General features: G+C 40.7%; 5 protein-coding genes, 3 long non-coding RNA genes and 1 other non-coding gene across 17 annotated transcripts; 6 read left to right on the plus strand and 3 right to left on the minus strand.

Moving 5' to 3' along the window:
• The first annotated feature begins 15,713 nt into the window (after positions 1 to 15,713).
• HEY2 (hes related family bHLH transcription factor with YRPW motif 2) lies at positions 15,714 to 25,720 on the plus strand. The gene is made up of 5 exons (XM_068184392.1): positions 15,714 to 15,956; positions 17,130 to 17,208; positions 17,315 to 17,398; positions 20,012 to 20,093; positions 24,961 to 25,720. Exons 1-5 carry the CDS (start codon positions 15,874 to 15,876, stop codon positions 25,644 to 25,646), a joined length of 1,014 nt encoding a protein of 337 aa, XP_068040493.1. The 5' UTR covers positions 15,714 to 15,873; the 3' UTR covers positions 25,647 to 25,720.
• Positions 25,721 to 38,186: 12,466 nt separating this feature from the next.
• On the minus strand, positions 38,187 to 38,258 carry TRNAE-CUC (transfer RNA glutamic acid (anticodon CUC)). Its single transcript has one exon. It is a non-coding gene; the product is annotated as a tRNA-Glu (tRNA).
• Positions 38,259 to 39,417: 1,159 nt separating this feature from the next.
• NCOA7 (nuclear receptor coactivator 7) lies at positions 39,418 to 122,949 on the plus strand. 7 transcript variants are annotated; one of them, XM_068184385.1, is made up of 17 exons: positions 44,164 to 44,180; positions 61,297 to 61,342; positions 62,752 to 62,883; positions 81,563 to 81,816; positions 98,642 to 98,721; positions 99,532 to 99,639; positions 100,424 to 100,522; positions 101,613 to 101,738; positions 103,900 to 104,084; positions 105,488 to 106,554; positions 107,964 to 108,132; positions 114,610 to 114,757; positions 117,966 to 118,097; positions 118,230 to 118,382; positions 118,903 to 118,998; positions 119,664 to 119,737; positions 120,619 to 122,949. In XM_068184385.1, the coding sequence occupies exons 3-17, from the start codon at positions 62,834 to 62,836 to the stop codon at positions 120,752 to 120,754; spliced, it is 2,877 nt and encodes a 958-aa protein (XP_068040486.1). In that variant the 5' UTR covers positions 44,164 to 44,180; positions 61,297 to 61,342; positions 62,752 to 62,833; the 3' UTR covers positions 120,755 to 122,949. The 7 variants fall into 7 exon arrangements, with proteins under 7 accessions (XP_068040487.1, XP_068040485.1, XP_068040489.1 ...); XM_068184386.1 differs by lacking the exons at positions 44,164 to 44,180; positions 61,297 to 61,342 and adding an exon at positions 39,418 to 39,908; XM_068184384.1 differs by lacking the exon at positions 61,297 to 61,342 and having other exon boundaries at positions 44,042 to 44,180.
• Positions 122,950 to 125,096: 2,147 nt separating this feature from the next.
• HINT3 (histidine triad nucleotide binding protein 3) lies at positions 125,097 to 131,740 on the plus strand. Its single transcript, XM_068184393.1, has 5 exons — positions 125,097 to 125,299; positions 125,707 to 125,824; positions 127,092 to 127,161; positions 127,962 to 128,088; positions 130,026 to 131,740. The coding sequence occupies exons 1-5, from the start codon at positions 125,150 to 125,152 to the stop codon at positions 130,071 to 130,073; spliced, it is 513 nt and encodes a 170-aa protein (XP_068040494.1). The 5' UTR covers positions 125,097 to 125,149; the 3' UTR covers positions 130,074 to 131,740.
• A 2,177-nt stretch (positions 131,741 to 133,917) lies between these two features.
• On the minus strand, positions 133,918 to 139,814 carry LOC137470767 (uncharacterized). Of its 3 annotated transcripts, none has more exons than XR_010997246.1 (4): positions 139,493 to 139,814; positions 138,950 to 139,163; positions 136,950 to 137,344; positions 133,918 to 136,751 (listed from the first exon to the last, which is right to left on the minus strand). It is a non-coding gene; the product is annotated as an uncharacterized lncRNA (long non-coding RNA). The 3 variants fall into 3 exon arrangements; XR_010997245.1 differs by having other exon boundaries at positions 137,031 to 137,344; positions 139,493 to 139,813; XR_010997244.1 differs by having other exon boundaries at positions 133,918 to 137,344; positions 139,493 to 139,813.
• A 49-nt stretch (positions 139,815 to 139,863) lies between these two features.
• On the plus strand, positions 139,864 to 163,766 carry TRMT11 (tRNA methyltransferase 11 homolog). Its single transcript, XM_068184391.1, has 13 exons — positions 139,864 to 140,011; positions 141,466 to 141,531; positions 142,272 to 142,345; positions 143,568 to 143,649; positions 143,753 to 143,845; positions 144,887 to 145,021; positions 146,654 to 146,810; positions 151,404 to 151,484; positions 152,124 to 152,288; positions 153,645 to 153,717; positions 154,438 to 154,569; positions 157,739 to 157,859; positions 163,173 to 163,766. The coding sequence occupies exons 1-13, from the start codon at positions 139,937 to 139,939 to the stop codon at positions 163,302 to 163,304; spliced, it is 1,386 nt and encodes a 461-aa protein (XP_068040492.1). The 5' UTR covers positions 139,864 to 139,936; the 3' UTR covers positions 163,305 to 163,766.
• A 12,056-nt stretch (positions 163,767 to 175,822) lies between these two features.
• LOC137470768 (uncharacterized) lies at positions 175,823 to 240,237 on the plus strand. Its single transcript, XR_010997247.1, has 3 exons — positions 175,823 to 176,793; positions 218,511 to 218,598; positions 239,757 to 240,237. It is a non-coding gene; the product is annotated as an uncharacterized lncRNA (long non-coding RNA).
• On the minus strand, positions 187,977 to 189,967 carry LOC137470761 (uncharacterized). Its single transcript, XR_010997242.1, has 2 exons — positions 189,850 to 189,967; positions 187,977 to 188,365 (listed from the first exon to the last, which is right to left on the minus strand). It is a non-coding gene; the product is annotated as an uncharacterized lncRNA (long non-coding RNA).
• A 39,497-nt stretch (positions 240,238 to 279,734) lies between the features above and the next one.
• Positions 279,735 to 287,406, plus strand: CENPW (centromere protein W). The gene is made up of 3 exons (XM_068184395.1): positions 279,735 to 279,922; positions 284,687 to 284,800; positions 286,442 to 287,406. Exons 1-3 carry the CDS (start codon positions 279,833 to 279,835, stop codon positions 286,466 to 286,468), a joined length of 231 nt encoding a protein of 76 aa, XP_068040496.1. The 5' UTR covers positions 279,735 to 279,832; the 3' UTR covers positions 286,469 to 287,406.
• The last annotated feature ends 952 nt before the right edge of the window (positions 287,407 to 288,358 follow it).

A 288,358-nucleotide genomic window follows, 5' to 3' on the forward strand; every position in this document is an offset into this window, starting at 1 on the left:
AGGTCAAGATTCCCTAAAATTTAAACACTTGAGAAGTATTAAGTACTCTTATTAGAAGTTATTGCTATTACTTTCTAAATCCCTGGAGAGGAAGGATTGTGCTGGTTGGGCTCAAGGTGACATGTCACTATGTCATGAAACTTTCCTCCTCCATGCCAGGCTGCTCTCATTCATGCTGTCCATGCAAGATGAGGTCTGCTTTTTTTTTTTTTTTTTTTTTTTTTTTTTTTTTTTTTTTTTTTTTTTTTTTATGGTCATCTCAAAAGGCCATTGCTTCAGTGGAAGTGAAAGTGAACATCCTCTCCCTCATCCATCAGTTCTGAAACATGGAAGGAAAAAGCATTTCATCTCTAAGTAGATTTGTAGAGAAAGAGATAACCCTGGCTGTTTTCCAGGGCTGGCTGTAGCACAGGGCTGGGACTGGCCATAAGCAGCTATTAAGGGCCATGGCCTGCAGAGGATGGCAGCACCTTGCTCTGCTCTGCTGGTGGCATGGGCCTGAGAAACTGGGTTTGCTCCTTTGCCTTGCATGACCAGCACCTGCTGCTGGGGTCCTTGCTCCTTACACCAGGCATCCACCCCTGAGCAAGAAGAGCAGGCTGGGCTCTCCCACAGTTCTCTGCCTCCTATTTGCACTGTCCTCCTCCCTCACCTTTTTCCAGGGCAAGCCCAGTCTCTCCATCACTCGCCTCAGACCAGGCTGGCTGTGTTGTTGAAAACTTTGAACATGGGGTGTTTTGGGGTCTGCCTTGAGGGGACAGCTTCAGTGTGCATCCCACAGCAGCCCAGCTTCAGTACGTGTCCCAGAGGAGCCCATCACCAGAGATCCAGAAAGGCCTGGAGCTTGGATATCTCCATGGTGTGTCCTATTAATCTGCTAAGCAACACGTACACATCAGTTACATCCACTGCACATGACACTGCGCATGCCAGAGTGGGATTGCTGTTAGGGCGCTGTGCTCTCCCCATAACATGCTTGCATATCCTTGGGAGCTCAACGCAAAGATATGGGCTTTGCCAGACAATGCTGAGAGTCAAAACTTCAGTGTCCCATTGTGAATCTATTCCTTAGGCCAGCCCATGCCCAGCTGTGTAATACAAATAACATTTTTCACCACAGAAAACATTTCTGCATCTTGGAGGCATACAGCAAATAAAAAGCACATTAAAATACTTAATGTGCTTAACTCTTTGTGTCTTTGGGGTCATTTTGCTATGATGTAGTTATAGGTGCTATAAAGAAATGAGACTCCCTGCTGATCACCTTCACAATGTACTCTCAGGTGGCTTTCAAAAATGAAATTAAAAATAAGCTTCTCCAACAAATACGGTCTGAGAATTGAAACTTCACAAACCCTCAATCACTAAAATCACAAATAATCTCTCACAATAAAGACAGTGTTGGTGCTAAAAACTGTGTTTTAAATTAATTTTAGCCATGTGAACATAGTGCTGGCCCCAAAGGAGTAAAGCCATAGAAAGAAATCTCCTGGAGATCAAATAACTAAATGTGCATGATGGGTGCAGCTGGGCACCACAGAGCTTTCATGGTGACCTCAGCAGGATGAGTAAATTCACCCAGCATATGAAGCAGAGAACAATATTTTTCACTTGGTAGCTTTATTCTGAGGCTCCCAAGAGAGCAATTATTTTTTCCAGACTGCTCGCAACTGCCATAGATCTTCCCCCCAAAATCCTGTAACTCCTGCTTTATCAATACAAAAAAAGGAAGGAAACATGAAATGTACAGAGTGACACGTTCAACCCTTTTTCTTCTTAACTAAAAATGTGGGAAATCTGTGGTGGTGGTAGTAGAAGGAAGTGAAAACACATCAATGTGGCAAGGTGACGTGTCTTTGCAAGCCTCCTGCCTCTCACTCCTCACCCTCTTCCATGGGCACAACCAGCCATCAACATGGATGCAATAGCAGCAGCTGTGGCAGATTCCCAGCTTGCCCCATTATATCTCCTGGTGGTTCCTCTTGATGCAGCCCCCTTTGATCAGTGATACAGGGAAGATTAGATCTGAGCCGATAAAGAGCTCATTGTGGGACAAGGCACACGTGGCTCCTGCTGGTCAGCGTTGTGACGATCCATGTCCACGGGGATGCTGCATGTACGTAAGAGCGGCCATGCTGAGCTCCCGCCATGCACAATACTCATGTACTGAATTTTCCCTCTTTGCCTCCAGCCATCCCTCTTCTGCCTCTTGCTAAGTCAATTGATATCTACCACACCAGCAGTAAAGGGCCCTTGGGAAAAAGGAAACCAGGGAGTAGGCTGGTTGTTCCTGATCTAGGCGTGCTCTCTGCCAATACAGCATATTTTCTAGTGTGTTTTACAATTCAGTTTAAATGACTCAGCTAAGGGGTTTTGTATAACTTCTGACCACAGCCTAACAGTTCTCACAGGAGGTAATATTTCCTAGTGTTTGGCACAAGCTTTTCTCCTTTTCATCTAAGCACTTGGGCTCCTTCAGCAATCCTTACCCACTTCTATCCTGTCTTCATGCTTACAGGCTACAACTTTGTAAGGGATTACTGGATCCCTCAACATCCACTGAGCCCTTCAACATGCAACATTGTATGCCACATTCATTATTGTTATGAAAGTATTTAGACAGACAGGCTTTATCTAGCTGTCCTAATCTTTCCCATAAACCAGTCTTTTAAGTCCAACAGTGGGTTGAGTTATGTTATGCGAATTCCCTCCCGTTTGTCAACATCAATCTGCAGCATTCTGATCTTTGAATCACTGGATTGTCGCAGTGCTGACAAGATTCTTTTTTATAAGTAATCAACTGCTCATTTGTTGCGTGTTACTAATTGCACTAAATTCTACCTCTGTTTTTTTTCCCAGTTTCATTATACTCTCCATATTACAATGTTGTGGTAAGCACCACCAGACACAATTGGATTCCTTAGCCTGTCAGCAGCAAAGGTAATTGATATAAATATTTAAAACACAGCAAACTGTGATATATGAAACAATTAAAACCCTTTCAGAAGCATCCTCTCTGTAACCTAGTATCCTGGTAAACTGAATTTAAGAGGCTGGAAAGCAAACAAACCAAAATACTGCCTTTCATTTATACCAATGGGAAATATTCCCCCTCTCTGCTCTACATTCTTGTTCTTCACAGAGTGAGTAGATATTTGATTAGGTACAGATTTAAACACAAAAAGGTTTTCCAAGCCTTGGATCCAGTTTCAAGCAATTACACATTGGCTGGGTGTAACTCAATGCAGGATCACCCAACTGGAGAGCAGAACACAGAAGGCTTTTTACAAAGGAAAAAAAAATATTCCAAGTGTTCCACCTCACACAGAATTCTTGAAAAAATGTGTTTCTCCGCAGAGATCGGGGTTGTTTGTCTCATTCAAGGGCTGAGCATTTTCCTGTTGCTAGCAGACTGGCAAAGAAGTAGAGGGCTCAAGATGCAGGGTGAACGAAGAGCTGTCCTGAGCTGACACAAGTACTTCATGAGAACTCCTGAAGGCTGCACCTGTGCCACCTAATAGTGCAGTCTGCTGGACACTGGACCCTTGTGTATCATCTCAGCTATAGTAAGCAGGATGTACTCACCTGTCTGCTCTCCAGCAGCACTGGCAGCAAAACATCTTTGCAATCAGGACAAAAGTCTCAGTCATGTGCCTCAGTCTGCCCCCAAAGCAGCCTTTCTATGAGGGAATACGGTTCTTAAGTCTGGTAGTCTTCTGGTGATACTGCAATGCTCTGAGGAGCTCAACTGGAAAAATAAGAGCTGGTATCAGTCCTCTGGGTCTCAGATAAACAAGATTAAATGTGATTGTTCTTTAACACTAAAACCGAGTCTAGAACAAGAAACTAACTAGCTCTGACTAGATGACACCAAGTGGTCACAGCAAAATTTACATTTATTATTATTGGAACATTTTGCAAAATTTTCACACTTTGAACTGGAGTTTAGCAGGATTGCCATTTGAACAATTTTATTTATTACATGGGAGCCCTTAAGTCTGGATATTTTGAGTCTAGGAAGAGCACTAAATCTGTTAAAAAGTACAAGGGAAAGTTCAACATTAATTGCTACCATACTTAAAAATTTACTTACTGTATATCGACAAGATGCAGATTTTAAAGCACTAGTTATTCAGTTAATTTGTGATTGATTAAATCATTAATAGCTAGACTATGTGATGATGCTAATATAGAAATCAATTAAAATGTTCCTATTACCAAAATACCAGAGGTCTTTGTATAAGGCATTATGTAGCCTTCTCAAACCTGTTGAAGTATAAAACAGCAGCAGATTGGTTACACCATTACTTCAGCACAAGTGTTTATCATACCCTATGCTCTAAGGCTCATAATAGCTCTCACAAGAGGTATTTGAACATGTCTTTACTGAACAACATGCTTATTGATGTAGGAAAGACATGTTGGTACATTTTCTCATCCATTACAATTTTGTATGTGATGTTGGGTTATATGATCAAGTACCAAAACATATTTTTAAAAGTTCGTCATCTGCTGGAATGTGTTCTGTTAGGATGTTTTCTTTTCTTCCTTAGATAACTCTGTGAAATACTTGCCTAGTCATTTTGTCAGCAACCATGAAACATCAGCAAAACATCACAAGTCCAGCCAAACCAAGACTGAAAAACTGGCTACACGGAAAATTAACTAAACAGGTTCTCTGATTGTTTTTGAAGGGCTTGAATTTTTCCCAAATAAAGAGTCTTAACCTCTGCAGGCACACATGAAAAAGGAGATGGGTGTGATAGGAAAGCAAATGCTCTCCATGCCCACAGGGAAGGAGAAGGTGAGAAACAGCTGTGTGGACTAAGGTGTGTTGTGGACATGTGTACTTTGTACTACCCCTGACCCTAGCAATGAAATTCTGTTGTCTTTCTACACAGAGTTATCATCCCTCTAAATATTTCCTGTATTGACTCTGATATCTGCACAAAGCATGTTTTGAATTGAAAAACTGTAACTTGAACAAGAAGGCAAGGACAGCATGAAACACACAAAGGAGGGCAGCCAGTTCCAATCCCCTTCTTCCTGAGCCTTCTGACTGGGCTAAATGATCTGTCTTTTACACGACAGCCTCTGGCTGCACCAGGAGGATTTATTCCCCTATGCAGGCCTGCTCCACAAGTGCACAGCCATTTCACCAGCTGAGCTACAGTGGCCACTTTATAGACTTGCTATGCTAAAAACACTCTGTGCCCTCCTGTTCACTGGAATGCACCACTCTTTCTCATGATTCACCTTGCTTGGGCTGTGTTTCCTGAGCTCCTCAGGTTGCTTTCTTTCATTCTCATGCCCTATCTGTTGTTGAAAGATCTTCTACATTTTAAATAAATTTATATGCTCTATTTAGCATCAGTCCTGTAGTCTCCTTACTTCCCATTTAAGATCAATACAGAAGAAATCAATGGACTACAAAACAATTCCCTCAGACACTCCTCTCTAGGCCATAATGCACTGCTGGCACCTCCTCTTTATAGCTAGTCTGTTAGCTGTCTTTCTCTCTATACTGCAGTGCTTTTATCTGAGATTATTTTAATTAGAAGAAAGTTAAATTTCCTGGAGAAACTCTGCATGAAAGAGTGCTCCTGGAAACCTAAATATGTGCTACTTGCACTATGTTATGTCTTACTGTTTGAAACAAATGAGAGGCTGTTTTGTTAATAACACACCTGATGGACTTTAGATGATGCCATGGGCTTCTAGAACACAAGGACACTGGCCTTTCTGTAATCACAGCAAAAATCTCACTCAATATGAGTGCCCCGAGCCCCTGAGCTCTGCGGGGTACCTGGTTTCAGAAGCAGAGCATACAAGAGACACAAGTGACACAGACCCATTGTGTGGGTACTTATCAAATTCAAATAGGCAGGTGCTTGGTAGTTGCCTCCAGCAGGGCAATTGCTCTGCATGACAATTCCCTCTCCTTACTCAATACCAGCAAGAATATTTTTCCTTGTTCTCCTTACTGTCAGACTCCCTCTCACTGGCAGGAAGGTTTGTCCCCTCTGGCAGGAAGGGAGCAGCAGGGAGGTTTCTGTAGCTCATCCCTCTCACCTCTCTCTTCCCTGACAAAGCCAGTGGGCTGCTGTGCCAGCATGGAATTCCCCTATCAGGGAAGAAAAATCCCCTCTGATTGCAGGAACCCAAACCTCCCACAGAGATGGATGGGTGATGGAGTTTAAGTGCCACTGCTCTGACATGTCACCTCACAAAAAAACTTCATGCATGCTGAAGTACATCAGTGTGCAGTTTCCAGACAGAAGGAGAACCAAGGCTGAGGGGAACATTTTGACATTTTAGGGACATGGACATACCTAGTAATCCTGGGTGCACTTGGGGTTTACAGCACCTATGCTTAGGCCTAGGGACGATTTAAAGGTAATACAGGAGATAAACTAGCACTGCTATTTGTAATGTAACTTGGGAAAAAAATGAGCTAGTCTGTACAGGGGAGCACCTGCTGAGCCTGGAAAATCAGTATGGTGAATGTGAGCAGATGTCACAGACATTCACCTCAGCCCTCATGTTGGGAGCCCTGTACAGCCACTGCTAATCCTGAGAGTGTCTGGAAAATCCACCAAAAAGCTTCAGAGTCTCTGCATACACAAAATGGGGAAGGCAGGTAAATCTGGGTTGAGCAGATGACCACAAGAAGGGAGGAGAGAATATGGTAAGAGAAAAGGCAGGGGCAAGGGAGGGCTGGAGAAGGGCCAAGATGTTAAAGGCAGGGTGTCTCAGGCAGAGTAGGAATGAGTGGTCCTGAGGCAGTGACAGGAGCAATCTGGCCAGAGCTATTAACCCGGAGGATGAACTGAACCACTTTTCTGAAAGCCCAGAAACACAGAGAGGAGATGTGCTTGGGAAGCTGGGCAGGAGCCTGAACATAGTTTGGCCTACCTAGCAGAAATGTCAGATTATCCTCTGATTTGTAGGCAGATGTGATTGCTGCACTTGGAGACAACTTTCACATCTAAGCAAAAAAAAGGACAGAGAAGACACCAGCATTAAAAGCCTTTCTCTCCAAGACAGAGAGCTGATGTCCTCAGCCTTGTTCAAAGAAGCAGAGAAGTTGAGCTTTAAGAAAGAAGAAGTTCAATATTGACTGTGCAAAGGACAAAGATGGGAGAAGAACATATGAAGAGGGAGAGTCTATCAAAAGGGATATCACATAAAAGTCATTCTGTGACTGGGAAGTCATTGCTAGAAAGTTCTGTGAGCTGCAATCCAGAAGACATCATCAGGTTGTTCCCAGAGAAGGAGCTGGCAAAAAGGAAGGGAGCATGTCTCATGAAGAGCAGTAGAAAATAAAGCAACAGTCAGGAAGAAAGCTAAGGAGAAAGGCTTGCAGAAGGCCAGGGCAGCTTTCCAAGTACGAGCAATGTCCCCAAAGGAGAGAAAGTTTCAGAGACCTGAGATTTGGCTCAGAAAATGAAGCTGAAGTCTCCAGTTAAAGAAGTGTTCCATGGTCAAAAACAATACAACAGTGGCTAAACTGGGGGCTGAAGGGAGGATACATGAAATAGCAGCATCTGGTTTTATCCTTTACACCAGGATAAAAACACCCAGGCACCTCATGGTGTTTTGGCAGGGGGGGTGTCCATTTTCTGTCATTCCGGAAGGGTTACAAAACCACAGAAAGGATAAGGTCAGGCAGGACCACTGCATGTCATCTATTCCAACTCCCTGGCACAGGCAGGGTCCCCTGGGGCACATTACTTAGGATTGTGTCTGCTTTTGAATATATCCAGGGAAGGAGACTCCCAGGCTGAAGGCCCGAAGAAGTGCTGCCAGCCACCTCAGGCCCTGTGACGGAGCTCGAAAAAGGAACAGCATAGGTCTAAAAATTGCACCCCTGCTCCTTGCAAAGGTGAGCACCAGAACTCACATAGAACCAGCAAGCACCAAAAGCAAAATGCTCTCACAGTAATTTTAAGTGTGCTTTGGTTAACATCTGCCATAAAAAAAGGAAGCACAAGAAAAAAACCTACCAAGCAAAGGAAAACATTTAGCATTTTGGAAAGCCTTCAGTCTGCACAGAATTTTTTATCTCTTTTACCAGAAAGAACAGTGAACACTTTTTAAGTCAATGGCAATAAGCACTTTTTTAAGTCTGACATGTCCTCAGAGCTGCAGAGCTTTCCTCTTAAAGTCTGATCTACCTTTGCTGTAATAAGACATGTTTATTTTCAATGATGTGTTACAAAAAATATACACTGAATAAAATTAATTAGAAAGATGTTAAAATAAAATACTACCAAAGTAATATAATATTTTGAAGGAGAGAAAAATGTTTATCACTATAAATCAAAAATACCTTCACAAAATCGTTTTCTTTTAGAAATAAGAAGAAAACTGGAATTAGGCCCAGTTCCTGCAGAGAGAGTTTTTCAATTTCCTTCTTGAAGCAAAAGTCATATCCAGTCAACACAGGTTCAAACATGATATTAACTAAAGAATCATGAAAATACTTGTTTAAGCACAGGCAGTTGTAAGACACAAGACTTATAAGAATGGAACAGAAACAACTTCTCTCCCTTGGACTGCAGTTGACAAAAGGGAACTTCCCGTAGTTGAGATGAACTGTTCTCTACATGGACATACATTCATGGCAGTATGTAAAACTTACAGTTTGGGGAAAAACTGTTTCTCTTTGGCTGAAAATTCTGATCCAAACTTGTGCAGTGTAAGACCCTGCCTCTTGACTAAATTTATGCCTGTTTAATTTGTGTACAAATTTTACCAGTTGAGTATTCATGTTGACCCTACATGTTTTATTTCAGAGACTTGGAAGATGGTTCCATTAATAACTTCTTATTTCCAGAGATATAACTTCTTCTACTGACAAGTGTGTCCTTTTACTTACCTAGTTTTGCGGTATCTCTAGTTTCAAAGTCCCTTCCAAGTGTCAATAAGGACTACTGTTACTGAGGAAGTTTGCAAAAATACCATGGATCTATCCAGAATACCTGGGGTTGTTTATTTCTATCACATGCACAGTTTATATAAAGGAGTATTTTTAGACCATTAGGTGAAATGCTTTATTATAACAGCTAGGTTTGAAGCCTGGAGATGATACACTATTTTCTTTCATAAATAAATCTTGGATAAAGCCTTAGCACTCCCTGAAAATTGGTTCCTTCTTAACTCTCTGTAAAGCATAGGGGTTTTGTATCTTAAAGGAGCAACCAACAATAAAACTCAAATAATGACAATTGTCCAGTTTTTGGCATCCAAAAAGCACAAAAAATGGTCCATTCAGCATGAAAAATATAAAAGAAATAAAGGAACATGCTGTAAAAAGCTAACAAGGAAGAAGGAACTGAAAAAAAGAAAGAAAAAAAAAGAAGATAGAATTGCTTTAGTTCAAAACCCATCATGTTTTTATTACAAAAATTCAAGAAGGTCCCCATTTCTGACACAGGATGTGTTTATCTAGACTTGTCACAGTTACTAGTGAACTAAACCATGCTTCACCATGGTGAAAATTTATTTCAACAGAAATTAGTTTCAATGAGAAAAGTGTGATTATGTGCTCATTTTTACAAGTACTCTATTTCCATATAATGGGATAGTTTTATTCTTGATATAGATCTATGGATTTTAATAACACTACTGCTAAAATAGATTAAAATTTGTAATTCATGTTGTGCAAAAAACGGTGAGATTGGGCTCTGTATATTATTGTGAGGTAATCAAGTGGCCTGATTTCCACTAGAAGAGGAAGTGCCCTAGTTCTCTTTAACACCACTGAAGCCGTTCATTAGGATGACTGAAGTTAGAGAGTTCTTAAATCTTGGCCCATCGTCTTGAAAGAAAACAGAGAGCCAAATCCCAGGAGATGTTCAGTGAAAGTCTAAAATCCACAATGACGCCCTAATTCTCCACTGCTTCATGTCTCCCCTGGTCATGTACAGCTGGGTACAGTCGTTGTAAAATATTACCTGGCAAGAACTTTGCACATGTATAGAAAATCAAGACCTGGCTTTTGCAGAACATGTACTGAGTATCAGGCAAAATGCTATCATTACTGTGATCCTTCACACAATGACTTCAAACTTTTGCAGGCTATTATTATTTCAATTTTAGTGATAGGAGCCTAAAATAGATGCACAAAGCAAACTAGCCTAGATGGAAATGCCCAGGAAAATCAACAGACTTAATATTTAGAGTGGATTAGTTAAACCACAAACAATTTTATGTAGACATCCATTCAAAATTAAAACTGCTTTTATTCTATTCAATGTTATTTTTTTCTGAAAGTGAGTTAATTTAAATCAAATTGCAGCCAGTTCTGTTGTGAATAGGAGCATGCAAACCGAGTTTCAATACCGTTCACAGACACTTTTAATTTACACCTTTTGTTAATTTAATTAATTGTCCTGAATGCCTGAGCTCACATAGGAAGTGTGCCAAGGTGCAAAGAGTTAAGGGTGAGGCTCTCAACTGCAGCATTTGTCCTCTCCAGCTGCCCTTCCTTGGGGTGCTGTTCAATCACCCTCGTTATCACCAGACAGTGGGAGCCAGAGGAGGTGTTCCTGTCTTTCTGTGTCACCTACAATGTAGTGACAGCTCTCAGGGAGAGCATTTCATGCTCTGGACAAACATGCAGCACCTATTGACTAGGGGCCAGGAGGAAGCACTCGACCCAGGAGGGTGCATTCATTGACCCCTGTAGGCACCGAAAACAGAGAAGTAGTGTGACACAGTACAGGAGATGCAGAGTTACATTTCTGTCATCAGCCTAAAATCCCAATAGTCAACTTCACTACTTGACCAAGATCAGATTTGTGGAGGTGTAGCTCAGTGATAAACATTAAAAGTTGTTACTTAGAAAGGTCTATAAATACTCACTGCATCTTCCTTCCTACTTTTTTTCCTTCGTCATCTTCAGCTTGAAATTCATTGTAGCAAGCCTTTCTGCACTTTTTATCCTTCCCAAAACTGAAGTGATCTACTGGAGTGATTGCATCCATCTCAGGGAATTGCAATTTTATCAGTATCTGTGGGGTTGTTGTACTACTGCAGGAATCACCTGTGGATCAGGCCCTACTGTGATCCATTGGCAAAAATCCTACACCCTAGCTAATAGTCAAATACTCCTCCACAATACAGACCTGCATGGAATGTCATGCATCCACTTCCACCCGTGTGTAGCTACTGTCTAGGCAAAGCCACGTTTTAAAGACTCTCCTTGTTTGTTTGGGAGTTTTTTGGGGTTTGTTTTTGTTTTTGTTTTTGTTTTGTTTTTTATTTTTTGGGTTTTTTTGAGCATTATTTCCTTCAGCTGTCACACATGGTTTCCTCAGCTCTCTGCTCCTTCTTCAGTCTGTCCATCCCACCTTGGTATGAATGTGGCCAGAAATAATTTTAACCATCTATTTACAATCACATCAGAGGAAAAAAAAATCAAGAAGGCTTTTTCTCTTGTTTTCCTGGCAGTTAGTGATGAGTCCATCAAGAAAAAAAGAAAAACAAAACAAAACAAAAAAAACCGAAAAAAAACCCAAACCAAAACAAAAACAGTGTCATGGTCCACAGTCCATGAGTGGGAATTGCATTTCTCTCCTGTTCTTAAGAGTTTCCTAATAGAGAAAATAACTTAAAAGTAGTAGAACAGCTATCCCAAGAGGCTGGTTACTGAGTGAAGGATATGGGGTGCAGATGGCTTTTAAAGAAGGAGAGAATAAAATTAAAAAAAAAAAATTGTTCAAAGACTTAGAGTCCGAGTACCTACAGTGTTCAGTAAAGAAACTCGGGACAATCTTGAGTCCCCTTGAAGAGAGCTACTGAGCAAAACTTCAGCTCCTTCAGAAGGCCATGCACATTTTTAAAACAGTCTTTAAACTCCCTACCTATTTAATCCTAAACGGCTCACAGCGACGTGTAAAACCCTGAAATCTCGGGGGATAGGAAATTTCATTTTAGGGAAAGGAGCAGAAGAGAGTCACTTCACGGGAGCCGGCTCTCTAGACGTAGCAAGAAATGTACTGCTTTGCTTATTTGGGAAGCCGGTTCTGGAAGCGCCCCCACGGCTCAGCCACTGTCGAGGGGCGCAGGCGGCACCACGTCCCGGAGCGCCGGGCTGGCCTCGTGTGACCCACCAGGCCCCGCGGCCACCGGGAGCACCACGTTTGCCGAGAGTAAAAACAAACAAACAAAACCCCCCAAACAAAAAACCCACAAGAAAGCAGAAAGGAGGGAGGGAGAGGGAGCTGCCTGGCCTTCCCCCGACGCCCCCCGGCCGGGACAGGAAGCCTGCGGGCCGGGGAGCCTCCACCACGGAGCCGCCGCCCGCCCGCCGGCCGGGGCTGCCTTTCCCGGGGAAAAGCTGCTCGGGGGACTCCGGGGAGCGAGGGTCGCCGGCAGGGAGAGCTGCGCGGCGAATGGCGTGGGTGGTGGGTGAGGGCGGGGGCTGTCCCGGGACCTCCAGGCTGGCGGGAAGCGGCGAGTCCGACAGGCTTTTTCCCTTTGGAGGGAAAAGCAACGGGGGACGGCGAAAGATGCATTTCTCTGGGCTTCGACTGTGTGGCTGTCAGCGCTGCGTGCTGCCAGCTGAGCGGGCAATCCCGCCGCAGCAAGTATTCCCGGGATCCACGCTTTATGGGACCACTGGAGAAAGACACACGTGTGCCGTGCAGCCGGAACCAAAGCACAACTAGAGGCTTGGGCCGTGGGTCGCGGTGCTGGTGCCGCGCCACGGAGCCCCTGCCTGTCGCAGCGCACCTGTCGCAGGGAAGAGCCTGAGACCTGGCAGAGGTGCAAGGGCTTGCGTTCCTTGGTGCGACCCGGAAAAGGCCGTAATTTCTCACCCAAGGAGCAGGTAGATCTCTCAAAAAGAATTAAAACAAAGAAAAGAAAAAAGAAAAAAGAAAAAAAAAACCAACCTAATCTAGGCTAGATGAAAACAGAAGTTTCCCGGAGGAGGGCCTTTAGCGAGGCTGCCAGGAGGATTTAGCAGCCGGATCGATGACAAACGACGCTGACATAAGCTCTGCTCGGGGAGGTAACCATAAGATAGCTCAGATTTCTGTAGGAAAACAGCATGCGGGAGTTTTGCCCCAGGGGAAAAAAATACCATAAAGCAGCAGGAGCTATTTCCAGAGTGAGCAGAAATTACAAATCCAGCGGCACCGACGCGTGACATGAAAGATTTCTGTGCAAAACCCCGAGACAGCTCGGAAACCCACCAACATCCCCGGGTGATTCGCGTGCTTTAGCGGGAATTCGGACACCCACGCTCGAGCCTGTGCACCCCCACACACCCTCTTCTCCCCGTGTTTGCAGGCGTCTCTCGAGCAGCTGCCGTCCAGGCCGGGTAACACGGATTTAAACTCAGACCTACCAAAACTCGCCTCACTATGAAAGGCGATGTCTGAGGCAGGGCAGCATTTCCCGGCCGCTCCCAGGGCACCCAGCACGAGGGTCCCGGACGGGAGCAGGCCCGGCTATCTCAGATCTCTCCGTGTCGTTACAGCACAGACAACGAAAAATAATTTGGGGTGGTTTTTGGTTTTTTTTTTTTTTTTGTTTTTTTTTTTTTTTTTTTTTTTTTGTTTATTGGGATTTTTAAAATATTCTGTAAACCTCCACGTCGAGCACTGAAACTGCTGAGCCTAATCCCAGATTCCTAGAGCGTTTGTGCTTCAAATTGCAGTCGGGCGTCACAGGCTGCTCCTGCTAGTCCACTTCTCCCGAGAGATCCCGATACTTTTTTGGGTTGTTTGTTCGTGGGGACTTTTTTCGTGGGGACTTTTGTCGTGGGTTTTGGGGTTTTTTTTAATCTTTTTTTTTTTTTTTTTTTTTGGGGTGGGGAGGTGGGGGGGAGTTTGTATATTGGTTTGTTTTTTTGTTCAGATCAAAGGGGCCATTGTGGGGAATGCGTCCTAAGTTCCCTGGAGCTGCCTTCGCTATGCCCGGAGACGCTCGCTTCTGTTGTGAGTGAGCAGCCGCGGAGCTTTTAGTAACTCTGCAAATACGGGCATGAAAAGGATGTCCCGGTAGGGCAATGAGGCATGAAATCCCGCTGTTCCTTTACATAGCAGCAACATCCACATGAAAGGGCGAACACCCGACGTGCCACCAAATATAATTGCAGAGATGGCGGATGTCGGTTTACAAAAGAGCTGGCGCCGGTTTCTCATTCGCAACGGCCCTTGCCGCACGCACACCCGCGAACGAACCAAACCACCTGTACCTTCCACGAGATTTAACCGAGTGGAAAACTGAGTCATTGGTACCGTCGGCTGCTAAATATAAAGCAGCCAGGGCAAACTCCGCCCGCAGGCAGAAGCGGCACCGGCGCTGCCGAGCGGGGCCGCGCCGGGAAAGGTGCCCGCTCCCTTCGGCTCAGCGAGCTCGCAGCCTGCACCGAAAGGAAAGCCGGACTCATCGGCCCCTCCGGCCCTTCTTTCGTCCCGACCCGCCGTGCCTCCCGCCCTCTGTCCGGAGCAGCATCGTGCTGTCGCCGCCTGGAAACCCGGAGAGGCGAGAGCAGTGCGGCCACGGTGAGGGTCGCGGGGCCACGCCGCGCTGAACGGGAGACTCTTGGCCGATCTGTCGTTTTGCGGCGACGCCGGCAGCTGCTTCCCGCTTCTCTCTCCGGCAGGTGCTGCTTGCCGGAGCCCGGCTCGGGCAGCCGCAGCCCCGAGCGGCCAGGCGGGGCGGCGAGGAGACTGCCCCTGTCCCGACAAGGCACCGAGTCGTAGCAAGAGCAGCCCCCTCGCCGCTAGCCTTCAAGTCCTCCGGGCTGCTGAGCGACCGCGGCTCCGTGTGCTGCCGAGAGCCAGGATTAAGGCGGAGGTGTCCAAGCTGGTGCCGAACCCTCCCCGCCCCGTCCCGGCCCCTCTCGGCCAGCGTCCGACAGCAGGGGCGGGAGAAAAACTTTCCTAGGACAGTGGCAAAGGGGATGGAGGGGGGAACAGGCAGACAGGGGCAGTCACCACAGTTGAAAGATTAAATTTCTGCGGAGAACATACCACCCCGAATGTATTTTGTCAGGAATCCGGAATTTGAAAACACATACAAACGAGGTGGGGAAATCCCAAATAAAAGTAAAATAAAACCCGCCTGGTACAGATCCTCCGGTAAGCAAAACGCTAAACTTCAAGTCGTTCCCAGCAGGGATTATCGCTGTGCTTGGCTCCCGGCCCTGCAAGCGCCCGCTAGCCATCGGCGCGCCCGCGGAGCCCAGCGGGACGGGGCGGCCGGGGACGCACCCGGCCGGGAGGGATTTATACATTTCCAGGGACTTACACCACTCTCCAACGCGCGCTCATGTGCCCGATAACACAACTCGCGGCACCGAAAGAAAGGAGACCGGGGCTGCTGCCACCGCCCAGGGCTCTGGAGCGCTGGGCAGGGCGCTGATCTGGCTCGTGTGTTACGGGCGGAGGGGAGCAAGATCTTCCCAAATGCCCGGTGAGAGATGGACGGCGGGGCGACCCCGGCCACCCCTTTTCGTCCGACAGCATCGGAGGGCTGGGAATCCAGAACTGCTCCGTCTCCCCGCTGGGAGAGCTCTGAGGATGCTCGGAAGCCCGTACCCTTCCCTCTCCGGCCCCGTGCCGGCTCCGCTCCCTGCCTGCCGTGAGCCGAGGGCGGCGGGGCCCCCGCCGGGCGGCCGCCCGCTCCTCCTCACGCCTCCGCGCCACGGCGGTGGGCGGCCCCCGCCCGTCACCCTCGGCAGGGCGGGCCTTGCCGGGGGCGGGCCGTCGGGCTTGAGGCTGTGCCGCGGCGTGGGAAAGAGCCTCAGAGAGGGTTTGCTCTGCTGGCGGCGCGGAGTCGTGCTGTGCCGAGCTGTGCCGTGCCCGGACCCCCCCCGGATTTATTTATCATTGCCCCCGCGCCGTGCACACGATGAAGAGACCTTGCGAGGAAACTACCTCAGACAGCGATATGGACGAGACGATAGACGTGGGTAGCGAGAACAACTACTCGGGGTAAGTGGGGCAACCCCGGGGCCGCCGTCTCCGTCGGTGGCGCGGGCCGGGGTGCGCCCCGGGCTGGAGCAGGGCGAGGGGAGACCCGGACACTCCCTTGGGATGGGGGTGGGGTGGGCGGCGGCCCTCCGGGGTCAGAGGTGTTATGTCCCCCTCTAGGTCAGCTGGCAGCTCGCTCATCGCCCCCGAAAAATTAGCCCCGCGCTGGGACTGCCTGAGCCTCGAAATTACGCGCAGCACTCCTGTAGCTTTGTGAGCCACCGGGCTGCGGTTCATTAGCTCCGCTTGATTTGCCATTTGCAATCAGACCTTTTCCAAAATCGCTCCTGATCAGGCCGAACAACCTAAGGGAACCGGCGCCAGTGGGAAATGAGCCGTGGAAAGCTGCTGGATCCTCAGCAGCTGAACTTCAGCAAACCCGCCGTGCGAGCCGAGGGCGAGCAATGGTGTTGACCCAGGGAGGGTCGGGCTGGGCACGCTGAGGGGCTTCAGGGCTCCTGCTGCCAATTTGGAGGTTCATGCACCAGAGCCCTATCTCGTTCTCATCGGTAGATAAATAAGTATTAAAAGATACTGATTTTTTTTTTTTTGCGCGCTCATGATGAAATAAGAGCGGCTTCGTATTTGTGGGTAGTATCGTTTTAAAAGCAGATTTTGAATTCTGCTCCTGCTACTGGACAATGCAACAGAGCCAGGCTGAGCACCTGGCATCGTACTTGACCATCTACTGACTGTGTGGCAATGGGCAGCAACGTCAAACCCCAGCAGGCCTGGCAGAGGTTGTGTCATCGGGTATGTCCACTTACCACTGCTGTTGCCATGTCGAGATGGTTCATGTGGATTTGGGCCTGGTTCTTCAGCCTGTACTTGGTAGGCAGGACTTTATATGCAAAGAAAATTAAATCTGTGCTGGGTAGTGAACTGTCTACAGAAAAGGACTTTATTTCCCACAGAGTGTTGGAAAATTCAAAATGTCAATTCAAAATGTATGCTGGGGCAGTCAAAACTGAAATGCATTGCTATCTTCAAAAACACTGTGCAATGCAAGGCACATCTTAAAAGCATAGAAAATGGCCTTAGAGGGACTATGCATCTGTAATATGGTGACCTAAGGTGTCGTCAAAAAGTGGTGTCAAGTTGTGCAACACCTGACGTACTTTTATTGTTTCGCAGGCAAAGTAATTGTTCTGTCATTCGATCAAATTCCCCAACAACAACATCTCAGATCATGGCCAGAAAGAAAAGAAGAGGGGTATGTTTAATTTAATTATTTTTGCATCTGAAAGTTTGCAAGTGTGCTGTGATTTTGCCCTTCATGTATATAAACTTAATGTGTTTTGGTTTTTTTTTGGGAATAGATTATAGAGAAAAGGCGCCGTGATCGTATAAATAACAGTTTATCAGAGCTGAGGCGGCTTGTGCCAACTGCTTTTGAAAAACAAGTAAGCTTTTTTTTTTAATATAAATTCTGTATCTCATCTGGCGATGTTAGTTCTCTTGTAAATCTCATTAAAATAATACTGTATGTGTCCTGATTTGGCACAAAGCAGGCATTTCAATAAAATGCTTTGTTGTGGCAAAACTATTAGAAACATAATTCATTATAAGGCTGAAAAACATTTCCATTCTTTGGCTTGTTTTTCCCTTAAGGGTAACTGTGTTCATGTTGCCTCTGTTCTTTCGATGAATTCCAATAGTGGTTTTGTTAAAAATGTGCTTTACTCCATATTAAATAAAAAATAATAATACACAAACAAAACTCCCCAAACCTGAATGTAAAAATAGCCTTCTGTCTAAATCTTTAAATATAATTTGCTTTGCTGCTACTTTAACAGACCTTTTCTTTTTTCCAATCTATACTTTCTGTTGCAAGCGAATCGGTCCAGTTTCCTGAAAAGGGAGCAGACAGTCTAGATTATTCATGTTTTAAGATTACTCTTTAGAACCAGTGCATTAGGAGGTAGAATAGGCCCATGTTTGTCAGCTAGTGAAGTCAGTGATATATGCAGACTTTCAGTGAGAAGGTATTTAGTAGGAAGTCTGGAAGGATCCAGTTAATTTTGGCTCAGCTCCTTGGTCATGAAATTACTGACCAAGAGCTTAGAATAGAATGTTTTGTAAAAAAAAAAATTAAAAAAAAGGCATTTTGTTTTTTTTTCCATTCAAATTATTTTTTTCCATATCTTGAATTTTATTTTTTGGGCTTTGATTCAATATTCAGCCTTGTTCCTGTTTTGCTAGAAGTGTCTGAAGATCTATGGATATATGCAACTGACACTATGTTTCAATAAAAATGAAACATCTGAAAATAAATAACCTGACTGCCTTGTAATAGTAAAATAAAAAACCCCAGAAAGTAAAACCTGAGAGCAGGATTGGGAGGTGCTGAATATAAGTGGTAACTAACGTGGCAAACACCACACTGTGTTAGGCCTGTTTCATCCCTGGCCTGAGCAAAAGCCGGCTGAAAAAAATAAATTCGAAGTATTGGTTGAGAGCATCACTTGTGTCACCTGCAGTATGGTTTTTAGTAACTAGTATTTGTCACAGTGCCCTTCCGTTCGTTCTGGCAAAACAGTGACAGGGATATTTTCAGCTAGATACACAGGGGCAAGAGACAACAGTTGTTTGTACCATTTTATTGTTTATTTCTTGAAAACGACAAACATTATAAAACAAGTCCTACAGAGCCTTTGGAAATTACCCAGCACCATGCAGTTTTTAGCTATTAGTCACTCTCACAGAGACGGCTTGTACTGTGTCTATGGAAAAGATGAAGTCTGAGAAAACTACAGGATGTAGCTTCATGTAAAATGGGGAATTCTGACCAAAAATTCACACGCACATCAACGTTGGTGCATTGAAAGCAGTAAGCAGATTGAAAAAAATGCATTGCCATAAAAATGAGCATGTTCTGTATTTGAATCAGAAAGTCCTACCGTTTTCCCACAATATGCCAAGGACAAAGTCATCAGTCCTTGCCCAGCTCCTTGACATTCAACTCACTGGAGTTTCCAAGTTGGAGGTTTAGTTTCGCTTCCACCTCCCTCCCTCCCCAAGCCACCGTGCTGCTCCCAAGTGTGGCAGAGATGAGCGCTCTGAAGCACAGCTGCACAGCGCCGGGTAAGCTTTGCCCAGCTCAAAAATGTGCAACCTGGGTGAAGCCGGCTGAGACAGTGAGGTGGCCCAAATGATAACTAAGAGAAAAAAAAGTGGCTCACAGGATGTGATTCACTGGTGGCTGCAGCTTGCATGGCCCTGATTTTAACTGATGCCAAGGGATGGCCTCTTGCACTGGAATAACATTTGTGTTGCCTGGGTGTGTTCCAGATATCCAAGGGAATGGTACCAAGCAAAATAGTTATATTTATACATTGATATATTAATACTATCTTTTGAGTTCTATTTTGTACTTTTTCAACTACTCTTGTAGCTCTGTGAGCCACTTTTAGTGTCAGAAAAGATTTTTACTGACAGAGGAGCTACACTCTTTCACAGTATTTAGTCCTTGCAAAGTAGGCCTCTCACTAGCTTAAAATACTGCGGACTGTGTGGCATTTTTTTCAGTCAAAAAATGAGAATGGAATATTCAGCAACCAAATGATACATTGCAAATTAACAGGCCATGAAGAGAGGGACAGTGCTGGATGTGTGTCCGCAGGGACACCTACTGGTAATAGCACAAAAAGTAACGTTGCAGTAGGGTCCTAATCTGTGGCCACAAAGATCCGTCCTGCCAGCTCTCCACTTGAGTTTGTTGTTAAAAAGGAAGTCCAGAAAGTTACGTATTTCTCTTGTTTCTTGAAGATGTCATCTCTACACTACCTTCAAGGCCAGAGCTGTGCTGAGGTATAGCCCTAATAAAGGGAAATTAAGGAGACAGTATTAGTCCTTAGACCAAGTCTGGGAAGCAGATGCTCACGAAAGAATTAAGCAGAGAATGTCCTAATGATAGGGGAAATTGAAACCATAAGGCTGAGCTCAGTGGAAAGTATATCAAATTAAATTTTCTACTACTTGTAAGCCTTTATTTATATGTGTCTCTTATCTGAAAGGGATCTGCCAAATTAGAAAAAGCGGAAATACTGCAAATGACAGTGGATCATCTGAAGATGCTGCAGGCAACAGGAGGGAAAGGTAAGGAGCCAACAATTTTTTCTTCTAATATTTGGGGAAATCTCATCAAAAAAGTGCTTTGAGGAGCTGTGATAGGCGTTTCCAGATTAAAGCAGTGGAAATCAATGCTAATGGCAGGATTGAACTCGTGGGAAAGAGCTACTGGGACAAAAGAAGCACTTGACCCTGGGCTTGTGTTTGCTTTCATAACACTGTGGGAGTAAAGGCTTCATTCACAGGCAGCCCAGTGAGAGATTTGTTTGGGGTTTCCAAAGAGCACTGAAATCTGCACAGGGAGACAAAACAAATACACAAACACCAAACATAAACAGGAGGTTTGTGGCAACAATTGTGTAGCAAAAAACCTGATGCTAAACCTCATTATTGAGCTGCTATACTGAAGGAAGTGAACAGAGAAGAACTTTAATTTATGTTTAAATATTTTCTTTGTTCTGGAAAGACTTTTCAGTTCCAGGTTAGACCATCTCATTCACCAGAACAAAACTCAGTCTTGCTCTGTGCAGCTCCAGGTACGTGAAAAAGCAGGTGGGCAGGAATGCTCTCTGCACTCACAATTCTATGCTATATTTGTGTGTCAGAGGCCGACATAGCTCCCTGTTAATGGGTGCTGGCGTGATGCAGTGGCTGCACTTGCTGACCCATTAGATCAGCCGAACGCCGGGAGTTGAGCGTACCTCTCTTGTGCAAGCTGACAGTCCCAAGGCTGGAGGCCAAATGGTTACAGCCACCCACGAGGTGTTCTGTGTAGTCATGATTTTGGAACTTATTTGGAGCTAAAAATTTTCTGGCATTCCATAAGCATGGTCCCACGTCTCGTGCCATCGACCATGATCATGCCTTGAATTGTTGTAATGGAAACCACCTGATTCTTCACTCACCCACTATGCCATATAGGTAATGGCTGGAAAATAAACTGCTGGTTTCTCTCTCTTACTTTTTTTTTGACCAAAGTTTTTAGTGCATGACTGAATTATGCTCCTCTTAGTACCTTGCAGCAATTAAAAAACTCAGCTTAGAATCAGTGCATGCCCAACAGCAGATGGCTATAGGAAAGCATGTTAAGGGCTGGTGTTCTGTTAAATGTGAAAATTAACACCAAGCTTACATACTTTTTTTCTAAGTGTTCAGGAGTTTTTTCTAGGAGTCCATTTAAACTTAAAAATTTATGGGTAACTTTTTTGATAAGAGATGAGAGGAATTTTATTGCCCATCAGGTAACAGACATGTCTCTTGATTAGTCAGAAAATGTGCAAAATATTAAAAGAAGGTTAACATATATGTAAAAAGTCCTTGAGAAAGCACTGTAGTTGCTAAAGATACACTCTTGAAAGTGAAACGCCAGAATTGATCATGGTTATGCAGTCTGTATTCAGGTGATTCAAATCCTCTGTGTGTCCCAGTGATGGTGCCTTCTTTGAGAGTGTGGTTGTGTGCTGGTGTTCCACAAGTTCTGTCTCCCTCGGTGCATGGAGCACACAGTGACTGGCTACTGAGGGAAGTGGTGGCTGTTTTCGCTTCATCCTCCCCACGCGATGTGTGGCTCAGCTATCCCAGCCTGACCCCCACATCACGCTGCACATTGTTCCATTGTTCCTCTGAGGAGCTGCAGCAGCTCCCACCCCTACAATGTTTGCACCGACAGCAGGACAGCCAGGAGGTGAACCCAAATGGAGACGCAATTTATCAGGAAGCTTCCTTCCCTGGCTTCCCCGCCCAAAAAAAGTATGCAGGGGAATTTCTTATAAATGGGTCAGGTCAGGTGGCTAAGTGGGGCAAGGGATGAAATGCCTGGGAAGGGAGCTGCGGGACAGAGCGATATGTTGGTGGAGCCCAGTCTCTGGCCCCAGTTGGACAAACTGGATGTTGTTAGCAGTCCTATGTCGTGCAGTCTGTTCTCTTCCTTGGTTGGTCTCTGCTGCCATGTCTCTCCTGCCCCAGCTGACACCGGCATAGGTGTGCCAGTATGGGAAAGGATGAAGTGTTGTGGTGGGGGGAGAGGCAATGCAGGCTTATTTCTGCAACTGTCTTTTACACCATGATCCACAGTGGGTGGCCCATCACAATAATACCGTATCACTTCACAAATACTACAACTTTATCTGCTCCTTCTGTCCTAGAGATAAGAATAATCTCACTGCACAGATTAAGAAACTGTAAGAAAAAGAGGTTTGAGAATTAGTACTGGGCAAAGTTTAAATCTGCATTTCCTGCTTGCTTAATGTTTTATTTTGCAATCTAGCTAACAGTTTTAAATATAATTTCTTAGAGTATTTTTAAAGTAAATATTTGTTTTATTTGTATTTATTTCCAACTTTGTAATTCATCTTGTGCGACAGAGGGTTTTTTTTTGTATCAGAAAAGGAGTTTCATCATTTTCACCAGGAGCAAACACTTATTACTGCAGAAAGGAGAAATGGGTTCTGATACCCATATGCTGCCCTGCATTGAGGACTGTCCTCTTCCTCACATAGAAAGGAGGACATCCATGATGGGGAATGGGTGGGACTTGGCAAGTCGAGGTGGGGTTGGCCACCACTCAGCACACTGATCTCGAGGTGGGCACTGCGGGAAAAAAAGCCCAAAATGGCTTCTGCCCCTTCTCTGCTTTTCAGAGCTGCCTGAGGCAGGCAGATGCCTCTCAGGTCCTGAGCAGACTCTGCGTTACTGCCACCCTAACGCAGGGGTGGATAGTGGTCGCCTATTGAGTTATTATTTTGAGTTATTGAGTTATTATTAACTCACACTGAGTTATTATTTTGGCCTCAGGCCAGGGCTTTTTGCTGATGGTGCAAGCAAGCACAGGGGAGGAGTGATTTGTCAACAGTGAGTTGCTTGCAGAGAACTCAGTGTGGTTTTATTGCAGCTACAAATTTATCTTGAGTGAGTGACACCTGGGTCAGTGCATGGGTTCATGTAGCTTAAGTGACCTGTATGCAGCACAGGTGGGTTATCAGGACAAATGAGGTAAAACCAAGAGTTCCTGTTCACTACAAAACACTGGCATGTGCTCATGGTGGAGGATGTTCTTGGGTTGGGAAAGAAATGAGAATCAACATTTTTAAATCTCTCTCAGAAGGGGGAAGCTGTGAAGGGGAAACCGGGAAAAGATAACCATCAAAATATAATGGAGCCTGGGAGTCCCAGATCTCATCTAGCCTCTGTTTTCATGTCTCGGCCACCATAGGAGACTGAAAGGGAGCCAGGATCACCAGGGCTTTGGGATTGCTTGTCACAGAGCCAGCAACTCAGACTCAGGGGAAGCTGGTGACAACCACATCCCCCACATCTCTTCCAGTCCGGAGGGAGGGAGGCCGGGAAGCCCTGGCTTGAGCCGAGTGCTCTGAGGACTCTCTGGCTGGCTGACTCGTGGCCAGAGCTGGGAAGTGGTTCTGGCTGTGCGTCAGCCCCTCTGAAGCTGCTGGAGGTCCTGGAGCCTCCGGCACAGAAGCAGTCCCCATGCCAGGCTGACTGGCACCCGAGAAGGTGTCCTGCTATCCCACTGCAGCTGGCGCGCCTGGCCTTTGTCTCTCAGGAGTTCACTCAAACCTTTGGTCGCAGTGGACCTGGCAGGAAGAAAGCTGTGAGGAGTTAGCACTTGTGGACAGGAGCCCTCAACTCCTCACAATCTGCTGGCTGAGCCAGAGTTTCACTCAGGTTCAGATGAGCAAGTAGGCATGCAGGAAAAGCACCATTGTGATTTGGCAAGATGGAGTGTATATCGGGCAGGGGATTTGGAGCAACACAGATAAATGTGCCTGAGTTAATTCTCTAATGTGGGCATGCAGTGGCAGAAACACTTTTGTCTAGCCTGAAAATTGATTAAAATTAAGAAAGCCATCTAAAGTGCGAGCATTTTTCAGAAAGGCCAAGATTATTTCATGACAGAGTACAAGGCATTCCTGCCACGTTCCACCATAAGAGGGGCACTTGATCTTTATATACTGACACACATCACAGTCATGCATACCTAAAAATTTTCATTGAAAGTGAGAGGAAAAACCATGCCAACTTGGGAGTGGATAGGATATTACTCCCCCAAGGAGACAACATTTAAACTAAAATAGGAAAATTCCAAAAAGTGGAATAGGTTTTTGTGGTTGAAGAGCTGCCACTTAAACACAAGATTTTATGCTCAGCCCTTTTAGAAAGGGAGTATCTTTTCATATGCATTTAATAAAACTTTTTTTTCAAATGCTTTTTTGTCCCAAGCCTATGGAGCTCCAGTTGCTGTTTGTTGAAATACCTCATGGGCCATATGACTGTCAGTCTTCCATGTCCAAATTAGTGATGGCATTACATAAAACGTTTTCTCAGTAAAGCTTTTTATTGTGTGTGTGCAGAGTCATCACAAGATGTTTTTTGTTTGTAGTTAAGCAACATCGTATGTCATATTGTCTTAATGACTCTGTGAAGTAGATGGGACCCCAGCAGCAGCTACAACAACTATCTCACAATGTCAAGAAATAGTTTGAAAGCATTAGGATGGATGCCAGTGTAGGGAAGAAAAGGCAGGGTAGTACATGCAAGCTCTCTGATCTCCAGCCTGTTTCTTTGTGTGGATAAGCATCTCATTCACACATACAGGATCAACACTGCACTGTAGCAGCTTGCTGAGGAATTTCAGGAGAGGCATCATGTATCTTTTAAAGTGTCTTATGGATTTATTTCTTTTCATTTGTATGTTGTGTGCATGAACAACTGCAGCCTATTACATTACAGCGATGGTCAAAGAGATCATTTACGGACCAGAGAACAAACTTCTGTTGCACATCTTAACTCATAATTGGCAAACAGGAAACGCGGTGGCTGAGCCAGGACTGGGTTGGCCAGCTCCACATTCAACACGTATTTTGCCCTCCCCTTGCAGGTTATTTTGACGCTCATTCCCTGGCCATGGATTTCATGAGCATCGGCTTCCGGGAGTGCTTGACAGAAGTCGCGAGGTATCTGACTTCGGTGGAAGGTCTCGACACATCCGACCCCCTGCGCGTTAGACTCGTGTCTCACCTGAGCACCTGTGCCTCTCAGAGGGAAGCTGCTGCCATGACCTCCTCCATGGTCCACCACCACCACCACCACCCCTTGCACCCTCACCACTGGGCAGCCGCCTTCCACCACCTCCCGGCCGCTCTGCTGCAGCCGAACGGACTCCACGCCTCCGATGCTGCCCCATGCAGACTCTCCTCGGACGTGCCCCCGCACGGCTCCGCCCTGCTCACGGCCACCTTCGCCCACGCCGATGCCGCTCTCAGAGTCCCCTCCGCTGGCAGCATCGCTCCCTGTGTCCCTCCTCTCTCTACCTCCCTCTTGTCCCTTTCGGCCACTGTTCACGCCGCGGCAGCAGCAGCCACGGCTGCAGCCCAGAGCTTCCCCCTCTCCTTCACCGGCACCTTCCCCATGCTCCCCCCCAGCGCGGCCGCCGCCGCCGTCGCTGCGGCCACCGCCATCACCCCTCCGCTGGCCGTGTCAGCCACTGCCAGCCCTCAGCAGGCTGCCACCGGGGGCGGCACGAAACCCTACCGACCCTGGGGGACTGAAGTTGGAGCCTTTTAAGTCTCCCCGCCACACACACCTCTTCCCACTCCAGCTCCCTCCTCTGCCTCTCAGCACACGCGCATGTGCTCACACTCCCCGAGCGCAGACATCCCCGCACTCACACCCAGCCCCCGGGACTGGGATGTCCTCCCTGCTCAGCCTTCACCCGAAGGGCCTGAGGAGTGCCGGCGAGCCCACCGAGGAGCAGCGCGATTATCCTCACTGCAGGTGTTGGAGAGGACATGGGGAGACACCTTCTTCATCTTCTTCATCATCTTCTTCTTCTTCTTCTTCTTCTTCTTCTTCTTCTTCTTCTTCTTCTTCTTCTTCTTCTTCTTCTTCTTCTTCTTCTTCTTCTTCTCCGTTTGTCTTGCTGGAGGCACCTTGAGGGAGCAGCAATGGCTTTCCTAACAGTGTGACCATATCGGCATGTAGAGGTTTCCTGCAACATACGTAGAAATGCGTAGACATTAGAACTAATAGTTCTCCAGCCATGCATCCTTGTTTGGCAGAGAGGTGAGGGATTGCATCCACGAGGTCTCCCCAGGCTAGAAAAGGAGTTCCAGTTTCATAAGTGCCTGACATTGAAAAAATTAATAAATAAATATATATATGTGTGTGTGTGTTCTGCTAAAACAAATAACATTGCACAGGTATGGAAATGGTATGGGAGAGAGGTGAAATTCTGCATTCAGCTTCAGAACTAGGATGCTTTTCCAGGGCAGATCATGCTCTTGAAGGGGAGAGGTTTTTTTAGCCAAAAGATTGCTGAGGAAGAATGTTTAGTTTGACAGGCCTAGTTCTCGCTTAGTTCACTTTCTTTGTACAGACTTGCCAAATTGTGACGTCTAGCATAGCATTGGCAAAAGCAATTATCTTATCAGTGCTGGGATTAATGAACGTTTCACCATTGCCTGTGAGCCCTGAGGCACTCATTTTTATGGCTTAAACATGGTGCTAGCTCCTATCTGCACAAACGCTGAATTTGTCATGCACCCAGAAGTAGCCACCTATTGAAAGTGTGCGCACTTGGATACAGTTGATTCATGCCAATACAAGAGATTCAGTGTTGTAAGAGTTCAACTTAACTTATTTAGCTGTACTGGGACACTTACTTTTAGCTGATTCAGTGCAAGATCCCTCTTCTTTTCACTATAAACTTCTGGGAGAATGATCACTCTGGGTATGAATGAAGTTATGGTAGGGACGATTTTTAAATTGGCTATTAACATGCCAACATTGTAATGTGGGTTTGATTCCAAACCAAAATGAATGTATTAATGGGATGTGAGTAAATTATTTTGTCAATACCCAGATAACTAGTGCTGCATAAAATGGTTTGCTTTCATTTTTTATTACAGTGACTTAAAATAACCTAAGTATTTTAATACAACCAGTCAAGAACTAGAGATTTTATGTAAAAAAAAAAAAGAAAATAAAAATAAAACACAGCATGTATTATTATGCACTTGATTTCTCTGCTGTGTGGAGAAAGCAATAAGCATTAAAAATGTTAAACATTATGCAAAGTATACTTTAAAATATTTGTTTTAAAAATACTGTACCTAGTCAGTCTTTTATGCATTACTTTGTTAACCTTTTTTCTATGCAAAAGTCTTTACATATCACTAATTAAATGAAGTCCTTTTTGACTGCGTTTTATGGATGATTTGTTGCCGTATTTGTTCGCTTTTGAAGAATACTTGTGGACTTAGAGTTGTTTTCTGCCCCTGATAACAAGCCTGTTGGCTGCTCTGTACTCTTCTTCTCCCCTTGCTCAGCCAGGAAACCCATCTTCTCCAGCATGCTCTGGAATAGGCAGGGGAAAATAGCAAAGCAGCATTGGTTTTCAGGCTTGCAAACTGTCTTTGCATTGATGGTATGCTTAAGCATATCTCTTCATCCTGAAGAGCCCCAAAAATCATTGAGGTTTCTAGGTTCAGCTTTCCATAGGGTTTAGAAAGTGAAAATGTTAACCCAATGACATCATTAATCCATAAATATATGGAAGGAGAGAAGGTAGTTTTTACAAGTTTTGGTCTTCTAATTTGACAGTTTTCACTGAGGCAAGGGTTTGTTATTGTTTCATCAGACCTGCTAAGCCCCTCTGTGGAAAGTGTGGAAAGCTCTGTTTATAAGGATGAGGACAAAATCTTACATATCTGAATGCCGAAGTAATTGCTGTCAAGACTGAGGCACAGAAAAAGGGGATCACACCACAGCCAGACAGACACTTCACCCGTCATGAAAAGCCTCAGCAGCCTCAACTTGGTCACTCACTCTCCTATCATCTTTTCTCCCAAATATTAAACCTGGAACTCATCCCTGCCTCAATTAGTTGCTCTCTGGCACTTAAGTGAGGAGGTGTTGTCATTCACTTGAAAAAATGGACAAAAGAGGGGGAAGAAGTCTTGTAACCCCTACACTGTTAATCCACCTTGATATTCTTTGAAATAGTGTTGTTTGGGGGGAATATGACGTTTTTTTGTTAAGGGTAGAAATGCTGTGCTGCTGTTCGGCATATTTAGCAGCATACAGACGAGGTATCATTCACTTTCTAAATGTGTATTTTCAAGAAGAAAGAGGTTATTAATGGCTGGCAGATAAAAAGTGGGGTTTATTTGCATGAAAGGGCAGGTTGCAGCCCTACTTCACTGTAAGCTATTAACTATTAACCTGCTCTCAAAGAGCCTGGTACGAAGTCTCTCAGGCATGTATCACCTTAAAAATAGGCACACACTGACTTGGTTCCGCCTAAGGTCCTCAATCTAATTGATGTACCTCAAAATATCATTTGTTTCCCAAAATGCAATATTCTGCCTTGTCCTAAAAAAAATGGCAGTTTTGAAAAGACACTGATTAGGTACACACCACTGATAGATTTGTGCAGCCTGTTTGTGTTTATCCCATTTTCACTTTCAAAAACAGGCCAGATCCATGAGTTGCTGATATGTCCTCTATTGCTTGTTGTGTTGGCTTTTGGTCTCCACTATTCCTTCTTGTGTTGTCTTCTGTATTGGTTTGGTTTGAATCAAATCACCCAGAGGACATGAGGAGCTCATCCTTCATGCCTGCTTATTTGTAGGCTGTTGGGAATGTTAACTCTCCGAGAGTGGATGAAGATTTTCCAAGTGAGAAATTAACAACGAAGACATGTATTTCACATATGCTGTTGGAAAGACACGAGAGGGTAATAGCTTCTGGTGGCATTTACTGTAGCTGTGCTAACAGGTCAGAGCTGAAGGCATCTATGCAGTCTTTAAAAGAGGGCAAGGAAAAGCTGTTACCTTGGAATAACCAAGATGCAAAAGTTAGGACCCATGGCTGTGCATATGCAGCCTTACTTCAGCCCTTTTCTCTCTTTATTGTGCATTCTATGAGGAATGGACCTGGATGAAGAATAAAGTTAGTAATTTATCTAATTTAAGAGTAGATCATGGCATGTACTACAAGAATACAAGTCAGGCTGCTTGTTCAACAGTTAGCAGTTGGCTTTGACTAACTTTTCAATGGGTGGGTTTACAACTAAATTCCAGTTATCAAGAGGATCAAAGCAGGTTATGCAATTTCTTAGAATGTTTTTCTTACAAGGAAAAAACTAAAAGCCAATTCTGTCAATCAGCATTAGCAGGCTCGAAACCTTAGCCTTCAGCAATGCAAATAAAAAGCACTTAGGCTGCTGAGAGAAGATTATTACCCTAGAGAGGAGACAGGCAACTGAGAGGCAGTGCTGCCTGTCCTCCTTCTGCTGTGATTGCAAGTGGAGGAAATCCGGCATTAGGTATTGCCTAGAAGAAAAACCAGCTACTGTGGCCGAGGGCTGAATGCATATATTCAAAGTAGAATAATCGGCTGTGACTACCTCTGCCTGAACAACTGCCAGGAGGTGCCAGCTTATGCTACTGCCTCCTTAGTGTGAACCTTCAAAATGTTTGCAGCTGTTTTGAAAGATGGTACTTCAATCAGGATGCCATGAGATAACCTGGAACATGGATTTTGGCAAATTCTTAGGGCTATTGTAAACAAGGAATCTCTTCTTTATAATAGGAAAAGGTGACAAGCATCTTTTAGTCAAAAGATACAACATAAGAAAATATTTATATGTGAAGTGGACTTTTACCAGCTCTGTAGTCACCAGCCTCATTACTCATCTGCTTCTGTAGGCACAGATAGCCTGAGGTCACAAACTGAGGACCTGAGGGATTGAATTGGTAGTTTTGCTCAACTTTGAGAAAAGATGAAGGAATTGGTATAGCTTTGTTTGCAAGCTTCATGTTTCCAAGCTTCGTTTGTGTGAGGCCACTGCATGAACCTGAGTTAATTTTACTCAATGCTGAACTTTCTACTTGTGCTCTGTTTCTCTGCTTCATCATTTTACACAGCAAATACTTGGACACTAGTGTGTAAAAATCTCAAAGGAATGAGTGCAGCAACACATCTGATCATAACCAGAAATTATAAGCAGAGGAACACCAGGCAGGTGCTAGAAATACTGAGATCTCCACTCAAGGGTAAACCAAGCCTCTCCTGATTTATAAATGAAATATTATTTTGACAGATAATTGACAGATAATTTCCATAAAATATGCAGGATTTTCTTTTTTGGGAGAAGGTGTGGTTGGTTTTGATTTGTTTTTTTCATCCTAATTGCTTTTACTGGAAGTTGTAAAATGCTATGAATGTGCAAAAAGAATCACTTAGTCATCATTCAGTTGTCTAAATGTTTGCCATGTCCTAAGCTGGGCTCCACCTATCACTTTGGAGGAGATAGGTCTCCCTTGTGTCCTGTGTCACCTCTGCCAGTCCTGTGCAGATGCCTGGGAAATCCAAGTTGCTTAAGAGGCACAATATATGTTAGGCCAGGCAACTGAATTTCTCCCTATCTTGCATCATCTTTGGAGATACAGGATTTGAAGCTTAATAATATTTTCATGTATTATCTAATTTTTTCAAAGAATCAGACTCCTCACCTGAAGAAACAATAGAACAGTATCAAAATCATTTGGTGATAATGCATTATTATCTATCACTCCCAGAGAACTAGACCAGTCAACACCTCAATCAATACTAATTTTAGAAGTTCTCTTAATGCTCTGACTTCAGCAGTGATGGTGATTGTAAAATGATATCAATATAATTTGTTTTTAAAGGGATATTTTTTGCATTCATGGTGTCAATGTAAATCTGGGACATATGAATTAGTGTTGTACCCTAGATACTCAAATATCAGAAGCAAAAGAAAGTGATTATGGGAAATAAGATGAAATATGTCTGGTTGAATTACTTTCAAGGTCTGAAGAGGCAGATTCCTTTTCTACAGATATACACCTGCCAATATTGAATTCAAGCAAAGCTAAATGTTTTAGACAATGTTTTAAGAGTGCTATTACTTATTCTACAGGAAGGTCCTTCTGAGTTAGTGACTGAATTTTGCTTTCCACTCAGTTCATTTTCAGGATTTTTCTCTTCTACAGAGAAAGTTTTCAGGATGAAAAAATACCTTGATGCAACACTGAAATTGTGGTTGCTAGGAAAGTTTGAACACTGCCTATGTGAACTGCAAGACCTCTGCACCCACTCCAGGAAACAGTGTCTCAATGGAAGATGTAAAGAAAACTGTTTTACCTATAAAGAATACCCATAGATATTACTGTGTGGTAAGTGCAAATCTAACAAATGAATACAAGGCAATATATAAACCCAAGGAGACAAAAGTGTAGTTATGCAAAGGCCTACACTTTTCCCCCCTTACTTTTGATTTAACTCAGAATGCTGTATTTTTTTCATATCTCAGAGAGATAAGTAACTTTAATTTTATTGAGAAAAAGGACTTTCTCCCTCGATGAGTTTAAAACAAAAGTTAAACATTTAAGGTACACTTTCACAACTTGATTAACAAGACGAGGTCCGTTGTGTGTGGATTGTTCCCATAGCTCTTAATGTCACTTGCCAGCACAGCCCTTGGTTTTATTATACAAGTCCTAAAATAAAGTAACATTGTTTTTCTCCCCACCCCCTCTCCCTCTGTTGCTTTCTAAATGTATTTTGGTGGAGGAGAAGGAAGTTTATTTTTCTTGGCTTTTCTGGGGTTGTTTTTCTGAAGAGGCACCGAGGTGGCAAGGGGGAGCCATGGTGATGGTGCTGGCTCCTTGGGCACCAACAGCATCTCCTTCCCTCTGGGTAGGCAAAACTGCTTCGTCTCATTTTCCCTCCCCTGCCCTCTTTTTGGGCAGCTGTCCCACTGGTTGTCCCCCTCCCTCCTTTCCCAGCAGAAAGGGGATGCAACCTTAGTGAACCAGGCAGCCACCCCAGCAGGGGCTGGTGGCGAGGACTAGCTGCCAGCCTGCAGTTTCATGAGGCTGTATCAGTCCCTCTTACCACACACACCTTTTCATTTTGTCGATCATAAAAGCTGAAGTGAACATGTTCTGATAATTATCTCAGACCTTCAGCCGCAATCTGCTGTGACCAATGTCTGTCTACTTCCCTCCTCATGTTATCAAGAATCCGATACCTGCCCAGCTACAATGACTTTGACCCTTCAATTTATTATTGCAGTTACTGAATTAAAATGCTCCAAACAGGAATCTCAAAACAAAACAAATAAAACCATTCCCTGATACTGCTGAAAACTGACCTTCATGTGCCACCCTGTCCTCCTTCAAGGCCTGCTAAACTGACAAGAAAGATTCCCATTAGTAAATCACAATTGGATCATTAAACCTTTTTAAGGCAGTATGTGCCTTACCAAGAGAATGAGGATTACGACACAACAGTGGCTGCTGCCCACCGACAATCATGGGAACCGACCTCAGTAATAAATCCATTAATTATCTCGCTCATTTTGACCGGTTCTCACGCCAGAGCCGCTCCTTTGATGTGACCGTCAAAATCCAAGGATGCCCAATAGCAGTAGCCACCAACAGAACAAAAGAGAAGTAATAATTCAATATAAATATGTAAGACCTGCTTGCCCATATGCCCAGCTTTTGCAGTGGAGTGTTTCTGTGCCTGTGGTTCAAACTGGAGGCAAAAAAAAAGGGGAAATAAAGCTCTTTTTCTCCTGTATATAACCTTTAAAGTGAAGAAGAACTAGGCATGTTAGAGATATTTTTTAGCTGTTGTTGACATGTGTGACTTTTTCAGTCCCTGTTGCTTTTCAAAATCAGTGTTACAGCTCTTCACCAATATGACTTAGAACTTGTTCTGCGAAGGAACTAAGGATGTGCTTCTGAGGGAAACAGAGGAACTATTCCTCTTCAGTGTGATTATTTGTATAAACAAAATTCTTTATGCTTTTAAGCTCCCTGCAGGACCAAAACTTTAGAGAATGCATTTTTGTCTGGTTTTTAAAAGTTTTGGGTGTCAAGCTACTTTTTGAGTGTTTAAATACATCAGAAATACAACTTGTTTGTTAATTCACTTCTTGGCTACTCACCTGTAAAGTGGGAATAGTATTAATTAATACTTGTCCTTGATCTTGTCTAATTAGACCAGAGACCACAGGGGAAAGACTAGTTCCTAACTCATCATCATCTTGGGAGCACTTTTTATTCAAGTTTCTATCCCTTACCATAAGTTAATAGAAGATAGTAGCTCTCCTGGAGCCCAGATACTACTGAGGGAGGCAAATTTCTGATGGCATAATGGATGACATGGAAGGAAAGCCCTTTTGAATGTATGACCAGAAGAGAAGTAGAATTAATTAAATTACATTTAATCATTTTGCTTTTTTATTTTAAGGGAAAATCAGCAAACTCTAATCAACAGTAGGTACAAGAGATTGTAAGATATCTGGTTTATCTTTAAGATACCTGGATTTTGCCTTCATCCACAGCAGAGCCACCAGCCACTCCTTTCTCACCAAAGACACACTTAGGGGGATCATGATGGTAAACCCAAGAGAGACCACTTCAGAACTGGGTTTGACATGTGCACAGAGGCTTCCTGTGAGCCTTGTAGCAGGCAGGGGTGTCATGGTGATAGAAGCTGAGGAGCTCATATTTGTCTTCTCATGTGCTTCACACTCTGCTTCAGCCTGGTTACTTAAGGGAAGATGAGCGCATTGCGGTAGGAGGGATGAAAGCCTTGCAGGCTATGGCAAAGAGCTCCATTTTGATTGAACCAAGGCCACAGTCCCAACAAATCTGAAACTGAGACTTACTACCAGGCTTGGGGTAGAGAATGAACAAACTGCAAAACTTTGTCCTGATAGAATTAGGCAGGTGGTTTCTCATCTGAGCAGACAGAAAGACCGTTCCTGTTTTTTCATTTTGCTGGATCTCTTGTGCAGAACTACAGCTTACACAATACAAATTATGCCAGCTATGGAATACAGAGTTGTAATTTCTGTAAAAAAATCCCTTGCAAAGGGTGCAGGAGCAGTTTCGGTGCACAGCCACAAAGGCATCCTGCTGTGGCCACCCTCCATCAGCCCAGCTGCCTTGTCCTTGTCTGGGTTGCTGCTATTCCCAGCTACGTGCAGCAGACAGCACCACCCACCAGAGCATGTGTTGTAATACCAATTTATAGTCTGTTATTATTTTCCTGCTTTGGGGTGAAAACTGGAATCTCCCAGCTCTGTTTTCCTGCTACCAAGACAAAAATTAGGCATAGCATAATAACGTTGTTAATATAGTTTCCTAAAGTGTGATTACTCAAAAGAGCACATGGGAAACAAAGCATGGAAAGGCAGAAGGTAATGATTGACTGTAGCCACAAGGCAGTATAAAAAGGATCCAGAAAGCAGATTTGCAGCATGCAAGATAAAAAATCAGACTTATAAAAGGATCAGAGCTTTCATAATTTCATGATCAGAGTACTTCTTAATAGGACACGGCAACTTCTCCTGTAAAAGGACTTGCTGGAAAATGGTCCTTGGAAAGTATCATCTAGATTTGTGAGTGGTAATTAGATCTGTATTGGACTTTCAATAACATTACCTTAAATAAACTGCCTTGGTTTGCATAAAATAATTTCTCTTAAAACACAATTCAGAGTAAAATTTCCAACTGTAGTTCTCAAGGAACAGTCCTGGCAGGATGTGCAGTGAGGTTGTAATATTTTTTTATCTTATTGTTCAGAAAGTGTTTCATAGTGAATCTGTAGCTCAGGAAGAAATTTACAGTTATGTTTTATGACATCAATATTATATAGAAATAATATTGGGATATATAATAGGACAGAAAAAAAAAGCCTGGAAAAAGGATTGTGTGCCTGAAAGCATCTTTTAGGTTTGTTTTTCCTTCCACCCCACCAGTTTAATAAACACTTTGCCTTGTTTGTGTCCTTTGACTGCCATGGTGACAGCTCTAATATCATAGCACAAGAGTGCTCCCATGGCTCACCAGCCTCGTGAATCCATGCAGAAGGGAAGGGAATGAAACCAGACCTTATCTTGTGTCCTTGGACAGCTGATGCCCCAGTTTCGTGACCTGGGATGCAGAAATTGTGGTCCCCTTCTTCACCTTGGCACAAACTTTCTGCACGACCTTCAGTTCAAAACCTTCAGGTGAAAAGCAGATGTACTGCTGACCCCAACAGAGTGGCTGTGGGGGTGAACATGTTCAGGGACACATGGTTCTCCGTCACTCTGGTAACAGTATGTGTCCTCATTGTATTAATGCCACAGACAGGATGAGGTGATAGAGTCTGAGTCACACTCCTGATTATACTTTGTGACTTTTTTTTTTTTTTAATGTTATATTAAGACTGTTTAAAGACAGCTTGGAAAGTTTCCATATACAGCATTCAATTCAGAAACTATGCAGTGATTTACCTTAATAAAAGCTTCATTTGTACATGAAATTTGCTTTATTAGCAAATACAAATCCTTCATTCCTCTATAGCTCATTGGAATGAAACGGGCACAACGTTAACTTAGGGAATTGAGTCTGAAACCTCCAGAGGAGGGGCTGCTCTGGGAACCGCGAGAGGGTGGTGGCAGACACAGGGCCGGGATGCCACCTCGTGGCGTGTTCCCACAATAGTTATATCAATAGGCAAAGGCTCGTTGCCTTGGGGAGGATACCACGCAGTTGCACTCGTTTATATCCACAATAAAACAGACAAAAAAGCGATAAGTGGCCAAGAGAATGTCCTGGGAACAGAATAAATCTAACGACTGCATGGCTCTAAGCCCTTCAAACAGAAGTGAAATACAATGGCAAGTAGAAAATACGCCTATTAAAAAAATTGGGAACTTTCATTTTCTAAAGAATTGCTGGTTGTAAAACTCATGCAAAATTTTATGTTCACTCACAACCAAGATACTTCTTATAAGAATGGAAAAACTTACAAAGTGGAAATAATGTAGGGCTATAACTTAAAGGAGGTAGCAAGAAAGAAAAATTGACTCAGCTGCTGGTTTAAGTTGATCTACAGTTAAGGTATTGTCTTCCTTATCATTCTTATTTCTTCTGCAGTTCATTTCCATACACCTTTGCTGTGACGTGGAAAGCACTTGGTCACCCTTACGATGAACAGAAATGAAAGTGAAAATACTTGTGAGCCAGTATCTCAAAATCTACCACAGTGAGAAGAGAATTCAGCTACACTTTGAAAATGTGTAATTAATAATTTATATTTGTTTGAAATACCTCTGCTCTAGCCAGGTCACTTTTGTCATTTGCTTTTGATTGCACTGCCAGTCCAGGGTAAAACAGCCCACCTTTTCTGGGGCTTCAGCATGCCAGCATCATGAGTTACTTTTCATGTAAACCAAAAATATCAACAAAAGCTCCAGGAAGGATGGTTCTTCTACCAGTTAAAAACAAGTACCCAGTTCCTTCCCTCCATCACTAAGATCCAGGAACAAGGAACAGAAACTGCTGTAACACTGTTCAACACATGCTGAAGGTGAACATTGATCTGGGCTCTTTACATCCCGGACCAGGATATCTTTAGTCACGGTGGGACCTGAAGTGTAAGGACACCAAGCCAAGAGGACTGGTGCCTACTCCTTGCTGAGTGAATATTTGCTGTCTATGCAAGGGCAAGTTTCAAGTCTGGCACTGGACTTAAAAGGGATTTGGAAGGCCATCTGATAGCTTCTTCAGAGATTATGCAGCATTCCTAGCAAAATATTGGAAACTACTCTTTTTTTGTGTGTGTAAGAACTATTCTGGCATTTTTTACATGTTTCTAAGATGTTACATGTGATTATTTTTTCTCAGGTGACTCTACAGCTGGACTTACACTGCTAAGAGCATGAAAATGTCCTACTACAAAATGAGTTATAGCAAAAGGAAATGCTTATTTTGTTCCTATTCTGTAAAACCATATATATGCCTTTTCTGGGAGGTAGTCAACACCTGAAATTCACTTTAGCTGCTTCTAAAATTGCCCATCATTTTCTGACACAGAAAGCAGCAACTTCTTTCACCAACTTGGTAAGGCATTTCACTGAGATCAAAGAGGGAGAGAAGAATCTCAAAGCCCTACACAGTTCTAATTAACAGGTAAACTGTTAATTATAGGGGAAAGTGCAGGACGAAATCATATAATTGTGACTTTCAGGAACTTAGGAGATCCACTGAGCCATTCCCCAGTCCACAGCCCAGTCTGAGAGACTTGATAACTTGTCCAGCCCACTCTTAAGAACCTCCAGCCATAGGAATGCAATAATTCCTTGGGTGGCAACCTGTGGACCTGGTGTTTAACTACAATTTGGTGGCACCTTTACTTTATATCTAAAGGGTGACAATAGCCCTTTTGACTGATTGCTTTCTGCCTTAGAGCAAAGGTGATCCCTTCCCTTTGAACCTCCTTGAAGCTTCTTTTTCATAAAAAATATAGCGGAGGACCTTTCCCAGGAGACACTCCTATCTGTAGTGGAGGGCAGCCTAGGCTCTGGCACGCCCTGGGAAAGGCAGCCAAAGCCATTATTTCCAGTGGTGCTTTCACCTCAGGCACCACCATGGAGAGCCTGGCTCTAGCCTCTAGGCACCTCACTTCAGGTACTTGTAGACATTGATGAGGTCCCCTCTCAGCTGAATCGTTCAAGCCTGAGCAGGCCCAGTTCCCTCATCCTTTCCTCATAAGAGAGATGCTCCAGCCCCTACTGGGTCCCTGCTGCCACGGTTCAAAGATTCATGATAGCACTAAGTGACCATTCACCTGTTGGGGGGGAAGGTGTGGGAGCACCCCAAGATGTTAGAGAAGCCAAAAAAAAAAAAAAAAAAAAAAAAAAAAAAAAAAAAAAAAAAAAAAAAAGAAGTTATTTCTAACTGCATGTGGCCCTCTAGGCAAGCCTCTGCTGACTTCTAGAATCCCTGTGGGTGGGCATGGGATGTCTGTAGGCAGTGCTGTGACTGAAAGATTTCCAGGCAGATGCTACACCTGGCGAAGCTTCCCCTGCCCACCAGCACAGGGCGCTGAGACTTTTTGCACTACCTTTGTGCACGATTCCTCCACGCTGTCAGGTGCCTCTTACAGCTGCCGCGCCTCGGGCTCGCACAGCAGCCGGCCGATGGTCCAGAATTGTAAGAGCAGAAGTAGAGGGCCGGAGAGAATGCCAAAACAAAATTGAGATGAAGGGGATAAAGGTAAAAGTGGATCTTCCCTGACCGGGAATCGAACCCGGGCCGCGGCGGTGAGAGCGCCGAATCCTAACCACTAGACCACCAGGGATCCTTGGTAGAGTGCCCCCACTTTTTTCTAAAGAAGCAATAATAGAGCAATCTCTCGACTGTGCCATGCTGCTGTTTTTTCCTTGTGCTCCCGCTTTGCAGGCAGTACCAAGTCCTGGAAGCAGTTATGCGTGGAGAAGGACGTTGTATTCCATCCCACGGAAGAGAATAGTGGCGGCAGGCTGGGGAGGAGAGGGGACCGCCCAGGCTGGCGAAGGGGCCTCGCCGTGAGCGGGAGGCGGGATGGTGCTGGGGGAGCTGACAGGACGGAGCCTCGGGCGCGAAGGAGCGGCCAGCGCGGCGGTGCCGCAGCGGGAGCGGGGGTGGCTCCGACAGCGCCACAGGCAAGAGCTGCGCGGCCGCGGCAGGGGCGGGGGGGCTCGCAGGAGGGCGCCGGCGGCCGTCGCTCCCTCTCTTCTTCCGCCGGCGCTCTTCCCGCCGCCCCCAGAAGGCGCGGGCCTCGCGCGGTTGTTTTCCTTCATTTCGTGTTGCCTTTACAAGCCGGTCGTGACACCATCGTCTCTGCACAGGGTGTCGCTGTCACGGCTGCAGGCGGGGCCTCCTCAGCTGAGCGCTCTGCCCCGCACATCCCGGCCGGCGGCTGCTGGGAGGGGAGGAACGCGGCGCTTCCCTCCGCGCCGGCTCGGTCGCTGCACGAGCAGGCTGTGGAAACAGCTCAGCTGGTCCGGGTTCCGGTGCTAGCCTGCGGGCGAGAGCGGCTCCAAAGGCCTCTCTAAGGTGGGAGCCAGCGGCTCCACAGAGGGGATGGAGATCGGTGTTTTGCTGGCCTTGTGCTGCCGCGGCCTCCTCACACGATAGATACTCACTCATTTGTGACCTTGTTTCTTTTTGTAAGGTTTGTGTGAGCAGAACGAAAACGGACAGTGTTATGGATGACCTCTGTGTAAAAGCTCCTTACTCTGCCATGTTATTTTCATGAGCATAGAAGATCTGGGAGCTGTACTAGCAAAAATAATATTCCCTATTTAGGCAGTGTCCAACGATACAGGAGGGTTGGATCTAAAATGCAAAAACCTTTCTGTGTTAAGATAGATAAGCTTCAGATGAAGCTGCTGATGGCAGGGGGGGCAAATGTGTTTTGTCCATACCCTAGGTAGCTGTTAGATGTAGAAGCAAAGCAATCCTGCTCTGTTGTGCTTGACACTTAGCAAATCACTTTCCAAATGAGTAATATATCTTACTAAATTTCTCTTGAGCAGTGAAAGGGTTGTTGATTACAGCTACAGGAGCAGTGAAAACTAAGGTATGTATAAGAGAAATTTACTGAAACAGCAAATTTTTTCCTTGATGTTAGCCTCAGAGTTGAAGGCTGACCACTAGACCATCAAGGAAAATAGCATTGAGACTCATATGCTGCCTAGTTATTTTTAGAAATGGCTTTCTTTACTGTACAAGTCATGTGCACTGACAAAAGATTGTGCCTCTCCTCTGGCTTCCTGTATCCGATGGAGAAGTGCATCAGTGAAACTGTCATCATTTCAGCCTCCTACCAGCACAGAAGCAGCCAGTGCCTGTGCCTGCATCCCTGAGATGGTAGCTGGAGAAGAATGATCTTCCCAAAAGCACCAGGAAAGGAATGCCAGAGGCCGATGTTTCTTTTCACTTAGCGCTGGTGTGCCTGTGAAACCGAGTGAGGATCATTCAGCATTAGAGGTACTGGATCACGGCTGTCACAGTTTGGTAGGTAACGCTGAGTTTTGGAACCTGAAGTCAGAGCGATTCCTTTAAATGCAAGCTGTACAGCAGCATGCAATTAACTTGTCTGTTCCGTATGAATACATTACATATTATTATTACTTTGACATGCTGATTGATGTGTGACAGTAGGCTTATGATGTAAAAATGAACAAGAATAACAACAAAGTAATATGCTAAGTTATGGAAAATATATAATTTGAGTATGTATGTAATATATAATGGTAAGTACAAATTTTCTTTAGTACCTGGGGTACATGCTTTGGCTCTAGTGAAAACCCTTGATCTGCACAGAAACTGCATTTATCAGTCCTCTCTTTCCTCAACTATATGTTTCATGTGGAAAGTCTTGGTATCAGATTTTCTTCTGTAAATTCACCTGACTTGTACATCATCCCAGTTTCAAGGAAGTGGAAAGGAGAGGGAAGGAAGAGATGATGCACAGTCTTTTGCTATTTTATATTTAATTTCCACATATGGTCAGATTGGTGACCTAACTGTTGGATTATAAAAATTTTCTGGGGAAACGTGCTATTGTACTTTGTACTTATTATAGCTGTTTTAACCGCAGTAGTGCTTTGATGGAAATAATGTGAGGAAAACCTGAAGAGGTGTTGTCCAAACGTCGCAGCTGTTGCGATACTCCCAGCTCCGAGAGCACATTCCAGGCTGTGCGGTGACTTGGCTCCCTGTGCCTGCAGTGTGGCACTCGCGGCGCCAAGGGACACGACGCAGGACGGGCAGCACCATGGCTCGGGGCTGGCAGTCCCTGTCCTGGGGGATATTTTAATGATCCTGAAGAAAGAGAAGGGGAGCAACCAGCAATAGTTTACAGTACTTACTTTACAGAAGTACTTTCACACGTTCTTTTATTCTTTTTCTTCAGCTTCCGTTCTTCCCCTGGCACTGCATTTGATATAGTAAAGCCTGGGCCAGCTTCTTTTCCCTTTTAGCCTATGTTAAAATGCTCGTGATACTGGGGTTTGGGTTAAAGTGTGTCGGGGAGGTGCTTCATCCAGTGTCCACTGAGCTACCTTAGTTGAAACAAATAGGGCTTTTCTGTCATCGCCTCTTGTATCGCAGCAAATTTCTTCTGTTGAGCATTTTGAAAGCTACTTCTAGTTTGCTCTTCTAGACAGACAAATAGGCGCACAGAATCAGTTATTAAGGGAGAACTTCTTATGAAAGTTTCCAGCTATGGTCGCTTTCTCATTTTTGTAAAACTTGAGGAAAATTTCAACATCTCAATCACATTGAGTTATATCTAGACAATAAATTCAAACTTTAAGGGTGAGTCGGGGACACTGAAAATTCATCATTACATAAACTGAAGAAACCAGGCTAAGAATAACCCTCAGTGCAGTAGGATCAAGCAGAGCCTCAATTATGTATGCATAAAAGTCTGTCTGTATGAAACCTATTTTGTGACTACTTCATGGTGAATAATGGTAGGAGTAATAGGCAAAACCAGAAGGGCTGATAATGGAAAAAAAAAAAAAAAAGAAAGATTGCTGTCACCTTTATTTTTATATCTTTTCAAAACTGGACTTTTATAGCAGTCAAAGTTGTCAGTGTAATTCTTTATGGCAAGTTGTCTCTCTTAAATAAATGAGCTGTAAGCTAACAATTACAGATGTAAAAAAAAAAGAAAAACTACACGATCAATACAGTATTTTTTTCTGCTATTAGTGTAAGCTGATCTGAATGCAGGCCATAAACATCCTGTACCTCTAGCAATTTTTTCTCTTGAATGTATATAACCCTGTTAATGTACACTGAAGCAGAGGATCAAAACCCATTCAAATGTAGTGTTTCTGTATCCCAAATCTGTTCTGTCTTTCATGTGTGGTTATACATGTGAGTTTGTGTGAGAAATACTTTTCTAGGATAAAAATTCATAATTTGGAAGTGATGAAAATAGCAAATTTACATTTTGTCTCCATCAAAATAATGCAAACAGTGATAAAACAAATTTGCCTAATCCTGAAATCAACAAGCACCATGAATTTAAGATTTTCTCTGGTAAAGATATTCTAAGCATTGATACCTCAAAGACAATGAATCAAATTATATTAGAGCATTTGTATTCAAATGAATTGGCAAGGAACATATTGCCATGGGAAAGAGCAAACTATTCAGACTGTCTGCTATCCTCTATACTGTAGTGAGACTAAAACTAAATTTTATTTCAAAGGTGATGTCTGTGTGTCTAATCTGCCTATCATCTGCCTATCTCATGTTCATCGTTGCAACAGAAAGGCAGGCATTACGTAGTACTTCAGACTCAGTAAAATAAAAGGGTGTATGACGTCCCACTCACACAACGACTTCTTCCAATGACAAGAAGTCTGTGGGTTAAGCCACAGGCAGTAACCCACAGTGCCATAACCAGAACTTGTACAATGCTTCTGTCCCAAACCTAGCCTGCTTATCCTTCTGCTCTGATAGGAATTTGATTCCTCCCCCATGCCAGCAGTCTAAAATATGTATTTGATGTGCTTAGGGCAACATAAGTACTATAGAAATGCATAGTTTCTTTGCTATATGGAGCTCATGCATTGTCTTCATAGAGCTTTCTACACTGTACAATAGAGGTGACTGTGCTTGGAATGATGATGGACAGCAGACTGGTACATTAGGACAGGGATAGCTTTTCTGGAGCTAAAATAAGGTGTTAGTCACTGTCATTGTTCTGCAAGTGCAGCTAAGAGATAAATAGGGTTTCCACTACTTTGATGGAGAGGAGCGTCATAGCTCCTGCAATTTTGGCAAAGGTGTTGGGTAAACAGTACTACTATTCTTCCTCTTTTTTTTTTTCCAGTTTTGTTATCTAAGCACTGCTAGAAGAGTAACTGAGAGCAGGGCCCCTTTCTTCTGTGTGGTGGTAGAGAACCCTTGTGCCAGTGGAGTCTTTGAGATTTTAGCCAAGGTAACTTTGGGATTGTCCTTCTTTTGCTGGGTAATAATAAGATGTACTAACTTCAGTGTGTTATCAGAACATATCCTTTAAGCAGCAGACTATGTTTTAAAGAAAATCTGTCCCTTGTAGAAGAAACTGTTTTGGTAAAAAAAATCAGATGGAAACTTCAATTTTAGCTGAAAGTGAAGCAGCAAATTTAGTGGAGGAGTTGAGACAGTTGCTGTTCCAGTAGTGACACTGAGCGGTAGCAAGCATATGCTACAAGTAGGATAATGGCAGTGGTGAGAGATGGCTGTGTCTGTACTGTAGATGCATTTGGTCCTGAAAATGACACGTTTTTGAAATGAATCTTCTAAGCAGCTGTTACATTTAAAAAATAAGCCTCTGTCAAATCTCTTACTTAAAATTAAAGCTAGTTGGATTCATAACAGTGTAACTAGTAAAAATATTCTTCTTAAGACACCTGTGCTCCATTTGTTATTTTGACACACTCTTTTAGCATCTCTCTATATACGTGTACACTTTGTGTCTCCTTTTCATTTATGCAAGTAGCTGCCTATCTACAGGCTTGAGATTTTGTCTTGCAGAATTTGGAACTTAATGGTGTTACAAGACTTTTGTTACAATGCCCGACAGACTGAAATCAGTCTTTCAGAGCTGATTACTAACCTAAGGAAGAAAAAAGAAGCCAGATCGTGTTTAGGCTAGCCACAAACGTCTGGAAGGGGTTACCTGCAGTTATCTCGGGTAAGGGAGTGGAGTTCCTGGTAAATATACGAGTGTTGTTTTCTGGGGATTGGGGGAAGAAGCCTACTGGCAGACAGTGTAGAAACAACAGATGAGGTTTCTAGGCTTTTCAGTTTCCCACGGATCTAAAGGCTTTGGTTAACCTCAATTTCCAAAACGGGCTGTTTTGTTTTTGGCACCGCCCTTGAGAAAACTCTGCTCCGGAGGAAGACCCTGGCGCTTGGGCTTTATGACTCGTAGGACTTCTGGCTCCGCAGACAGACCCTTTTGCTCAGGACGGGGCTTGAAGCCCGTGAAGCGCCCTAGCAGCGCGGCCACCAGCCCCGGCCCCGGGGCCACGGCGATCCGGCGGCGCCAGGGCAGCCGGGCGGGGCCGAAGGGAGGCGGGGCCGCCGGGCGGGGCGGAGCCGCGGGGCGCGGCGGGGCCGGCGCCGCTGTGGCCGAGCGGAGAAGCGGCGGAGAGCGGCGGAGGCAGCGGCGCTCCCGCAGAGCGCTCGGGGCGCGGCGCCGGGCCGGGCCCGCCATGCCGCCCGCCCGCAGGTCTGTGTGTGCGCGCCGGGCCGCGGGGCGGGCGGGGCTGCTCGGGCGCGGCCTTGTGCTCTGGCCGGGGGACGCGGAGCCCGGCGGGGCGGGGACGGGGACGGGGACGGGGACGGGGACGGGGACGGGGCCGCCGCTGTGGGGGCAGAGGAGCTCTTCGCCCGCTCGCTGGGGCGCGGAGCCAGCCCGGCAGCGCAGCCCCGGAGGCGCGGCGCGGCCCCGCGGGCGCGGTGTGTCCGTGTGGGCGCGGTCGGGGGCGCGGGGCGGCTCCAGGGACCTGCCCGCCTGCCCCGGGTGCTCCTCCTGGGCGCCCGGCGTGTGCTCTGCTGCTGCCGCTACCCAGCCGGTGTAGCCGAGATGGCATTCGGGGCTTCGAACCTTATTTATTTCCTCCCTCTCAGGGTCTTGGATGAATTACTGGAATGTTCCAGGCTCTCTCTATATATATTAATTTGCGTAGCCTTTGGTTGTCGTGATTGCGAAGTGCTGCCAGAGGTGTGCCAGTAATTGATTTTTGTGTCTTTAATCAGTGCAATGGACTTTCCTCTCTGTCCTTCATCATACCCTGCTTCGGAGTTGGTTTACGGGTGGAGTGGCATACTTGTGTCTTGGGTGATGTGTGTGCAATATCGTGGTGCTAAAGGATGTAGTAACTGTTTATCCCTGAGATGATGAACACTTGCACTCAGTAACAGGCTTTTAGCATGTGTTTACTTTACATGCTACAATTACTGTTCTCCCATTAGGTAGTCATACATTTCTCGTATTAATGCGCAGTGGTGGACTTTTAAGATGGGTAGGTGCCCATTAATCGATTATGGTTTGCTTAAAATGCTATGACCCAGCCTAAGGGCCTGTGCTTGTGTGATACTTAAAATGTGTGTTGATGAACTCTGCCAGCATATTGTATCAGACAGTGTTTACACAGTATGGAAATAATAATTTCCTGATATTGTTCCATCTGACACACAGACTTTCAGAAAATTAATAGAGAAAGCAGTAGAAAATGCCAAGAATATATGTATAAGTATGCGTGAATATATACTTTCTGAATGAAAATTACTTTATCAAGAATATATTTTTAAATGTAAGCCATGATAAAAAATATGTAAGTTGCAGTGCATTTTAGACTGCCTTCTCTGTCATCTTTTTACTTGGAAAATGTCCATAAATATACACAAATTATTTTAAGGACCTGAATAGTCAAGTAATGTTGATCCTTTGAAGAGTTGTATTGAAGTAGATGCTTGTAGCCAAAATGCTGTCTGATGGCTTTCTGGTTTTGGTGTTTTTTTTTTTTTTTTTTTTTTTCTTTAAGTAATGGATCAAAATCTTGGGCTTGGAGGGAAATTCTTGTTGGTTTGTTTTTTTTTTTTTCCTTGTTGCATATTATGTTATGGAAAAGAAACACTTCTGGAATACCTGATTTCTCCAAGTAGTTTATGAGGCAGTCTCTGGGCTTCATTCCTTGGCTTTGCCCAATGCCCTGTTCTCACTGCAGAAGTAGCTACACTCACATTTGGATGTGTCACATCTGCTGCTGAAATGATAAGTGATTCCCTTTGGAGATAAAATGAGTTTAGAAGTGATTGGAACAGTCCTTGTCGTATTAGGAATATGGCTTTGTTGCTTTGTGTATCCATGATTTTGAAAGAGAAGGTTGAAATTGGTTGGAGGCTGGCTCTAGTAGATATTTGGCTACCTTATGGTCCTGACTTCAGGGGACAGCTTGCAAATCTCTTTAAGTGTTAGAGAATAAGCCTCTCTATTCAAACAGACGTGAATTCACTTGAGAGTGATTTGGATTGGAGGATAGCATGTCTTTGGAAAGGTAATTAAAAAAATTATGGTGATGCTGTGGCTAGTTACTGCAGCCAGAGGGAGTCTTTGCAGTCACCCATTTGGGTGGGTATTTCAAAGGTCAGAATGTAGTGTGAGCCTCTGCAGCGAGATCTGACACAAAAAAATGCTGTTTTAGGCAGCTGGAGCTGCTCACAAACAATAATTATGGAAGTGAAGGACAAAGGGACTTAATTTCCCTTTGCTATCCAGTAGGGGTGAAAGGAAAGCTGGAACATGACCAATGCTGAGAAAAATGGTAAAGCTCTCTGTCCAGCACCTGACTAGTGCCCTCTGTCTCAGCAGGTGCCCAGTTCAGCAGCAGGCAGTCATAGTCCTTGGCTCATCTGGCAGAAGAAATTCAGTGTCACCACCCAAAAAGCAGCTGATTGATAAACCTCTTCCTCATCATGATCAATAAGCCAAAATAGTTAAAGGCTTTATAGGTGTAGCTTTTGTTTTAGTGAGGTATCCACCCACTGGTGGAGTTATTGATGGTGGGGGTTGTTGTGGCTGCCTGCCACAAAGTTGATGGCTTCTCACTCCCTCTTGTGAGTGATCTGCACCCTCATGGAAGAAAATGTCCAAGTCATGTTGCTGCCACTTTTGCTGTGAGTTTGTCCTGGAGGTTAAGATTGCTTTCCCAAAAAGAGGAAATGTAATGCTACATTTGATGGGTGAAGTCAGCAGTAAGAGCGCTCACTCAAGTGACCTCCTTTGACTAGGAAAGAAATCAGAGTAGGAGAAACAAGTCTGCAGTTCTTTTTTCCTTCTCCTCCTATTTTCCTTTTAAAAATCTTATTTCATTGTCATTTTTCCCTAGCCAGATATATGAAACAATGAGTTAGTGACAAAATTCACAGCAGGCTAGAGGAATTATATTTCCCTCCCCAAACAAAATGTTTCAGATAGATATATTAAACACATACAGAGGAGTGTTTTCTTTTTCTTCCTGCTTTTCTTTGTAAACCCTTCTACTGTAGGTGGAAAGCTGTATGTCTTTGTTCCTGGTCAAAATGTCATTTGGGTGTGAGTGATTGAGCTGGTGCTGGAAGTTGTATGTTGGGAACTGTTTGTTCAGTTTTGGAGTGGGCAGCACTCTGCAGCCTTGCATGAGACCATGGCTGTGTATCTGAAGTGTCTCCCCACTTGCCTGCAAGGGCAGAGTACAGGCAGGCTTCAGGGAGTCCGCTGGTGCTTCCCACTGGGTTGCAGTGCAGAAGGTTGTACTAGATGCCCACAACCAGGTGCGATGCTTTGCTGTTGCAATGCTTTGCTCTTGCACCTGTGCTGCTCCCAGTGTCTGACCAAGCTGGGGAGAAAGGGTACCAATATTTCAGCTCAGTACCATATAGCATCCTCCTGATCTCCCTATACTTACCTAAGAATTAATGACTTGTCATGGAACCACAGTTCATCCTTTCAGAAGACTTCTGGATTAGGCTTGAATTTGTCAATGTGTAGAGTACTCATGATAATGATAATCTCAGTAAGCCTTTCTGATTGCTATTTATTATAAGAGGTGAACTGTGCTTTCAGTTGCATGCCTCAAATTCCTGGTGCTGTGTGGTCCAATGCCCCTGTCAGAGCTCAGTGAAACTGTGCCCTGCTCATTCTGTGCCCTGCAGTACTCTTGAGCAGTAATTAAGCATCTGGCCTTCTCTTTGGTGTGCTATGTGTAGAGCCCACCAAGGTGCTGTTTCTTCCATGTTGCTGCTTTTCTTATGGCTACTCTGTATGTTTTTCAGGGCTTTTTTTCAACATCCTTCTTCAAATGTGGGTTGTATGAGTACCCATGTTTAAGTAATGGTAATATGAAACTGGTTTACAGGGACAGAAAACATGCAAGCTTAGCAGGGAAATTATACTTGTTTATACAGGCAAGATAAGTGTTTATCTTTTGGTTACAATGTCGAAATAGTACTGTTTATGTTTAATTTTGTGTTAGATTTAGGATTTAAAAGCTTTTTGTTAGCATTATTTCTAGAAAGGAAATTTTCTTAGTGTACTCTCACCCATTAGTGACTGATTTTGGGATCTTAGAGTGTTTCTGAAGATAACTGAGGGCCGTTTCCTCAGAATCTAAGACACTGCAAGCAAGGATTGGTTCCAGTGCACCAGATAGAGGAAATCACAGCTTTGTTTTAGAGAAGTTCACAGCGAGAGCTGTTGCTTCCTTGAACTCGGCCTTATCTTAAGAAAAGGTAATGTATTCCCTGACTCATTTTTTTCAAATAAATGTAACCTTTTCTAGCAGCATTCTCTCTGTCTGCTGTAACTCCAGTCCATTTTTTTCTGCTTTCTGCCCCACATGCCATCTGTGTTATTTTGCAGTTTGTTTTCTTTTTAAGTATTCTAAGGTAATGCAGTGGTTAAAAAAGAAGTATGAATATTCACAAAGGATCACTGCCATCTTGATTCAGAGGGGAAGAGGTGTGGATGGCTGTCTGCCAGATCAGGTGATGCTGTGATTGCAGAAAATCCTTGGGTCTGCCTAGGTTGTTACTTTGGAGGAGATGCTTTGTGGAACAACTTGATGTTGTCAGTGGCTTGGCACTGCTTCTGTGCTCTGTCAGTAGGCTTCTGCTGTAGTTAACTGTCCCATGGTTAAGTAGTGCCCCAGTCTGGTGGCAAGGGCTTTATTTTACTCTCAACTTAAGAAGTATTGTTTTAAGAATGCTTTTTAAGCAGCTGTACTGATGCCAAAGACCTGGGTACTTGTGATAAAGCTGGGTTTAATCTGTATTGCAGATTTTTGGTAGCTGCAACAAACTCAGCAAAACTTCATAGGCCAGAGAGTGTCTTTAGTTCTTCCTTCATACTTTCTCACTAAGGTTCAGATAATTCAGGGAAGCATTGAAGTGTATAATAATTTTACACATGATTTTTTGTATGATATTTAGAATTTATATTAAAAAGAAATTATTATATAATCAGTATTTGACATTTTGTACTCCCTTCTCCATCTTGGTTGCTGATCAAGCCTTTTGTAGTGAAGCTGCTGAAGACTCCTAAAGGTAGGAGCTGTGGTAATCCATGACATAAAATCTGGTCTGTACCTTCTGTCCCAGCTCCAAAAACTTCTGAAATGCAGGTGTTGTGTGGTAGCTGTGTGGTGTAAGCGGTGATATCTTGGTGACAATAGGTGAAGAACCAAGGAGATGAAAGAAACTTTTACTCTGTTACGGAACAGTGTGCTGAAATGTGGCCAGGTATGTGGTGACAGATTGACTTTGCCTGCTGTGAGCCAGTCACTTATGCAGATCTGGCCCAAATGATTAACAGCTGATGAACATGAAAGTCCTTTTGCCACCCAAATATGTGGGGTCAAGTCACAAGCAGCCTGGGTCATCGTCAGGCCAGTTAGGAAACAAATTGAGAGCCACAAAGGAGTGACAAGGGTGGCTTTCTGCCTGTGCCATGAGTTGTTCTCCAGTCCTTGTGGTTAGGTTTAATTTGATTTAGAGGTAATGTGGTTTTTGGTTTTGTTCTGTGGTATTGGATTTTTTTTAGTGTATGGTGCTGAGCGGTGTTGGTTAGGTGTGCCTTTTAGTTAGGGTGAATAGAGGGTAGTATCACATCAGTGTGCAGAGGCTAGGCAAGAACTTCATGTGACATCTGCATTTGTGTCCTGCTACAGTCATGCTTACAGGATGGAAAGGAAAATCTCCTTTGTTGGGCTTGTGCTGATGTGGTTGCTCGCATCACACCACATAAAATGTCCATTTGTTTTCTTCTATCAGGGATTCTAAATTCCTTAAAAAGTGTCTCTGCTGCTAACTGATCCCTCATTGGACAAATTTTTAAGTGGGTTGTTTGTTTTGAAAGTTGGATTCTGTTTGTAGTGCATCATTTCTGTTAGTACAAGTAACACACTTGTTGTTATGAAAAGAGATTAAGAAGATGAAGGTTACTTTTCTTTTCTCCTGCACTGTTGACATTGTGCACCTGATCCTATTGTGTGAGAAGGAAGTTTCAGTGTTTTGTCAACTAGTTGTGTCCTTCTAAAGCCCTGCTCTGGTGGTTCCCAGTCCTAGGCTGAGCCTAGCATATAATAGGCAGATTTTAGGGGTAGGGGACTAGAGACTGATCTTGAAACCAAAATGGTACAGCAAAACCAAGAAATAATGATTCTTCTCCAGGGAGATTGGGAAGAGCAAGGAACATGAACTCTAGGAATGAACCAGACCTTACACACTGGCATGTGTTGGAGGATTCTCCTGGCCTCCGTGGGTACTGAGCTGTGGGATAACACTGCATCCAGGAGAGCAGTTCCTACCCATTCTGCTCAACTATGAACACAATTCAGGTTAAGTGTATGAGAAGAGCAAGACAGGTGCATTCATTTCTTTGTTTTCCTCCAGGGAAGGAGATGTAGACTCAGACCTGGCAGAGCAGAGCGATGCTGCTCCTTGCAGAATGGCACCTTGCTCCATTAGGAATGAGCCATGATTGAAGGTTGCTGTGGGTAGTGTGTGCAAATGCAAGCAGAAAGCCAAGGTGGTTTGCAAAAGGAAAGGTGGTGCAGCTAAAGGAGCCACTTGTAGCACAAGGTGCTTCTGAGGAGACATGCATTTCTTTTTACCTGATAACTGTTCCATTTTCATTCTGTAGTGGACCTGTGTAGAGTTTGGGATGTAAAGGCTTCAAGTTACAAAATGCATTTCTTGGGAAAAAACTGTCATCCTTTAGTAAATGGTAACAGTCCTTCAAAAGCCTCTTCTCTGATTGTGTTTGGGTTTTTTTTGTTTTGGTTTTTTGTTTGGTTTCTTTGTTGGGTTTTTTGTTTGTCGGTTTTGGTGGGATTTTTTTTTTTGTTTGCTTTGGTTTGGGTTTTTTTTTTCTGGATCTAGAAGCTTTGTAAAAAATCAGACTTCCATGGATGTCACTGGAATCAGGACTTCACTGAGTACAGTTTTCAAATCTTAACTGCTTTGCTGTCCGCATTATATTGTAATTAAAATAAAAATTTCTACATTACTGTGTTTTACATCTCTTGTTCAAGTTTTGATTTCTTCTTCGTGCCATGTACTGTTTTTTGAGAGCTCTGTCATGAAAGACCTGTGAATGATTTTCTCGCTGAAAGGCTCTAGGATGACAGAATCCCATGATATCAATTGGAATGCACTTCCACTGGCCTTGAAACATATCTCTCTTCCTGCTTCTTTTCACTTATTTTTTGCCCCTTCTTTTTACTTCCCTGAGTCTAACATGCAGATATCTCAGAAAAGTAATTTTGACTTGTGAAAGTTAGACCTGTTAATGTGGTCAGCCCGCCCATGATTTGGGATTGGATATATGAGTTTTAGTCCTAGGTCCTGTCATAATTATTGGCAAGAACATGAGTAGGTTTATGGTTGAACTTGATGACCTTAAAGGTCTTTTTCATCCTAAATGGTCCTTGATTCTATGAATCTAGCTCTGAGGTAATACCCTTTTCACAGGTAATGTGTCAGTCCTTTGTAACTACAAATCACCAATGCACCCTGGTGGGGTAGGTGCAAACTGCTTTTTGTATTATTTTTAAAGTGTAAGTCTCTACCCAGTTTTAATAGATTTTCAAAGACAGATTTTAACACCAAAAATGGAAGGACTATGGCCCCTCAAAAAATAGGTGCTTTAACATGGAAAAAAGCAAGGCCAAATCCAAAATTTGTTAATGGATTAACTAATTTGACTGGCTTCAACTTGAGAAGGGGTGAGCAATTACATTGATGTAGCTGTATACAAAAGAATACAAAGTTTTGTTTGAAACTTTAGCAGCTATGCCAGGTATAACCTGCAGAGAACAGAAATTTGGCAGCTTTCATCTTTGGGCCCCATGTTTGCTTAGGTGTCACAAACATAATCTGTGTGCGTAGTCCCTCTGAATGCACTTGGTATGAGAGTAGAGAGCTCAGAGTCTCTGTTATGGCACCTGGTTGATGTGGCTGAGATGGATGGTGTTCCTTAAAATGCAGCACTGGAGGAATTGAAGCTATTTGTCATTCTTCTGAATTTATGGTGCTTGGTTCCCCCCCAGCCCTAAGGAAAAGGAAATATCTAGCTTCATAATGCTGAGTTACTTTGTTGATACTAAGAAGTTTGAATTTTAGTTTCAAAATTAGTCTGCTTTGTTCAACAAGAGAACCTCCCAGTTCTATAATAATGTTTAAAACGCTTGAGTAGTCTGAAAGTAAAATATATATTGCTACTGCTTTGCCAGAAAACTTCTACATGTCTGTTTTTTATGCAGCATTACTCAAGCTTAATTCAGGTGTATTTTTTAATTTTTTTGTTCTTCAGTTAAGCCCTGACCCATCTCACTGATTGAATGCATGCAGAGATGAGCAAGTAAAAGTCCAGTTAGATAGGCTGAAGGAAGGATGGCATATGACAGTTTTGAATTAATCATAACATTGTTCTATCTTTTCTGTGTACGTAGACATAGGTAACTTCACTTTCCTGAATAATTTTAAAGAGTTAGCTGTGCACACATTGTTATAACACAGAAAAATATAAAGAACTTTTCTGTTTCTGCTTCTGAAGAAGCAAGCAGCTCTTCAAAGAGTTGCTCCCTAATTAGTAGGTAAATGTGATGTGCTCTGGTGTATAGCGAGGGGAATTCCATTTGAGAGGGGAGTTTTTGCACTGCATATAGTGCAGGGTGACTTGGTACAAGGTCAGTAACTGTGTGTAGTGTTTACAAGAATCTGGAGGTGGAGGAAGGAATGTTTTCAGGAATAGAAGTTTTCAGGATGTTTCAGAAGGACAAGACAACTAAATAATCTTGTGTTACACAATGCCTAAGGGGATTTTGCAAGGAAGAAGGAAATAATTAGAAATATTGCTGCGTTTAAAAACAGGATTCAGTCTATGCAGTGTAAAGAGAGTTTAATTTGTTGTTGATTATTGTAATTTTGATGCACCTTACACTGCCAGCGTTGGAGCACCTATGAAGCTGCATAGGTGTAATACAAGGTCACAGTCAACAGACTGCAATAAATTTTGCAGGATAAGCAATTGAGGAGTAAATATTGAAGGTTTCCAGTGTTAATTTTGTACATTACAAATGTACAGGATTATGTGTTACAATTAAACTGTTCAGTGTTACTTAATATACAGTGTAAACATGTGGCACAGTTCAGGTTGCTATGGAAACATGGCATTTTGGTTCTGCTATAGCAGTGTTTCAGATAGGAAAAGATTTGCATGGCATTACTGCTAGACTCCTTTCTGCCCCCACTCCTCAGCTTCTTTGCTTCTCAGCTGGAAGGTAGATGATAGAGAAGAAGCGATGACCTGGAATTTGCATGAATCAGGGTCAATTATAAAAAGAGGTGTTGAGCTGAAACTTAAAAATAATAATTTTACCTTCAAGTAGCTCTTGTGTCTAGTTGCTTTTTTGAAGTAATAAAGTGTTTTAATACTTACCTTTCACAATATAGTGTCTCTGGGTTGATTTGAGGTTCTTTTTCTAAACACCTGAAAATGATGGGGTACTTTTTAAAGAGACATTTCCAATAATTTTCATAGCATGATTATGTATATTGCTGGAAATGTGCTTGACATAAAAACCGACCATTTCTAGTGCTTTTTGTTAGACCGATGGATTTGTTCATCATGGGTTTCTTGTTGCCTGGTCTTGTCCTGTAAAACATTAAGAACATGGTAATTAAGTCTCATTGAGTGCAATAGGAATATTTAATATAAACCTTTGGGACCTAAACTAATTAATAATTGTAAACAGAGGATGATTAATGGTACCTGTGATTGACAATATAGATATTTGTGCCAAGCATCAAGCCACATCTTTGTGACTAAAGAATCTCCAAACACCAGTCTCTTTCTGCTCTACCTCAGCTTTATTTACATTTCATATAAATGCCTTTCTTGTGTTGGTGAGAAAAGAGCTGAGAAGAGAGCAAGTTTGCTGTGAAGCTGAGGTCAAGTGTGTTTGTCTTTTGTAGTCTGTTTGTCATCCCATGAATGCTGGCACTCATCTTTCCACATGTGTGCTTGCTAATAATGTCCACAGAACAGAGTCGCTGCTCATCACATTGATGGTTTTCTGCCCAAGCTTTCTGCTGCAGGTCTGTCTGATGTGAAGGGTGTGCTTGTAGTTCAGCTGTGTGCAACAAAGCCTGCTGGAAGGGGGTGTGAGCTGACGTGGTGGGATATAAACTGAAATGGAGATACAGAGCCACTTCTGCTGAGTCTGCTGTGAGTCATTGGTGTGGTAATTTTGGGTGGAAGAGTGTTACCAAACAGCTGAACTGGGCAAAAGGGAGAAGGGCAAAGGGTAGTAAACTTGAAACTGGCAGCTGCTTGCTCCATGGACAGATTTTAACATCCTGAGACAAGGGAAAGCCCAAATTCTTTGGCTTGGCATTTTGACTAGTCAGGGTTGCCATAATCACCAAAGGATATTTGCTGTTCATCTGTCTGCTTTTTTGCCAGTGCAAATCCCACTCTGTGGCCTGTGTAAGCTAATTTCATAGAAGCAGCTCTGGAGTGTGGCCAGGCCTGCAATGTGTGATACTGTGGATCTAGTGGCCTTTAGCAGCATTTTGAGTATGGGAAGAGGGGAATCTAAGGAGGACTTGATCATGGCCCTTATAAACCTGGTAGAGAACCTGTAATTAATTTGGTCTGGGTGTGATGTGGTTGCTGGTGATGTATCTTTCTTGACCTTATCAAAACAGATGTGCAAGGCTTTCTTTGAAATACTAAACAGTTCATGAAATTAGTTGTTATGAGCAAGGAACACGATAGTGTTGATTAACAAAACACAAGGTGCCGCTAAGGGGAGTGTCTGAATGCTAGCTGATGTGTTGAATGTTCACCAGTTTTTTGTATTTTAGAAAACTGCAAATACTTGGTGTTTTAGTTGAATGCTGGGGAGCACATACATTAAAAGTGTTTTGTGTATATGCCTTCTGTGTACATACTCCAGGCAGAGACGAGGGAATGGTGATATCCATCTTACCCTCTCTGGGTATGGTAAACTTCATCCTTCTATGGTTCATATAAACACAGAATTGTTAAGGTTGGAAAAGACCTCTATGATCATCAAATCCAATCTTTGACCAAATCCATATTGTAAAGTGCTAGACCAAATCCATATTGTAAAGTGCTATGTGTGCTCATTTTTTGAACACTTCCAGGAATGGTGACTCCACCACTTCCTTGGGGAGTACAGTCCAATCCTTAACCACTATTCTAGTGAAGAAATATTTCCTAATATCTACCATGAACCTCCCTGGCACAGTTTAAGTCCTTTCCTTGTGTCCTGTTACTGGTTGCCTGGGAGGAGAGGCTGACACCTCCCTACCTCTTTCTTTCCAGTAGTTGTAGAGGGCAGCACTGTGTATACCTGTACAATGTGAGTGTGAAAAGCTGTGGGGTCAGAGGTCTTGGACTTGATGTTTAATTGAATTGGGGTAGGTTGAAAGAGGAGACACAGTAAGATGAAGGTGCTAATTATTTTAAAATATCTACAGCAATGTTCTTGTTGACCTAAAAATGAAAATCTTCCCAGGTTGTCTGATTTCCAACAGCACTACACTTTAACATTTGGAATAGCATAGCACTCTGCCTGTTAATAGTTTATACTGTGTTTTGTAACGAGTTTGTCTAGCACCTGAGGCTGAGTTAAACAGTAAAATGCATTGTTCTGTATGGAAAATGCATGTGGTCATGTTCAGCTGCCAATGAGGGAAGGTTAAATCTCGATGTTTTTGTCTCCTGACAACCTGACTGGTGATGTGGAATTCCTGGTAGCACGTTTTCTTCCTCTTACTCTGTGTGAAACATGGCAGCCTGAGTTAGTGGGTTAAAGCCTCTTCCCGAGTAAAACAGGAATAATTTGTCTGGAGAATTCTTTGGAGCTGAATCAAGTTTTGTTATTGTTCTGTTTCTAAATTAGAAATGTTTGTCATTTATTTTATTTGGACTTTGTTCATGTGGACAGACTGTTGGAAATCCAATAGGGGTATTGAAGGTGATCTAAGCTTAGCATCTTCTTACTTCATTAGTAGGGAATGAAAATGATTGAACTCCTAGTTTACTACACCACTGTAGGGGGGATAATAACCTCCTAAACATTGTACCCTATTCCTCAAGAGCGAGGGTGTTTGTTTTCTTTGCCTGTCTTATCTCCAGATCTTATCTTTACTGTCCTTGAGAGCCCACAGCATGCAAATAGCCACATTGAATCTCTCTGTTTTTCTGTATTTGGGGACACAGAAATTGTGACTGTTCTGTGTTTAATATGAACAAGAAGTATAGAAATTGCTTCTGCTTATGCACTTACTTTTCCACCTCTTATTCTTTGTATTTTTATTTTTTGTGTATTTTAATACACACCCTTGTCACAAGTAATGTGGCAGACATAATGTTACAAAGATTAAAGGCATAAAGAAGGGCTATTCACCTGAGCAAGGGTTGAGTGAACTTCAGGTGGAGTAGCTTTCCTGGGTTAGTTTAGTGCCCTCCAGTTATGTGTAATGGACTGCAACTTTTTTATTAGTGTTTTAGAATTAACAGTACACTATACACCATAGCTATAATGTAACTATATAATTGTATCAAAATAATTCCATACTTCAGATAGCTTTAGAATGAACATTCTTTTGTCCATTGTATTGAATGTATTAAGTCGGTGCTGTGTTTTACTTCCTTGTGCTAGGTACTTTTCTGAAATCTTCCAATCTCACTTTTTCCTAGGTCATTCTGCCTAAACACAAGACTAAAAAAAATTGTAGCTTACTCTCCTCTTTGCTGACTCTGCATTTCTGTTACATTTCATCTTGAGATGCTGTAGTGTTTATACAGAAACTTTTATCTTTTCTACTACACCAAGTAAATATACTAGCAGAACCTAAAAGCAGTAGTGTCGCCGGCACATTCTTCTTTCTTTCAGGATTTTTCATAGAGGAGCACAGAAGAAAGAAAGAGAAATGTGCCTGCGACACAGTAGAACTCAGCCTGCTTAGTCCAGTCAGTGATGCTTTGATGAAATGCTGCAACGTTTAGCATTTCTCATAAAGTGCAAGTGTGCATTCACTTTCCTGGTTTTAAAAATGGGAGGTCTATGGAAATGAATGCAGGAGTTGTTATTAGTGTTTTGGCTTGTGAAGCTCAATAATAGGCATTTATATGACCAGTAGCAAATTAAAACGTCTCCTCTTCCATGTTAAACTGTTTCTGTTGCCTTAGGTTTGAAGATGGTGTGTGGTTTTATTTATTTGCATCTGCACAGTGCTCTGGTAACTGCTTTGGGCTCATCAGAGGCTCAACTAGCAACCCCCAAGGGTTCAACTTCAGATCTAATACACTGAAACTCCTTCCCTTCTATCTGCGATTTGTTCTAGAATTTTTTACTCTTCCAACTTGAGAGATACATTTTGTATTGCTCTTGAAGTATTACAAACATACCTTTGCTATTTTTTTGTCTTAGTACTGGCTTATTGGTGTAACCCTTGTCATCTCTCATGCTGCATCTTTTAGGGGTCAGAATTGGCACATGTACCCAGAAGACTTATTATTCATAAGAAGACACTCTGTTGTGGGGTTGCAGACCTAAGCCAGATCATTAGTAATGCTTTGTGTCTGAATATGGCCAGTTTTGAATGTTGGTATTCCAGCAGGTGATCGGAAGTGTGCAGTGCTGTGAACAGATGTGTGTGGTGTTTGTAATCTCAGGGGCAGAGGTATAATAGAGAAGCAAAAATAAAAAAATTACTGTTGTGTGGGACACTGTACCAGAGAGCAGATGAGAGCTACGTGGTGTGTCTGGGCAGCATCCTGTTCCCTCAGCACAGTAGGGTCTCCTGTTGCATCCTTGCTGTGGCCACGTTTGCTTGGCTGTCTCACTGGGAGTCTTGTACCTTCATCTGCTCTGCCTTCCAAACTGGAAAATTTGTGTGTAGAGCTTCCCTGCTTGTTGTTCACAGTGTGATTGTCACCATTGACTTGATTTTCCTGAAGTCAATTAATTGCTTTTCTTACATATTTGCTCCTTGCTGAAGGGGCTGAGTGAGCCTGGATCCTCAGAGGAGTTAGAGTTAGGTGCATTTTTTTCTTTTGTGGATCTGAGCTGTGATTCTTACGTATATGTCCACAGAGCCAGATAAAATTGAGACTGTGCTATTGGTTTCCAAAGTTAGTCAGTCTAAATTTCGCAGAAAATAACAACTATCTCCTTGTCAAAGTAATCTCCTCCCATGTTCTCATTGTTAAGGCTGGATTAAAGATGCTGGGAGGATACTTGCACATGTTGCACTTCCGCTGTCATTTGAGCATTTGGAGGTCATTCTTACAGTTCAGTTCTCCATTTGCAAAGCAGGGAATTACACAATTTTCCTACTTCATGAGAGGTTGAGAGATACTGACTCTACAGGATCATGAGAAATATGTCTAGAGAATTGCATGATCTTGAATGTTTCTTTTTCTCTGTATGTTTTTCCAGGACTTGCAGTGGGCACAGATGGCCAGAGAAAAGCTATCATCAAGTCCACTGAATGTTCTAAAAATAATCAGATGCTTCATTGGCTTCTGCATTGCTGTGTACATTGTTGGATGTACTGTTGTTCACATACACAGTTTTGGAAAGTAATGCTCACAACTAAAGGATTGCTTGTTGATGCTTTAGGGCCAGCAGACAGGATTTCTGGGTGCTTACTCCTGAGTACAGCAAGAAGGACTGTGAAACTACTGAAGTAGTTCATGAAAATGTGAACTACTTAAACCGCAAGCAGCAAGGTACATTATTCTTCATGCATGAGAAGGGAAGGAAAAGGGAGAAAAAATAATTTTGAAAAATTGGTAAATTTATCAGTCTTTAAAGGGTGCTCTATTCACACACTAAGTTATTTTTAATCTTCTGTTCCCTTTTTTTATTCCTGCACTTAGAGCATCTTCTGCTCCTACTTTGATGTACCAGTGCAGGAGGCTGCTGTCCTGTGGTGCCAGGTTGCAGGGAGGACAGCAGGATCTGGAAGCAGGTTCTGGAGGTCTTGAGAGTGTGGTGACAAGTAGAAGTGGTGTGTATATCCATGATCAGGAGTTCAGTCTGTTCCTGTGAATATAATTTTTTTTTTTTTTTAATGGGAGTTTTTTTGGCCTTGTTGGAGCATTCCCATCCTCATTACAAATTTTCAGTAACATCCTCAGAACTCCCTAGCAGCAACACTAGATAGACAAAGCAAGTATCCAGAAATGAGTAAATACAATTTAAAATATCCAGAGCAGTAGGGCTAAATTAAGGAAGAATAGTGTATGTTTATGTATTTTTTTCTTTTCTTTATATAATTATCAGGTGCTGACACTGGCTAAATTTGGAGAGTGGAAAATTTTTAACAGGCTTCTTACTGAAATGCATTGTTTGGTTTGCCTTGAAAATGCCTAATTAAAGAATTAGCACTGCTGTAGACATGTAATAGAAGCTTTTCACATTCTACTTCTGTTTCAGAGTGTAGAAAAGTTTAAACTGAGCCTGAAATTTATATAAAATCAGCTTTGTCATCCTTTGAGTTTGGACTGAACTCATGATATATGAGTAAGTTGTCTGTTTCTCAGCATATAAATATCCCCCGAATATGTACATTTTTAATAGTCTGCTGATTCAGTATTCATCTGTACCAGAAAGGAGCTGCCAGGCAACCAAGATTAATTTTAATCATATAGCCTTAATAACATTTTAAGCAGGTGATAAAGAATACCTTGAATTTTTTTTCTTGTAAAATATGAAAGGTCAAATAGGGGAGAAGTGTGGAGTAGGTTTGCCTTTTTTGATGTAACTTTAAATTGCCAGTGATGTCCTGTAAAGTAAATGTGACTTTTGTGCTGTTACTGCTTAAAAATCTAAAATTGAAAAGGACCTCTCAGAAATACTAAATACTTGTTTTCTGTAGCAATTACTACAGACTGTGCTATGTTCCTCCTAGCTGTTGGGTTTTCTCTTTTTTTTCCCTTTAGGTGACTAGTGCAAAATTCCCAACAACACAAGTAAACTCGGAAGGTAGGAAGTCAGCATTCCTAATAATTTTGCTATTTCTAGTACTATGTTTTCAAAGTATAATTTTCAGACTTCAATGTGCCTTTCTATAACAACACTTTTGTTTCTTCTAAGAAGGTAAACTAAGTAAGTTTTTGGTCAATAGAGTGGGATCTGACATTAAATCATGCCATTATGAACATGTACTTTAATTGGTGACTGGATATTTTATTGCTTTGTATTTTTATTAGTGAAAGAAAAAAAAAAATGCCGGAATGCCTTTGTGTCTGGTCTGTGGATAACATTCCAATTTTCTGAGTGCCCATCTGTTATGAATACAATTATTTAATTTTTTTGAATTTTTGATTTATTCCTCCTCATCATGTGAAAGGACTTGGAGTTGGATTTATTTGATGTGAGAAGAACAGGCTCCATACCCATGTTGGCATTGTTGGCTTTGTTTAGCACTGATGAAAGAAAACAGCAAATCTCACACGTGGGGAGCTGAGCAGTGCCTTGCTGGCTTGGTGCTGGCACCTCCTGCAGCATTTGTGATTAGATCAGGCTTAACCTCCTCTCTCCTTTTTTGTGCCCCTTTTTGCTGAAGCAGGGGGTGGCTGCTCTGGCACTGGACCTGACAGGGCTGTGGGCAGGCAGGGGTTTCTCCTCCTGGCTCCCTGGGTAGTAGTGCTCTCTTCATCTGCTAGCCTGGAGCTGGGCAGTTAACTTCCCTGGCTGGGGATGTCGGATCATGGGAGAGGAAGAGAATGAATGGAAAGAGCATACCACTGACTCTTGCACGGGATTAGGCAGTGAGGACAGGTCTCTTTTGCCTCTGTTCACCCCAACTGATCTTGTTTCAGTGAGGTGAAGGACTCTTCCCTCTTCTCATTCTCATGGGTCCTGCTGTCCTTGTGGTCATGGGTTTAACACTATATTAATGCTTTGGGGTTATTAGATGGTTCTTGGTGTCAGTGTGAGACTCAGCTCTGGCCTGTCAGTGCCCTCATGCCACATCATGGTGTAGTGAAGGCAAAGCAGGTGAAGGGGGAAAAGTGGTTCCCCTTTCTTTGAACTCTGTAGAGATTGTAGTTGTACGCTTTGAAAGACTTACTGTAACTCTAAAGGCTGTGCTAACGAAGCCACCAGTTGTGATCCTCTGAAGATGTAAGAACCTTCCCCAACAGGGAAGATAGAGATGCATCAGAATTCTCAGGAAGTATGTGGTGTCTTCATACAGACTGAACATCTGAGCAAGCCAGTTTGTTCTAATGCTGCTGTTATGCTTCAGTCATGTAGGTTTCAGTATCCAGCTGTGTCCTGCATCATGTGTTACCTTGCAGAGGTAAAATAGTATTCTCTTCATAAAGCTAAAGATTTCAGATATTTGCCATTTAGAGTACCCATTACTGTAAGATTACCTGATGTGTAAAAATTAGAGCAATTTGAATCTTTCTGATGCACCGGATGAATTCAAAACTAATGAGTTAGAAAAAGTGCATTTTGAAGCAACGAACTTCATATGCTGTGGACTAATCATCCATCAATAATCAGAGAAAATTGTGGCAACTATTTCTAGTAGACTCTAGCATGATTTGTTCTTGGGCTTTTCAAGTAGATTAGTCTCTCTTTGCTGCATCATCTCTTTAGTTGACATCTGGCAGTTTGTAGCTTGTGATCTTTTAATGCAGGGGAAAATAATGGAAACTGATTAAGTCTCAGAGGATTTTTTCTTCTTTTGCTATGAATCATAATTTATGTGGCTTCCATTTCTTTGTTATACAGCCCATTAGACTAAAATGTTCAGTAGTAACTTCTGGTTTGAGTTTATTCTGAAATACTGATAAAAAACTCTAAAGTTAACTTACTTTGTGCATGTACACAAGCCATCAGGGTAGGTTAAACGTATGTTGAGGAGAGGAAAATGATAAAACATCTTGGCAGGGATCTTGGACAGCAGTTTATGTGGCATGTTGTTAACTACAGTAATTGTAAAGCGGTTCGGAAATTCTCAGCTTCTGTTTTCCAAGTGCCTTGGTACAGCATTCCGCCAAGAGGTAGTGATTTTCATGTCAAAACCCAGTGTTACTGGTCTCCCTTTTTTTTTTTTTTTTTAAACTTTTCAGATGACCTAGATAACCTTCCCTAGTCCTACCTCTTTCAAGGTGATTACACTTCATTGGGATTGCCAGAGGTCCATCTTGTTTCTCTCTGTATGGTTGTTTGAGCTTGTATATTGGTCACAAGTGCAAAGTCAAACCATGTATAGAATGTAGATCACTCTTTTTTCTATTACATTGTTTTTAAAAGTTTCAGATTTCTCACAATCTTACTGTATTTTTAGTAATTTAAAATTTAAATTCAAAGTAAGCATTGTGTGTCTTACTGGTTATTCTGTTCATACTATATATTTCCAAAGCTTCTGTTGATCTGCCTGTTTAGGAAACACATGAGACCTGAAAGATGTTTTGGTATAAACTTGAAAGTAGTTGAATCTTTCCAGAGTTTTAAAACTTGATGCTGCCCTTTGGGTTACCTGCTTTGCAAAATGTCTCTTCCACTGCTGAGAAACTGGCCTGAGTGCATTTATTGGTTTCTCTCATTGTATACTAAATGGACACTTCATGGCAAACACTGGTTAAAGTTTTACTTTGCTTTGTCGCTGAGTCAGTTGTATTTCCACAACCTGTTGGGTTTTGTAGGTGTTGGTGACATGTTGATTTATGAACTTCCTGTTTTTAACTGTTTATACAGGAGACTCTGCCTGGTTATGAGGTGCTGACAGGAGAAAGAGCATCACTCTTGGCTGCTCACTTTGCCCATTTGACTGTAAATAATGGAGACCAAGGAGGAGAAGAAGGAACGGCGACAAGGCTATTTTGCTCGGTAAGCTTACAGGGCTTATTTCAATGTTGATTAAAATACAGATCTCCTTATTCTGCCTTTTTGACAAGGCTTTGTGATTTTTCAAGTATGTATAATAATGAAACCTGTGCTGCGGTATGTATCCAGAAAGTGCTTTCCTTGCGGTGTCCTTGATGTTTAAGTGGTGATTTTTCTCTTTTGAGTAGTAGAGGATACTTGAGTTATAATTCTAATTTGTAGTATTAAGCTATTCTTAGGTATTCAGTGGCAAATTGCATTGCATTTGAGCTTCCAGCATCAAGTTCCTGGACAGTGTTGATAAAAACAAGCACATCTGAAACATATGTGTGTCTAAACATGAATTTTATTTGTTTTCAAATAAAATAAGATTTTTTCAAATAAAACCATTTTTTTAAAATAAAATATTAAATAAAAATATTTTTTTCAAATAAACACAGATTTAGTAGTATTTCTCATAGGGTAAGGCTAGCTAAGAAAGAATAAGCTGGCTAAACTATATCATCTTTGTAAATAAAAGCAATGTTTTTTCAATCATTTTTATAATTTGGAATTCATGATTGGTGATTTTTAGGAAATAAGTGATGTTGCTTTCCTAATAACTTGTCTTTGTTAATTTAGCAAGTCTCTAATCATCTCTGAGCTCTGATGTACAAGAAGAACCAAAGCTAACTTACTCTTGGGAGGGGATAGGAAATAGGTTTAAAAACATCTTTGCCTCAAGGATGTTTTCTCTTCTGTTGAAGAGGAAAATTGTATCCCATCTCCACTCAGTACTAAATAACTGTAGCCTTAGTGCATTACAGACTAGAGCTAGGGACATGCCTGTCACAACATTTAGAAGTAGTGTGGGGAAAAGTTGCTGCTGCTTTGTTGCTATTCAGGTTCTGTGTAATGGTGGCTAAAGACTGGAGGAAGTTTTGGTCATGTGTTAATGTCTGGTGACTTGCTTTCTATTTGGAGAAATGCAGTTATGTTGATGTTGGCAGAATGTTGCAGTTTGGGATTCTGAGAAGGGGAAATAGATAGTGGCACCTAAAACAGAGGAGGCATTATGAAGGATAAAGCAGAAGTAGCTAATGGGATTGTACTAAGGAACAAGAAATTTTGTGTTAAAGGAGACTCAGGCTTTAAGGCGGATGTCTGAGTAAGATGCTTTAGTGTTGAGAATGTTTTGTGTTCTTTCTACATGCTGTGTGCTAAACAAGTGGAAATCCTCAAGAGGCTTTCAGGAAAGTCCTTGACAATTGTATTTTAATCGGCTTTCCTCTGTCATCTTGTGAGTGTTCTCTTTTAAAAATTCCTAGGGGCAGTATGTCTTGTATGGGTATAGGACATGAGCAAGGTTCAAAAAGATGGGAAATCAATTTGTAGTATTAGCACTTAGCTGCTGTGTAACTTTGGGGAGGTTACCTGTCTCTTTCCCTCCCAGCTTGCATCTTTTTTCTTTGTATAGGTTGCAGGCCTTGGCTCTTCTTGTACATCAGAGCTCAGAGATGATTAGAGACTTGCTAAATTAACAAAGACAAGTTATTAGGAAAGCAACATCACTTATTTCCTAAAAATCACCAATCATGAATTCTAAATGATAAAAATGATTGAAAAAAACATTGCTTTTATTTACAAAGATGATATGGTTTAGCCAGCTTACTCTTTCTTAGCTAGCTAGGGGTGGTGCTCAGTGTCGGAGTGGTTGTGCTTGCAATTCTTGGAAGGAAAGCTTGAGAATCCCAAAGTACATGCTGACAAACCTGCTCCTGAATTTCAAGATCAAGATGAACATGAAATTGTCTGCATCTCTGTCCTCCAAATTTAGCATTGTTTACACATTTGTCCTTTAAAATATTTGAAATTGCTCTGTCGAAGACACCCACTCAGCCATCATATTTTTCCACTACAGATACAGTGCCTCAGTTTCCCCAGGTCTTCCCTCCTCCCTATGGCAAGTGAAGCTGAAATAAAACTTTCACCATCCAATTTTGCTTCTTACCAAGTGCAATTTTACACACTGTGTTTTATTGCAAAGGGCTTATTTTTGCCTTGGTTGTCAGGAAACAAAAATTTTTTTTTTTTTCAAACAAAATAGAAATGTCTTCAAAACTTTATAAAGAGTGACTTAGATTCCTTGTGATTTAGATTCCTGTAGATGTTATGGCTCGTAGGAGTTTAACAGGCAAGAAGTGAAAGTATAAGAGTAATGTGAGCATAAATTTCTCTTATGCAATAGGTCCTTATTTAACTGGTACTCCTACTTAAAGACTATTCTGTGTAGTTATGTTTTCTTGCCTTATTTTCCCAACCATGTTTTTAAGCTTTTCTGTTGCCTTCTGTGTCACTGGCTCCCAAATGGACCAGTATCTGTGCTGGTATTCAGCAAGTCCAAAAATAGATGGCACAGTGTAATGGGTGTACAGTGGCACATCTGTGTATATTGACTCTACAGTGACATTTGGTGCTTTTTTATTGTGATTATGTGCCCATGAACCCAGATAAAACCTATTTCCCTCTGCCTGTGCATCTTCCCTCTCACAGAATGTAGAGCCTTGTTTTCCCTTGGCCATTGTGTAGGCTTGAGTTCAGGGGTATTTCACCTCATAAAATGAGTGGCCATTAAATTTTTAACTTAATTTAGAAAGAAACTACCAGAATGAGTGTTGTGTATCACATGGAAAGAATTGCCTTGGATATAAATTGGCAGTCTGGAAGGCTGAATGTACAGCTTGAAAGTGGAATTGGTTTGCATGTGCTGTTGTGTGCTGCTGGATATATTTTGCATGTGCTGTTATGTGATGCTGAATATCTTTGGAAAAGCAGTTAAAGAATATGATAAATCATAAGGGAAGAGTTTGAATAGTTTTTTGAAAGAATGAGAAAAGGAGCTCTTTCAGGTTGAAATTTTCTGGGTCTCAACATTCATCACAGCAAGTTATTGAGCATTTTCCATGCTTTGTACAATACTATGTTAAGTAGCTGTCTGCTGCTGTCTTAGGGAAAAGAAATAAGTCTGCTTTATATGAAAAAATGCTGCTTTTCAACAAGTTGTCCAAAATACTTACATTAATTTTATTAATTGTTATGTCTTCAGCTTTTGGTGACTTAATCTGAACAATCTGTGTGGCGATGAGCTGTAAAAAAGGTACTTATGTTGAATGATTTCTTAATAGTTTCCAGGGGAATTATGAATTTTAGTTTTCAGTTTCTTTTTGGTCACCACTGAGAGCCAGATTTCTGAAGCCAAAAATGAGGCATTTGTATTAGGGAAAATATTCTCACTGGGATTTGGGTGCCTTTGTGTTTATTGAGTTTACATTGGTCTTGCTACCGTCATCCTATTGAGAAAACCATATAAATGTCTAGGACATGCTCCAAAGGCCATCCCAGTAGGCAGAGACTCCCTTTAGCTCCAGGTTTTTAATACTTTTTCAGAACCTGAAGCTAGTTGTATAACTTAATGCTAACCTCCTGTTTCCTTATGATGCCAATATCTAAGGAAATAAAGGAATTCACAGCATGTTTTAAGGTGATTTAGGTTCTTGGCTTAGGTACCTAAATTTACATTCATGCAGATGGAGGTTTATACATTAAACCCAAGATTTAAAGAAGATAAATAAAAGTGTTTACTGCAGTTTTGTTTACTTGCTACCAGCTCCAATTTACACCTTTTTTTCCCTTCTAATTATTTTTAATACTTAAAAATAAATAAAACCATACAACAAATGGTGTACAGCTTTTCAGTCCCATAGCTGGTTATGACCTAACCATAGCTTTCCTTTTAAGTATTCACAACAATTCCAACAGTAGGAATCATTGATACATAACGACTGAGCTGTAAACAGCTAGATTCTGGAAAGCTTAGCTGGGGAGGGCATTGTATCTAATTGTCATGTTGTTGTGGTTTTTCCCTGGTCCTTGCTCTTGGTAGCTGTTGGAGGCAGGATGTTGGCTTGCACAGACCCTTGGTCTAATATGCTGATGTCATTCCCTTAGTCAGTCTTTTGCCTATTGCAAGCTGTCAGATTTGTAAGCATCTCATTTGGATTTTTCTTGTCTTCTGTTTTATTCCCATATTCAATAATTGTGCACTTCATATTTTTTATTCCTGTGACTATTAAGACTCAGATGATGAAACAAAAACACAGTAAGCACAGAGGGACTGTGTGGAAAAAGGGTGGCTAGGACAGAGAAAAACCTATATAAGATATATATGCACAAAATTACTTCCTTGAGGTCTTCTCATGTATGTGAGATCTTTTCATAAGTTTTTCTGTTAGGTGCAATTCTTCTTGGCCAGATTCATTATATCTGTGTAGCAGACTTCAAGTGTTGGGCACTCCTCAGCTCACTATTCCTCCAGCAGTTGCTTCCTTGCAATTGCTCTAATTCTGCTGAGCCAATGTGTTGATGTTTATTCAGGTTTCCTGTAGCACCCATATTTTATTTTTCGCTTGTTGGACGAAAAGTTTTCCACACATTGTTTTTAAAACAAACCATCATGGAGGTTTATCTTGGGTGTGAAGAATAGTCAAGCCAAGATCCTGGAGATGCTTAATATTTTTTTAATGGCTCTAGGAAACAATACATCATTTCAGTTCATCTGTACAATGAAAATATCTTGACTCTGCTTCCAGATATATAAACATTACCTCATTATTGAGTTACTTAAACTGAATAACAGTATTGCATTTTATTCATATTGTTTCAGGCAATATCACGTATGCCTGAGGCATTCTATTTTGTAAGAAAAGGGTGAATATATCACTACTTCAGATTTATGGGGTGAAATGGTTATTATTTGCTCTGCTATTTAGGGTGTGTGTGGGTGTGTGTCTTGTAATTCTGTTATGCAGGATAGAATTCAGCAGAAGGGCATGAATCAACATTTTCTGTTTAGTCTTTAAATCACAGAATTATTCCCAATGTGAGTGCTTCCTCTGGGAAACATAAACAAGATAGTGGTTTCTGCAGTCTTGGTTCTTTCCACTGCTTTCATCCTCAAGAGCAGTGGAGTCATTTAGGATTGAAGAAGAATTTTGTTACTGGTAACAGAATTAGTAAAAGTATTTAATGGGGCCCTGAGGCTTTCCTCACGCTTCTTTAAAACTTTCCAGTACCGGAAATGCTGTTTATGGAGATACAAAGCTTCTGTAAGACAAGAAGCATGGTTAACCTCCTCACCCGTTCACTTCCCCCTGTGTGTGAAGTGAGAGTTGGGTAACAGTGTGGCCTCTGTATGAAGGGGCGTTTTTTAGGACAGAGAAGAAAGGTGGAGTTCTGTGATGTTCTTGAATTCTTTGAGAGGAGACTAGGCAGAGAAGAGAGTTTAGTTAATCTTCAAATGTATTGTGTCACACCAGTTATTTCACAATTTTTCACCTTACAAGATTCTTGTAAGGTTGGATTGTTAGACAGAAGCATGCAATGACCTTAAATTTGCTTTTCCCAAAGGGACCTTTGGGTGTCTCTTATCAGCCTTCTTTATAGAACATAAATAGTTTATTTAGCCTTCTTTATTTAGCCTTCTTTATAGAACATAAATAGTTACACGATGGACCTTTGTGTAGTTTGGATAAGAGTGGCTATTAACATTGTTGCAATGTACTTTGCCTTCCTCTACTTCCCTTTCCTGCAGCCTACAGCTGGGAATGCCAGGCACTGAGGGCTGTGCTGGACATTCCTTATGGGCCATGCCATTTACCTTTTTGCTCTTGGAGGGAGTTAAAGACATCTTAAATTATGAAAGTTGTAGGCTTCAGAAGGTGACTTTCTGGATAGGTGAGATACAGACTTTTTACTGTATCTGATATACTTACATTTTTAAATTGCACTGTTTCTGTGGTGTCTGCAGATACGGTCTTGTCCTTTCAGCCTCCCAGGTGTTCTCTTCTATTCTTAGGCACGTTATGTATCTATGCATAAAATTCTGCTTAACCTCAGTGAACTGTTTTAAAATTTAGTCTAGCTTAAACACTGGTGAAAGTGTAGCATAATAGTTGGCAGAAGTGTGGTTGCATGATCTATTTTAAAGTGATGCTGTGTAAGATGCTACTGAAAGGAGGTGGTCACACTCAGCCTTCTGGTTTTGCCATGTCTCTAATGGAGGACAGAGCTGCCATCACTGAGCTGCTCCAGCATGAAGGCACCTTCCAGAAGCAGCCACCTAAAGAGATGCCTAATAGTACTGACTTTCAGGTGGTGCTGTTAATCACCTTCTGCTCATGCTCTGAGAAATAGCAACTGTCTTACCTCCTTTTGGCAGCAGTCCTGGTCAGCTCTCCTGTGCTTTATACCACGGGTAGTAGGGAGTGGGCTGTACAGTGTTTTGAGAAGGAAAACAGTCAGCATTGTGAGCTATGTTAGAGTTTGCTAGATAGAAGAAAACACAGGTTGATAAGAAGTTAGGCATGCACCCTCAGGGGAGGTGTTTCTGGCTCACAAATAAAATTGCCTGCCTTTGTATCTGTCATCATTTGAGCCTTTTGCCTGTATGGTTTTGCCATGTGCCATGCTACATTGTATAGTCTATTTCTGCTAAGGGTGCTGCATGTTTAAGGGGAAATGTATGAATGATACCTGCAGGAACATGCTTTTGGAAAGGGGCAGTTTTCCCCCTCTGTCTGAGAGACTGGAAAGCACTATATAGCTAACTAAGGGAATTCTGTTGGTAAGAGAGGAAATACTGTGAGTCCTCTGTGGATACACTGGATGCTTGCACTGTATCTGAACTACTAGATGCACATTCTGTAGTTTTTGCTGCATATCTCTAGGCATTGGACTCCCCACTCTTGCCTCCCCAAGGAAATGAAGCTCTGCGGCTTTGAACAGGGTAAGAGGCTGCGTGCATATTTCTGGTGGCCTTAGGCTCCCCGTAGTAAACTCTCATGCCCTCAGTGTTAATCCAGCTTCCAGACTGTGTTTGGAAGGGATTTCTTCCACCCCACCCTGTGCCTGCCAATCTGATTATGTGGAGGTGAGTTGTAAGTGTAGGTTTTTGGTGGTTTTTTTCTGTCCTATTCTGTAGTCTGAGCAAGGAGTGTTTCCTAGGATCATCTGAAATCTGAAGATGTGTCTTACCTATGCTTTAAGTCTCTCATGTTATTCCACTGAGATCTGTGGGATTCCTCCTGTTGATTTATGTGAGAGAAAATCCCAAGGAGAGCAGCAGGAGTGGTTAGGAATTTGAGGAGGAGGGAGACAATTGTCCTTATGCTGGAAAACCTTTGTAATGTAAATGAGCCATAAATCAGTTCCCTGGGTGTCTTAATACACTGAGTATTTTCCTGTGAGACAGCAGTTTTTGGCACAGAGAACTTGTCATGTATAACACCTAATATACTGTTAATAACTTCAGGCTTTTGCTACTATTTTTCTGGACTGGCTATTTTTATTTCAGTGGGTGTAAGCTTAACAGCTAGCCAATCACTGGTAAGCTTAGTTTAAATTATATTACGGTTTTGGCATAACAGTGCATTTCTGTGATGGATTTTTACTTTCAGTAATGCTTCTATAAATAAATGGTTTGAAGGTGTCAATCACATGGTTCAATCAGATAATCTTTAAAAGTCAAATCTCCTCAAGCAGAAGATTTATGTATGTTCACTGTATGTTCACTATCTGTTTGTGAACTAAATGTTAAAAAGATGATGCTGATCTTTCCACCTGGACCACAGCAGGTGCTGGATCTTGCAGTTCTGCTTGTGTGAGGCTAAGAAGGATTTTTTGTTACAAATACTGCCAAAACTATTTTTTTCTTTTTTTTTCCCTATTTTTTCTTTTCTTTTCTTGTTTTTTTTTTTTTTTTTTCTTTTTTGGCAGTCCAAAACTACAGCATATGACTCTGGTCCCATGGACAGATGCATTTCAGCAATTTTATGCATGTGAAGAACCATACTGTTAGGTGTTACAGAACAGTGAAAGCTGCTTGTAAGAGTTGAGCTGTCCAGGCACGAGTGGTGGGAGCAGGTCCAAAGCACTGTGGCTGCAGGGAGACGTGCCAGAGCAGTGGAGGGGAGGGGAGGCCAGCAGCTCCCTACCCACCTGCCATAGCAGGCGTAAGACCCAGCATGCCAGGAAGCTTTCCTTCCCAGCCCAGAAGGGAATGGACTGGTGGGCATAATGGCAGGCAGCAGGACAGGATGTCACAGAGCACCTTCCTTATCTGGCTTGGGCTGGCTGGATTTGATAGGAGGTCTCTTCAGGAGGCTGAAGATAGCTCCTGGCCTGCTTGTCCCCACCTCCCTCCTGCTCTGCATGTGCAGAGAGGAGGCAGCAGCACTCAGCCTTCTGGGTGTGCTGCAGCCTGGGTGCTGCTGCAAGGAGCAGAAGGGCTGCCTCACAGGATTACATTCAGGAGCACTGTAGCTCCCTGGTTTCTTCAGCTATTCTAGTTCAGCTACTGCCTCAAGTGCATTGAGACCTCATGAACTTTCAGAGTCCAGAGTTCATGGACACAGAGCAGAGCCTCTTGTGTCTTCCCATCTTCAATCGCACTGACAGAGGGCAAGGTTTACTTTTTGCTTTTTCATTTTCCCTGAAGTAATTGCTTCTTCCCCTTCCAGACATATATATATATATATTTTGACTTCAGGTTAAAAGTTTCAGCAGAAGTGAAAATGAAAAATTACTAACTATTCTTCAGGCAAAAATAAATCCATAAATAATATAATATTTGATATAAAACCCACAGAGGAGTTTTAAGAAGTAGTAATTAATACACATTTTATCTCTTAGGAGCGTAATTGAGGACCGACTACATTAATGTAATGGTATGGCTGCTGAAAAATATCAGACCACGTCAAATTCTCATTTTAAGGTGTATGCTTGTTAGAAGTTGCTTTTGTACATGCCTGCCATGTGATTATCCCACGCAGACAAGCTCTTCCTGTCTTGTCATCTTTATACCTGTGGTTAATGGTCTTTTCGCTACAATATTAAAAAGGTGGTGCCCTGTTATTTTGTATAGAAGATGATGCAGACACCTGTTCTGGGTGTAGATTGATCATGATGCTCACTTACAAAATATCTGTTGTTTGAGACAATATCAGCCATTATTCTAAATACTGAAACTACACATTCCTTTTTCTTCCTCTGTGACAGCATGGCTGTGTGTCTTTTCAGAACTTTAATCCACTTAACAGTATCTTAAGTGAACTTGGACATTTCTTCTGTGCTGCATCCCAGTTCACGGGAAGTCTGTTCAGGAAGGCCATTAAACTGCTCAACATGCAAAATAGGTTGCAAGTTGTTTGAGGACAATGAAGCAAACACAGAAATGAGGTATGCAGTTGGTTGGTTGAGATTTGTTTTTAGCAATTATGCTGAAATACCTTAAATAAAACCTTTTTCCACTCATGTTGCTGTGCTTTTTGCTCTAAATTTGTTCCTGAATGGATGTTTCCAACCTGTTTGTAGGCCTGTGCACAACATCTCTTATACTGTGATCTCCAGCTGTTACTAACAGAATCCTTGAGAAATATGTGGTGACATTTGGATAATTTTGGTGTTATGAAAGTTAGCATTTAAAGCCATTGGTTTGGCTTCCATGTAGTGCCTTTTTTAAAAGAAAAAAAACTTTGGCCTTGTCTATTAATAATATAAAGGAGAAAGTGTGGGGTTTTTAATTTGTGTTTTTCTTTTTTAAACTACTTTTGTTAACAGCTGTATTAAATTCATAGTTTGATGCCATAGAGGTTGGTGCAGTGATGCAGAGCACCTCGACATTTAATTGGTAATTTGCAAAGTAACTTTCTTAAGAAAAGCAAAAGCTAATGCAAAGACAGGTACTTTAAATTCAAGTTCCCTCCCTCTCTAAGATATCTCTATTATTGGTCATTTAAATAAGAAAACTGTTGAATTTTTGACTTTACTTTGGTCACTGACTTCTCAACCATAGCAACTTTTGGATCACTCCAACCCTTTTGGTCAGCAAACACTGATGGGTGACTTCACTTACTGATTTACGTCAACTTACTCAACATTAAGATCCTTTTTTATGGAGAAAACAGCACTTTATTTTCTCTCTGCTGCTGTTGGAGAAGTAGAATCACTGCTTCCTTTTTGCAGCAGGGGAAGCTGCAAAATCTTCCAGCCCTCAGAGTACCAATGTTTATGAAAATTTCCCATCATCAAAGCACCTTTTCTGGATAAGTTTGAAGACTCTGCCATGACCACTTCGGTGCTCCTGTGCAGAGGTGTGTTGGGCATGGCGTGGTGTGTGCCTGGCTTGGCTTTCTGGCATCCTCTTTTTACTGATCTGAAGGAGCATAAGAGAGGCTGTTGCTTGACAAACCCTTGCATCTCAGCAAAGGGCTTGCTTGGAGGAGCAGTCTTGACTCTGCTTATGGCTGCCTCCTTTTGTGTTGACACCAATGCTAGCACAGCCAAGTGGGATCTAATGGGGGAGTGATCCAATTTTTAAAAATTAATTCACATATTGGTATTTTTGCTGGGTTATCTTTAACCTACATGGTTTCCCAGATCTGGTCCCTGTGCAGCTGCAACAAATGGGTTTGTGCAAGAATGGGGACCACTCCTGGGCCCAGAATCAGTGGTGAGAAGAGAAAGAGGGGCACCTTCATTTGTTGACAGAAGAGGCTTAAAGGTGCTTCTTTGAGCTACAGGCTTTGAAACAAGTCTCCTTTTCCTCAAATCCTGTTTATCTCTAGAGGTTTGCTGTGCTTTTTGCCTCATTACTGTTGCATTCACCATTCTTGATTTCTGCTGGGGGCCAGGCACGGATGCTCAAGAATGAGGGGCAGGGAAAAAGAGGGAGTGCCTGCAGGTATCCTTCAAGAGTCTGCCCACATGTGTACAGCCTTCTAACAGTTTGCCATGTAGATTTCTTCTGAGAAAAAAACCAAACAAGCCCCTAAAACCAAAACAAACCAATCAAATCACCAAAACTGAAAGACTGTATTCCTGTCACTGTGTTCTCTGTGGGCCTGCCATGATGAATTTTCATATTGGCTGTTTGTACCTTTTTGCATCTTTGGCAAACAACATGCCTAAGCTATTTATTTTTGTCTGCATTTCACTTTTATCTGAATGTAATTCTTGAAAGAATTTAATTTGGTATCTTTGGTACTTCTCATATGAGAAATACTAAGATAGCACTCCTTGAGTTTTTTTTTTTTCCTGGAGGTGGATTCCGGCTACATTACTGCTGCATGTTGTGGGGCACATTTCCTGTGGGTTTTGCTGTAAATGACCATTGATTTTCACCTACTGTTTTATTGCTTCCTTGCAGATGTTTATTGCCATTTGAGTCACTGAGCACTAAATTTCTTTCTGGTTTCAGTCAGCTTAATCAATACTAAAACTGCTTTCTATTATCAGGAAGCTTTGTTACATAGATGATCTGAGAAAGTGGGTGTGGAGCAACCACTGTATGGAGCAGCACACATCCCCCAGAGCTTTCCATATACTATGCTGATGCCTTTGGGATTGTTCTTAATTCTTGCATTTTGTTTCCCTATGTTAACTATTAATTTTAAAGGCCCCTCCTTCTTTTTTCAGGGAATTTGAGTTTTATGAAGAGTATTCACTTGAGGAAGGATTCAGTGAGTTTATCAAAGTTTTGGAGAAACTTGAGTTGTGTGTCAGCCAGCCTGATGAGCTTATTGTCCTCATCAAAATAAAAAAAGTTTACTGTGGTGTGGCTCGTTCTGTGCAGCCTGTCTGTAACATCCTCCCTTGCAGTGTAACTGCAGTTCCCTTTTTCTTGCCGTTTCACTCAGCAGATCTGGAGGGGAGGGGTGGCTCGAGGGGCTGGCATTAGGTGGGGGAGAAGGCTGGGAGCCAGCACTGTCTGGAGGTGACAGGGCAGGGCCATCCCTCCCTTGCCAGGGCTTCAGTGCAGGGAGAATGCCTTGTTGAGCTACTTTCAGAAGAATTCCTGGCATGTGGAGGAGCCCTTTGGGGTGATTAATGAACACTACAGTAGGAGAGAGTATCTGGCACTGTCAGAAGAAGAAAGCAAGAGAGTGTGTTAAAGATCAGTTTGGTATTTGTGACAAAATAGTTCTGTGGTGCTGCTCTGACTGAATAAGCCTATTAAGTGAACGTCTGGCAAAGTTAAAGGAATCATCTGAGGGGAAAGACTTCTTCATTTTGCCTTCTGCCTAAGGCTGTTCTTTGAGAGCTTGCAGTAACTAAGGTTATAAGGGAGAGAATCAAATAGATGTCTAAAGCAAGCAAAATAGCTTTCCAGAAACCTTTTCCTATGGAAAAGATTTTATTAAATTGTTGTCTTAGCAACCGAGTGCTGAATACATCATGACCTCTTTTGCTAAGTAGACACAAAAGATGGGGATACTTTTGCTTTTGAAAATGGAAAGTTTAAGGTGTATGAGAACAGTGTAGTCTTAAATTTAGGAAAACAAAAACTTTCTGACAACTCAAGACCCTCTTTGAGTTTTACCCAGGGAAACAAGGATTATTCCCACCCCTTAAATAAGCATAAAAGATGTTAGATGAGATATTTAAAATTACCTGATCTAAGTCAGAAAACTGGGGAGGAGAGATTAACATATTTTACTTAATGTAAGAACTCATCAGAAAGTCTTTAAAATTGCAGAACAACTCTATTGCAAATCCTCCCCTCCACATTACAGATGATGAAACAGATGTAGTGACTTGGTTTTTAAGCTAATGGCAGTATTGGGAAGAAAACAGATATACCCTGTATTGTCAATACAGCACTTCTGGAGCGTGCCAGCTTTCTTGAGCATTGCTGCTGGCTGACCATCTGTGAAGCCTGGTGTTGGTACTTGCTGTCAATCAGTAACAGGAGCTCCAATAAAAGTGGAAATTTCCAGCTTTGACCTGTGCTACTAACATCAGAGCTTTCAGGAGTTGTGTTTGTCCTTTGGAATGACCAGGTTATGGACACTTTTGAGTGTCTGCAACCACCATACTGGAACTACACGGTTGTCCTTGATGACTTTTTCAGAATTGATTTTTTTGTAGATTTTTCCTCTCTGTGGAATATATAAAGATATAAATATATATGATATAAATATATAAAGATATAAAGAACATTCTTTAAATATCTGACAAAAAATGTGTTCTCTCCCTTACATTTGCTTTACTAGTCTGTTTTAATAGTAAACATACAGCCTTGTGGCTTGCTTGTTTCCAAAACAGGACATGTGCCACCTGAAATGTCTGCTGTTCCATGGAGTGTGCTTCCTTGTGGGGTGGATGCTGTTCAGTGTGAGGAAGATTTCTGAGGGTCAATGGCTTTGTATTTGTTTCTGTGCTGAAGTGAAAGTAGTTGCACTGGGAAGGTCTGGGTTAAGTGTTATGGTCTGCCAAGCAGTCTGACTTCCTTTGGCTTTGCAAGCAGCAATAATTTATTTTGTCTGAGATTTGTTTATTCTTCAGGTTCCATGGGATGGGATGAGAGCAGGGCCGTGCCTGGAGCTGGCTGAGTTGTGCTGGCACTGAGCTGAGTGAAGGGGAGAGGGGTGATCTGAGCAGGCTGGGAGAGGAGGACTGATTAATACCAGACCAGTGGGTGACTAATGGAGATTTTTACTGTCAGATTTCTATAGGTAGGTATGGGTGTTTTTTTGATGTGACATTTGATTTATTGAGCTCTTCTGGATGGGTGGAGAAAGGCATGGAGGGTAGAAAGAAACTAGTATGTACTATAATCAGTGCAGAGATTTAAATTAAGATTAAAATTATTAATTCTGAAATAATTGGTATGCATATCATTTTTATATAAAGGAATCCTAATGAGAACAAAAGAGATTAAGGTGTTTGAAGTGTTTCAAAGGTTTTTTTTTGTAATCTTATTGTATGTATGCATAAATAGATTTAAAAATGGTATTTGAGGAACATGATCTGTTTGTGCTCTGAAGGATGTTAAGATGATTGTATGCCAGATATCAAGGCACATTTTAGAGGATGCACATTGTGGAAAATATTTAAAAAGGAAAACTTCAGCTTGTCAGCTGGAAGATAAAAAGATTTCTTCTCCATTCCCCCTTCTTTTGTTTATATTTTTGGAGGGCCACTTTATTAAATGCTTTTGTTTCTAAAGCTAGAGTTTTTCATAGTGTATGCTCTTTATTAATCTAATGCATCATAAGAAATATTCCTTACTATCACAGGAGTTTTTTAGAACATCCAATGATAAAGACCTAGTGCTCTTTGACTGTGATATTACGTATTGAATGAGGTCCTATTGAATTTTCTGTTAGACATTGCTATTGAATAAATGTTAAGCAAAACAAAATGAAATTTCTAGGAAAAAAGATATTGCCAGATTTCTATGTCTTTATTGTTTCAGTGTCAGAGTTGCTTTACTGGTTGCTTGTAGTTTCTAGTGGAAGTTGGCAGATAAAATCATCCATCTTTTCTCTGAGCAGTTTTCTTTTTACCCTAACCACCTACCTTGTAAGTGTAATGGGAAATTCAGGCTGTTTTATTCTAAATATCAGTTATTTGCCTTTCATAGGCAGTCAAATAGAATTGGGTCTGGAAGATGAAGTAGGCCATTTCTTGGAATTTTCCTAGCTCTTTTCCTGTAAGTCAGTGCCCAAGGTATTAAACAGTCAGTTGCAAATTAATTTAAGTAAGCACTGCTAACCTTGCATTTTTACCTGCCTATTCTGAGACTGTGTCCATTTCAGATCATTAGTCGTTATTAAATTAAATGATCTTTGTATTGCAGTAAGTTTTGCTTTTGCTGGCAAACTTTGTATTTGGACAAACTTAGGAAATGTCTTACTGGTTGTTGCTCAGAAAGCACTTGAGGGGCTGGAAACTGATTCCTCTGTATAAACATTTCTCAGAAAAAATGTTTTGCCTGTCAGAATCAACTAGCTTGAAAAATGTTATCTGGTGTCTAAATGAAATTACAGATGTGTAAGACTTTTTTCATAAACAGAAGTGTTTTTGCAGATAAAATGTTTGTTTATCCTGCCCTCCCTGTTTCTTTCTTTTTCTTTCTACCCTCAGTTGCTTTCTTCATGGAACACAACATATCCATGTACTGATACTGAAAACCAAGCATTTTCTGCAGCAACACTTTATTAATTCACGGTATGCATCTTGTTTTGCCTGAAAGGCTGATTTAATTGCAGAACAAGATCAAACTGAGAGGTTTAATTTTTTTTTTTTTTTTTGCTGTTCAGCTCCCTTTTACTTTCATAACTATTAGGACAAAACTGAATGTTAGGTTTGTTCACAGACATCCCCTTAGAAACTGAACAAACCCACTCAAAATCTTCCAAAGTAGTTGAAAAAATAAATAATTCAACAAATTATGTTCTTAAAACCATTGTTCATAGCAGCTCTTGTCATGAAGTTTGGGAAATACCTGAGAGCAGAGAGAAGAGTAGATTAGACTTTCAGCCCCTACCTTCTTTAGGAGGCGACAGATTTGAAATCTGAGTGGGAGAAGGACTGGCAGCTTGTGTGGGACATACAGGTCAGTGTGAGAGAAGGGTGAGTGGAGGCTGAAGGAGATACTTCAAGAGAATGGAGTTTAAGATGAAGTAAACCCTTCATCTGTGCTCTACACAGCCCAGTCTCTGCTGCACTATACCAGTGTGCATTAATAATTAATTGCCTCGTGTGTATACAGGGCTATGCTTTACTAAGAGGCTGCATAATGTCAAAAAAGCATAGTAGGTTTGAGGCTGCCGTTACGGCTTTAAATGCTGTTGAAGGCTTGTTTTAGTTCCTTGATATATTACAGGCGAGGCTTTTCAGGAGTGTGAATTGGAGGGGTTTTGGTAATTTTTACCAGGCTTTAGAAACCTCAGGAAGAAGCATCTTACAAGCAGAGATCATAACCCTAGACAGAGCTGCAGTTACTCCGAGTCCTGTCTGGAATGTCATGGATACTTGGTCTTAATTTTGTTGTTTTTCCTAATGCCAAGGCTAGCACTTTTGGAGTTGGATGGTCATGGCCTTGAAACAGAGCAGTGGGCAGGAGGAGTAACCTTGGCACCATCTGAAAATCTGGTACCTATGATGACGATGGAATAGAAATTATGGAGTCCCCAGATTCTTGATCACTTATGCCTGAAGTACCGGTGGCACTGTCCATTCACAGCAGCAGCAGCTGTGGCTGGGGATGCTGTACATTGTGTAATGAGCCCCCAGTGTGCTGTAGGAGTAGGACTGCAGCCAGATTAAACACTGAGGACAAGAACCAGTCAGTTGCATTGCAGTGAGTCAGTTCAGACTCTCCTTTCTGCTTTCCTTTTTTTCTGTCGCTAATGGACCAGTTCTGTTTTAGCTCTTCATTCTAAAAGTTGCCAGGGGCATCTTTGAAAACTCCAGTTCAAATGAGAAAGTTTTAAGGAAATTACTGACAGAAGCTGTTAGTATTGTCACAAGGACTGTTGACCTCTAAAGAGGTTTTACACTTTAATCTTTTCTTCCCCTTCCAGAAAGGGTTCTATGTTTCCACTAGTGGCTCTCTGTTGTTTTGAGATACTACATTCATACTACAGAAAGCTTACTAAACAGAGTTTGTGATCACAAAAATAGACTGTGAATCTGAAGACAGAAGTCTCTGCTGCATTGTGAGTAGACATGGGGTGCCAGTGGATGCTTGCTAGTTCTCATCTACTGAAGCAGATGATTTGATGCACACACACAGGAAGGTCATTGAGTCACTGGACTCAGAAGTCAGGAATATGGCTCCTTTAGAAGTCTGTAATTGGTTATAGCCATGGTAGGAATATGGCATTTCAGCATAGAGGGCTACGTTGCCAAGATTTACACCAGAGCTAAATATACACATTGTGCATGCAAAGCGTTTGTAATGTTTTTTGATTGCTACAGCAGCCTTTTATAAGGGCTGTGGCTTATTTTTATAGTTAAAAATATAGTTAAAAACTATAAAAACATTTTTATAGTTAACATTTTTATAGTTAAAAATAAGCCTCTTTTTCATATGCAAATTTTAATTAGTCTAGTGTAACAGTCAGTTTAAGCAGTTCATTTGTTATATAGATGTAGTCACTTTTATCTTTTTAAATCCCTGTGTGGTGTTTTCATATGTAGTCAGGACTGAATCCATGAATTTCATACACAGTAACTGTCTCTTGCTGGGTAGAGCATGAGCTACTACTGCTAGTTGTCTTACAGATCTGGGGGTTTGAATGAATGGGGAACACAGTATCCTCGCTGTGTTGGCTGCAGGATGTGAATCTTCCTATTTTGGGAACCGTGAAAGAAATATGTATACCTACATGTGTGATAGACACTGTTTGTAACACAAACAATACAACAATATTGTTGTATTTTGAAGTGTTTCACTGGAAAGTGTTGTTCACATGTTGTCTGAGAAACTGACCCTTCTCAGTCTAAGCGTTCTAAACTTGGAAATGGTTTTAGTATTTTAATTTTGAAAAAAAATGCATGTAGCCTGAAATGTCTAAAATTTGCAATTGCTCTGTGTATGTATTTTATGTTGTAGTCTAAAAGAATACATGAAAAGCATATGAACATAAAAGGTGGAAGAAAGAATCTCTGAAATTCTTGCATTGTATTAATAACTTAATGTATTAAGTTTTCACTTACGTAAGCTACTGCTGTGAGCTCATGTGACCTTTTTCCATTTGTGGTGACTCACTGATTGTCTGCATTTTCTATGCATAATTCTTCCTGTGCACAAAACAAAGTTTTTGGCATCAATAAGATAAATATACTACTCACTCCCTTAGGTACCTTGTAACCAAGAAGTTAATGTACTGAAGAGAAGGAGCATTAGGTAGATTAGTTTTTCATTTTGGATGGTATGAGTCAGTGATTAACTGGGAGCTATTTTAGTGACCGTGACCCTCAACCCATAAAGTCAGTCTTGGCTCTCACTAAGCAAACTCAGTGCTATAGATGGTGATTTAGCAGAAAATTCTGTGTTAGGATTCCTGAAGCCTCTTTCTCATTTGATCTGTGCTTTAAGGAGTCTCCTAAAAAGAAAATACTCTTGTTGCTATAGTAATAAGTTGGAAGATCTATAGGCAGCTCATTAAGATTTCTCTCAGAAGAAATCTAGGCAGCTGGAAAATGTTCTGGCACAAGCAGTTTCTGGCCGTGTTGATAATGTTGAAAAAGGAGCTCCTGGGTGACACTTGGAATACCAGCTAGTGTGGGTTGTGCCAGAACAGCTGTGGAGTAGCATGAGGGGCCTCTAGGAGATAACCTTGGACAAAATGGAAAAAAATAACAAGTTTATATGAGAACAGATGGTTTTATGAAGCAGGAGCAGTGGACTGTGGAATTGTTGTTGGCTGTTGTGTCATAGTACATTGTGATCTGAGGTTTTATTTTATACCAAGCTTCATCTTGAAAACTTGAATTCAGTATCTTATCTTATTTTTACATTGAGATGTATGGTCCTTTTAAAAATCCCCAGCTTTTCTATGGTTTGTTTGTTTGTTTTTCCCTGTTCCTTCTCCTCAGTAAATAAGAGTAAAAACATTGCTACCTTTTTGTTATTCTTGAGAAGGTATCCTTGAGATCATGATATAATAGAAGAAAGAGTATAAGGTAGGATCATCTTAGTTACCAAGTTAGTGATGCCAAGTGTGTGATTTTTAAAGGGTTGTAAGGAATTCTGATATTAAATTAATTTTATAAAAATCAATTCAGAAAGTGAGTTAACTTCTCACTAGAGGTTGACTAAATCTTAATGTGGGTTTCTTTTCTTTATGCACAGTTTGAAAAAGAAAAGGCAAGTCAAACAAACCACCGAGACTGTCTCTGCCAATTCCCCTGGATCTCCTGATTCCAAAACACCTTCTGAGAAAGATGATGAAAGTAAAGTTATTTTGGAGCAAATCAGTTCCTCTGAAGACAACTGTAAATTTCCTGGGGAAAAGCAAACTGCTGCAGACAAGGAAAAGAAAAAGAAAAAGTACAATCAACTGAAAGACATCAGACGCACAGAACTTAAAAGATACTATAGTACCGGTGAGTTATATTCATGCTGTAGTATTTTAAAATAAGTTTGTTTTGATAGCTTGCTAATGTATTTTTCTCATATTGTGTAGATCTTCTTAAAAGGATAATTAACTTTGGATATCCTTCCTATAAAAGCAAATAGTATTATATAGTTCAAAATATCTGATACTAACTTAAACCTTGCATTCTAACAAAAATACCTATATCTTGTTTTTCAGTTCTAAAACTCAGTGTTGTTATAGGCAGTAGTTATTTTGTTATTGCATTTTTTAGTTATTTTTAAGATCAGTCTTCAATGTTTTATGGGGTTCATTTTTTTTGGAAGGGCTATTTCTTTCATAAATTGATATATACTGTTTAAGGCTTCAGTCTTAATTCATATTCATGTTTGTTAAAGTGTGAGGAAGTAAGTAAATTAAAGTAAAGTAGTAGAATTAAGTAAATTTTTAAACAAGATGTCAAAGGGCTTGTGTGATGGCTTGTTTCCCCCTCACCCCCAGCTAAGTAAATTAATTATAAATTCCTTTTTAAAAGATTTTTTTGCAAGTACTTCAGAAAAAAATAATTGCACATTAATATATGAGACGAGTCATATACACATCTGTTTGTAGTTCTTGATTGTAATTTGTTAGATACTCTTAATTGATTATATATATGATTTATGAAATACTTCGCATTCCAGATTTTGTCTTGGTATTTTGCTGGAAGGAATTCTTAGATTTGGAGAACTCTGGTTCCATCTTGTAAGGGATCCTTTCCCAAAGAGAAGGAATGGAACAGAAAACTGTAGCTATCCACAAAGCAGACTTCTTTACTGCTCACACAGTGTGTGCATGGATGGCTGACTCCTAAAGAGGAGTCCTCTTTAAGATAAATAAAAGAAATCTGCAGAGAAAATGTTACATGTTGAGTGGTCATGCAGACTAGCCCACAACTGAAGAGCACCTTTTGTGAGGCAGTATAGGCTTTGCCATAAGGAAGATAAACCGTGGACTAATTCTTCTGGCAAGCTCAAGGGTTTACAGTGATTTCTTGATAAGGCTGTGACTTTTGGCAGATTTGAATATGATGAGATCAATAATTTGAGAACTAAAAGAACTTTTTCTATCTGAAGTTCTGACCACGCTGTTCTGGAAATAAAATCTGTAAAAGGAAAACTGGAGAGCTGTTAATAAACAAACCTGAAAATTCTTTCTGCTTTGGTAGTATGCTGATATAAAAAACTGCAGACACACACAAGTATAAACTTCTGCTGCATTCCTAGTAAAGTGCTTCTGCTAGAAGCACTTGTTTGTTGGTTTGTACCTAGAGGAATTTAGGGGTTTGTGAAGTAGCTCAATTTTATTTCTCAAGTTTTTCAGAAGTTAAACTAAAAAATTCTGCAACAGTTGGCTCTTGGGGTGGTGAGATGAGGGGCAATGGGATCACACCCTGTCAATTAAGAATGTGGCAGTACTAGCTAAGGAGAATGCAAAGATGTCTTTGATGTCTTTGAGTTGTCTTTGACTTGTGATCCAGCAGTCAGTACAAGCTCAGGTTTTACTTACATCTGTTTCTTAAGTGTTCCCCAGTTTCATGTGGACTGGCATCATTACAAGGTGACTTGAAATGATACTGAGTTTCTGAGTTCTTCAGAAATACAGAATTTCTGTTGAGAAATAATTTCATGCTGCTGTTGAGCTGAGCACAGACCCAACTGGCAAAATCCAGAGAGTTTTTGCCTTGTTTAAATGCCTTCTTTTCGGTTGTTCCTAAAGGCTTTTACCAACCGAACCACCAAATTGCAGAAGTGAAAGTTTAAATAGAGGCGGAAAAGAGTTGATTGTGAAACAAGTGCAGTAGCTCCATGTGCAACTTTCAAAATGAAGTCTTTTCAGTAGAATTGTTAGTTGCCATGGCACTGGGCTACATGGCTTATACTGCCTTCACCCACTGCAGCTATAGCTCGCAGGGTTACCTGCTCAGCTGTTTGTTACTACTGCTCTCCTGAAAGCTGCCATCTTTGCCAACATCCTGAGTAGTTTCCGAGAGCTGTCTGCACACCCAGAGCAGTCTGAAAGAACTGGACTTGTTTAAGTAGTTTGCCTTTTACCTGCATATGCCATGGCAGAGGACAAACCCATCTATCTCGCTGAGCTGAGTTCTGCCAGGTGTGCATTCAGCAGTTCTCTGCTGGAAGATGTGTCAGCTGCAGTGGTGGGAAAGTACTGCCAAATCTGTAACGACTTTATCTTTTTATTGTTGATATACTTTCATATGAAAGTGTCTGAGAGGGATTACCCATGCATATATGTGTGTCTTAATTATTTAATGTCAGGGGTACATATACTTCCCCTTCTCTGTCTTTTTTCCCCCCCTGACTTGTCCGATTTTAGATGTTTTGGAAGTGCTCTGACTAAAAAGCATGCACTTTCTCTGCTAACCATTTTTCTATTTATGTTTTCTGAAGGTTTTGGGAGTTTTGGTGTCTCTTTCTGCCCAACTGTCCAACTTTGACTAATATCTAGAACATGATAGGGGGGTTGGAGCTAGATGATCTTTAAGGTCCCTTTCAACTTAAACAGTTCTGTAATTCTAACTTCATGAAAATCTGACACAGGAATTACTTCTATTTTCCCTAAATGCTTTCTGCACTTTATCAAAATGTTTAACTTTCCTCAGAAGGAAAATTTATTAAATGTAGCATCAGCCTTGCACATTCCCATGATAGAACCAAGCTTTGTGGATTAATGGGGGATCTGTCATTAGATTATTTGAATCTAGAGGAGTTGTGTCTGTCAGTCTAACAGAATGAAGACCACTGTGTTCTGAATAATTTCCCTTTCATATTTTACAGGACAAGAAATCCTTCTTTATTTATTGTTCTAAAAGATTGGGGAAGGAACATAACATCTCATTATAACTTGTTCCATGCACACCATGTCCTTTCGTTAGGGGCTTGTGAATGTGTTTGCCTTTTTGAATTTGCAAATGCAGTGACATCCTGACTCCCACTTTCAATGCTGTGCTTCTTAATAGATTTTAATCGCTTTTTAATAGATTCCTGCAGGCACCAATGCTGTCAGGAGGATTTTGTTGACTCAGTAAATTCCTCTTCTCCGGTGGAAGGACTAACACAGCTTCTGAAGGCTGTGCAGAACTGGAGGTGGTTATCCCTGCCAAGCTCTGTATAAAAGATAGCAGTTAAAAGATTTGGATTATCTGGGGAAGGTGGAAGCGCAGCAGTGCAGCGAGGAGCTCCTCTCCTGCGTCCAGGTGCGGCGTTGTGTTAATGCCGGCAGCCGGCGGGTGGCAGCGCCGAGCCGAGGAGGGACGAGGTGGTGTGACTGGGGCATCCTCTAGGAAGGGATCCTCCAGCATCCCTCTCCCATCCAAGACTGTTCGGTACAGCATATCGGCTTACACTGTGGTGGCACCCTTACAGATAACCTGATGGTATACAGGAATGATCATTTTTCTTGAGCCACTGCTAAGTGGCTGAATAGATCCTACTGCTAGAAATTTTCTCCAGTGTAGCCTCATAGCTTCCTTTCCTCTTAGCACTTGCGCTGTTCTTCAGTGGGTCTGTAGTTCCATAATAATTTGCAACGTTCAGTCTCCAAATCTCATCCTATAAGACATTGCCTTGCAGACACAGCCGTTGTTGTCTTGCCTTGAATCAACAGAGATGCTAATACTGCTTGTTGTTTTTCCTGAAGATCAATGGAAATAACACTCCTTTCTCTATATTTTTGCCACATCTTTTGGCTTATGTGGTAATCTGCTTTTGAACTTTGTCTCACTCTTTCTGCTGTTGTTGCTGTAGTAAACAGCATTCAGACTTCCGAGGATATGTCTGTCTGGCACAGTACAATGGTTGTGTAGGTACTCTGGCTGCTGTACTTGGTGCCCAGGATGCTCTCCCCTTCTCCTTGGGATAACCCAGCTGACCTAAATTTTGCAGCTTGGCTTCTTGGTTTTGACATGTTGTCTCTGGGAAGCCTGTTTTTATTGAAATATTAGGAAATCACAATTCCTGTCAAGAGTTGCTGAACTGAATGAAAACATATGTGTCGTGCCACTGAAGACACTGAGGCAGGTAAAAGTGTGAGTTTCTGAAAGCAAGCAGTGTAACAGTGGTCAAAAACCACGCTGAATTTCATCCATATATTTATTCCAGCATGATATAATGTGTCTTTCTATCAGATGTACATAATATTCCTAGATTCCACTGATTTTGCTTGAAAACGTAAGCAGGCAACATATGTGAGGAATTAGTCTCCATTAAAGAATATGTCATAGAGAAAAGTTTGGTTTAGCTGGCTTGTCCCATATCACAGAGTTACTTTTGTAAGTAACTCAACAACATAAAATCCAGTTGACTAGCTTATCATTCTGCTCTGTAATCATAAAGCCATTCAGTGCGTGGTGTTCAATTTCTGCAGGAGTGGGAGGGGAGAGTAACAAAACCCCCTCTTAGTATAGCTCTGATTTACATCAAAACAAGCAGGACTCCTAAACACCACGAGAAGGAAAGTGGTATATGTCCATTTAATGAGAGAGTATATCACATGCTGAGCAGGAGGTGCCGGAGTATCACCCTAGGGGCAGCCTAGGGCAAGCCTTTTTTTTGACTTGTCCTTCCTGCCATCCCTTAAACAGGGAGTGATGCAGGAGCATGTGTGCAGTTACCAAGCTTCTGAATGTTCTGGGTAAATGACCAAGAACAAATATTAGTAAGTAAAGCAGAGAGTGCATAACAATTTTCATTACTCATTATGTGGTGAGATTGGCCCTGACTGGCACAAAAACAGTAGAGGCAGTTCCCATGATACCAGAAGTACTTTGTTTCAAAGATGAAAGTTGCTTGCAATGCAGTGAAAATTTATAGAGAATTTAAATGTAATGAAATGGTGGGACACTTCCTGAACACACATCGCATAATAGTTAGGTCATCTGCTAAGAAGGCTTAATCTGAAGTGGACTTTTCAATATATATATTGAGTTAAACCTGGAAATTTCCTTCTGCTTATGAGTCCTGATTTTGTCTTTTGTATTACCTGGTACAGAATAGTAAGATGCAGTTGAGGACCTAATTAAGGTGCTACTCGTAAAAAAAGAAGAAAGAATAAAAAAGAGAAAATCCATATAAATTTTTTGCTTGTAGCTAGCTAACTGTAATCAGCCCTAATCTCTGGAGGCTTGATTTGGTCAGCCCTATTCATGTAGCAAATTACTTTCTATTCTAAGTAATCCAAGTGATATACTAAGTGGGCTACTTTGTGTTGTGTTAAGTTGTTTAATACAGCAGTAAGAACAGGATCTAAATTTTCTCAGGTTCTGCGACCTTGACTTAGTGCTTTGGCTTCAGCCCAGAAATGACTGTGGATGTAAGGAGGGGTGAAAATGCAAATAATAAGTTTCTTTCAGAATGAAGATCTGAAATAAAATTGAAGCAGCATAGGAAGATGTCAATTTGGTTATAATTGCCTGTGTAGAATACTAAGGGGATTGGAATAACTTGCATATGAGGGTAAAATGAAGGTACTGACTGGGCAGTGGCTGGTTGGGAAGCTTCAGGAAGCTGGTTTATTAGCACTGGTTATAGAAACCATGTGGAAAGAATAAAGTGGACAAATGACTGAAAGGTAGCTGTTTTCAGGTGACTTGTTCTGGAATGAGAACAAATGGTCTTGAATCCCAGAGGATCAATGTTAAGGCCACCAGGTTATATTGAAGCTGTGCTGTTAACATGTTTGCTAGAAACAGTTGCTCAGAGAAGGGATTCCTTGTCCAAAGGCAGGAGAATTCAATCTGAGCAGTAAGTATCAGTAATGATGTTGTTAGCATTTAAGTTCTGGAAAATTGTGTGGAAATCTTAATAATGGGCAAGCTCCCCATGTGTAGCGTCTGCTTCAAATTCTCATCTTGGTGGATAATCTTTTGTTTGTTGCTAAACTAAGTAAAAGATGCAAATAGCTGAAACTTGATATTTTGTATGTAATGGGTAGGTATTGCCCATCAACACAACCTTGGCATTATTAGCAGCATGCTCAAAGCAAATGAGCTAATCCCAGTGGCACACATGGCACCTAATCTTGAGACGGAAGACTGAGCTGTTTTTAAGTCTTCTGTTAGAAGGAAATGAAGCCAGTCAGAAATCTAATGTATATTTCAAGTAGGAGGCAAAGGAATTGAATGGGAAAGTGAAGGACAGAACATGAAAACTGTCCAGGAACATAAAAAATAAGAGATTTCTTAACTGTGTTAAGAATAAAAGACAAACTAAAATAATTTTAGCTCAGTATGTGATACTACCAGTTGAAATTTCAGTAATTTTTCTGGTGCTTCTGGCAGCAAGGAAAATGAAAGGACATAGAAGGAGAATTCATCTATTTATATACTGTGTTGTGATTTTCTCCACTCAGTTGGAAATGGAGGTAAACAGTAGCTTAATAGACATAATTCTTTTTAATTGACAGAGCTATTTTTCACATAGGAGTCCTGAGAGTTTAATTATTAATTTGTGGTAACTGATGGGGTTTTTTTTCAGTAAGCCTTTAAAAAAGTTTGATACAAAATTTTTATGTTCCTTCTTTAATTTTTGAATAGTCAATCAGGGCAAACTGCATTTGTAAGCATTACATTGCTGATGTCATGTACTAGTATTTTGTGAGGCCCTTGAGTTTATATTCTAGAATATCTCAAGTTTAAGATTTGGATGGTAGGTCCCTCTGGTAGGATGACCAAGTGTGTTTAGCTCTGAAGGGGTCAGTAGCTTTCTGTGTGATTCAACACATTATAGGTGAGGGGGGAAAGTGCCCATCGCAAGTTACCAATGTTGAGTTACATGAATTGAGTGGTAATTTGAGTACAGGCAGATTACATGTTTTAAAGGTAGGTTGTATGTCGGGATCTGTGATATTTAGATGCTCCCGAGATTGTAGAAAGTCTCTGTCTTTCAGCCCTGTTGCCAAAGGAGTCGTAATTTGTCTGTGCTGGTTTTCAAGATTGTTTATTCTTTCTCATCTAAAATGTTTTCTCTCTGACCTCCAGCAGGTCTGTGTTGCAGGACAGCGTGCGGGGCTCTGCCCCTCAGTGGGATGTTACAAACATTATATACCAAAAACTACATGTGGTATATTTACAATAATGTGCCAATAGCTATCACCCATGTTGAACAGTGTGTCCCCAGCCTAAACCAATAGAAAAATGCCAACACCACAGTGAATCATGGAGGGCATGAAGAAGAAGGACAAGGCACACCCAGTTTCCTCCATCTTGCCCCCTTTGAACCCCTTATCTAGAATCCTAAAATTCTACTTTTGCACCCATGCCACACTAATTACTACTTGTATCAAACAGTCAGAGCTTGTAATTCATCCTGAAAGATTGAAAAATCTTTTGCATGGACAGAAATCAGAGACAGTGTCTCTTGGGGCTCTGTACAGGGGGGGTTCCTGACCCCCTGCCAGGGTCCCAGACCTTCCAGGGCAGCCAGAGGGATGCCCTGGAAATCCCACAGTTGTAGAACAAAGCTTTCCAGGATGAATGGCTTGTTAACCACGAAAAATTACTTGGGGTACTTGATGTGCCTATTTACCTGACCATAAACTTGGAAAACATAATTTTACAGGCAAAAAAATCCTACAGGTACTTGAAAGTTTTATGCAAGTCAGTAAAAGGAATTACAGTATGACTGTGTGGCTGCTGCTGAACTGCTGCCTCCAAGCCTGGTGGTGTGTGTGATTCCAGGAGGAAGAAATGCTAGAGGGGCAGTAGGAAAGACCATTTCAGACCAGAGCCCATTTAGTGTAGTATATGTTCTCCCACAAGAGCCACACCTGGATGTCTGGAGAAGATTATGACACTACTGTCCTCTTCTGAGCTGCTCGTAGTTCATGCATTTAGAGTGCTCTACCATATACTCATCTTGCCTTTCCTTGGGCCTGTGCATGTTTCTGCAGTATCTTTTAGTGAAGAGGGCACAGGTTTGCTACCATTTTCTTCAGGAGCAATCTTGCTTCTGCTGGCTTTGTTGGGTGGCCATGGGTTCTTGTATAAGAAACTGAATTGTCAATCCCTACTCACAGTCTCCAAGACTCCTATGATTTTTCTTCTGCGTTTCTTTGGTGTTTTCTGGCTGGTTGGTTGAGTTTTTGTTTGTTCTTTTCTCTCTATAAAATATACCTCTTTCATAGTTTCCTTTTCAGAGTGAAGATCTTCAGCATTCTTTACATATCAGCTGTTTAATGGCTTTGCTTGTCCTTATTAGCCTTCTCTGTACCTCCAGGACCCAGGATGCTGGAACAGGGGATGTTGTTACTCTTAATTTGGGTTCTCTAACTTGGTTTACTGTTAGCTGTGTTTAGCACAGCTCAGGGAAGAAGGAAAATGTTGGACACTAGAGAGAGTTGTGAGACACTACTTTGGTTATAACTCTTCTTTAACGAGAAAAAACTGAAGAACCTTATCCTAAATTAATTGTGTAATTGCGATATCATGGCAAAGAGCTTTGACAGGCTCAGCAGACCAGGACATGGAGAGAAACAAGTGGAGATTAGAAATCAGGAATTCCTTTTTAACAGTGGCATAAATTATTGAATCAGAAAATTAAAAAGTGGTGTTTCTGTCATGGGGGAAAAAATATCAGGATTTGCTATTTTACAAAGTTACATTCCACTATAGCAATAACTCAAAGTAAGATTTAAGGCAGTGACATCTTGTGATTTATTCTGGAAAGGTCAGAGTAGGTTGTGTTTTGTTAGCTAAAACTGATCTCACTGCTGAAAGACCCAGGTGTGTTTCCAAGGGCTGAATTTTCAGAAGGAGTGAGGACTTATGTTCTTAATTATATTTAAACTCAGATGCACTTAACATGTCTTAAAGGTGGTCCCAGGGGAAGAGAGGAAGGCTATGGAGTGATTGGTCCCATAGCCCATGGTGAGACTGTGACAGGTGTGCCTGTGCAGGAGATGAAAAGGAAGCGTGTCAGGAGAATTAATAAAAAGAGTTGTCATATTTCTGCCAGGGATAATGAAGGGAAATATATCTCTATGGTTAGTGAATTCATCACTTCCAGGATCCACTAGCTCATCATGCCTGGGGTAGGCTGGCTTTCCTAGGTTGTGCCAGCTGTCTGCTGAGTCTTGTGCTTGCTGAGCACGGGTGCCCTTTGAAGTTAGTCTTGAGTACCTGCAGGGCATGTACAGCTCTTCAGAGGCAGTCTTGGTGGTGTATCCTGTGCTGGGATAAAGAGTTGGACTCTCATTGGTCTTTCTCTTCTGTATTTCCTGGGAGGGCTGTCAACCAGGCAGATTGGATCCTTTGCCTCTTCCCCTACCTAGGCTTCCAGAATCTGTACCCTGAGTGCCTGTGGAGCAGTCCTCTGTAGCACCCACATGTATCATCTCTCTCCTGTTCCCAGTGACTCACCGTAGCTCTCTTGGGATTTCTGCCCTCAGAGAACAGGCAGAATATTCTCATTTTAGGTTCAGACATTATTCTCTAAGACAGGAATATTCATAAGCCAAGTATGTAAGAAACACAGTATAATGCATTTGAAATCATATTGCAGATCTTTTGGTCTCCAAGCAGAGGCATGAGGTAATCATTTTTAGGGTGTCTGCATAACTCAGACCTGGTATCCTCAAGGCAGGCTTTTAATTTCTTCACCAAGTTCCCATATTATGCTTGAAAAACACTGTTGAAAGTTAGTATAAGTGCTCTGAAAAGCAGCACTCCCTTCACGTGCATTTAAATAATAATGCAAAGTTAAGCCACATTTTTTGATTGTGCAACGCCTTCACTCCCAGCTTTCTCTACTGACATTTCCTAATATCTTCTCAGTTGCGACATCATTGTTGCAACTTGTTGGGTCATGTTTGGGATCCAACAGTAGTAGCTTGTATAAAGTGAGTTGCTCTTTTCTATAGCTTCTGTGGATCTGTGTGATGAAGTGATGACAGTCAGCACACATCAGATGCTGATGTCATCTCCAGACATGAAAACAGGGCATGTGTCCTGTATCTTTAGAATCTTTGTGATTTTTGTCTCTCTTTTCAGCCTATGACCTTGTAAACACCAATCAGTAGACAGAACAGTGCAGTGCTTGATTTTAGGAGACATTGTCCTGGTTGGCTTACATGGCATAGCCTTCCCAGGCAAGCTGTGGTGTGCTCAAGCAGCAAAATAAATGAAGAAAACCAGCATGTTAAGAGTTTTCTAAAATGTCCATATTTTCTCTTGTGATGCCTAAGTATTCCTTCCCTCAGCTCTGCTTTGTTGACAGGCTGATTTTCCTCACTCTGTAGTGTCCTTGAATACCTAATGTAGTGGATAGTCAGAAATTTTATGGTGATAGTTTAGTGAAAGATGTGTTTAGATGCTGACATGTTCCTGAATAGGATTCACAAGTAATGCTGTCAGACCACAAAGGAGCTAAAGCCACTTCTTGGGGATGAAGTAAGTAAAGAGGAAATTTAAGTTCCTTAAATATTTGCAGTTTTTAGTGTAGAAGCTGTAGTATGTGAATATTGCATGAATATCAGTAGTCAAATTTTTATTGAAGTGTGCCTAAAAATACCTAATGGCAGAAGGAGTTACTACCTTTTTTATCAATTCTTTGAACTGACAGTCATTTTTTATTGAGCCTCTGTATTTTCTGGTGATCTCTTTATTCATCTGAGAGAATTGCTTGGAAAATAATTAGTGGACAATCAGTTTTTATTGATAATAGAGAAAAGTTGTTCAAGGCATAGATATTTCAGAGTCATGTGTCTGGATTTGTAATGATCAGGGAATTGCTATGTTCCTATGTCAGAAGTCTCACTAATGAAGGAGCACAAGTGTGGTTGTGATAGATGACAGCTGCCTTTTGTTTCAAGTTTCTTCAGCTGTAGCAAAGGAGGAAGCCAATTGATAGGATTCAGTAGAGTAAAAATACGCAGAAGTAAAGGTGAGGGCTTGTCAGGAGACTCTGGGGAAAGTGGGAAGCAGAAAAGAAAAACAGATACCTGAGTTGGTGAGAAAGTGTAGGTAGGGATTTTTTTTATTTCTCTTTTAACATGGTAGCAATACACTATCCAAATCTCAGTAGGGAATGTTTCTGTGTAACTTGCTGGTTTACTTCAGGGAAATAGGTCTGATCAGATGGCAAAAAAACATTTTTATATGCCCCCTAACTGCTGCAGCTGCAGCTGGCTAAAGGATGGAATGGGGCTGGGGTGTCTTTCTCAGAGGCTGCTGCAGCTGAAACATCAGTGTGTGGAAGGTGTCCCAAACCAGGAATCTGGCCCCTCTGGTGGTGGGGTTCACCCATGCTTGACAGAAGCTGAAAGAAAGACTTTTTATTTAAAACAAGTGATTTTAATGTGAATGCTGTTCATCTCATCACTTTGAGAGTCATGAGAAAAGCTAGAAAGATGCTTTAAATCACAATTACATCATCCTGTGCACAACTTTGCACATAGCAGAATTGCAGAAAGTTACTGAAATGTTAGGGTAGAAAGTAGGAATGGAAAAAATTGTTCAGATAAACTGATTTGTCTTCCCCCTTTATTGTCCCAAGTAAGTCTTTCATATTCTTGAGATCTCTGTGTGTAGGATCACTTAAGTGATACTTATTGTACTCCATCTCTGTCACCATAATTAGTATCAGGACTCATTAATTGATAAGGAAGCTACCCCAGGAAGCCTACTTTGCTTAATTTCTTACCAGTACCCTGATTAGGTTACTCTGAGGGATAACTGTTCTTCCCTGAATGTATTGTGTTTCAGATTCTTTCAAGCTACCTGAAGGTTTTCACTCCTTTGTCCTGGTGCTTGGCTAGACTATAGTAATATAATTTTATTGCTTCTAACAAATCTGTTATAGAGATGTGGGATTGGAATGTCCTGAAACAGCAGTGACATACTGAGCAGTGTGGAAAAATGATTAGTATATGATGTGGAAAAATTACTAGTTTCATACATGTTTAAGGAAACCGTCTTTTCTGTCACCAGCACGTGTTACTGTTTTTATCATAGCTTAAAATCTGTGTTTGGTTTTACTTCCTCCAACTCAAAAAGGATGTAGTAGGAGAAGAAAAGCTAGCAAGAAGGGCAGCCTGTGTGATCAGAGAAATAGGAGAGTCCAAAGTATCACAGTATTAGTCAGTTGGAAAAAGTGAAGTAACTAAGAAAAGATGCTGGAAATCTGTGACATCATGAATGGTATGCAGAAGGTGAATAATGACTATTTATTTGATCACCCTTAAAAAAGCATTAATTAGGATGTTCGGTGAAGTATGAAGTATAAGAAGGGAAGCACTGCTTTATGAGCACATGTTAGTGTGGGGTTCATTGGCATAGAAGTGGTGTGGAGCTCTTGAAAGAACAGAACAGTTCAGTGAGTGTTACTCTGGGAAATCTGTGGTTTTGGGGCTAATTAGGGGAAAGAGATCCCTACTGACATGTGGCCTAAATCTTTGGTAAGACAGAAATTAATGAGTAAAATGGACTTTTGCACCAAGTGTGCCATTGCCTCTGTCCTCTCAGGCTCCTGAGTTTGTTTGCCAGGTGTGGAAAGCGGTCAGTCCTTTGTCCCCTTATTTGCTTCTGCATTCCTGCTAGCACTGCCAGACATGAGGCTGATGGGTGGCTCGGGACCTGCCCAGTGGGTTCAGCTGTCACTGCCAGCGCTGCCACACCTCACACTCATTTGGGCTGGGCAGCAGTGGTGCTGATGGCATCATCCTGCAGTGGTGATGGCCCGTACTCCATGTGGGCAGCCCAGGAGACTCCTGATGCTCCTTGACCTATTCTATCTACTTAAAGAGCTATTTACACAGTTGCAGAGCTGTAATTCTCCTATCATGCGTCAAGGTCTTCTGGGTGATAAACTGATTGACCTCTTTATCGTACTCCTTCAATAGTTGGTTTCCAAATTACTCTTAGGTAACTCTTTTTTGTAAGGTTTCCTGTAACACTGCTAAATGAAATGTCAAGAGTCTGCTAGGAAACTGAGATACAAATATATCATTACAGGCAGAAAAATTCCCATTCTAGACCTGTCTGTTTTCAGTAAGCCTGTATTTTCTTGCCTGTTCTCACTTGGCATTCTTCTTCTCACTTCTTATTATTTTATTATTTTTACATAATTCCCAATTTACAAGTTTCCCAAAACCACAGAGAGGTTCAGTCCACCCACTCTGCCTTTTGCCTAAAAATGCGGTGTGATCAAATTTGCATTAACACCTAGTCACTTCTCATGGAATTGCAATCCCATCTCCAGTGTACATGCAGTGCAGGAAAATTTGTGAGGCAGAACCGTGAGTCATTTCACCACTAAGCAAATGTTCAAGTTCAAAAAGTAGCCAAAGGCAGTTGTTTAAAGCCTGTGGAGCTCTTCATCTAGTTTTGACTGAAAGAAACGTGTTTCCTGAGGCTTCCATCATGCCTGTGTGTGCTCTGGGTGCCTTTGTGGCTATACAAGAGCTTCCTGCCTTCAGATCATGTCAGAAAACGTTTGGCTTCCTGGAGGAGAAATGGGAACAGATAAGGGGAACTGGAGAGACAGTATATTGTGGTGTGTTACTTTGCCAGGCTTGCCAGTCCCTCTGCTGTAAACCATTCATGTAGAGCATGGTTTGTGACCTTGGCCTCACCACACGAGTGGTGTGTGGGCTTAGCAGTTCCTGTCAGGTTTAATGGATTCATTGCAATTTTTTCTTCTGGAGGTCTGAATTTTTAATTCATGATTTTAAGTCTTTCTATGCATGATTAAAAACATAGACTAGTTAAGAATTCACACTATTCAAATAATTAGGATGTTGTTTTGAATTGCCCAAACCTGTCTAGTAGTTAGACATAATGTATGGACAGTGTTCTCAACCCTTTTTTGCTGGGATAGAAAAAAAAAAAAGGGGCATAGGAAGTAGAAGAAAAAAGTATCCAAACACAAATTGTCAGATTTTGTTTTCAGGAGACAAAGTCACAGACTGTGACTGCTTCTTTTAGCCTGCAGCTAAACAGACTAGGCAACACGTATTCTTGCACATGGGTGTGAAAGAAAATTGTCTAATCATTCTACTTATTTAGGATTTATTAACATTTATTGACAAAAAACATGGTATTTTGTTTAATCTAAACTGAGCTTGTCTGTGAAACTTCTCTTTTTCTTGTCTTGCATTTAGAGGTTTTCAACTATGTGTGCATACTTAGTTCACTCTTCTCTGTTGTACCACACTTATGTTCAGGACCCTACTAAACAAACAGGTTCACAGTCCTGTCAACCAAGAACTAGAGCATATTATATGTCTCCTGGGAATACAGTATATATAGGTTATGAAAATGTTTTACATGTTATAGCATTTTCCTGGATAGTATTTCTTAATCTCCAAAGTTAGCAGGCAATGCAATTAGGAGGACCTCTTGGAAAGTACTGATATTTCACAGGGGGAGACAGAGGTGTCCTACCTCCCAGGTAGGAAGCTGCAGGGGAGAAAGTTGTCTGTATTGCTGTTTTGTGGTCTTTTTGTGCCACAGTGGCATAGTGGTTGCTATTGTGGTCAACTCTCTACTTTTAAACACAAAGCTTTGGAACAAAAAATGTTCAGCTAATAGCAAATATTACAAGCTCTTCAGAGAAACTGCTTTTATTGCATAGCGTTATTTCTCCCATCTACTTGCAGACTTAAACTTTTTCCCATTTTGCAGGAGGAAAATCTCTTTTCTCTCTCTACATCTCTCTGGCCTACTTTATTTTTATTCCCACCACTCTAAGGTCTTACCTGGTGCATGTCTAGTTAGTGTGAGATTATTGCTCTTAACTGTTTCCTACCTTGCGCACTGTTTCAGAGATAAGTAAGGGTAAAATATCTGAAAACTTGTCTACTTTTTTCAGCTAGACCAAGTCTAGCTGAAAGGTCTACCTTTCTGGTCTTTCTCCAGGGAAAGGTCAAAAAAAGTTCAGGTAGTTTGCCTACATGTGTGATATGTAGTTGTAATTATAGTTATCCTGGACTAGTTGAAGTGGTATCTCCTGGTAGCACAAAACCGTGTGAACTCAGTAGTGGGTAGGGTTTCTTCAGGCAGGATTGTGCCATATTGGCAGTTTTATGTAGGCAATGGATAAAGAAAGCATCCAGTATTTGTCAGATTTTTTGTTTGTCATGTTGTCATTGTGTTTCTGATGGTTTGATACTATGCCCTGCTGATGCTGCCATTACCTGTTTTATCACACACTGCTTTCACTTTGATCAGCAGAAGGTGGCGTGACAATGGTGAATATACAAATGGTCAGAAAAACACAGTAGGAAGCTAGTTAAAAATGTTTCAATGTGGGTGTCCAGTCTTACAGATGAAGTGTCTGAAATCCTTGAGTGATGCTGTGTTTCAAAATGCTGTCAGGGAAACGCCAGCATCATCCTATCTTCCTGTTCCTCCCGCTGTCCTTCATGCCACGTACACTATGTGCATGTAGTTAAACTGTGTTTGGTTTCTACAGGCTTTCTGCCTCTGTTGCCTTATCTGTAGTGTCCCTAACCAGTGCACTTCTCATGACTGCATCCCTGGCAGGTGGTGGGTGGGCTTTGCCAGCAGTAACATCTGGATGCATGTCCAGGAGTCTCTTCTGACTGACGCAGCCCCACAGCATTCATCTTGCTGTGGACATGGGCCATCAGAAGGCTCAGGTGCAGCACACTGGGCCAGCCCCTCCTTGTTCCTTGTGTACATTACAGTGTGGCAGGCAAGTCCTCGCCCTTCTTTTACTATCTGCCTCTTGCTCTCTGGAAATAGCAAAGGTTGCAGCAAAGCCTGAATGCAAGTCAGAAGCCCTGCGCTGCCATTTCCACTCCTTTCCTCCCTGATCTTCCAGAGCTGCTGGCTTGGACCAGGAGGAGTCCTCCCTGGACAACGTGTCCCTGCTCCTGGCTGCTGGTTTTGCTGGGCTCAGCCTTGCCTTGTCTTCTTGCCTCTCCCCACTTCATCCAGGCTGCAGCATCCTGCTGGAAGCAGTGGGACCTTTCTAGGGGCTTGGAGGCAGTCAGGCAGGGAGAGCCATGAATTGCCTCCTGGCACCCCATCCCCACTCCTGGAGCTGGGGCTGCATGCTGCCCTCTCCCCGCCCAGGTATGTGGGTCTGGGCTCTGGGTTTGGAGGGGAGCCTGGTGGGGCTGGGGCTGGCTGGGCAGCTCCATCCTCCCTGAGCCTTGGCTTTGCTCACCCACTGCTGTCGTAAGAATTGGAATTCTCTACCCTGCTCTGGTAGAGAGCTCTGGTGCTGACAGGTCACGAGTGCTTTTTGGGTCCTGCAAGGGTTTCTGCAGCTGCAGTGAGTTCTGTGTATTGTAGCTGATAGAAAATGTCTTCTGCACAAACTTTCTGCTTTCTCTGCTTGACTATACATGCATGATTTGCAGGACCCTTGGCACACTTTTACCTTCAGAAATTGAAGTAGTGTTTAAATATAAGGTACTTGTGGTGGAGTGGTGACTAACCAGTATTTGTTGTGGTTGTACCAAGGCAGTAGATACGTGCATATTCACCTGACAGTCCAAAGTACTTGTATCTAGCAGCTGAACTGTGTAGGAATCACTGAAAAAAACTATGGGAACAGTTGTGTATTGCTATGTGTATTATTATATATGATAATATATACATTACTCCTGCAGACTTCCTGAACCATTACTAAACCTGCTGTACTTGATGAAGTTTTCTTCCCTTACAATTTAATCTTAAGGCTTAATAGGCATTTTAATGTGTCCTCTTTCTTCTTCACAGCTGCAATTTGCACATGCTGTAGATCTCCTTCAAAACATGCTGAAAGGTAAACATCTTGGCAGTCAATTACTTGAATTTTTTTTCTCTTTAGATGACAATCAAAACAAAAGCAATGAAAAGAAAGAGAAGAAGATGGTTTCTCAGAAGCCTCATGGTACCATAGAATATACAGTAAGTGCTGGTGTGTGGTGTGTTCATGCTTGCCTCTTGAAAGTGGAGTTGTTGAGAGGGGGGCAGCGGCACAAAACTGTAAGCACTAATTCTTTATAAGTTTGCATTTATCTCATAGGGATTGCCCCCATTGATACCATTCTAATACCACTGTATGGGGGGAGCTAAGGTCACATCCTGAATCTCTGTTCAACTCAGGATTTCTGCCTCTTGCAGCTGCCAGTTCCATTTTTACTTCTGCATTATGGCTCTCTAATAGAGCAGTAGTTTTGTTATTTTGAAAAATATTCCTATTCTGCAGTGTTGCTTAAGTCTTCAAGCACAATGAGTTGACTGTGCTTGATGAGATCTGTTTTTCTAAGCTGAAGCAGAGCAGCAGTGTGCTAGCTCTGCTCTGTCCGTGTCAGCCCTCAGGTCCCTAAGTGCATTCCACTCTACCATACAGAGCTTCTGTGGAAGGTGGTGTCCCAGCTGGGAACTGCACAAATGCCTGACATGCTGTGGCTGCTGGAGGTGTAGTGAACTTTGCAGTGTATGACCTTCCCCCCCTTGCCAAACCAGTTGTAAATACAGATGTGCTGCTTTAAAGTTTTAAGAGAAAAGGAGAGGGACATCTGTAACACCTCTACATTTTTTCGACTGTATATTGTGAAAGAATATTTCTGTCCTTTTTTTTGATACTGGTTTATCACCTAAGCTATTAAATAGATGTCTATCAAGTCTATCCCTGCAAACATTCTGTTAAATGGGTTTAGTTCATGTGTGGTGCTCTGTTCAGTATGCTTCCTTAGTCATCAACTCTTTCTTCAGGCTGGAAATCAGGACACCATAAACAGCATAGCATTAAAGTTCAACGTCACCCCAAACAAGCTTGTGGAGCTCAATAAGCTTTTCACACAGACAATTGTGCCAGGGCAGGTAAGTCTTTTATTTATCTGGGCTTTTTTAAAATACCTGAAACATAATTATTTGGTAGGTATTTAGAAGTTTTTTTACTACTTACATGTATCTTTTAGGTACTTGGATACAAGGATAGTGGACAGTAATTTAAAGCCCTCCCTCAAAGTGAAACTCAGTAGATTATTACTTGGAATTGGTGTGATGGAAAGCTTTGTAATTGCCGTATCTGACTTGTTATTTATGTACTGTCACTAAAGCTTAAAGATGACTCTGAAGCTCAAGAAGATAATACAGGTGTTCCAAGGGAGTTGGATTATTGGGAAGTCTGGATAAATGGAATCTGTAATGGATTAAAGAATTAGAGAGAGACAGAAATTGAAATGCCTTTGTGCCATTATGTTGGGTATGAGTCAGTCTCCTGCAAGATGAGAAATAAATGGAGAGACTTTTTAGGAGAGTCCTAATTCCTAAAATTTCCAAGACTTAAAATGCAAGTGTGGAGATTAACGCTTGCTTCATAAAGAGCAGATCTCTACTTCTGCTTCATGGCCATGAGGAGGTCAAAGTGTCTTGATTTGCAGATAGGGAAACTGAGGCACAGAGAGATGGTGTGACTTGCCTAAGAATACCCAGCAGACAAAAGCTGGAATAAGGAAATAAGTTTCATTTTTCTGAATGTTTTTAAGGTGTACGTTGTAACTATGAATGATCAGTATTGTGTTGTGTTTCTAATGCAGCATAGTTGTATTAGAACCTTTTAAAGCTCCTGCCTCAATGTTTTGAAATACCTGTTTGTATTTAGATTCTTTTTGTGCCAGATACAAGTGCTGGGAGGCTGTCTTCTAGTCCTGGTGCTCCTGTTTCTCCCTCATCATCAGATGCTGAATATGATAAACTCCCTGTAAGTCAAACATGGTTCACTGGTCTTAAACTCTCAAAATATTTTCTGATTCTGAAGCTGAGAATCAAGGCTGTGTAAATAGGGGTTTTTTGAGTTTACAGGCCTTGTGTGTAGTGTCTTGCATTAAATTAGCTTGCTGTACTACAAAATTTACCATAGTCTTAAAAATACTCCAAATTAAGGGAATTCTGAGTGTGGAAACCCATTACAAGTTCAGTTGGGCCCTAAGTCCATCAAAAGTACTAAAAATAATGTAGTGCATAATCATTAAAGAATAGAAAGCTAAATATGAAAAATTTAGTGTTTCTTACTGGAGATTTTTGTGCTGCTCTGTAGTCTAGAGCCTTGATCCTGCACTGGCATCCTTGAACAGGGAGGCTGTTAGTTTAGTCCGAGCAGTCAGTTTCTTTCTAGTTAAATTGTGGTGGTACCCATATATAGACTTGTCTTGAGACAAGACTGCTGGATTTAATCTTTGTAAAAGGCCTTGGCATAGTTGATCTTTGATTTTCTTTAGAAGGGTGATTGGCGATAATGATTTTTAGGTAGTACCTTTAGGCAGTTTAGCTGCCTTTAACATCTTTAACATCTGGTGAGATTAAAGTATTTAGTCATTTCAGATACATCACTAATCAAAAGTGGAGAGGAGCTTGGAGTGAATAATTTTGTTTAATCTTAGCCCTATGCCATCTGCATGGGGAGTCACACCAGTGCTCTGTGAGCAGAGGTCTTCAGTGTAGATGATGTGTCAAGGCAGGCCCTCTCCCTAATGAGAGTGTGTAATTGGATTTTAGTGAGTTGACCTGCCTTGATGCTTTTTTAATTTCTTGCCTTTTATTTGTATGGAGTTTCTTGTAAGGTTACAAGGATGGTTTTTTTTTTTTTTTTTTTTTTTTTTTTTTTTTTTTTTTTTCTTTCAATAGAGGATACTGTGAGGAGTGTAAATATATACCTACATACATGACCATTGCTTTTCTTCCTTATGCAAATGGAAAATAATTGTTTGAACCCCTGGCCTTGTAGTTTTCAAAAATCTGGAAGTATATGATTCTGGTCCTGTTGCTCTGCACTGAACTTTTTCTTTTCTAAGGATGCTGATTTGGCAAGAAAGGCTTTCAAACCAGTGGAGAGAGTCCTGTCCTCTACTTCAGAAGAGGATGAGCCTGTGGTTGTCAAATTTTTAAAAATGAACTGTCGTTACTTCACAGATGGTAAGGTAGGTGGAACCTGATTTTTGGGCATTTTTGGGCATTGTTTGAGATTCTGTTTGGATAAGTGAGAAATGAATGCTGGGGGAGTCAAATTTCATATTTTTAAAGAATGTAAAAGTTATGTTGGCTTTATCTATTACTGTTGTGTTTGTTACTACTGATAATATGCTGTATAATTTGTTCTTTTGCTTGTGTGTTGCTAGAGAGACAGAGAGAACTGCATTTCAGAATTATGACATGTCAGGATTAGTTGTCCAGTTCCATCAAATTGAGCAACAGCTTTATAAAATGAGTACATGACAATCTATTTCATTTATGACATGAAGATAAATTTTAACTGTTTCCAGAGCAGTGTTTCCAAATATGTTTATGTTGCTTCTGCACTTGCTAATGAATGTTGTGCAAGCCTAATAAAAGGATAAATATTGCATTATACCATTTTTCTTTCTGTCTCTTGTAACATAGGCCAGGACTGCAATCCTAAATTACAGCAACTGTTTTAGAAGTACAGAGCTTGGGTAGTATCTTAGCCCTTTTCTCAAGGTTGCAAGACACTGTCTTCCTGGACTGCCTACTTTGACATATCTGTCCTTGTTGACTCTGGTTTCAGCTGTCTGCATGTTCGGGTTTTCAAGTTCTCTGGAATTTATAATACTGGAGATGCTAATCATTGTAGTTGCAACATTTTTTCTCCCCTTAGTCCTGACTTTTGTAAGATGGATGCATTTACACCTACAGTTTCTGGCTTCTTTTTGCATTGAGTGGATGTAGACAGTATTTAACAACTCTGCAGTTTTACAGTCTGTATTTTGTAGAACGTAAGAGAGGTCTACTTGATGTCTGGCATGTCAATTAGGGCAGTACTGTCATTTGCTATGCGATGCTTGTTAGGTGCAGAAGATAGAGATTGCCAATTTTATGGCTGAAGGATAGAAAAAAGTAATTTTCAATCAGAGCAATCAAAAATGAAAAGGCTTCTTTGCCAGTGTAGCTGAAATCCCTTGTTGCCTGGCTTCCTGCAGTGGCTGGGTGGGAAATACGTCCTACTGATGTATTGTATTCTGGCTTCTGAGAGAAGCCTCTGCACTTGTTTTCATTCTGTCATCCAAACACAAACCAAGCTTGAGGACCGAGTCATACAGGAGAAGGAAATGGGAAATACAAACAGACTTTGCTTTATAAAGGAGCGGGCATTCCTGTGCTCATTTGCCAGTGCCAAGCCATCAGCTTGCTAGCTTAACTGCTTTTAAAAAAAGCCTTACAGACCAAGCTTGTGGTCTTTTACCTGCATATTTATGAGCCTTCCTTGGCTTTTGTTGCAGATGACTTCGTATAATTAATAGTACCTGCAGTGTGGGCCATTCCAGTTGATCTCTGTCTCTTATTTGTCAGATGTCATGATTTACACACAGATTCTGAGTTAGTCTGGTGAATTTTGTAGTTCATCTGGAGGAGAGGGTGCAGAAGCGAGACACTGGAAATCTTTTTAAACCTTGGAAAAATGGTCATTTGCCATGGATTGGTGCTCAATAGTGGCTGATGCAGCAGCCTTTTATCAAATCCACTGCTAGAGCACATTTTGAAGAATTAAATGAGTCCTCTGCAGCTGTGCAGAATACGCTTGGACCAATCATAGGAAGCTGTTTCTAGGTTGGGAAGAAGCTGTCTCAGATCCCTGTATGGAGAAGCTTTTTGCATGTACCTCTGGGAAAGTAGATCAAGGGACCTCTGATGTTAGCTTGGCATAGTAACCTCGATGTTTCCATGAGTAAAACTGCATGCAAGTGTGTTGGTTGTATGTAAATTCATGGATCAAATGAAAGTAGCTGCATCAATAATTAAATGCTATGTAGTTTTTTAAGAAAATAAATCCACTAATCTGTTTTGTCTGAGATTAGCAATCACATTTTTAGCTTGTAGCAGCACTGAAAGTCGAATAGTTCACATGTTCTTCCTTATCAGCCAGGAACATGGATGCTACTAAGAATTTTTTTTTCTCTCTTTATAATGTCTTGATGCAATTGAAAAGTAAAGTATTTTGCTAGCAAACACTGTATGACACAGGCAGGAAAGTGGTTTTTCTTTTGAGGATAGTAGCCTAAAGTCCAACACCCAATGATAACTGCATTACATGTGATGTGCTGACTCTTTCTTCTCTTGTTTTAGGGCGTTGTTGGAGGAGTCATGATAGTAACTCCAAACAATATCATGTTTGACCCACATAAGTCTGATCCTCTGGTAATTGAGAATGGCTGCGAAGAATATGGGCTCATCTGCCCCATGGAGGAGGTTGTCTCTATAGCTCTCTACAATGACATCTCTCACATGAAGATTAAAGATGCATTGCCATCGTAAGGAGTGTTCTTCCCTGAACTTACGTTTGCAGATTTTCAGTAAGGGTCATGGAAAAGGGGTGGGGAATGGGGCAATGGAGGGGAAGAGTTTTAATGCAACAGAGTAAAGTGCCAGCAAATTAATGATTCACATGTGTTGTTCTTCAGAGCAACAACTTCCTCTTTAGAACACTGAAATGGCATTAAACGCAAATGGGTCACAAATGTGAGAACCCAAGTGCAAAGGAGTAGAAACAGTAATTAATAAAAGTGTTTGTAATATGCCATGGTAGTAGGGCTCTTGCACTGACCTGTCTCTAGGGCTCTTTGAGTGAATGTGAAGAGGTTTCGATTTTGACCATTATTGTGTTACCAGGACTGTTCTCAGAGGAGTATTTGAAACTTTTGAAGGTAACACCAACATAGCTGCCATCTTCAGGACTTACAGAAACACCAGACTGTGGAATACTTCTATCTCAGAACCAGAAATGCATTGATAGTTATAATCTATAATACATTATAGACTTTCTGGGGTGGGCTGCTTTCGTTTATGCACAGACCAGGCACTCCTTATCTATTTGTTCTAAGAGGATTTTGTTCTTACAGGCAATACCTGTTTGAACAGTGAAATTCATTGAATCTCTCATTTCAAGAAAAACTTTCCAGATACTTGCAACACTAGTTTCTGGAGTATTTAATAACTTCTTAGAAATTTTTAGGTGATGAAGATCTTGTTTTCTAATTCTCCTCAGAGTTCTAGCAGTAACAAAGAGCTCAAATTTTATGCTGATATGTTTATTCAGAATTTTTCATTTTGAAATGTTTTATGATTGTTCTGCTTTAAAAGACATATCTGGGGAAGCCTGCATTCAAACAGTATGTTTGAATAATGGAGACAAATAGAAGAAGAAGGCTACTTACTGTGTTGCCTGTTACTGTTCCGCAGTAAACGTGTTGAAACAGGATACAGTTTATCTCTGATTTTTTTTTTTCTCAAAAATACATTTGAACTGACTAGGGAAGCATGGATGGTTGTAGATGTTGACTCATTGTCAGATATGGGAAATTACAATATTAATATGATTTGAATTAAATTCCAGAAGCTAAATACATGTCCTGTGTTTTTTTGTTATGGAACTTCTGATGACTTGCACATTCTTGCTACATGTTACATTTCTTCACCCATGTGGCATATTCTGCCAAGTGGTTTACTCATTTTATTTTGATATTATACTTTCAGCATTTTCCTCCATTGTCTTTAAAGTCACTTATTGCCAGTACTGTATGTTTACTTTGGAGAAAATTATTTTTCTATGAGTTTCATGGTTTAAGTTAAGTTGATGCTTAGTTTTTATTTTCATTTTTTTCTGTTTCCATTTTGCTTTTAACATCGTACGTACATCCATCATTTCCCCTGACAGTGACATACCAAAGGATCTTTGTCCTCTGTACAGGCCAGGAGAATGGGAAGACCTGTCCTCTGAGAAAGATATCAATCCTTTCAGCAAATTCAAATCCCTTAGCAAGGAAAAGAGGCAGCAGAATGGGGATGCATCTGTTGCTCTGGGTGCCAAACAGATAAAGCCTTCAGATAAGGAAAAGTCTGCTGATTTTGAAGTTCTTCAGTCATCAGAGAGTATGGGCTCAATCAAATCAAAGTCTCTGGAGTTTCCCAACAACATCACTGCCACTGAACATTTGGAAAAGTTTGATGCAGATGCATGTACCAAGGACCCTTCCAGGGGAAAAAATGCTTCAGATACCAAAACCAAAGAAATATCCTTTCTAGGAGAAGGAGAGGATGAATTCTCTGAGCTTGAAAAGGCATCATCTCGTATGGATAGAGGGTTGGACAGGAAAATCTCGGTAATGGAAGGCTTGCTGGCTGACCCCAGGGACTTGGGGAGAACTAAGCAGCAGGTAACCAAACCTTCTACAGAAGTCCAGGAGCACTTGACAGTTGATTCCTTGGAAAAAAAGGACAGTGTTGAACCTAAAGCTGACTTAGACTTAGAGCTGTGTGAAAAGCAAGATGTTATTCCAGAAGTAAACAAATGTGTCAGTACTCCGACAGGTAAGGTGGAGACTGAATTGGACACTAAGAAAGAGCTAGAGAAAGATAAACTTATTGAATTTTACCTCAATAAAGATGGAAATGGGTCTCAGTCATCTGAAGATTTACACAAGGCTGAAATCCAGAAAGGTGAAAACAATAAAGCAATTGGCATAGACCTTACACTTAGCTGTTCAAAGTCCCAAGCTAATGAAGTCCATACAGTTAAAAGTATGGAGCTTGATTCCTGCTGTGTTGAAAGGAAAGCACCTTCATTAGAAATCAGCTCAGCAGCAGCAGAGGAAAAGGATCTGAAAGAGTCTGTGGACTCTTCATTAGTACCAACTGTAGACAAGACCTGTCAAGAAACAAAGTTAGACAATCAATCAGAAATCAGACTGTGGCTGCTGCAGAAAATTCAAGTGCCAATTGAAGGTAGGTCTCTGGTTATCCTTGTTTCCTCTGAGACTTGGACAGCGTTATGACGGTAACCTTTGAACTGACAGCCTTCTCTAAATTTCTTCTTTCTGTAATCCATGGTCTCTTTTTTAGTCCTTGTGTATTTCAATTTTATATTACCTGCTATCTTCAATTCTCTAAGCTTATAGTTTGATAAATAGCTTGTGTGCTCTTTCCACATTCAGTGATTGCTGCTTATATAATCTTTACTTCTGTTTGCTGACTCTAAGAAGGATAGTGAAATGTCATCAAATTTCAGTACTGGCAGGGACACTTCATGGCCAAGAAATTGTCACTCTCTATTGGTAACCACTGTTGCCTCATTGAAGTCTGTCAATTTTGTTTCTGATAGTATCCAAGGAAGTAGAGCATTGCTGTGAAGGGGGGCACCAAAATATTCTTGACAATATTTGCATGTGTCTGGTGTCTCTCATACTATGGAAACCATTAAAGAAGTGATAAATAGGAATACATGTATAGTCCTACTGAGTGATCAGTTTTCTCCTGATTGCATAATGATAGAAATAATTAAGGCTGTTCCAGCAAAGCACATACCAGAATGAAATCTCTGTTCAGAGCGTGTGCACACATATTGCCATTTTTACAGCAGCCCAGTGCCTCTAAGCAGTAGTCTGTCCTGGAGCATTGATGCTCCTCTCTCTGGGTAATTTAATGAACCAGTGGACATACCCTTGAGTCAAATCAGGTGGTGGGGATGATTAAAGTGGAAGTCTCTATTTTAAGAGCAGTTGTTCTTAAAATGATTTTTCCTTTTTTTTTTTATAAGGGTTTCTGCTGGTGGTATTTGGCTGTACGTGTGCTGCTAAAACAAAGAAGGCAACTTCAGTGTGACTGAAGCTATAGTTTAATAAGCAAGTTTTTTTGTCACACTACCAGTTTAAGGAGTCTAAACTGCTTTTAGGCTTGGCCTTGTCTTGAGCAGATAAAAGGTGCTTGTATGGCTGTGTGACTGACAGAGTTGGGAAACTGAGCTTTTTGTGTGCGTGCGTGTATGTGTGCATGCAGGATTACCCTTCAGCCTGAATGGATTTTCTGAACCCTAACATGTTCCCTTTATTTGCCTGCTTTGTGTTGCAGGCAGCACCCAGCCTCGTCATCTTACCTATTTCTTTACAGGGCTGTTCTGTACACAGATGTATGGCTGAGGGGAATACAGGCTGTGACAAAATGGGAATAAATGGCCACAGTTTAGGATGAATGTGGTTTTACTAAACCAGTTGTGCTGTTGAAGTCAGGTGTAATTCTGTGTATGGTGCCTCTGAGTATTCCTTTGCACAAGATTGTTAATCTTTGTCACAGTGTTTTATCAGCTGTAGTATTTGTACTTTCCTGTAAGCAGACTGTTTCTCTTGTGTCTTGTTCAGATATGCTTCCTTCAAAAGAGGAGAAGAGCAAGACTCCTCCAATGTTTCTGTGCATTAAAGTAGGCAAGCCCATGAGAAAGTCCTTTGTGTCTCAGAGCATGACCATGTCTCAACAGTACAGTAAAAAGATAAAGCAACCGGAGTACTGGTTTGCTGTTCCTCGGGAAAGGTAAGCTGCACTCCTGTTAGCACAAAAATATCAATCTGGTACTTTTTGAAGTAATGTGAAGTGCTTTCTAGAGCTGAATCTTACATTGCCTACATGGTCCAAGTTGTGAAGTGAAGCAGCGATGCTGAGGGGTGCCCTCATTTCATTCCATGCCAGCAACATAAAGCAGTGTTTATTGCTGGTCTGATATGGCTCTCAGTGGGAAGGAAAAAGGGCTCAGGTACCATTTGAAGATGGAAAGAGGGATATATGTGCAGCTAACATATGATAAAAGAACTGGGAGATGATCAGGGTTTCAGCTGTAGTCTAGGAAGTGAGGGAAAGGGGAGCTGGAGGGGCATGGAATCTACTGAGGTGTCAGTGCTAAAAAAAATAGGCATTTCACATGAGCAAAGGGCATCATGTGGGAAAAGGGACACACTCCTAACTAAACAGGTGTGAGGATTTCTGTCTTTTGTCCTATTAATAATAGTCCCTTTGCAGTAAAATTGAGGAACACAAATGTTTTCCTGTAGATGTGTATTATAGTACTCTAGAAAAAAGCAAACCAACAAACTAGAGAAGTGGAGGTCTGTGATTTTCCTCATAAATCACCCAAGAATTTTCACTGGCTGTGAAGAATCAAATATGTGATCCTTTTTTTGACAGAAGGCAACTAGAGCAATTCTCTGGTCTGTTGATGAACAAAATCAGTGATTCTGGTAAATTAGATGCCAGGAAAGAGTAATCTGAACTTGTGATCCATCTCAGAGATGTCTCTTTCAAATGCATTTCAAATGCATTTCAAATGCCAGGAAAGAGTAATCTGAACTTGTGATCCATCTCAGAGATGTCTCTTTCAAATGCATTCAATTTTTTCAAAATAATTTTAGTTAATAATTTTAATTTAACATGTGTATCATGTGTGTTGATTTTTTTTATATTTTTTTGTGGTTTGAAAAGGAGTGTTTTGATTGTCTGTAGTAGTGTGGAAGCTGCTGTCTTGGAACTCTTCCTGGAGGAGAGGGAGAGGTTTAATCCAGCTGGAATGTGGTCCTTGGGAGAGTAGCTGGATAGCTTTTGGTTTGCTTGCTATCTGTGGATCCCAGTCCTTGGCTCCTCAGGGATTGCAAAAGGGTGGGTTCAGAAAATTCTGGGTTGAAGTTTGAGTAAATACTTCAAAGAGTTGGAGTGATGAGTTGGAGTGATGCTGTAATACAACACAAGGTCAGTTAGTGCTTTGGGGATAGTGCAGCCAGCAGTGAATAAAGCTGCTGAGCTGCCTGAGATCATCTCTAATCACTGCTGTGTGTAACAGGTAAATCTATCAAGCTTCTAACCACAGACTTAGAAAACAGCTTTCCTGCTTGTCCTTTTATGAGCAGAAACTTTCTGAAAGGTGAGCAGACCTGATCCATATATAAACTGAAGTGTTGACAACTGGTTTGTACTTCAGTTTTTATAATGGGAAAAAAGTAACTTCTACAATGAGCTGCTGTAGCAGCACCTGGCCATGCTGGCTCACATACCTGATCTTTGATGTCAGGGCTGCTGTTTGGATCTTGATCAAAAGTAGTGGTGAATGATTGGTTGTAAGTTAGTCTTTTTAGTGTTTTAACACCCCAGAATTGCATGACAGATCAAGTAGAACTTGGAGCAGAAATTAAATGAGAGACACCTTTCTTAGTATTAATGCCAGGCATGTCTTTGCCTCTTGAACAAGATGGTGTTTTCTCCAAGCTCTTGGATGCTTTCCCAAAGCAAAACACAATACTTCCTACCTTCTGGGGTTATTCTTGAATCAGTATTGTGTGGAATATAAACATAAGTGTTGCATCTTGAGAGTGCCATGAAAGGTAGGTTGTTTGGGATAGCTTTGCCGTGTATTTTAGACAAAATATGAGATAATTCACTAAGTTGAAAACTATTTGGAATGCAATTTATATTCATGTGTGAAAATATCAAGAATAACACACTCATCTTGTTGGCCACAAAGCAGTATAAATAAAACACTTTCTCAAGTCCAGTCACAGTAGCTTGTGCAGCATCTTCTTGTTTTGTTGTAATTAAAAAAAAAAACAACAAAACAAAATCAAAAAAACTGTCCAGATTTGGAGTGAGATTGTGAAAAAATTGGTCTGCATGTCTATATTTAGTGTAAGTTAAATCTTCCTCTGATTTGCTTTTAGTTACATTTTTTCCATGATCATAGTGTTTGCTGTTAAAATAACTTCTGTCATCAGTTATGAAAATGGCTCCAATTTCAGCCTGGTCCCATAACTCACAGCTCCTAGCAGAGCTGCTCTTCCATGTGCAGGCTCCAGCTACTTTCTGGGCACAGTATTTTTACTTTTTTTTTTGTTTGTTTGTTTGTTGTTGTTGTTGTAAGCCTCTGGAAACTTTATTAATACAGAAAGAAGACTTTTCGGCTGATATTTTTTATAAAGGCACTAAATCTTCTGTCTCATTTGCCTTTTGTGCCTGCTGTAGATGTTCTCTCTCCCTGCGTGGCTGCCCAGGTGCCGCATGTGTCCCGGCACACGTCGCCCCATGACCAGCACGGCGTGGCTGAGTTAATCAGTGACTGCAGCACTGCTTTGTGCTGCCTGCTTGGTCACTGCAGTGCTCACCTCAGCACACAGAAGGGGTGCTGGGCATTTTGAGTTGCCTTATATACAGTTTACTCAGTCTAGGGCAGCTTCTTGCCAGGTTCAGCTGAGCAGAGGGGCACTCATGCTTTTGGACACAAACAGAGATTGACTGTTTTGCTGGGAAGTTTTGCAATGGGTATAGCTTACAGTATTAGAGGGTAAGTCTGTGTGTGCTCTTACTATGTGGATTTATGTTTAAGGGGTATGTAGGTTTCCCACCCTAGTGAATTTGGAGTAGCAGTAGCTCAGTAATTAGGTCACACATTTCCTGTAGACCTTTTACAAGAAAATGCCTTGCACCGAGACACAGATAGTAATGCAGAATTTCTTTGCTTGTTAGTAATAGCATTGACTTGTTCCTCAGTCAAGAAGTAAATCTCTTTAATTTTCCACGGTGTAAATTCTGCAAACATGTTTGGTTTATGAATGTATAATTTGCACTGAAGTTGATGTAAAAGACACTGCACTGAGATCGTGCTGCTGAGAAGGCATCCGGTTTTTTTTTGCTAGATTTAGAATCCTTTTGAATGAGCCTTTTATAAGGAGAATACTCCTGGACTCCTGATAATAAGATATCAAACTGTACAGAGGAAATTTATGAAAACCTGTTTGTATCTATAGCTTAATGTCTTATATTTAGGGCTCATAGAAGTCTCTATAAGCTCATAAAAGCATCTGAGGGCTTACAATACCTCAGCTGTCAAGATTTGTGAAGAATCATCATTTAGTGAAGCACATTTATAACAAAGTCATAGGATCCTTCTGGATTAATGTCTTTCTCTGGGCCAGGAGCAGTCGTTGGACTTAGAACCTTTTGAATATTTTATTTCTGGAGTTACTAACTTCATGTTTCTATAGCTGTCTCTTTCCAAGTACTTTGCTTTTTGATGTCTCTCTTTTAGTGCATGATACACTCAAAAGCATGTGATCACCAAAACATCTATTGAGTTCTAGGATAAATTTTTTCGCAGCTGTCTAGTTGTCTGTAACAAAGTTCCTCAATGGTTTTTCAATTTAAAAATTGGATTGCATGTTTTCAATTTGGTAGCTTGGAAATACTACTGTAGCATAATGTAGCTTGGAAATACTACTGTAGCATAATGAAATTTATTAGTAGAGCATCCCTTTTCAGAATGACATCACCTCTGTAATCACCTATTTCTATTTTATGCTGCTGCTTCTTAAATCTGGACTGTCTGGATTTATTTATGAACTGTCCATTGCAGAGGAAAATTTAGTTATGTACTGCTTAAATAGACTGAGCATATACAAGTCCATGGGGCCTGACAGGAAATGTTCTGAGTATATTGAGGAAGTTGGTTGATGTTACTACAAAGCTGCTTTCTGTCATCTTTTGAAAGGTTGTGTTCAGGGGGAGTGTTCCTTAATAATTGGAAAGACAAATGCTGCAACCGTTGTCAGAAAAATAAAGGAAGTATCTGTGGGAGCACAGGGCAGTCAGCTTCACCTCAGTCCCTAGGAAGCAAGTCCTTATAGACACCATTTCCAAGCACACAGAGGGAAAGATGTGATGAGGATCAGCTGTCATGTATTTGCCAAGGGCAAATTGCTTTTCTGCTGAACAGATAACTTTTCTGTTTGAGATTGCTAGCTCCTTGAGCAAGGAGAGAGCAAGGGATTGATACCATCACATTACTAAGGCTTTCAGCACAATCTTCCATAATATCCCTGTAGCCAAATTGGAAAGATATGACCTGGACAGGCAGGTTGCAGGTGTTTGTAAAATTGACTGGACCTCAATTGATTGGGCTCAAAGGGTTGGTAGTCGGCCTGAGTGGCAGTGAGGTACAAATGGTATTCTTGGGAACTGATACTGCTTAATGCCTTCACTGGTGACATTGAGACAGAGCACACCTTTGTCATTTGGGGAATGACACAAAATTTGGAGTGTTCATAATTGGAGGGCAGGGCTAGCTACTTCAGAGGGGCCTCAACACAACAGGCTGACAGAAATGTCAGGAAGTTTGGAAAAGGCAAATGCAAATGTTGTGCAACTGGGATGGAGCAGTTCCTGCAGCAGTAGAGGAGGACAGGCGGCCTGGGGAGTAGCTCTGCCAAAAAGAAGTTGGGGAAGTTGAGAGCAAACTCAACATGTCAGCGATGTGTCCTTGCAGTAATGAAGGACACACCGCTTCTTGCTGACTCAAGTAAGGAAGTACAGCCAAACAACTTGGGTGGTCATTAATCCCCTCTTCCTTTTAGACACTTGGTTTAAAAATGGAGGGGAGAGGACAAGAAACAGAAAACGTAGGTTGGCACCAGGCCCTTCTCAGATCACGTGCTGCATGCTTCGGAGGAAATGGTGATGAGATAAAAGAGAAAAAACCCCAGGAGACAGGCTATGCATGGAGAACTTGCAGAATCACTGTTGTAGATTTTCCAACTCAAATGGACAAGAATGTGCAACCTCCTCTAACTTGGAAGTTAGCTCTGCTATAAGCAGGAGCTGGCCTAGATGATTTCCAGAGGTAGCTTAAAACATAAATACATTCTGTGATTCTGATATACAAGTGTGCTGCTCTCCTTCATCCTCTGCATAAACGTGCTTTCAAACTGATCTTACCCAGACAGCAGAAACCACTACTTTTATTGTCTTTTCTTAGGGATTTGTAAGAATGAAGTAGTTGGCTTTCCAGAGTAGGACTACTGTATGTAAAATACACAGTGCTCAAGTCAGTTGTCTCTTTCTGTTAAAGCTCAAATTAATTAGCAAAGAGCTAATAAGACTGCTTTTTCTGAAACCTCTGTGAGTAATGCTACTTTATTCCTTTTTCATTATTTCCATGATGAAGCAAAGTAAATTCTTTAGTCTTTTTGTAGACTCATTTGAAAAAATCTGGAATTATACTAGTGACCCTAACAAACTGTAACAGTGTGGAAAGGGTATTTTAGATTATTTGTGCGTACATATAAATCCAAGTAACTTGAAATATGGGGGGAAGGGGGGAAATGTCTATATTTCTAAAAGGTTTTTTCTGTTTTCTTTTGATGTAAGAGTTGCTGGACATAACTGTCTGGTGAAAAGCTGGAGGAAGATCCAATGTCATAAGCACTTACTATCTTTCTATCTGCCCTCTTTACCGTGGGTCTGATTTTTTTGTTGGCAATTCAGCTTCTTGTATAGTGGATCCACTGCTGTATTGCTGTTTGAAATTGCATGTGTTCATTTTAACTTAATACATAAATTCCTTCTTCAGAAATTTTGGGGTTATGGATGTTGTCAAGGAATATCTTTTAAAGACAGTGGCGGAGAGCTGACTACATTTATAGAAGAGCATGTGCTGCTGGTACTATATCATTAGCAAAGCTGTCAGTAACAGCTTGTTTTCATAATGCTAAGAGAATGAAGATTGTTTTGTGGCTAGCCTCTTTAACTTTTAAAGGGCATCTGAAACTGTAGTGTAGACTTCACTGGCGATCTCCTTGCTTGTTTCATGCTGGAGGTCAAACTAAATGGGTGAAGTGAATGTTTTACAGAATTAACTTTTGTGTTTATGACCTAATATCAATCAATTTGACTGCTTAATATGAATTGTGTTGGAATGGACAAGCCATATTGCTTTACCATGATGCTTTGGCTTTGCATATAGCAAAGGGAGGAGAAAAATACACTGTGGAGAATGAAAGCAGAGAAGCCTTGAAGTGGCTCAGGCTGCCAGGTGGAGGGAGTTGTTGCATTGTGTGGTATGGGAGGGTGGAGGTACATGGGTATCCCTGTTTGTGTAGTTGTCCTTGCTTTGGCATTGGGCAAAACGTCTGTGCTACATGACAGTGTTGGGTTCATGGACCACTGAACAATGGTTGTCTCCTCCTCTTCTCTTCACAGGGTGGATCACTTGTACACATTTTTTGTTCAGTGGTCACCAGAAATATATGGGAAAGATGCCAAAGAGCAAGGTTTTGTTGTGGTAGAAAAGGAGGAGCTTGACATGATTGACAACTTCTTTAGTGAGCCCACTACTAAAAGCTGGGAGGTGAGTGCTTTCTGCCTTTACATGAAGCATGTGGGTATCAAGTGTGCATCCTCTGCTAAGAATCTCAGCAGTTGTTATTTTGAGGATTTTATGGTGTATCTTTATAACAGTTGCTGCTTCATATAGAGGATTGCTTAAGGCTTGTATCTTTTTCACAAATGTATTCATATTCCTTCAGTCTTCATTTCTTCTCTCCCTAGAAAGAGCATGTAAACAACTGGGAGCTCTGGTGTGCAACCAGCAGAAGTTGTGTAAATATTTTGACCATGTGATATTAGTCTTTTGCAAAGCTACACAGGCATATGTGGTCAGCATTGCTAAATTCCTCATGTATTTCCTATTGTATTTATGTGCTACTAACAAATTCTTCACAATGTATATATGTATGTAAAGATCATCCCAGACTCCTGTGTGCTGGTTGAAATGGATTGGTGTGTGATGATAGGCCAGACCCTTGCTTCTCAGGTGCATGCAGCAGTACTGTTTGAATATTGGGTGTAAGTGGGATAAGTTTGTCATTGGACTTTGGCTCTTCCATGTGTGGTCTTCTGCAATCTGTTTTAACCACTTGGCATGCCTATGCTTGTTATCTCCTTCTTCTGCGTACAAAGCCTAGTTTCTAAGGGAAATAAGCTTAAACACATTTTTCAAAACCATATTTCTCAATGCTTAAACACTTTCTGTGCTAAGGATATGGGATAAATGGAACAGACACATAAATTCCAAAGTGGGAAATATCTTGATGGTGATTTAAAAAGTAATCTGATTATTCATCTTAAACATAAACTTGTTTTCTTTAAATTCTACTACCCTTTTTTTTTTTGTTTGTTTGTTTGTTTGAGCATTTTGATCTTCACAGTATGTTCTGTTGAAAAATGGAGCTTGGAAGTGGGACCTGTCATTTTACATGTAGCAACCTCTATTCCCAAGGAGCTAATATTTTTACAGCTTTGTAGCTTCTCAGTGTTAGTGCTTTGTGAGCTGAAAGATAAAAAAAAAACCCCACCTTCCTTGTTTTGCTTAGAGCTGAGTGCAGTCATACATTGGTCTAGATTTTACTGTTCAGTTATTTGCATGCCATTTTCATAAAACCACAGTGAAGGAGAGTCAGTGATCTAAAGACAGATGTAGGAGAGATCTGGCCACACTGGGAGCTTGTCTCTCATTGTTTTATTTAGATATTTATTGAAAGGAAGAAAAGCTGGAAACTGCTTTTAAAGGCGTGTCTCTTTTATTTGTAATATATTCTAGCTTCACCAATTTAAAGTAGGTTTGCCAGGAAATCTCTATTGAATAAAGTCCAAATTTGGGCATGATGACTGTGAAAGTTTCACTCTCCCTTGCGGGGAAACAGAAACTCTAATTGTAGAGCAGTATATAAGCAATTTTATCACAGCATGCCATGGCCAGTAGCTGTCTGTCACTCTTGGGGCTGAGAACTCTTGCCTCTAGAGCAGGGGTAGAGTGGTAGGTACTGAAAATAAACTGCTAGATGATGAAAAAGAGACAAATGCCTTTGAATATTCGAATAATTTACTGTGCCAGACCGAACCAGGAGGAACCTTTTGTGGAGGTATGTTGAATTGTTTCCCGTTTTAACAGTGTGGATGTGGTGATGGAACTTCTGTCCTAGTTACAAACGTGCTCTGTACTCAGGTGGGGGGCATTTCCACTTCAGGTGTCTTCCTTTCTCAGCCCTATAAAATCTTTGAAAGACTTTGTAGATCTGGTTTCTGGAGTGGTCAATTCTTTTCATTCATTTCTGATTTTGTGTGGTCTGTAAATACCTGATCTTGCCTCTTTCTGCAGTTGTTGACTGAACTTCATTCACATATCCAGTTCAGAGACTGAATAAATGTGTATGCAGAGAAGACGGGGGCCTTGTCTGTCTCTGGAGCCAATTTGCAATTTACAACTGTGTTAATAGGTTTTCTCTGGTTGCCTAAGTGAGTTTGGTTGTATTTTGCTACAGATACCTCTTGGCTGATTTGCTATTATCTGGTACTTTTCCCCCACTCCTGGAGGGGAGACTATTCCTGAAAGAAAGTCCTCAAAAGGGGAGTTGCATACTTTTGATTTAATGTCTAAAAGGTGTTAATTAAAAAATACACAATAATGTTCTGAGAGATGAGGAGGGAAGGCAAACCAGTCAGAAGGTGAAAAAAGAACAATGATACAAGTAGAAAGACTGGGTTTTTTGAGCAGTTTGTTGTGGGCAGTTTTTTGATTTTTAATTACCCTAATTTTGCAGTGCAAACCTTTCCTGAAATCGACCATATGAAAAATTTTACAGCACAGGATTATCTGCAGTCTCAGAAGGAGAGGCTGGAGGGTCAGGATGAAGCTGTAGAGCTCTTGCAGTATCATGGGCAGGAATACATAGTAGCGTTTGTTCTGCCGCTGCATTTTGCCTTGTGATCCTGCCTTCCTCTTTTCCAGACCCTGCACTGGAGTGCCAGTGCCCACATGCCCTGCTCAGTTCCAGGCATCTGCAGGAGAGCGTGGACTGGACTTGAGTGCATGCAGCAGATGTGTAGCTCTCATCCCACTGGGGATGCCCGGTGTGACAGAGGGTATTAAGGCTGTGAGAGCTCCTCATGCAAAACTTCTGTGCTTTGTTGTGTGGTTAAATCTACACCTGGAGTCAGTCTAGCACATTTGCCTTCTCGCCTGAGGGGCAGGTGTGTGCAGGACCTCCAGGCTGTTGACAGCTTCTGCAAGTTCCAGCAGTGATCGTGAAGGCGTGGAGGAATTATGCAAAACTCGATCCCTGTGTAACATGAAAGCCATTTGGAAGCCTTACTGGCATCGAGGTGCATAGCAGAGCACAGTGGGCTCTGCAGCTGCATCCTGAAATTCCTGCTCCTAGATAAGACCACTGTGGTGATACACTCATGGAAGGAAAAGACGGTTTAAGGTTTCCTGTTTGTTTTGTAGCTAGGCCTCATTGCTTCCCCTTCTCTTTCTCATAAGCTCTATTTCAGAGCTTTTGCTGTTGCTTGCTATGTGCCATGGTGGCACTGAGCCCTAGCTAAAGATTTTCCCCATTTGCTTAAGGGTACCTATGCTTGATAAAATTATCCCATATGGTGTTTTTTCTCCAAACAGTGTGATAGCTGAGGAGTAAGTTTTAAATGAATTGGCTTCAACAGAGGATTGATGGTGTAAGAGCTGTGCTTTAGGTTGGACACTTGTTCTCTTGCCACAGATCATTACTGTAGAAGAAGCTAAACGACGAAAGAGCGTTTGCAGTTACTATGAAGAAGAAGAAGAAGAAGATGATACTTTGCCTATCCTAAAGCATCACAGCGCTCTTCTGGAGAACATGCACATAGAGCAGGTATGGCTGAAAGCCCACAGTTTTCCTTCTTAGATGTGGTACTGTCTCTCTTGTGTGTGAGAAAGAGAATAGGCTGGGCACTGCCTGTGTTGCTTGTGTAACCATTTCCCTCATTCCCTGCTCCCTGCCCAGCTTGCCCGGCGCTTGCCCGCACGGGTGCAGGGCTACCCGTGGCGCCTGGCATACAGCACGCTGGAGCACGGGACCAGCCTGAAGACTCTGTACCGCAAATCGGCTTCTCTTGACAGTCCAGTTCTCCTTGTCATCAAGGATATGGACAACCAGGTAAGGAGCGCTGGTTCCACGGGGGTGGAGCAGAAAGGGCAGCAATTTATTAAATGATCATTATGAAATGCTAGTCATACTGTGAAGTCATGTCATACTAAAATAAAACATTGGTGTATTCTTTTATATTTTCTATTGCTTAAACTAGAGTTATCAGAGGAAAGTACTACAGCACTAATAAAAGCTTTAGAATTGCAGTGAGTGCAGTAGTGCCTTTGGAAATACCTTTCTTAGGTATCTCAGTTAAGGAGCTGTCACAAGCAATGCCTCTCTGGAAGTCTCATTTTTCAGTAGCTGCTAGAGTCAGCAATGCTGCTGCCATTGTTGCCATCTGGCTTTTAACTTGCAGGATGCAGAAGATGTGGAGGAATACTTGCACATGTAACACACTTCACTAGTTGGTTCTTCTAACATGAAAATCAGCTTAGTTGTTCTTAGAAAGTATTTTGACATGTCTGGGGAGTTTTCTCTTGAATTCTGCACTTTCCACAAAAGTAGTGTAATCATTTTATTCTAACAGATATTTGGAGCGTATGCTACTCATCCCTTCAGGTTTAGTGACCATTACTATGGCACTGGTGAAACATTCCTCTACACTTTCAGTCCACATTTCAAGGTAAGTGGGTGGGTGTCCACTTTCTGAAATAAGATTTTTGGGTTCCACTTCCGAAGCATTTATGAGATTTTTATGAAAATAGCATGTTTGAGTGTAGAAGAAGTGCCAGATGTTGATAAATGCAGTTAATCATTCATTGCTTCAATTCAATACTTCAAGCAAAAGTGTCTGAAATTATCTGAAGAGAGGACAGTCTGTAAAGGTGAGGAGAGGGTTTTAAGTGACTTGAAGGGGAGGACTTAGGAGTGGAAGGACTTCAGGTATGGACTTTCAAAGACTCACCTGGAAAGGCAATGATATCAAGAACAGGATATAATCTCATGCATTCTTAGGATCACAGTGACCACAAAACAGAGATAAGAGTGCTGCTGAAATAGCCCTTGATGCTCATAGCTTATGCACTCTTTCCATACTGAACACATTGTTCCTTTTTAAGAAGGTACCACTTGATTTAGAGAGGGAAGCAGCATTTAAAATAAGGATTAGGGTGCTTTGTTCATAGTTTTAAATATGTATTGTTCCCTTACTTTCTACCTTACCTTTTCCTCTTTCAAGAAAAAGGTAAAAGATGACCACACCTCTTAGCTGCTAAGTGTGGGTACCCAGTAGTTTGAGATTACAAAAATCCTCAGTCCAAATATGTTCATGCTTTTTTCCCTCATCAGATATTTAAATGGAGTGGAGAAAACACCTACTTCATCAACGGAGACACTACCTCTCTGGAGCTTGGAGGTGGAGGGTGAGTGAGTGTTTGGTTTTCAAATCATATAGCCAGCTTTTTTTTTTTTTTTTTACTTTTAAATGGAAATAGGGACAATGGTAGGTGCAAGAAAAACTTAGCAGTAATGTGGCTGAACTTACTTTTAGTAAGCTGTTTAGCAGAGATACCTCAGCAATCTAATTTCTGTTACAGACTGAGAGCGATTTTGTTTGCTTAGAGTGACTGATGTGAGGCAAGTAGGGTTTGTTGCACAGTTGGGGTTGTTTTCAGCCAGGAAAAGAAACCAGATGTTTTGGGCAGATAGATCACTCATTGCTGAAGCAGTTTGTCACTGGAAGATAATCCCTAATGGCAATTTTGTCATCAGTTTCTAGGGTTTATCAAGTGGTCCTTACTATGTTGTTGTTTTTCTGTTGATGCACAAACCAAGGATACAGACAGGGCATAATCACGTCATGAGTTTCAAAGGTCAGTAGGTACAAAATCAAGGGCCAAGGCTGTACAACCAACTAAAGCTTACTTGGAGGTTGCACCATGGGACAGCTGGGCATGGTTTGCATCGGGAGTGGATAACCAGAAGGTGCTCTGTCCACATCCAAACAGGGAAGGGACCCCAAGGTCTGTGCCCTGGTATAGCCACAGCTGGCAGTGAGAGCAGCTGGGTGACCCAGGGCTGTGGGCACTCACAGGGTCCTATGTGCTGCCCCACTCACTGGTGCAAACAAAAACAAGGGAACGGCTCCATGAGCTTCTTGGGGAGTGCTTTGTCAGTACTGAGCTCTTCACATTTGGCCTCACAGTCACCTAGATTCCTCTGTATTGCTTCTTTGATTGTTTATACAGCTTCCAGTGCTTTTACTGTTCCATGTAACACCAATCTTTTGTGTATTTCCTTTTAGTGGCCGGTTTGGTTTATGGTTAGATGCAGATTTGTATCACGGGAGAAGCAACTCCTGCAGCACCTTCAATAATGACATCTTAACTAAGAAAGAAGATTTCATAATACAAGATGTAGAAGTATGGACATTTGAGTGAAACACTGACTGCCTTAAGGACTGGATCCATTAGGCACTTAAAAGCTGTCCAGAAGGTGCAGGCTGCCTCACAATGTTACACGCTTTTTCCTCAAGTTTGTACCAGAGCATGGCTACGCAAAAACTCCAACCAACCTAACAGCCCAAGAATAAAAGAATTGATTTTGAGAGGCAGTAAGAGACAGAACAGTAAGAGTTCACTCTGAAGTGCTTTTTACTTCCTCTTCAGTACTCTTCCATTGAAGATACAATGCTTATGAAAATGTTCATGATGTATAAGTTGAAAACTTTTTATGTAACTGTGAAAAAGAGCCTGTGGAAGAACTATAACTGTCTAGTACATTCCATGTGTATTCATGTTCAACATGCAAATGCTGACCAAAAATAAAAGGTTACTTTACCAAAATCTACAGTATACTGTTTGCCATGGAAAAGAATCAGAAATAGGCGTACACAGCACTTAAGGGAACATGTTTTTTTAAAATTATTTTATTTATTGTTACTGTATAGTAGATTTTTTTTGTACATGTATTAGCTGTGAGTTTTTTTGTTTAATGTTTCAAATCTCATTTTGATAATTACTGTTGAGGTGGGTTTCTTATGCATTGGCATTTATTCTGAATCAATTTATTTGATTTCTGAAGTTAATTTTTATATTTTTATTTTGTAAATGAGATTTGGTTTTCATTATACCCTAATTAGAGGGTTTGTTGTCCTGGCAGAAACACTTGAGTGCATAATTCTGTTTCATTTTCTTTTCCTGAAATAAGGGAGAAGGTGGATAGTGCTTCTTCTTAACTCGGCTGTCACATTCCTGTTAATAGATAACTATTTTGGCAGTGTATGGAGACACTTGGCAACTGCCCCCTGGTGTAGACTTTATCAGTTCTGTTGCAGTCCACAGAATTGGGATAGCATGCTCTGACCACCTGCCTGAGTATTATTTGACTGATTATTAGGGAGATTTCTAAGAGGACTGTTGTTCTTTATCACTATCAAATGGTTCAAAATAAGCCACCCACTGTGCTTTTATGAGCATTTCTCTACAAATTGAAGAATTTGTTAAGGAGAAAATACAATTGAGATTTAGAGAAGAAAGTTCTTTCCCTAACAGGCCATGTCATGTTAGTGTAAAACTTGTTTTCCTAATAATTACACATATAATTTCCTTTAAAAGAATACTTCAAGCAGCAGTCTGGTTTAGGATTTGACAGTCAACTGAATAGTCTTGTTTGTTTTTATGAAATTATCAGATACTTCCCCCTCCCCCCCACCAAAGTTGAAAAGACTCTATATTATAAAATTTGTAAAATATATTTTACGAATAAAATATGTTACAAAATTATAAAACATTTGATAAATGGGGAGAGTGTGAGAGAGGACTGGCAGTCTTCACTGTTTGCTAAGGAATTCTGCATTGCCGTTAAGCTGTGGTTTTGTTTACACAATCCAGGCCTAACTAATATTAGGATGCTGTCCTGCCTTTAGACTTGAATTTTCATTGTCCTGAGAAAGGCAGGTATTAGAGGCAATAGTGTGCATCAAAACAGTACAGTCTAATGTTGGAATATTATTAACTGAGTAATACAACTCAGTTTAGGTTACTGCTCTTTCCTTTTTGAATAGATACAATAATAATAAAAAAAGCCAATTGCTTTTCCTTCAAAAGCATTTCTAAATCTAAATCTTGCACAGAAGTTTCACAGTCTTAAAAAACAATGCTACACACAGTAAGCCTGTAACACACTGCACATGAGCTTTTCACGCTTCCTTTCTTTGTGGTCTACTACAGCCATAAATAAGGTTCTTATTGGTAATGCTTTAAAATATTTTGGAAGTTGTTAACAGCATAATGCTTTGAAGATACCCAGAATATCTAACACTCTTTGCTCTTTTAAATGGTGGCAGAAGACCACTTAATAGTTTAAAAAACCCAACCAAACAAAACACCCAACAAAAAAATCCCACAACAAACAAAATGAAACAAAGTTCAACATTTTGCATACATTTCACTCTTGCTACCTACAACTTACTCCATTATATTATTCTTGTCAAAGCATATCTAAACGCTGTGGTCTATATTCAAAACAGTGTTGTTCAATCAAAATTCTGTGACCCTTGAAACTATGAATATTGAATATATGTAATGCAGTGCTATCACAATATTTTCAATAAAGGAATTTATGCATTCAGAAACTTGTTACAGATGCTTTCTCTTTTATTCACAAACTTTAGAACATTTTAAAGATGAAAGGATGCAGCAGAAGTTACAGGTTATGCTGACAAATACCTGTGCCACCTCATAAAAAGAGAATTTCAGCAATACTGTATTTTACAGACACAGATAAGGAGGTTGGAGATTTTGGTGGGGTTGGATTTTGGGTTTGGCTTTTTTGTATGTGTAGTATGTTGTGTCCTTAAAGAGATCTGTGTTTAGAATTCACTCTGAGACAGACTGTGACAAAGGGCTAAGAAATGTTAGTAAACAGTTAGCAGTTTACCCGGTAGTTCTTGTTGCTACTCTCAGCTTCAGTGAATGACATGTATCCCCTTATCTTTTTTGACCAACCTCTTCCCAGAAATCAAAAGTCCATGCACCCTTTTTGTATTTCCAGAGTGTTCACAGATATTTTTATGTCCAGCCAAGCAAAGCAAAGATGTCTTAAAGGTACCCGGTTCTTGGGTTTTCATTGTGAACAGCAGTGGCATTAAAAGAAAACAAACTACAATTACGTGTGAGGCTGAACAAGTGTGCTATCCGTGAGCCTTGCTCTGAGTGAAATGGCAGTAACAACTTTCCTAAAATAACTGGAAAATTATGGTCACTAGTAATTTTTCTCTCAGAGAGAACAAGATCTTGTTCTTGCAACATGAAATATGTGTTCCTTCAGTGTTACTTGGATACAGATTTTTGATACAGAACTGTGTTCAAACACAGACTCACAAATTAGGCTTGTCAGTAGCCAGGTAATTGCAGATGTTTTATTTGGTGCTGGTTTAAGTGCAGGTTTTGTTTTGGATGTTTTGCACAAAGGCTTGCTTTAGAGCAAAGGAAAATCTAGTTACATTTAGAACAATCCTCATTTGTAAACTCTAAAAGATTGGATTTGCCTGTTTGTAACAGAGAAAAGGAGCAGGTTAGGTCATTGCAAAGAACTGCCTAGCACTCTGCAGGTTGGCACATCTGGCAAGTTGAGCTGCCTCAAGTAGAATAGCCAACCGTGTCCGGTTTGTACAGGCACAGCTTGCTGTAAAAAAAAAAAAAAAGCATTTTTGAAAATCTTAGTCTTTTATCTCATTACCTTTTAAAACACTGTAGCCTGTCACCTGTGGGACAAGCACTTTGTGCCTTTTGAGCTGCATGAAAAATACATTTAAGTTGCAGGGTCAGTGATTCTGCAGCTCTAGTCTAATGAACAGTGCAAATGATTTAAAATACAAACTGTTATTTAGAACTTGAAGGCTAACTACCACTTACCCTTTATTAGCTTCGGAAGTAGTTGATGGGAGGAGGGTGGTGAGGCACTGGAACAGGTTGCCCAGAGAAGTTGTGGATGCTCTATTCCAGGAAGTGTTCAAGGCCAGGCTGGATGGAGCCTTGAGCAACCTGATCTAGTGGAAGGTGTCCCTGCCCATGGCAGGGGGAATTGTTGGAACGAGATGATCTTCAAGGTCCCTTCCAACCCAAACCATTCTGTGATTTTATGAAATATCTTACTTTGGCGTACAATTAGCGTAGCTGTCATGAGCAGGCAAGAATTTCAGGGCTGTCAGCTTATGCAGTCATAACAAACAGCAGATTTTAGCCCTCACTACTGGGAGTGTCGAAGAAAAAATGTAGACTCAGTTGGAAAAATTTCTATTTTTGGAATTCTATTAGTGACCCTGAACAAACTGCAACAGTGCTGAAATGGTGCTTTAAGATTATTTGTGCATATATAAAAATCCAAGTAACTTGAACTATAGGGGCAAAATGTCTAAATTTTTTGAAGGTTTTTCTTGGTTTGTATTGACCAGTAAATTTCTGGACATAACTTTCTGGTGAAGAACGAGAAAGATCCAGCGTCATAAGCACTTACTATCCTTCTATCCGTCCTCTTCACGGCGTGTTTGATGGTTTTTTCCCCCTGCGGCAATTCGAATTTTCATGAACTCAGATTGCATTCACAGGGCTTTAGCCCCGCCATTTTTCTTAAATGATTTTTTTGTTTTGTTTGTTTTGGGTTTTTTGGGGGGGAAAACTTCACGGCGAGCAGCAGACGCGCACCCCGTGTGCCAGGCGGGAGGAGCCGGGCGGCCCCCGGGGCCGGGCGCTCCTCCTTCGGCGGGCGGGGCGCCGCCAACGGGAGGGGCCGGCAGCGGGAACGGGAACGGGACCGGGACCGGGAGCGGGGCCATGGCCGGGCCTGAGGCCGCGGGTGCTGCCGCCGCCGCCGCTGAGGGGAGCGAAGCCGGGAATGGCGGCCGCGATGGCTACGACGGGAAGTGCGTGTTCTGCAGGATCGCCCGCCGGGAGGAGCCGGGCACGGCGCTGCTCCCCTGCGAGGTGGGTGAGGCGCCTCCTTCCCCGCCCTCCTTCCCCGCTCCCTCTCGGGCTGGCCCTGGGGTCGCGGCCGAGGCTGCGCGGGGGCGCGGCGGCTCTGAGGGCCCTCAGCTCCGGCCTGGGCACGGCGGGGAGACGTCGCTCGCACGGAAAGCACCGTGCTTTCCGTAAATGCTGGCCCAGCAGCCGGAAGCCTCTAAGCTGGCGCCGAGGAATTTGACTGCGGAAGGTCAGGAAAGTCAGGAATCCTGACTGCTGACGCGCACCGTGCCTGGACGCAGACTCCAAAAAACCCTCAGCTTTTGTTGCTGGTCGCGTCAGCTGTGACATGGGGGATATGGACATTGTTACCTCCTCTGTGCCAGTATCCTCGTCCTAATACATTTTAAAATGTTTGCTTCCTTTTTTAGGATGAAGACCTTGTTTGCTTTAGAGATATAAAACCTGGTGCTCCCCACCACTACTTGGTGGTGCCCGTGAAGCATATGGGAAACTGCAAAACACTGAAGACAGAGCACATACCTCTAGGTAAGGCTGCAAGTGTGTGCTTAACCTCAAGGAAAATAATTTTTCACAGCCTGAAATAGGGGGCTGTCAAGTACATTACAGTTTTGGACACGATTTGTAAACATGGAAATAGCTGATGCGAGTGTAGGTAGGGACTTACCCTTTCTGGGAACTTCTGTGTGCTGGTCTAGAATGGCACTGTTTTTGTGCAGTTCTAGAAAAACATTGCAGTTTGCATGGAGTATAGATGCTTTTGCATTTTGTTGGAAGTACAGCTTTATTTTTAAAGCATTTATGTGCTCCTTCACTGCATTGTCTTAGATATGCATATGCAATTCTAAAAGCTTACAGAAGAATTTTATAACATGAATACTTTCAGATAAGTGCTGCATTATTTGTCAGGAAAAAAGGGAGTGACAGATGAAAAAGGGAAATGATGTTTCAATTAACTTTAAAATTTTTTGAAAAAATAAAATTCTGAAATGTTGAAGCCATTGTTTATTGTTGCTAGGCTTATTTTGGTTTTTTTTTTTTTTTTCCATTAAGAGGACATTGCCCTGGAATTTGTCTCACAAGATATGGCTAGCTAAGTGTGCTGAGTAACAGAGGAAACTGCAGCCATGAAGAAATCCCACCTTAGGGAAATGTACAGGTGATGCAAGAAAAGAGTTATAATTGCATTTTGCAAATCTTGCATCACTGTATTTCTCTTGTAAACATAGGGTGGTTTTCTCAAGAGAAAAAAGCTCCTGTGTGTGTTTGGTTCAAAGCAATTCCTCTGACTTCTGCCTTGAATTTTTGTATTGGGGTTACTGCAATATTCAGTGATAATGAAACTGTGTGCTAGTAATAAGAAATACTGACAATTTAATTTTAATTTGAATTTATGTACCATCCCAGAAATGTACTCCAGGCTTCACAGGTTCTGGAGATCAAAGTCCTGTAGGTGTGTAGAGATAGAACACTGGAATTAGTGTAAAGTCATTATTCTGACCAATCAGCACTTGTTGGGTTTTTTAATAAGGGTGTGGTGATAGCATGGCTTTGGCCAAAGTTCTTATCATAGTATCACACTGGAAAGCATTGCAAGTGTGGAAGTTTGTATCAGTAGAAGTTTTCAAGTAAATCATTGCACACACTCTCTTGATTGTCTTTTCTTTGACTAGGAGTAGTTAAAATGTTTAGATTTTGAAAAACCCTTGTCTGTGATCTCAGCGTAGATTAGTCTGTTGAAGTTAATATTCTAAAGAATACCTTTTTAAAATGAAATGTATTTGTGTTTTAATAGTGAAGAGAATGATGGAAGTGGGAAAAGCTGTTCTCCAGAAGAATAATTTTAGTGACTTGAATGATGTAAGGTATGTAACAGAAACCTTCCATCTTCCATTGAGTGTGCTTTATACTTTTTAGAATGTTACTTTAGAGATGGTGGCAGAACCTGCACTGTGATTTATGCAAGAAATCAGGTCTACCTTTCACTTATTGCATGAATTCTCAATTAAAATCTGCTGGCATTGAATATAAACTTTTTTTTTTTTTCGGATGAAGTTCTGGCACAAATTGGGTTCCAGCTCTGAGATTCTTTGTTGAACACATCTTGGAGTAGGGAGGGCACTTCAAACAACTTACCAAAGAGGCTGCTCTTTCATTATGTGCTGCAAATATGCTCTAAAATGTAGATGCTAGAAGAGAGGTAAACTTTGACCTTTTGAAGCAGGACACCACATTGTGTTTCAGTCATACCAGAATTCACTGAATTATTGTGCTGGACCCTTCAGTTTAAGGCCCTTGATAGCTGAAATAAACTGTAACATAATTTGAGCACTGTAGAGGAGTAGGGAGTCAGTTCTTCATGATGAAAATTGATAAGTTGGCTTTCCAGCTGAAAACCAGATAGGATACATATAAGATACTTTTTCTTTTAACTCCTTCTTTTAAAAATGTGTCTTAAATACAGAGATGTGAAGCAGGAGGTTAATAACCTTTTGAAGAGCTTTTTGTGGTATAATGAAAGGGCATGTTTGTTTTTGTTCTTGCTTCTGTGTACATCAAAAATGCAATGAGTTGTTAGTTCTGTGGATTGTGTTAAATAACCTGTGATGTTCCACTTCTTGAATTAACATCACCACTATCTTGTACTACTTTTCATTTTCTGAAGGATGGGTTTTCACTGGCCACCGTTCTGCTCGATCGCCCACTTGCATCTCCATGTCCTGGCCCCAGCCAGCCAGATGGGGTTCTTATCCAGGATCTACTACAGAATCAATTCCTACTGGTTTATCACGGTAAGTGTAAGGCAGGTGAGCTTTGCCATAGGTTTTCAGTTGTGAGCTGAAAATGCCATGTCTTTCTAACCTTTTAACTGTGTCCAAAAATTCTCTGACTAATTATTTTTGTTGTTACTTTAATTCTCAGTAACTGAGAAAAAGTAAAGGTAAAAGCCTTAATGTTTATGCTTATAAACATTAAGGAACGGAGTGCTAATAACTAAGAGCAAACAGTACAGTAGTTCTGGATCTTGCCCAAGGCTCAGGCTATGTGATGTGCTTCTGTGACACTTTGTAAATATTTGGGTTTTAATATAAAAGGCTATATTCAGACGTGATGGACTGTTTTGCACATAACCTGGTTAATCCTGTGTAGGTGAAAGCATATCCACCTAAGGACTGCATTTATCACTTCATGTGGTTTTCCTCATCTTGTCATCTTTAGACTAAACCCGGTGCGTGCTTTACATAAACGTTGGTATTGATTTATGTCAGTAAAGATTAGCAATGAGACTGAACTGACACTGAGTTAAGCACTTTGAAAATCTCTCTCTCTAGAGATCTAAACCTCACTCTCACTGCTTTGATACAGCAAAGCACCTGTCCTTGCAAGGTAGCTGCAGCATCCTGGTACCATTGCACATCCCCAAATTAAAGTTGCTGAAAAAGGTCTGTCTCATCTAAAGAATATAGACAGCTTCTTAAAGAGAAGGAACACGGCTTCTTTACAGTGGGACCTTGCTGAATTTCACTCCTAGCTCAAAAAAAGCAGATGTGTCTGCTGTGTTATTGAGCATCTTACAAATATTTGTCCCTCAAATACATATAGCTGTGTAGTTTTACTGCTTGTTATCTTGGATTAGTTCAGGCAGATCCGTACTAAGTCTTACCCAGTATGGATGCACTTTGGTATTCTGCCTTGTTGTCAGGTTGGAAAATGTTCTTGGGTTGGTGGTGGTTCTGGGTTTTTTTAGTTTTTTTAAATTGCAGTGTCCTGAATGTGGTACTTGTTTAAGAATGCAAAACAGGATTCAGATAATATAATTTTCATTTGCTGCATGCTTCATGTAGCTTTATTTGTAAATAAACTGTAGTAATTACTGAAGTCCTGTGGATTTGCTCCTACCTAAAGTATCTGATTGCACTTTTACTGTCTGCATTTATAAAACTTGAGCTTTTCACCTTAATGTAGTTCCTTTGGAGATCTTAATAAAGGCTCAAGCACTAGATCAAATTAAAAGATTAATTCAGTAGGACTGGCAAAAAAAGCAAAGGCTGACAGTAAACTGATCTGTTTCAGAAGTGCCCCTGTTAGCCTCCATGTGCCCAGTCTGGCCTGCTTGTTGGCAGACTTCCTCCTGCCCTGAGCCTTCCCGAGGGCTCTGTGAGCTGGTGCTGTTATGTGTACAAAGTACAGCTGTCTCAGTTCTGCCCATGATGCATAAATAGCCATGTATGATGACAAAAGTATGTGTTGATGCAGTGATGTGACCAAAGGACAGAGTAGTAGCTCATGACAGGAGCCACACAGTTGAGGGCCCTCTGTCCCTCAGTAGCATTCGTGGCTGGTGGTGCAGCTGGGTGGGTGATGAGAGGTCACAACACGCAGTTCTGGAGTGGCTCACAGAGTCCCAGGTCTCACTATTAGGTTGCTCTGAGCACTGCTGTCTTCTGTCTTCTGAGGACTATGAAGTCATTGCTTTAACAGATCTGCTGTTCATTTGCTCAAACCTCCTCTGACATAGGTTATGTTTCCTCTTCTGATTGCCTCATGAGTGTTTGGTGGAAACTGTGAGTCTGCTGTTGAAAGGAATTGTTGTATTCTGCTTCTCCTGTACACTTAATCTGTAAAAGTGAAAAGCAAATTCTCTGTTAGTTTCACTATTTTAACATGGAATTTTCAGTAAAATGAAGGCTCATGGTGTAGTTAATATATTGCTTTCTCTCCTTCATAGGCTGAACAACTGATTGAGAGACTGCAAACTGAAAATGCTGCCAGCTGAAAGCTTGTGTTGTCAGCCACTTTGGTCTTTGAGCTCTGATTTAAGGTTGCACAGTTTGATGTTGCCAATAGTATCCCAGGATAAAAAAAGCTTTAGTTCCTTATGAGGAAATACAGAATTTGTAGCTGCTAACCTGATTCTTCCATTTGGATATGTCAGTCTGTATACTTCCCTGGCAATAGTGTGATGTATTTTAGTTAAAATTTTAATTTAATTTGTGTAGATACATACATAATACACACACACATACACACAGGCAGAGAGCTCTTCTACTAAAAGGCAAAGTGTAGCAGCAGAATGTATTGCAACCAAGGCAACAAGTTAAAAGTAACAGCATGTGAATGGTACCAAAGGGAGTATTTACTGCAGAATCAAGCTTTCATTTTCAAGATGCATTGTTCTGGGATTGCAGGTAACATTTCAAACATTTGTTCTCACCTGCATTTGTATGATGTGTTACTTATGCCTAGTGATGAGTAGGTACATTGCTGAAAGTACAGTACTGACTTTCTGGTGCAAAACCAGTGTTACCTGACTTACTTGCATCACAGTGACACATTAAACATGAATACAATATGTGCCCAAAATGTGATAATGCTGCATAACATAGAATATAGTTTATGTGTAAATAGACCTAATGATTTTCTTTCCCTCTTATGTGCACAATGTTTGAAATTAGTTACTGTATGTTTACAAAGAATGTGAAGAGTTCAAAAGAATGGATTCAATATACTGCATGGCACTAGATAGAAAAGTCTAGATTTTCTGGTCTCATTCTCACTGCAAGTCCCTTGCAGATTACTAATGCCTTGGCTAAATTTGGATTCTAAATGAAGTCATAAGAGAAGCCAGTCTGAACTGCAGTTTATGTGTGGCAGACTTACATAAGAGCAGTGTGATTTGACTTTGGGATAGCAGGGACTCAGCCCAGCATTGGAACATGCCAAGTTGCTTAAGGAACCTGCTGAACGTTTGCCTTTGGTGCGTGACTCTGATCAGGAATGCTAGCACTTGTTTTTCAGTACCATAATAAGGCAGACTGTTTGGCAAGTTAAAATGCCAGAACACATGGAGTGGATTTTTTGTTCACAGAGCTTGTCTTGGTGCCGAACTAACCAAGTGCCCTTGCCTAGTGCATTCAGATGCAGCTGAGGTGAGAACATCTGTTGCACCTGCAAGCTTCCCTGAACATAAGAGTCTGTGTTTTCAATGGATCCAGCACCTGTTGCCTTAGTGATATGATACAATGTATTGTAATATTCTTACAGTACTTGAGAGAGTCTGCACCCTTCTGAAGAACTGCATTTTCTACCTGCCTGAGTTTACACCTCTCTGTCTGTAAGATGATCTTCCTAATGTCTTGTTATATGTATTAGTGGGCACTTGCATGTTATTTGCAGCCGTTCAGGGTTTTAATTTGCTACATTTGGTAGGAAAAGTGTGACTTAAAGCCACCGAACTTTGACTGTGCAATAGATTAAGAGGTTTGAGCTGGCTCCTAACTTAGTGAAATACCTGTACATTAAGGACTTTCAAGAGTTAATACTGTGTATATGTTCTGATCTGTAATTAATTTATGTAAGTGTACTGAACTGTGACATGTAATATGTAAAATATCAACATGAACTGTTGTCAGAAAGGATTAATAAATGCTAATCTTGGGATGATTTTCCAGTGCAATGGAATAGTTGACTGTGAAGGTTGACCCTAGATATAGCCCTTTGCTCACTCTTCATCCCTTAATCCAGTGGGGTGGGAGAACAGAAAGAACAAAATGAAAAAACTCATGGGTTGAGATAAAGACAGTTTAATATGTGAAGGAAAGAGGAAGAATAAAGCAAAGGTAATCACTCATGACCTCCCACAGGCCGGCCAGTATCAACAGCCCCCACACCCCCAAAAAAAGCCCTCTTTTCAGCTTTTATTCCAGACACTATATGTCATTATATGTCATATATGACTGCCGGCCAGTCTGTGTCAGGTATACAGGTTGTGCTCTCTCCAAGCTTTCTGCCCACTTAGGGCAGGCAGAGCAGGAGAAAGGAGGCCCTGACATAGCCCATGCACTGCTCAGCAATCACCAGAACTGCTGTTACCTGCACTTCCAGTCACTCCCAAAACCTGGGATGCTCTGAAGGAAGTTACCTCCATCCCAGCCAGACTCTATATATTGCCAAATGTATATGAAAGCACAAAGGCTGACTTTTATGTCTTAACTTTGGAGAAGGGCCCCACTAATGACAAGACTGGAAAGGTAAAAATTTGGGTATAATGTTACTTCCAGAGTTTTGCTGATGAGAAAGATGGGGATATCCCGTGTTCCCTGACAGCAACAGACAGGGCTCAGAACAGCTGAAGCAGCAAAGCATTAAACAGAGGCACACTAATTACTGAGAGGAATGTTCAGCCTCTTGTTAGTGTTTTTCAGCACAGAACTGTGGTCTGCTTTCCTTCTGCATTGACAAGCATTCTTAGACTCTGAAGATAATTGTTTTAATTAGGTGAAGAAATACTTTCTGAAAAACCTAACCTAATACTTCCAACATGTTACTGAATTACTGGCTAGCCCCTGGAAGAGACAGTGAGCAGATGCTATTAACTTTGTCACTGTCTTCTATAGAAGCTTTTAGTAATTTTTAAATTTCAGAAATCATCTGTAGAGCTTTCTAAGGAGCAAAGATCAATAAGGAGCATGAACTCAGCAGTTCTTATTCTCCAAGAGCTTGGAGAAGCAAAGCAAAGTTGTTTAGCCACTGCTGCTGGCTCTGTTGTTTGATCCAGTATTAGCAGTCTTGAGAAAAGCTGCTTTTTTGACCTCATGTTTAGGAATGACAAAGCTTTATTTGTACTCTTTTGCTCAATTGTTTTACATAAACTCCCAACCTAACACGAACCCGGAGAATAAAGCTTTTATGGTGAAAGGATGAAACAAATACACATAAAATGCTGTTAAAAATAAAAAGAAATTGTGCTTAAATTGGTAATAACCCCTCAGACTACTCCCAAGGTCTTCTTAAGTGTGAGTTGTAAATAAAAGTAGGAGAATGAGAGCAAACCAGTGAAAATTGTCTTTAAAATCTGAGAAACTTGTACACAATAAAATGCTGCATAAAAACTCTTGTCATTTCAAACTAATGTGCACTATTTATTGAAATGGTGACAGTGCCTTCAGTGTTTGACAAAACAAACCACAGATAATCCCTATATGATATACAGTCCAAAACAGATGCAGAGTTTACAGACTTCAGGTGGAAGGAGGGCAAAAACCACTGAGGTAATCTGTCACAAAGTGACGTTTAGGAGAGATTTAAACAGCTGAAAGATGCTTAATAGGGCAAGAACACCTTTTAAACATGTTGAGGTTTACTTACTACTCCAAATAATCTGTAATACTAAAACCCCTCACATGCTACAATTTTTGCAAAAACAATTTAATACATTCTGTTCAATTTACTCTAATGGGAACCTGCTGAAAAAAACCAAGTTGCATGTTGAAAAGTTTAAATTCCTATTTCATCTGCAGATGTTAATCTAATCACAGATGAAGCATAATTTTGTAAAACTTGTAGCTAAACTGAGTCATGTGCATTAGATATAATGTATTCATGACTATACAGGCTTCAGGAGTAATTTTTTATTCTAGAGTGTACCAGTGGGCAAGCTGACCAGTCTTTTTTTTTGAAATACTGGCTATTGCTGGAAGCACAAGCCTGGATTTGTCAATCTGTGTGCTGAGCCAGTTTGGCTGTTTATAATCATTGCATAGGCACACAGATTTCAGTCCCGTTTTCCAGAATGCTCATCTAAAGCTGGCAGGTTGGAAACATGGCTCTGTAACTCTTAAAAAAAATCCCTCTATAAATAATAGTTCTGTTATATAGAAATCCTTGGTTCAATTAAAAATATAATAATAGAGCAAGCTTTTTTTAGTTGCTTACAAAGTAGGTAAGACCATGTAATTAAGGGTTTGCTCTGCTTCTGTTTTGATCAGAGGTGTACTTAAAAGTGCTTGTAGATGTGCTCAAACATCTACCACTTACATGGCAGTGGCAGCCTAGATTGCTGATATTTAACTATTTGAGCCAGCCTTAATTAAAATGTAGTAAACTTATGTGAGCTGGACTTGCATCTTATGGTGCTCAGGCTATGTATTACCTCACATGTGTGTCTTGCAATTAATTATTTGTACAATGTCCAACAATGTATTATTTTTCCTGATAGTGCCATTCCATTAGTCAATTGGTGACACCTGAAGTGCCTGATGATGCTTCCTGCAAGTTATGAGCTAACACTACAGCAGAACTGAGTGGATTTCAGAATTGTTAGAATTAAACAAAACTTATTCCATATCTGCACTATAAAAATCTCAATTTGTGTTGAAATCTGAATGCATGTAAAGACTTCCTCTAACAGGAGCTGAAATACCCTGAGAGGTGTACTCATGTCATTTGGCAAGAAATACTTTTCCAAAAAGAACAAAGCATTTTAAATATGTTAAGATCACAAACTACATGTCATCTTTTTCAGCTGCAAGATGTAGATCTGTTTAGAAAGAAGCAGTAGGTTTGAAACCTAAGGGAGCACACCAACAGTGCCTGGTGCAGCACATATTCCCCCTTTTCCTATGTGGTAAAATTATGTGGTGATTAAAATCCATTTTCTACCTGCATCTGACTGCCCTGTTCCCCAGATATACTTATTTCAGCACATTAATTTATTCCTTTCTTTCCTCTTTTCATTGTCCTTTCACCAGAAAAAGAAAAAAGGAGGCAAGAAAATAATGAAATCCTCAGCCAAAGACTTAGTTTGATACAAATCCCCATTGGATAAAAATATCAAAACAAAACCCCATTCTATTAGGCTTTTTGCAACAGAAGATCTTTTGTATAAATAGCATAAAATTAGACATCACTTTTATCAGGTTCCTAATTTATATTAAATTTTAATATCCTTTTGATGCAAGAACATCAAGTAGTGTAGTTAACACCACACAGAATTTGCACTGCTAAAAATTAGAACTTTAGATTTCTAATTATGCAGCTTTATTGGTGGGAACTATTGTAAATACAGCTCCTGATTATTTTTCATAGCACTATTACAACTATGTTATATAACCAATCCTTTATTTTTCTTTCTGAAGAGCTCACAACTGTGCTCTGAAAGCAGGTAAATGAGGTATGGGACTGTGCTGCTATACTTCCATTTATGCATTTGGAACTACAGTATCTCTGCTCTCCTCTTGAAAAAACATTGCTACATTTTGGTGAAAGAAGAGCCTTTTTTTTTTCCTTATGAATGCACAGGTGCCCCAATACAGAGTATCTGCTGACTTTTGCATCTTTACATTGTGGCACCCTACCTTCTCTGAAAGGGTATAGCTGAATTCCCCAAAAAGGCTGCAGAGCTTTGTGGACTTCTTCTGAAGCATTAGAAGAACAGAAAAGGTAAAAATGGTGGGAGATAGAAAGCAAAAAGAACAAGAGACATAGAAGGTTTGGAGAAGATAAGATTGTTAGATTAGACTATTAAATACCAGAACCAGTGCAGCTGTCCAAAATCCAAGCAAGATGCAACTAATTTAGGAACCATCAAGTATCCTTGCTGTGATATTTTTCAAAGTTTGGAATTTCTATCTACTTCATGAAAATAACTTCAATTTATTCAGTTTAACCATGTGAGATTGAACCTAAAATTTTGCTATATACCAGGCTCTTTGAAGAAGTATAGGAATTCCCACAAGAATTTTCAATTCCACGTTCTACAAATCCCATTCTCCCATGCAGTAAGTATTTCACAACCTGCAGGAATCAGTGGTGTAGGATAGCAAGTTAGTAATTTATACTTTCAGTAATCTAAAAGCAGCAGGCCAGCACAGTTATTTGAAGAACTCTCATATACTTGCTAGTAGATGATAATAAGGACAATCCAAATTCAGCATGATGGAATAGCTCATAATCTGTGATTTCTGTTCAAATCTCTACCATTTTTACAAAAATATCCTTCTCGCCAATTTCCTCTCCTGCTTGTGTCCCAGTAGCTAGCTGAGTTGAAATTCTGTAACCAAAACCTGTGAAGATGGTATCTAGATGTTTTTCTAAATGGAACCATGCAGCAAAGTTCATTCCAGGACAAAGCCTTATTGTAGTAAAGTGATGACCACATCATCATCTTTTCCTTGCCAAAGCATTTCACCTTCAAAATGAACCAGACCATGTTTTCTGGCTCTTAACAAGATTCCCACTACTTTATTGGAAATAGTCACGTATGTTTCAAACAGCTGCCCGAATGTCACTCTCACGTGTCCATCTTCTCCCACCTCTCCAGTTCTTCTGATGATCAAGCACAGCTCTTCTACTTCCTTACCCACGTGTGAGTGAGCATCTTTCCCTCTCTGCTCTGTCCGAGACCCTTCAGGGGGTCTCCCATAGGTAGGATCTCCTCTGTGAGTATGCGCAGGTTTAGACGCAAGCCTGTCATCACTGCTGAACGGATTCTTCCTCTGATACTCAATGTGATCCTCTGCCCAGGTCTGCCAACTTTTCCTCAGGTCACCTACTGCACTGGTAGCTTTAGCACTTTGCCCTTTTTCTCCTTCCATTTCTGAAAACGTTTTATGGCACTCAAGCAGCAAACGAATCAGTGACTGGCTGTAACTGTGGTTCCTGTGTGCACTGTCAGCTGTGAAGGAAGAACAACAAATCAGTCTGATATTTTTTGGAAGAGTTTTGCCCGACTGAGAGGCCAGGCTGCTGATAAAAAGTTAAATATCTGAAAATTTTAAGTCCATTAATAATTCAACAGCAATGAAGAAAGTAAAAGTGATTCAGATGAAATTCAGAAGTAATTTAGGAACACCGGGTAGTAAATTAGGCTTACGAGATTACACGGTGCTCCACCGATCCCGCAGTCACCGAACAAACCCCGCAGCTTCCGTGCAACACATAGTGCAGTACTCACTCCTCTTGCAATGACGCCTTTCCAAGAACTTTATCCTGGTACCCGGCAGCCCCGCTGACTTCCCAAACAATCTGATGCAGTGCTGGCTGAGCTGTGGAGAGAGCAAACCATTCCCGAGCGGCAGCAGCGGCACACCAACCCATGCGTAGGGGCGGGAAGTCGCTCTCCGGCCCGAACGCTGATTAAAGGTGGACAAATTCACGCCGTGCCGACAAGGTTCCCTCAGACTGTGCAAGTTATTTTGCACAGAAAATATTATCTGGAGCCGAAACGCCAATACATGGTGGGAGCAGGGGGATTTTCCTCATCAGGCACTGCAAGGAGAAGTAAAAATCCAGTTAGCGAGCGCGTCTCTTTCTGCAGCACCCTATTTAGTGAAGGAGACAAAGGCAGCATAGATTGTTCTCCCTTAAAAGGCTGTGCTGCACGGCCATGGCTGCCGGCTACAGCCCGCGGGCACGCCGAGGAGCGAGCGCCTCGCCTGCCCCTTGATGGGCAGGTACGCGGGCTGCCCACCACCTGTGGCAGTCCATGCGCTTGGAGTGCGGACTGTCTGTGCAGGACGTGGTTATTCAGGTGAATTGGAGACAGACTTGTATATCCCTACAGAGATCTGAATGTGCTATAGCCATGTCTTTGCTGGGTCCTATCGTTCGCCTGTCGAAATACGCAAGCCGGGGTTTCCAGGTAGCGCTGATACTTCTACGGACATTTGAAGTTAAAACACAGGATTAGTGCTGGAAATGGACGGAAATGCAAATTTCTACGGGGAAATGGACGGAAATGCAAATTCTGAACGGTTTAACAGCTGAATTACAGATTGGGTATTTCTGTATTTTGGGACTATTGTTGTTTTAAAAGTAAGTCTTGCCCACGTACATATGTTGGTGCTGTTGCACGTGAACCCATGAGCAGGGACAGGATTCCTTAAATTCCCCAGCAGAACCTCCAGATCAGTCAAAAACCACTTGTGTTGCCTCTGGGTCTAGAAGAGCGCACAAGATGAGCATAGAGTGGCAACACAATCGCCAGAGAAGGGAATTGGGAATAATAAGCAACAGCACACATGGGATAATGGCTTTTCATTCATGGTCTCTCACTTTTAAATTGAAACTCATGATTGTTGTATATTACCATTGTTATGTTTTTTGTGAGAGGAAGGTGGTTAATTCTAGCTTCCTGGATAAATTTCAAGTTGAGTAATTACACTTTGTATATACAAAATTCCCCTGAAGGCTAAGAAGTGTAAATGTTCTTCCTTTCCCTCCCTAGAAGAGTTAAGAGTTCTGTAATGTGTTTAAGATGACTCCCCACATCCACACTAACAAACTGCTTGATTCTCCTCAGTGGCACTACAGGAACGTATGTTCTGTTTCCAAACACAGCATCTGAGAAGCATTTTGGTTTTATGCGAGAATCAAATACTCCGTAAATCTTAGTAGTGTACATCCACTTTCAAACTAAGTAGAGCAACATGTATACACTGCCAGAGATTATGCATGGATCCTCAAATCAAAAGCAAGAAAAAAATCAGGGCTTTTGTTAAAGTCTTCTGTAGGAAACAGTATCAGGTTTCACAGGTAACAGGTGTTCACCTCGAGAGAACAGGCAACAATGCCCCGAAGGTAAAGCAGTGCAGATAAAGTAAGCAAAAGCCAGTTTCAAAGAGACTGAGCTTAAAAATAATACCAACAACCCCTTCTAAGGAGTTTCTAAAATGGAAGCAATACAGCTAAGAAATTTAAAGTGAGACAAATTGGAAAAATAAAAGCAGACTTCTTCCACTAAAGCTCTCTCAGCGATTCCAAGGTTTTGTAAGCAACCTCAGGCTTGCAGGGTTTGTCAGCAGTTCAGCAATGTGTTTATTGCTGGGTCTCATCATTCAACTACTGAGGTGAACAAGCTGGACCCACATCTACCTCTTTTCTTTCTCTTCTAGGAAAGCTCACATTTAGGTGCCAGGTCGCTTTAGATTACTTTCTTGTCAATCATCAGGGCTAAAGCTTCACAGTAAACTCAGTTTCGATTACTGCAGGAAGGGATAACTGGAGAAGCTGCAGGATGAGATTATGGAGATGGATAAAGAAGGTGTCCCATGCAGTGCTCACGGGTCATGAGCAAAATCTTAGCCATCTAGAAAAAAAACCAAAAAACTGAAAACAAACAAACAAACAAACAAAACCCCTCCCCCCCCCCAAAAAAAAAAAAAAAAAAAAACCAAAAAAAACCAAACCCAACAACATTAGCACACAAAATACAGAACATGGGTTCAGTGCTGAGCTGGCCTGGTCCTAAAAAACAGTTGACCGAATTCAGCATAAGATGAACCTTTCACATCAACACGACAGGGACACCAGTGAGTACTAGATATTAAAATAAAACATAATCCGCAAGACAAACCCCTTTTTGCCCCTCTGCCGGACCGTCACACCTCTGCCCCTTTCCTGGGAATGTTTCTCTACCTGCTGCGACACCCACGCCGCCGGCACTGACCTCCTTCCCACGGAAAAAGGAATGCGACTCCTTTGGCATCTCTTAATTCTTAATGTTATTTAATGCTCCAGATCCTTAAATGTGGCCGGGAGAGGCCGCAGCGCGGCCCTGACAGTGAAACACCCAGAGGGAGCGTGTCCCCAGTGTACACGGAGCTATTTATAAACCACACGCAGGCACTGCTGCACTGACACGTGGCGTGCGTGATAAAGCACACTCAAAATATAACCGCAAGGAGGATGAGAAGGAGATGAAATGAGCAGTAATTCACGAAGAGTTCGCTCAGCCCGCATCCCGCTCCGGACGCCGCAGGAGCCGCGGGGCTCTCAGTCACACGCCCCTTCCCGGGCTCCTCCCGCCGCTCCCGCCCTGCCCTGCCGGCGGCGCATGCGGGAGGCGGGGGATGGCCGGACATGGCGCTGCCAGCGCCCGCGCTGCGGCGCTATGTGCTGCTGCTGGCACAGGAGCACCTCGAGTTCCGCCTGCCGGTGAGCGCTGCGTGGGGCCCGGGCCGGGGGCTGGGACCGGGACCGCGACCGGGGCCGGGGCCGGGGCCGCGACTGGGGCTGCGGCTGGGTGGGGCGCTGCCCTCCCCTCTCCTCCCCTCTCCTCTCCTGCGGGGTGCTCCCGGACAGCGCGGCCCCGAATGTGCCGGGGGAGCCGGACCCCGGCCGGGGTCCCCTCTCTCCGGGAGAGCGGCCGGTGCCTCTTCTTTCGCCGCTCCCCGCGTCCTGTGGGGAGGGACCCCCAGGCTCCCTACTCCCACTCCTGCCCCAGGCTCATGGAGAGCCTCCGCGTGGTGGCTTTAAGGCAGCACTTGCTTTGCCGCTCGCTTTTCCAGAGCCTCTGGCGCTAGGAGAGGTTGCCAGCAGAGTACCCGGGGCTCCGTGTGAGAAGCGGAAGCTGGGGTTACAAAAATGCTTTCGAGTTTTTGGCTTTGGTGACTAGTTTTAAAGTTTGTTTAAGTTATTCGTCAGCTCTCGCCAGCGTTCCCTGGGTGCAGGAATGGCTGGTGCTGCCCTGGGCACACGCCAGGGCCCCTCGCCGTGGACTGCCCAGGGAGCTGGTGGAGTCACCGTCCCTGCAGGTGGTAGGAGAAGACTGGGGGTGGCACTCAGTGCCATGGTCTGTGTCACAGGGTGATGTTCCCTTGTCGATTGGAATGTTACATATTACAAAATGTTTAATGTGTCTTGAAGTTTTTATTTTCATTGTTTTCATTAAGGTTTGTGGGACTGGAACCCGAGTTCCATCTATGATCGACCTGATTTTTCTTTAGGCAAGGTCATCGGATGAAGTAAAAAGGAGATGATACATATGTAACACAAAAAGTTTTTTCTTTTTATCACCAAGGTTTTGGTGACACTTGGTTGATATAGCTGCTGAAAGAAGCAGAGCCATTTCTCTTTTATTTCGGTGACTGCTCATCTTGTTTGGTTTTGTGATGAGCTATGCTAGGAGCATGATTTGTCAAAAACTTAATGGAGCAAGCAAGGACAGATTTTTTTTTTAGCCAGATGATTTGCTGGTCCTGGCCCTGGGTCAGTGGTACTAGTGAAACATCACTTTTATGTGAAATAGTTAGATAAATATTTTAAGAAGAGAGTGGATAATATTGTAAGAGGAATATTGTTGTGAGAGTGGAGGATTGAACAGTAAAGATTCTGATGAAGGAGAATATGCAAAACGTTAATTTCAGTTAATTACTGAAATTTTCCTGACATTCGCCAATTAATTTTGAGAAAGCTGTTTTAATAGCAGGGAAGTCTTAATTTTCAGTTCATGAATAGTACATACAATCTGAATTTACTTGTGAACTTCTACCCTATATACAATCTGCATTAGTATTTGTGTCATGCTGCTTCTTCTCTTTTCTCTTTTTTCCCTTTTCCTTTTCTTCTTTATAAGATTCTAAAGCCTGACCTTTATGTTATCACTTCAGGAAATAACATCATTGCTCTCCCTTTGTGGTGGACAATTCAGTGGCGAGCAGGAAATTTGTGTAAATGTAAGTAAGGACCAAATATTTTACTTGTGTGTGTGTATGGTATGCAAGTATGTTCTTTATAGTATTTTTGTTAACTGTAGGCAGCTGAATAAATCTTGAAGTTTCTTAAGAAAATCGGAAATCTTACCCAAACCGAGGACTTCTCAGTTTCAGTAAAGACTCAGAACTGGAAAAAAAAAAGATGCACAAAATGCACCTCAGGTTGTTGTCATTTACCAGCATGAAAAGAAGCAGTGCCATCTGCTGGGAGGCTCTCCTTGCTTTTTAGGATAACTAAACCCTGAAAACACTCAGCAGCAGTTTGGAATTGGCGTTTGCCTCTAAATCAGTGGGACAGAGGAGGAGTGCAGTTAGGATGCCTTATGATTCTGGTCTCAGTGCTTGGACAGAGAATGTTTTTGGGATTTAGTTACTGCTTGTGTGTAACGAGGTGTTTCCAGTCTTTAGCAGATGAATAATCAAGAGAAGTGCAAACAATATTTTTACCAAGTCAATTATGTTGGAAAAATTAAATACATAACAGAATTTCTCAGACATTCCGGCTGAGTAAACAGTTTTGTCTCAGATTATTTTATCCCCACATTCTCTGTATGATTAAAGGTAGCAGATGTATTTTTTATTAAATTTTTTAATCTTCTGTATGCATGTTCTGTTTTTGTAGAACAGAACTATGTAGTTGTGTAATTCATGTGACATCCTGCAGCTGGGTATTTACATCACTTACCTTCTCTTGATTGCAGTCTCCCTTTTGGATTCTCAATATTCCTTCAGAAGAGATGGCAAGGGGACTAATGAAGCGGACAGTATGTGCAAAGTAAGAGATGAAAAATCTTGTAAATAATAACCTAAGCAGTGGAATTTTGTTCTGTTATTGCAAATATAAATTTTGTATGGAGTCATAAAATAAAGAGTCTCTGATTCCCTCTAGAATTGGTAAGGTGTTGCTGGAGCCTGTAGGACTCTTGTAGGGCTGATTATGTAGCATGCCTGTCTGTCCTCTTTACTCAGCGTATGATCAATTCAGGGTCTCAAAATGGTGTTCTTCACTCCAGAGACAGCACTTGTAGTGTCACTCGTGTTTTATGTGCCTTGTATAATGTTGAGTTAGTGGCTTTTTCTAAAATATATATGGAATTGAAAGATACAACCAGTGAAATGTGAAAACTGACAATTATGGAAGGGAAAGGTTGAGTCACCCTCCCTCAGTCCTGGCATCCGAGCCTTCAGCCCTGACTGTTGCAGCAGAGGTCCCCTCTAGGAAATTCAAGAGCACAACAATATGCTGGAGAGTGATTGTTCCAGCTGGTCCTTTTTAGTGGTGTCTGAATAACATGCTTCGTAGTGAGGTGCATGAGAGAGGCCTTGAAATGTGGTTCAGGATGAGAAGCAGCATAGGTGTGCTATGTCCCTCTGACCATATTAAACTTGTGGTTTCTGTGCTGTGTTCTTCAGAGCTTGGTCTCCTCTGCAAAATGTTGCACCATCCCTGTTGAGTACTTGTTGTCTCAGGTATTCAGTTTTACCTACAATGACTTGGGCTCTCCACTCTTGCCTAAAGAATGGAGCGCTGCACTTCAAAAAGCAGCTGCAGGCAGCTAGGGGAGTAAAATGTGACAAAACAGCTTGCAGATGTTCTGTACATCATGCATTCTCAGCTAATGTATGCTAATTCTATGTGCAAAGCCTAACTAGCCCGTGGCTTATTTTTCTGTTCTACTGCTGGTTGTGGGGAGATGTGTTAATTTTAGAGTAAGATCACTGGAGTACCTCCATTGCATTGCTAATCAATATGAAAAGCTCTAAAGCTTTTGGTATGTGTTACCAAACAAAGAAAAGCATCAGTGAAATATCAGCCTGCTATTAAAAATACTTGTTACAAACAAAAACTAAAACTTTTTTCTAGAATTAAATGCCAACTTTAATACTTCATGAAATAAAGCCTAAGTACATTAACCAAGTAGGTTAAAAGGAATAAGTATCTGTAAGGCATTTTCCCTCCTCTATGTGACTGACTCTAAAAAACTTGGTAATTTCAGGTCTATATTTGAACTGTGGGGCCATGGAAAGTCTGCAGGGGAGCTCTATGCATCTTTGAAGAACTATCCAACTGACAAGATGGTATACATATAAAGAATCTGGATACTATGGTTCCTTAAGCCATTGAACAGCACTTCATCTGTACTAATTAAAGTATCTTTGCCTTTTCGTCTTTTTTTTCCAGCTTCCATATCTACAGTCAGACTCTACTTACAAAGTACATATTCATACATTTAATAAAACACTGACCCAAGCGCAGAAAATAAAAAAGATTGATGTAAGTAGATGGTTAAGAAGTCTTTAGTTTAATCTATTCATGTTCCTATTCCATGCCATAAGTGTATTTAAGTTTCTTCAAGATCTTAAGGAAGTTTATAGCTTATGTCTTATCAGGTCTAAATGAGATTTTTGTGTCTGAATTAACATTCACTCAAAATTCACATCTTTTTTTCTCCCCTATAAACCAACTGTTTAAGGCATATACAATGCCAAACAAATATCTCTGCTGATTTCAGCCCAGTGTGCTGGGGAAATTGAAGCTAACTGCTGAGAACTACAAGATTCAAATGGCAAGAGTTAGGTGGTAGATTTTTGGAAAATCTGTTACTCGATCTCCTTATTAGGCTTTTATTGTTGCAGAATGTGGAACAAGTGACTTCAGCTGCAAGCTCTGGATTGTGTGCTGATCTCCTGTTCTGTCATCATGTTCTTACCTGTACTTGTGCTTTCCTCCTAACTATATCAGTATTTCATTTAGGAAATTTTTCCAAATTACTGTTTATTTCTGCTCTTCCACATTCTAATTTGGCACCTATTTGTTCAATTTACTTCATTTACAGACATGAAATTATCTGTGTAAGTCGTAGATTTCTTTTCCCGTTTGTTCAGTTTTTGTGTACATGAATTAATGCTGAGTATGTAAACTGCTGTAGGTGCACATCACTGAAATTTCACATCCTCTTATTCATCATCAGTGTTGTTTCTATAACTTGAAAATTGTATAATTAATATGCACAGTTAATTTCCTCTGAAGCTGAGCTCTGTTCAGTTAATAAAAAGTGTTATGGTTCCCAATTTCCAAACCGTAATCATTTGAGCTATTTTTGTTAAGAAGAAAGGCATTTCAAAAAAACATTGAAAATTGAACCTGTTAATACTAGTATACCATTTCTCACAAGTGAAATTGTGGGGGTTTTGCTGATTTATTTGGTTTTTTTGTGTTTGTTTTTTTTTTTTTTTTTTTTTTCCCTTGGGGAGGAAGGTACCTCTTAAAAAAAAAAATGACCCTGTTTATTTTTGTATTTTTTTTATTGTATAGGCCCTTGAATTTCTGCCATTCAAGGGAAAAGTAAATTTAAATAATCCAGAACACATATTTTGGATTTTGGAAGATTATGGAATGAACCCAAACGATGTTCCAGAAGAGCCCATTCATCTATATTTTGGTAGATGGGTACGTGAGCATGTTTGCTTCAGTTCTTGCAAGCTTGTATTTTCAGGAGAATGTACTTAAGTTTAAATGTAAAAAGTGTTTTGACTCTTAATAGAAGCAGAAAATACCATTGTCTGAATTTGTCATTGCATAATATTATGAAGCAAGGCTTGGGAATCCTTACTATGACTAGGTAAAAGTGGCTTTAATGAACAATTTATGGGTGGAAAAAAATGAAGTTGTATCTGGAAACACACCTTTGTTTTGCCATCCACTGAGAGAGCTCAGCACAGCAGTGACACTGCACAGCTGGGGTAGTGTGTTACATTTTTTGGACCTAGTTGCAGCTGAAAGCCCCTGTTCCAAGCACATAGAAAGATGTACAGAACTGTAGATGGCTTGTGGCCCTGCTGAGTGGCATCAGCCTCACTGGAGCATTCTGTAAGTGCTTCAAGTGATCCTGGCAGGCACCTCCATGGAAAGGTGCAGACTGATCCCTGAGGCTTTGGACATCAGTGAGTCAAGCCCACAGGCAGGTACCTGCCTGAGGGAACACCGACAGTGCAGAAGGAACCAAGTACAAAAACTGTCTGGAGCCTCTCATCTGTGGTCTTCACTACAAATGTTCTTGCCTACTGGCAATATGCACTTTAAACCTGCTGTGTAATTAGGATATCCTGAGGAAATCTGATCTGGTCTTTTATGTTTTTGTGAGGGAAAAGTGGCTCCTCAAAGGATCTCCCAGAATGACACTAGCCACTGGTGGGAATATGTGCTTGCAGTGTCCTGGGTCAAGGGCAGCTGGAAGGAGGGAGGACCACTGCAGAGGTTGTGTAGCTGTAGTCAGTGGCTTGCGTTACAGGGAAGTTACAGAGTCAAGTGATCTGTTAGGGCCTGTGAATATTCTCCGTGCTGTGATTGATGTGTGAGCACCCTGTGTTGTGGTAATGCTGCAAAACATTGCAGCTGTTGTCCCATCTGTGCTGAATTCCTGAACCCAACCTGAAAAAATAGGCAGGTGTATTTTGTTAACCCAGTAAGACTGATGCTGAGAGAGGTGGGGGGACAGTGTTGGATAATGTTTGAATATGTTTTGTTTTGGATTGCTTTGGTCTTCTCCAATGTACTTTGGAAGTCTGATGTAAAAATGCCAGCATTTAGTCTTTGTTTGCTTTTCCCTCAAATTCTCACCTTTCAGCACTATCCTAAATTTGGATTTTGAGTGGGACAGAAATGCCAGTGGAGAAAGAAATTCTGCCTGACCTTAAGCATCCGTGTGTGTGCATGGATGTCTTAACGTGTGTGTCTAATCCTCATATTTTTGAAATCCTTTTAACTCTGAATTGCCAGGAATTGTTTTTCTGATGCTTAGAATAATAGCAAAGTTACTCTAATTGTAATTTCTTAGAAAGAATTTTCTCTAAAATGTTTGTACATTTTTAACCTCTATCTTGAAGAATATACCTAGGTGTTGAACCAAAATATCTGTTGCTTGGAAAGAAGTCTGTCATATTTTCAGACGTCAGAAAGCAAGGTGATGTGTTACAAAGTGAAGTTACCTGGTTTTGGATAGTGTCACTAAAGCAAGTCTGTTAGTGTGTCTGTTTATATCTTGTATCCACGATCCAACAGGGGTTTTAAATGTTTCAACAGATTGCAGATGGCCAAAGAGAACTCATTGAATCCTACAGTGTAAAGAAGAGACACTTCATTGGAAATACGAGCATGGATGCCTGCCTCTCCTTCATCATGGCAAACCACGGGAGAGTAAAACCCAATGACATTGTATATGATCCATTTGTTGGAACAGGTATATGTTTGTTTTTTTCAGCTGGTGGGAAGAACTGTTAAGATTGTGTTAGTGTTTGCATTACTCTTTTACCTGGTGTCATGACTTCTGGTGCTCAACAGATATTTGAGATGATACCAAAGGCAAAATGGTGTTTATAAAATTAATGGTTTGTTAACCTGAAAGGGATTTTGGAGGAAGGACACCAAATTCCAAAGATGTAAACAGTTTATTTTGTGCTTTTAAAAGGTCTGTCTTCACTGATGGGTTTTATGCCACATGGCCTGAACACCAATCCGTGTGTGTCATGGACTGCTTAAGATCAAAGTGACCAAGAATTGGAATATGGCTAAGCATTTGCTGCATTCACTTCCAGGACATTACAAAGCAGCATTTTAGAGCTGGCTCTTTAGGGGAGTGCTGAGGGCATTTCTGGTCATACAGTACAACATAGCAACAGTGAGGTCATGGCAGCAAGAGGAACACTTTCTTGTGCTGTTACAGCCTGTCTTCAGGATAATATTGCCCACACAAGGTACCCTTCCCCAGCTGAGCTTTCCTTGTCTTATCCAGGAGGGGGAGCTTTTATTCCACATATTGCTGTGCATGGCACAGAAAATACTTTTTGCCTTAGGGAAACTCTGCTGTATGTGAAATAGCTGATCTATTGTGTCAGCTGATCTATTGTGCCATATAATTATAAAGCACAGTATATTGCGTTAAGCTACCTATAGTAGTTTCTTCAAAAATGTAGCAAAGGCTGTGTTTCTCACCTAGAATTGAGACATAGAGTATCCTGAGTTGGAAAGAACCCAAAAGGATCATCACAGTCCAACTCTTGGCCCTGCACAGGGCACCCCAAGAGTCACACCATGTGCCTGAGAGCATTGTCTAAATGTTTCTTGAACTCTATCAGGATGTGATCACTTCCCTTGGGAATCTGTTCCAGTGCCCAACCACCTCTGGGTATTATTTTTTTTAATATCCAACCTAAAACTTCCCAGACACAGCTTCGGGCCATTCCCTCAGGTCCTGTCACTGGTCACCACAGAGAAGATCAATGCCTTCCTCTCCTCTTTCCTTAGTGAGGAAGCTGTAAATTGTACTGTGGTCTCCCCTCAGTCTCCTCCAGGATGAACAGACCAAGGCCTCAGGTCTCAATGCCCTTCACCATCTTTGTTGCCCTCCTTTGGACACTCTCTAATACTTTAATGTCTTTTTCATATTGTGGCACCCAGAACTGCTCCCGGCACCTGAGGTGAGGCTGCCCCAGTGCAGAGCAGAGTGGGACAATCCCCTCCCTTGCCCAGCTGGCCATGCTGTGCCTGATGCACCCCAAGACATGCTTGACCCTCCTGGCTCCCCGGGCACTGCTGACTCATGCTCAGCTTGCTAAACTTTAGTCAAGGTGACCACATGTGAAATGCATAGATTTAGAAATACTTATATTAATGGGAAGATGAAGAAAAATCTCTGCAGAGAAGTTAGGGAGAGAGAAGACTACACTAGTAGGATAAGTTCTTACTAGCATGTATCTTCACATGCTTCACATAGAAAAAGACCATGGATACGATATTTTCAGAAACAGAAGGGTTTGGTGAACTCTTTGTTTTTGTCTTAAATTTTGTTCGTATAGGATCTGATTTTTTTCATGCATAATAATATCTTATGAAATTTTCTCCTCTTTCTTGTGCTTGTGCGTTGAAAGGTTCAGGAAATCCCTCTATTTACCTCTAAGCAGTTGGTTTCATTTTGGTGTCTGTGGTATTTTGTCTTATTATAAAACCTGCTAACTTAAATCACAAAATAAAGTCTCTGAAAGCATTCTTTCTCTTGGGAGTGAAAATTGAAGAAAAATAAAAAGGAAGGGTAAAGACAGAGTAATTAAAAATCACATTAAAATGATGAAGCTATAAAAATTCAAGACAAATGTTGTGTTTTGGTTCAAACATATACATCATTCATATACATGTATATGAATTATGTGTATGTTCATATACATTCATATATGTAACATATACAAAATTCTCCCCAAATTGCCTAGTAGTTTGAATTACAATTTAATTTTTTTTTTGTTAGGCATTTGTAATGTAAAGGGTAGGGTTTAAAGGGGACACTGGAGATAGTAGGTGGCATGCCATTTGTCAGTAGAGTGTATTTATGGCTAAATAATAGTGGCTTTTGCACTTACTTCTTTTGAGTAAACCCCAGGAATTTCAGTTGTCTCTTGAGGACCATCAGAAGATTCTCAAGCTTGTCAATACACCAGTGCCCTGTCACTGGAGTTTCTGGGAAGTGTTTTGGAGTTGAGAGTGATGCAGTCATTTTGAGCTGATGGGTTTGGAAAGATATATATTCAGAATCTGAGTAGCCTTTTGAAGAACTGCAATTCAGATTTCCTTATTAGTGCAGCTTTGTTACCTGGCTGTGTTTCTGCCTTTTTTTTTACGCTGAAAAGTGAATAGTACCAAACCAGAATGGGCTTGCAAAATGGCTCTTGCTAGTTGCAAACAAACTGTTTTTTGCTGCGTAAGCCAAATCATGAGTCTTTCACATTAGTATAAGAATGGACAATTGGCATTTTTCCTTGGAATATAAAGTGCTCTTTGACCAGGCTGGCTTTTAGAAGACTTGATTCTCCTTTTTATTGTTGAGCAGAATTGGAATGGCCAAGACTGTGTTTTTAACTTCCATTGATATTTAGATAGTCTTTCCTCAGTGTTGGGCAGAAGGAAGCCTGGAAGCTTCTAGAAGAATAAATCAAGTCTTTTACCTGAATATTTTGTGCTTCCTCATAGACAGTCAGTTCAGGTTATCTCAGTAATCTTGTTGGTTGTTCTTTTGGAAGACACTTGTGATACTGCATGGTTGTAAATGACAGGATGTTTTTCTTTGACATCCTGGAGGACCAGACTTCATCTGTGCTGAAGAGGTAGAGGAATAGTATGTGATAGAAAGGCATGAAGCTCTGTGCCATCATTATTCTGCTACAGGTCACCAGGGACAGAGTGATTCCCTGATTAACCCTTTCATATACTGATCAAAGGGCTGGCCGTGTAAGAGTATGTAAGTATCTGTGCACCTTCTGCGTGAACACAATTGAACTAGTGCAAGCTGAGATTTATTAAAAGCTGTAGATTCATGATTTCCAAGCTTCTTTTTTTGCCTGTGATTAAAAATATTCTTAGATGGGCAAAGGACTCTTTTCTTACTTTTTTTGTAGGACTGGGTGGTATGCCATACTTGGGGTCAGGGCTAGCTAAATTTGTCTTGACCCTCTGGATGTACTGCCCATCTGTTCTGAGGGATTGCAGCCAAGAAGGGAAATGGGTGATTCCTTTGGGGTGAGTAACCTTGTTTTTCCCTGATCCATTTCACAAGAAAAAGCAGAAGAATATTAAAAGTTTTTTTGTTCTCGCTCACCTTTGGTTTTGGTAGAGATCATTACCACAGAAGTTTTCTGGTGCACACAGGGCACATTAGGAATTTGCTGGTGCTCAGTGGGTGGCTCAGGACAGTGCAGCCACCTGAGATGCTGCTTTCCACGCTCCTGGTGAATGGGAGAACTGGTGTCACTCTCGCAGCCGGCTTGCAATTGTCAGCCCTTCATCCTGCAGCAGTCATCCCCTTTATTTAGCAGGACTGTTGACATCAGTGGGGTTGACAGCCCTGTTCGCAGTTCCTGTTCTGTTCTAAATCGTTCTGGTAGCCACAGACCTCTTCATTAATAATTTGACCACACAGGTATCTGTCCATCTCTGCAGCCTGTCCATTGTTTCATTTGGAAGCTGTTAAAGAATTAACGTAATTTATTCTTTTCTGTGGGCTGTTTAGCTGTTGTCAGTTTGAAGGGGATATCACACATTTTTTTGGTATGGTGTTCGTTTTTAATTAGGAAGGTATGTCGCAATAGAAGTAATTAAAAAAACTGGTTTTATTACAAAGTAAGTAGATTGGTCAAACTACTGACAAAGTAGGCAGCCTAGTCACAGACAAATGCATTTGTATGTAGTTTTCACACTTGATTACAGAAATGTTTTTTATACTTATGTTTACATTGGAGATGTTTACATTTGTAATGCTCTTAACCATTGTTTCTTACAACATGGGAATAGCCCCCTAATAGAAGTTTGATTTTTAGACACTGTTAAAGAAACTGGCTTTGAGAACAGACACAGTAGAACTGACATTTGTTTGGTAATGTTTTTTCCAATTGTTTGACAACAGTTTGAAATTCTGCTCCTTGCAAAGTAGAATCAAAAGTTTTGGTTCATGATTAAAGGATCTTACTGCTTAAAATACAGAAGGGCATAAACAAAACTCCGGAACAATCTCCAGAGATGAGGTGTGACATAGGACATAGCAAGATAAGGAAAATCAGCAGACAAAGGACTTAGTGTTATTATGTCTGATTATAATTGCATAGTGATTCTAACTAGTTGATAGTTCTGCTTCTTTTTTTAGTGTTTGTTTTGTTTTTTTTTTTTTTTTTTTCTTTTCCTTGGGCGTAGTGTGCTGCTGCTGTAGGCTCCTGAAGTTCCTGAGGAAAAAAACCTAACGCAGGTAACATTTATGACAGAAGTTTATACTTTGCTTTTTTTCTTCCCTGTGTAGGTGGCCTTCTAATCTCCTCAGCACATTTTGGGGCATATGTGTGTGGTACTGATATAGATTACAACACAATCCATGGATTAGGTATGTTACATATTTCGAAGCCACTGAAATTTTACTCTCTGTAATTTAAGAAGACTGATGGTAGCAGATGATACTTAGTGGATTTTAAAGCGGCATTAATCTTCACAGGATTTATTTGGTCATGCTTAGTTTTATTCATCAATTTACATGTATGCTAGTTAAGATATTATTTTTAAGCAGGAAATATTTCTGAAAAAGAATAATGAAGACCAAAACAAAGTTCCAAATAATCATTACCACAGCTATGTGCTCTTTTAACCTATGATTTGGGAAGCTTTTCAAAACCTAACCCAGGAACCCTAATCTCATTGTTACTTCTCTGCAAATATGCCGATTATATTTGACCCAGTGGACAGGGTTGTGACTGGTGGATGGAGAAAGCATCTTGCAAACCAACATTTTTGTAAATGTCTTCTTTGACACGCTGTGCAGATGGTTCAGCAGACCTTTTCTCATGTATTTTCATTTTTCCTTGCTACTTGTGAAGTTTATTGTGAGTACTCTTGACAGGTTTTTTGGTGACATTTGATTATTTTCCTTTAATTTAAATAGTAGAGTATATGAAAACTTTTCTTATATAATAGTTTCTCGTTGAGTATGCTTTTTTTTTTTCCCTTTCCATTCTCCTTCCCCTCCCAGGCAAGGCAAGCAGAAAGAACCAAAAATGGAGGGGGCCAGATGAAAATATCAGAGCTAGTCTCCGACAGTATGGTTTAGAGAAATACTACCTCGATGCACTCGTTGCTGATTTTTCAAGACCAATATGGAGAAAAGGGATGTTGTTTGATGCAATCATTACAGACCGTAAGTTTGTTACTGCCTTTTGTTGCCCAGTAACAATGACTAAAACATTATTGCCTATGTACATTCATTAAATGTCTGGATGAGTGCTCAGGTCTGCTGCTTCCGTGTTTCCAACGATGATTGTCGAGAGCAGCACTATGGAAATTGGATCTGCATTTGACATCTCTGCATTTATTTTAAGGATAGTTACTAACGTGTAATGAAGCTGACAATGACATTTTCTTCTATGGAGAGAATATTACATTCACCAGCAGAAACCAATATGACTGAAAATCATCCTTTGAAGAAGTCTCCTTCAGTAAGAGCATAATACGATTAATGCATAGAGACTTCTTACTAGAATGGTCTGTGTTGCTGTTGGCAGCACACTAGAGTCTGCCATGCATCTCTGATGGACTTTGGGAGACTTGTGTTACGTGCTTAATGTAATGCTTCCAAAGAGAAATTTTAATGTGTTTTCAACACACTTAGCTACTGGAAACAGGAGCAGTTTGAAAGGATCCTCTGCTCTTTTAGAAACCTATTTACTAAACACCATTTGTCTTGTAAGAGAGGGAAAAGAAACCAAGAGGATAAATGAAGACCTTGATACAGCAATTTCTGATCTCAAGTGCTGGCTTTTACAATGACACACTCATATTAATTAGGGGTAGGAAGTGTGACTTTTCTTTGTGGGTTGCTTGCTGGTTTTTATTTGGCCTGTTCGGCAGCAAGACAATGTAGAATATTGATATGGACTTAGAACTGAGTGTGAAACCATTTGTAAAACTTCTGGAGTGGTTACATTGGTGCTTCTGTGATCCTGAAACAAGTCTCACAAACTCAGATTTCTTGAACATGAAGTAAGTATATTGTGCTATTAGAAATGTGCAAAAAAAGTATGAGAAAAAACCTTCTGTGGTTCCTGTGTGTGAGAATTACCATTTGTGTAATGTGCTGACAAGAAATTCTGATATTCTTAATTTCACTTTGAAAAAGGTTAGTTAAATGCTATAGGGGACATATTCATGTCTGTCAAGCAGAAAAAGATGGGATTATTGATCACATGTTGGAAATCTAAGGAATATCTTTTAAGAAATAACACAGCATTGTCCTTTGTCATGTAGGCTGCTAGAAGCTCTTACAGCTGAATGGATTTCCTTGAAACACTTTTAAAATAACTTTTTGGAGCAAGAGGCTTTCAACAGGTCTTGAAGAAATTTCCCATACTGACTTCTACTTTGTAAAAGCTTTCAATTTTTTTAAACCTTGTATAAGCCACAGCATGTGCACTGTTGTGTACGTATGGTGTAATTGTATGTTATTTGGACAAAGGGGGAGGTACTCATCTCTGCATTTTCCTTTTGCTTTGTCTAGCACCATATGGTATCAGAGAAGCACCTCGCAGAATGGGATCACAAAAGAAAACAGTTAAATCCGTTGAAAGAAGGTGGGGAAACTGTCTTGTCTGTTATAGAATATAAATGTCTTAATGGAAAGCTAGTTGTAGTTTTAGAATATTCATTACTTCTTAGTTGGCTGTCAGAAGTTAAAAAATGGTAGCAATTATAATTAAAGAACAAAAACCCTTTTGTTTCTGTTTGCAAAACCACTGTGTCACTTCCTGAAACCTTCTTGGTTTTGTTTTCCCTCATCCTTTGCATGTGTTCAGATTTTGAATCCTATTTCTCACCTCTTTGAACCACCATTAGCATGGATTTCCAGAAAAGTTCTCTTTGGTCTCTGCAGGCTGCGAAATCACTCTAAAATGGCATACCTGTAATTTTACCTTTAACTTTTTTCTTTTGCATTTTCCATTGCTCTTTCCTTTTCGGAGATACCGCGTGGCTTCTCTACTGCCTAGCCTTCCTTGACTTCTGACTTTAATTCCTTTAGAAAGATGCTGTGCAAAATAACTATTGCCAGCATAGCTGTGGTCCTTTAGACTTATTTTAGTACACGTGGAAGTCAGAGACAGTTTGGGGGGAACCTGAGAAGTTGTATTCCTCATAGTAGAAGTTTTACTCCTGGATTGTCTTAAGTAGCTTTGCAAAGCTCAGAAAGTGCTTTTGTGGCTTAGTGTATTGATTTTTTTTTTTTAATTACTATTAAAAATTTAGGTTTTACCCATGCTCTTGTGTTTGCTTACACTTGTACTTTTTTTTTTCAGCACAGAAAATCCCTTCTTCGTTTCATCCAGTTACCGTCTAAGTGACATCTTTTTTGACCTCCTGAAGTTTGGGGCAGAATATCTTGTGATGGGAGGAAGATTGGTTTACTGGCTGCCCATATACAGGCCTGAGTATGTACAGTTGATTTCTGCTGTGTTGTGTGTCAGAATGGATGCTGCATTCTCACTGTGCTTTCCTTTGGGACATAGGAGGTTCCATAGTACCAGTACTTAAGAGTAATGCCCAGACTTTATATTTTAAAACTTTATATGAGGGAGGCCACATTTTGTAACAGAGCTTTTGAATGGAGATAATTCCTGACTGTAACTGAACAGAAAATGCCTTTGCACATCATTGTAAATTCATGTCCAGTGGGTTGAGGTTTAAGCTTAAAAAGTAAGACTTTCAAGGTGCAGATAGATTTCTAAGACAGTAGAAGAAAGGCTAGTATTAGTATGTGTTTCTGCTGAAGTAGTTGATAGAGGTTTGTAAAAATCATCCTTGGTTCTTTGGGGTTTGACACTACTGATTTAGCTTTCTTCTGAGAAATAAAAGTCAACTGACCAAGAGATGGCAGTGAGAGGCAGGAAGCATCTGAGAGCAGCCCTGTTAGGGACGAGAGAGGCCAGCAGAGACTGCGGGATCCTGCCTGCTCAGGAGTGCAGCCTGGGATCAGAGCTGAGTGCATAAGGAAAAACATGCTTTATTTCACCATCTCTTAGATTAGGTTAGAGGGGTTTTTTTGTTTTGTTTTTGTAAAGATTTTTTACTGTAAAGCGAGGAGTTGATGTACAGTAGCCGTTTCAAGGTGTCTTCCAGATACAGATGTGTTCTGAAGGTAGTTTCTACAATGCCATATATTTCTATGTACAGTCAAATTATACTGTTATATAAAGTGGTGATCGTCCCTGGTTTCACCATGGAAATGGCTTGTGATAGTCCTATATATCTCATGCTGTTTTGCAGATTTGGAAATCAAAAGGAACCATTTCTGTTACATGCTTCTGTAACAAGAGAGTGCACTTAGTAGTTTGCATTTTTTAGTAAATTATTAAATTGATATTGTAGGCCTTTTTTCTCATAAGACAATTCACAGACAAAACAATGAATGCCATTCATAGTATTATAGCTAATATTCATGTCAATGAAATCTCTTTGGAATTACTGAAATTATTTTGTTCATCAAGATATCAGTGTTTTTCTTTCTGCTCATTGAACTTTGGTAAAAGCATGCTTCCTCACTACAGCAGTGTAAAGTGTTTCACTTCGTATTTGGGGTCAACTTTATTTGCCGTTTTGGGGAGGTCTAGTTGAGTTCACTTTTAAAAAATGAATTTGTACATCATGCTGTGACTTGAAATACTAAAGTTGCTAGAATTAGCATAGAATAGTAGGATAGTCACTTTATTTTAGGTGTAAAAATGAACATGGGGCATTAAAGCAATTAAGAGGGGAGAAGAGAAGATACTTTCTACTAACATGTTGCATTGTCAAATATCCCTTGGCAACACCTGCCTTGAGTGTCATTTTTTGAGATCTTTGTATATTACCTTAAATTAAAACTGAAACTATTGGACTGGATGTCTGTTAAAATCATTGCTTCTGTATTTCTTTCTTGACATGTTTCTGAGTTTTACCTAAAAGAATGTAGAAATACATTCATTAATGCAAACAGAAAAGGCTTTTTAACAAAGTGATAGTGATCTCTCCCTCTTCAAGATAGCATCTCACTCCAGAGTTGACTCTTTCAATCAGACATTGAAATCATTGTTGAGTCCAAATTCTTCTAATTCCATTAAAGTCAGCCTTCTGTATGATTATGGAGAGAAACTTGTAAAATGTTGTGGCAGGATGTCTACCTTTGTAAAAGAAAGTCATTTTGGTGGTACTGGATGCATCAAAAGTCTTGTGTAATAGAAAAAGCAGTTGAGAATTAATTTCATTCTCCTTTGCCAAAAGCACCTTCTGACTTTACCTAGCTGAAGCAGATACTTGTTTCTACACGAGAAGTGACTGAAAGGTAGTTTTATGGTTTGGAAATCTTGGAGTAAAGCAAAGAGGCAGTACTGTTTGGATTTTTTATTTGCAGATCCATATTTGGAATTGAGTTACTTATTTAACAGCTGTTTATCTTAAGAAATGCAAGTTTTCCATCAGCAGCTAGAGAGATTCTATTTTAATCCAGACCAACACCTTTACTTTCATTCAGAAAATCCGCCTCTTTATAGGCAAAATGAGATGCTCCTCCTTTGTACCTTTGAAAATCAAGCCATAGGTATTAAGTTGTTCAGTTCTGTGTTTCAATGTCTGACTTCTGTTAACCCCCAAACACTGGAGAATCATAGGAGCAGGTATTTTGTACAAAATCATACCTGACAATACCAGAACCCATTTTCTGTGTTATCTTTATGTAACTATTACATGAAAGCTTATTACAAAATCTAGGAATAAATGGCTGATCTATGTTTCAGTATTTAGGAAGGATATCTCATATTTATCATACTAGCTAGGTTAATACTTCTTGCTGCTGTAGTCCCCTACAAAGTTCTTAAATCTTTAAATTTCTCTTTCAGCATTTGGAGAAATAGAAGGACTGAAAGCAATTTAGAGAAAGCACTTTCTATATAGAAGCTAGTATGCCTATGAGGTGGGGTATTTAAAACACTGTAACTCTTGCTTCTGTAGATAGTAGCAACGCTGGCTTATAATTAAATCCTATCTAATGTTAAATGATGGTGGATTTTTATTTTGCCATTAGAAAAAGTAATTATAATGAGATAAATTTGTAATACCAAATTTTGAAGTTTGGGAATGTTACTGTCTAATAAGAGCTGGCTTAAAAAGATTTGAAATAGAAGTGCATTGTTCTCCCTTTTAGGAAGTCAGAGTAAAGTCTCTTATTCCTGCAACTTTATATATGTTGACTGTGGAAAATATTTTTTAAATCACAGCTCTGACTAAATAAGTTATTATTCCTGGTTGGCTGAGATATTTTGTACTTGAAATTATACAGACAGGCCCACGTGTACATACATTAACTTCATTTAAATACATGCAGAAAATGGGGAGAGTCTCTTTACTATGAGGTTTTAATTTATTCTACACACTGCATGTCAAGATGATTGGAATATATGATGTCAGAAATTTTGAGCAGCAATATCTGAATTTATTTAATCAGGTTAAAGTGCATAACAACTTTCAACTGTGAACCTTTTTGTGAAGTGTCTGTAAGAATTTTGTTTCAGATGCAGGTCTTCCACTTCATGAGCTTACAGCACTAAGAATGATTATTTCTTCCAGATACACAGAAGAGATCATTCCTCGCCATCCATGCCTGAAACTTATTAGCAACTGCGAGCAGCTGCTTTCCAGCCACACATCAAGGCGCCTCATAACCATGGAAAAGGTGAAAGAATTCAAGGTAAGCTTGAATTCTTGAACATATTGTGTAAAATAGTAGCTGTTGCGTTCGTGACAAGTTCGTGCTATTCAGCATTCAATCCTTGTTTCTGTCACACTTTGGTTTTTATGAGCAGAGTTAGTGCTTTCGTAAAATTGAGCAGTGATTTAAGGGACTGTTCTGGTTTTGGTTTCTTCCTTTTTATTCTCAGTTTTTGGTAAACTCTTCATCCTGAGAAAGTCCCTTGATAGTGTGAAAAAGATCTTTGAACTTACAGTTACTTGTAAATCCCATCCACAGAGGCTTTACCTTAATGCCCAAGTTTCCATTGATTTCGAAGCGTGTCTGAATGCTCAAGTAGATACTAAATATCTTTGTGGGTCTTGCAGAACAGGCAAACCTTATTTAATTCTGTTACTTCATCTTTAGAGTGGTACATTTTAGCTTTTGGAATAATATTGAAGTTGTGACAAGTACAGAGCGCACTGGCTCCTTTTTCTGTTTTTGTTTTGTGACACACTAAGTCCATCTCCTGAGGCATTGAGACCAGGGGATATTGCATTCAGGTCTTCTTTCCATTCTTGCTACTTCTCTCACTTAATACTGTTAAAAGAAATGCTAAACACATGTGAGGCAAATCCTTAATGAAAATGCACTCAGTGAGCAAGTGTTTTTAGTACATTCCTTGTCAGCTGGAAGAGCTGTTTCAGATGGCAGGAGATGCAGTCAGGCTGCTGTGTCTGTGTGGTGTTTGCACTACTGACACAGCAGGGGTTCAGTGCTGCCTTCATAATGCTTGTGGTGACTGCAGTTCTCAAGCAACACCTGATCTTCTATAAACACTCTGTGTGGAGTTCAGCCTCGGAGCTGCCAACTTCACCAGTAGCAAACCAGGAGGGTAGATGATGAAAGTTTTTGACATGTGCATCTTAGGGTGTTCAGGGAGGTTTTTGGCAGCAGTTTTATTGCTACCAGTGCTGTCGGGTAACATATTCTAACCCAAAAAAATTATCAACCCTTCTGCAAACAGACTTGCATCATTTGTTACTCTCCTCTTGTGCATCACCTGTTCTTCAGTTCATGGATCGGCAGGTTCATGTCTGGAAGTGGTTAGCTCTGAGCACCTGAGACTAATTGGCAGGCTTGCTGCTTAGATAAGACTGTGCAAGTGCTTACATTCAGTATTCCAGATGTCTTTTAGATAATTTAAAGATACCAGAACCCATGTGTGGTTTCTGATGATACAAAACTTGTCTAGAGAACAAAATGCATGTTGAATCCTTAGCCACTGCCTGCTTTGTTTAGGACTTTGTTTTGGTGTCTAATATTTCCCCACCCCAGAGTGCCTTACCTGGAACATGTTTTTTCCTCTATTAATATCCTGAGCAGCCTTTGAATTGGATACTTCTGAGTCGCCAGATATGACCATACAATTCAGTAGTTACACTTTTGTCTGCTTTGCTTTTTCCTAAGTGAAAGAGTGAATTTTTATGTATATGCCTAACATTTATGTTTCCAGATGGTTCCTGTCTGTATTATTAAACTGGTTTGTAACAGCCCTCAATTGCCTTTTAATTCAGCTTAGTGCAGCATTTGCAAATGGATGAGAAATGTTACAAATCAACTTGCTGTTATTATGCAGTTCTTAATTTCCCCAGTGTTTGCCACCAATAAGAAATTGCAGATTTTACAGCAAATTTTGATTTCACTATTAACATTTAAATAAACTCTTAACTGGAGATGAATTCAGCTAGTTGCTCAAATTGATGGTGCAATTTGATTGGAATTGTTTGTAATAAAACGGAGACCAAAGTGAAGGCAAAAAGTGAGCTTGTCTTGGTGAAGTATTGATCTATCATAAGAAATCATAAGTATGGAGATCATAGATTGTATTAAAAACCTCACAAATCTGGTATATAACTCACTGTCTTGTAAGCATCCAATTTGTTCTTTTTAAGTTTACAGTGAAATTGTGCCAACTGGAAAAGGTTTCTTCCTGAACTCAGTGTTGATATGAATATGCTCTTCCAGCATGTGCACAATATGAGCAGAAGAGTTTTGGTTTTTTTGATTACTGTTTCAAACAACTTTTGCCACTGTTCCTCCCAGCACAGCATTCACCCCAAAATGCACAGTCCCCTCCTGCCTCCCCCACAGCACATCTGCACACTGTCCCCACAAAACCCAGGGTGGGTGGGGCAAGGACAACTGCAGCCTCAGCCCAGGGCCTTATGTTTCTCCCTCCCTCTGAGGCATCCCACTTTTTTAATGCCAAAAGAGATGCCTAGAAATTACGTAGTAAGAGGTAACAGAAAACTTGACTGAAGGACAAACTCTGAGCATATGATTGTCTAGCAAGGGACTGTGAAGCACCAGGCACACAAACCCACCCTGCTGAATGGGTCAAGCATTTCCATGTCACGTGGTCACTCTGGAGTTGTTACTGGTGTAGAATTTTTCCTACTGAATTTAGCAGTGTCTGTTCCTGGGTATATGACCCCACTGTCTCTGGTTTGGTATCTGCTCCTTTTTGTTTATAGCTCTATAACATTAGTACAAGTGGTTTCTATAGCTACTAGCACCAGATGTAGAGGGGTAGGAAGCAGTGATAAGGCTAGGAAGAGTTGTTTTTAAAACAAAAACTAAATGTGGGTAATTGCCTTGAAACTGAACTGGGGCATGCTAGATGAATAAAAATCTTTAGAATGTCACTTAATATTTGCCAAGATCTAAATAACATTTTCTTGTTATCATTCAGCATCCCGTTCTCTTCCACCTCTTCATTAGAGATCTCTAAAAGCTATTTTAGTGTTGTCTTTAGAAAAAATAAATTGTTAAGGTTTTCTTTACAAGTCATTTTCTCTGTAGAGTTAAATGAAGCCTGTCCCTGGTGTTCAGATTGTACCCATTCAGCTCCTTGATACAAAATACTTTAAGTTAGCATTTGTTCGGAAATCCTTAGTCTCTGAAATCCAAGAATTTCAGTTACTTTGTTAAGTCCTCACACTGCCTTTAAAATCCCTTTAACTAGTAAATCTCAACAGTGACCGGTATGTCCAGGTAGTTCAGGATTTCTTATTTTCTTTTCCCTGTTTTAAGGAACAATTCCCTTTCTTGTTGGTGTTGGTGTTTGGTGGGGCTGCTTTTTTTTTTTTTTTTTTTTGGTTTTTTAAGCAATTGCCATCTTTATTAGACAGTCATGCCTGTACAGCTGAGAGGTAGGGAATGGAACCTCTTAGACTGCAATTATTGTGACGTGGGCCAGGAACTTCCTTTGTAATCTCTCCTGTGAAATCCATGCCTGACTGCAGATCTCTCATTTAGTGAGCAGTATTTGCAGAGCTCCTAGATTTTTGAGGTGAGATTCTGCTGTGCAGTGTTTCCAAGCCTGTTTCCATCAGATGCCCCTATTACACCTGTATTCTACATGAAGTTTGTTCTTCTACACAGCACATCCTCTCGTTGCCCTAACAAGCTTGGAGGTATAGGAGAGGGTAGTTCACTCCTTCATCTCTTCTCACCAAATCAGCATTTTGTTTCCTATGGAATCAGGATGAATGTTGTACACGTGTGACCTCTTAGAGGTTGTGGGGATTAATTTTTATCTTAGAGTATCTTTGATCTATGTATCATTATCCTTCAAGGTCAAATATCCCATCCATTTCTCAAAATAAGTGAATTACATAGCATTCTTGTTAAAACATCCCAATGATATAAAAATATATGTTTATATCAAAGAAGGAATTCTGACCTGGAATTTCAAGAGAAAAAAACGTGCTCTTTTCCAAAGAGTGTCTGGAGAAACGGGTGCAGGCTGGCTGTGAGAGGAGTATGTCTTAAATCTTTCTTGTTTCCTGTCCGTCTATAGTAATTTTGTAATTTTAATTTTTTTCACAAACATGTTAAAAGCTTGTTGTTTATCAGCCTGAAAATAGTCATGGAGATGGCAGTCTCTCACAGGTGACCAAAATAGTAGATAATACTATGCCTGCATTGGGTTTCCTGAAGTAATTTTCTCCTGCTATTTTCCAACAAAGCAGTATTTAAATAGAGCTGTTGCTGCTAGTGCACATGCTTTACATAATAGATATTTACATGGCACTGAACATTTAGCAAGTTAATTTAAGCTGGTGTCACATTCCTGGTGTCTGCTTTCATAGCAGGTGAGACCTTCTTTGAAGTAATATCTCATTGTGTCCAGAAGAGGGCCCTTCTACATGCACACAAGCGTCTTGCTTTGTTGGAAAATCTTTTCTTTCACTCCTTTAGAATGCTCCTTAAGATATCCGGAGCTAGGAGAGATGTTGATCTTGGTAGGTGAAAACCTGTAAAAGGCTACAAAAGCTGAAGGGAGAATCTTGTCCACTAGGATTATGTCCATCCTCGCATTGTCATACTCTTGTAATATGAAAATATTGACTGAAATCTACTTCCATATTCCTACTAATGCTAAAACACTCCACAGGAACTTTGTTTTCAAATATGAACAAATAACTAAATGTTTTAAGGTAGTGAACCAATGTCTATGTTACTGCATTGGTTAAAAAAACCCGAGAAGAAACACATGGCGGAATAGAGGCTTGGTTCTGCTGTGTGCTTGTTTTTATTTTCTCCTTGTGCCGTTCAGTTGTTCTGTATGAGGCTGGTTGTCATTGTTTCTTCCTGCTTTTGAGCATAATGATAAACTGACATCACCCAGAAGCATAAAACTGTTTTTAGAAGTTTCCATCAGTTTTCTTTAACACTCAGATTAAAGTTTGATGTAATGTTTATCTTACAGCATTGCTAATGTTAGCTGACAAGTATCTTAATTGTATAAAGCCACAGTACATGATGAACTAAACCTTTGTATATACAGTGGGCCAATTTTCTAAACTGTGTTTTTGGCTGGTGTCAAATAGGTATTATGTGTAGGGATTTACTGTGTCAACTTTAACTTTCAGAAATACATGAATGCTGCACAGAAAAAAAAATTCTCTGAATGTGCTTCAGTAACTGTAGGAACTCATTTTAGCCATTTGTGTTCGTCTTCTGTTTGTGCCTGCTTTCCACAGACCTCTGACTGACTGAATTCTCCTGAAAATATTTTTTCTGGAAACTAACCTGTGTGGTGCATGGTGCCTGTTCTTATTTGGTCATGTAAGGGTGGGATTCTGGTGATGTCCGCTGAGATATTTTCAGCAACTTAAGTGTGTGCTGTTGAACTATAAAACAAAAACCTAACTACCTTACCCTTGCACGTAATGGTTTGAAAATGTCTGGAGGCAGAGTGATGGCAATATGTGCTGAACACGCTACCCTCAAATCTAATGTTTGTCTTTTGATGCCATGCAGGATCAAGATGCAAACTCTTACTTGTTGGATGGTCAGTATATGCCATACAGGGGACACAATTCTTTCCGTGAGAAGTATTTCAGTGGTGTGACAAAGAGGATTGCCAAGGAAGAAAAGGACAATCAGAAGTAAAATATTATATAAACAGCTTAAAAAATGAGAAAAGAATGAAGACCATGTTTCTTTGTAAGGACATCTGGATATGAGCATTCATTTGGATGCTTCAGAAAAATAAATACTGCTTTTAATTTTAAAACTAGATGAAACCCACAACCCAGGTTGGGAGCAGTTCTTTTTAATTAGCTTTGTTTATAGCAGATTTTATTGTACAAGTTTTTTGAGTATTATTTAATTTATATTTGTACTTTCAAGTACTAATGATGATTGACTAAAACCATTATTATTGTTCTTTCACCATTAACGTTTACAAGAAAGTAGTAGTATTATTTGGCTTCTTAAACTGTGAACATCTGGCTGTTTTAAAAACATGTGGTGGTGATCAGGGATTGCTGATTAAGAAGATCATTTTCATTTGTTTTGTTTTTTCTGTAAATGGTGTACAATAAACCAAGGTTGGCATGAGTTTTTTTTTAATTCTTGCATGCAATAATTGCTCATATGAATTCCACTTGCTTTGGTTGAGGTCACAAGTGTTTAAAACAAACAACAAACACAAAGAAACAACTGGGCTCATGCACACCCCACAAAAATAAAAGCCTCTGTGACCTGACAAACTCTGGAGAGCCTATTAAATCCCGTGAAACCTGTCCACATCTGAAGCTCATCTGTACCTTGGATTTGCTTTTGCATTCCTAAACCTTGACTCTTGGTAACGCCAACTGTCTTCAATTTTTGGTTCAGAAATCGATAGTTAAACCAGTAACAACAACAGCATAAAATTAGTAATGGTTCCCTAATGGTATTAAGCCTAATCAAATCTTTGAAACCAAAATTGTATTTGTGAAAGGGCAGACTTTGCTGAATCCACACCACGTCCATCACGGAAATACCTCATTTGGAAACCACTAAGCCCATTAATTCAGGATGTTAATGGCTCTGCTCATTTTGGTGGTCAAATATGGTCACATATTCTTCTTGGTCTGTGTTCACCAAGCAGGGCCTTGGTGAATGCATCTGTGCTCCAGCCAGAGGAATTTTGCTTCTCAGTTTGCTGCAGGTCGCTGATTGTGGTCATGTTAATGTCTTTGTAGATCATAATTTTTAAGTGGCTCTCCAAGGAAGGCACAGGTCATTGTGTGTATCTGATTGAGTTCATTAACTGAATTTGCTTTTCTGTGTCCTGTGGTCCTCAGCTGCAGCAGGAAATCTTACAAACTCAGTGACAACTTAGTCTGGCCTTCTGGCTCTAATCTGTGGTGTGTTAAAAAGTTCTCAAATAGTGATTTATTTTCTATGTTTCCATTATAAATCACTTTGTTTTGACACTTTTAATGTCAGCCATATAATAGTTGTTCTGGGCTCAACTTGGAGTGAGATCAAAGCTCAGAAAAATTTTCAAAAGCAGAATTTGAATTGATCATTTGAAAATATTACATCAAAAATGGAATGCTTCTGAAAACCTGTCTGCATTTCAGCATTACCATTTAGCATTCATCTTTTATTACTTAACAAATTAAAAATAATTTTCATTCTTCATAGGCAAGGAATTTTTCTAGATGTATTTATTATGCACTTATAACTCCATTTTCTTGAAAGTTACCTTACATGTGATCTAAGTGGTTGTACAAGTGGTAGGGTAGTGACAAATCTGGCTCTGCCTGTTCAGTGAAAATGATTTTGTTTATTTCTCCTTTGCCTGGTCCAACTTCTAGTCCCTTCAGCAGTGGAGTGGCCTTTGTTTAGCAGTCCATACATACCAGCTCTGTCATTACTGAAGGATACCATTTTGAACAGAAACTGTCAGTGTATTTGGGGTACTGCATCAACATTAGCTAATCAGAAATCATTTAGAATTGAAATCAGATGTTCAGTCTCTGCTGATCCCCAACTTTGAAGCTATCATTTGGAAGTGTTCCTCATCTTTAAATTTCTTCTTGCTTAGTGTGCACGCTCCAGCCTGTTGTGCGTGCAGACTTCCAGAACACAGGCCTTTATAGACCTAGTGCTGTGACACAGTCCTGGCTCTCTCCCTAACGCAGGGCTGCCGGCCGGCTGACTTATCCTTTCGGCAGGATTTGGCCATCAGTGGCCGCGGCTTCTGGCACTTCCTTTCACTCTGGTTCCATTCAGTCTCTTTCCATGAGGTTCCAGTTTCCTGTCCCTGGGGGAGTGTCAGTTCATGAGCCCACGCTGAACTCATGCCGTTGTCATTCTCTCCTTTGGGGTGGTTTGTGCCATTTTCCAGTTTTTAAAAATAAATGTTATTTTTGGAGTGCTTTGTTGTGCTGCGGCAAATTGTATGGAGGGAGGAGCTGAAAACGGCTGCGAGGTCGTATGGGCAGAAGCTGCCTCTTGCTGTATGAGGCAGCAAAGGGAAATAGCTCCCTCTTTTTACAGGATCCCTTTACCTGGTGGTGGGGTTCTCACTGCAAGTCTACCACATATGTGTGGGAAGAGGAAAGGGAAAAGTAGTGGAAATATATTTTCTGTGCATTTACTGTGTACCCTACCTGCCATCTCTCTCTAATACTTTTTATAATTGGTGGCCAATTTGGCCGAGTTTAACAGAAGCTCAAGGTTTGATGATGTCTTACAGATAACAGAGCTTCACTTTTGTTGAAATAGGCAGAGGGAGTGAGGAAGAAGACAATCTCTTCCAAGGAAAAGGCTATAATATGAGTTCAACTCTCATTAAACATCAGAGAACCCACATGGAAACAAGACCTGGACAAAAGCTGTAACCGATTTTTTTTTTTTTATTGCTGCTACTACAATCACGGCTGGCATTGCTGCTTCTTCAACTTCTTGTTAAAACAAAGAGACATAAGTAAAAGCGTACAAAAAAGATTTTTTAGTAGGAACATGAGGGTCTTGGCTGAACTTCCCACTTCTACTCAAGCTATGAGGCAAACTTGCAGAAACTCACTCAGTAGTTTCTCCTTATTACTGGGTCAAGCAGATGTGTCAGCTTGGTGAACTTAAGGATAGTGCAGCTCTCCCTGTAAACCATCCCAAGAAACTGGTGTCTGGTAATGGGATAATATCTGGATCCCTTCCTGTCGAGAGGCAATGTCCCCTCACTGGACATGGGCTTTCCAACAGTAACTCTTGATGGTTGGTTTTGGTGGAACCTTTATTCCTCTCTGCCTGTTCTAGGGGCCTGGAAGGCTGTGGTGGAAGTTCAGTGTCTCTTTCTATTAGACAAGCACTCAGTGTTCTGACTTAACAAGGTCATGGGTGTTCATACGCACTACAGCTGCCAGAAGCCAGTCAGGTATTTGTGAGTTGTCAGTTAAGGCTCACCAAAATTGCTGAAAAATGGTGCTAGGAAGACATACCACGGGCTTTCAGGCTGCTTTGATATTGGTTAAATGTAGAAATGTTATAAGGAGGAAATGCCTTAATAATTCTGAATCTTTGCTTTCCTTTTATCTTTGCTTTTTAAGATTTCTTCTTAATGCTTTTTTTCCAATGTCTCCCAGGACTATTCCACAGCTTCAAGGCCATCAGCTGGAGAAGGGTATCACAGAGTAGTGACCCTGTGACTTTGCACTGTCCTCTGGCCACAAGTTTTCCAGAGACAAAAATGTCAAGTTAGAGCAGGGAAGAGGGATGGGGATGATACACAGTGCGTGCAGGTTTCCCTGTTGGACAAGAAGAGCTCTGGGGTTAGTTGGCAGGAGGTTCAGCTGCTGGCCCAGCTCCCATCACCACCATGTTTCTCTTTTCTGACTCTCCACCCCTTCATAGAAGCTGGGAAGAAAAATGTAATGTGTTCTTTCTTTGCTGTTTAGTTTGGTTTGCAGTTTAAACTGAGGTCCCGAGTTGAACAAGGCTGTCTTTTCAGTCTGGAAACTTCTTCCTAAAAAAAATAGTATTGTGGGTACCCAGGAGAATGAAGAGACCGGTATCCCTCGCCGCCTTTCTTTTTTGTTTGATACTTGCCAAAAACCCCTATGTCTTTTAACCTTATTCTCTCCTGTAATTGATTTTGGTGATCAATTTAAAATTTAAAAATGCAAAATATATCTTACCTGCTACCCTTTTAATATATTTCTCTGATGTTCTCTTACTGGCTCAGTGGGCTGTAAAAATCTGTGTTTATGTATGTATTCTCACAGCTGTTTTCATTACAGTTCTCTGTCCTGGATGCTGTTATTTTGTACACTATATTTTGCATTTTGTACTGCCTCTCACCACTTCCAGCTTTACTGAGCCTGTGGGTGGGGAGGACACCACTCCAACGAGATGAAATCTCTCTGTTAGCTAAAACACCTCATCAGAACCAAGGTCCTGGAGAATGGACATTCTGCCTGGCTGCACTGAGGGCACTGGTCTTTGAGACAGGTTTGCCAAGTAAGATCTTTTTGAACTCTTGTAGGTTGCGTAAAGTGAGGTGGGCAGCTGAAAGGTAAAGTCCATTGTCAGGAGGAAAATCACGGTGTCTTTGCTGCAGCTCCTGGGATATTGGTTGACTGTGCACCCAGGAGGTGCTTCAGAGGCTGCTGAAAACCCACAGCAAACCAAGGTGCAGGGGATTCCATTGAGTGTGTCAGGTTTGACAAGGACTACTTTGAGCAGCAAAGTAGGATCAGGATATTTTGCTTCATTTAAAACTCCCCAAAAGTTAATTTTTTTTTAAATTCACTTTTTAGGTGCTGGAAAAAGATGATTTTGTACAATGACATGTTAATGATCATCTGAGATTCTAATCCAAATTTTCGTTGCCTTACATAAAAGAGGTGAAAATGAAAAACTCTAAACATGTTCAAAACAGCATAGTATCACTGTGGTAATTCTTTCCAAAAGGAAATGTTATTTGAAATTATTTGATGTTATTTTTTTCCAATGAAAATGCCACTTGATGTATAAATTCGGTTTTAAAATTTGTTCTTCATGGATTCATTCTCATAAATATTTCATTAATAAAGTGCAAAATAACAGGTTATGTTATTATAGGTAATAGGATAAGTAGTTAACTATAATCAAATACATAACTCCTACAAGTCTCATCTCTATAAGGAGATACCATTGGCAAAGTAGTCATAGTTAATACTTCCTTCTCTGGAGTCTGTCCCAGAAGATGGGATGTCTCTGACTGATGTCTAGGGTTGGATGTTCAGTGCCATGACTGGACAGCCCAGAGTGTCTTTGCTTTATTCTGAGACCAATATGAAAGATTTCCACTAAACACTGAGAATTATGCTGTGTATTTTGGAGGCAAAACTAATCCTTGTTCTATCTTTTCTTCTACTGATGTAGCACTTGGGAAAATGCAATTGGGTAACTGCAGTACAGAATAAATTTAGTTATGAAAGTTTTTAACTAATAGCCAAGGTTCCTTAAATACTATGATTTTTGGCTAGACATGAAACACAGCTATGTGGAGAAAATCCTTTGAGTAGTTGGAGTTATTACAGAATCACAGAATATGCTGAGTTGGAAGGGACCCATCAGGATCATCAAGTGCATCTCCTGGCCCTGCAGAGAACATCCCCAAGAAATCACACCATGTGCCTGAGAGCATTGCCTAGATGTGTCTTGAGGTCTGTCAGGCTTGGTGCTGTGACCACTTCCCTGGGGAGCCTGTTCCAGTGCCCAACCACCTTCTGGGGGAAGAACCTTTTCCTGATATCCAACCTAAAGCTCCCTCACCTCAGCCTCCTGCTGTTTCCTTGGGTCATGTCACTGGTCACGAGAGTGAAGAGATCAGTGCTTGCCCCTCCTCTTCCCCTCACAAGGATGTTGAAGACCACAATGAAGTCTCCCCTCAGTTGGTTCCAGTCTGAAAAGACCCAAGTGGCCTCAGCTGCTCCTCATAAGGCTTCCCTTCTAGACCCTTTACCTTCCTCATGGCCCTCCTTTGGACATTCTTTAAGAGCTTCATGTCTTTATTACGTTGTGGCACCCCAAACTGCATGCAGGGTTCAAGGAGGGGCTCCCCCAGTGCACGGGACAATCCCCTCCCTTGCCCAGCTACAATGCTGTGCCTGATGCACCCCAGGACAGGGTTGGCCCTCCTGGCTGCCAAGGCACTGCTGGCTCATGTTCAATTCTCTTTTGACCAGGACCCCCAGATCCCTTTCCACAGCACTGCTTTCCAGCATCTCATTCCCCAGTCCGATTCCCTGGCCTAGATCCTTACATTTACACACAGGCAGTCTTCTCCCCGAGTTGTTCATGGTTGTCGTCTTTGTGTGAGTGTATATGATGGGCGGAATGACGCCTCTGTGGTCACAATTCATGCCTTTATAAATCAGGTTTGTTTTGAGGCAGTTGTCCTAAAGCTTTGAGATCTGAGATCAGAAGTGCTGGGCAGGTGCAATGGGTTTATTGCAATAACAGCTGTGAAAAAGACTGGGATAACCAGAATCATAAGTAGCACCACAGGACATAGGCTTCTGTCCTCGAGGGACCCTTGTGTCTCATTAATAAACAGACCCATAGCAATTTAGAAGCATTTTGGGAAGTTCCTACTCTCTCTTCAAAATGCATATGTGGCAGAGTACTTGTGTGCCCTTGCTCGAGCCTCATTCCTTAGAGCAACACTTCCTGGATAAATGAAATTACTTGAGAAAAGGAGCTGGTTTGCTTAAGCAGTACTTGTCAAAGTCAGCATTTGCAAAATGTCATGTTTTAGTCTCCACAGCTTGGAACAGGAACGGTCACAGAAGTATGTGTACACCTCTTGTCCTGTCCCTGCTGAGGAGCTGGTCCCAGGCAGTGTGGACGTGCTGGTGCTCACTGGGTGAACATGCACAAGCGCCAGGCATCACCTGTGCTTGTGCTGCCTCCCTGCTCTGGTGTTCCCTCTGACAAGCTGCAGGCTGACCTCGTTAAACTACTGCTGTTTGCTACAAGAAATGACCTGCCAAAAATCTGCACAGCCCTGTGCCACTGGGGCCAGGGGAGCCGGCCCTCCCCACTCACCCCCAGCCGCCCTGCCTCTTTACAAAGCAAAGAAATTAATTCTATAATAATCTAGAATGGCATTTTTAGCCTTATGTAAAAATGTCGAGGAAGACAAAGATAAGGATTATTTCTTAATTAAATATGGATTTTATTTTGGTTTTTGTTTTTACTCTAAAAGCAAACCAAAACAAGTTTCTGCCAAGAGTTGTTATAGCCCACCCCCTTCCTATTTTTCTAAATTGTATTTTTATATGCCTGGCAGAATTAATGATGAAAATCTTTCCAGCTGTGACTTTGCCAGAATCCCTTTCTGAAGCTCCTACTAATTTGGATTAAAACTGGATGGATGAAAGCCTCAAACAGCAAATCCTGGCAGTAGATTTGCTGAGGCCCCACAGCATATACTTCTCCAACTGTTCTTATCTTCTGAGGAAAAAAAAAAGAAGGAAAAAAAGTAAACATAATTTTGTAATTACACAGTTGTTAGTATTCTCCCTGCCTTTCACCTCCCTGGGCTGGGACACAGGGTCCCACCACCTCAACAGCCTGCTGACGTTCCCCTTTTCAGGACAGACCCCTGGCTTTTGCAGGGCAAGGTTTTAATTGCAGAATGGTGGAGTTTTTAAACACTATCTTGTACCAGTCACACTAAATGTTAACAGCCAGCCTGGATTTTAGAGAGTTGCCACCCTGGGATGTAACAATTCGGAATGGAAACGGAGGGTGTGCAAGCCTGTCATTGCAAGGATGTGAAGCCACCAAGCTTCCTGAGTCCCGGCTGTTGGGTGTTCACCTCACTTGCTTAATTCTAGCAGCGTTGGCGCCGCGTTGTCTTACTGTCCAGGCTTCCTGGAGCCAGCAGCTGCAAGCTTTCCTACTGCCACAGACAATTCAATTAATTTCTTGAAATTGGACAAATCGATGTCTGGCAAGTGGCCCATGTTTCTGCTCCTCTTCCCTCTCGCCAGGAGAGTCTTCTGGAAACTTGTGAGCTTACTAAGTCTTCGCTCCATGAGTTCCTCCCTTCATGGCCATGCTGAGGCCAAGAAAAGGCAGTGCTCTGAGCATGGACAGTGCTGTGGGATGCTGACAGCCTCTTCCCATGGCCTTGCCACAGGCTGTCCTCTTGACCAGCACAGCCCCTCCAGGTGTGAAGCTGCAGCTCACAAAGGCCCCTGAAAGCTACTTGTGAGCCTGCTGTCTTAGATCCCAGTGCTTCCTGGAGGGGATGGCAAGAGCTCCTTGCTGCAGATGCTCCAAGTACCTTGCTGGCCTGCCTGGAGCACCTCTTGCATGGAGAAGGAACATGAATATTACCAGTTATATTGATGGCATAGTCTGTTAATCATTAGGAACAATAGCAATTTTCACCACTTGAAATTTCTGGCAAATCTGAAGATTGTGAAGGAGGTAGCCACTTCTAAAGCATTATGGGAGATAGTTTAGGTACAGCAGCATCTCCTGTCTCCAGACTGTGCCTGCTGGCATGGAAAGACATGCAGCCCCTGTGTTCTTCTGTGGGAGACCTACCTTTTCCACTAATTTCCAGTGGGCCAAGGGCTTTGTTTTTATGGGGTGTGCTCCTTGTCCCCATTAGCTGCTGTTTTACTCCATCACTGTTCAGCAATTATGAGCTTGAGTGGCTGTCTCCAGCTGCTTTGAGCTTTCCTTTCCTTCTCAGGATGCCTTGAGGTAGGCATGAGTGTAGTCTCAAGGCACCTAGTCTCATGTCAGTGCCAAATCTTAAGCAGCTGTGTTAGTATCCTTGTCGTCAGTGGACTGGGCACTTGTCCATCTGCTCTTCTGCAGCTCTTGCGTATGTACAACTCAGACTTGCTCATTTAGGAGCTACTCTAGTTGGTAATGTCTGCTTTTTTACTGAACTTTGTTTATAGTGAAGCCAGTTAATTCACCTTCATTTCATACATGCATATAAGCCCCTGCTTCTGTTACAGCGGATGAGAATATTTATGAAATAGTTTTGCCCTCTTCATTTTCATCTACTTTGTCCATCCAAAAATGAGCCAATTTGGTTTTGATATAAAAGAAAAAACAGTAATTCAAGAAACACCCAGGAGAGCAAACACCCAAAGATCAAAATCTCTCTTGCTCTCTTGGCAGTCACAGAATTTATTTCCTTTTGTCCTTTTGTCCATTTTATCAGGTTTGTGACTCATAATTTCTATGAGCTGCTTCCTACTTCTCCTTTTATCGTGGGTTATCTAAATATTTGTGCAGCTAATTTTATTTCCCCTTTCACTAGATTGTTACTTTATATGTGTGATGCTTTGGGGAGCTGATGGGTAAGATACGAATCCTGGTTGGGAGTACTGGATTGCACTTCATGAAAGGTTCTGCAGATGAGTTATTGCTCCACAGCAAGTCCTCAGCCTGCGGTTTCACAAGCATGGATGCTAATGTGACAGTGCAGTGCTGCTGAAAGGAGTGGGGTTTGTGCCTTTTCCCAATTCCCTGGTCCTGGCTTTTCTCACCCTCTACTCAGCAGAGTTACCCACACTTACACTGATCATGATTCTTACTGGAGCATTTCTTGTGCCAGTTCAGCATAAAACTGGCTATTTTGCTGAAACAGATTATCCCAAGGAAATTAATTTCCACCTTCTGAGGTGAGCTGTTGGATCAGCTTGTGGTCATGAAGCCGTGGTCTCTGTCATACCACTCCTAGACCTCAGGCTGACTGTGGAGGCTGTGAAGCTCTTTGCTGAATTGCCCAAGGATCTCCTTGCAGAAGGAAAGCAAATTATGGTCTTTTCTGTGACAGAGACCATGGCTTCAAGACCACCATGAGCTGATCCAACAGCTCACCTCAGAAAAAGGAAATTGAGACCATGCCTTTGAGAAAAGGGATGATACACTAAAGTGGGAAGGGCTGCCTTTGGGGATTGTTTATTCACTTGAGACTTAATGCCTTATTACATTTTTCCCTTAACTGAAGAGCTATGTTGTGGGTGCCAAAAGCTTTCTTTCCTTCTTGTGATCTGGGGGCAAGGTGTGCCAGAGTTAAAACAGAGGAGCCATGAGGATCAGTACAAATGATCAGAAGCTACAAATGGTCCATGGGATTTACCACCTTGGAGGGGCATAAAGAGATTTGCAGCCCTGCAGCATTTGCAGTCTCTCTTCAGATTTTGGAGGGTTTTAAGGTGTGGAGAAGTCCAACCACAGTATATGCCACAGAGCAAAAATCGCCTTTTTTGTGTATTTGATTGTGGATATTTATTTATTCAGATGCTGTCCTTTAAAATACCTCCTAATTACTACTTCTCTTTTCCTTTCAAAATCTCTCCAAGCTGATTTGGCTTATAATAGTTTCCAACACTGTGAAAGGGGCCCTTTTGGAATACAATATGTTTCTGCTTTGGTCTTTGGCCTATTTGGAATTGCATCTCAGTGGCTACTGTTTTTTATTGAGAAATCAGTCCCTTCCTCTCAGTCTGTCGGCTGAGGGTTGTCCTGGGATTCCTTTCATTTGGATGCTGCAGTGTATTAACCCAAGAATTTCAAGAGCATGCCTGGGTAGTTGGTGTGAGGATGTGCTGGGCTGTTGATTTTTTTCTCTCTGTAGTTTGGTGAGACAGTCCTTGTCTGTGTGGGTAAGGTCTGAGTAGCAGGACTTAAGCCAGACTGAAGATGTGAGATCACTGACTAGTTAATCCCACCCTGAATAATATGAGGGAGCAGCAGTGTTGTGTAGCAGGTTAAGTCAGTTACCCACCAAACAGCAGCGCACAGAGGAGTTTTGGGAGGTGCCATGTGGGGATATTTTTACTAGATACGCTGAGATGATGAAGTGGTGCAAGAGTGACAGAGCAGCAGCTGTGACTGCAGTGGGTAACCCAGAGTTTATATCCTGCCTGAAGCAGGAAGGTGGTTTCTGTGTGTGAAATGCAAGAACACATTCATCTCTGGGCTAGGGAGCATCTTCTTGTGTGGAACATCTGCCTTCAGGAAGGCAGGGTTAAGACTCTCTGCTGTGGCACTTCCTTCTGCAAATTACATGGCAACCCAGAACTCCTTATCCTGCAATGTTTCCAAATACAGAGCTTACAAAGTTACTTTTGTTGGAATCCTGGATGCTGAGAATTTTAGACTTACTGTGCTGAAAGGCACAGACCCACAAGAGAACATTGCATTTGACCCGAGGCTGTGGAGAAGACTTTAAAAATTGATTGATAGTACTGGGATTACTGAGTATGTAGTTGGTTAGAAGTGTGTAATATCATAGGGTGAAAAACTTAGAGTTTAGGGTTTTAGAATATAGAAATATGAAGCAAGATGGAGATTTTAGGGTGGAGACAGGTTGTTCTTCTTTACCTTCTTCCTCCTTCTTCTTCATGGGTTTGGGTTATGTTTTGTGATTGGACAGAAGGGTCTGCATTGCGGGCTTCGGGGGATCGTTATTGGGTTAAAAGGGAAAATAATCTAGGTGTCTTTTCTTAATTGGATAGTTTAGTCTTAAAAGACCTTGTAACAAGAGTTAGTTAGCCATTTTGTGCCTTGCTAATGAAAAGCTGCCGAACTTCTGGTTGTGAGACTGTTTCACTGATAAAAAATAATAAACACCTAAGTCCAAACATGGAATTGTGCCTCAAGTGCCTTCAATCCCGACCTTGAGAAACAAATAACTTTATGTATTTATGTAAACCACAAGTTCTCAGGCTCTCAAGAAAAGAAAAAAAAAAAAAACATTGATTTGTTCAAGCAGGTCTAGAGGAAGCCACAAAGATGATCAGAGGGCTGGAGCACCTCTTCCAGGATGACAAACTGAGAGTTGAGGTTGTTCAGCATGGAGAAGAGGAGGCTCCAGAGAGACCTTCTGGCAGCCTTACAGTACTTAAAGGGGAACTACAGTAAAAATAAAGAGGGATTATTTATCAGGGAGTGTAGTGATAGGAAAAGGGGTAACAGTTTTTAAATGAAAGAGGGTAGGTTTAGATTAGATATTAGGGAGAAATTCTTCCCTGCAAGGTTGTTAAGGCACTGAAACAGCTTTCCCAGAGAAACTGTGGATGCCCCATCCCTGGAAGTGTTGAAGCCAGAGTGGATGCAACCTGAGCTCTGAGCAACCTGGTCTAGTGGAAGGTGTCCCTGCCTATGGCAGGGGGGTTGGAAAGAGGTGATCTTTAAGGCCTCTATGCTCCTATGGTTTCATAATTTGAGTGCCTTGCATTCTTGAATGCATTTGTCCTCAGAAGTTCCATATGAAATAGACATTTTTCCCATTTTAGAAATGTGACTTGCCCAAGGCCATACATGATGTTATGAAAATGAACATCTCCCATGTCTTAGGCTAGCTCCCAAACCACATCTACCAGATTTTCTTCTAGGGCTGATCACAACCAGCTCACAAATCTGTACATCCACTGGGATTTTTTCCTGTGCAAGGAGATCAGGGAAACAAATGTTCTGGATCTTCAAATCTCAACCTGGATCTATCTGTAAAACTAGTAATTTCATAGATTCTGCTGTAGCATCTAATATTTTAGCGCTTGTAGGCACTATTTACATAAATTTGCTTTCTAACTGGAAAGAACCAATGATCCATAGGACTGTACTAAAAATACATTAAAGAAAGAATAATTTTAAAATAAGTGAAATATAAAGTAATTGTCCTCAATATGTTGAATGTTCTCTTGAACAAAACTTCCTGGTACCATGAGAAACAATGCAAGTGAATTTGTCAATTACTGTTAAATTTTTCTGGACAATTAGTACAATCTTCAAGTAAAACTTCAAAGGTTGTAATCTGCACAATTGGTTTCATTCACTCAGGCTTGTCAGTTGTAAGAAGGCTACTCTTTATTTTATACTACACTACAGCAAGCAGATCAAGACCTAGGAAACTGAGAAAATCAATCCTTTATTGTAGCAGTTATCTTCAAAGCTTGTCCGAAAGATTTCTTCCACAAAAGCCCCATCTGTGTTAGGATTTCCAAAGTAAAAAATGAATGCCTGTGATTGCTAACATCAAGAAAGACTAATTTATCTATGAAGTATTGCTAGTCTGTGAGCACTGATTGTGCTGGGACTGAAACACACTCATAGATTTTCATTAAAACTGGAATTGTTGCTTATCCTCCACATCTAAACCAAGTGTCTGCCTTATTTAAATCAGCATTGGGCTGAGATACTCAGCACAAGAAACACAAGAATAACATTTAATTTTTAAGAAAACTTTCTGCTATTAATGGCAAGACTTCATGGGAGTCATATGAGAGCGGAGATGTCATTTAAAACTTACTGTTATTCCATGTCACCTTCAGGCACATTTTGCCAGATCTGAAATCTATAGCAGTGTTGACACTATTCTCTCACTCCAGAGAGAATAGACCATTCAATCCTCCTCCATCACTCAGCAGAGCTGTGACAAGGTGAAGAGAAAAACATCACAACATTTCAGAGAGGCTGTCTTAGCCTTCTTCACAGGATGCAACACATCAGCGCAAAGAAGAGGACGGCATGGTGAGGTACCTCCAGCACATGCCCAGAGGATTATTTTCAAAGTTTTATGTTGTTCTTCTAGAAATGGATTCCCATTCTATGATGATGGATATTTTCAGTCTTAAAGGTAAGAAACCAGACTATCAGATTACTGGCTACCAGATATGGATAACTGATTGTGTTGGCTGTTCCAGCAGCCTGTGATTTTAGGTCTGTGCTTAACTCTGCCTTTCTAGCATTTACTGCTGCAGATGGATACTGGACTGCTGTTCCTAAATGAAGTTGGAATAATAGACTCTAGAGATGGAAAAATACCTAATGGTTCATTTCTCCATAGCTGCCAAACAGACTTTATTAAAAAAAAACACAGGCAAATATCTTCCATGGCAATATTTTACCATGAAATATTACACCTTCTATATAGTTTGGGTGGAGAAAAGAAGACTTTACAGCTCCTTGGCTTAAGGTTTTGACAGTCTGTAAGCTTGGTACCCAAGAGTCTTTTGGTTCCATTCACCTTTTGCTTTGCAGATTTGGAGCACCTGGGAAATCGGATAGGGCAGTTTGTAGAGTCCCACTAATCTGCTGTGCTAAAACAAAAGTTCTGTAAAAGGAGGTACAGAACATTTGTTGAATTGCAAACGTGAAGCACCCAGTTCCACAAGTTGCTTTGTTTATAACAAAGCACAAGGACTGTACCTTTGCAGGAGTCCCTGCCACAGCTGTAGGATGGGTTTGCAGCTACAGTGGTGTCCAGGTGTGCTTCACTTGGACTCACAGCTGCTCTAAATGGGGCAAAGGGGGTGCCTTTCTTCAAAAGGTTCCCCATCTGCTGGCTGTCCTATTGCACATATAACTGCACTGTTAGTTTTTGAGTTTCTCAATATGTGACTCTATAAACCAGGAGTTTCAGCATTCAAAGACATGCATGTTTGTGTTTTTTTGTAAATATGGACTCTACAGAAGTAACTAAAATACCTCATTTAGGTTATTGAACCTATCATGGAAAAAATGTCCTGCAGGCACTGCAATGGTTTAATTGGGATTCAATTGCTTGTACTCTTTCAGGCTTTTAAAGAAAAATATCAAAGAATGAACTGCAAATCCAGATGTATATCTCCAGATACTTAAATAGTCCAGTTTCCAGTGACATGCTTTAATTCTCCTCCCACTTAGTAATTTTACATTGACGTAAGTTCTTTGGATAAGAAAGGGCAACTGACCCCTCTAAAATTACTCTTCTTGCATTGAGTTGGAAACAATGAGATCTCACAAAATATGCAATCTCATTAATTGTGAGTGTATCTGCATTAATGTCTTGGAGGTGAGCCAGAGGGAGAGTTCAGTCTATGCAGTTTTGCACATGCTTAGGTGCTTAGCCAGGTTTAGGAATTATTATAGGTACAGAATTACTGATGACCAAGCTTTTCCATTCCTTTCCCCACATTGCTACTTAGATTTCAATTAGTTCAGTACCAGCAGCCACTGTCAGGTCTCCTCTGAGCAGTGCCCACATGGGCAGTCAGAGGGAAAGGGTGTCTGTGCCCAGCTGCCTCAGGCCACCACAGACCCCCATTCTCCTAAAGTCCCCTTCTCCCCCCTGCAGTGGGAAGTCAGCTGCTTTATTTTGTGCTGTCAATACCTCTTCTTCAAAGCAGGACATTGTGCTTTGTGGTGCAGGGCTTGGAAAGAAAAAAGTGTGCCATGTCCTTGCCTCAAAAGGTGTCTGCTTTGTGTCAGTAAAACCACTCACACCTTAGCAGGAGCAGAGCAGCCAGTCTCTTGGGCTGGCCACTGGTGACCTGAGTTCTCCTGGTGGTCGCAGTTCTGGGAACACACTGGGCTTATCCAGTCAAGTAAATGGTTAGGGCCTCTATGTATAATGTGCAACCCAGCAATAAGGTGGGGTAGGGGTTTAAACCCAAAGGAAATAGCATTTCTTTATATGAATTTGAAGGGAGTTTGAAATGCCAAGGTCTCGTTCTGGTTTCTTTGTGGGTTCACCTTCCTCTTTACTATTCATTTCTTATGACAGACTGAAGTTTATTGAGACCTTTCATTTTACTGACTCCTGCCCCAGAAGCAGAAGCTCAGGATGAGGTAGGATCTATGCCAGCCTTGGTTTCTTTTCTCCAACAGTTGTCATCTGATTATTAACAGCCTTGAAATGCATACAATAAGATATATATTGGAGAAATAGATACAAAGTATGGTTTCTACTAATGAAACCATATAAAAATAATGATCAACTTATATATATTTATTATGGAAACCATGATCTTTCCTGTTATCATTGGTTTAAAATATGACTAATTGTTTGGAGAGACCAGCAGTCTAGTTGGATGCTGGCTAAGTACTGTAAGTTGTTTAAGAGTGAAGTAGTTGATTCTGATGATAAAATATGCTCAAATATTATTACAGTTGTGTGTTTGCATGAAAACCGAGGGGAAAGATTCGGGGGGCTTGGCGGGGGGGGGTTGTTTCTTTTTTGGGCTGATTTCTTGGTTTTCTTGGCCAACAAAATTGTTCCATGTCAATCTGATTTGCAAAGAAATTGTTCAATAGAGACCTGTAACAGCTTACTAGAGCTGTTGGGGTATTTTTGAGCTCAGTGATGTTTTGTTAGAGACAGAGGACAGAAATTGCTTTAATTCAAGGGTCAAACTAATAGAACGAACCTAAGCTTGTTATTAATTCTACGTGCAAGAGAAGAAATTGGGAAACCACAAAATAGAAGGTCATTCATATATATTCAGCTCCATTTCTGTTGTAACAAGGATCTTGGGAGAGGCTGGTATGTCTGTTTTAAGGTTCTATTTTTCCTTTCTTAATATAACTTTGAAAATCATATGGCAGAGAACAGGGGGATTTGTAATATTATATGTCTTTGAATATTTTCAAAAAAAGTAATATTTCTCAATCTTTCTGTATTGAAGAATGATATAGTCTTATAAAATCTATGAACCTTTCTCCTTCCCTCTCTTTATTTGATAAAATGGTCAGTAGTAAGTTAGAAAATCTTTGGGAATCAAGTTAATCATTTTGCAAAATCCTAGCTTAATCTTGTAATCAGACAATTTGATTATATGTGTTGATAATAAAAATGTCTTTATGCCAGCCAATAGGTCCTCCCAAAACATAAAACCTGATGGCTGAGTGACTGGCTCCCACTGTTTTCTCCAGCAGGTGGTGATGCTTCTCAGCAAACCTCCTTAGAAAAGTGTGGGTTTGCTTGAATCAAGGTGTAATCATTTTACCAGCCACCTCCTGGTATTGCAGAAACCCTGGTGCTCCGTGGACCTTCAACTGAGAAGCAGAGATGAAAGTGAGCAGAGCTCTGTCCTCTCACTTTTCTTGGTTTTCTCTCCTTTGTAAAGTTTCTGCTTTTCAGCTTCATCTGGACAAAGTGGGGATGCATTTGTGTTGCTTCTTTACTAGGAACTGGGAAGCAAGTCCATTGTTTCCCAAAGAAAGAGAGGAGAACAATTCTAGAGCAGCAAAACAATCTCCTTTTCTGTATTTTGCTTGGGAAGATGATGTGCCTGGGCCTTGGAAAACGGATGAAGAATCTTGAAGGAGAGTGTTGAGAAGCATTTAGCATGCTGTTGTCCTCAGGCCATGGGGCCAGCTGCAGAAACTGAAGAAATGCAGATTAACTTGTTCTACAAACTAAAGACTTTAAGGTTGCCTATAGTAGAACTCCAAGGTACTTTTTCAGCTGATGGCAGCAGTACCATTCACATAGCTCCCCGTGTAGACTAGAGCTGTGTTCAGAGATCACGTGTTAGTCATCCACAGACACAGGGTTTATCCAGTCTTCAGCTGCCTCGTTGAAATGATCTCCTTTCTGTGACTCTTCATATTGAAAAATGAAATCTAAGTTCTTGCCTCTGGTGTGCTGTAGACCTAGAAGTAAAACTGGAGCTTTGAATGTGCATTTCTACCTATGTCCTGAACATAGGAAGAGCCAAGTCCTGCAAATGAAGTTTACTGCTGTCTCAGTGTCTGAGCGGGGTTAAAAAGGAGGCATTACAGTAACCTACTATTTGGAGTCTGGCACTCTGAGTATACTCATCATTTCTTAATCTGTCCCTGGGTCTGGCTATAATTTGCATCTTGAGCAATCGTAGTGCATTCTGCATTTGCATTTGTGTTTTCTTTTTCTATTGTTAAACCTGTTTTCATCTTACACGTTTTCCATTCTTCTGCAGCCCATAGCCAGTGATAGATGACAAGGTTCAAATGCAGAAGGTCAGTTACATCACCCAGTGTCCATCTCTGCCAGCACAGGACTATTGTTTTTGTGGTCTACTTGCTATTGTTTTGTCCAGCCAATTGCTAAATAGGTCCTGTGTATTCAACAAAGTTTTGCCACCAATAATACCCCACATACCCTTAATTATAACAAGGGTAGTCTGGGGTGCTGTTGAGAGGTGGGAGGTGGTCTCCTATGGTCAGAAAATTTGTCTATTTTTTGATTCTTTTTACTCAGACCAATTTGGGTACATCGTTCTGAAGAACACTCCATTAACTGGTAAGTCAGACTACATCAGCAGCACTGAGTCCTGCTTATCTCAATCCTTTCAGTCTAGAATACTTAGCAGAAAACGAGGTGGCTATTGGCATTAATCCTCATTAACTCAAAGGTTGTTTTGTTTATTTCGCCTGCATGTTTACAGTCATTCTGGGCAAAGAGGTTTGTAGTTTGCTTCCCTGTGGTTTCAAATTGCAGTGGTTTATCTAGAAGGGAAGCCTATCTTAAGGAGCTAGATAAGAAACTAATGAAAATTACTTGCCTGCAGAAGGAAGGGTTCACTGGCAGTCCCAGAGCGAGAAATCTGCTGCTTCTGAGACTGGGAGTGATGCCATATTGAAAATGAGTTAGTGCACATTTATCTTAAATTTTAAAAAAATCCTTAATACAAGTCTAAAGCATATATAATTCGTACCAGTTTCAAAATGTTGGTTGGGTTTTTTTTGTTTTTCATGAGGTTAGACTGTCAAGATGATTCTTAATTGTACAATAAGAAGCATATTTTAATTATTTTAAAGCAGGTTTCTCTAGTGCCTGAAGATCTGCATACCAGCCAAAATCAGTGGAGGAGTTGCCTGCAAGCAGTATAAGGCTGTCATAATTATAATATTACCCATTAGATTCTGCTCATGAAGAAACATTTTACTCTTAGCTGCATAAAATCACATACATATTATTTGGGATAGTTGTTCCTTGGATATATCAGCTGGTTTCACATGAACATTACTCTTATACACTTAATAAGTGGGCATAAAGAGAAGGTCGATTTCTGACAGAGTTCTGATACAAAAGAAATATACAGCTGCACTTTTCTTCCCCGGGAGAGCAGAGTCTTCATTCACAAGGTAGCGAACATAAGGGAATATAACAAGAACCTGTCTGTCAGTTTTCCATGCCTAATACAGGGGTGAGGAAATCCTGACACATAGCTGGCTATGAAACTTCCTCATTGAGCTTTTACAAAGGTTATCTAGACCTGCACATTTCCCGTGGGTAATACAGGCAGCTGTGGGATTGGTGTGTTAGTGTCAGATGGGTGGATGTCTCAGGGTACCGAAGTCCTGGTTTCTAAGCACACTGGAAAGGCCATGCTGTCCACCTCGGCTTCCGTCTGTTGTCATGTTTATGGCAGCTGCAGCCGGTCTTTTCAGAGCCGCACTTATCTCCGAGTTTTTGGAAACGGAGCACACCTTCCCCCAGCACAGCTGTTCGCTGGCCTGCACACGAATGCTCTAGCGGGCCCTGCTCACCTCGCACAGCTGCTGCGGGACACGGAGGCTGGCGTGAGCCTGCTTTGGTGGCAGTGCTTGTGTACCGAATCCTTGCTGCACAGCAGGCAGCGTGGGCGTTTGAAGCAGGTTTTTCTTCTCTCTTAAGAGTGACCTAGCTACTGAGATACTGGATGCAATGAGAGGTGAAGAAAAAAGCAAAGAATCTTTCTGTGACAAAGACTTAACTGGGCTTGAACTCTTTTCCTTCAGGGGGAGATTCGGGCTGAGCAGAGAGATATTTTTGCCGTCTGTGGCTGTGGTCCCATTCTGTTATTCTGCGGTTTCTCCAGGGCACTGTGAATAACTTCATACTCAGTGTGCTGGTTTCTAGGAATACTCTTCTAAGGCACCTAATTCTCCCCGGGAATTGTATCTTGACTGTCTAATTCTTGGCTGAGGAGTCTGCTAGGCAACAGGAAATCTGCAAATTAAAACATTGCAACATCTAAGTCCCTGGCTGTACCCCAGCTTTGATGGAGGACCAGTTTTCATCTGTTTGCCTATGAAAAAATATACTCAGATGTATATCATTTCTCTTGCATCATTTAAATGATTCCTCATGTTTCCCACTGGCTATTATTTTTATTACCCACATGCAGTCACTTTGCTGCTTATTTTGTTCATTGTAATGCAGACAGTAGCACTCTTGTTTCTTGATCCCCCAAAATATGTGGTGAAGGTCCCACATTAGCAAAAGCTTGTTGAAGTTAAGTGCATGTAACCATCCACCCTTCATTTACTCAATGCAGAGATGGACTGTCCATCTTGATTTACTGGGCTGGATGACTTCTCCTGTTCCCTAGTATTTTACTTTTCCTTATAAAAATGTTGGAAGGGACTGTGTTCTGAGTAACTTGTTGACAGCAATCAGTATGATGCTAGTCATCTTCGCATCTTCTCCCATTTACTGATCACTCCGGGGTCATCTCTTTATCAATCAGAGAAATATTTCTCTTCCTTCACTCACAACATGAGCCCACAGCTCACTGAAAGCAACACTACTCTGGTGTTAAGAGGGAGCTGCTAGCTGCATACTCTTTGAGAAGACAGAGTAATCTATGGTTCCATGGCCAGGGCCAATAAATTGCAATATTTATTCCTAGGGATACTTTTTAGTGTGGCCACAAGTGTGTGTGCCCTCTCCTATTATTTGATATCTCTGTCCTTCCATAATAGTATGACGCTCAGCACTAAATAAGATTTTCTTTCAGATGATGTGGGCAGAAATATGAGATATTCTTTCTCATTTTCTGATGTTGACACCATAACCCACATTGCTCTGGGGATCTTTCATCAGCCTTCCACACCTGCATTTTAAAAGTCTTACCAGAAAATCAGTGTTGATATGCAGGATTTCTTGGCAATATACTATTGAAACCCTGGAGTGGGGAGCAGAGCACCTCTGCCTGAAGGTGTTTGGTCATCTGCTACACACAGAATCAGTATTCAAAGACTGGCTGACTGCCTCAGTTCTTACCCTGATGGTAAAGTAAGGCACACCGTGAAGGACTGAGGAGGTATTTTGTGGAATCACAGAATGGTTTGGGTTGAAAGGGACCCTAAAGATCATCTAGTTCCATCCCTCCTGCACTGAGAATGTCAACATCTTGCAAGAGGAAGGGGAATCATACCTGTTTATGCTAAAAATGTATGCAGCCCATGCATAAACAGTGTCACAGTGCAAAGCTGGACCTCTGGTCTGGGAGACAGATAAATTCTGAATTTAGAAGGACTTGTGCTGAGCCACAGGAATAAAAGCTTGTTTACAGTGCACATGGTAAGATTTACTGAGCATTGTCACTATTAATAGCTTGAACCTGTGTAAGATTTTACTCCCTTCTAGATGACAGTTCCCTGGCCCAAGCTAAGAGTCCTGGACTATCATCAAGGACTCTGTTATGGATAACATCTTAACAGCATTGCTTCAGATGATTTCTGATTACAGTTCTCTCTTTGTTCCTTCCCAGTTTTCTTTTCCCAAGTCTGCTCATTTCCACTCTGCCTTCCCCTGTTCTTCTGGCTGTTCAGCTGCCAAATTTCTAGTCTAAGTGTGTTTTGTCCTGTAATGTAAGCACTGCACCCAGGGCCAGCCATGAGATCCCAAAGAAAGGCAAATGTTGGGTTTCCACTTGGGTGGCACCACCAGCATCCCCAAGGGGAAAGGGAGCCACTGCCTCTCCAGGCCAAGAGGTGAATGTCTGGCCCTGTATTTGTGTACCAGAGCTGCAGACTCCTGGCTACTGTCACTGAGTGTTGAACCAACAAGGGGAGCTTTACAATATACATTGGCAGTCTGCTTCAGAAATTGTGTTAGATTTAAGGGTGTGGAAATTCCTTCATTATTGGAATTCCCCAAACTCCAGCAGTTAGCGGATTTCATATGCTAATAATATTTGTGACAACAGGGAACCTATGTGGGGATTAAAATGAGGTTGGAGGTAGAATTAACCCAAATTCCTGGCTTTTGTCAATTACAAATAATGCTGCACTATTGAAGTTTTCATCTTAAGGATTTTAAGAATCACAGCACTATAGCCAAAGGTGATGGGAGCAGCCTTGCATTGCCCTACAAATTCAGCTGACTAAACTAGGAGGTCAAGCTACATAATTAATCTTTTCACAGAGTGGTGTGTAAAGTGCATTAGGAGAAATGGTTTTATTTCAGATGTCATCTAAAGCAACTGATCTTAATAATTGGATAAGTGCTGAGCCAAAGGCCTGGATTTTTGGTTTATCAGCAGTTTTTTGCTACTTCATATGCAAATTTGATAATATAATGAGTGTTGAGACCTAGTTTGTCCTGGAGCATACATGCAGAGCTGGCTGACCCCAAGGACAAGAACAGGATACGTGCCTCCAAAGGCATCGGGGGATGCTTCATTTACTTTACATAAATCTCAGTCTTTAGCGACTTGAGAGAGAATGCTCAAATACTTAAATGAACATTATTCTTGAACATGAAGTTATAATAGTGCACCTTTTAAGTTTGTCATCAACCTGTATAAATTTATAGCAGACGAGAGTCTGTGCACAATGCGTTAACTGCTTTGAAGTGAAAGACTGTTCCACGACTGAGGACTCCACCCTCAGTTCACTAGATCCCAGAGAAATCAACTTCCCAGCTAGAACTTGCTGGGAGAAACTAATGATGAGCAGGATGGATAAAAGTATTCCTACTGCAACTATCTGTATACACTTTAGGAGCAACAGCTTCAGCTTCCATGGTAATTTTGCTTTTAACTTTCTGTCAGTATAATGAAGAAAGAAAAGTCTATTTTTAACTACAGCATTACTTTTTTAGGCTGGATTTTAACGTGTCAAAACTGAAATCTTTGTTGTTGGAAGTGACATATTCACTGGATGAGTTTGAAAGCCTTAGAATTCAAAACAATACCAAAAGAGTTTAACTATGTATGAAGTAAAATATACTTTCAATAGCATGACATGTGTAATAGAGCCACTTCTGGTTTGATTTCAAAACAGCCAGCTTTTGTTTTCTGTCTGAAACTGCACACCGTTGTAGTTGGGTGACTTCCTCACAGGGTAGGATGGAAAGGAGCCATGGAAGCATAAAAACCCCCTTGCAGCCTCCTGTGAAACAGCCAATAAAGGAAATCCAAGCATGGATGATCTTAGGTGCTTCTGCTGTCTGTGGTGGGACACCTAGGGGGACAGCCGGGACTGGGAGCAGGGATGCATCCCTGGAAGTCCCTGTCTCTGAGTCACTGCAGCAGCTGAGCCGGGGCTAAATTGGAAACAGAAATACATTGTCATGTCACCCGGATGCTCTGCCTCCAGCCAAATGGTAGACGGAAAAAAATGCTACCAGATGTTCTTATGTTATTAATATTGTTATTATTGTTATTATAAATAATATTCCATATTGGCTGGCGTTCAGTCCTAGCCCATCTGGAGCGCACATGCTTAGAAGGAGAGCCCCAGCCGCCTGTGGGTCCCCCAGTTCCCTGCACACCTGTAAAAGAGGCTGGGCAGGCCCCCTTCCCTGTGCTGGAGGATGGAGGATGGAGGGGCTGCCGTGTGACAGGGTGCTCCCTGCCCCACTCCCCTCCCTCTGCTAGCTCTGCTGTCTTTCCAGCAGTGCTGCCTCAGCCAGGCCTTTGTTCCACTTCCCTCTTTCCATCAGGGTGGGATTCTTTCCCCTAAAGCTCTGTTTTGGGAGCTTTGTATCCATATGCAACCCTGGGTTTATATGATGAAGTCAAGCTCTGCTGATGTTCCTCTCACTGGACATGTTGCAGCAGGAGGTGCCAGCCTGATATTCCCATGGTCTGAAGCACCTCTGGCCAAGGAGGCTAAGGTGCCATTTCAGTGAAAAGTTCTCTTGCTAAACCTTCCTATCCAATGTTACACCAGAAACTCTTTAAAAACGTTTCTAACTGCTCCCACTCCATGTTAACAAAAAAAAAAAAAAAAAAAAAAAAAAAGGACTGGCTCTTTAGGTGAATATGGAGAATATGCTTCAAGGGTGCAGCAGCTACCAAACTATTGCTGGAGTGGAAATGATCCTGTTATACCCATTTAGGCCATCTGTCTAGGAATACAGGAATGAGAAAAAAATTACTGGATGAGGTGATGACAGTGGTTCATTAAAAATAATAAAATGCTAGGATATTAGTAAGTGTGGCATACTGGTATTTGTATATATCTAAGCTGAGGAAACAGAGATCCAGTATAAATAGATGGAACTTTATAAATGGACTTTTGTGGTCACACTAGTTGTGCAGCAAGACAGTGTATTTTTAATTATTACATTGTGGTGACATACAGAATTGGTAAAGCATTTCCCAGGGAAGATCTTGTGTCTGTCACTAGATGTTTACAGCCACCAAAAAGTGAAGTACAATCCTCTGAAGGTCACGTTTGCCTGAGAGGGCTGTACACACATAACATGTCCCTACATGTAGTTCTGTGCCCAGGCAGCTGAGGGCCCAGTGTGGCTCTCAATCCCCCACCATGGGTCACAATTCCCAGCTAGGGGAGCACAGACCCACCTGTGATCCTTGTACTCTTGGCTAGAAACAGGAGGAGTGCAGATTCTGGCAAAGGGCAATGCCGAGAGCGGCTGGAGAGTCTCTTCCCAAAGGCAAACCTGGATCAGGGACACCCTGGCCAAAACAGCCAGCTGTGTTCTGGGTGAAATCTCAGCTGTTCTGCACACAGGAGATAGCTACAACCACCACAAAACCAGTCATCACATCTGGCTTCAGTTGGTTTGGGTCTGTATTGAAGCAATTCCTTCCTTCAGTAATGATCATCAATCTTTATCTCACTTAGAGCAAGGCTCATCCTATGCAGTGAGATGTCCACACAATCACATTTTCTGGAGGGCATCTCCTTTTCTGGCTGAAAGGTTTGTCTGGACAGACCAGAAGAATTTTATGACATTGGCCAGGGGTTTTCTGTCCATGACTACATGGAGATGTTTGGGCTTCTAAAAATGCAAAAATTGTTAGGAAAGGGCTGGGGGCGTGGAGAGCCTCTCCATGCACACCATGAACTTCCCAAGCAGGTCATGCAGGTGCTGCCAGCCAGAAATCCTCCTGGGAGCAGCGGAGATCCTCACAGGTCTGTGGCTGCAGACTAAAACCTTCATTCCTCTACAGACTAGCTTGGTATTTCTTCTTTCCTCCCACGCCCCTCCTTTTCCCTTTGCACCCCTGGGGAACAGAATCAACCAAGGATGTATTGGTGGAAGTGGCTTTTTCAGACACCTTGCATTCCCCCAGCACGCCACTGGAAAACAAAACCGGTGCTAGTCTGAATCCATAATGAAACAGCAGGAAACCTTTTCTCTATGAAATCAACAAGGCATTGCCACTGATGTGAATAAGTCACAGACTTCATGCTCGACACCTGAGAGACATCCACTCATCCTATGGAGCAATTAGTCTAAATTGTGGGCAAATGAAAAGATAAGGGTGTTTTCCCTCTCTTTCTTTCCCCACTATTTTAGAACCCAGCACTTTTCTACCCTAAGTGGAAAATAAGGATAGTTTCTGTATTCAGCCTTTTTTGTTTGACACTTATAAATCTTGCTAATTAGCTGTAGAAATCATAAAAGCTCAGCATAATGTTTTAATCATAAGCTCCTCAGGACACTGATGTTCATGTTGTTCCCTGGATCCTCATTTCCATGTACAAATTATTGTGCCCATAACACTTTGGCAGCTTGTCTCTCATACCAAGGATATTTTCAACAGAATTATTATTTCAGTAACTAAGTCACAAGCTTACACCTGCAAAAAATGAAGAGAATAGCAACATGCAGTGGAAGGTTCCTCCTCCTTGTACTGGTGGAATATTAAAGTTTCTTCAAAGTAATTAAACACAGGTTTCAAGTATTAAGCCTGCCTGACCGATCAGTGAAACAATTTTCTTGTTTCCAAGAGGCTAAAGAAAAGTTCCCCAGTCAGCAGCTGAGGAGGATAGGAATCCATAAGCAGCACACTTAGATACTGGGAATTTCTGGGGCAGTACAACAGGTCCAAGCATTGTGGACACAGCTGTGAAATCAAACCTCGCTTGAATTCTTATCCCAATCACCATAAACGAGGTCAGCATCTGCTAAGACACTGGATAATAATAGCTTGCTTAATTATACATTTTGCCTGTAATTTATTCCAGATCAACTTTCCTAGTGGCAATGAAGGAGGGTATTTTCCAGTTCTTTTATGTTCCTGTGATTAGTAAATAATGCCCTTGGTGTATGTGCATGCATCTAATTTTCACTTTTGACTTTAATGCAATTTAACATCATCAAAATAAATATTATTCTTCACTTTTCCAAATTTTGTTTCAGCACTTGTAAAGTAAATATTTTGCTTAAGAATGTGGAAAGCCTGTGCCTGCTTCCTGAAGCTCTCTCTGAGGGGGAGAAGGAGCCAATCTCTCTATCTCAGCAGCTCAAGATTGCCCAACAGATGATGGTGCTTCTTTCAAGGTGGAAAAGACTTTCCTAACCTGTAGCAGAAGAGCAGGGTGGATGTTCAGGGATACCTGCTTTAGCCACTCTATCAAATTTGCCTTAGATTCAGCTCAAATAGTAAAGGATGAAGGGATTAATGGGATAAAAGCTGCTTTTTTTTTTTTTTTTTTTTTTTTTTTTTTTTTTTTTGTTCCTTTACATGAGTTGTCAATCTACACTCATCTTTGAACCACAAGACGTTAGGCACGTAGGCACATTCCTTTACTGTCTTCATGCTGACAATATCAGTCAAATTTCTGAGCAGCTCAGAGGTCCTGTGCTGGGCATGGCTGCAGAAAACTGAGCTGAGCCAAGCTTGACTTTTGGCATCCCCCACCTCTGCAGTGGTGTGGCTGAGGTGCCACAGGCCTATGGTGGTTATTTGTCATACACCTAAAACTGTTTGCTGGCAGTGAACATCACGGTTGAGAAGAATATCTTGGTTTGCAGCTGCAATGGAAATATGGAAATAATGGGAATATGGAAATCACATAGGACGTGGTCTGCTCTGTGTGTGACTCCAGCCAATGCAGGAAGCTCTGTGACTGCTCCCTTGGTCAAACAAAAACACCCCTCAAGATAGATGAGTTACATTTGCTAAAAAATTGGATGAAAAAGTCACTGATCATGAGTTTCTGGTTAAATTTTATTTTCTGAGCTGTTTTCAAGCAAAAGTGAAAATTGAAAATTGGCAAACCTACAAGATCAATAGGGTTTACTTAAATGACTCACCAATTAGCATGTCTGTGGCTTTTAGTAACATTGTATTCTTGCCAATCACACTGGTTTAAACTTTCCCTCATATATAAATTACACACCCAGATTCATGACTCCTTTTTCTTGCTCTTCTCTTCTCTTCTCTTCTCTTCTCTTCTCTTCTCTTCTCTTCTCTTCTCTTCTCTCCTCTTCTCTTCTCTTCTCTTCTCTTCTCTCCTCTCCCTTTTTTCAAATTTTTTCTTTTTTCTTTATTTTTTCTTCTCCTCCTCTCATCTTGTCTCCACTCCACTGAACTTTCTGTCCAATATCTCTCCACTGAATTTTTTTATCCAATAGCTCCAGGGAAGTCTGTCTGTCCATCAGGTGAGAAGTGTGTTTTGGGGACAGATGCCCTGCAGCACTGGTTGCATAAGGCCTGAAACAGAGATCGAGGAGAAATCACCAATCTCCCTATGAGCTGTGTAACCAATATTTCTTATTTCAAGTTCAGTGGTCTGCAGGGAGTAAAGGGTCTTAATAAATGCATTTTTTAAAGGGTCAAGTGAGAGTGTGGTCAACACTGCTCTTCTGTCTCTGAGTCTGACTGGCAGAGCAAACCTGTTACTGTTTCGGAGTTAGCCCTAGCTACTGTCATCCGTACCTTGTCCCCTTGTGGCTCTCAGGAGGCTGGTGAGGAAAAGGTGCAGAGAGCAGCTGGCCTCGCCACCTGGGTGGCTGGGCTGGGGCCGGCAGACTGACCGTGCGCAGATTAATTTGCACAGAGTCTCAGATCGAGTATAAGTTCCCAGACTGAGCTGAAACATCTGCAAATAGCTCGGAGCTTGCGTGCTCGAGAGGCCTGTCCCTGCTCCTGACTCCTTGTGCGTCCATCCATTCCATTTGACTTCGCTACCCGGGAGAACGAGCTGCGGGCGCGGGGTCCTCCAGGAAGCGCCCGTTGCTTTCCCGTTGGCACACGAGGCACGCAGCTGCCTTACTCTGGTTTTGCGGGAGGGGATGCGGCCGCCAGAAGGCAGTGCCCGTCCTCTGGGCCCCTCTGGCTGGGGATGCAGCCCCGGCCGAGGCGGGCGGGGGCCGCGCTGTCTCACCTGGCGCTGGCCGGGGGCGCGGCGGGGCCGCCGGCGGCTCGTTAAGGAGGGGGAACCCGATCTGGTGTCTGAGCCCCCGCTCAGCCTGAAACGCGCCAGATTTGCCGGCCTTACAGGCACGCTGCAAACCACATTACTCCTCATAGGCTTTTGCAGAGGTTATGAGCCTGGGGAGCATGTGGTTAAAAGGGAACTAGGCCATGTATCTACATGGGTTTATTTTATTCTTTTCCTCTCCTGGTGCGGCACATTATTTTATTTGCTACAAAATTGCCTTTGGCAATTAGATGGACACTTTTCTGCGTGTGAGAAATCTAAAGAAATCAAAAGTCTTTGAGGGGCTTAAACACCATCTTGTGTTTAGCTAAGATGAAGCTTAACAACAATCTGGACTAAGATGAGTTTATACACAGGCACATAAAGCTCCAGGGTGGTCTTAGTGGGTCTGCTGAATCCGCCCTTCATCTGCAGTGCTCCAGCCGTGTTTCCTGCCATGAGTTTGCACAGGTGTCTGCATAACTTGGCTCCCAGTGTACTTATTTCTTGTGATGAGACACCAGACCAAAAAAAAAATCACATTACACCAACTTAGCCTGAGATCAGTTTGCTGAACTGACAGTCAGGGGAAAACATTTGGTGAACTGTACACATCTGACACAAGAGTGGGCAGATTGTGAGGCTTTGGACCCCTCAGGACCATTTTTAGAGATGTGCTTTCCAGGCCTGACCTGCCCCGAGCATGACATAAGGGAGCCCACACAGTGAGTCGGTGTTAGAACCGAATTCCTGGCGCTCAGTCCTCTGCTCACTCTGCTAAACCACACTGAGATTAAACCAACAGAGGCAAAGAGGGAGCCTGGATATGAGGGAATTTAGCAGGGAACCTGCCTTGACTTTTTAATGGAAACTTTTGAAAACAGGCAGCAGCAGTAATTTTATTATATTTTTTTCCCATGCTGAAACAATTTGTGTGTAGTAGAGTCATTCCCTGGAAAAACATTTCTTTAATTTATCTTCTTTAATTATCACTCATCTTTAGCAGCATCTGGTTTTGATATTTTATTAGAAAGCTTGCATGTTTAAACCAGGCCTGGGTGGTATTTCATTTTTTCTTGTTTCCATTTTCTACTGTGCTGGTACTTCCCGTGGTGGGAAGAGATTGGCTTTGCTTTATTTCACAAGGTACAATAAATCATAAGGCCATTCTATTTAACATCATTATTACCATGTAAGCATGCTCAGAGACATATCCTGCAGATTATGTGGTGTATTTACTTGAGGTTAGAATGCCAAGCATTGCAAACAGCAGACTGGGTTCCTGTTGTGAAGAGATGCATGCTGCTTATGGCAAGATGTACTTTCTACCCAAGATCTTAGCATTTGACTGGTGGTGCTGAACAGCTTATGATGTCCAACATAAAGACTGATTTTTGAGAGGATCCCTTAAAACTGGCCCCCTGTAATTTTTCTCAAGGTGTGCTTCCAAAGCATGAGGCACTCGACATCCAGCTCCCTGCTGAGATTTTAAGCTGTAGTTTCTATGAGGGATTGTGGACAGAAGAAGAAAGATTGATGCTCTTGTGGGCCAGTTCTTCCTTTGTTAGTAGTGCTTTTTCAGACTAGATCCCTGCTAAGGGACAAGGTGCTGTTCAGGCTATTTAAGATTCACAAACATTTTGTTTCTGCTCTGATTCTTTCTTTCTTCAGTTAAATGACATTTTATGATCATATATGACCTTCTCTAAAGTAACTCACCAGTGTTGCTGGTGGACTGGTGAGAAATCATCAATCAAAGATTAATTCAACTGTAACAAGAAGGTACCTGCTTTTCAGAACAGGAGAGAAATGTCTTTAAAAGAATTGTAGATAGAAGCTATCACAAATTTATATTGGAAAGGATTAAAATGAGATCATGATATCAGGTATTAGACAGAATTTGAGACAGAAATAAAGAAGAACAGATGTCAGTTGAAGGTTTTTAGCACCTACCTTTATATTGCATTTTCCTTCCTGTGACATCTGCTTACTTAACATGTGGTGTGTACTTAGTTTGTGGTCTGCCTGTTTTCCCTATCATGCAATGTTTTCTTCTGGTTAGGTGGAATTATGGTCTGTGTGGTAAGGGGAAATTAAATATGACCTAGCAGTCACTTGTCCTCTTATACATGAGCCAGTGAGTCTTTGCTGTTGTCCAGCAAAGGCTCTGTCCTCTCTTACTGGTGCACAGCTATAATGCCCACAGGAGCCTTGATGAAATTTCATCTAAACTAGCAGTTTGGTTTTGGAAGAGAAGAACTGCTGGTCTTGAAAGGCAACATGGACATGGCAATGCTGTGCAGATATGGCTCACACAATCATGAGCAGGGCATGCATTAGTACTTGTTACTGTCCTGGAACTAGAAGACAGGAGCAGAGCAGACCTGGCACATACTCTATTGCAATGTAATGCAAAATCACTAATATGCTGACAGGGTAAGTATCAATTTAGGTGACTTAAACAAGCCTAGTTTATGTATTTGCAGTAGAGCAGAGGATACTAGGCCCTGGCAAAGAGCATTACCATTTTCAGCACCAACAGGCAGCTCTTTCTCCAGGTGGCAAGAGCTTGACCCATTGTGTCTGTTCAAGCCCTCAGACAGCAGGACTGGCAGCACTTCTGCCCCTCTGGTGTCTGATGGGCCACAAAGCCCAGAAGAGAAAAGGGCAGGTTGGCTCAGACACCAGGCACTGTCTGATGCTCTCATTGGCATGAGACATAGGGTGGAGACAACAGCCAGCATCTAAACTGTGGGGCTCACATCCATAATTTCAGCAGAGTTTGTTGCTACAAATGGGGTCTTGGCCTCACCTTGGCCAGCTGGGGCACATTTCAAGAGTCTAGGTCTCAACTTTCCTTGAGTTGCCAGGGATTGTAATACAGGGAGGAAAAATTTCACCAAAAGCCATGTTTGGATGTCTGTGGACTTTCCCTCAAGGATAGTGTGACAAATCATGCCCACAAAATGTCAAAACCACTCTCTCAAAACTATAGTATTGTTTCCTTTTCCAAAAAGCATTTACAAAATGAGCAGTTCTTCCCCATCCTCCAAATTATCCACAGCTCTGCCCCTTTGGCAACTGAGGCAGGTCTCTGCTTCTACAGACACTACAGCGAGTGCCTGTGTCTCGGTCTGGTGCCCCTGAACAGCTCCCCAAGATCTCCTTGGCTCTGAAAAGAGAGTCCTGCTGATGCAGCCAGAGTTCATTTGTGCTTCTTGTTTGTCAGACTTCTGGCTCTGTCTTTCCCAACCAGTTCAGTAGGCCCTGCAGGAAGCTGAACCAGACTCCTGGGAGCCCATGACTTTCCCATTGTCCTGTGTTAACTGCAGGGCTGGCTGAGTTCAAGACATTTTTTTTCCTTTCTGATTGTTTACCTTACAGTCTGCTATTAAGCATAACCCAAATATTTGTGCAATAAACAGTTATTAGGCCAGTGCACACTGTTAAAATTATTGTGGAATAGCTCTGTGCCTATCACACCATACAATACCCAGCTAAATAGGCAACAGGCTGCTCCTTGTCCATCACATATGCACATGACCCCAGGACATCAACCTGTGATGCAGCACCATGAATGTAGAGTGACACCTGCCCTGACACCTGTGCTCTTCTGATCAGACTAAGCAAACTACAGCTTCAGGGCTGTCTTCTGAAAGTTTTTATTATGAAGATTTGAACTGAGGCCATGTGGAAACACTAAGGTTTGGTTGTGGCTGGTTTTATCTTGTTTCATTGATTTTGGAACAACGGTGAAGAGATCACCCAGCTCCGAGGTCAAGTATGAACAGCAGCAGCTCAGTTTAATCAAGGGTACAGCACAAAGGTAGTGGAAGATTGTCTTCTTTTATCCAATGGACTGTATTAGACAGATGGCATCAGAGTGTCATTGCAGTGACTAAGGAGTGTAACCATTTTATCCAGGTAAGGAGAAAAACACATATCCAGACTCTTTGCTGGATCTTAACAGGTAACTGAAAAAAGAAAATGCACATGGAGACTAATGTGCTCTTCATCTCTAGTTGAATCCCATCCCTGCTCCCTTCTGGGATAGTGGTCCCTTTTTTTGTGGAGGTAGTTTTATGAGGAATGTGGAGACAGGAAGGCATTATGGAGAGAATAGCAATCCCACTCAGGCTGAAAACAACCTGGCCTCTGACCTAGAGAGGACAAGAACTGCTCCAAAGACACTCCTTTCTGTCCCAGCTACCCCATCTTGGGGATGAAGAGACTTCATTTTCCTAAGATACAAAAAAAAAAAAAAGTTATTGCCTGGATAAAGCCACTGAAATAGAAGGGGAAAAAACCTCCCTCAGAAAGGTGTAAAATCATAATGCAATTATCAAGCTGTATTTCTTTTTTTTCTGTGCTGTGTTCTTTGTCTGTCATGGATGTAAACTTGGCCTTGTGGTTGAAATGGCAACAGCTGTAAACTTCAAAGAATAAATTCCTCCACGGTTTTTTAATAAGCGTCTACCCTCATCAGCAGACAATCTGCATGGTTCAGCTGAGTTTCTAATTGTCCAGTACTTTCATGCACGAAGTACAAGCTATGGTTTCCCAGGCTTGTTTTAGGGCACAGCACTCACCCATTAGAGGGAAATTTTTCCATATTGGTCACTGACAGGATATGGAAGAAGTGAATATTTTGCTGGAAAGACCTGGGGTTATTCCCTAACAAATTGAGTGTGGTATCTGTGGTTTGGCATGAACATCAGCGCTGATTTATCACACTGTAGCCCAGAATTACCATGGGCTATCTGACTGCTTCAGCCAACACATAGGAAGGTTAGTGCATTACTTCCAGGTATTTTTTCTCTTGTATTCTATTGATTAATTCCCAAGAGTATCAGAGAACTGACCCTTAGTAAAGCACACTGTCCTCTCTTGCTCTGCTTTTCTTTTCAGCCATTTTTAGCTTTTCTATGTCTGAAATGAGGTGGAGAAAGGAGTAAGTTAGGCCAGAGGTCCCTGGCTCACTTATTTGGCAAGTGCCTGTTTTTACTGTTGAACTTTCCTTCTCTTTCCTTTCCTTTTAATAATTTTTCTCTCTTAAGCCTAAGTGATTGGTGCTCCTGAATCCTCATTGTATTGCATTTGGGTCTTGGATCACACCTTCACAAAAATTTGGGAAGAGCCTTCTATGCCGTGGGATTCCAGAAGCAATAACAAACAAAAATAACTTTTGCATTAAATCTGAATGATGTGACTTTGCTGAGGATGACTTCAGGATCATAATTTGTGTCTAATCAGTGCCATGGCCTGTGATTTTGTGAAGTTTCTGAATACACTGAAAAGTCATCAGAATCCAGCTGCCAAGTCATTGATGTACTGAGATACTTGTGTCAATAGCAGTGTATTTCTTTTTCAAAGGGGCCACTTCCCACTTCTTCCTTATCCTCTTCTGACTATTCTGGACAAAATAAAGGCACCAGCTTTAGCACTGGGCATCTGATCCCAACAACCAGTACTTCTCTTTGTAACTGATAATAGAAATATAGTTTATTGCTTCAATAAAGCATCTTTGCAGATAATATGTAGGTGAGCTTGGGGAACCCAGCCATTTGGAAGGCTGGTAGTGTGTTTTGAATTAATTTCATTACCTTACTACCCCTTAACATATCCTTGACCTTTATTAGAGATTTTTAAGAACAAATTCAACATATACTCTCAGCTGTACTTAGCCTGCCTTATGGAATAAATGGCTGCTTGAGATCCCTTCCAGCTTTGTTTCTGGGATGTTTATGACTCCCACTTTACTACGACACACTATAAAAAACATTACCCTGTGTTTTACATATGCTGCCTGTGAGGCTGTTTGTTCAAGCTGGACCTCTCCACAGGCAGGACACCTCTGGCTGTTTTCAGTCTATATATGTGGAATGTCCTGCAACTCCAATTGCTTATTTATACCTGCTGTACAGTTGTCTTTTAGTTGCTTTGTCTCATTTTGGATGCCCTCTTATGCATTTTAATATGAAAAATCAGCTTCTTACTTTCCTGGTTCTTTTTTTAGTAAAGGGACAGCTTTCATGCAGGGCTCCTTCATTTCTCTGAGTGTAACCACTTCTGGGGATCCAACTCTGCTATTTTAGGCATTAATAATGGGTGGATTGTTAAAAGATCCTGTTTTTATTTTTATGGATCATTGGGAGCCTGTACTGATGCAGTAATGCTGCACAATGGCATGAATAATTGCTGTGTTGATTGACCTGAATTTCCATGTGGGATCAAGTAAAAGTCTGGAGGGTTGCTTTGGATCTATTCTATGGATCAAGATAGAGATGTTGGATTTTTTTTCTTCCCAAGTTGTGTCAAAGTCCTGGACAAATTCACAGAAGGTGTGTTTAAAAGGCCAGTTCAGGAATGTGTGTTCCTAAGGAGAAACAGCTTCTGCCCAGGGCAACTGGTTGATGTACTTCTGAGGACACACGTGGTCACTGTAGTATCAGTGATGTCTCATTTACTGAAATGCTAGAATTATCTCCAAGACATGAAAAAAATATTAAATTTGTCCCTAAAATTTAGACAGCTGACTGAACGGATCACAAAACTCTAGTTCTGAATACCTTAATTTTGTGGGAAATTGTTTTGTGGGGATGTTTCTGCTTATGTCAAATAATTTTTATTGCTGTTTGGTAGGGAAGCCAGATACCACTGTCTGCATAAGAAAATGCTAATTTTTTGGCACACTGGGATGTCAAGTAGACATGTTAATATATGGCTACATGTATACATTCTGGTATCAACAGTGGATGAAAATAATATAGATGTATTTACTGGAAAATCTGTGGATAACCCAAACAGTTAAAAAAAAAAAAAAAAGCTTAATTTTGCTTTCTTGATCAATTAGAAACACAGTCCAAATTTTCTGAAAAAAAAAACCAACAAAAAAAACCCCAAAAACCCAAAACAAAAACAACAAAAAAAAAAAACCACCAAATAAAACCTCAACTCTGTAAGAGCAGTGAATGATCAAACTGCAGCCTGTATTTTTTTCCTAAGGGAACACTGAATGAGATGTTGATGAATGCCTTCCCCTGGTCTGCTTCAGCCACAAATGCTGTGGGAATGCAGGGTGAGTTATCTCCAGGCACACTCTCTGTTCCCATCAAAAGAGCATCAAGGGCACTTTGCAGTCACCTCCTGGGCCATAAGTCAGGGCTCCCACCACATGGGATAGAGGCAACTAGTCTGTAGCTGGGTCTGCTCTCAACATAGCAGTGGATGTAGCTGGCATGAATACCTGGGCAGAGGAGCTAGGAACTCCTGGGTCCTGCCAGACAGACATAGATAAAATCCCAGTGCTTATAAACAGTTTTGGAGCAGGGATAGATGATAGATAGCAAATCTTGCATGCTTATTACTTACAAATTACCTTTCCAAAGACACACTTCCTTCCCTTCAGCCAGCTGTTCTGCCTCAGCACTCTTAGCTGGTAGATCTCCAAAGCTACAATGTTAGTTAAAATAATTGATTGAAAAATCTTCCTCCTTGTTGCAGTCAATTGAATCTGCTGGGCTATATAAGAAAGAGGTAGTTGAACTAAGATTATTTTCAACAATTCTTGTTTTATTTTATAATAAAACTCAATGAGAAAAAGACTGATCAGTCAAATATCTTCTCTGGACTCTTCTGTCCATTATTTGCTGTCAAAACAAAATGTTTTTGAGCAATTTCTTTTAATTTGTATTACATGGGGTTTAGGCAAGGGCTCAGTCTAATACTTATCAAAGGCAAGAGTCCTTTCATCTACAGATTTGTGTGAGCATTGAATCAGCCCCCAACTGCCCACGTCTGTATTTTTGCCATGGAAGTTGAAAGCTTAGAGCTCCTAGGTAAGACCCCTCACACAGGAAAACAAAATAGGGAAAATCCAAAGGATAGACATGGGAAATCTACTTGAACAGCACCTCCACCCTTCTTCTATTTCTGAAAATCTGGAACTCTGGGACAGCAAAAGATTTTGAATGATGTAGGTACTCAGCAGTAAGTACTTTCACTGCTCCACTTATCCTGGTGGCTATCCCTATCCCTTTGTATGTCACCCATGGTCCATGTGGGGATACTGTATGGTGGAGAGGGAGACAGACCTCAACCTGGTATGTAGGATAATGTGCTCAGGTTGCAGTATTGTCAGTCTTGTCTGATTATTCATACAGGTCTTTACATTTTTATATGCCTTACCTTCTTATAAAAAAATGAGGATAATAACATCTTGAGAAACAACCGTAGTCTACTCTGGCAAGCAGCCATCCATCCATCCATCGATCCATCCATCCATCCATCCATCCATCCATCCATCCATCCATCCCATTATCTTCTCTCTCTTACCACCCAGTAGCAGGTTCCCAAAGCAGGAATTCTTGGTCACAGCATTGGTGATTCATGTGGGAATTTTTAAAAGATTGAAGATTTTTTTTTTTTAATATGCCATCTCAGCTGTCATAATTCTCAGCCTGGCATATGAAGTTAAATCTTGTTCTCACTTCACCTTAGCACCCTGGTCTGTGGCCTGCAGCAGATCAGTACTCTGACCCCTGGTCCCTGCTGCCTGGTGACTGATGGCTCGTGGGAACAGTAACCTCTCCAGCCACTGCCACTAGATTTGACCAGGGTCATGAATCAGAGTTCCAAAGCTAGGGGAGGTCAGTGGATGTCTCTGTACATCTAGCTGTGACTGCATGTCACGCCTGTGCACACCATTCACACACAGCCTCTCTCTCTAGGTTATCTGCATAGCACAATCCTCCCTGTGTATTTTGGAAATGTTTAACCTTCCCAGTGTGAACATTTTATTCTTAATTAAAGACAATTGCTATGAAGCATCATGGTTGAATTTATTAATAAAAATGCCCTCTCCAACTGTTCAATGCATTTATTTTAAAGTCTAATGGTCTTACTTCCCTTCTCACTATGCAATCTTTAATAGGGTCTTCCATGATTAATTTTGGAGCAGAAACACGAAAGGGGCAGATCTCCAAGAATGGCATTGTCTGCATTCACTCTCAGATGTTCGGGTTTTTTTTTTAATTTATTTATTTGTTAAAAGATATTTCATTCAGAGAATCCCCACTGAGCTTTTTATTGCAGAAAATTAGGGATCATAAATCGTCTCCCAGAAAACTATAAATCCAGTACTATTGAAACATTCCATGGGCAGATCTTGGCTCTTTGATGAAATCACTCCTTTTTCTTGTATAATTTATGAGCTTTTTTTCAGCATGGGGGGATTTATGCTTTTAAATTACTCACCAGGGTTTTATTGAATATAATTTGCTAGCAAATTTATATGAGCCAAATATATTGCATTTTATCCACAATTATGAGCAATAAAATTGATGGGCTTTACTTTTCATTTTCGTCTGGCAAGCAGAGGAAACATGAATTTATCCTGAACTTGGAGTGAGGTTTCTCAGGGATTCACATGTACAATTAAAAAAGAAAAGAGTGTAGTCAGCAAGGCAGAGGTGCCATTTTGGAAACTTTATTTGGTGTACGGGAGGGGGCAAGTTAAATTTCTCTTGCTCCAAAGGGACTGTAAAACACTGAGGAGCTGAGTTAAAATCACTGAAGCCTGTGACACACATCAACTTTTGCAGAGTTTGAATCATATTGTTGGGAGGCAGGATGTGGATAATCTGTGTAAGGGCTGCATGTCCTTCACAGTCCCCTTTGATCCTATTTTCCTGTGTTATTCTGATTTTCATTTGATTCAACTTGGTATATTCAAAGGCACAAACAAAACCTCCAGTACAACTCTACCTTCCATGATTAATTTTATTTACTGTATCTGAGTTGTGTTCATTCTGATATGCCCATATCCCTTGAGGACTTTTATGACTGACAGAAGAGAGGAATAAAATCCCATGTATCATTAATCTCTATAAAGCATAAGGAGCCACTGAAGTGTTCCATGTCCTGGTTCATAACAGGCTTTTATTTCCAAGTACTGATTTCTCAAAATAAGACTTCTAAACCACAGGAACCTTCACAACACAGTCAGATGCAAATATTGCAGCTTTCTTTCAAGTCAGTGTGTGTGGGTGCACTGGGGTAAGCTTTTGGGGTGCACCACACTGCTCAGGTGATAGGGTATGAAATAGGAAAAAAATTCAGGTGCAGGACTACACCTGGGCAAAACACCCCTCCATGCAGGGGCTTACACTGCTTTGAGCATTGTTCCATAGACTCTTATCTGCACTGGACAGCTCTGCCTGCCTTTATGTCCATCTGTTCCTCTCTCTGTTGGCTTAATCCGCTCTGAATCTTGTCCTTACAACATAGTCTTGTGGTCTGGGAGAAGAAATGTTTAATCCAATTTAGCTGAACTGGGGCAAGCTGGTTTGTAGACACACATTACAGAGGAGTAAGGAAAAAGGCTGAATTTAGATGCTCTAGAAATGGAAATAAGATCACGGGCATTTCAACAGCAGAGGAGCACCAGCCTATGGTCCACACCCTGTGGCTGTCCAGGGGACAGAGGACTGACCTCTTTCTATCAGCTCACTCCTCACAGGAGGGAAACCATCTTCTGTTCTGAGAGACGTGTTCAGAGGAGAGGTCCTGGGGAGGATCCTTGTAACTTATCCTCCTTTTTTGGCCTCCTGCTTCAGGTTTTACGGCAGCAGGGCTCATTTTGACACAGAGCAGGTACCTTGAGCTTTTCTTTGCGCTAAAGGAAATTAAGGCTGCAAATTGAAATGGGCAAATCAAAGGAAATTCAAAGCTTAAGACGCATAACTCTTTGAGCTATTTGTCCCACAAGAGCCCAAACTGCTGGTATGGCCGGTATATTAACAGTGAATATCCTGTGAATATCCTGTCTTACTCATGCCCATTTTTTGCCATAGCTGTATTATTATTATTATTACATTCTATAGGTTTTAGACTTAATGTACACAGGGTGATGATTGCCGGGGTCATAATAATGAAATATGACTTTCTTAATGAAATTTCAGTCCCAGCTCATTTCACTGCTGACATTGAGGTGACTGCAAATAAACACTTTCCAGAAGAGTCAGTTAAATGGCTGCATAAGCAATTTATCAAATACTGTAACATTTAAATAAATAATAAAGAAGTATTCAAGTGTGCTATATTACTGCCTGTGGCTTTGTTCCAAATAACCTCACAACTTGTCTTTCTAATAGTTAGATTCCCACTGACAGAAAACAAATCTCTCTCCAACTTTGAGAATTTTATCAGATTATCTGAATGCCAGATCGATGTGTAGGAAACAAATGGAGTCAGCAACATGATTTAAATTAGAAGTCTAACAATTTACAGTCTCCTCTGGTTTCTCATAAACCTTATTAACGTTTGGCATTGGGTACCAAGGAACTATAAATAACATTCCAAAAGAACATTTATATCTGCTTAGACTCTCATTATGTCTTCAACAGAGCTTAAATAATGTCAGTAATACCTTAATCATGAACAGGAAATGAAAAAGTTGCCCCATATATGTTTTGTCTTTTAATCAGATATTATTGTCTCCTTAGAACTGCAGAGCTGGTAGGGTTTTTAAATTTATTTTATTTATTCAAAACTTATGTCTGCAATTTCCACTTGTTTTTCTAGATCTCAGTAGGGTATGAAGCTCTCCCATCCAAATAGAGCAGAACAATTTCTTCACATCTTTCATGCAGTTCTTCCCTCCTACCCCCTCACCTCAGCTGCTGTTAAAGCCACGAGCTGCCTGTGGGAAGAGGCAGCACAAGGAAAGAGGGCACTACCTAAGATAGGGTCTCATTGTAGCAAAGTAGGATATGAGAGGGATTTATAGATGGCAATCCCAAAATGCCATCACTCACTCATTTCCTTCCTTCCTTCCTTCCTTCCTTCCTTCCTTCCTTCCTTCCTTCCTTCCTTCCTTCCTTCCTTCCTTCCTTCCTTCCTTCCTTCCTTCCTTCCTTCCTTCCTTCCTTCCTTCCTTCCTTCCTTCCTTCCTTCCTTCCTTCCTTCCTTCCTTCCTTCCTTCCTTCCTTCCTTCCTTCCTTCCTTCCTTCCTTCCTTCCTTCCTTCCTTCCTTCCTTCCTTCCTTCCTTCCTTCCTTCCTTCCTTCCTTCCTTCCTTCCTTCCTTCCTTCCTTCCTTCCTTCCTTCCTTCCTTCCTTCCTTCCTTCCTTCCTTCCTTCCTTCCTTCCTTCCTTCCTTCCTTCCTTCCTTCCTTCCTTCCTTCCTTCCTTCCTTCCTTCCTTCCTTCCTTCCTTCCTTCCTTCCTTCCTTCCTTCCTTCCTTCCTTCCTTCCTTCCTTCCTTCCTTCCTTCCTTCCTTCCTTCCTTCCTCCCTCCCTCCCTCCCTCCCTCCCTCCCTCCCTCCCTCCCTCCCTTCCTCCCTCCCTCCCTTCTTCCCTTCCTCCCTCCCTTCCTTCCTCCCTTCCTCCCTCCCTTCCTCCCTTCCTTCCTCCCTTCCTCCCTTCCTCCCTTCCTTCCTCCCTTCCTCCCTCCCTCCCTTCCTCCCTCCCTTCCTCCCTCCCTTCCTCCCTTCCTTCCTCCCTCCCTTCCTCCCTCCCTTCCTCCCTCCCTTCCTCCCTCCCTTCCTCCCTTCCTCCCTTCCTCCCTTCCTCCCTTCCTTCCTTCTCTTTATCTCTCTTTCTCTCATTTTAGGTTTTTTATCTTGTGCAAAGATTTCATTTCCTTCTGCAGAATATTGAGCCCAGATTTTCTTTTCCATCAAACATATCCAAACACTCCTGTCCAAAAATCAGTTCTTTTCTGAAGTAGTCTGCTCCCAGTCTGCTGTGTGGTCCTTGTTATTTTCATGGAATCATAGAATATTCTGAGTTGGAAGGGACCCACAAGGATCCTCGAAGTCCAACTCTGGACCCTACACAGCACCATCCCCAAGAGTCACATGTGGCCGAAAGCATTGTCCAAATGCTTCTTGAACTCTGTCAGGCTGGTGCTGTGACCACTGCCCTGGGGAACCTGTTCCAGTACCCAAACATCTTCTGGATAAAGAGTCTTTTTCTAATATCCAACCTAAATCTCGCCTGAAACAACTTCAGGCAATTCCCTTGGGTCATGTCACTGGTCAGCACAGAGTAGGGATCAGTGTCTGCCCCTTCTCTTCCCCTCAAGAGGATGCTGTAGACTGGAATGAGGTCTCCCTTCAGTCTCCTCCAGGCTGAACAGACCAAGTGACCTCAGCTGCTCCCCATATGGTTTCCCCTCAAGGCCCTTCATCATCTTTGTTGCTCTCTTATGTACACTCTCTAATAATTTAATCTCTTTTTCATATTGTGGTGCCCAAAACTGCCCCCAGCACTTGAGATGAGGCTGCCCCAGTGCACAGCAGAGTGGGACAATCCTTTCCCTTACCTGGCTGGTGATGGTGTGCCTTATTCCTTGCCATTTTTGGCCCTCCTGGCTGCCAGAGCACTGCTGACTCATGTTGAGTTTTCTATTAACCAGGACCCCCAGGTCCCTTTCTGTGGTGCTGCCCTCCAACATCTCATTCCCCAGTCTGTGTGTACATTCATGGACGCCCCATGCCAGGTGCAAGATCTGGCACTTGTCTTTGTTAAACTTCAGTTTGTCTCCCTGCAGGGCCTCTCTCCCTTCAAGGGACTCAACTGCTCATTCAAATTTAGTTTTGTTGCCAAACTTACTTAGTATCCCTTCCAGTCCTTCATCCAAGTCGTTAATGGATACGTTGAAGAGCACAGGGCCCAAGATGGAGCCCATGAGTGCTGGGTGAGATGAGCTTTGGTGGCTGTAGCAGAAAGGGTGGTGCCATTCATACTGTGCTGGGAACGATGACACCTTCTCATCACAGGGAGCAAAGAAATGGGCTGCACAGCCAGGGCTTCATGGGCACTGGTGCATCCAGTCTCCTGAGACTGGTGCCAAGTGGTGTATGATGAGTGAATCCATGTGATGGGAGAGAAACTGCGCTAACGTCCTGCACACAGCACTTCCCTCCAGTGGCTCCTTGTATGAGATCATGGAAAAGTTGCATCCTTGTAATTACCTCTGGCTTGTTTTCAGGCATCCAGACTCCAGGTCACCTGGCCTGCTAGACTCTCATTGTGGCCTTTTGCCCTTCCCACATCACTTGCAGTGCCCACAGCTAGAGCCTGGAAACCCTCAGCCAGCCAGCTTTGCAGGGTTACTCTCTCCTCAGTATCCCGGCTCATCAGCCCCTGTCCATACATGTCTGTCTCCAGCTGTCCCCTACACCTCTTTCCATTGAGACTGTTACACTCTGAAGCAAATTCCTGAGGCTGCATCTCCACCCAGCCGCCCACACTCCCCCCATCAGTCCTGTGGGACAGGTGAGACCCTTTTCTACAGTAATAAGGAAGTCAGCACACAGTGGTGATGCTTCACTTGCAATTTTTGCTTTTAGCTTGGCTCCTAACAAGGTAGTTAGATTCAGAAGGGTCTTTGGAGCCAGAAAAAAAAAAAAAAGGAAAAAGAAGTGCCTAAGGCAGAAAAAGAAAGGATACAGACAAAAATAAAAAACCACAGAAATGCTAAAAGAAATATATCAAAGAGGTGGCAATTAGATTTAGCTCCTCAGAATGATGTGACAGATTCAAAGGCAGAAATATTTTACATTCAGTAGCATAAGAATTGGTGGAAAATTAATTCCAAGAATGTCTAGCCATGAAGCCAAATATCTCTTCACCTATAGAAGCCAACTACAAGAAAAACAGAACCTTTAGCCTGACCTTCAAACAACAGTTAGTGCTGATTTATTGACACGATTTTCCAGAACGTGGACAATGCTTATAAAGGCATTGAGAAGACTGTATAATAAATTATATTTTCTTTGAGCTTCATGGGATGTAAGCAGTTTTCCATTTCAAACAAGCTCTACCAGGGTGTCCTTTTGTTAAGTCTATGAATTAAATTCAAACAAAACAACAGCTTTATTATAGCATGTGATTTAGAAATAGACCTGAGGCTACTATTTAATAAAAAAGAGGAATAATTACACACTTTATTATGAAAATTACATGCTAAGTTAAAGCAGGGACCGATAATAAAGAGGAAGGCTGGACAGGAACAAACGCAGATCCGAACCAATGTGGCTAATCATACGTTCTCCGTTTATTGTTTACAGACAGTATTTTTTATACACTTCCAGATAGTTTACAATCTTGAGCACACTCTCATTGGCAAGCAAACATTGTTTGTTCCTGTCTTAAGGTGGCTAAAGTTTCACACTGCAGACCTATACTAATTCACACCTAGATAGCTCAGTACTTTCTGTTATACCGTAACACAATTTCTGACCGCGCCACAAACTTATTCTTAACGGCGCCACAGGCTCCAAGGCCTCACCGAGGCCCACATCTGAGGCCTAGGCTGGGGTAGCTCAACCTTCACTCCAAACATATAAATCATGAACATCCAGATCATGACCTCTTTCTCTCAGAAACTGTTCTACAATAAGTTCCTTAGAAACCTCTCTGAAAATTAATTTAAGCACATGGTAATTCAGTTTTTCCACTACCAAGTTACCTCCTCACTGTGACTCTTTGAGGGAAACTGTAAATTGCAAGGTTCTATAGTTCCTTCAGTCGAGGGAATGAGAAATAGAGTTACTTTTTATTTTTGATGCCTTCTTTTTCCTTCCTCTCCAAGCATTGTGATTACTGGTAGCAGCCATCTCTAAAAGTGCCTCCAAAGTTATTGTGGCACTCACAAAACTGAGTTTAGGCTGCCAACATACATGTGAGATTTGCATATTTTTTGATGTGCTTATGTTCAATTTTGGAAAAAGATTTGGGAGTCTACGAGCCTAGTCAACCCCACAACCCCTGCAGCATAGCAGGTTACCATGTGCCCACTGAGCTGCCTTACCTCCCTGTGTGCCTGCTTTCAGTCTGTGGCAGCTCTGAATTTACCTCATAGCATGAGAGGTTTAAATTAGGTCAAATTACATTGTCCTTGTGTGCACCCAGACACTTAATGCCATTCAGTTCGTGCACAACCTCTGGTAACTCCTGGCTGGACAAGTTTGAGTGACCGTACCCTGTGTTTCATCTCTAAGCACCACTCAAAATCACCAGGGCTTAGAAACAAAGGTACTTTGAAAATTGTGCTCAGAAACTGGCAATTGCTTTTTAAACACCCATGTCTCCTTAACCCTGGAGTTAAGGAGATCCTAACAATTCTAGGAATACAAGAGTAGACAGCTAGTAACAAGACAATACTTGCTGAAGGAACTTCTTGTCATGAGGTGGTCAGCATGGCATTGGCCCTTATGCTATGCTATATGGTTGATTGTCCTTATATAGAGGTTTACTGTTTTAATTTTTTAAATTATCTTCTTTATGGAAAGTGTATAATTCGTGTGATGATGCAGATGTGGGGGATGAATTTCATTCTTCACAGGCCCACCAATAATCCCTGTCAAGGGGCAGCACCCAGCACAATGACTTATAAGGAGACCTCAGCCCCAGAAACTTCTCCAAATGCTGCCTGCTTGGATGACAATGCTGGAAACAAAACAAAACATTCTTCATCTTAGCACTGACAGGTGAGAACCGAGAGAAGAAGTCCCTGGGGAGTGCCTGAGAGACCTAAGAGGAACAAATGTTTCTACATGGTTGGTCACCTGTAAAACTGCAAATTGTTTTCATGACACTTCTTTTCTGAATCGCTGTCATTCTGGACACTTCTTGCTTTGCTGTAAGGAAGCTGGGGAGCCCTTTCAAAACCCCACCATTTTATGCAGACACAACAGAGCAACAATGGCTGAAAATAAGTGAATGCCTCTAATTGGTGCAAGTGAAGTCATCTGAAGCAATCGCCAGAATGTGGCTTTATTCAGAGACAGCTTATGCTGGAAGAATTTTCTTTTGCAGATACAACCAGGGCTTATTAAACCCCTGCTGGCTCTATAAGATTTGGTAGTAGATCACAGATTTTAACAATTCCCTACTGCCTTGCAACTTTGTTTGACTGGATATTGAGCCCCAGCTGTCCACAAATCCTGTATGAAGGCATCTTGGCGCAAGTGGCAACAGTCAACCTGTACATTTGAGTAAGGATTCTTGCAGCTGGGACTTGCTGGACTTGCAGTAAACACTTCAATCAAATGCCATTAGAACTGGGCTGAAAAAAAGATTATTCTGGATTGTCAGCAAAGGAAGGCCTCCTTTATGCTGTCTATACAGCACATGTACATCCTGATTCAACCTGACTTTAATTCTGTATTGAAATAATAGAGACTAAGTATGAACTTATTCAAAGTGAACATCAAAGCTTTGTTTAGATTTACACAGTTGATTCTCAGTCTTTATTGATAAAGCAGATTTATATTAGCATACTGCATTCTGAAATGGGGAAGCTGATACAGACATTTAGGACCAGTAACTTTTAGTTAAGTTGCTAGCTGAACACTTCAGGACAAAAAAAAATTGACTTTTTACAGCAATGTTAAGAGAAGGCCTACAGTGTCTCACACTAGCCAGAAGCTCAGCAGACCAGCTCAGAGGCTGTTTTAAAAAATTGCTCCAGCTCAGCATCCAAAGCCACACAGGGAGTCAGTGAGAAGAGCCAGGTGAGAGCTAAAGAGTTTCTAATCACTGCTTGTGTTTTCCCACTTCTAACCCAAGCTTCTGGATTAAATATAAAGTGAACTGTCAAGTAAATCATAGAGTCATAGAATCGTTAGGTTGGAAAGGGCCTTTAAGATCACCAAGTCCAACCATTAAAGGCATTCGCACCATATGCTAGAAACATCACACAGCTTTGTTGGCCATATAAAAATTGCTGCACATGGGAACAATAATTCTTTCTTGAAAACCAAATAACTATTCTAATCTAAATCAATCAGATCTTAAAAAGACAGAAAATACAACCCTTTCAGGATATGGTCATTGTGCAAGTGTTAGGATATAACAGAGTTTTAAAAACACCACAGCCTCTGGTACCTGCCCTTTTCAGAGCTATTGTTTTTAAGTGCAAGCTGTAAGACCTCTTCTGCCAAGATTTTAGCTCAGAGGAAATATCCCTCTCAGTGATGTAACCCTTTACAGGCCAGAGTACTTAACTGAAAGCTAGTCCTCCTTCATGTAGTGAAGTGTCAGTCAGACATTTACTTGCACATTTTCTCCTTCATTCTTCATTTTCAGTGTATGATAACTTCAGAAATAAACTCAAGATAATTTGTAGAAAACCAGGCAATCACTGCTTTTTCAGAGGTGTAAGATCTAAAGATAACTGTATGTCTTCAAATTCAGTTTCTAACTGCAAATTTATTTGAAAGCATAAAGACAGCTATGTCTGGGTAGATCTAATTTGCTGTTTGTATTTAAGTGGACTGTCAGAGGCTTTTGAGCATGTTATTGTGCAAAAACCCCAGCAACACAAAGGAAGACAGCACATCAGAAAACCTACGCACCTTGTAGAGAAGTGACAGAGGCATATATGAGACAGGAATTTTCATTTTCACACTACCTTCTGTGATGAGCATAACTAATTTCTGCCTAGGTCTCTCAAATGCAACAAAAATGCAAGCCAACAAAAACAACAAGCTTCCTCTGTCTTGCCAAAGCATTTTCTGGTAGGTAAGGGGTGCTGGGGGAGGGGGGGACACAGGCTTTTCTGCAGCCCTCATTTGAATTTGGGTCATTCTGAGACCCATTTGTGAAGAGCAACCATGTCCCTGCTGACACCCCAAATAAACCCAGCTGGGACTACAGCCGCTCCATGAAGCACTGGGATTTACATGGTTCCCTTTAAAAACAACTTTGGCTCCCCGTGGGCTGGAATGAACAAACCTCACTCACTGTGGTTTGTATCCCATGGCTGAGCAGGCACCAGCCCTGACTGGAACCCCTCCTGGAAACGAGGCATCTCTGTGTTCCTGCCCACATGAGGGCTCATCCAGCCATGCTAAAGGCACCCTTTCCCTCCACAGGGCACAGGCCCAACAGCCAGCATGGGGAACAGCCATCATGCAGCTCCAGAAGTGGCCTGAGTGGAATGGAAAGGCAGCAGATGAATGTGCTCATGGGTGGAGCGGCTGCAGTGTTTCCATGGCAGCCAGACAAAAAAAAATCAGTGTTTATGATTTCAAATATTACAAATGCAAATGCGGTGATCTATAGGGGGAAATATGAAGGAGAGAAAAGGGGGTTATGAAGTTATCTGGAAGATCACAGTAAAGTTAGAGAGGGGTTTGGATTTGCAGCCAGGCTCTTTGAGTTCAGCCACCAGCGTGGTGATCATTAAATGTTGCGAACAGAAGCCAAAATAGAATCATGTGGCAGCAAAATTCAAACTTTAGAGACTGTTTGGGTTTGTTTTCTTGCTTGTTTGTTTGTTCAGCTAGCGTTGCACTGCTTTATCCTTTTAATGCTTCCTGAATATTTTGGGTAGATAGTAAGGCCTCAACAAAAAATCTTGCAGTGTGATCAAAGCCAACAAAAGGAAAAGGTCAAAGCAGAGGTTATATGCATGCAGTGCCAGGGAGCTCTGTGTCGTATGTGCATAAACAAAGTCCCTCCCCATGATGCGCTGACAGCAGATGAGAGTCATGGAGTGCACTAGTCAGGAAGCAGCACTGTGCTAACAAAACTGCGTGGTGGCAGTGAGATAAGCAGTGCAAAATGGTCAGGTGCAGAACAGAACCTTCCCAGGCAGGCCTGGATGCTTGTCCCCATGCTGAGATCTGGATCTTGCAGCTATTTTTTACTTACAGAAAAAATACTGGGAAATGTTTCAGATTTTTCTTCAAAGGTAGCATAAAAGGTGACTGCAATAGCCCCACTGCTTGGCTTGGTTGTGACTTACCTTGTGTGGCTCTTACTTGGCTTCTCCTTGTGTGACTCCTACTGAAGTGCTGCTGGAGCCACAGCGTATCTTGCTGGGCATGAGAGAGGGCTGTGCTTTCAAATATGAATTCATATATTCAGAGATTCATCGAGTGCAAGGCCAGCTGAAAGCATCATGATAATTTTTTCTGACCTTCCTTACCACGTGGGTTGTGATGCACCATATATATATATATATACACATATATATACACATTCACACACATACACACACACAGATATATATATACACATTCACACACACATACACACACACACACACACACACACACACACATATATATATATATATATATATATATATGTAAGAATCACCAAGCACCAGTTTTCATGGAGCTTTAATTTATTTTATCTGATTAAAAATCAGACTAGCCTATTACTTATCTTTTCATCTTCACTGCTTACAATCTTTATTTGGCTTCAGTGGACTTTCCCTGCTCAAACATATATCTACATGCCTGTTAGGTCTCTGTGTGTAGATATACCTTCAGGCACAAGGTCTCCTGCCTGCCCAGCACCAGTAAGCGTTTGCTGGGGGAGTCCACCTAGCCACACTTTGTGGCCAAGGCCAGCTAAGCTTGTTCCCCTCTACGGGCAGCTGTACTTTTCCTGTGTAGTGTCATTGAACAGAGTTGCTCGGGGAAACTCCAAGACTGGGAGTCTGCCTCTAGCTCTGCTTTGCTGTTTCTTTCCCCAAAATTCCTTTCCTTCTCCTCACTGTCTCTATTCAGCCCTCAGTCACTGACAATACGTCTCTCTTTGCTGCCTTGACTCTATTGCTTGGATATATTACTGCTCAGCTACCTGATTACTTTTAATTCCTTTCTTCATTCCATTGATTTTGCCATAAATGAATCCATCTGCTGCATGTGATCAAAGGGAGGATGGCAAGGCTGTTTTTCAAAAGGCTTCTTTCCTCCTTAAAAGGGTGGTGTTTTACAGAACTCAGCATGAGAGTTTTGGTGCTGTCTAGAAATTTCCACAGAGTATCATTTCATTACCACTCAGCTATTTACTGGTTATTATTAACAAATTTGATTATGGAAGGTCAAATCATATGTGAAATATACAGTGTTTCCTTTCCCTTGTTACTCTGAATAGCTCTGTGTGCCAATCATGTACTGTGCTTCAAGCCAGCGACAGTCCCACAACTGCCAAAACCACAGCTGGAGCAGGAGTTTCCCATATTTTCATCTTTCCATTTGGTGACAGTATCACAATGACTTGCTCATAATACACTATAAATCTCACAGAAGGTTTATTTTTTAAATGTGGATGCACTGAGCAAAACTTCCTGCTTGATGGTGAAGCATAACCTTGAGGCTATGTGAAAGAAAATCAGAGCTCTGTTTCCACTGTTATTAACTGCCCTGAATATTGAATTTGTGCATAACAGCGAGGAGTTCAACCCATAGACTGGGGGGAAGCTTTGCATTTCAAGTTGCAGAAGGAACTAACACCTTAAATCTGCAGGTGGGACCAAAGGGCTGGCCATTGTGATTAATGACATCTCTGTTATAGCCTGTTCCCATGTTCCTGTGAAACAGGGTCAGGATGAACCCCAGCAGATGTGCTGCCAGCCTTTTGCATCTCCCATGCATGCAACAAACCTGCAGCTTTTTCTCACCTCATGGTTTATGGTAGTGGACAGAGCCAGGGACAGTGTAAAGGTGCGTGAAGATGGAGAATGTTCAAGGATGATGCCAAAGTTAAGGGAACTTCTCTTGCGAAGTTAAGAGAGTGCCTTAATGCTTAAGAAAATTATCCAATATTGCTTTAGCCTTCTGGCTGACATTTTTATACAACATATATGATGGAATCAGCATCTTAATTTCTGCAATAACTGACACAGTACAAAGGCATTGTTCAGAAATTTTCTATTGCTGCCTGGAGTGTTACATTTTATGGTGCCATATACATGTGCAATATGGACAAGTTACAGTTGCCATGGGAATGTTAGTAATGAAATACTTGAGTTCTCAATGTTTAAAAAGTCTCAAATGAGTTATAAAGGAGACTTGTTTGCATTTAATTTCCTTTGTGAAAGGCAGAAAAAACCCATGCCCACAACCCTTTTAGACAAAATTTGCCAAACTAAGAACCCTCCATCTCAAAGCTTTTTTCACCTTTTTTTTTTTTTTTTTTAATTTAAATTCTATCTGCAAAAAAAAGGTCTCTCTCTTCATCCACCTTTTTGTTTCTGTTTTCATTTTTTTCTGAGTCTACTCAATACTGACTCTGGAGTGCTACTGGAAGTCTGAAAGAAGTTGAGGTAGGAAATTGGAAAAATCCAAGTTTTAATTCATGCTATGTAAGACAGTTATGCCAGAATATGTCAACATAAAATCTGGTTTAGGAATTACAATTACAAAGAACAATCTTCCTTCTCATAAGTATTAAAAATTTCTGGGGTTCTAGGGGTGAATGCAGTGGTGAAACAATTACAGAAGCTACAAAGTAATCCTTGTTTTTTGTGTGAGGGGACACACAAATCCATAGAGCAATTTGGTGTCATTATAGTGCAACAGTGTAATGGTCAGGGGTCCCTGTGAAGGGGTTAAGATGGGTATTTGATATTAAGGATATATACATACATATATATAAAAGGATATAAGGAGAAAGAAGGGATATAGAGGAGTTGTGGTAAGAGATAGAGGGAAAAGGGCGTAGTCTGAAGTGAGTTGACAAAGTGGAAAAAATGAGGTGAAAGAAAAGACAAGAGAAAGAAAAAAAGAATGCATAAAAAAGAGATACTGAAAGAATTCAGAAAATGGATAAGGCAAGCTACAGTAAGATGGATCAATGTATTATATAGTCACTGTGACCAAGAAAGAATAATATGACAACAAGCACACATGCCTCCAATGCACTTTGTCTTCCAGAGTGGTCCTTTACAGACTTGAGCATCTTGGAAACATGGATGTACTGAGCAGATTAGTTGGGAAAATGGAGAGTAGATGTGTGTGTTGGCCCAGCTCTACCAGATGGTCTGTGTAATCATCAGCCAGTCTTAGATTCTGGAGAAGAAGCAGTCATTTTAAGGAAATTAATATGCAGGACTTGAGTGTGAAAGAAGTGTTTGGATGCAGCAGTATAAGAAGAGGGATCTAGTGATGAGATGACAAGAAGAAGATAACAGAAATGTTTCACCTTTCATTAATATAGTCTTATTTATTTAGTTGATAGGACTATACTGACATGTATTGCTGATTGTGGAACTGATTCAACACTGATTTGAGCAAAGGAAGTATCTTCAATGAACCTTGTATTGACATTTTTTTCTGGTCCAAATAAAAGGAGTACCTAACTTTAACTGCTTGTGTCTGATTCTTAATAAAATTGACAATGTATATATTAATATAAATACACATGTATATAAACATATTCATTTTTAATTTGCTGAAAATAGAATGATCAAAAAGGAGGGAAATTATTTCTAGAGGACACAACTAGGATTATTTCTGAAGAAGTTCACAACTTGCTTTAAAGATGAATTTGCATTTGAGAAAAATCAATACAGAGCCAGAGGAAGTAGAAAAGAGAATAATAAAAATTACTAAATTACTGTATGAATAGCATTGTTTAAATGATTTTTTTCATAACTGTCAATCAGAGGTTCTTTTTCTAATCATTCCCAACACATGACCTGTACTGGACAGTGCTAATATTTCAGTTCAGAGAATATGATATCTCAGTTTCAAACGCCCTCTGAATTCCTAAATCTCTAATGTTTTATAGCTCTAATTACTTCTATCCAAGTTGACTGACTTTATGAATGGGGCCTGCATGATTGGTTACAGGAGTGAAATTTGGCTCAGTGGAGCAGATCCTTGGCTCTCAAACTTCAGGAGCATGGTGACAGCTCTGCCAGTCAGGAACCTGACTTGTAAAGTGCTGCTGGCTCAGACTCCTATAAAACACTGTGTGCTGTCAAGATTTTCTAAAGGTGCCAGCAGCTGTGTTAGCTTGATAACTTGCACAATTGCTTAGCATATCAAAAAATTGAGTCCTAAACTGATTTGATAATCTTTTTTGTTGTTGTTGTTGTTGTTGTTGTTTTTCTTTTTTTTTTCTGTTTTCTTTTGTCTACTGAAAAGTCACAGGAAAATTTGTAACAGTGCTGTTAAAGCTGCTGCTAAAGCTGGAGACCGGGGCATAACCAACCCCATCCCCTCCCCCATTGTTAGTGATTTAGATAAATTGGAATGACATCCAAACCAACCCCAAGTTGTTTTTGTTTTTGCAGAACCAAAACCTGAGTGATGAGGTTTTGCAGCATTTAAACCCAAACCACTCCAGTTTGTCCATTATAGACATGAGACCAAACTCAAACCCTTTTATCTGGGCTTTCTATCCCCTCTGGACTTGGGTGGTTTGGCTAAAAATGGAACCTAGATTTAAATCATCCCCTGTTTGGGTTGTGCAAATCACAACCTGACTAATGTAGTTCTTCAAAACCAAAACCATAACATGGCCTTCTTGTTCTATCCCTAATTAAATTAAATGTTTTGTGTCCAGAGCATAATGGAGACTGAAATATACAGAAGAATGTTATCAGAATAACACAACCTTCTATTTTATTCATTCCCAAAGGGTCTGGTCCTAAAATCACAAAGCCTTCTCTCTGTCCTTGTGGACACTGATGAGATACTTCTGCTTTGAAGAGGGCTGTTACTGCTTTGTTTGAAAACAGTGAATTAACCTTCATTGAATTCCAGAGAAATATACCCTTTCTCACCTGTATTTTCTGGGTACTTTAATATTCTATTTAAGTAGAATATTCTAGAATATATAGAATACATTCTAGACTATATAGAATATAATATTCTAAATATTTGCAGATCTTTAAATGTCTTCTCTTTCAGGAGAAGCTGAAGAAGAACAGAAATGGCCATGTCCCTGTAATGATAAGAGAGCAGCTTTCATTATTGAACAATCTTTTTGGCTGCCTGATCTCATACAACTCTTATACCAGAGGAAACAGGCCTCCCTGTATAGCATCTTCTGGCATTTCTGATAGACTCTTCCGTGCTGTTGACCTTCCTAAGAGAGTCTCTCCTTGTGTAAAAGCAGTCACTGCAGCTCCTAGGGCAGTCCTAAGAGAGCTCTTTAAGGATTCTCTTTCAAACTTTGCCCATCCTGGAATTTTGCTTGTGATGGATGTATGCTTTTTCTGCTTTGCCACTGTCTCTGTCTTCCCTTGCTGCCACAAACAAGGGGCCAAGGGCAATGGTTTTTCTGCCTGTGGCCTGCTTTGAAAAGGCCTGTAAATGGTAGGTAAGGAAAAAAAGCCCAGTGGCAATAGGATGTAAGGCAGTACCATGTACTCTGCCTCTCCAGCCTAATATTTTAGGGCGTCTACAAATAAAGACATGCCTGGAAATCACCATCAGAGTTCACAAAGAAGTCTCCTGGAGATCTAGGAAAAGATCTATGTGCTGCCAAGAGCTCCAGCCTGGCTCCTGAAGGAGGCAGAATGTCCCAGCTCCCCCACCCTGGACCTGTCATTTTCCCAGTAGCTGTCCAAGAATCTTTTTTTTCCCTAGATCTGTAAGAGTGTTGCAGGTTAAACTTCAAAAAATACTTCACTTTATTTATTCAACTGGAACCCATTTTCTGATAATTTCTTATAGGTAAATTGTTAGTTCTCTGTTAGTATTTTGCTGTTGCTGACATTCTCTGCTGAATGTTTCCTTTTTTTTTTTCATGTTTGCATTCCAGTAGGTAGTTTAGAAGTAATAATCACAAACCAGAACATTTTAAGACCAGCACATGCAGATCAAAACTACCCTACCCTTTAAATACTGAAACCTGGGGACTTTACAGCAATAGTTTTTCTTGTCTCCTCCAAGTGCTAAGATATGTACTCTTTTCTGTGCAGTTACAAGCTACTCTGAGGAGAAACACTCACAGAACCAGAGCAAGCTGGACATTTAACTAGATAGCTGGCACAATTACAATTGTACCACAAGCAGCTTGGACTAATAAGTTGAATGAAACTCAAAGCCAAATGTCTTTTTTTGCCCTAAGGAATGACTTTTATCCAGTATATTCTTTTAAAAAGAAACAGGCTAAAAGCTAAAGACATAAATGCAATCCTGTAAGTTAAACAAGGAAACCTGTGCCAGCAGTGCCTCCTTACCCTGTCTGGGAGCCCCAGGGGAGGGGTTGTTGTGTGTTCATCATTTTTTTTTTCATCCAAAGTGCAGGGCATGAGGGAGAGTTGTGCTTCATAAGAGGAAGAGAGGGATCTTCTTCCTTTCTCCTCTTCAAAGTCAGGAAGGAAATGGCAATTGAGATGGGAGTAAGGAAAGACAGAGAGGCCACGGCGGACAGTTGTACCTTCATGGGCTCCCTCCAGAGAATCCCACCAGTTAGTTATTAACCCTTCCCCTGACTTGTATTTTCCTGTTGACTCAGAGCATCTCTCTCCTAGTCTTCACTTGGTACCACCAGCATATATGATCTTCAGCAGTCCCACCTGTTGGACAGTCTGCAGGGCTGGGGCAGAGCAGTAAATGTGCATGCCTTATGTCTGGGGCTCTGTCATACTGCACATCTGGGTAGCTTTAAACAAAGCCAGGGGCGGGAAGTGCCAGTATAACAAATCGTATGAGCCTTAAGAGCTCAGATGAGAACCTGTACATATGTTTTCAATGCTAATTTGAGGCAAACCTTTTCAGATTCATGCTCCAGTGTCTTTTTGCAATGTCTAGAAATGATGTAACTCCAATGCCTTTCATCCTTAGAACCATGCCATTACTTGACCTATCCTGCCCAGACTGTTAAAATAAAACTACAGCTCAGACGTTTTCCTGTCAGAGCAACTGTCCCTGTACAGCTTTTCATCAGGCTGCCACAGGACATTTACTCTGGTGTGGAGCCAGAGCCAGAGCCAGGCCTAGAAGGCTATGGAGAGAAAAGAGCTCAAAGCCAATGAGATCCCTCATATAGCCTTGGCATGGGTCCTCTGGAAGTGCTGGGCAGAGACAGGTGTGAATATTTTGCTGCTTAAGCCCCCAGCAGGTCTCTGGGCTTAGATCCTGCTGAGCGTGGTAAGAACTGAGCCCCAGTGACAGACTCAGAAGCATTCCTGGAAGGAAAAGGTGCTCCAGAGGTGTTTCTGCCTCCTGCCATCTCATGGCACCCAGTTACCCTATCTGTGTGGGGAATAAGTTGGGCAAATGTTGAACCACTCAAAACTTGCTTCTCTGGGGCAAAGGGAATGTAAAAATACTGGGAGATTTGTAGCTGCACTAAATCTGTAGGTTTGTTTTACAGCATATTATTTTTCTACTCCCATGTCCTGGACTTTTAAACAAGATCAGGAAAAGCTCCAAAGGAAACCCTGTGCATCTGAGCCGCCAGCTCAGCTCCATGGCTGTCCCATAGCTTTCCTTCTGTTGCTCACAGGTATGACCAGAGAGAAACTGAAGGAAGCATCACAAGATGAGGGAAATGAGGAAGACCATGACTGTTCTGAAGGACACTGATGTGGCAGGTCAGAGAGAAAAAGTTTTGGGTGTTGATATTTTTAATGAGAGATACTAAAAAAAAAAAAGTTAGAAAGAAAATGCTTGTGAGAAAATTTCCCTCCAACGACAGTCATGGTAGAAATATTTCAAGAAGCCCAGTCTTCAGGTCTGCTTACTACATTTGATTGAGTTGCACTGCACAGCTCAGTTCTCAAAAGTCATTAAAAGCTTTCATTCTAAGAAGGGCTATCCTCCTTCCTATTCATCTGCCATGAAAAACAGGTTTCCCACCATCAGAAGCAGAACCTTTGAGGCAGAACTGGCTTGAACTATAAAGTTAATAGCATGTCTATAAATAAATGAATTATCCTCAGACATTTTGGTGGATCTCTTAAAATATTTACTTTTTAGGGGCAAGTTGGGTAATGGGTTTTCCTCAAACCCTAAAGTTTTAGTGGGCAACAAAGAATGCAGAATGGAAGCTGCTTACCAGATGTTCCACAGCCTGAAGAGATAAAAGGAGATTGTTTTTACAAGTATAAATGGTGACATAGTAGCCTGAAGTGTGTAAAGTATGTATTTTTATTAAGTCATTATGCAGTTGGATGAATAATTTTCCATATTTCCCAGTCATAACCTGCTTTATCCATGTTGAATATTTTGCCAGTTCTGACTGCTTCTTTTTCAGTTTACAATGCTGGCAAACTTGTTAGGGCTTGGTTGGCTTTTTCTGTTTTCCTGGTTTTTTAATTTAAAAAACCCTCTAATTTTATTGCTTCAGTAATTTAAAATTACATAATCTGTTGAAACTTTAGATAAACGTAATAAAGCTAATCTCATTAATAGAGTGCAAGATATCTTGCCACTCTAAAGTTATTAAAACAGTTTGGGGAAATTGCTTACTGCAGAAGACATAGCTGAAGGCAACAGAGCATTCAGATCTATATCCTATAAATGAACTTGCCTTGGTTAGCAGTGCTGCACTAATTTTTTAGATGCTGTAGATCTGGTCCATAATTTAGAAGAGTCCAGGATTCAGAATAAATTAGGTGAAAGACTTTTAAGCAGCAAAACAGCAAGAAGGTAAAGGTTTATTTTCCCTGAGGATTGACCACATTTTGAATTTTTCCTACAATGTTCATGAAGTGAAAAATCTTGAAGTCTTGTCTCTCAAAGTAAGTAAAGAAACCTGAGGAAGAAGAAATGTGCTGTCATCAAAATCACATGGGAACTCTCCACATATTCCTGTCTCAAACAGGATTCCCCAGAAGTTAGTTATCTTCTGGAGTCTGCAGGATTAGTCTGGCTGTGTGTGCTTCTCTTCATTTAGTCTTTTGAAGAAAAAAAAAAGAGAAAAATAATAAGCACAAGATCTATTTTTCTCTTACCACCTCCCTCAGGCAACTTTTTTACAGCCTTATATTGTCAGGATGCACAAATTTCTCTCTTTTCAAACAGGTTTTATCCTACAGATGCTTTTCAGAGTTCCAGGTGAATGTGGAAATCATTGCCTTTGTCCTGCAGAGGAGGAATGACAGGAGCCCAAGCAGACAGATTAGTGATAAGATCTTACAATAAGTCATCCTTTACAATACACATAAGGTACTTGCTTTTATCAAGCACTGGACTGAGGTGACAAAGACCATAGCAGACAAACCAGCCTGGCATAACTGACTCGCCTGTGCTCCTGGCTGCGAAGTGCAGGTTATTTCCACCACTGAAGCTGCTATAGCAGTATGATGCTGAAGCACTTCTAATTATTTTTTACTATTCTGGATGTGATCATACTTCATGAAGTCCTAGGAAACTGGTGGTAAAGTCTGCATCCAAAGGATTTCTGCTGTCATGCTGTGAATTTTGTAGCTTTGAAAAGGCCTAGACTTGAGAATTAACCAAGACAGAACTGAAATGACAACTATCGAAGAGTAGTCTGTTGCTGGTATTGTGAATGAAAGCAGTATTATGTGCAGTATATCCTCGTAGCCTACACGGTGTCTGATTTGTAGAAATTGCCAAAATGCCTTGTTCCTGAAAATACTTATCCTGATTTTAACATTGTGAGGCCATGCTGTTTGATTTGGGTGAGAACATTTGACCCTCAATTTAAATTTATAGTAAAAATTAAGATAAAATAATCCACTAAAGTGCTAGATTAGACCACCTTAAGTGCACCATCAAATGTAAACCCCAGCCATTTGAAACTTAAAGCTCTGTTTCCTGAACCTGAACCTGTGGGACTATACTCTGCAGATCTGACTACATTTTGGTCTGTGAGATTTAAAGCAATTTTATGTTTTCTTTCTTTTTCTTTTTAATCTAAATGAGAAATAAAGCCATGCAAATAAATGGAGCATTATTCTTGGCTTTGGTTCACTTTCAGATCCAGACCCTGAACCCCAGATGAAATGTGCCATGCATCTTAAATGCTGCTTTCTTGAACTGCTTTTGGTTGGACTCTGCTGCATTTCACATAGATCAGTGCAGTTATTACCTCTGAATTTAATGCTTCAACAACAAATGGAGTTTTAAAAATCCAAAGCTGTCTCAGTTATTGCAACCTGAACAAAAAATATCATAATATATTACTTGTGAATATAATCTATATAATTTTGAGATCCTGCTAAAAATGAATGACCAAAGCATAAGGTGAGTAAAGGAATCCTTTCTTTCTCCCAATCAGTTAAAGAATTATCTTAAACCTAGCTTAAAGGTTTCAGAAAGAACCAAAAAAAGTTAAGGTACAGCAGAAGAAGACTGGATCTCCTCCCATGAAAGCATAAAAATAGGAGGAGAGATTTCATTCAAGAGAAAAAATAACCAACGAAAATTTCTTATTGAAATGTAAATCCACTTTTATTTTCCACAGATGTTTAAATGGGAGCCAGATAAACTTTAACAAGCAGTGAAAGATAAAAATAAAAATATAAGAGACATCCTAAAATAACACCCAGACTTATTTCAGTGTTATATTTCAGCAGGGGAAAAAAAAGTCTGAGCAACAAAAGGAATTTAATTTACAATTTGAGAGATCTGTAAATAGCATAAGTAAAATACATCTGCTTTGAAACTGCATATTAAATGAGCCATGGGTGAGGCAATTTTTGGCATATAATTCACAAGAAGTATCAATTCTTAGAACATTGTATTTTTCAGTCTTTACTTTCCCTAGAGAAGGGTGTCATCAGCTCTCGCCTTGGTCACAGTGTCACATGTACAGCAGTAAGTCCCACTGCAGCAGTAGCTGGTCTGTGGTGCAAGGCACTTCATTACTTTTCCTGAACACTCCTGTGAAATAAGCCTTTTAGCTTTGTTCCACTTCAGAAACTGCTGTGAAAGATGGATCCACTTCTGTGTTAGAAAGTGAGTGAGCAAAAGTTGACTTGTGCAGAACAATTCTCTTCAGTAATTGAGCAACACTCAATATGTTTGAGTTAGCAGTCTGATCTCATTTGTATGCTGTCCTGCCAAAAATGCTTAGCAAGATGGTGTTTGGGTATAAGTCTAGCCTGAAGCTTTGTGGCAGAGGTGTCTGGAAGCTCCTGAATGACCGCAGGGGATATCAAAATTCCAGCAGTGAGAGCCTCCTCCAGGAGGGCAGGATTTAGACAATATTTTATTTAACATAGTGACCCCATGTCCTACTCCTCTAGTGGGTATATAATTGATCTGTGAGACTTACGGTCACTCAGACCCTGATGTGTTGCTTTTCATATTCCTCATTCACTGAACTCTATTGAAAGTCTTCCCAGCAGTTAAAATTTCCAGTGTTTTCTATTGTTTAAGTGCCTCAAAGGGCCCAGCCCCATCTGGAAACATGGAGGCACAGGAATTTTGTAGGAAATTCTATACATTGTAAAAAATGTAACCTACTATATTAAATGTAGGTGGAATTCAGGCTTTGTGGACTTAAGCTATTGTGAATGGTGGTTCAGTGCCGCAGCATCTCGACGTTATTCAGCTGCTCTGTACAAACAGATGAAGATGCTGTCTAACAAAGCCAACACCAAGAGGGCAGCCAGTGCAGCTGTCCAGGCTCCCCAGTGCTGTCTGTTTCTAAAGACCTCAGGTGCTGCTGAAGCTGGCCTCCTTTGTGTAAACACCAAAGGGTAAATTCAATTGCCGTGTCTCCCGCTAGAGTGAGGTAACCAGACATCTCAGACTCCCTGCTTGGCCAGAAGACCTGGGATTTTTAATAGCCATTAAAAATATATTTATTTTTTGCTGTTCTTGGCTGATCTTCTCCTTTCATGCTGATTAACAATGCTCTGATCTTTTACTGCTGCCTTTTAGTAACATAACAGCCTTCCAAGATGGAAGAAGGCCATGCTATTCCTCTAACTAGTGTTTATATTCCACGGTTGCTGCTCTTGCTAGTTTTTTCAACATCCTAATCCACACATTTTATTTTAAATGTTGGAGTGCTTCTTTTAATTTTTCATAAGGCCTTTTATTTGTTTAATTTAGAATGCTGAGCATTGCTTCTTTGCCTGCAATCCTTGCAGATATTTGAATTACCATCTGCAATTTTATAACACTGATAATAATTTCTCCTTTTGTTTGAAGTGGAATATTCTATGATGGCTATTCTATTCTATTCTATTCTATTCTTTTGATTAATCTGATGTTCTTTTCAGTTAACAAGGGACAGCATGGCTCAGGGAGTAGGTAATGGGATATGAAAATGTTTGCCACTATCTTTATGCTCCATGTCTAGACTGAGTAAGTTATCAAAATGTTTTGTATGAGATGGGTTTCTCTCTTTTCTTTTTCTTTTTTGGCATTTGATTGCTCTAATTTGATCCTCAAGAAGTGATTTTGATAGCTGTTGAGAGTGTGACGTTGCGACTGAAAAGGAACAGATTGTTTCTTAATTCTACAATAAAAATAAGTGTGTGTAGAGATATTATTAAAGGAGAAATTGTGCATCTGTGATATTTCCCTTCCCTATATTCTGTTTGTTTATAGTGCAACAAAGCAATTTACAGCTAAAACAAAGGCATGGACTAAGCAGACTGTTTCAAATGAAATCAAATTTGTTCTTCCAAGTGGCACACTGTAAAACCCACTGAAGACTTGAGTAGCAAACACATATATATGGATCCTTTTAATGTGCTAATTTTTTTAATGAAAAACCTTACATGGATGGAATCTTGTAAAAATTAACTTTAATCACAGAAATGCTTCAGCTTTTGCAGGTGGGCAAAAATTTCTATGTATAAATCTCTTAAAATGTCTTGGCTTGCAAAGCTTCTAAACTCTGCTCTGTGCAGTATCAAAGGATTTTAAGTGTTATGCAAAGAGAATGTGGATTATGGGTATTAAATAGGAAGACTACCAGGGGTCACATGGCACAAACATGAAGAAGACCATGTGGGTAAAAGGATTTATGCAGTGGAATATTCTTAGGCTCCCCTTCATGAATTGATGCCTTCATAAAAGAAAAGAAAAAGCAATAAATATTTCTCTCCAAAACAGGTTGTTGATTATTGCTGTACTCAGTGTTTTATCTCACATTGTCTTGGTTCAGCTTTGTATCAGTGTGTTTCAGTCGGGTAAAGGCTACTGCAGCTCTGATGCTTTTGTTTTTATGAGAAAGAAGTTGTTATCTTAATACCTTTATTAATTTACTGGGTAATGACAAAGTCACAGTGCTAGTGGGAGAAAGAGGCAGAGAGTAATATTATCTCTAGGAAAACAGTTTCAAAAGGATCTTTGCAGTACTTTTGAGTCAGCCCTGTTGGCAATGACCCTAGCTATGTTTGGAGTCATTTGGGGTACTTATCTGAAGCTAGCAAGCTACTGCTTCTGAAGTCTCAGGGAAGTTCTATTGTAAGGTCAATACTAAATCACATTTAGAATGTGTATTCTGTTTTGCTTCATTCTGTTTGCTTGCTTCATGTTTATGAAGCCTTTTCTAGGGCTGCAGCCTTGCTGGTCTGAATATTGCACATACCCAAAGGAAGTACTCTAAAGGCCTTGCAGATCAAAACAGATCCTACAGAGCATGGGAAAAGGGAAATATCTGTTTTGCACAGAGAGAATTGAGGCCCAAGTCCTTCAAAATGCTTCTTGCTTTATGTACCTATATCTGACTGAAATCAGTGTGACCCAAACATAAAAGTGACTTGAGCATCTGAGATGTCAGTGCTGGGGCTGGCCTGAGATGGCACCGCTCAGCATGGTAGAGGTGAGGGGGCAGATCTGGTGGGGATGGAGGGTGGCTTGGCTTGTGCAGCAGCATCTCTGAGCCCACAGGAATGCAGTAATGCCTCTCCATTATGCACCATCATTACGCTTTTCCTGTAGCCTCTGGTCTTTCATTTGGTGTTAGGTTTTTTTTGTGGCTTTTTTTCCCCCCAATTTTTAATGTAGTGTTAATGCAATGAGCAGTGTCATGTCTACTGACCTATATTGGCTAATGACTGGTACTTGGGCATTTAGGAAGCCTGGAGCTGAGCCAAAGCTGTCTAAGCATCAGTTGTTATTCAGTGGCACTGTTCTGTGTCCTTCCTAGGTTCTTTCAGAAAATACTGTATACAGTGGTCCTCTGTGTAACTGCAGCTTTGTTCTTGGGATGTTTGTTTTTTGGTTTTGCCTTTTTTTCTTTTTTGGTAATGTACCTCAACCCACACAGGGTCTAATGCAAGCACATGTGTACAATGACATGTTTCAAACCAGCTGGATGTCACGGCACAGAGGCAGTGAAAAGTCTGCTTCCAATCGGAACAGTCAGTCAGCTCCACTGGCATCACCGGCGATCACAGAAGTACTTCTGGGAGGTTTCCTGTGCCCTATTCACAAGGGCATGCCATTAGTCAAAGCCCAGATTAACTGTCAAAATCAAGCTAAATGAGGACTCAAATGACCTCTGAACAAGAAAACATTTTTGCTGTGGGAGTAAGTTTTATCTGTGGTGAATAAATCTCAGTGGATCAAACTAGTTGATAGTGAAAAGTAAATAAAATGCTAGCAATTCACTGTAATCACACCAGACAGTTATTTGTAACAGAATTGGAGAAAAAAGGGATAAGTTATGCTGAGTATCTTCCTTTAGAAAGAAAATTAAAAGAAAAATAATTTCCATTTGCTTGAGCTGCTCTTTTCCTATCCCGCTGTCTTCATCTGTCAGCTGCCAAGGGCAGAATGATGTGATTCATAGACTTTTTAATTGAAATTGTATACAGCCAAATCATAGGACTGCTGCTTCTTTGGAAGTCAATGGCAAAATTCCCAGTGCCTTTTACAGAAGAAGCTTGGTCTATCGATGGGTAAAGAAAAGCACAGCATCAACCTGGGTGATCCAGACAAGGAGTCGCTTACATTTGTGGGACCACGCTCTGGTTCATGTCCCCTGGTATGTCACTGGTTCTTGCATAGCTGCAGATCTTGTGGTTTCATCTGTCTCTTTTCAGAGCCTGAAATTCTGCCCAAGTGATTTTATAGTTAAGTTCTGATGTTTAACCTAAATTTGTCATCTCAGTGTGTTAGGCTGTTCCAGCATGTCCTGTCCCTTTTGAAACAAGGACTATTTCCCTTTTGTTAATTCTGTGTTGAGTAAGATCTCTTAAAACATCTGGTTTGAATGTTTTCTTTATTATCTTTAAAGATTACACCAATGTAACTCTACTTCTGACTTTCCTACATCAAATCTTCTGTGATTTACCTACTCATCTATGAATATCCATCACCTTTTCTTATCCTAAATACAACTCTGTATCAGGTACTGCATGTACAACTGCAGAATCCAAGTTTGCAATGCCAGGTCTTAGGTGGTGCTGAGTGGCTTGGTTCGCTCCAGCAAAGCACTTAAGAATTGCTCAAAAACAAAGCAAGTGAGTAATTCCAGAAGCAGAAGACACGCTCTATTGCTGAGTGGAATTCAATGGTCTTGTCAGCCTCCAGCTAATAAATGGGAATGATTGCAGAGTAGCTGGCCATATCAGGGCTGTCAGACATACAAAGACCAAGGAAGACCAGGTCTGGCAGGCAGCACTTTTACAACACTGACAGAAAGAGGACATTTTTTAAAGAACGATATGCTTTAGTTAGATATGTGTTAGAAATCTATGGCCAGAGCTAATTATTTTGTCTCATTCTGATTATTATTCAGATGCCTGGCTGATCAGTCAGCCTGCTGGACTACTGTCAGTGATCTATGGGCAGTATAAATGGCTTATCATCCCTTTTACCAGACACGAAAGATGCAGATTGATTAATGCCAGAGACAGGCTCTCTAATGAAGTCATTCTCAATTTCTTCCAGACTGTGACCACAACTCACAAAAAGAGGGGACTTTCAGAATTTCTCTTCTCTGATTTTAATAGAAGAAGAGTGTTTCTTGCACATGTGTATATATCCCTGCAGTCTCATCACATCCAGGAGTCTGATTTTACTATTATTTTCTTGTTGAATGGATTCGGCATCTGCAGCACTGCAAACATCATCTCTTTCACATCCACTTACTATGAAGTGCTCCATGGCTTTGTAAGCCAGTGATATACAGATCTGCCTTGCTGCATGCTTTTGCACCTCTCAGTCTGAAAGTGGCCTCTCCAGCTACTCGTTTTCTTCTTGGCTACTTTAAATCTGATTTTCTGTTTGGAAGTGATATATCATCCTTGCCAATTTGGGGGAAGAGGAAGAAGATGGTTCATATATTTAAGAAAAAAAAAAAGTTCCTGCAATGTTTATCTGAATAGGTTGTCTGATCAGAAAATGAATGTAAAATTAATTTGATTTTCATGAACCACTAGCTGCACACTCCAATTTTATACAGTAAGAGATCTTCATAGTTGTCAGTTGCAATTCCTACAAATTTTATAGCCCTATTGATTAGTTCCAGTGAAAAAAAATCAAGATATTTCTACCAAATCCTCCCTGCATGTACTTCTGGTGAGCTGGGCAGCACTGTGCTGTTGAAGAGCACTGCACTAAACATCTGAGCAAATTTGTAAATGTAAAGGCATTGCAGAGCAACAGATTTTCTCAGCAATAAGTGAAAATGGCAAAAAAAAATACTATTATCTTCTAGATGAAAAATTCATTATAGGTAATCCATGTGTTCTTTTTTGCTCAACTTTTGCTTTCACTTTTTTAGGTATAATTCAGACTATTTTGCTCAGAGACTTCACCATGCCATTTATTCTGGTCTGCTTCCTCTTCCCACAATTTCCATGTTTGAAGTGATTTTCCTTTAGAAAAGATACTTTTTCCCATTTGTGAGCTAGAAACACAGGCTGCAGACATCTGGGAGCAAAGTGGATCGGGGTTAGCTAGTCTGAAGGGGAGAGCTGGCACAGGAGAGGTTCTAGTCTTGCCTGTTCCTCCTCTCATGACTTTTGGGACTGAGATTTTTAAAGAGTAGTGGCAAGCATCACATAAGAGCATAGAGAGCTCAGCTATTCCTGCTCTGTAAGAGGGGATAGACCTTGGGGAGGCTTGCTCTTGGTGACCATCGTGGCATTGCCAGGGCCCCGCTTCCTTCTCCTCACTCTGGAGTCCCATGGAGTACACCTAGGCTCTGAGGTGTACTTTTGTTGTATTGGAGCAAAGTGCATGGCAGCAAGCTAAAATTTTGAAACATTCCTTTCATGACCTGGCCCTTCCAAATTTCATTGTGGCATCAGCGGTGCTACATTTGTGTTGACATAACTCAAAGCGCTTTATGCTGGTTGTGAAATTACATAGAGTTGCTCTAGGTGGTATTGAAATTTCATATTTTGGTTGTACACTATCTCACACAAGTAAAACAGGACAGTTGTTGATCTCTTTTAACCAGGTAAACTCTCTCTGAAGTACTTCCCTGAGCACTTGTTCCACATACAGTAAATAAATCACAAGGGAGAGGAGAATGATATTCTTTTACTAAAATCCTAAACCAGTTTCTAAAGAGCATTAAATCTACATTTATGTTATTATGCTGAATAGTGCAAGATTTTTCTCTAGTCTTCTTAAACTTATCAATGGATCTATAGTTGACAGTGGCAAACCACTCTATCGGATCAAATGACTGGCAAAAATGGAGTTTTGACCGGAAAATTTCACAGTGATTTTCTTTCCCCTCCTCCATCCACGTTTTCAAACAATGCTATGTAACTGACATTTCCCAGTTGACTCAACAATAAATAACCTGTTCAGCTGAGGTAAGTCTGATGCAAGGGAAAAGAGAGATGTGAGAAAAGATGCCTCTTGTGTTTATTCTAAAATGATGCTCCAAGGAGTTAAACAAACTTAGAAATTTAGATCTCACCAACATCTGGTTTGTATCAACAGAAACCAAAAGCTTATAGCAGTCTGGCTGGATCATTAGTCTGTGTCTGTGAGCCTGTATGTCAGCTTCTTCTGACTTTACCTGAGAGAGTACTGGACTAGAAGCTGCTCAAGAAACTGGAAATTTCTTCAAATACACACACAAGCATTAGGTGTATTCTTCATCTGCTTAGCCTGCACCTCCCATTCAGTGTCAGTTGTGTGAAAAGCACAACCTCTTACGGTCAGTCAGGTCACCTAATTTAGGCACCTACATCTTCCACTAAGAAAATAGCAGACTTTTGAGAAATACTGGGTGCTAGTCTGTACTCAAACAGCTTGTCTGCATAACTTTCTTCTGAGGATGGGTACATCATGGGAGAGGGCACCAGAGGGATGCTCCTTTCTCATAGCAGTCACAGTGCTCTCACAGGCAGTGGGATGCCTTGAATGCTGGGTCCACTCAGCTGGACAAGGACCAAACTTCTCCTTCCATCTCAGAGAAATAACTGAGCTGTAAGGCCATACTGTATCCCACTTAAGATACAGTATGGCCATGAGAGTATCCCTTCTGTGAAAGTTGAACCACAGGTAACAGTAGGAAAAGATGTGTGACTTCAGCTGAGTAGTTAGTTACTTGACTGTGAAGAGGAGGTTAGGCCCTACTTGGGAGAGATGAATTTCCCTTCAGTTATTTACTGCAATAGTTGTGGGTTAAAGAAAATGCAGAACAGAGCTGGGAAAATGGGCTAGGTCTTTGTACCCTCTGCCTCCAAGAGGAGTGCCTTAACCATTCTTGCAATGGTATTGTTGCCTTACTCTGTGTCTGCAGCTCTTGCATGCCCAGCTGCACTGTGGCTCAGTTCAAGGGGGACAAGGAGGAATGCTCTCCTCCACCAGCACACCCCATGATCTGGTGGTTAGAACACTTTTTAGAGAGTGAGTGGGTTTAATCCCTCTTAGGCTGCTCAGTCCCTTTTGATTTCTGCTCTAACCCATTGCTATCCAGGGGCAGATACCAACCCTTCTTCTGACTGTCTTTAATTCCGCATGCTTCTCCTAAAGACTTGTGCAGTGTCCAGGTGCAGTAGTCATGCACTGAAATGATCCCACAGCAGAGTTTTTTGTGTCTATCTCTACAGAACATGGCCTTTAAGACATAAAAGGAATAAAGATAGAAATGCCAAAGAACATTTAAGAAAGGAACAAATGAATCTCAGTTAAATAGTGGAACGAGGATTGGACTAACATTTGGGCAAACCTGCTTGTACCTGCAGGCAAGATTTGAAGAACAGGTTGCCACCTAGATCATCTACAGAATTAACAGACAGTGCTGCTCAGGATGTCATCTTGAAGTGCTCTCCAGTCCTTGGGAGCAGCTGTCACTGTTCCCTCAGGAACTCACACAAATTCTTTCTGGTATAAAAAGGGGTAGGACACACTTTGGAGACCTATTTCTGTATGCCAGAAACTTCAAATGACTACACATGTCTGGTTTCTGATTTCTACTACTTCAATTGCATTCTCCTTGTTTGAATACTGGCAGGACTTTTGTTCACAACCTTCTTGTTTTTCTTTCCTTGGAAATAAAAATTACAAGTGACCTGTGAATCTTCTGGGTCCTTATATCAATAAAAAATGGCTAAATCTGATCCTAAATCTATGATGTGTAATATGCTTCCAAAATTCCTCTGTAACTGGTCAGTTGAAATAAGTGCTAATGCACAATTTGAAAGTTTTTAACATCTTCTGTCTCAATGTTTGCAAAGTTAATACTATGGCTTAGCCAAATAAAATCATCTTCTTATGTTAGTGTGTTTTAATTTCTTTCTATCTTTGCAGAAATGTTTATGGAACAATGAGCTGAGGGTGTGCTGATTAAATAAAACATCTTTGTATCCAGATATCTTTTACAGCTAACAGCATTTCAAAGCTGTTTTCAGTTTTTCCCTCCTTCCAATGTGAAGTATTCTTAAGATGCAGTGATGTGCTGGTAGTAGTTGTTCAAATCGCTGCCCAACCTGTTCTTGAATGTTTCCAAGGATGGGACATCTACCACCTCTCTGGACAACCTGTGCCAGCATTGCACCACCCACACTATAAAAAAATTCATCCTTATATTCAGTCTAAATGGGCTCTTTTTTAGTTTAAACTCATTATCCCTTGTCTTATTGCTACTCCTGCAATGCAATACTCTGTTGTTTTATAGAGAATAAAATGTGATGGACTCGTTGACTTGTAAACTCTGGCTTCTAGAATCAAAAAGATGTAATCAGTAAAAACAAAACAGAATCTTTCAAAGCTTATGGAGACCTCTTTGAAGAGCCTTAAAGTAAGTTGATGGAAAGCAGGAAACATCTATTTCCTATCATATATTTCTTCCAATTTCCAAAACATATATAATTATGGTCAATACTGTTTAAATTATGCTCTGGAAAAAAATATTTAAATAGTAGAAGATTCCACTGCTTTAGGAAATGCTTATAGTTGCATAAGAGAGGATGATGTGTCTAGTTGCCTAGAAATGTGGTTGAAGTCCACACTGATCTTGCCAAAAGGATAAGAAGTCTGTGCTATCCCTTTTAGGTGGTACTTGCAAACATCTGGTCAGGGCTTATTTAGTGGGGAAACTGCAGGAGTAAAGAAGTAGGGGGGTAACAGTGGCTAAGCTAAAATATTTAGAATGGTGAATGCTGATGGTGAATGGCCAACTTCCCTGGCACCCCTGTGATATAAGAAAGGGTCCATTTCACACCTGTTTGATGAGAAAAATCCATGGAATTGTTCCCTTTCCTGACCTTCAAAATACTTATAAGAAATGTGAATGAAAAATCATGTTTTTCAAATGTTTGTTGTTTTTATTTCGTCATTAAATGTTTTGCCATTTCTCCACCCATCCTCTTCAAAAGGAATAGGAATTTCTGAACCCTTCTCTCCTGTTAGCATGAAGGGGGTAAAAAGCCTAGATGGTTGTCATTAGTAGGCTTACATAAAATAGATGACTGAAATAGTCTTGTTCTGGCTACATTTGAACAAAGAAATGTAGAAATTATTAGTTCAGCTTTTTTTTTTTTCAAACCTACATATTAAGTAGAGGTGGCAGAGCAGTAGAGAGAAGACTCTCAGTTGGACGCAAAAAATATAACTGATTATATGGACAATTATGATTAGATTTATTGCTAATACAATATTTAAATAGATAATGCCAGTGCAGTACACAATATAAGCAGGTCTAAATGGTTATAATACAAGCAGGTTCAGCTAGAAATGTATAGGTGTACAGCTTTTGGCTTTGCAGAGTGCACAGTTGCACTCTGTGCAGGGACAACTGAAAGGGAGAGGATGTGTGTGTGTGTGTGTGTGTGTGTGTGTGTGTGTGTGTGTGTGTGTGTTGAGGATGCATGTAAAGACTCGCTAGTTTTTGTTGTGGCCATAGCAGAGCTTAATGACTAAACTAGTTTCAAAGACAAACCACTTACCTGAGTCCCAACAATAGGTTCCTGTAGGACGGTCACATTTTCAAAGATAAAGACAAATCTTTCTTTTCTTTCTGACAGGGCTTGGGATTCACAGTCTCAAGAGTCCAAAGCATTGTCTGACTTTACTGGGGCATCAAATTTTCATGTTTACATATAAACTATATCTGAGTGAATGAAAATGGCTGGGGGTGGATGAGAATTGAGGCATGGGAATACTTAAATGTTCCTGGTTCTCTCCAGGCAGAGATGAGCATGCTGAGGAAACCCATACTAGCTGTTTCTTGACTCCATACTCTTCTACTTCCAGGCTTATGCAGCGTTTGAAGACGTGTAATTTGTACAGTATACAGGTTGTACCTATGGTACTCCAGGTCTGACCAGTGACAGAGATTACGATGACTGATGGCATTTCATGACAATGGGATGTTTGGGTGAAATTATTTGCTCTTAGTCTAAATAAATCTCCCACAGCAGGGTCTTTGGGATAGCAAGGGAGTGAGAGACGAGCTGTAGTTTGTGGTACTGCTCAGCCTGCTGTATGTGACATATTTTGGTGGGGTTTTGCCTGAGGAAAACCAGTGCCATTTCTGCCACACTGATGCAGAGAGGCTCTTGCATAGAACAGACTTTTGTTCAGTTACCTTTAAGTTCTTGGATAAAACTCACTGATTTTGGCTAATAATAGATTAAGCAGAAGCTGCGTCTTTGTCCTGGGTTGGATTGGTGCTGGAAGGAGCACTAAATGACTTGTATTCCTTCTCTTCCTCCCTTTTTAAAGTAGTCAATACTTTATTTTTAGAAAGAGTGCAAAGGAAGCAATGGCGAGAGGAAAGAGGAAACTGGTCCCAGTGCTAAAACCTTGGTTTGAGTTTTGTGTATAATAATGAGTTGAATTGCCTTTCCTAGGTTTGTAGATTAATGATTGATTTACCAGGAAATGTGCTGTTATTATAAATGTGGGGCCTAATTTGGATTTTGTTGCTTGGGAGTTGCCTGGGTGGGGAAGGAAAGTGGGATCCAGCCTTTATTTTTACTCCTTTTCTTAGCCTTGAGAATGCACATGTTCAAAAAACATCTGTCTTGCTCCTTCTGCACAGTCTGCTCATCACTGCCTTTTGCTGAAGCAGACCAAACACTCTTGGCACAGGGAAGCCCAGACTGCACACTTACTCTGCCCTGTCAGGCAGTAGCTACATTTCAGAAGGAAACCACAGTACAAAAGTGGGATCTCAGGTTCCATGAGTGTATGCAAAGCAGTTTCATTTAAAATGTCACGTTTACCTTGGCAGAGCCACTCTTTAGTGGGGATTAAGGCTGCAGAAACCACTGAATCATACTCTCTGTTTCTATATGTGTGCCAGGTCACAAACATAAATTGTAATGTTGGCCCTCATCCGTCATCACATAACGCTCTGGCATACTTTTTCATTCCCTGAATATGAGTGGAATGAGAAGGTTATTGGAAAGTCATATGTCTGAGAAGCTGTCCTGTTATAATTAGAGGACAATCTTGAATTTCATCTCTGGAAGATTATGAAGTGAAGAGGCAGGAGAGAGGGATGTATATTGCAGGTTGCCAGGGCCTCTGGTAAGCCAATCTGACCATGACTCAAAGGGCTGAAGTAAAAAAAGTTGGGGGAATCAGACAATGCTATTTTTTTAAACAAAAAGGTGTAAAGATGACCTCAAGCAGCCAGATCTGGATCTAAATATAAGTTTGAATTTCAAGCATTTCTAAGCTTCTTGAATATTTAGAAGTGGCAGTTTAGTTTGGCTCGCATCTGGTACCAAAGATTCACTTTTCTGTCTAAAGTCTTCTTAGACACCAGAGTGAATGAAAGGCAGCTCAAGGTGCAGCCATAGAATAAGGGAAAATAGCAGACTGGATGGGGGGTGTAGCTGTCAATTAATCACATAAAGTTAGCAATGATGACCTTGCAAGTTATCTGCAGTTATCTCCTTCCTCTTCATATCTGTATTACAGCTAAGGGCTGCTGTCTTTAGCCCTGCTTCTGTCACAACTCCTGCATGTTTTGTACGGTGTGATCTGGCCATATTTTTCAGAGACCCGCAACAGCCAACTTAAACTACCTTGGTGCTATAGTAAGGCATGGAGAACCCTTTTTCATACACTTTTATTTCTTTCAGATATGTGGAGGACATTATCCTTTCAACAGCTTTCAGACAGACTGCTGAAGAAACATCAGGCTTTTGTAATAAATCTGTTCTCTCTCTCTCTTTCCCTAGTCAGGAAATGTGCTACTATTTTTCCACCGGCTGTAGTGTGGGATATTAGATGCTCTGAGAGGAAAATAAATGCTTAAGGCTTCCTTCCTCTGGCACTTCATTAATGCCAATAAGGAGGCTGGGTAGTGTTGCTTTAATTAACATGCTTTTGCTAAAATAAGTGGTTGGAGCTACCTGATTGCAGTTTTACCCAGCAAAAGAAACACAAAAATTACTTCCTAGAACAGAACATTGCCTTTAGCAAGAGCAATGTTTATAATATATTTGGCTATATGTGTCATGCTTCACAATTTTATTCTTGACTTCTGCTGGGGACTGACTTAGGCCTTGAAATGAAGATTTTGTTTCCTATATGAACAACTTTAACTTCTTGGTGACTTGACATCACTGATTTTTTTTGCCTCCTCTCTAAACCTCCGTGTTGTGTAGGCTTTTGTAGGACAGATTTATTTAGATTTTTTGTGAGACTACAAATTCAAATATTTTTTATGGTGCTCTTAATTTTTCATTGCTTGCCCTGTTCTACCTGAACTGCTTTCCTTTTGTGTTTGCTATCAGTCTTTGCTCATATGAGGCAACACTGAATATCACAGTGTTTGGTCACTGACAGGGGAGTAGTGGTCTGAGTGAATATTATGTTTCCTCTTGGATAATACCCACAGAATTTCACAGGTGTCCGGTGATGTGTAGATGAGCACGACTTGGCTGCATGGCAGGAATTTCTTTACCCATTGCCGTAGGGGATATTGTCAGTGTGCATACAAAGGCATTGCTTCATGTGTTGAGTATACGTCTCTCTGTAAGGTATTTCTATAAGCACATTGTTCCACGAGAGAACTTTATCCTGAAGCCTGGCAGTGATGCCTGGGTTGCTTCCTGTAGTATGAAGCTCTCTGTTTCCTCTCTTTTTAAATTTTTACTATCAATATTGCTGATTTTTAAATTTATGTAATTCTGGCTTTAGTTCCGATGAGCTCTTCCCCAACATTGTTCCAGTTTGTTCTGCAAGCACATATTAGGCAGCAAATAATAAAAGAACTGTTTCTAAATGGAGAGCATTTTGAACAAAAGAAGAAAACTGTAATTATTCCAATGAGGATTTGAGCAAGCCATCAGAATTAACAGTGCTGCTTTTCCAAATGTGCCACTGTTTTGATTAGCTTATGTGCTTATACAATCCCTGCCGTGGCAGTGACCGTAACTGAATGCCTGTAACCACAGGCAGAAAGCTATTAGGGCCCATCCACAAAAAAGAAGCTATTTTGGTTTTCTTCTCATCAAAAGCCTACAGTGCCAAAGTGATGCCAGCTAAGTGTTTGTTTCCGAGAGATTTTTATCTCTTTATACCATTCAAAATACTTTTTTTTCCCTCGAACGATTTAAATATGATCTATTAATGTTTATAAAAAGTTCGTTCTTCAACACATTCTTTGGGCAGTGTCAGAAAACAACCCTTGAAGCAGAAAAAACAACCCTAAATTTGCTGACCACTTGAGGGAGGTGGTGTGTTGTCTGGATGGTGGAATTGAAACCAGTGTTGTGACTAGCTTGCAGTAGAAATAGCAACATTTTAAGTCTTTATAGGCAAAAGGAAATACTGGACTTCAGCAGTGGCTGCTTTTGCTCACAAAGCCATTCCCCATGCAATCTATGATGATTCATTTGTGACTATCCCATCTTTCTGAAGGGCATACTGTTTACAGAATAAAGAAAAATTAAATCAGATCAAGTAAATGCCTTTGTTCTCACCAGAAACAAATTAGAAAAAGCTGGCAGCAGGTAATGTGAGATTTCAATAGCTGTTCAACATATTTTTCAGAATAAGGATGTTTGCTGACTGGCCTGAACTCAAGTAAAATTATGAATGCAAAAGTTCTTCATTCCCCTGAATGAGTTATGTGTGATACTTGGAGACCTGACCTTTTATCCCTTCCTCTGTCTCCCCTTCCGTCCCACAAATGTTTGGCCTGGTGGTGCTGCAGAACTGCTGATGTAAAGACAATACAAATGTGATATGACATTTTCCTATCTGAAGGGCTTGGAGGTGAGCCTAGAGTTCTGCAGAAATTAAGAACAGAAACATTTCAGAACTAGTGTCTGATGTGGGGCTTGGGCATAACTCCTCAGATGAAAATGCAAAAACCCAAAAAAGCTACACAAAATTAGCAGCCCAGTAACCTTCTAGCACTGTGTACAGCGGAGCAGCAGAGTATGGAGGAATGGCAGAAGCCCTGCTCATTCTGCATGTCCTCACCAACACTGGCTGGATATATGTCTTCCAAAGAAGGTATTCCAAAGTCTAGAGTAAAAATCATCCTAGAAAATAGAGCCAGAGTAGGTTGAGAAGTGGAGACACCAAAACTGGCTAAAGCAGAAGAGCAGGTGTTATTTTCTGAGAAGAACAGAAGCTGCTGCATGTCTTTTCTTGTGTTTATAAGTCCTAGCTTAGTGTTTAGCCTGTCCAGAGCAGGATGATGTGGCTGATTTATACTCAGCCAGCAGTGCTTTATAATCTCAGGATCCTCTTCTGTTCTTATCCACCCAGCCAGTTGTTCCCCATCGAGCATCTGAGAAGCTGATTCCTTCTGAGAACTTTGTGTTCTTCCTTCTTTAATACCACCTTTTTTTTTTTTTTTTTTTTTTTTTTTTTTTTTTTTTTTTCCATGCAACTTCAGTTTTCAGGATCATTTTGGGCTTTTCAGCATATCGGAAGCTCCACCCTTCCTATTGTCTGCAGATTTAATAAGGACTTACAGTTTTCCATCACCTAGACTGTTCATGAAAATATACTCACTGAAGGAGATTTCCCTGGTTAACAGGGACTGGCTTAAATTTAAACATATCCAATTGTTCTCATAAAACTTCATGACTGCCTACTGTAACTCAAGATATTCAGCATTTAATGTAAACATTACAATTAGCTGAACTTTCTGAAATATATAGCATTATCTCTTCAAGAAAGAGGGTGTTGCAAACATGGGTAAAGACCAAGTAAGTCCCTCTAACTGTGCATCCTGTTTTCTAATAGGGTGAACTGTTCCGGACGGATCATCAGGCTTCCTACTTAAATTTTGCTAATTTTAGAAATCTGTGCTCGATAGTTTGCGCTCTGTGGAAGGTTTCTGATTTTTTTCTGTTTATCTGCCACTATTCTGGCATCAGAAAGAGTTTGAATCTCAAAATAAAAATAACTGCATGAGTTTGCATATGATTAAGAAACTGAAGTCAGCTGGGAAGCAAGGGCTCCGAGTGACAATTTTGACACAAATAGTGTTCAGCCTCCGTATTAATAACAACATGCTGACAAAGTGTCAGAAACAATATCCTGCAGCTAAGTAAGTTACAATAGTCTTCTTTTCCTCACCAACAGAATAGATTTTATCCTACCCACTTACATCATGTTGACTGCTAATTTTGACAAAATCTCTGCTGTCCTACATTTAGTTGGAAGTATTTTAAGAAGCCACAAAGCCTCCCATTCATTATTCTCTTTTGCTTTTTTTCTCTGCGTCCTGTCTACCTGACTGATATTTTCTTCCATGTGAGTTTTCTACCAGGGGGCTGTAGAAATCCCTTTTCCATATAAACCCAATCAACTATGACTGGTTCAAGTTCCTAAAATGCAATCCTGAAAGCATTGAGAAGGGCTTGTTATTTTAATATTAAGGAGACAATAGTAAGTTAGATGACTGGCAATGAAAAAAAAAAACAAAAAAACAAGATGTTTGATGATCTACATAAAAAACCCCAACAAAATAGGAGCTAATATGACTTTTAAAATATGTACAATATATATTACTTTTCAGGTTTGATCAATAATTAGGAAGAAGTTAAAAGAGATGAAATACAATTAAGTAGCTTGTAAATGACAACTGCGCATGCAGTATTTCCCAATGCACTGGGTTTTTTAGGACTCAGTTCTGATTTGTTGAATACAGCACTTCTTAATAACTCTTAATTATTGCTTTTCTTTTCTGTTGTAGTATTTCCAAGTGGTCACTACTTTCATTGCTGCTGAATTTATCTCTTAGGGATTTCCTGGGATTTGGTTTAGAAAACCAAAGTGTCTGACCTCACTAACTACTCAAGAAAAGGCTACCTTTTACCATTCCTGGTAGGTCTAATGCTTAAATAATGCATCCCTTTAAGCACAAAGATGTTCTTTGGTTGTGGAAGTCTTTTGGTAGATTATAATAATAGGGAACTGATTAAAATGTTTAGAACCCATTTTTAGTGACATTTTTATTGCATTAAAACCAGGACAATATCAGAATGTTGAACCCATGGAAGGTGAAGGCTTTAGATGGCTTAGATCTTAATTAAAAACACCAGCAAAACCACCTTAGTCAAGGAATTCTGTTGTAAATATGTCTGGAAGTGGCAATGTATTTTACTATCCCTTCTTTTGATTAGCTTGTTCCTTTATTATTAATTGCTGGTGATTAAAACAAAAGTTATATTCATATGTACCCAAGCTAGTAGAGTGAAAAGAGATACAGCAAAAGACTTCTGCTGTGAACTCCAGTGTGGGGAGATTGGTTAGGCCAAATGCAGGCAGGAGCACAAGCTGTTAAAATGCACTGCAGTGCACACTCTGTTTTCAGAACTGATTGATGACATTTCCATATATAGTTAGGAGTAAGACATTGCCTTTGAAAATAGAATTAAAACTTTCCCTTTTTAGGAACAAGCACCACTTTGGCAACACAACCATCCCCAAGTACATTAGTTCTTTTGGTCAAAACATTAACAGGGTACTTTGTTAACAAAATGTTCAGGTCATGATGAGTTCAAAGCATGAACTGTGAGGCTTTTTATGAGCTAAATCTTTCCAAATAGCACTCTAAGTTGAAAGTGCTGAAATTAAAGCTTTTCTCCTGTAAACAGGGTGTTGCTGAGCTGAGTATATGTTGTTTTTTTCAATTACTCAGCATAAGGTGATGGGTCTGCAACAATATATGTTTGTTGAGCAGAGACAGATGTCACCAGAAACATCTGGATGATAGGAACACTTAAAGGAAAAGATTATAGAGATGCATTCACATTGACACTTTCTGTCCCTCTTTCCAAGCGGGCAAACAACTGCCAGTTTTCCAAAATGAAAACTTTGAGCAACAACTAACTGTCTCAACTGCAGACATGAATCTGATATTCTGACCCACTTAGCAAAATAACAACTTTTCCCCTTGTATTTGTACTTCTCGATTCAGGTCTAGATTTGCAAATGCCCGTGGACGTACATTCCCAGCAGGATGGGCTACTGGTAGGTGAAAGATCACCAGATGAGCTGAAGGTGGGTAGTACTGGCTACCCCATGACATTCCCACGAAGCATGACATATGATTTTTAATATTGTTTTAATGAAACAATATTGATTATTTCACTTTGTTGCTGATTTTTTAGTGACATATTTTGCAGTATGAAGAAACTAGATCATAATTAAAATTTGAAGGACCCTTACAGGTTGGAGAGATGGGCAGAGAAAAACTGTCTGCAATTCAGCAAAGGTAAATGCAGAGTCCTGCACCAGGGAAGGAATAACCCCAGACACCTGTACAGGCTCTGGACCAAACTCCTGGAAAACATCTCTGTGGAGAAAGACCTGGGGATCCTGGTGGTCAACAAGCTGTTCATGAGACAGCATTGTTGCCATGTGGCCAAGAAGGTCAATGCTATCCTGGGTTGCATGAAGAAGAGCATTCCTAGACGGTCGAGGGAGATGATCCTCCCCCTCTGCTCAGCCCTGATGAGGCCACATCTGGAGTGCTGTGTGGAGTTCTGGCTTCCTCAGCACAAGAGAGTTCTTGCAGCAGGTCCAGTGGAGAGCTATGAAAGTGATTAAGGGACTGAAGCATCTCTTATGGGAAAAGGATGAGGCATCTGGGCCTATTTAAGCTCAGGAAGAGCTGACTGAGAGGAGACCCCTATCAACAACTACAAGTGTTTCAAGGGAGGGTGTTAAGAAGATGGAGCCAGGCTCTTCTTGGTGGTGCCAAGCAATAGGAAAGACACAATGGGCAGAAACTCATCCACATGAAGGTCCACCTGAATATGAGGAAGAACTTCACTGAGCAGTGACTGAGCACTGGAACAAGTTGCCCACGGGTTGCCTGTGCTGTCTCCCTCACAGGAGATATGCAAGAACCATCTGGATGTAATCCTGTGCTAATGAGCTCTAGGATGATCCTGTCTGAGCCAGAGCTTGGACCAGATGACTCACTGTGGTCCCTTCCAACCTGACACACTCTGAGATTCTGGGAAAATATGCATATTATCTGCAGGAGTACAACATAGTCCTTATATGACTAAATCCACTGATTACTCCTCATAAGAACAGAAAGTGGCAGCAGCAGCGCTAGGTATCACTGTGAGATAATTTTGAAAAGACATGGCTGAAAGCAGCTGAATTTGAATAGAGAGAAACCAAAATAAATGCAACATCCTAAGCTCTGTAGGCCATGGTATCATCATCTAGACATTTCCAAACTTGCATGTGAATCTGTGTAAACTTAAGCTATCCAAAAACATTCCAGGTTTTGTTTTGTTTTATGAAATGACTCAGACCATGGGGAATGCTTACCCAAATGTTTTTATGCACATTTTTCTACAACCTTGAATGAAGCATGACCCTGTTAATGCTGAATACTCTAGAACTGCTGCTTGCATCCTAAAATGCTATATTATTATATAAGTGCCTGTAATTTGCTTCGTACACAGGAGAAAATTGGGAGGAAAACTGTTGAAATAAATGTCATTGAACTAGAACTGAGCCATAGGTTTTGCCTGTCAGGCCATCAGTGGCTTCACAGCAGAACTTACGAGAGACTTCAGCCTCATGGGCTTAATAGACAGGATCACAGATTTGGAGATTATGATGGGTTTTGCCATAAATGGTGAAGATTGCATGACATATAATTTGTGCAAGACAATGTTTTGAAGAATAAAACATGAAGTGGCAGTGCTGAGAGGAGAAGAGTTTTTTTTAAATTAAATACACTTTATGATATAATCTAGAGAGTTCTGTACCTAGTGTTTATTCTGCATTTAATCCACTATATTTTAGGAAGATATTGTTAGTAATATAAAAATCTGTTCTTGTGTCTCAAATGCAATAATACTGCAAAAATGAGCTGAAAATAAACATTTTCCACAGCTTATTTGTCATCTCCTAAATTAAAAGTAATATATAGAATTGAAAACTATATTAAATCAAGGTAGTATCAAATACAAATTCCAATTTATTGTAAAAACTGTCACAGCGATTTAAACAACCAAAAATTAGATCTAGCTTTAGTAAAAGTATAATTCCATTCTGTTCTAATTCCTATGTACAAAATTATGCATTTCATGGTGAATCTCATTTAATTTGAAAAAAATATTGTGATATGGCATTCTAATTAAAAAAACAAACCAAAAAAGCCTAGACAAAGTGGAGGATCTGAGGAATCATTGGCAGAACCATGCACAATGGAAGTGCCACCATAGATGGGAGATTATTCTTTGGGGTCTCCATTTTTAACTACTACTTCAGTACACTACAGTACTGTTTTGAGAAATTTAAAAAGGCAATAGGGAAGAACTGCATTTGGAATATACACCTGAATATGGCCAAGGGTGCATCCCTTTAGCTCAGATAGGTACAGCTCCTCTCACAAGAGACATAGCTGTAGCTATATATTTTAATCTATCTATCTGTCTGTCTATCTATATAGTTCCATGATGACACAGCCAAGATACCAGTGGATGTGGTAGCTGGCTAGATGGGTCATGGTCAACCCACCACAGAAACACTGAGGAGAATTCCTGTATCAGTAAAATTTACAGCCGTCAGATGCAGGTGTCTCCTCTATCACTTAGCACAGAAGTGGGAAATGTGAGTGATTGTCAGCCTGTGGTAATATGGTGAACCAGAGGGATAAAATTATATGGATATGATGGACCACTCTTTATACAGAATGAATGCTCAACATGGTTTCGGGATCTCAGGGATTAATTTCTGGTAATCCAATTCTGGGTCAAAACTATTGTATTGCAGTTTGGAGCAGCAGAATAGCTACTGACCATCATGATGCCAGCTAGGGACAGATTGTCTAACCTTTTCTCACAAATTGGGTCCTGAAAATCTGAGTCCAATATTACAAGAATAAGTGAAGAGAAATAATGTAGTGAGATAACCTTAGCAATGACTACTGATGAAAGATGTATGACCTTGATAGACAATATACTGGAGCAGTTGAGCAAAAAGTTCCTATTGCAATTCAAAAGGAATGTTAAAAGTGTTACGATCAAGAATACATGCCTCCATATTGATGGATCTTAAATACCTTTCTAAGAGGTTTTTAAGTACAGGTCTAAACTAATGAATTTACCATGTTTTAGACTCCTATTATCCCAGTTGCTTCAAAGCAGTTCAGGAAGAAACAGATTGAGTCTTTTCTTTCTCACACATTGGTCACAGAACACACATTCATCCTGTTTATGGAGTGTCACTACATCATTTTCGCAGTAATTTGTGTAGGAAAATGCATTTGCACTGTAAAGGAGTGTGACTTTTCTTGAGGACTGATAGACCAAGACTAGAAATGCCATAAAATTATTTTAGTTAATAACAATTTTGATACTTGGTTACGCAAGAGCTGCAAAAACTTGTGAAGAACAAAACTTGATATGAAGAAACTAAGGTGGCCCAAACAGAGCAGATATGCATTCACACACCAAGTCCATGACGGCCTGAGGAACAGAAATGATACCTTCTTTGATGCTGTGGCTCTTGTTCTACACAATCAGCAACTGAGAAACTGAGCAAAAAACAATTAAATCAAATTATTTCTTCCTTACTTCTCTAACGGCAGCCATCAGTGAACAGACCCAATGCTCTGCAGGCCCATGCCGGCTCTCTGCCAACCTTTGCAAAGACAGCGTATTTTCTCTTCAAAACCTTTTTCCGCAAAGCACAGATTGTGGCTGTCAACATCTCCATCTATGGCATATCAAATATGAATTTTCAGCACATAAGGACTTCATTATGCACCACAGGCTTTGGTTTTCCACTCACTCTGCCCTTGACCTCCTTGGCAGTAGCTGAAGTTCAGACTAGATCTGTCACTGGCAGGATCACCTGGACCGGAAAAGCAGAGGCAGGATTTCAACACACTCACTCCCTTGTTTGCCACCTATCCATGCCTGCTCCCCACCAGTGGGACAGGGCTTCACCACCCACAGCAGTGACTCAGCTCCCTCCTCCAGCTCCACCAAGGTTATGGCCAGTAAGAGTCAAGAGGATATAAAACAAAGAGGAGACACCCTCCTCTGACAAAAATGCCTCTCACAATGAACAGATTCTCTTTCAGAGCAGATAAAAAAAAAAACAAGAGGAGTTTCATTATCAGTCAGCTCAGCCTGGAGGGATGGAGAATGAAAGTAACTTTTGAAAGAACATTATGAGGCAGGAGGTAGAGCTCATGGGGACACTTCTAGCACAGCTTGCACTATTCTCATGGTGGCATTGCTTGGAGGTGCCCTGACATACCAAAAGCTAGATGGTGTCTGCCTGACTGCAGCTTTGTTTGGCAGCAGCAGTGGGCAGAGGTGTGAAGAGTTCTCAGGAGAAAGGTGCAGCTTGCCCCTCATTGCCTCACCAAGGTGCACGTCTGATTTCCAGGTCATCTTGTGTATGGAGCTTGGTGTCCCCAGTTCTCACATGAGAAACAGACAACCTATTTCTGCTCCTTTTCTCCATTCCCTGTGCATTTGGGTTTCTGTCAGAATTGCAGCGAGTCTTCCTAACACAAATATCCAAACCTGTCTCCAAAGTGTGGACTGGAAGGCTGGATTCCTCTATCTGCTGGGATTTTCCTTTTCTTTCCATGAGCTAACAGCTAAATCCCACAGCAAGGCATGAATAAACAAAAACTAGGAAGGATTAGGATGTACTATTTAGTGAATCATGACTAACACAGCCCTGTCTTGCTTCCTTTGAAAGCGTGCCACAAAAGTTCAACAAATATTGTGAAATGAACCACAAAGTCTTTACACACTTTAGAAATGGCATCTTCACCCATTTTCTCTGGCAAAAGCCAAATGGATTTAGTTTCTAGTTGATAGGAAAATCTCTAAATTTAAAACACTTGATAATTGACAGAAGATTGGAGTTTTTCAATTCTTTTCCTCCCTCCTACACCCTTCCTGTATGGCAAATATAATTTAGCAGAAGATTCCAAAAGTCAGAGGGTTTTAATCAAGATGAGAGGCTACTTGCTTTGCCTTTTTCTAAGGAAACACTCAGCAATAATTCCTTCTGTGAAGTGAATTGTTTCGAAATATCAGGACATGCCCCTCTTCTGCACATAATTGCGGTAGATGTCTGGGGGAATGGAGCATACATAAAGAGGTGATCTCTGGTGCACAAGAATTGGAAAAGGAGAAGTACTTTCTTATAATGTGGCCTTATAACTGCTGGTATCTGAGTGCCTATATGTGTATGATGCTCTTCTTAAACATAGACAAGTGTATAGTTTTGAGATGTTGGCCATAAGCAGGTTTGTTCTAAAAAAATAATTGTCTTAGTCACTAGCCTTAGGACAGACTAAGAGACCCATTTCCAAAAGAGTGCAGATAAAATGCTAGAAGATGAGGACAGGCTGCAGTTCTAAAATTGCTTATTGCAGTATCGCTTGTAAATATTTGTTATAGTACTTTTAAAAAACCAATATCCCCTAGGCAATACAGATAGATCCTTACCCATGTACATAAATCTAAATAAAGACAAAAGGAAAGAAAGAGCAATCATACCTGGTACTGCTGCAAATCCAATTCCTTTCAGTAATGAGGGTGCTATTATTGCATTCCTCTGGCAGTTATGGATAATTTTGAGATCCATGAAAATCAATCACAGGTTTTTAGCATTTTAGAAACTATGTCTGTGAATGTCATGGTCTTTCAGTATTGGGGAAAAGGCCTTGGAATTTTGGGTTTGCTCAGATATTGCCTACACTGCAGATGAGTATTTTTCTTTCACACATGGGATCAATTCCTTTGTGCTAACAAGGATCCAACCACTCCCATTTCTTGTTTCCTAGCTTAGTATGCACCTCAAATCCTCACATGCAGCTCCTTGTGCCTGCAAGAACCAGATTTTGCAGAAGATAATCCTGAAGGATGGGGAGGGAAATGTGAGAAACTAGTGCTAAAAGTGGTGTAGAACAGAAGTTCTGGTTAAACCATTCATTCTCACTGGAGCTTTAACTCTTCTAAGCGTCAGACTTTTGTTTCCTCTGGGTTTGGAGGAGAGTTGTTGCCCTTTCTTTCCACAAAAGGTATACAGTAACTACCTTCAAGCTCCATTTAACGGTAGCCCTTTTGCTATGCTAAGAAAAATTATTCCCTGTTCACAACTCAAGAGAACCAAGGGACTTTTTGTTCTGATGACTCTGTTTTAAGTGAAAACACAATAAAAGACTGAAACAGATGGCAATTTATTTGTCTCTAAAGTTTGCATGTGTGTTCCATGCCATGACATTTTTATAAGACTTTAAAGATTCCTCTTTTTTCTGTCATCAGTAATCTGAAATTGTTTTTTCCGACAAAATGAATCTGCTAGACACTCAGTGATGTTTCAGTCTCAGAAGATAGATGTCATTTCTTCATAGTTTTGCTGTGCCAACAGAGTTGCTGTCTCTGTTTTTTAAGACTGCTGCACTCTTTGATATTCAAGGGTTAGACCTACCTGCGTGCAGCACCACTAAACAGGGATTCATACAGTGGCTTAACTAAGCTTTAATCTTCCCCTCTATTGTTTGTACCTGGAACACCGAGCAGACATTGCTGGAAAGCTCTTTGCATACTCACCCATTAAAAAAAAAAAAAAATTAATATTTGAGCTTGACTTTCACCAAGAAGCAGTTCTGAGTCTTCCTTACTAAATCAAATCTTTCCATGTGGCTACCAAGTCTAGATTTTATTACAGTTTCCATTGTTTCCTCTATATACAAGTGAGACTTACTGATCTATACTTCCCCAAATTATTCGTGATGGCTTAAAAATGGTATCACATTTGTTGCTTTCTGTTTCTTTGGGAAAGAGATTGATTTTAAGTGACAGATTACACATAACATTTTCACACTGGCATGTGTGTTCTTTCAGAAAACCCATGTGAACACCATCTGGTCCTTCTGATTTCCTATTTCTCATTTTAAAAATTTTATTCAAAAATATCTTCTGACACTGCAGTTTAAAACAACCCATTAGATTCAGCCCTCTGCAAAGAAAAGATGAGGGGACCTCTCTTATAAGTAAAGATTTCATTAAGTTTTTCTTTAACGATCTTATCTTTCTGGAAAACTTCTTTTACAGCTGTATCTGTCGACTCTATAGACTCTTTGCCACGCTTCTTGCTTTTGATGCATTTGAAACCTTGTTAAGTTTTATTTCATTCCTTCCTCTATTTCATAAGAATTCCTCATGTTTTGAAAGCTCCCATGAAACTTTAGAGCTTATGTTAAGTAGGCAGCAAAACATTGCATTAATGACAAGAAAAGCTAAAAAAAGACATGACCAAAAAAAAAAAAAAAAAAGAATATGCTAATGCTTTCTCTTCAAATCTAATTCAATAGATTTTTAAAAAAATCAGTGTTAGTAACGTACCAGTAACACATAATACAAGTAACATATAATAACTCTACTTAGAAACTTCTAAAAATATTGATTCTTCACAAACAAAAAATAGTATTATTTGTTCTTCTCTTGGCTAAGAAGACCAAGGGATTACAGATATCACTATGTGTCATGCTCCATAAATGAAAATGTTCCTTTCCATACGCACTGCACATGACATTACTTTTGCAATTCATACATGAACTTTCTAGTTTGGCATTAGATCACATATACACTAAGACGCACAGGCAGAAAGCTCAAATATAAATACACAGCTTTGCCCTTTTCCAAATTCAAATGCTGAAGGCTCTTCCAGCATCCATTGCAGCCAATTCCAAAAGTAAGTGTTCTAGTTCATGGAGTTCAATTTGTCATCAAGGAAAATACTTGAGACTGTCATGGATGTGTGCTGTTATGGGAAGCTAATCTGACTTGGACAGGAGAGAAACTGAATATTAGCTTATTGGTGAGAGGGAAGAAAGAAAACATACAGTTTATGTTGCTCTGCTGCAAGATCTTCGCCATTAAATCTGCTTTTTCACAGATGTACCTCTAGACCAAAAAGATGAACTGCCAGGAACTCTATTTGGAGGCCACATGCAGGCTCACAGAAGGAGCTGAATCACAGCAGCTATATGCACAGACAGAGATTTATGAACCCTCACCTATGGTTTTATTGATTTATCAGGTTTAGAGCAACTTTGACAATGTTACTGGCTGGAGTTCACATTTCCATCTTGCTTTGCAGCCTATAACCAGATCTAGACTACTGACAAAGGAGATACCAGCCAGAAGATTAAACGGTAACCATCAATTTAAATATCAACTACTCATTGTAGAATGAATTGCTCCCATAGGACTTAGAGAGCAATTACAAAAGCAGTTAAAATGGGGCTGCCTATTTACTTCCTACACTTCCTCAGTTCATGAAGTTAAAACCAGCATCATGCCGTACACCTCTGTGCCCAGCTCCAGCACTGTGGCTCCACTCACAAGTGCTGCTGTTACTCAGACACATTTGTATGGACATTTGGTCCTTTTTAGCTGCACAACTGCATTGCACAGATAACACACACACACACACACATACACAAAAACCCCTGGCTACTCAAGTTTTTCAATTATGGCTATACTGAAAAATAGCTCCTGGATTTAACAAGGGCCAATGTGTAAATTATAGAATCTAAATATTCTATCAGTTCTACCTCCAGGTATCTCACTATGAAGTGAGATTTCCTATCATATAATGTTATTATCAGCTTTTGGCATACAACTGGCTGTTCTTCTGCTAATATCAAAGACTGCTTTAGGTAGATCCACAAAGATGTCTCAGCCATAGTGTTTGTGTATTTAATTTCAATTTTCCAAAAGCAGAAATGATGTGTGAGATGCCTACATCTCACTAATCCCACTCCCTCTGTCCCTGCCATCATTCTCCATTTCCTTCTTTCACTCCAAACAGCCATAAATGAAACAATCCCTTCCTGGTTCAACACAAACCTTTTATCTACCCTGGCCTTTCATATTTTATCCATCTAATCCCTCTCTGAGACAAATGTTGGAACAGAGCATTCCTTCATGAACATTCCCTAGATAGAACATAGAACTGCAAAGAAAATCACAAGGTAAAACAAAATTTTTCATATTATATTTCATCTCTGGAAAAACGTATTTTTGTATGACAATGGTCCAGCATTACTTTTGCATTCTGAGACAAACAGATTTGTGGAATAAAAAAAGTTATGATTTTTGCTTGTAGAAGTTAAAGTGTTAGGAAGGAAGTTGAAAACAAACACAAAAAAGCCAGCTAATATTCAACTAGTTATCTATCACAAGCTCTAAACATTTCTAGTAGTCTCTTTGTTGAAGATAAAGGGAGTCCTGAAAACATGTCCTATATTTTCCCCAAGATTTTAATTTACCTATGCTCAACAAAATAACATGGACTTGAACCCTACTTACCAAGATGGTCCAGGTCTGTTTCAAAAGTCCTTTCTCTCCAATATTTATATCTATATTTCCAGTATTTATATATATTACCACTATTTGTGTTATTTAGAGATTGTATAAATAATGATTTAAGGTTTTCTCCTGGCTCATTGATAAAAACTGTTTACATTACAGGGCCATGAACTGATTTCTGTGACCAGGAACAGCTCTTGCTATTTCACTGCTGCAAGTGAAATAAATTTTGCTGTGGACTTATGCATGTTCATAGGAATGCAGACCTGGGGAAATTAGTTTCTTTTACCTATGCTGTAATATAGTAATGAAGATGCAAATCAATTAAAAGGTCACTTTTATATTTGGAGTTCATCTAAGAAGAGTGATCTTTTCAAAATTTTTAACAATAATGAAAATGTATTGCACTATAGGAAGAAGAGGCTTAGGAGAAGGCAGTCTAGTAGACTTAGAACTCTCCCAAGCACTTAGAACTCATGTCTGAAACTCAAAAGCCTCACTTCTACATTTATTTTAATGTGTAATAAACATGCTTCATTCTCCAAAACAAAATCACTTGACTGGGGTCTTGGAGGAGAATTGATTTTATTAAAAAAAATCTAAACCTCTTTGTTAACTAAATGTATTTGTCCCACAAATTTTTAACAACTATTTCAGGGCAACGTACTCTGAAAAGATGAAGCCTGCAGACATTCACATTGTGAAAGCGGTATGAACATATAAATGCTGATCAATTATATCCTTTTTTTCCTTTCTGTTATCCTATGTAGCTGTGTAGTCTGGCCCTGTAATACACCAGCTTTTCTGAGACAGATGTCTGTTGAACCTTCAACTCCCTTTCATTGCTTCCAGGTTTGAAATTTCACTTGAAGTCTATTATCCAGTAATTAGTGCATTTAACTTGACCTGTATGCTTCCTATGCTGTAGTGCCTCAATCAAAAAGTTCCATGGTACTAAATCAAATATCTCACCTTGGAAACCATTTTAACCCTATAACTTTTATCAAGAAACCCCATAAATTTATTTTGAAAAGGCTTTTGAGATGGGCTTTTGGGAAAAGGCTATGCAATAAGAATTCCTTGGTCAGGTCTTCATTTTTCTTAGGACCGAGGGTAGCTTGCCGGGCCTGCAGATACATCACCTTGTTTACCCTTTTGAGTAAGCCCATCAGATGGCACTATTGCACATAGTCTTGTAAATGCTCTCTCAGCCCATTTGAGCAAAATTCTAGCCCTGTAAGAAAAGGATTTTGTTGATCCTTTTTTCCCCCAGATCTATGCCCCCAGTGAGATCCATGAGATGCAGTCACTGCTATTTCTGTGGGACTGTCTGCCACAGAAAGTCTTTCATCAGATAGAGCTATCTGACCTTGAGAATTGGGCATAGGCATCTGAACAGGAGTCCTTGAAAGGAAAGAAATTCTTGGAGTGGTATGCAGGTGTATTATAAACCTAGCTGCATTGAGACAGGATTGTGATACCATAGATAACACTGGCAAGGTTGCAAAGCCATTTTGAGAAGGAGAGTAATTCTCTCTTTCCTCACTTCTTCCACTCTTACATGCCATATCAGTGGATCTCTGCCATAAAGGTGAGCCAGTCTGTTCTTTCTAGCCTCTGGGGATACAGCCTCCCTGGATCAAGGAGTGGGTCAGAGTCTTCCTTCAGGACAAACATGGAATATTTGATGTAAGAATCATGGAAAGAAATAGCAAGGTGCAGCTCAAGAAAAAGTCTGGTTTGTTCTACGTGCTTTCATCCTTTTCCTTGTCTGCCTTAAACCAACCGGCATCACATATATGTTCATTTTGTATGTGTTCTTTATGATTTCTTTGTTATTTAAGGGAAGGGACATTAAAAGTTGATTAAAAAGTGCTGTATTAGCCACCGAGGAACACATGTAGAGCCATTTATTTGCATATGCTGTTCAGAAATTTTATTATGTTAGAAATCCAGCAGCAAGTTAGTAAATAACCAATATGACCAGAGCAGTCCTACTACCTGCTAGCAACATCTCCTTAGGCTGCCTGTTCTTGGTTTCTTCACCTTATGAAAGCAAACAGGCTTGAAATGTAACTAAGACTCCAAATGCCCCACAAATGGAGTTCCTTTCCTAATATAGTATCATATTGTTATGATTATAGTAGTACATTCTCTGTGGCAGATAGTCAGTATCTCAAAAAAAAAAAAACCCAATCGTGCAAGATCTTAAAATAAAATTGAGGAAATAATGTGTGTGCATGCACATGCACCGTGAGTATATAGATCATCTTTTGCCTGAACATTGTATTTTAAAATATCCATTATTTATTAATCCAATCAGAATATCAGAGGTTTATTTCTTTATTATTTATTCCCAGGAAAAATGCTGGGCTAGTTGGAGAAAGAACAAAAAGAACTTATACAGAAATTATTTATTCAGTCACAGGAGACTTTAGCATTCTTTAAGTGAAGCCTTCAACTAGTTTTGATGATGAATGACGGAGAAATTAAAGTTGAAAATACTGGGTCAGTTCTTCAGCAAGCAGAGTAAGTGCAATTATATGAACATAAACTGGGAAAGAGCTGCTTTGCAGAATATATGACATACATAAAAATAGGCTTAATTGAGTGCAGGGGGTCAGACAGTAATATTACCATGGGTTTAGATAAAACAGCAGTCAGGCTCCTCCTAGTTAGACTTGCTTTAGTCTGACTTTAACCATCACCTACATCCATTTGTTTCAAATGAATCAATTCTGGTTTACACCAGTGTGGCAGGAGGAACAGGTTCCTTGCTGTGGCCAAACACTTCAGCAGTGAACTCAGTGATGGATCACAGAGTTATTCTTAAGCAAGAAAACATTTATAAACCATTTGTGGCCCATTTGTTTTGTCTGTAGTCTTGAATTTAAATTACTTCCATGCTCCTTTGTGAAACACTCCTTGACCAGGAAGAGAAGTTTGAACTTTAAAATGATCCCATAAATACCCAGTTCTGCGTGGGAGGAAAATGTAGCTGGAGGAAAATGACTTGCTGTATCTAATTCACTTTTTTTCACCCCTGAGTTTAATAAGGATCTTTCCATGTTGCCACTTTCACAGGCCAGCATGAATGCTCTTCTTTCATGATGCCTTCTTTGAAACAGAGCCAGGCTCTGAGAAGACCCCTTGGAAATGTGAGTGTGTCCTGTGACATGCTTTATGGGGAAGAAGGAATGCCAGGGTGACTGATGGAAGGTTTGTGTCCTAATGTAAAGGAGCAGGCTTCCTGCAAAAGGGAACAGAGGAATGGACTTTCTTTTTCCATATGTGGTCTGTTAGGAAAGGTTGGTTACAGCCTCACAGTAAACCTGGATCACCCTCTTCCCACCAGCCCCCAAGAGCCCACAGATCTCAAAACTATGAGTGCAGAAAATGAGTCACCACACATGAGTTAATGTTTCAGCAGTCTTGCAGATGGGCCTGCAAGGACGTGAGCACTGCATGGGGCAGGCACAATGCAGCCGCCTTGTAGGGTTCAGCTGAGCCCATGGTGTCCTGGCCCCAGTACCAGCCATTTTAAACTGACTGTGACCTGAAGATACGAGGTGCTCATTAGAGGCCTTAGTAGCCTAATATCATCAGTAGATTGAACCAAGCTGTTGTAGTCTTTGCCAGCACAAACATTAATAAAAGAGACCATGTCAATAAAACTTCCCAAGATGAACCCACAGAATGAGGCACTTATAGACTATTATAAACAATTTGCCCTTTGGTGGCTGTCTCTTATCAGGCCCAGTCAAAGCCTTGATAAGTCTTGCCTCTTTAGGAATCATTAATTTCCTTGGAAATTTAAACAGCTGTCACTTGTGATACTCTTCAGGTGTACATGTGGGAAAGATTAGCCAGTGTTTATAATCCAATCTGTTCATTAAGTGCCTGTCCATGTGGAACCTCCTTCACAAGCGAAGAGTTGGGCCTGCTAAGCTCCCACAGATAATTGGAGGCAACCATGAATTATGCGAATGAGCTGTCGACAACAGGGATCATGAGGCCTTACTGGTATCAGCTGGTCTCAGGACAACTTTTAATGATTCCTTGCAAACAAGATCTGGCCTCTCTGGGCCCATGTACTCCCCATTAATGAAGAGAGCCAGGCTGATGGCTTGGGCTTTCTGCTTGGGCTTCTATCCTTCTGGCTTGCTCCTGCTCTCTGAGATGACATCTTTCCACAACACAGTGAAATGACTCCTCTTGGAATCAGGGCCATATGAGGTCACCAACTGGCCTCAGTGGCCCCAGCTGGCCTCACTCAGGATGTTCACCCACATTTCCTCTGTCCAGGGGCTCTCTGTACAGTCATGAATTGGCACTCTGTCCTGTCCTGAGCTAGGTGTGACTATCTCCAGCCCTGCCTCCACAATGGACCTTAGTCCTACTCTGTAGCTAGCTGGAGTCCCTCAGTCACCTGTTGCAGTTTATCTCCAACTCTGTCAGCAGCTCCTTCTCCTTTTGCTCCTGACTGGAGCCCCTGGGTGGACCCTGGCTCTGGTTCATCCCTTATGTTAGGGGTTGTGCTACAGACCCTGTGGTATCGTACCCTGTTAGTGAGGGTATGATCTGTGCTGCAGATGCCCTTGGCTGTTGATTTGTCTGACTCCATGGTACAATCCTGTTCTTGCTGCTTTCTGGTTGTAATTCTATGGTAAGACACAAGCTTCAGGCTTTGTCTGTGCTGCTTCAATGCAAGCACTCTTTCTTCCTTGGGAGACAAGAGATGAGCATTCCCTGGGTCACACTCCAGTACTGAAAATGCCTCTGAAGATGCTGGTTCTATGGCCATGGTCACAGTCAAGGGGATGGGTGTCATTGAGCACCAGTGTTTTGTAAAACAGTGCCATAACTCAAGGAGTCAGGGACTTGCACAACCATGCCCTTAAGAACACAAGTACTTTTAAACACCTAGTTATTTCCATTCTTGCTCATTGTGCAATTCCACTTGGGCAGCCAGATCAGACATCATCACAATAGTTGGCACATGACCATTTAGCATGAGATCAGTGTTTCAAATGGCACACGGTTTTGCTAAAGACATGGGGAGCAGCTGGCAAAATACAACCTCTCCCACTGAAAAAAAAATTCATTTTTTCATTCTCTACCCCTTACCCTTTCTTGAAGTTCCTAACAGTCAGCTTGAATACAATTCTTCTAATTTTCCTTCTCTTTCACTGCTTATCTTTAAACCATTGCCATCATAATGAAAAGAGAGACTGTATCTCATTTCAGGGTCCACCCAAGCCTGGTTTAGGCAGCCTGCAAGAACTGCCGGGCCTTCAGCCAAGGTTTCTCATCTAGGCCAGGATGGAAGGTTTGGGTTTTCAGTGAGAGTTTCTGAAGGGATGGGTGGAGGTGCATGTCAATACTTCTAAAAGTCATGCTCTGGCTTTGAAGCACTTTTCTGGAGATAAACAGATCCTGCATATACCACACATTGATTGTGGAATTTGTGCTACTTTCTGACCTCCTTGACTAAGGATGATTTAGATCCTCATATTTGATATTCAGATGGGCTCCCTTCTTACAGAAAAAGTCTGCTCTGACCTATCACATAGACCAACACCATAAGTCTGTAAACTTTAAAGGCATGTCAAGTATTAGACTGGCTCAGAGATGCTGAATTGGAATGAATTATTTTATTATTTTCTGCTATTTTCATATATTGAGCTAAATAAGTTTGTCACTGAATAATGGAACAGTGGACTCTGGGGTCTATATTCAAAGAACAGCCTAGGCTCTCTATGTCATTACACTGATTGATTCCAAACAATGGTTAGGTGTTTATGTTTTAGAGCAAGGACAGGATTTGATGCAAGAACAAATGAGTGAATAAGGCAGACTGCATATTGGACAACATTAAGAGCAGCATACCTGGTTAATTACAGAAAGCTAGAATCAAACTTGATGCTTGGGAGACCATACCCAGGATACAGCATCTCATTTTAGCCCCAGTTCAAGGAGGAGGAACTGGAGAGAGACTAGAGGGGCTACCAAACAGGTTAGGAGCCCAGCTATCTGAGGAAACATTGAGTGAGCTGGACTTGTTTCTTCCGGACAAAAGAAACCTAAAGTGTGATTCCAAACAATAGAAATACAGTTACAAAGACGTCAGAGCCAAAATTCTATCTTCTGTGGCAAAGTACATAGGAAAGATCAGTGGGCACAAAATATGGCTTGGGAGGACATTAGGAAAAAACTTTTTGACTAGGAGGGTAGAATAGAGGAACAAGGTAGTGTGTTGAGAGCCAAATGCTTCCCAATTAGTGCCCAGTGAAAGGGAAAGAGGCAATAGGTGCAAACTGAAGTACAGGAAACTCCATTTAAGCAGAGAAAAAGCTTTTTTTAATGATAAGGATGATCTAACATTGGAACAGGTTGCCCAAAGAGGCTGTAGAAACACCTATCCTTGGATATTTTAAAATCTGACTAGGGAAGGTTATGGACAACCTGCTCTAGCTGACTCTTCTCTGAGCAGGGAGAGTAGACTAGATGATTGTAAAAAGTGACTTCAAACCTCAGCTGTCCTCTGAACCCCTGAAGTTTATCTGTTGTTGCTAGATTGGTCAGAATTTGAAACACTTTTTTTCCCCTCCTGGCATATAACAGATACAGTCAGTTTTTGATCACCCAAAGGAAATTTTCAGGTTATGAATTGATCATAAACTTGTGCAGAGACATCAAACCTAGCTCAGTTTGAGTCAGGACAGTCTCTGAGTTTGTGTGGTGCCATACATCACTAAGCTGGGTTGGCACTGCTTGAATGACTTTATTTGAACATACCCTCAAAGTACAATCTGATAATTTGGATCAGCTGTATTTTGACATTGTCTGGCTAGGATTAGTTCTGTAATAATCTCAAGACATTAAATTACATCTTTATTTAAATTTCCTTACCTATATTGAAGCAGTTTGCTTAAAAATCAACTTCTGATGGTGTCACATCTGATTTTCCTCCCCTACATGTATCAGATTATGCTCAGTTTTTAAGAACACAATTTATGAAGGAAGCAATTTCTCATAAGAGAATATAAAATATAATGTAATGCATAATTGTCACCATTCTGGAACTCTTACCTGACTATTCTCCCATGGGTACTAGTACTGTCACAGACATACTACAAAATGCTTCTGCTGAATTTTCCTGTAGTTTCTTAAACATAAAAGAAATAAGCTAGACAGTTTTACCTAGTCTTCAGTATTTTTTCCTAGATTATTTCAGTTTTAAGGTGCCCAGTTCCCTTTAAAATGTACTACTTTAACACTGAATTTGCACACAACAATTAATGTCAAACGTAAACAATTAGGAGGCTGAGCCTAACCACTCCTTTTGACCGTGTGCAAACAGGTGGCCAACTTTCTCTCTGCCACTAAAAAACAGTATCTTTCAGGAAAAGCAGCTTATATCAAATGACCTTAAAAATTCCAGTTGTCTCCCAAGACTAGCCACTGTGCCCTAGAGAGAAAGCTTGCCTTAAATTCTGTTTACTTTAACAATAGTAAACAATTTATAAGAACAAATTGGCTGAAAGAGGATCTAAGTCTTTTCATACACTGATGGTATCAGTGCATTTGCACTCAGTGGTGCTGCAGTTACTGACTTGGCTGCTCTGGGAAGTCTCTATCCCAACTGGAACTCAGAGCTAGGTAAGTGTCTCTTTTTGGTCTTTATTGAACACTAGCAACTAACCTTGTGAACTGAAGGAAAGACACTACCTTACCACTTTTTTTTTTTTTTTCCCTCCCTTGATAAGGATTAGTAATTAGCCCATAAGGGCACTACATATTTAAGGCTTAAGTCAACCCTAATATAATGTCAGTGACTTAGCTGCATTACACTGATGGTTAGACGGTCTTCTACCTCACCTGCAGGGTCAGACTCCTCCAGGCTACATTAATCTTGTGTCCTTTTATGTCCTTTACTAGAGCATCTAGAGGAAAAGCTGCTGCCAGCACTGGCTATGCTCTTGTGAGTAGCTACCCATGCTCTGCTACGTGCCGAGCTCAGCACACTTACATGCGCTGGAAGCAAGCTGTGATGGACTGCAGCTGTAGAGAGACATCCTAATTTCTGCATCATGGTAGAGCATAAGTGAGACCACGCCTCACAGCTGAGGACCTGCTGTGGCTATGCAGGCACTTGGGGAGTTTTAAGACAATGAAAAGACATAATAGAGGAGACCACTAAATTTTAGATGCCTCCACGATAAGGAACTGCTGGATAATAGTATTCTTCATCATTTTTCTTGGACCTAGGTTTTGTCTACATTGCATTCAACCCGGCTGCTCTCTATCCTTCTAAACAAATTGGAACAATTTTTATTTTTTTTTAAATAAATGAGTTATATTTTTATACATTCAGTATAAGAATTTTAATGAAGTTTTGGAATTCTGTTTCCAGGATGAAGTCTGCAATATTGATGTATTTTCTTTTCAGTTCCTCCCTTTCCTTGGCAATCCCCTGCTAGCATTAGATTAAAGTATTTGCCTTTCTGAATTGTAGCCTAAATGGTTACAGCTGTTGAATCATCCTAGGCTAATCAGGATGAATTATGGCATCTGCTATTTGAATAGACTTAGCTCTCTCTTCACTTGGCTTTGTAAATCACTTTGCCAATGTCTACACAACCTTTGACATGAAACCATGCTCATGGCATGCTTCCTGACATAGCTGCCTTGCAGGAGGCTCACAAACAGCCTGTCTGGGCAAACCAAGGGTGATACCAAGGCTGTGGGATGCCACCTGTTGGGATGTTCTCCAAGATCACCTGGGGTCAGTTTCTCAGAATGGCTGCCTGTCTGTGGGAGCTGTGGAGCTCTGCCGTGGATGGCCACAGGGGGGTTCTCCAGGCTGTGCTGGGAGCAGTGATGTCCAGTGACAGCAAACATGGTCACTCAAGAATCCAGAACACCTGAAACATCCATATACAACCTTGTACAGATGCTGAGTTTTGAACCCTGAGGTGCTGGAACAGTGCTGCTACATTTTTATTTATAGGCTACAGCAATATTCCTGGTGATACTCACACCAAAGAGTGACTGTGGACCGAATGACGCAGACCAGCCTGTTTCCGAACTGCTTAAGTCTCGGCCATTTGGAAGGCTAGATTTTATCCTTGCTGCACAGCAGTGGAGTACACTGTGTTACAAGTACTACCTCTTCCTCCCTTTCCTCACAGACACCATTGGACATGCTAATGACTACCAGAGTCTTCACCCACCTCAGAAAGTGTGAGCCCTGACTCATGTGAGATGTGGAGAGAGAAATGTGCTAAAACAATCAGAACTGAGATGGATGATGCTGCATGCCCAACACGGACTGGCCCCAGTTGGTGCTCAAATTTTTCATCAAAAAGAGCTTTGATAAATACTAAAGCAGAGAATGAGTGCAGACTAGGCAGTATTCAGGGCGAATGTGGAGTTGGCATATGGATGTAGATCAGTGTTGCACAAATTGGTTTATAAGGTCCCTGACTTCCAGTGAGAGAGGGGCTCTGGCATGTCTGTGCATTCAGTGCACTAGCCTGCAGTTCATCTGGGTCCTTCAGGTCTTGAGGTTGTGGCTGCATTTCTTCCCTCAGCTTCTCATTTACCTCCACACCTGAGCACCCACAAAGTCACAAGACTTTATTGTCAAACTCCTCCTGGCCCTGTCTCTGCTGGCTGTTCACAGCTTCTACAGAAGAAAACTTGATGGGATCTAGTATTCCCTCACTTGGCCCCTTCCTTTTGGGAGCAGCACCACTGAACAATGCCAATTCTTTTGCTTTGAGCTGGATGCCTTGAAGGAGTGGCGATAGTATTGGCATGCCTCTGCCCCACCCACATGTTTTAGTTTTGACACTTTCTTCCTCTTTGATGATGCTCATATTTTTGCTGATTTTTAAATTTCACCATCCTTTGCTTTGGCTGGGTAGCTGGTATTAAACATAAATGAAGTATGTATTTAGGCAGAAATCCATTGAGAACAACGGTCATAAGCAGATGACTTAGGAAAAACAAGAACAGAGCAAGCAAATGAGTGTGCTATGAGGACTCCCAGTTTTACACAATTGCCAGCTGAGAGATTTCCAGAACCAGGTGTAGTTTCTATGCATTTAGTACTCTGTAAAGGATTCTTCACTTGATGCCCTTCTGGCTTTTCACTGGAGAAAATAGTGAGCAGCTGATCCTTATTCACCTCTATGCCTCTTATGATTATATAAACTCCTCCTATTTTCCTTTAGTGGTTTATTTTTCAGAATAAAGAAGACTGGCCTACTCAGTCATTCCCTGTACCTGAGTCACCATTTAAAAATATAAGGGCTATTTCTTATAAGCAATTTATACTTCCTCTAGATAATTAATCTTTTATGGATGTAGAGCCACCATTTTTAAATGTAATCTCCTTGTACTGACTCTATTTACAAAGAAAAATATGCCTAGCACTGTCACTTCAGAGGTAGTAGTTTATGGTATCCTTTGAACTGTCTTGTAAACAAGGATAACATGAATCTTTTATCCTCCATCACAGAGACATTCCTATTCCTATAAACTTGGAGGCTTCCTGTAACACAATACAATAATTTCACAGTTTAACAGAATTTTCAATTTCACTGAAACAACAAACTAGTTTAAAAAAAAGAATATTCTAAAAGCTCTTGGAAGATAGAACTTGAGCTACAGTAAGCACAAGCCAAGTGTCTGCAAATGCTTACTTGTGCTGTTTCTCCTGCAGCAATTGCAATAACGATATAATGTGTATGTGAGCCTTCAGTGAGGCAGGAATGATGGTTCAAGGGCTGCTGCCCATAAATAACATTGCCTCCCATGATTCTAGTTTGCTGGCTTTGAGCCTTCTGCTCTGATTTTTACTCATTAGTAAATGTAAAGCCCATGCTCTCAAAGATAATGCGTGGATGATCTAAGAGTTTTTTCTTAACAACAATAGGCTAGAGGATCCATTTTGAATGATCAGACTTTTCTGTAAATGATGCTTCTTGTCATTGGCATGAAAATCTATTGCTTTTGTCTCTTTAACTATATGATGGATAAATCATCTTGCTGATACCAGCATCCTAAGAACCAGTTATGTGAAAGAGCTTTTGCAAATAATGCTTCTTGCCCTTTGACCATTTAAAACCCAATCAAAACAAACAAAAAATCCTCCCGTAGCTAAGATGTGATCTGTTTAACTCAACAGGAGGTTTCCAGGACTCGGGTGATTTTTAACCATCCTTTTTGACATAAGTCAAGCTGTGCAAAGCAATGAAATTCTGATTGACGTGTGCTGGGATGACTGGATAGTGTTACAGTTCCCTCATTAAGAGGTACTGGAGTTAAGCAGGGGGAGTTGAACTTTCCTCTGTATTAAAACAACAAGCGTGGGAGACGAGGAGAGCAAGCCGGAGAACAGGAGTTCACCTTATAACAACAAAGACTTAACATGCAGTATATCACGTCTCCTGAACTTTGTCCTGCTTGGTAGTTTATCAGACAACCAAGATGAACAAAACAGCAAAGAATGATTTAAATCTGTCCTGATTTCAATCTTCTGGCCTAATTTTCAACTTCATTCTTTTTCTGTTCTATCATTTCATTGTTCTGTGTTCCCCCTCCTCAAGAGACGTTCACAGTTTATATTACTCTTAGAGTTCAAAATATATATAGATCCCATTAGTGAAATAAAACACAGTGAAGATGGGTGAGATGTAAGACAGACGTTTTTCTAACCTAGTGATGACTTCTCCTTTTTCAGCATTGTATCCAATTTACTCTAAAACAGAAACATGGTTTAAATAGTCTCCAGTAATTTTTTGTCACTGTTAACAGTACCTAACTACTGTTGAAATCTATGCCAGTACATTTGTGGCTTTTTTGAAACAGCAAAGATTTTTCATACCACCAAGATGAGAATATACCCTATAATATGGGCTGACACTCTGAATCAAATTTTACAGAAAGTCTGTATGAAAATTGGAAGGCATGACATTTCAGTTCACAAAGTTAAAATAAGGCTATTTTGATTGTGGGGGGTTGGTTCCAGAAAAAGACACCACAACTCACAAGACAAACATTCAGCCTTGCTGAATTACTTAGAAGCAAACAGTCATAAAATACTTTGCCTTGGAAAAAAACAAATTATTGAAGTCTTGATGTTGAGGCAAACTCAAGACACTGAGAAACACTTCTGTTGATTACAGCTGAAGAAAAGCAAGTGAAGGAAGATAAGTATGCAGTAAGTGAGCAATGGAACTGTAAAACTTGGTTTCACATGGAATTTTGCCCCAGGCTCTGTTCTACTCTCCTTGGGAATTGCAGCTCCCTCTTCATACCTCCTTAGTTTTTCTTTTCCATGTGCTCAGGCTCTGTTATGGCCATGCATATGCTGACGGCTCTTCTACATACACAGATTGATTAGGTAGAGCTGTAACAGTCTTTAGCCAGAAACAGTACTAATTCAAGGTTTTGGAAGTGCTTTTGCCAGGACAATAAAGTTAAAACACAGTGGGACATTGGGTTTATACAGAGAAAATGGTAGAGATAGGAAGGGAACCTGGCTCACTTACAGTGAGTATGAGTTCCAAACAGTGTCAAAGCTTGAGCAAGGCACCAGTTTCCCCAGCCAAACTCTATGACTTCCTAATGGTGCCTGCAACAGCCAGCAGCTGCAAGAGTCATCGTTTCTTCTGTCACAGGGCCTTGAACAACAGATTCTTTTGTGTCCAAAATGTGGCATGGAGTTAGACTTCAGTAACAGAGGGCTGAAGAGCAGACTAGAGCACCATCTTAATCACATCTTCTCTTCCAAGAAAATAGAAAAATTTTGCTCAGCGATGCTCCCTCAATGCTTGGACTCATTCTGTTTTCTAAACAACTTTCTCACTTGTGGGTTAGATAGGCTAATGTACAGGCTAACAGCCAGAGTTACAGAAGGAAAAAGCAGTCATTGATTTTATTTTTCCTTCCTAATATTTCTGCCTTTTGATTTATCTTGGTAAGTGTTTCGTTGTGGCAAATATATGTAGTTCTCCAACTGCTTAGCCCTGGTGTGCAGTGCTTGGAGCAGAGACCTCATGTTTCTCTATGGTGCCTAATTTAATAGGGCAGAAGACTAGCTTTAACTCCTGGATACTGCAGTAGCATAAATACTTAAATAAAATGTTACTCTATTATGCTGTATGTTTGAAGTTTGGCCCATGTACATCCTCTCAGCAGTCTGCAGAGTTTGTGCTGAGAAGGCAAATTAATATGTTTCTCCAACAGAACAAGAATGTATTCTCCATTGCCTTGGGTAACATCACCTGATAAATTCACTGCAAGCACTTCCAAATGTATTTGTGTGACTGGATTTACTTACAGTGTTACTAGGAAAAACAGAGAAATTTTTAGCCTGGATGCTTGACCTAGTAAATACTTACGACCTAACATTAGCTCCAGTTCAACAAGGTACTTAAGCACATACCTAAATACCCACATGAATAAAGTCAGCCATGCTTTTAAGTGTCTTGTTGAACCTGGGCCATACAGAAGCTGAACACATCAAGCAACTGCCCACATCAAGTTCCAGTAAAATAAAATTGATTTCCAGAGTGTATTCTTTCTGACTATTAACACTGAAAAAGAGAGAGAAAATTTCTGCTGCTTCTTCTTGGACAGAGACTGTGCATGTTCCTCCCTTCATTGAAATGTTTTCTCTCTGGGATCAAAAGTGATTTTTGAATTTTTGGAACTAGACCATATTGTGCGAAACAAAACCCATGTTTTTTGGTATTATTTAGTCCCTGAATCTCTCATAGGATCAGAAATAGTAAAATAGATAGAAGATTCTAATAAATGCAAAAATGAAATGAAATTGATGCAAATCAGTAACAGGAAAGCTTGTTGAATTGGGCTGAACTTTGTGGCATGTCTTTTCTCCAAGGGGTTTTGCAATCAGTGGACTAGTCTGACTTTATATGTGTGTAATCTACAGCTTCAAGAGTGGGGAAAAGCTGCTCTGGGATATAATGGTTGGTTAGCCAGTATTTGGTCAATATTTTGATGTGTGCTTTGTTGCCATTTTGAAAAATATCAGTGCACTACAGCTGTCTAACTTATCACTTACAAATGCTTCATGGATGCAACCACAAAACTCTATCTGTGCATCAACCATTTATCATACATTCAGAGATAAGTGGAACTTTGGACAACAGCCTTTTAAATTTTTTAAGGTAACTAAAGTTCTCTCTTAAAGTACATTGAGTGCTATCTTGAAATTTATACTGGCACTATTGTTCTACAGCATAAACACAGCAAAATCACTGCCTTTACTGAAACAATTACTTACACTGCATTATAACATGGTCTGGCTATGTGAAATTGTTAATTCAGAATGCCCTCCAGCTAGTCTGTCTCAAATTAAACCTACTACTAGATCAGATGATAGTGATATTCTAACTTGCTCTATGGAGCTCAGGGCAATCTTGCTATACAGCAATGTAGACAAATTCACGGTTACCAGGAACACAACAGCACTACCACTGCAGTTTTATCTGCATTGTGATAGTGCCTATGGACTGGGGAATCATAATTCTCTGTTCTAGCCAAATACAGCTGGCTGTCAGTCCCTTCTCAAAAAGGTTTAATCATCCACTTAAAGCAATGATTTAATCAGTGTGTTGAAAGCAGGGGTGATAGCAAAAGAAAAATATGGTTGTATGGTTTCTTATGATACACATTTTTTTTAATGTGTAATCTAGACATAAAAAGTTAAAAGACACTAATAACTCTTTGGATGGGATGATAACCTGGTACCTTCAGGGATTTGATAACAAAGTGACCTTGTGGATTATGTATATCTGTAAATGAATGCCTGAGAGAGACGATAAAATTATTTGGACTTAAAAAATTGCAACACTCTTTTTCCATATGTCTTCAGAGGAAGTTCTGTTGCTTGGCTCTCCTCAGTTATCTTCAGAGTGGCCCAAGCTATATCTGTGTCTTCATACTCGCATCTTTGAACTAAGCCACTCTTAAGCCATTCTTTTATCAACAACTGCAGTACAGCAATTATTTAAGTAGAACATAATTGATCTTTACAGACACCGAAGGAACCAGAAGTATTTCCTCACTGGCAGCCAAGGTGGACCTCAGGCCTTACTTCCCCATTCTTAAATCAAACCTCAAGGGCTTCATTTTGTATCTTCTTGTTGACTCACTGGTCTAGGGAGATCATTCCTGTGAAGGACCTTGTTTCTGCATTGAGCACTGGCAGCTATCATTGACTTTGAGAAACAGCAGCTTGGAAAACTGGACTGCTGTGAGGTGGAGCAAGAACTTTGATCTCAGCTTGTCAAATAGTGTTCATCTGTCTTGTTATGAAACCTGAGCACATTATTTAGTTTCCTATTTTACAGTTATGCAATATTTTCTTAAGACCATTATTTGAATCTTCCTCTGAGATGTGAACTAAAAGGTAATGCAAAAGTAACATCCATTTCACAATTTCCAATGAACAGGAAAATTTCTGGACATGAAAGGAACTGGTCTCACATTTTTTGGCCAAGGAGTCCTGAAACCAGATGGTATAGATTTTGTACCTAAGCTTATTCAGCATTTACTGCTGGCTGCTGTATTAGTCCTGGCAGCTGCTTGGAAACCTCCTATCCTCCTGAAAATTAACACCTGGTTTCAGAAATACTGAAATACAAGTGATGGAAAAACTATCTAGATTCATAAAAGGAAAATTCATACATTATTACATGGAAATTTGTTAGCCCAGAAGTAACTCTGCTTCTAGAAGAAACAAAAAGCAAGACTGCTGAAAAAAGATAACTTTGTGTAATGGAAGAAATATTCTAAACAATAGGCAACTCTAAGAATGTTATTAAACACGTTCAGACAAATAATTATTACTGTTCATGCTTTAAGTGTTTGGAAATGAAACACTAACTTATACAATGTTTCCAGACTTGGGCATCTATCGCCACAGTCCTAAGGTAATACTTCAAAGTTTTCAGTCCTGATAACCTATTTGTTATTAAATATGCCTGCATGTGTTCAGATTTTAGTGAAATGGTTTAGTCTTGATATCTTAGAGTCAGGTACCTTGTCCACAAAATGAGGATCATGATTTCTGTATTCAACTTTACTGTAGCTCTGTGATGATTAGATACATGCTTCCAAAGGTCTCATAAGTGTTAAAGCCATCAATGTATCTGTACTGGGAAAAAAAGGACTAGATTTCATTAAAGCATTGAAGCACATTCAATATTTCTTATTTCGGGAGGAATTAATAACCATTCTGGGTTTTTTTAAATATTTTCTTTATATGAATTTAGATCAGAGTGAATCCCTCTCAATTTCATACAATAAGTAGATTTTATGCATGTGATTGTCTGAGGTGTCTTTCTGAGATTCCATGTTCCTAAAATCTGCATATACTCCCATGCCTGGTCAGTGCCTCACACCCCTCAAGGCAGTCCTGACAAATGGTCAAGTGCAATGAATGCCAAACTCATGGAGTTTGTGCCTCAGAGACTGTAAATATTTACAGGCTCCTGCTTGTCAGCTGTTATCCCTGTTATAACTCCAGCATTTTTTTCAGCTCAACTTCCAGTTGTGGAATATAGGGCAAGGTCAGGTTTTATTAGTGCCTTGAGGGTGAGGAAATGTCTCCTTTTGTCCTCCTTTCCTCTTTTTGCCTCCTTCCCATGATTTATAGAATCACAGAAACATAGAATGGTTTGGATTGGAATGTACCTTAAAGATCATCTAGTTCCAACCCCCCTGCCATTGACAGGGACACCTTCCACTAGATCAGTTTGCTTTAAGTCCCATCCAGTCTGTTCTATGAAACTCAGACACTCTCCAGAGATTTTGACAGTGCAGCACATACTCCTCACATGTCTTTTGGCACGTAATAGAGGATTGTGACATTGTTTGGGTCCCCAGACTACTTTTTCTGAGTAGATGGGCATCCACATGTCAGGCAGCAACTGAAATTTACAGATCTCTACACAACTTGATTTCGAACTAATCACTTTTAACTACTAGTGTATGTCATACCGCTAAGACTTCAGAAAACATAAACACCACTGTTTAATTCACATTGTCTACAGCTTGCGAAACTTAATGTGGTCAAGATCACATTTAAAACACAGTTTCACCCTATAAATAAAGCTTTTAGATAACCCAGTAAGAAAAACACGTGCTATTTCATTGCAGCTGGAATTGTTCTTCCAGCTGTGCAATACATCCACACACTAATACAGGGTCTGGTGTTTGGCTCTGCATCTGTTTGCAGAAGCCACACACATTCCTGAGTTGCATTTGGGCACTGTTTCACTGAAATGTAGTTGAGCTGCACATGAAAGCAACAGAGAGAGTGGAGAGTGGTACAGTTTTGTAGCACATATTTGCAAGAATGCTTTTCCAGCATTCTTGTCCTTGTGCTTCACTATGAACTGTGTTTTCTGTTTTGGCTTTGACATGTGAATGAGTGCTAGCGCCAAACATTTTATTGATCTCTAGAGTAAGTGGACAGCTACTCATGCAGCTATTGAGGATTCTTTTTTTAGCATTTTTGTTGTGCTTCAGTTGGAAGTCAACAGGAAGACATCTTGTAAAAGGCAAGATGTATTTATTTAACACATGACATAGTGAAGATGTTTGTTTACAAAGACAATAGATGCTGAGGTTGCTACAAATCCTACAAAATTCAAAAAATGTCCTCATTTTTTTTGTAGACTGTAGATTTATTTGAAGTTGAGTAAAGACTGGTTATATTTCAAACAAAAATTTTATTAATGAGAAATGCAAGACATGATTGTGTACAAAACTTGTATCTCACTAACTTATGATTGTGTTTCTTTACAGAACTGAAAAGGCCCAAATTTATGAGACACCAAGTTAGGTGTCATGGGCATTTTATCTGTTATGTTAATAGTTTTCATTGTTTGCTTCTAAGAGGAAAAGTTAAGTATATGAAAAAAATACTGCAAATTGTTAGAAACTTTCCAATAAAATCTATCCATGTATTTTGTGATGGAAGAAGAATTATCTAGGGAGTGGAGAAGTTAGCCATTAGAAAAGTATCCTAGGTATCCTCATTGTGCTTTGCACAGGTACAGGGTATTGCAGAGGTACTAGGAACTTCACTAATCATTTTCAGACGCTTACTAAACTTTAAAGATTGGAGGAATATTTGCGATCACATGGTGTTCTTCACGTACTGAAAAATTTGTTACAGTATTAAAATTTCATTGAGATTAAGAAAAGGATCTATATGCTTAAAGCAACAGTTTTCAGGAAGCATGCTAAAAAGAGGTTTTCCTCTCCATGTGAATATAGATTTGTGGATCTAAGCAGATCATAGACAAATCAAGGCTGAAACATGAAAAGTACTTAAGATATGCCAGAATTATATTTTGAGTCTTAAGAATATGAATCATCTTTATGATATGCCAGAATACAGGTAATGCTGTATAAAAATGCATTAATCATCTAGTTATGCATATAGCAAGTCATATCTCCAATAGGTTCAGGCAGACATTTTCTATGCATAATACAGAAAATTCATATATTGGAGACTTCAAGCTACCAGAGAAATGCCAGATCTGGAAATATGGAATCAAATCTTTCTCAAGACAGAACTTCCAAGCCCCGTCTTGTACTTTGTTACGAGTAGGCAATTATGGACGTAAAATTCAGAAATCATATTTAATTGCTAAATTCAGCTTTATATACAAATGGAACAGAGTCTCCAGAGGAACACAATCTAAATCAAAACTTCATGTCCAGACACTGCTGCTAGGAGAATTCAGGTCTTTTGTATGTACAGCTGTAAAAATATATTTAACACATTCTCCTACAAATTTATGCTCAGAGCTGTAGTAATTTACTTGCAGGTTTAATTTTGTTGCTGTGCTATTGAAATTAAGCTGTTTCATAGAAGATTTAATACATTTCTTATCCCGTGCTTGCTCCCTGACATCAAGCAACTCTGAGTGTTAGACAACAAAATTCTAAGCTCTGCTTAAAATGTGAGAACAGTCTAGTTCCACAACTGATACTGTCTAAACAAAACCATGGCAAAACAAGGAATGGATAAAAAATAATTATTTAAAATGGCTGAAGCACAGAATCAATTGCTAATTGGTACTTTCTTCATATTCATCTCTACAATACCTTTGTGGTGAGTATATCTGTCCCAGGAAAAGGATTTTCACTGCATTTTCACATTAAATTTTGGGGCTGAAGACTGCATTTCCCAAGGCTGTGGACATGCCCCAAGGCTGTGGACATGCAGAGATGCCTACTTCCCATTCTGCATATTGAAATACTGTTGCAGCAAACAGAGCATGATCAAGGACTAGAAAGAAAAAGCACAGGGGGCTATTATTGAAGGCTAGTGGTCAGGACAGCCTCCAAGGGTAGTAGAGATTCACACCTTGGTCCTGCCTAGCTGGAGCATGAAATAAAACCCAGAAACAATCCTGACATGGACCAAACTCCTTGTTAAGTCTGACCATTGAGCTTTTCTAATTTTGGCATGCAACTCCTTGTTCAGGACTCTTAACATTCAGCCCCACTGACAAGTGCCACAGTCATTGCTGCATTACTCCACGCCTGCACATACAGAACACTAAACCAGGGGCCAGGCACAAAGTCTGGAGTGCAACAGTAGTAACTACTGTGTTTATAGCAGACCAGGTAGCAGCTCTGGTCTGAGACAAGAAGCACACTCCCAGCCAGCTCCTGGATACAGACCAGAGGCCAGTGCATGGCATTGTCCCCAGCAATGGGGATTGACTAGACCATCTTATATTTAGGGAGAATTTTTTCGTAAGTACCCGAGGGTAGCATGCCTCTTGCTCTCAGACCCGTGACTATGTCTAACACTATACTCATAAGTACAGAGCTGGCCTATGAGGTCAAAAAGAAAAGTTTTATTTTCATTGAACAGATTCTCAGATTCTGCTGGGCCTGCTAGAGGCAACTGACTCCTAAAGAAAGAACAGATTTTTAAAAAGTATAAAAGATAACTATTTAAAAGTCTTGTTTCTGCTGGGAATCACACAGAAAAGGAGTAAGGCTGTGAACTATACATCTGGGTACTGATGTCTGCGGATCTTTACACAGATGTATTTCAGAACCATATTTCAGGCTTGTAGCTAAAGGCAAATAAAGATTTGTCATCCATATATAGAATTAAAAAGTGTAAGAACTGTTAAATTGCAGAAAGCAATTGTTAAATCTATTTTGGAAGTAAAAATCAGTTTACTTTTTTGTAAAAAAAAGTAATAAGCAAGTACAATGCTGGTAATTACTGAAATCAGTGAGAGTACTGAGTTCACAAAGCACCCAAATTGGATTAATCTGCTCAAAATATAATGTTACAAAAAACATTTAAAGCATATGCATTTATTAACATATGTTTGTATTGGGTCTGGCTGAGATGGAGTTCTTTTTCCCATAACAGTCCTCACAGTGCTGTGCTTTCATTGGTAGCTAGAAAGGGGTTGATAACACACCAGGCTGTGGGTGGGCAAAATCCTGGGAGGGGACACAACTGGGGCAGCTGATACAAATTAACCAAGGGATATTCCATACCATATGACATCAGCTCAAGTATAAAAGCTAAGGAAAGGAGGAGGAGGTGGTATTTGCTATTTACAATGTTTGCTCTACTGAGCACTGCCATAGGTGCTGAAGCCCTGCTTCCTGGGAAATGGCTGGACTTGGCTGGCTCATGGGAAGTAGAGAATAAGAATATCAGTGTTTCTTCTCTTTGCTTTGTGCATGCACAAATTTTTGCTTTAGTAAACTGCCTTATTTCAACCTAGGAGTAATTTGCCAGGAAAATTTTCCAGTTATTTTCTCTTCCCTGTCCAGCTGGGAAGGGGGAAAATAGCTTGGTGGGCACCTGGTGCACTGCTAATGTCAACCTCCTGCAGTCCTTTTGACACCTAATGCAAGGCATGAACCCATGACCCTGGGATTAAGTGTTCCATGCTCAGCCAAGGCTGAGCCAATCAGGAATGATACTAATGGCTCTGGGATAATTTATTTAAGAAGAAACCAGAGTTACTGTGCAGAAGTAATTGAGGCCAGAGAAAGAGCCAAATGAGCACATATGAGAGGAACAGCTCTGCAGACCAAGGTCAGTGGAGAAGGAGTGGAGGAGGTGCTCCAGGTGCTGAAGCTGTGCCTCTGCAGACCGTGGATGACTATGGGGGTGCAGAGATCCAACTGCAGTCCCTGGAGGAGGCCACACTGGAGCAGGTGGGTGTGTGAGATGAGGCTGTGAACCTGTGGAAGGCTCATGCTGGAGCAGGGTCTTGGCAGGGACCTGTGGAAAGAGGAGTCCATGCTGGAGCAGGTTTCCTGGCTGGACTTGTGACTCTGTGGGAAATCCACATTGGAGCAGGCTGTGCATAAATGACTGCACTTCATGGAAAAGTGACCTCCATAGCAGCAGTTCATGGAGAGCTGCTGCCCACGGGATGGACTCATGTTGGAGAACTGTCTCCTGTGGGACAGGGACCCCACACTGGAGGTGTCCTCTCTCCAAGGAGGTAAGGGCTCCTCTCCCTGAGCAGTGGCAGAAACAACGTGTGATGAACTGGCCGCAACCTCCATTCCCTGTCTCCTTGTGTTGCTGGGTGAGGAGGTAAAGATTGGGAAGGAGGGAGAGGTGGGGGGAAGGTGTTTGAAGATTCATTTTACTTCTCATTATCCTGCTGTGATTTTGTTAGTAATAAATTCAGTTACTATCTCTAATTCAAGCCTGTTTCATCCATGATAGTATTCAGTCAGTGATCTCTCTCTGTCCTTATCTCAACCTGTGAACTCTTTGTTATGTTTTCTCTCCTGTCCATTTTTGGAGGAGAGTGACAACAGCGGCTTTTGCGCGTATCTAGCATCTAGCCAGGGTCAACCCACTACAGTGTTCTATGTTTTTATTTTGTTTAATATTCAGATGCCTCTAAATTTAATTTTAGAAAAACTGGCAAACTTTTGCCTAAAGACGGAAGGTTAGGATCCAAATAACTCCTTGTCTCCATCTACTTCATTCTGCACATGTATTGTAAAGATGTTACAAATATTGCTGGAGAATTAAGCTGTCTTTATAGCTGTTTCACTTGTAGCACTGCAGAACAGTTGAGCATACCAATGAGCACAGGCCTTCCACTGATTGACTTTTACATAGAAAGTCTCCCATGAAAACTAGGCCATCGAGTTCCTATGTTCTTTATATGCTTGGGTTTTTTTTCCCCTCATTTTCCTGTCCTGTCTCCCTTCCAGGACATTTTGCATACAAAAGGTGGCCTAATGATATCACTACATCATCAGATAAAAGTGGGAAGAATGCTAGAGAACTGCAAACACATACTTGAAAACAGCAAATACTTCTAGACCAGTTTGAAAAACATGATGGAAAAAATTCTCCTGATGATGAGCATAAGCATAATTTTATTCCCTCTACAGGGAAGAGCATCAATCAGTACCAATGTATTACCCATAAAAAACACCAACAAAAAACTGAAAAAGCACATACCTGCCAAATTTTTAGGCAAAGAGCTGCTGCTGAACAGCAATTTTGTGCTTTTCATTGTGTTGTTTTATGGCAGCACTGAATAGTTGGTTTGTACAGGGGCAAAGCACCATCAGTCAGGGTGGCAATGAACAGCAGGGTGAGGTTACTGATCTGCTCCAAGGGAAACATTCCATAGTACAACTGGTACTATTGGTGCATCACTGGTTAAGTTACGGAGTCACAGCTCCTACCCAGGCAAAGGTACTTAAAAAATATCACAGCAACCTTATTTACTATGATGAACATTGCTGAACACTGGAAAACAAAACTCTGCCACTATTCAGGTAAGGCAGCCTAAATACAAAATGTAAAATACCATGGGTAAAGATGAGAGACCTTAGAGCTGACTTCTGTTTTCCAAGTGTCAGCTTACATTACAGAATGTTCCTTCCAAAAAAATTTTTCATTTGTGTTATGATTCACTCTGTGTTTTTATGGTATTAGTTTTGTTATAATTGTATTTGTGCTGACGCAAGAGGTGTGGTTTCCAGCTTAAAATAGATATTTTTCTTAGCTTTGTGGAAGTTAAGTTACCCTATGTAAGCTCAGGTAGGGAGCCTCAATGTGGCTAGAAAATCAGTATTGCACCTCTGTTTACTAAACTAGTTCTGCTGTCTGTGGCACTTCCACATACATTTATGTACTTCTTAACAACAGACTTACACAGTCATGTAGGGCAGGAGAAGAAAACTTGATATGGCTTCCTGTCCCTACAGTCACTATGGTAATTCTTGGGTGTAGGGGCTATGGCTCTGATGCAGTCTCTTACAGCAGAGAGCAGCACCTTGCCTCTGTGCAAAGCAAAACCTGCTATCTTTTAGTTTTATTAACCTGAGGCATTACATCCTTGCTGTTTTCCTTTGTGTCAAGCACTGTTTGAAAAAAGTGTATTTGTTCTGTACGGAAAGAAACAGATTGTATCAGCAGTTGTTTATTTACAAAACTGTGGTCAAAGTTACATTTATTAAGTAATACTTATGGTGTTGTTTTACATTCAAAAACTAGATAGTTTATACACTATCTTTCACTCTCTAAACTACCACTTCCATTTAATTGCATATGAAACTGCAAATGTTACTGTCCCCAGAAGGCAGAATGATTCTAAGCTACTAAAAGAATTTTTAGCTCAATGGATAATTAATCTTTGAAACTTCTTTCTAAACTCTATATATCAAGATATTAAAAAAACCCCCAGACCCGAAACTACATTCCCAAGAATAAAATTAGCAATTAACTAGCTGAAGGGAAAAGAATTTAGCAATTCCTGTACTTCACCATATTCTCTGAAGAAGTACTTTTCCTTCCTTTATGCTATAGCAGCAGCATTTTAAAACTTTCCTTTTTCGTACCTTTAAAAACTACTGATTCTCAATGCAATCTGGAAGAATTTCACAGGGGTTTATATTTTTCTAATAATTGCTCTAAAAAAAAGTTTTTTGTGAATTTGCAGAAAGCATGACAGAGTCAAAGACTTCTGTGTACTCAAAAGAAATCCGAGCATTTCTGTAATGATGGAAACTAAAGAGTAATGCCGTAGTTCTCTAGAGTGCTTATTTTTTACTAATACAAGCCTAATGTTTTCAATCACTTTTCTTCACAGAAAAAAATAGGTAGTTGAACTTTGCATCCCACTCTTGATAGTTTATATTAGATCAATAATTTCTTAACATAATTTTGAAGACAAATGATTTTATGTCTGCTTGCTAAAGAAAGCAGATCACTGAGGAACCATTTGCAGTAAACTGCCATATATTATATTACTTCATTCTCAGGTGACTGTATATTCCTTTTGGCAGTTAATAAATAACTTCTGAAAGTCTTCATGGAAAAAACATATTTTGATTACAGCCTATTTGAAATACTTGTGTTTTATCTGAAATGTTCTCTTTTTTGACTCCCTTATTAATTACAATGGTAAAAAATTAAATAAAAAATTACATAAAAATTACCTATTTTTTCCTTCTCTCTTCTTGACAGCACAATACATGACAACTTTGAGGACTAATGGCAATTCCTGCTGTAGTATATGTGTATTCCATGCACTCTGAAGGCAATCTTAACATTCTTGCTTCACTTCAGTGGCCACTCTTCTTTTTTTCCTATCATGTTCACATATAACAATAATGTTATGGATTGTCTTCTGTTACAAAAAGTGTGATTTAAGTGACCAGCAATCTGTTCACTTCATCTGAAACATAACCTGTCTGTTACCTTGTTGTTTCTCTTTGAATTTAGTTTGCTGAAGTCTGTCATCAGGGTTATTAATTAAAACATATAATTAACTGTATTTGTTTTTTGACCTGAGATATACATGCGATCAGTTTTCTAACTGGCTTTAATGTAAACAAATATGCATATATATCCCTTCTTTTAGTACATTCATGCGGTACGTCAGCAGTACCAGGCAAGAAGTGGGTGTTTTTCATTTACATTGGCCTAATGACCACTTCCACCTCTGCTTTAGGAGAGCTGAGGTTTACTGACAATCTGAAACATCAGCAAGAGATTAAGTTTTTGCTTCAGGTGTGGATATTTCAGATTGTGATCACCTATTTTCCTCTGCAGCTGTGGCCAGGAAACAGGTAGACAGTTGCATAGCTAATCAGACCATTCCATAGCACTTCATTTTGTGTTTCAGAGCTGACATAACCCATGGGAAATTAATGAAGAGGTAGGAAAATGCTGTTGCATATCACTCTTCTAGGGCTTGCTTTCTGACTGAAGAAGTCAATAGGGAAAAAATGTGGTCCCTGTGAGAGATGGGGCTAAATGATGTTGCTACACTTCATGTGAAGAACAAAGCGAAGGAAAAACAGCCATCAGTCTCAGGCCTTCTTGTGGTCAACTCCTCTGATCCAATGTCCCCGATAAACATAATTAGAAAATTGGCAGTTGTGTAATAGGTATCCATCTATTAATCTTTCAGGTCCTTATTAGCAGCTATGGCTATTACATGCTAATTAGGCCAGTTTTTAGTAAAGTAAAATTCTGGGGAATATAATTAAATTTTGTGCTCTCCTTTCTTCTCTGTTTATAACACATTTGCATAAAATATGTATTTTTAAGGCAGAGAACAGTCATTTTTCAGAATACTGTCTAGGTTTGCAAAAGTTTCCAATAGAAGGGGGTCTTTTTGGCAGGTCTGAATTGGCTGATCAGAGCACAGGTGCTGGAAGATCATTCTGGTTTTTATATAGTTGTTGTAAGCATGACATCTGAAGAGAATAATAACACTGTTCCTTCTGGAATTTGGGGGAAAATAAGACTGGCATTAAATAGCTGTATTAGATCTGGGAGCAAAATACAAATAAAGTACAAATCTGAAAAAATAATGAGAAAAGTTACATGAACACAGATGAAGTGGGTATTTGAAATGATTTTTTTGGTGTAATTTATTAATCTTTATGGTATTCATTGAAAACACATAAAATAATCATTTTCTTCCTACATAATTTAATAAAGTAAGGGACAGTTATATCAATGTGATCCTGCATCAAATTACCTCAAAAGCAGTGAAACTGATACACTTTTAGCCGATGGCATGTGAAGTGCACAAGGAATATCTCTGAAGGTAAGAGTGACTGTAGAGCTGTGATTTATATGCTTCAGTATGAATGACATCCATTTTATGAATGCAATCAAAGCAGTCACAACAGACAGATGGTGTCTGGCCTGTGGAAGTCAAGTGACTTCAGACAGGTTCTTAGAGCCTGATATACAGAGGGCTGATATACAGAATGTCCTGAAAAATGAAACTGAAGCTTAAATTGTAAACATTTAAATCAGCAAATAGTCACAATTTCAAGTATAATTTATTATATTTTGCCCTTCTTGTTTTTCAGTGTTCTGGGCTTGAAACACAGATAGAAATAGAACTAAAAAACACCCCAAAAGTAATGAAAATAATTGATTCTAGAGAATTCTCTCCTTTCTTCATGAAAATAAAAGCCTAATGCCAAACAGAGTTTTGACTAGTATTTATTACTGCAGTTAAATTATTGTTATTACATCAGTAGCAACAGCCACAAGGTGAAAGTTTCTTGTTAAAATTGCCGTTTCCCCCTTCTTTTTCAAGCAAGAGGCTTCCTTAAATTCCACTCAGGAGAACATACAGTTTGCTCCTCGGCATTATCTCTTTTCCTGTTTCTTTAGAAAAGTATTCAACCACACCTGAATTATCCAACAGAAAGAATATACAAATGTAACAGGAGAGTCACCCTGTATACCCTAATCACTATGATCAAGCCTATCAACTACACTATAGAAGAGTTTACATTTGCTGAATTGTTATGCTCTGTTTTAGAGGTATCTTTTCATCACCAAACAAAACATCAAAAGATTTTAGGCTTTGACATCCATATCCAGGATATGTTTCAAAGTCTTTAATCAACCACTGAACCTGGATTACCACCAGAAATGACTAAACAGTCTCTACGTGAATAGAGAAGAAATTGATGGACCTCTGGCTTAGCAAGAATTTATAAAATGTGATTATTAATTTCAAAATATAACACTCCCTAAATGGAATTCTTCAGAATTTTTGGAGAGAAGATTGACTTTAAAATTATGATTTGATGAAGAGCTGATGAAGAATTTGACTGAAGATAATGTCAAAATCAAGAAACAAAACAGTTAAACTAATAGTTATGAAGTTCAGACTGGTAGAACAAATTTAACAAGTTAGGATGTGCTTACAAAAGTTTTGGGACAGAAAGGAAACATGGCTTTTTGATTTCATTTCCAAATATTACCCTTATTTCAACTTACAGTGCACCAGAGCAATGGATAAAATTAGTCTTTAAATTCATCTCTTTCCTTACAGAGAGCTAAATGTTTACTGGTTTGCGGTTCAGCAGTGATGGCCCCAAACTTGGCCTCTTTTTAGCCACTGAAATGTATGGAAGTGTTTTCAAGAAACCCACATGATCTGGAAACAAAAGTGACAAAATAATGTCACTGAAATTGCCTGCGTTAAAAAAATAAAATAAATAAAAAGGAACATGGAAAGACTGTTTTCCTGAAGAAGTCAGACCTAGACAGTACTGTTTTAATTGCTGAAATGTCCTCACTCTAATCATCTGTCCCAGATGATGCCTTTAGTTCTAAAACACAGCTCAGCATTGCTGGAAAACTGGGAAGATGTTGTGCTGGAGCTGAAGTTCACAAAATGAACTAACATGTGTTTAAAAACTGCAATTGCTAAAAAGTGGAAAAATATGACATTCTCAAAACATTATTTGAAAACAAGGCAACTGCTTCTAGAAAATGGATTCAAAACTCCTGCAGCTTTTGAACAGGTAAAATATTAAAATTTGCCTATAAAGCATGGAATTGCCTTTTTATAAAGCTGCATAAACATGAAAAAATTAGCAATTTCAATGATGCTTTCAAAGAATTAATTTAAAATACATTTTTCATTATTCTTTTACTTATTTAAATACTTTATCATATTCTAACTGAACATTATGGATTCTATCAGAAAGAAAACAGTCATGTTCAAAATCAGAAATATAATAAGACTGCTGTTTTCTGATTCACTGTAATCTAAACATTAATACTTGTGTTAATACAGACCAAATAATTGAAACAGTTGTGATTTTTAAAATAATTTATTTAGCTAATTTATAAAATTACTTTTATCCTTTGCCATGCATAATGTACAGAACTACAATTTTTTCTTTTTTTACAATATTTGTGTATTAAAATTAAACTACTAAAATAATATTTACAGAAATATTTATTGATAAATAGCCTAAAATGTAAATTCAAGGAAAAATCTGAAATACTGAATTTTATGTTTGTTCAGTAAATCATAACCTATAATTTACATACATTTAATTTATTACCTGTACATTTGACTTCTGTTATCAATTGCTTGAAGTAACTATTGTCATTTTTTCAAAACCTAAGAAGTAAGGAAATCTGGTAAATATGTAGATTTGAGCCAGCACTTTAAATTACTATTTTCTGTGGCTAAAAACACCATCAAAAAACACCTAGTCCACTAGAAATATAAAACCATCAGAACCAACAAAACTCTAACACTTAATAGTAGATTTCATTATTCAGTCATTGTCTACATAGCAAATACATGACTAAAAGATAAAGTTACTAGTGTTGAGTCTCAGTATCTGTTGTTTTATGCAGGTCACTGCACAGTTTCAAATTTGTGTGGTGTACTTTAATAGTTTTAGACCTACAGTAGAGGCACCTTTGCAATTCTTACAGTTTTAAATGCTTGCCCATACCAGTTTTCCACCAACAGTGCGAGATACTGAGGCCCAGTTCTCAGCCCACATAAGGTCCAGTGGAACTACTGATCTATCCCAGCTGTAGATTTGAATCTGGTGACATGCTGAGTTACTGCTGATCCCGATGCAAGTTTCTGTGTGTATATTACAAGCATTACAGTATATGACCCTATCTAGCTCCTGAGTCAGAGCCGTTCAGTTAACCGAAAAAACCCCAAATGTTTACTTGTAGCAGTGCTGCTGAGCCATTAACTGTGACTATTATTAAACCGTACTGTACAAAAAAGTTCTGTGTGTTAGCGTGCTTATTCTTTCACAGAAAAAAATGTTAAGACCCTGACTTTAAGATCAACATTGCTGTTGACGATTAATGGCAAATGACAGTCAGAACAGAAAGAATAAAGCATCATTTTCAAATATCTGACAGAGTATGAAGAACTGGCAAATCTTAAATTCTCTCCTGCTGTCAGATATCATACGTCTATCTGGACTACATTTTGTGCATATTGTAAAATTAACTAAAATACTAAATCATACAGACTTAAGAACATACTTCAACAAAACTGATTCTTATCTGGGTGCTGGTATTTTGAACATATTAAGATGATATATTTATCTTATCAACATTTAAATTTGCAAGCATCCCATAGGCCAAAGAAAACAAAAAAACCCTAATAAATATGCTGAAAAACCCCATACCTCAGAATGAAATCCTGACCCCTTCTCCAACTAAGTACACACCGTCCAAATACACTGAGAATGCCAAGCTACAGGGGCCCCTCTGTGGGGAAACCCGTATTTCAGTCAGCAGCATCCGTCAGCTACAGCAGGAGTGCAGGGACAGAAGTGCAGGGACAGATGCTGGAGGAAGGATGACACGTAAAGCCGTGGCCTATTTCAGAACCACTGTGTGTTTCTGTGTACAACTAAGTCAACGCCATACGTGTACTAAGGCAGGATTTTGTCCAGATTTACGTGTAGAACACAAGTATCACTCTAGGCTCATTTCAGTGTGAGATTATGGTGCTAATTAGGCTCCTGGTCCCGCAGTCCTGCCCCATCTCCCAGCAGGGTCACACAGTCTAAGCGGGGCTTTCGCGTGCTGTACAACTCCCTCGGCTGCTGCGGCAAGGAAACACCGGCACACTTGGGCCACGATCGCCAACTTAAAATCCTCCACCCGAGGCCGGCTGAGGCAGCGCCGTGCCGGTGCCTCCGACCCGCGCCGCGTTCCCTGCGCTTCGGGAAATTCCCTCATGTGGCAGCGGCCGCTCGAGGGCTCGGGAACGGCACTCGGGGAACTGCCCGCTCCGCTTCCCGTCCTTGTCACTAGAAAGGCCTGGGTGGAGGTGTGGGTAACTCGCTACAGCCAGGCCTAAGCCAGCTCTCGACTCGCCCACAAGGGAAGCGGACCGACACGGAGGGGCTCGCGAAGGGAACCGCCGTGGCGGTGTCCACCGGGACCCGCCTGTCCCTCGAGCACCTGCTCGGGGAGCGCCTTTCCCCGCTCGTGCGCCACCTGGGCGGCGGGGCCGGTGGGACGCTCTCCCCCCAGCCTCTGGGCGGCTCGGGAAGCGCGGCTGCGGCTCCTCGGCGCGGATCCCGGGAAAGCGGCGGGCCCGGCAGCGGCGCGAGGGGCGGCAGGGCCGGGGCGGGGCGGGGCGCGGGGGCGGTGCCGCGCGCGGCCGTTGGGAAGTTGCGTCACGGCGGGCGCGCGCGGCTGCGCGAGGGCGGCGGATTCGAACGGCGGAGGGAGCGAGGGCGGCGCGGGATCGGCGGGAGGAGGAGGAAGGACAAGAAGGAAGGCAGGCAGGCAAGCAGGCCGGCAGGCGGGAGGAGGAGGAGGATGAAGAGCATGGCGCCCCGCAGTACTTTGCGGAAAATTATAAAGAAGCACAAGCCGCAGTTACGTCTGGCGGCGAACGCCGACCTGCTGGTGAGGAAGGAGAGGGGCGAGGGAGAGGCGAGGCCCGGGGCGTCCGGGAGCTCCTGCTTTCGGCCATGGCGGCAGCCGCAGCTGCGCTGGTGGCCCGGGGGCAGCGTGCCCTAAACTGGGACGCTTACTCCTTAAATGTTCTGGCCTGTGCCCCCTGGAGCGCTTTGGGTGTGACGGGATGTCCAGTTACTACTAATGGTGCCTCTGCGGGGACCCGCAGGCGGGGAGGAGGGGCAGACGACTGGTCCGTGAGAAAATACGGATGAGCAGAGATTGCCGCTCTCCGCTTCGCTGATGGCTGCTGTGTTGTAGCTCTTTGACAGTGATCTTGGGGATTCCGGGACGGGCTGAGGCATGGCTGTGTGTCATTCCATTTACGCACTGATGTTCATAGAGTTTGGTGCAGACGCACCTAGAAACAGCAGTTTGGATTATCTGGCTGCTAGATGCAGGTGTTTGTGTAGATCAGTTCGGGCGTACAGGTAGTCAGCTGAGCTGTGATCAATGAGTTGCTAAGCTGTTATGGCATCTTGAGTGCTCATATGTTTTTAGAAGGCCATCTAAGTAGACTCTGCCCTAAACTGTGAGATGACAAGTCTTGTTAGTAATCCAGTAAGGTGTTGGGGTCCTAGTCATGGTTTAAAAACGCCTGCCAAAAAGGTCCAAAAAGGTGCGGATAAAAGAACCAAGTTTGCAAAAACAGGCCAATAAAGCTGAATTGCTTCTGACCTGCTCTAAGGGATTTGCGGCACAGGTAGGGTTTGTCTCACCAAGAAATTATTTGACTACAAGAAGGAAACCTGACCTCAAGAGAGCTTGTGCTAGTTGCCGTGTTGAAAAAAAAAACGCATAAAAAAGATACTCTTTGAAATAACTTAGTAGACTTAACTTGCTGGTCTGTGATATCCTCTTGTTTACAAATGCATTAACACTAGTATGCTGTATACTAGTATGGGCCCTGACTTGAATTGTAAGTCCACGTGTCGTATGTGTATAAAATTTGTGTCTTGCATAATCTTGCAAGTTGGTATCAGGACATATGAAGCTAAATGTAAACATATGAAATTAAAATAAGTAATATGCGATTAAAATGAATGAAAATGGCAATTACTTGAGGGTATTTAGATTTGAATGCAAACATTAAATATTTTTCTAATGGAGTGGAGCTAATAAAAATATGATCTCTTCCTGATGTTTTTGCTGCCTTTGGACTTTTTTATGGACTAAGGACCTGGCCCCTTGCTACTCGTGCTCAGACCTACTCAAAGCTTACTCAGTGGAATGCAGTAGTCAACTAATCAAATGCACACAATCACACTTTTTTTTTCAATCCTTGGTAACAATCGGTCCGTGTTTCCAGGGTAATGAAAATTTGGCTTCAAAGTAGTTTGCTGTCTGAACAGGGGTAAGTGGGACATCCCTCCAAATCTTGGCCTTTGGTTCCCATCTCTTCCTGGTCCTGGCACTAAAGTTCTCTGAGTTGCAAAGACAGTCAGTGAATTGAATTCACTGAAACTTATAAACAGCAGCAATCAGATCCAACTTAAAATATGGCCATGCAAATGTTCATTGCAACACAAAGGATGAGATCAGAATAAATTTTAATAATGTGATGTAAACTTAGATTATCTCTTCTGGTGATGTCAAATTACACAGCTTTTATGTTACAAGGATTGGCTTTTTTTATTTTACCTTTAAACAAGAATGTCCAGGTGTGGTGGTTGTCCATGATGTTCTTCAACCAGGCTTGTGTCTAACAGCTCTTTCACTCTTTATTTCTATGGCTAAATCAACACAGCTGAAATTATGCCTCTTTTAGGAAAAAAAAAAGGGATTGGTGAGTTTATTGTGTAGTAAGACAAGTAACACATTTTTAGTATGTTTTCTAGTGCCTGTGTTATTCTCTGCAAACCCTGTAAGAGTGATTAGATGGCATACATCAGAAATGTATATATTAGCTGTCTTAACAAGATGGAGCCATAAACATTTTGAGCAGAGAGCTTATTTCTTCTCAAGGGAAGTATGAGAAATGTACTAGTTCAATTTCTGGGCTATCTTCCAGAATGATCCATGCTTTATATCTGAATCTATTGTGGTATGTGCCCATTTCAATAAAGTGGTCTGCTTGCCTTAGGAGAAAATAAGATTGCTTTCTTTTTTCTCTGACCTTCAGTGATTATTTACTCGATAAACCAGTGTCTTCTTACATGATTTTAACAAGTTTGGAAGTTTGTAACAAGAATTCAGAAAATTTTGTTAAATACTTGGATGAGGTTTCTTTTTCACTTTTGATCAAGTCTCTTATTGAAATCTAAAGCTTTGTCAGAACCTGTTTCCTAAGTGTTAACATCTATCTCTTTGTGCGGTGTAGCTATCAAATTTCCTTAGCCTTTCTCAGGAAGATGTTTGATTTTTTTTTTTTTCTTTTTTTGTTTAAGGACTATGATAATACCTTTGGGTGAAGAGATGCAAATAGCGATTTAGGCTTTTTCAAGGCTCTTTTTGAGAATAAGAGGTAATGATTTTAGGACTGAAGTTCAGATATTTCTCCAATGGTCAGAGAAGAAAATATGCAAGCATTGTTCTAGCTTACAATAATAGAAGAGAAGCAGGGTCTCAGGTGCTTCTTTTATGCTAGAACAGCACGTGTATTTCCATTGCAGGAAAAGCTTAAAGTATTGCACTGAATGGTCTCTTTTTAATTGGTTATCACCATAGAATAATTAATAAGTGTACATTGAAGATAAAATATAAGTCTAAAGAATTGTTTTGAAGTTATGGCAGTAAAACAAAATTACAGTGGTTGTCCGTGCTATTCCTGAGTTCTGTTGAACAGGTGTATGGACATTGCTGTATAAACAGTGCTGTAAATTTTTTACATCTGTTCTTAAAATTTTGCTGCCTTTCTTTTCTGGAAAGTAAACATTCAGTTTTGTAAGGTGATTTTCATGACTAGTTAGTTCAAAACTATTTTTAAATTTTATGCAGAAGGACAATAATTTAATATGTAGTAAAGCAATGCCCTTAAACAAATATGGTATTGCTTAGTTATTTGCCAGTAACTGTCCTAGTCATGGTATTCAGTCATTCTGCCTTTCACTAGCCTTTCTCAATTGCCTTGAATAACCTGGAATATTTATTAACCTGCGTGCTCTGTTGTGGAATGTTCCGATTTTAGTTATGTGACTGTTTAAATCTCCTGGAGTACAGGGGAAGCTTCTCCACATACAGCAATTCACTTTGAAAATAGGAAAATAAAGGTGCAGTGATTCTGAGAGAAGATGCAGTTTTATAAGGCAATTTTAAAATTAACACTTTTGCCTTTAGGTATCTCAGAAGAAGGTCATGCAAGTATGGAAGCTTTTGTTCTATCTCTCAGTTCTTCAGGTTGTTTTCAGAAATCTAATCTCCATGTTGATAAGTTTAATAGTGAGAATTCTATTGTTGAACATTATTTTAGTGCCACTGCTTGATTCTGCTGGAGATAATTTCAGTGGGAATAATTAAAGACTGGTTCTAAAACGGCTTTTATATTTTGTGAAATAAATCTGCAAGCACATGTGCTTTTTGTGCAGTAGATGCTTTCAAATGATGTTAAATATTATGTAAATCTGTCTATTGCACTCTGGCTTTATTTAGTTGAGGATATTTAAAAAAAACACCTAAACTGCTTGTCATATGAACAGAGTTCTTGTGACAGGAGCATAAAACAGATTCTTCGTGCTGCAAACCCACTGCCGAAGTATTTCTTTTAAACTCTTAATTTGTAACTTTCCATATTACATTTTTCCAGGCTTTACAGATAAGTATGGTAGAATAAATGCATCACCTTATTCATACAAATAAAATTTTCATGTGTTTCAGTAATATTTTTCCAAGCTCTTGATTGAAAATGTCTATTTGTACACTTTATGTAGGAGAGGTAATGTTGTTTGAAAGTATAATTTACAAAAGGTGCAATTATCAATTTTTCAGGTTGGGTTATTAAAATAGTTGACATAATGCCTGTATAATGCTAGAAGTTTGTCTTGTTGGTTAATTACCACACAAATGTGCTATTGGCTGGCAGTTTTAGTCCAAGCTGGAGCAGTTCCTTCCTTGCCTGCTACAATTTTTTCCTGATTCTGTATTAGCAGACCAGTATTCCATATGGAAAGGCATACTGCCTGACCAGTTCTTTTAATGTAAAAGAGCTAAGTGATGAGCTCTGAAAAAAATGGATGCAACCTCCTGACACTGGAGAATTCTAAGTTCTGGAGAAATTAATGTCAATGTCGCTTTACACTGGAAAGGGTCAGAAGTCCTTGAACTTGTCTGTAGTCCATGTGGTGATAATGCAGGAATGAATTTACTGTTCATAAAAGTCTGGCCGTTGTTGTCACTGAAAACTAACTGTATTTACTAGTAAGCAAAAAGACTCTTTATTCTCTGATATTTGTGTTTATATATTACTATTAGGAACTGCTAATAAAAATCAGATTGATCCTCTTAGATCAGTTGTGGTTTGCATGATCATTTCTAAAGCACTTTTATTATTTAAGTATACTAAATTTAAACTCTGTTTACAAGAGTCTTGCACAAAGAGAATATCTTGGAAATTTACTGAGGCTTGAACTGAGTGATAATTTTTTTTTTCTGAGAACACCTTTCAGGAATTTGGAAGCAGTATAATCTGCAAATTATCTGTTGCAAACAATGAATCTTTAAAAAAGCAAACTGTGTTTAAACAGCTTGAATAATTTTTTTTTCTTCTCTATTTTAAAGATTCATTTGAGTTTCTTATTGTTTCTCCATCGGCTAGCAGAAGAAGCCAGGACAAATGCTTTTGAGAACAAAAGTAAAATAATAAGACCTGAGCACACCATATCTGCAGCGAAGGTATTAACACACTTCTAATATTTTTCATTTTTGTAAAATGTATTATGACAGCAAATACAAAAGATTTCTGTGTTAAAGTGGATATTTGATTTATAATCCAAAACCTATAGACGCTTAATATTCTTTGTTCATCACTGGCATAATTTACTGTTACCAAGACAACAAATTAACTCTCCTTGCCCTATTAAGTCTAACCCAATTTTTCTTGATTATTCCCTGTTTAAAGTCATAATTTCAATATATGGGTAAATCTGCAAAATGGTATACAAGCAAGCCTTCATGGCCTGAAAGGCAGTCCAGAGTTGGAGGAGCCTTATTTCAGTTGATACTACGTCAAGGAAGCATGCTGTCTTAACTTCAGTGATATAAGTGAAGCTTTGTGGAACAGATGAGAAATAGTTCAGAGAGGTTCATATACCTTTCTTACATCTTCAGTTCTTACCTGCTTAGTCTGAAATAAGTTCGTAGTGGATCCTGGCAGCATTGTTTGGATACTTCTTGAGCAAACAGGTACTCTGTGTGATGTATTTGGCAAGGAAAGAACTAAGGGAGAATTAGACTGTGGATTGTTATATGGGTAGTTCAGCATAACAAAAATTGCTGTATGAATATCTGTGAAGAAGGGATTTGCTGTGTTGCAGAGCATGGTGAGTTTTGTGTACATGCAAAAGAAGGGAAAAAGGAAGATGTTAACGCAGCTTTGTCTCTCTAGAAAGAATTAGTGTCAAAATATGACTGAAATCCTTTTTCTATTCTGTAACTCATTTCATTCCCTAGAATATGTCTGCTTTACCTTGTTGTCATGAAGGAATTCAGTCTCTTTATTTTATCTCTTTAATCGCCTTCTCCTGCTGAGCAAACCGGGAGGACAAAATTTGATGTTATCTGATATTTTGGTCCTGTGGCTTCTGTTTATCTTCACTATTTTTTTCCCTTCTGCTGAAAGGTTTAGTTTTATACTTTTCTATTACTATAATGACAGAAACTTACATAGGATATGTAGAGCAGCCAAGTAAATGTTGCAGTTGGAGTCTTAAGACAATTATGGTTTCTTTTTAACTGCAATTTTAACACTTTTTGAACATTTTTGTGCTCCATTTATTTTTTTAAGGTGGGAAGAAAGGAAAAACTGCCTGTATTTTAATAATTTTACTTAAATAGTCCCACTTGGACTTTGAAGTTCATTTTTCAATTTAAATTCCAAACCAAATGTTGTCCTTCCAAAGGTCCGTGTGCTCTTGATACAGAAAGAAGTGAGGAATTGCAAAAAAATTGAGCATAAGAGCTGTATTATTGCAAACCTTATTTCTTCTTTTTGTCTAGGACTAACAGGGTAAGAACTTCAAGGAATCTACTGACAGCTTGAGAGTACTATTGCCATTTCTCAGCAAAATAAGCCTTTTATTTTACGAGTTCTTGCTTACGAATGTTCTTGCTTAAAAAAAAACCCTCAAATTTGAAATCTTTCTATATACTTTTGCTTTATTTCTAATATTTTCCCTAGAGTATTACACTTTGCAACACACCTCTTGGAAACAGATTGGCCAGATGAACCTTTGGTCTCAGTAGCCTAGTGTTTTGAATCTCTGTCTGCTGCCTGAATTGTGTTGATAAATATACTTTTTTTTTTTTCCTTTGCAGGTTATTTTAAAGAAAAGCAGAGGCTAGAAAACAGACCACTGGAATTTTAAAACAAATTTTTCAATGTTTTCTGACTAACTTGAGTGATACTGTGAGCCAGCTTTAGCACTTGTGGAACTTGTGTAGTTTTGTTGACATCTATCTCCTGACTGACTATCTTGCTGTTTCTTTAAAAAAAAGAATTTAAAAATCTTAAATTGTATATTTTCTTACACTTCATGCATAATTTTCATTTATGTGTGTCACTTGTCACTTAAGACTTTTGATATACTGTAATTCGTAATGATGGAGGAATGCTTGTACCATAGATACCCTTTGGGTACAATGTGAAATTTATTATTAAAAGTGTGAAACTTCTTAAGGGGAACAGTTGCTAAAAAAAATAAAAACCAGTACAGGTTTCACTAAATCTACTAGAGATTGTGCAGTTCATAGCAGATTGACTAGCTGAACAAAATTATGGCTTTCAAAACAATCGCAGTAGAAACAAGTGAATTAAATACCTTGTCTTCAGTTTATTTATAAATCTCTTGGTAATTTTGAAATTACTTTGAAAAGTAGGTTGAAACTTCTGTGTTCTGGGGAAAGAATACATAGTTGGTATTTTAAATCATGGTTTGAACTGCTAAGCTGACCTGTTTGATGTGGTATATGAGACAACTTGGTGGTCTGTAATTCATTTGGTGTGGGCAGATACACAGGTTATGGAAAAGGAAAGATCTGGCACAGCTGATGTTTTTGAAGTTAGATCTTGTAGAAATAACAAAGATAAGTTGGCATGAGTACCAAGCTATTTCCTTCTCTCTTTTGTGTGTCATGCTAACTTGTCAAAAGTTTGGAAATGTACATTATATAAAAATGTCTTCTTAAATTCAGATCATATTCTGTTCCTGTTCTGATATTTGGAATAATTTACTGAACACTTTGTTTAATAAATATATTAATAAAGTTATAGACAAATTTTACAGTTTGAGTTGATAATGCAGTTTTATGGAATATATGGTAGCTGATCCTTGATATGCACAGTGAGCTGTTCTTAAAATAAAAAAATCTTTACAAGTGTTACGTATTGAGTAGTCTAATTTTGTTTGACACCTTATCAAGTATATTCTAGAAACTCAGCAAAAAAATTGCATTTTAGAAATATTTTTGTAGTCTAAAGAAACTGTAGCAATGCCAGTACTTGTAATTTCATGTCATGTCCATGTACTTTTTAAAATGCTGTATAACCTTTGAAAAGTCATCCTCTTCCAGTATGGAGAAAGGAAGGAAGCATTACTTTCCTGCTTTACTTGACTCACAGAGCTTAGTGCATTCAGCTTCTTGTAAGAGTTGACTAGATTATTTATTCTGCATTTTCTTCTCTTACTCCCTTGGAATCCACAAAGAAGGCCAAGAACATACACATGTAGAGGATATGTGGACTTAATAATCTGAAGTACATTCTCGGGAATAAGGAAGATCTGACTAGGTATTTATATTTTTATTTGTAATTACTGTCTTTGATTTAACAATTTTTTTGCAACACTAGATTTTCCTTAGAAATGTTTTCTCTTCATTTTCCCTGAAATATTTTCTTAAGAGTCTTATATAATCACATACCTCTTCCTCATTCTTTGAGCGCTATAGCTTCTTTTGGAACTTGTTTTGATATCCACTTTTAACTTTTTCATTTTTGATTTTTCTAGAAGAAAGGTCCACTCTGAGCTTAGTGGAATATTCTTATGTAGTAGATTGATTAATGATCAGCTACCATTGGGGAAGGCAGGCAAAAAAGGGTTAAAACCAACTACCAGTGTACTTTTAAAATATTTTGTATTGTGGGTTTGGTGTGTGTTCGTGGTTAAGAAGCTGCCTCTTTTAATAGGAGAGGGACTTAGATAGTACATTGGGAATGTTTTGTAATAGCTGGAGCAG

This window comes from Anomalospiza imberbis, chromosome 3 (assembly GCF_031753505.1).
Source record: "Anomalospiza imberbis isolate Cuckoo-Finch-1a 21T00152 chromosome 3, ASM3175350v1, whole genome shotgun sequence".
Classification (NCBI taxonomy): domain Eukaryota; kingdom Metazoa; phylum Chordata; class Aves; order Passeriformes; family Viduidae; genus Anomalospiza; species Anomalospiza imberbis.

What these genes read in the sequence shown, in the direction of transcription:
- HINT3 (XM_068184393.1), top strand. Translation starts at nt 125,150, where the DNA reads ATGGCCGGGCCTGAGGCCGCGGGTGCTGCCGCCGCCGCCGCTGAGGGG. An exon ending in CGGCGCTGCTCCCCTGCGAG is followed by an intron (nt 125,300 to 125,706) that starts GTGGGTGAGGCG and finishes TTCCTTTTTTAG; the next exon opens with GATGAAGACCTTGTTTGCTT. An exon ending in AGTGACTTGAATGATGTAAG is followed by an intron (nt 127,162 to 127,961) that starts GTATGTAACAGA and finishes CATTTTCTGAAG; the next exon opens with GATGGGTTTTCACTGGCCAC.
- HEY2 (XM_068184392.1), top strand. Translation starts at nt 15,874, where the DNA reads ATGAAGAGACCTTGCGAGGAAACTACCTCAGACAGCGATATGGACGAG. An exon ending in AGCGAGAACAACTACTCGGG is followed by an intron (nt 15,957 to 17,129) that starts GTAAGTGGGGCA and finishes ATTGTTTCGCAG; the next exon opens with GCAAAGTAATTGTTCTGTCA. An exon ending in CAACTGCTTTTGAAAAACAA is followed by an intron (nt 17,399 to 20,011) that starts GTAAGCTTTTTT and finishes CTTATCTGAAAG; the next exon opens with GGATCTGCCAAATTAGAAAA.
- NCOA7 (XM_068184386.1), top strand. Translation starts at nt 62,834, where the DNA reads ATGGAGACCAAGGAGGAGAAGAAGGAACGGCGACAAGGCTATTTTGCT. An exon ending in CTGAATATGATAAACTCCCT is followed by an intron (nt 100,523 to 101,612) that starts GTAAGTCAAACA and finishes TTCTTTTCTAAG; the next exon opens with GATGCTGATTTGGCAAGAAA. An exon ending in CTGGAGCTTGGAGGTGGAGG is followed by an intron (nt 119,738 to 120,618) that starts GTGAGTGAGTGT and finishes ATTTCCTTTTAG; the next exon opens with TGGCCGGTTTGGTTTATGGT.
- CENPW (XM_068184395.1), top strand. Translation starts at nt 279,833, where the DNA reads ATGAAGAGCATGGCGCCCCGCAGTACTTTGCGGAAAATTATAAAGAAG. An exon ending in CGGCGAACGCCGACCTGCTG is followed by an intron (nt 279,923 to 284,686) that starts GTGAGGAAGGAG and finishes TCTATTTTAAAG; the next exon opens with ATTCATTTGAGTTTCTTATT. An exon ending in ACACCATATCTGCAGCGAAG is followed by an intron (nt 284,801 to 286,441) that starts GTATTAACACAC and finishes TTTCCTTTGCAG; the next exon opens with GTTATTTTAAAGAAAAGCAG.
- TRMT11 (XM_068184391.1), top strand. Translation starts at nt 139,937, where the DNA reads ATGGCGCTGCCAGCGCCCGCGCTGCGGCGCTATGTGCTGCTGCTGGCA. An exon ending in TGATGCAATCATTACAGACC is followed by an intron (nt 152,289 to 153,644) that starts GTAAGTTTGTTA and finishes TGCTTTGTCTAG; the next exon opens with CACCATATGGTATCAGAGAA. An exon ending in CTGCCCATATACAGGCCTGA is followed by an intron (nt 154,570 to 157,738) that starts GTATGTACAGTT and finishes TATTTCTTCCAG; the next exon opens with ATACACAGAAGAGATCATTC.